This window comes from Lepidochelys kempii, chromosome 4, assembly GCF_965140265.1.
Source record: "Lepidochelys kempii isolate rLepKem1 chromosome 4, rLepKem1.hap2, whole genome shotgun sequence".
Classification (NCBI taxonomy): Eukaryota; Metazoa; Chordata; order Testudines; family Cheloniidae; genus Lepidochelys; species Lepidochelys kempii.
In genome coordinates, this window is record NC_133259.1 from 39,564,578 (window position 1) to 39,770,839 (window position 206,262).

General features: G+C 41.9%; 4 protein-coding genes across 14 annotated transcripts; 1 reads left to right on the top strand and 3 right to left on the bottom strand.

Annotated features, from left to right (window-relative positions):
* Positions 1–46,182: 46,182 nt before the first annotated feature.
* Positions 46,183–57,242, top strand: EXOSC9 (exosome component 9). Of its 2 annotated transcripts, XM_073341027.1 has the most exons (12): positions 46,183–46,326; positions 46,494–46,588; positions 47,458–47,577; positions 47,695–47,797; positions 48,658–48,795; positions 49,273–49,355; positions 49,700–49,832; positions 50,601–50,689; positions 51,510–51,656; positions 55,042–55,229; positions 55,929–56,010; positions 56,959–57,242. In XM_073341027.1, the coding sequence occupies exons 1-12, from the start codon at positions 46,261–46,263 to the stop codon at positions 57,041–57,043; spliced, it is 1,329 nt and encodes a 442-aa protein (XP_073197128.1). In that variant the 5' UTR covers positions 46,183–46,260; the 3' UTR covers positions 57,044–57,242. The 2 variants fall into 2 exon arrangements, with proteins under 2 accessions (XP_073197128.1, XP_073197129.1); XM_073341028.1 differs by lacking the exon at positions 46,494–46,588 and having other exon boundaries at positions 46,236–46,326.
* A 2,839-nt stretch (positions 57,243–60,081) lies between these two features.
* Positions 60,082–70,193, bottom strand: CCNA2 (cyclin A2). The gene is made up of 8 exons (XM_073341029.1): positions 69,862–70,193; positions 68,938–69,190; positions 66,205–66,317; positions 65,399–65,622; positions 64,278–64,482; positions 62,746–62,859; positions 61,775–61,908; positions 60,082–61,294 (listed from the first exon to the last, which is right to left on the bottom strand). The coding sequence occupies exons 1-8, from the start codon at positions 70,006–70,008 to the stop codon at positions 61,243–61,245; spliced, it is 1,242 nt and encodes a 413-aa protein (XP_073197130.1). The 5' UTR covers positions 70,009–70,193; the 3' UTR covers positions 60,082–61,242.
* A 9,772-nt stretch (positions 70,194–79,965) lies between these two features.
* BBS7 (Bardet-Biedl syndrome 7) lies at positions 79,966–123,392 on the bottom strand. Of its 7 annotated transcripts, none has more exons than XM_073341035.1 (19): positions 123,211–123,383; positions 120,584–120,649; positions 119,772–119,834; positions 117,919–118,094; positions 110,266–110,452; positions 108,932–109,004; positions 107,032–107,148; positions 105,757–105,887; positions 103,969–104,053; positions 101,521–101,623; positions 98,975–99,167; positions 95,939–96,013; positions 94,855–94,920; positions 93,120–93,259; positions 91,873–92,037; positions 89,775–89,884; positions 89,577–89,680; positions 83,822–83,945; positions 79,966–80,744 (listed from the first exon to the last, which is right to left on the bottom strand). In XM_073341035.1, exons 1-19 carry the CDS (start codon positions 123,244–123,246, stop codon positions 80,608–80,610), a joined length of 2,151 nt encoding a protein of 716 aa, XP_073197136.1. In that variant the 5' UTR covers positions 123,247–123,383; the 3' UTR covers positions 79,966–80,607. The 7 variants fall into 7 exon arrangements, 6 of the variants coding, with proteins under 6 accessions (XP_073197136.1, XP_073197132.1, XP_073197131.1 ...); XM_073341031.1 differs by lacking the exon at positions 123,211–123,383 and adding an exon at positions 121,328–123,199; XM_073341030.1 differs by lacking the exon at positions 123,211–123,383 and adding an exon at positions 120,974–123,199.
* Positions 123,393–125,334: 1,942 nt separating this feature from the next.
* TRPC3 (transient receptor potential cation channel subfamily C member 3) lies at positions 125,335–189,219 on the bottom strand. 4 transcript variants are annotated; one of them, XM_073341036.1, is made up of 13 exons: positions 188,637–189,219; positions 187,803–187,841; positions 175,552–176,323; positions 164,600–164,785; positions 154,226–154,390; positions 147,097–147,313; positions 145,695–145,928; positions 142,512–142,776; positions 141,715–141,910; positions 137,943–138,152; positions 135,917–136,000; positions 131,767–131,842; positions 125,335–126,738 (listed from the first exon to the last, which is right to left on the bottom strand). In XM_073341036.1, exons 1-13 carry the CDS (start codon positions 188,858–188,860, stop codon positions 126,596–126,598), a joined length of 2,811 nt encoding a protein of 936 aa, XP_073197137.1. In that variant the 5' UTR covers positions 188,861–189,219; the 3' UTR covers positions 125,335–126,595. The 4 variants fall into 4 exon arrangements, with proteins under 4 accessions (XP_073197137.1, XP_073197138.1, XP_073197140.1 ...); XM_073341037.1 differs by lacking the exon at positions 187,803–187,841; XM_073341039.1 differs by lacking the exon at positions 187,803–187,841 and having other exon boundaries at positions 188,998–189,160.
* Positions 189,220–206,262: the final 17,043 nt, after the last annotated feature.

Below are 206,262 nucleotides of genomic sequence, written 5' to 3' on the forward strand. Positions count from 1 at the left end.
AACATTGTTTAAACCAGGTAATCCTGACATACAGAATTATTCTGACTGGATGACTGACATCTCACTTACGGTCATGTATTTTATATCACCATCTTAATGGGATCTCTTTCAAATCACATTAGAGAAACTTGTCTTCTCCCCAGATTTCCTGTTTGATTCATGGGTTATACACATTTTAATTTTACGGAATATCATGGATGATAAAGTTTTGCTCCACTGATTTAATGTCGCTTGTACTATGTTTAATATGGAAAACTATTTCTTGGTACCCGCTTTAGAAGTTGGAAAGAAGCATGTGAAGTGATAAGAAGAGAAACTGATTTAACTTCAGACTTGAATGTGTTAAATTACATAAAATAAACAAGAAATTCCTCAAATTATCTCAACTGTGGCAGCAGCCACTAAAGGGGCTGTGAGGATGGAAAAAATGTCAAGTGTGCTGAAGAAAAAAAAAAAAGGTTCATAAAGACAGCCTCCATGAAGGAGACTATATCCTGCTCCAATAGGGGTCTGAATGCTATAATGTATTATTAATTTATTTGTATTAGCATAGTGCCTAGGAGCCCTAGTCATCGACCATGGCCCCATTGTGCTAGATGCTGTACAAACACAGTACAGAAAGAACTTACAATCTAAGTAATATAGTTTTAGTTTTTCTATTCCTAGCAGCTATGATCTTCAACTGAGTAGTACAGGCCAATTTCTTTGCCAAGCACAAGGCTCAGATGGGGTGGGGAGTGACAGACGTTCTTTAGTACCAGCTAACGCATAATCAATGTTTATAGTAGCAAGCAAATATTTGTATAACTCTGTGGAGAAAGGAGGCTTTCCAAGGATCTCAGGATGTTTGGACTATATTGTGCAACAGATGGGTTAATTCATTTAGCTATTACAGATGTAGTAGCCTCTCTCTTGTACCTTCCCACAGTTGCAGGCTGTGTGCTGACCTGAATGCAAGAACTGTGTGAGACTCGTACTAAGCTTACCTAACCAAAATGGGCAGCAAAGGGTGGGCTCATGATCACAGGGAGAAATACACATTGTATCCTCATAGGTACTGTCTTCACTAGAAAATTGTCATGTTAAAACATAGCCTTGGAGAGTTGTGTTAATTAACACAACATTAAACATGATTTAGCAGACAGTGTACACATGTGTTTAACATCATGTCAGCTGGTTGTGGTTAAGCATATTGTTCCAGTAAGGTTTGCCCATGAACAGCAGTTGATATGATGGTTCATGTCTACACAGGCTGCTCAGTCATATGTAACACAACTCCTCCAGGCTGATTTCTAATGAGGTCTAATTTTCTAGCAAAGAAATTCCTAAAAGGTGGAAGCAACTCTCCCAGTGCACCAGAGTACCCTGGTGGCTTTGTGCCTTATTGTTGAAATGTGGTGCCTCCAGGAGCTGTTGGAACAGTGCAGTTCTGCACCTTCCCTGACACCAGGCTCTGTGCACAAAGTGCAATCCAACCCAAAGAGAAACTGAACATATACACATGTTAATTATTTAATTATGCAGCACTCAGAGGGTTCAAATCAGGATTGGGGAGGTGTTGTGCTGAACTCCAGATACACAGGAAGGTATAAACCTGGCCCAGGCAAAATAAAAGTCTTGGGTTAGTCTCAAGGTCATTCACTGAAAGAGAAAATTAATCCCCAAATATCCAACCGAATTTGAAGCCAGACAGTATAGTACAGTGGTTGGCAGTTGGTTAGCCAAATTAACCTCAGAAATGCAGATTATATTAGAAACCTCACAGCAGACAGAGGTCCCCTCCACAGGGCAAAGCTTCAAAGGCTGAGTTTTTGCAAAACCAGCAGCAGTACGTTTGATACTCCTCCCCCTAGAGATTTTGTGGGAAACCCACCTAACTTTGGTTGCTCTATCGGTTTATCTGCGTCTGGCACACAGTTTCAAATAGTCCTCTGAAACTTATAACATTTCCCAAGATTTACATTGGTCCCATCTCCCCCCATAGAAGTTACATACAATCCCACATTAATACATACACTTAGCATTTGTAATACTACGAACTCCAAAGCTACTTAAACTGATGTTTTTTCAAGAATGTTGCAGGAAATTCCTGAATCTGTCACAAAATGATGGAATTTCTAATTAATGAATTAACCAACAGGCTATAGCATATTGGAATCACTTTGAGCAGCAAGAAGATTTCTGCTTATAAATTGAGAGGGAAATAATTAGTTGTATTTTGCTTCATTAACAACAATTCTGACCTAAATTAGCTTTTAGGCTATTGAAATGTAAAGTTTTCAAAGAGTATTTTAAAAAACAGCACAAATTACCACACATGCAAGGTATAAATGCTTAGGGATATCTGTGTGCCTGGGCCAGGACCACTAGGCAAATCTGTGAATATTATATATTCTGAATGTCATGCTGTCTGGAGGAGCTCCCCACTGTGAGTGCCTACTTCAGGGCAGACTATCAGAAAACAGGGCAGACACCCCAAGCTGGTGGTGTGTTCTATAATTGGATTTCATCAACCCAGTAACAAATGTGGGCTCTGGATCTCTGTACCAGTCTTACCATGGAGTCACAGACAGTCCCCTTAGACTCTCCAGTCCCTCTTGCCACCTGGACAAACTGGATTTAGTGACAATGATCACTTATACCAAAAATCATATCACATTTAGGTTGCTCTGAGTCCCAAGAGACCAGTCACTTACCCCAGATCAATGGTACCCTAGATCTTTCCCTAGACCCAAAGACAATGCTGATAGCCAGTTCTATAATAAACTAACTAAAGGCTTATTAGCTAAGAAATAGAGATGAGAGTTACGGAGATGTTAAAACAGGTAAAATATGCACAATCTATAATTCCAAATGGTAGTAAAGATGTAGTAATCTGCCAGCTTCTCAAAAGACTCTCGGGGCTACCCAGAGTTACTCTGGGGATCTCCATCTTCTTGTTCAGTTATTCTGCCCTGTTAGAATCCAAACAGTCCAGAGAAGCAGGATTGTTCCTTGAGTCCATACTTCTAGCTTCTGACAGAAGAAAAGCTGACAGGACGACTACCCACGTGGCTTTACCTTTGATGATGGAGAGAGAGGAATGCATGTTGAGTCTTTCACCTCCAATCATCACACACAACGGCCACTTTCTCTGAAATTAGCACTTTTCTGTTAAAGTGCTTCATTTGCGTTCCACAAGGCTTCTTCCTCATTTGATGAGGTATTTAGTTATAGGGGTACATACATGATTGCTACTACCTTCTAATGCAGGGGTGGGCAAGCTTTTTGGCCTAAGGGCCACATTGGGGTTCCGAAACAGTATGGAGGGGAGGTGTAGTGTATTAAATTGCTCCCTGTAGGAATGTGCTAGTTATGGTGTACAGTAACTCCTCACTTAGAGTTGGCCCGGTTAACGTTGTTTCATTGCTGATCAATTAGGGAACATACTCATTTAAAGTTGTGCAATGCTTCCTTATAATGTAGTTTGGCAGCTGCCTGCTTTGTCCACTGCTTGCAGGAAGAGCAGCCTGTTGGAGCTAGCTGGTGGGGGCTTGGAACCAGGGTGGACCAGCAGCCCCCTATCAGCTCCCCGCTCCCCTAAGTTCTCTGTGCAGCAGCTGCCCAGCAGGCTATCAATTGCCGGCAGTTCAGCTGTCCCTCCCCCCACTGCCATGTGCTGCTCCTGCCCTCTACCTTGGAGCTGCTCCCCGAGCCTCCTGCTTGCTGAGGGTGGGGGGAGAAGAAGAGGGCTAATGTCAGGGTGTTCCCCTCCCCCTTGCTCTATGGAGATGGGGTAAGCAGGGTGCAGGAGCAAGGGGACACATGACAGGGCTCAGGACGGAGGGAGCTTCCTGGCAGTAGCTGTGGTCTCAGCTGATTAACTTAACAAAGCAGTGTACTTAAGAGTGGGTCAGCATACTTAAAGGGGAAATAGAGACACATGCTGTGTCTGTGTGTCTGCCATGTTGTCTCCCCTTCCTCCATTCCTGCTGCCTTGTAGAGTGTGAGGCTACATTAACAATGAGTTAATCTCTTGAGGCTCAGCCAAATGCTAGTTCATCATTTAGCAGCATGGCATTCCCTGGGAAATATCCCACCCTCTGACTTCACCACCTCAACCAAGCTTCACAATCATCATTCCTGTGTATAGTATTAAATTGTTTGTTTAAAACTTATACTCTGTGGGTGGCAAAAAAAAATTTCCGTGGAACCTAACCCCCCCTTATTTACATTAATTCTTATGGGGAAATTGGATTCGCTTAACATTGTTTCGCTTTAAGTCACATTTTTCAGGAACATAACTACAACGTGAAGTGAGGAGTTACTGTACTACTTATGGCTGCCAGTCCTGGTGCTCTGAGTGGCATAGTAAGGGGGTGGGGAGCAGGGGGGGTTGGATAAGGGGCAGGGGGTGCTGGGGGGCAGTCAGGGGAAAGGGAGTGGTTGGATGGGGCAGAGGTTCAGGGGGAGGGTGGGCGGGCGGGCGATCAGGGGATGGGGAACGGGGGCGTTGGATAGGTGTGGGAGTCCTGGGTGGCCTGTCAGGGGGCGGGGGTGTGGATCGGGGTCAGGGCAGTCAAGGGACAGGGAGCAGGAGGGTTGGATGGGGGTGGGATCCTGGGGGGTGCGGTTAGGGGCGGGGAGTCCCAGGAGGGGGCGGTCAGGGGACAAGGAGAAGGGGGTTGGATGAGTCGGGGGCTTTGAAAGGGGACAGTGAGGGGACAGGAAGTGGGAAGGGGCTGATGTGGCTGGGGGCCAGGCTCTTTGGAGAGGCACATCCCTCCCTACCTGGGTGTAGTGTATTAAAATCGCTCCCCGTAGGAATGTTCTACCGACAGTGTACTACTTACAGATGCCAGTCCTGGTGCTCCGTAAGTAGCACATTCCTACGGGGAGCAATTTAACACAGGCTCTCGCAGCCACATTGCCCGGCAGGAGCTTGCAGCCCTGCCGCCCAGAGCACTGGCAGCATGGCGAGCTGCGGCGGAGGGGCTGGGGGGCTAGCCTCCCCAGCCGGGAGCTCAAGGGTCAGGTAGGACAGTCCCGTGGGCCGGATGTGGCCCGCCGGCAGTTGTTTGCCCACCTCTGTTCTAACGGGATATAGATAAGTGAAAACAGTGCAAGTGACATCCCATTACTTTTCACGAAGTTTAAACACCAAATACACTCTTATACCTTAACAATCACTTTTATCTATATATACACGCTAATACAAATGAATTGGGCTGGGGCTTTGGCAAGAGCTGGTCTGCCAGTGTTACACTGAGTAATTCAAGCAAATAATTCTAAAATAGAGCAAATCTCTAAATACTAAGGGCTAGATCTGGAAACACTTCTGGCTGAGCATAGCACTCCCTATAGAGTAGACAAGGCCAGTCACTTCAGTGGAACTACAGCAGCTGGTATTTCAGGGATAGGGCACTAAAGTGTTTCCTGCTGGAGAATTTTGTTGGCTAAATGTAGAACATGGAATATGTTTCGGTCCTGAATTGTCATACACCTTATAGACAGACTTGCTGCGCTTATTCTTACACTGAACAATTTATTATGCACGTGGGGGATTGTGTGCACACAGGTGCTGTTAGCTTGAAAGCCAAGGACCCCATATTGCAGTCTCCAGTGAGGCACAGCATGCATTCATTTAAGTGAATAGGAGTTTTGTTTGAGGGAAGACTTCAGAATAAAGCCCGTCTCCCCATTATCACAAAATAGATTGGTTGTAGTATCTTCAGCTGTAAAGGTTGGGGAAACATTAACATAGTAGACAGTGACCAGAGTTTGAAATAAATGCCTTGCAGGAGTGTTTCCACTAAGCATGTACAATGATTTCAGAGATTGTTGTACATGAGGCCTTGCTGAGATCTGTATACGAGAGAGACAAGGTGGGTGAAGTAATACATTTTACAGGATCTTTTATGGGTGGAGAGGACAAGCTTTCGAGCTGCCCACAGCATAGGCTGAGGAAGAGTTCTGTGAAGCAGAAAAGCTTGTCCTCTCCACCAGCAGAAGTTGGTCCAATAATAAATATCACCTCTCCATTCCTCTCTCTCATATCCTAGGACCAACATGGCTACAACAACGAGAGAGATCTGTATATGCACTTGTCAACTACAACAAAAAATCATTAGCCTTTCATTTCCTAGACAAAAGAAAATCACACCCAACTGCAGCTGTTTTCAAAGGGGGGTTTCTGTACTATAAAAAGTGTTAGTTGTTTTGCCAGGTGATGCTAGTTCCGCTAGAGTCCAACAATACTGCAGAAATATTCTATAACATTCACAACAGCTGAGCAATTTGCTTGTGTCATAATAGAAAAACTAAGGCATACTAAAGGAAGGATTGCTACAACTACTACATATCAAAACTGTGTTGAAAATGGAAAGGGCCTTTTAGCTTAGTTCATGGAGTTGCTACCAAATGATTCCAATATACAGTCTTTCCTAGGCTGTTCTGTGCAGTGAAGAATTGACAGGATTTTCTGGGTTGCAGCATGTTATAGTCCTCCAAAAATTCCTGCTGTGATATAGTAAAAGAGATATATGTTGCAAGTCCTGTTATACAGGCTGCAAAGTGCAATAGATTTGACTAAAAGTCTCTCTGGGTAGCAGTGAAATATCATGGGGCGAACATCTCCAAAGGGTCTTTAGGGATACGGTGCTCATTATATGATAAACCAGTACTCAGAGGTGGGGAAAGGCTCTTCTCAAATTTCCATTAATATTAGCGATGGGAACTCTGGAGATCTGGGTTCTATCCCCAGTTCTACCAAACATTCCCTGTGTGATGAGAAAGATCTCACTTAATTTCTCAGGGCATCAGTTTCCTCATCTATAAAATGAAGAAGTTTACCTCACCAGGCAGCTGTTAGCCTAAATAAATGAAGGCTTGCTGTGTGTGTGTTTGCTGGGAGGGCAATGTGAGAGCCTGAGCGAGTGTCTGATTGGCTGGTAGCCTGCAGGGGGCGGGCACTGGGGCGGTCTGTTTGTTTGTTTCAGGGGAGCCTGGCTGTTTAAAAATAGCCAGAGCTTTGCAAACCAGCTGAGCGGCGGCGAACCAGCAGAGCAGCGGGGGACAGCAGAGCAGCACACAGCAGGAGTTTGCCTGGGAGTTCGCCTGGAGTGAGCCCAGTGAGGCTTACATCTTGCCAACTTCTCTGAGGAAGCTCATAGTAAGAAGGTGGTATGGAAGGGGGGGTGGTCAGCTATTGTGACCAGCACTGGATGTGCCATGTTTGTCTTTCTTCCACAGGACAGAAGCAACTTTGTGTGTACAAAGTGCAAGCTGGTCTCCATACTGGAAGAGAAGATTGAAGGTCTGGAGCAACAGATAACAACCGTGCGTTGCATACGGGAAACGGAGGATTTTCTGGACAAAAGTCAGGATGTGCTTCTACGGGCACAAAGCTCTAAAGATTTAGAGCAGGTTGCACAGCGGAGCCAAGAGGCCAGTGAAGAAGCTTGGCAACATGTGACCTCCAGAAGAAGGGGGAATGTCCGGGTTCCAGTAACGCAGACACAGGTAACTAACCGCTTTCATGTTCTCTCCACAGGTACCATTGCGGAGAGTGGACCAGATGATATGTCTGGCGGGAGAAAGCAGAAGGAGACTCTGCTGGTTGGAAGGCATGAGATGTGCTGTCCTGAGAGGGGGGGGTTCCACGACCACCACTCCCAAGAGAAGGAGGCGGGTGGTGGTGGTCGGGGACTCTCTACTCTGGGGGACTGAGTCATCTGCCGCCCTGACCGGGAAAACCGAGAAGTCTGCTGCTTGCCGGGGGCTAAGATTCGCGATGTGACGGAGAATCTGCCGAGACTCATCAAGCCCTCGGATCGCTACCCCTTCCTGCTTCTCCACATGGGCACCAATGATACTGCCAAGAATGACCTTGAGCGGATCACTGTGGACTACGTGGCTCTGGGAAGAAGGATAAAGGAGTTTGAGGCGCAAGTGGTGTTCTCGTCCATCCTCCCCGTGGAAGGAAAAGGCCTGGGTAGGGACCGTCGAATAGTGGAAGTCAACAAATGGCTACACAGGTGGTGTCGGAGAGAAGGCTTTGGATTCTTTGACCATGGGATGGTGTTCCATGAAGGAGGAGTGCTGGGCAGAGACGGGCTCCACCTTACGAAGAGAGGGAAGAGCATCTTTGCGAGCAGGCTGGCTAACCTAGTGAGGAGGGCTTTAAACTAGGTTCACCGGGGGAAGGAGACCAAAGCCCTGAGGTAAGTGGGAAAGTGGGATACCGGGAGGAAGCACAGGCAGGAATGTCTGTGAGGGGAGGGCTCCTGCCTCATACTAAGAATGAGGGGCGATCAGCAGGTTATCTCAAGTGGTTATATACGAATGCACAAAGCCTTGGAAACAAGCAGGGAGAACTGGAGGTCCTGGTGATGTCAAGGAATTATGACGTGATTGGAATAACAGAGACTTGGTGGGATAACTCACATGACTGGAGTACTGTCATGGATGGTTATAAACTGTTCAGGAAGGACAGGCAGGGCAGAAAAGGTGGGGGAGTAGCACTGTATGTAAGGAAGCAGTATGACTGCTCAGAGCTCCGGTACGAAACTGCAGAAAAACCTGAGTGTCTCTGGATTAAGTTTAGAAGTGTGAGCAACAAGAGTGATGTAGTGGTGGGAGTCTGCTATAGACCACTGGACCAGGGGGATGAGGTGGATGAGGCTTTCTTTCGGTAGCTCGCGGAAGCTACTAGATCGCATGCCCTGGTTCTCATGGGTGACTTTAATTTTCCTGATATCTGCTGGGAGAGCAATACAGCGGTGCATAGACAATCCAGGAAGTTTTTGGAAGGCATAGGGGACAATTTCCTGGTGCAAGTGCTAGAGGAGCCAACTAGGGGGGGAGCTTTTCTTGACCTGCTGCTCACAAACCGGGAAGAATTAGTAGGGGAAGCAAAAGTGGATGGGAATCTGGGAGGCAGTGACCATGAGTTGGTTGAGTTCAGGATCCTGACGCAGGGAAGAAAGGTAAGCAGCAGGATACGGACCCTGGACTTCAGGAAAGCAGACTTCGACTCCGTCAGGGAACGGATGGGTAGGATCCCCTGGGGGACTAACATGAAGGGGAAAGGAGTCCAGGAGAGCTGGCTGTATTTCAAGGAATCCCTGTTGAGGTTACAGGGACAAACCATCCCGATGTGTCGAAAGAATAGTAAATATGGTAGGCGACCAGCTTGGCTTAACGGTGAAATCCTAGCAGATCTTAAGCATAAAAAAGAAGCTTACAAGAAGTGGAAGGTTGGACATATGACCAGGAAAGAGTATAAAAATATTCCTCGGGCATGTAGGAATGAAATCAGGAGGGCCAAATCGCACCTGGAGCTGCAGCTAGCGAGAGATGTTAAGAGTAACAAGAAGGGTTTCTTCAGGTATGTTGGCAACAAGAAGAAAGCCAAGGAAAGTGTGGGCCCCTTAATGAATGAGGGAGGCAACCTAGCGACAGAGGATGTGGAAAAAGCTAATGTACTCAATGCTTTTTTTGCCTCTGTCTTCACGAACAAGGTCAGCTCCCAGACTGCTGCGCTGGGCATCACAACATGGGGAATAGATGGCCAGCCCTCTGTGGAGAAAGAGGTGGTTAGGGACTATTTAGAAAAGCTGGACGTGCACAAGTCCATGGGGCCGGACGAGTTGCATCCGAGAGTGCTAAAGGAACTGGCGGCTGTGATTGCAGAGCCATTGGCCATTATCTTTGAAAACTCGTGGCGAACGGGGGAAGTCCCAGATGACTGGAAAAAGGCTAATGTAGTGCCAATCTTTAAAAAAGGGAAGAAGGAGGATCCTGGGAACTACAGGCCAGTGAGCCTCACTTCAGTCCCCGGAAAAATCATGGAGCAGGTCCTCAAAGAATCAATCCTGAAGCACTTACATGAGAGGAAAGTGATCAGGAACAGTCAGCATGGATTCACCAAGGGAAGGTCATGCCTGACTAATCTAATTGCCTTCTATGATGAGATTACTGGTTCTGTGGATGAAGGGAAAGCAGTGGATGTATTGTATCTTGACTTTAGCAAAACTTTTGACACGGTTTCCCACAGTATTCTTGTCAGCAAGTTAAAGAAGTATGGTCTGGATGAATGCACTATAAGGTGGGTAGAAAGTTGGCTAGATTGTCGGGCTCAACGGGTGGTGATCAATGGCTCCATGTCTAGTTGGCAGCCGGTGTCAAGTGGAGTGCCCCAGGGGTCGGTCCTGGGGCCGGTTTTGTTCAATATCTTCATAAATGATCTGGAGGATGGTGTGGATTGCACTCTCAGCAAATTTGCGGATGATACTAAACTAGGAGGAGTGGTAGATACGCTGGAGGGCAGGGATAGGATACAGAGGGACCTAGACAAATTGGAGGATTGGGCCAAAAGAAATCTGATGAGGTTCAATAAGGATAAGTGCAGAGTTCCTGCACTTAGGACGGAAGAACCCAATGCACAGCTACAGACTAGGGACCGAATGGCTAGACAGCAGTTCTGCAGAAAAGGACCTAGGGGTGACAGTGGACGAGAAGCTGGATATGAGTCAGCAGTGTGCCCTTGTTGCCAAGAAGGCCAATGGCATTTTGGGATGTATAAGTAGGGGCATAGCGAGCAGATCGAGGGACGTGATCGTCCCCCTCTATTCGACATTGGTGAGGCCTCATCTGGAGTACTGTGTCCAGTTTTGGGCCCCACACTACAAGAAGGATATGGATAAATTGGAGAGAGTCCAGCGAAGGGCAACAAAAATGATTAGGGGTCTGGAACACACGACTTATGAGGAGAGGCTGAGGGAACTGGGATTGTTTAGTCTGCAGAAGAGAAGAATGAGGGGGGATTTGATAGCTGCTTTCAACTACCTGAGAGGTAGTTCCAGAGAGGATGGTTCTAGACTATTCTCAGTGGTGGAAGAGGACAGGACAAGGAGTAATGGTCTCAAGTTGCAGTGGGGGAGGTTTAGGTTGGATATTAGGAAAAACTTTTTCACTAGGAGCGTGGTGAAACACTGGAATGCGTTGCCTAGGGAGGTGGTGGAATCTCCTTCCTTAGAAGTTTTTAAGGTCAGGCTTGACAAAGCCTTGGCTGGGATGATTTAATTGGGGATGGGTCCTGCTTTTGAGCAGGGGGTTGGACTAGATGAGCTCCTGAGGTCCCTTCCAACCCTGATATTCTATGATTCTATGATTCTTACAAAGTGCTTTGAGAGCCTCAAATGAAAAGTACTATGCAAGTGCAAAGAAATTATCTCAGTAGTATATAGAAAAGGTTAGAAAAGCCACTGCATTACTGGCAGGATCCAAAAGGCTCTGTTTACCGTAACAGACAGACAGCTGATGAAATTATTTCTGTGCCACATGTACTAACACTGGAAGTCTAATGAAGCCCAGGTTAAGTATGTCAGCGAATAATAGGACGGGTTTTGTTACTTTGATTATTGTTTTAAGGCTTTGGAAATTAGAGAAATCGGTTTGGATCCCAGGAGTGACTACTTCCCATAAGTGATTCATAACTTTTAAACACTGTCCATTGCAGAGAGATGTTACTGGTAGATACTTGACCTCTCTTGAGACTCAGTATTGTAAAAGAATGTTAATGGAAACAAAAAGTGTGATTCACGCTAACATTACAACATTTGACGCTGGACTTAGAGCTGGTCTACACTACAAACACGGCATCGGTACAGCTGCACCAATGCAGCTGAGCTGCAGCACGTCAACACTTGGATGAAGATGCTCTAAGCTGACAGGAAAGCTCTCTCCCGTTGGCTTAGTTACACCACCTCTGTGAGAGGCAGGATCTATGTCAGTGGGAGAAGCTCTCCTGCCGACATAGCACTGTCAACATGGGGGAGGCTAAGGTCAGTCTAACTAGGTTGCTCAGGGGTGTGGATTTTTCACATCTCTAGGCGACATAGTTATACCAAAGTAAGTGTGTCGTGTAGACCTGGCCTCAGTCTCATTGGGAAAATATTCATGTTTGTCACCAGAGGAGATGGAGGCATCTCCTTCACATGCTGTAACTTTTCATTATGGGCCTATCCACGTACAGAGTGAAATGTTCCATTGCAGGGCCTTTGTGAGCATAATTTTATGAATCCAGTTCAAGCTTTCTGCCCAAACAGTTAAGAATTTGGGCCAGATTCTGGCCCTGGCTTTAGCCCCTATATGTTGATTTCAAATCTAGGCCTTTAGCTATAGTCTATGGAACTGAAAAGAGAAATGAAAAACTATTTTTAATACTCTAGAATGAGTTTCCTCTTGACAGAGTAGGAGTTTAAGACAAGTGTGTGATTATTAATTAGGTCAAGAGCACTTAAGAACTAACAGTCTGCAACTCAAAGTGGGTTAGCTTGGAAATAAATATAGCTTAAAATATGCTCAATATGTATATGATAGACGATACTAAAAAGAATGTTCAAGAAACATGATGGGACACCATGCTAACCTAGCAGCAAGAGATTGCAGGAGGCCAGAATTTGATTTCTGGACAGAGCTTAATGCACCCAAGGGAAAATAGCAGTTACCCCCCTCAAGACTAGTGAGGCAGCATGATCCATTATACAGGGTACAGGACAAGGAGTCCGAAAATTGGGTTCTAGTTCTGGCTGTGTTCTTGACTCACCTTTTGTCTTTGGATAAGCCACACTATCCTCTGTGCTTCAGTTCCCCTCTCTGTAAAAATGAGACCAGGATAGCTTTGTAAAGTGCTTTGAAATATAAAGATTTTAAGTGCTCCATTATTTATTAGGGAAGCAGTACAGCATGCTCCAGGCCAGACGGGGAGAGTCTGTGACTTATTTCACTCAAAAGCAGCCTCTCTGGCCAACTAAAGAATTCTAAGAGTTTTCAGAGGACACATGCACAGGGTATTTGTGAAGTGTTTGAGCACTTTGTAAAAGGTAGAAAATGAATGGCAACTCCAAAAGCTCACAACACAATTTAAATGCCATCTATGCTTGGCTTTGTGAATCTACAAGTTGGACAAAATACAAGACAATTAAAATATTTGCTTACCTTCTTCCTGAAGCTAATTAGAGTGTCATAACCCTTTCTAGGACACACAGACTGCTTCTAAACAGGGAACTGGTTATTGAAGTGGCAGAGTACAGATTTGCAGACTAACCACACAAGACGAAGCAGGCAACACTCATCCATCTCCGTAACCAGAGACGATGTTAGAATTAATGAGCCCAGACTTTCTCCATGGGCAGTCACCCCCTCCCGCTGCGTCAGCACAGACAGACACCCACAGAGCAGGTGTCAGTAAGAGAGCGGGAATGGGCAACACATCGATAATAATAACCATTTATAAAATGTTTCCTCCCCATCCTGATGCTAACAACACTCTTTAAACAATTTAAGAGCAATTGCAGGCCTGGTCTACACTAGGAGGATACGTTGGTTTAACTACATCGTTTAGCAGTATGAAGAATCCGCAACCCCTGAGCTATGTAGTTAAGCTGACTTAAGTCCTTGTGTAGACAGCACTAAGCCAACGAAAGAATTCTTCTGAGAACCTAGCTACCGCCTCTCAGGGAGATTGATTAACCGCACCACTGGGAGAGTGTCTCCTGTCAGCATAGGTAGTGTCGACACTGAGGCACTACACAGTGGCACACCTGTAGCGTTTTAAGTGTACATAAGCCCTAAATCACACTGGGCTGAAACCCATGAGGTGCTGAGTAAATCACTATCAAATATAAGTGATGTGAGTGCAAAGAAATGTCACTCTATTGGTAAGTCTCTTAATACCCCTGATGAAAGAACAGCAGAAAAATGAGCATTCATTGCTACTTGCTGTAGATGTATCTCAATTTAAGTATGACAGATCAGAAAGAAGCAAATACAAAGCTACCACAGGGAAAAAAACAACAACTGAATTTAGTGGAACTATGCCAGTTTATACCACCTAAGGATGTGGTCCATATATTTTTATTCTAACAGCCTATAAAAAGAAATTATAAGAGGAATTATGAGGCCTCCATTGGAGTAGGAGTTTAAGGCTCCTTTATCCATCCAAAGTACATATTAGTCCCCCTTTATTGTAGTAGTATCATGTTAATTCTCACCACGCCCCTTTGAAGTAGGGAAGTGCTATTATCCTCCTTTTACAGATGGAGAACTGAGACAAAGAGGCTAAGTGGCTTGCATAAAGTAGCAGGGAACTGAATCCAGATCTCCCAAGTCCCAGGCTAGCACCCTGACCACTAGATCAACCTTTCACCTTGTCTGCTGCTGAAGAAGCCTGAGTGTAACTGGCCTGTGATTTACACCCTGCTTTGCAATCATTAGTTCTCGGAATATGTTAAAATAAGAAGCACTCTTGCCTCTACAATCCTGTTGCATACTCTTCAAGTTCTAGGGCCTGCCCTCACTCACACTGCCTGTGCACTGACTTCAGTGGGGTTACTCCAGGTTTACACCATGGTAAATGAGAGCACACGCAGGCCCATAAGAGTACAAGTGAGCATAGTGGTGCTTAATAATGAGCAAAGAAGTTTGGAAGTAATACCAGAGAAACGTTAGCACATTATTTGTAACAATTAGATGTACTTAATCAACTGGTAAATCTCACTAACTTTGAGAAGTCAGCTGTAGTAAGTAGAAAGGACCATCTCTGTTCTGTGAAGCACCTAGCACACTTCTAGGCATTGCTGAAATAAATATACAGAACTAGATTCTGCTACTGTTTCATAGGGCATGCCTGCCCTGTAGCACCCCTGCTGGCTAGGCATAGCTCTACAGGCACTCCCTGCCTCTGTTTCCTTCCTTCAGCATCCCCAGTAAAACAAGTCACAAACAATCTTAATCCTTTCCAGGGTAGGGAAAGGGCAACTAAAAAGTCACAACAAAAAAGGTTCTTCCACTCGTTAGGGGCTTCTCCTCAGCCCACACATCCCCTTTCTGTGCTACCTTTGAGAGTCTTTTTGGCTCTAGGGTAGAACACTCAGGCAGCCCCCAGCTGGTTCCACTGGAGTACCATCCTCAGCCCCTGATGGGCTCTGTTGCCTGCATCCTTCCATGTGCTGGTATAGAGAGGCTGGTTCCCCTATAGTACCCAGCCACCTATAAAACCTGACTGAGGACCTTCCTCAGAAGCCTGCCTACACTCTGTGATGCCACACCCCAGCGTGAGCACTCGCAGACCTTTGTATGAGGCCCAGGTGTCCATTAAGTTGTCACCTGACCCTCTTAGCCCCATGGCCTCCGGCTGGTAAGCAGCTAATTAATAATGACACAGGTGGATCCCACTTCATCTCCTCTTAAAAGAGCCAGTCACTCTTTACACACCGAGTAATATCTTATTCCACAAATCGTCTCTTTGAATTCAAGGGGACTGTGTGAGAAGTAAGGTGCTACTCATCATAAGGGTAGCAGAATCTGGTTCAAAATGAAGATGACTCCAGCAAAGATATCATAAAAACAAACTAAGGTCACCATCCTTCTAAGTGCTGCATGTCACTGAAGACAATGGAAACAAGGTTCTCAGCAGTGGGTCTCAAAGAACACCCTGTATAGTGCACCAGATGCTCTCAGAATCTAAAATGGTTGTGTTGATCAAATTAAATTGCGTGGTTGTACCCCATAATTTTATCTAGTGCGACATTACTGTACCTAGGTTTAGAAAGGTTTCAGAGTTACAGCCCTGTTAGTCTGTATTCGCAAAAAGAAAAGGAGTACTTGTGGCACCTTAGAGACTAACCAATTTATTAGAGCATAAGCTTTCGTGAGCTACAGCTCACTTCCTCAGATGCATACTGTGGCAAGTGTGGAAGATCTTTTTATATACACACAAAGCATGAAAAAATACCTCCTCCCACCCCACTCTCCTGCTGGCAATAGCTTATCTAAAGTGATCACTCTCCTTACAATGTGTATGATAATCAAGTTGGGCCATTTCCAGCACAAATCCAGGTTTTCTCACCCCCCCCACACACACAAACCCACTCTCCTGCTGGCAATAGCTTATCCAAAATGACCACTCTCCTCACAATGTGTATGATAATCAAGGTCGGCCATCCCCAGCACAAATCCAGGGTTCAACAAGAACATCTGTGGGGGGGGGGGGGGGTAGGAAAAAACAAGGGGAAATAGGTTACCTTGCATAAAGGTTTCCCCTTGTTTTTTCCTACCCCCCCCCCCCAGATGTTCTTGTTGAACCCTGGATTTGTGCTGGGGATGGCCCACCTTGATTATCATACACATTGTGAGGAGAGTGGTCACTTTGGATAAGCTATTGCCAGCAGGAGAGTGGGTTTGTGTGTGTGTGGGGGGGGGGGGTGAGAAAACCTGGATTTGTGCTGGAAATGGCTCAACTTGATTATCATACATATTGTCAGGAGAGTGATCACTTTAGATAAGCTATTACCAGCAGGAGAGTGGGGTGGGGGGAAGTATTTTTTCATGCTTTGTGTGTATATAAAAAGATCTTCTACACTTTCCACAGTATGCATCCGATGAGGTGAGCTGTAGCGCACGAAAGCTCATGCTCTAATAAATGGGTTCGTCTCTAAGGTGCCACAAGTAGTCCTAGGTTTAGAAAGATTACACTGCAGGCTGTAGAAAAAATAATGATGGAGGCCGGGTGAATCAGCAACTTTGGACTTTGCATCCGGGCCACAGGAAATGACTGCAAGTTCATTCCACTTGTAGAAAATGCCTAGCTTACTAACTCCTTGATTTTAAGTTACTTGTAAAAGACCATGTTAAATTTGACCTATTTTACTTAGGCTACTAAAGTGCCCAGATCTCAGTATAAATCTGTTTTCTATCATATGTAAATATTCACACCACTGAGCCACTGCATTCAAAGGAAAAACTAGAAAGGTTGAGCACTTGAACCACATCTTAGAGAGGCGGTAGGTTCCTGGAGTTTGGTGACAGCTAGTTTGCATCTGACCACAGGAGGAAGTGAAAAAGCCCAGGAACTCACAGAGATCTTACAGCTACATTTTTCTCTGTCTGCATCAGGCAATATTCTGCACAGCCATTAGGAATAGGAAACACTCCTTCCTGCCTCAGATACAATATGTCCCACACAGTGCCCTATGCAGAATTTATTAGCCCTGTTTGGAATGATGGTGTGCATAGAACAACCATACAGAGAGCTCCTGTACATTATGTAGTGGTTTCTGCACCAGCCAGATTGGTGCAAGTGAATTCCAGTGAGGGTGGACAAAAGAGGCTTATTTGGATCCAGAGGCCAAGAAATCCTTATAACATGTGCACCTGCTGTTCTAGACTCTCAATCAACCCCTGTTTAATCCTTGTTCAGGTTCTCAAAGCCCGTTTTCACAGGCTTTCACAGGCCCGTTTTCACAGGCTTTATGCAAAGAGTAGTGCATTTCATCCTATCTAATGTAGATCGAAATAATGTGAGGAAATCAGATCCTGTCATGTATTGCAATAAATTTATGTTTTATTATTGATATATTCTTCTGAGTTATACATACTTGATTCGTTTTTTCCTTCTTATGTATATATATTATAAAAATAGTGTACGTTGTATAATTTGTTTTTTTTTTTTAAGTTCAGATAACTGAGATAAGGGGCAGGATGAAACGTAACCAACTGAGTGGAGCACAGAAACGTAAACTGGTGGAAGAAACAAAAGAAACAAAAAAGTGAAAGTTTCCAAAATCTTCCAAAGCTGACATCGTTTTTCAAAGCGAATCCATCAGAAGCAACATCTTCTCTCAGTAGCACAGACATCATTCCAAAACCTGTAGGTGTTTCAGAGACTGACGCTTCTTCTATTGGTGAAACAAACACCATTCCAGAACATGTGGATGTGTCAGAGACTGTAACTGATCATGCTGTAAATAATAGGAGAAAAGATCCTGGTATGTGAGTTGATTTCAATACCGCTGATGTAGGTTACTGGATAGATTGTGGACCAAATGGCTGTCAACACCACACTGGGCCATTTGAGAAATCACGTTGGACTTTTACCTATGGAAAACAAGCAAGATATTGTCCACAAAGAATATTTTTCGGCATGAAAGCGAATGGTGAGAAATACGCTCGAGAATGGCTACTGTATTCACAGTACATCAACAGGGTCTGTGTACTGTTTTGTTTGCAAACTTTTTGCATATAAACCTTCAACATCCCGGTTTGTTGCACATGGATTTAGTCACTGGGGAAATACTGTTTTAATTGAACAACATGAAAATAGCACTACTCACAGAGATTCAATGTTGACATATTTAAATCGAAAACAGGGCTTTGGATTGACACAAAAATTGGAAGAACAAATTAAAGGGGAGCGTGAATACTGGCAACATGTCTTGCAGCGTGTTATAGCTGTTATTCAAACATTAGCTGAACGTGGTCTGCCTTTCTGGGGATCAAATGACACATTTGGATCATTGCAGAATGGAAATTTCTTGGGATTGTTGGATCTTGTGGCTCAGTTTGACCCATTTTTAGCAGGCCATATCTCAAAATATGGGAATGCTGGCAAAGGTAACCCATCATACTTATCCAAGACAATATGTGATGAACTCATTAGTCTAATGAGTGACAACATTCGTTCAGCTATTGTGGATGAAATAACTACTGCTGGGTACTTCAGTTTATCTGTCGACTCTACACCTGATCTTTCACATATTGATCAATTGAGTACTAAGATATGTGTCTCCCACAGATGGAAAACCAGTTGAACGATTTATAACATTCCTCAATTTGAAAAGCCACACTGGTGAAGAAATGGCAAATCAAGTACTACAAAGAAGCCCAGTCCTGCAAGTGAATCAGGAAAAACCAAACAAATGATAGCAGTGCAAAAGAAACAGCATTGAATCCTAGAGACAAATTTCACATATCTACTTACTACGCTATAATTGATACACTAGAAGCTCATATGAAGAGGAGAGGTGGAGTGTACAAAGAAGTATCAAGTAGATTTTCTTTTCTAAACGATATGGACTTATCTGACTAACAATATTCACAAGGTTCCCAAAAGCTAGTTGACTCATACCCTGTTGACTTGAACATGAATCTCTGTGGAGAAGTACGGCAGTTCCACTGTTATATGCGTGCAAAGTTTAATGAAACAGGAAAAAGGAAATTCAGTCACATTGATCTTCATGACACAATATTGAAAGACGGAATACAATGTGTATTTTCAAATGTAGAGATCGCACTATGTATTTTTTTAACATTGATGATTACTAACTGCTCCACAGAATGCTCTTTTTCTCAGCTGAAAAGAATAAAAAACCCTCAGAGAACAACAGTGTGTCAGGACAGATTTGATTCACTTTCCCTATTGTGTATGGAAGTGGACATGCTTCATCAAGTCAACTTTGATGAACTTATCCAGAATTTTGCAATCAGAAAATCTAGAAAGAAGCTATTTTAATTTCAGCATACATGTAAGTTTTGTGTCATTTCGAAAAATAAAATTTTATTTCACGGGATAGTATTGTTTTTATTTTGAATTACATATGGGGAGGCACCATAATCTTTTCAGTGCCTAGGGCCTCTAAAGGTCTTAATCCGACCCTGTGTGTATGTGGGGGGAGAGAGAGTTGGTTTTGGGGGTGCTGAGAGTGTGTCAGCATGCTGTCTTGTAAGTTCAGACTGCAACAGACCCTGGTCCCTCCCACCTCTCTCTCACACACTCACAGCAAGCAGCATTCCACAGTAATGGCTGCTTTGTCCCAGAGCAGATAAGCATGCTGGTTGTCAGAAACGGAGCTTTGAAAGGGGATATCTGCATGCCTGCAGCCAAGTTCGAAACAATGACAAGAGTGGCCACTTGGTTTAAGGGGATTATGGGACACTTCCGGACGCTGATCACAGCACAGTAATGCAACACCTCGTTCACACTGATACCCAGGCATTTCAGCCGAGGCGCAGCAAGCATTATGCTTCTCGTGGAGGTTGATTACCAGGAGCGCTCCAGCTGCAGAGTCCAGGCGCTCTAAGTGCCTTGCTAGTGTGGACAGGTTGGGAGTTAGGACACCTGGGGCTGCTTTAATGCACTCTAACTTGCAAGTGTAGCCAAGCCCATAGAGATAAGCATGTGCTTAAGTGGTTTGCCTGTATAACAGGGAAGCTAGCTTTTGAGTAGAATGTGGGCCTGATAAAAGTTCAAGATCTTGGGGTCCTTATCTTCATGGGCTTCATGGCCTGGGGCCGGTCTATCTAAAGACTGACAAAAGCTCCAGGATTAAGACCGTGATTGACAACTATGCATCTCTGGAACAATGGAACTATTCACAATAAGCGTAAAGCTAATCTGCATAAAAGAGAGAACTTTCTCAGGGGCGGGTCCGAGACTGTAGAATGAACTCTCCCCAGGACCTAAGGACCATCACAAACCTCATCGCCTTCTGCTCCAAATGCAAATGTATTTCTTTGACCTTGACTTTTCTTACATAAATACAAAGCAACAGGTTGTCATAAATATAAAGGGAAGGGTAAACACCTTTAAAATCCCTCCTGGCCAGAGGAAAAATCCTTTCACCTGTAAAGGGTTAAGACGCTAGGATAACCTCGCTGGCACCTGACCAAAATGACCAATGAGGAGACAAGATACTTTCAGAAGCTGGGAGGAGGGAGAAAAACAAAGGGTCTGTGTCTGTCTGTGTGATGCTTTTGCCGGAGACAGAACAGGAATAGAGTCTTAGAACTTAGTAAGTAATCTAGCTAGATATGCATTAGATTATGATTTCTTTAAATGGCTGAGAAATTAAGCTGTGCTGAATAGAATGGATATTCTGTCTGTGTGTCTTTTTGTAACTTAAGGTTTTGCCTAGAGGGATTCTCTATGTTTTGAATCTAATTACCCTGTAAGGTAGTTACCATCCTGATTTTACAGAGGTGATTCTTTTTTACTTTTTACTTCTATTAAAATCCTTCTTTTCAGAAACTGAATGCTTTTTCATTGTTCTTAAGATCCAAGGGTTTGGGTCTGTGGTCACCTATGCAAATTGGTGAGGATTTTTACCAAAGCTTCCCCAGGAATTGGGGTGCAAGAGTTGGGAGGATTTGTGGGGGAAAGAGTTTCCAAACAACGCTTTCCTAATAAATAAACCCAGATAAACGTTTGGTGGTGGCAGTGGAAGTCCAAGGGCAAAGGGTAAAATAGTTTGTACCTTGGGGAAGTTTTAACCTAAGCTGGTAAAAGTAAGCTTAGGAGGTTTTCATGCAGGTCCCCACATCTGTACCCCAGAGTTCGGAGTGGGGAAGGAACCTTTACATGGTGGCAGAGCGGTGGGATTAACTTGAAATCATTTTGAGATCAATTTGAGATTTTTTGAACCAGAAAAACAGATTTTAAAAGGAAATTTTTAAAATCCTTTGGGCGGCTAGAAAGCAGGTCTCCAACTGGAAATAGTTGGAAGTTTTTTTTGCTTTGCTTTGGGGCCAGAGCAGAGACAAAAGGGAATTATCTTTTGTGAATTGCAGTTTTCTCTACCTAAAGGCAGAGTAGTTAACCTCCTGCAGGGAAATTCACAAGTCTTCACAGACCTGAAGTTTTTTTTTACCTAAAAGTAACTAGAGGGGTTTTCTGCCTATTTGCCTGGAGACAAAGGTGTTAGGGTTTTGGGGTTTTTTTAATTTTTTTTTATTGTTGTTGTTGGGTTTTTTTGTTTTTTGTTTTTATTTTTCTGTAGGCTGACAATCTCTATCAGAAAATATAGGTATCCTATTACAGCACAGCAAAATTTTACAAGCCAAGTTTTGTTTGTTTTATTTCTAATCCTCAGGTGTAAAGTTAGTTAAAAACAGAGAGGTAAAGATGACAGACACCAAGGCACGACACAAATTGGAGTTAGCCAAACAGGAGGCAGTGAAAGAAGCCGAAAAAGCCTTAGAAGCTGCTCACAGAAGAAAAATGGAGGCAAAGGACAAAGAAAGAGAGGCAGCGAGAGGCAGAACAACATCAAGCGGCTGCTCACAGGAGAGCTATGGAGGCAAAGGAAAAAGATATGGAGGCAAGGGAAAAAGAACTGGAGGCAAGGGCCAAAGAACTGGAGGAGAAGGAAAAAGAGAGGAAGCATGTGGAGGAAGAGAAGGAAAAAGAGAGGAAGCATGAACTGGAGATGGAGAAGGCAAGGGCTCAGCGGACTATACCAACAAACCCTAGCAATCCTTCTCCAGGTACCACTTCCCATCCCAGAAAGTTCCCCACCTACAAGGCAGGCGATGATACCGAGGCCTTCTTAGAAAACTTCGAAAGGGCCTGCCTTGGGTACAGCATCTCTACAGACCAATACATGGTAGAGCTGAGACCGCAGCTCAGTGGACCCTTAGCTGAGGTGGCAGCTGAAATGCCTAAGGACCACATGAATGAGTATGAACTGTTTAAAACCAAGGCAAGAGTCAGAATGGGGCTAACACCCAAGCATTCCTGTCAGTGATTCAGAGCCCTAAGGTGGAAACCAGACGTGTCATTTACCCGACGTGCCTACCACATTGGGAAATATTGGGATGCCTGGATATCAGGAGCAAGTGTTGAATCTCCAGAAAATTTGCCCTTCCTAATGCAAATGGAACAGTTCTTAGAGGAAGGAAATAGAGGAAATAGAAAGATACATCCTAGATGGGAAACCCAAAACTGTAATCGAGGCGGGGGAGATTGGAGCCAAATGGATGGAGATGGCAGAGAAGAAAAAAACTGGTCACAGTTGGAGCGGATACCAGAAGGGACAATCTCAGACCACATCCTATTACCGGGGGCCACCCAAGGCCCCACCTACCCCCCAAGGAACCCTCCAGCCACCTTATCGTCCCGCCACACTGTTCTCCAGCAACCCACCTCACCCCAGTGATCCGTCAGCTGGACGATGTTTTAAATGCAACGAGCTGGGGCATGTAAAGGCCAACTGCCCCAAGAACCCCAACAGATTACAGTTCATTGCACCGGAATCACACCAGAGGTCTTCAGGCCCCGATACCTCCCAGATACCCTTTGAGCGGAGGGCAACTGTGAGTGTGGGCGGGAAGAAGGTCACCGCATGGAGGGACACCGGAGCACAAGTGTCAGCTATCCATGCTTCCTTAGTGTACCCCAATTTAATCAACCCAGAGATCCAACTGATGATTCAACCCTTCAAGTCCAACTCTTTCAATCTGCCTACAGCCAAGTTGCCTGTCCAGTACCAGGGCTGGTCAGAAACGTGGACTTTTGCAGTCTATGATGATTATCCCATCCCCATGCTGTTGGGGGAAGACTTGGCCAATCATGTGAAGTCAGCCAAGAGGGTGGGAATGATCAAAAGCATACCCACTCTCCATTCTCATTGGTGCACTTTCAGCTAGGGAAGTTATATATGGGCTAACAGGCTTTCTGGATCAGAAAAAAATGTGAAATGCAATGTTCTCAGCTGGATTTCAAAATTGCTAACCCCAAGCATTCAACAATCATCTGTCAGGCCCCCCCAAAAAAAGATAGGCTTAAAAATCATGAGATTTTAAAAAAGAGTAAATGTTGGGTTCTTTTTAGTTGCTTCCTGGTATTGGAGCCTGTAAGGGCTATATTTTCAAGCTTTTCTCTGATGTCACAGGAGCTAGACAATTTTTTTTTTAATGAAAGCTGAGATTTTCGCATAACCATGTGACTCCAGGAGCTGGGGCTTAAAACCCTCCCACAGTAATCAGGAGACTGGCAATAAAATCACAAGCATTGGCTGAGGGTGCCATTCATACCCATGTAGAGTCCAAGCACAAGGTCTACACCACTAAAGTCCCATTTAAAACTTAGCCCTGGTCTACACTACGAGGTTAGGTCGAATTTAGCCACATTAGGTCGATTTTATAAGCAATGCGGCTACACAACCAACCCCGTTCCATTGACCTAAAGGGCACTTAAAATCAACTGCTGTTCTCCTCCCCGACGAGGGGCGTAGCGCTAGAATCAACCTTCCTTGGTCCAATTTGGGGTAGTACAGATGCATGTTGTGCGATTCGACGGTATTTGCCTCCTGGAGCTATCCCGGAGTGCTCCAGTGTTACCGCTCTGGACAGCACTTTCAACTCCTGGCACTATCCAGGTACACAGGAAAAGCCCCAGGAACTTCTGAATTTTATTTCCTGTTTGGTCAGCGTGGCAAGCTCAGCAGCACAGGTGACCATGCAGTCCCAGAATTGCAAATGAGCTCCGGCATGGACCAAACGGGAGACACTGGATCTGATTGCTGTATGGGGAGAAGAATCTGTGCAGGCAGAACTATGATCAAAAAGAAAAAATGCTAATATATAGGCCAAAATCGCACAGGGCATGGTGGAGAGAGGCTACACCAGGGACACACAGCAGTGCCGCGTGAAAGTTAAGGAGCTCAGGCAAACCCACCAAAAGACAAAGGAGGCAAATGGTTGCTCTGGGTCAGAGTCCCATACATGCCACTTCTATGATCAGCTGCATGCCATTCGGCGGGGGTGGGTGGGCGGGGCTACCACTACCCCACCACTGTCCATGGACACTTAAAAGGGAGGAGTCTCACGCAACAGGGAGGAGGATTTTGTGGATGAGGAAGAGAAGGAGGAGGAGAATGTACAGCAGGCAAGTGGTGAATCCGTTCTCCCCGGCAGCCAGGACCTTTTCATCACCCTGGAGCCAATACCCTCCCAAGGCGGGTTCCCGGACCCTGAAGGCTGAGAAGGCAGCTCTGGTGAGTGCACATTTGTAACTACACTACAGGGGTTAAAAGCAATTGTGTTTAATGTTTGATTTGCTCTGAAGAGTTGGGATGCATTCACGGCCAGTACAGCTATTGGAAAAGTCTGTTAATATGTCTGGAGATGGAGCGGGAATCCTCCATGGACATCTCCATGAAGTTCTCCTGGTGGTACTCTGAAAGCCTTTGCGGAAGATTTCTGGGGAGGGCTGCCTTATTTCGTCCTCCATGGTAGGACACTTCCCACGCCAAGCCAGTAGCAAGTAGTCTGGAATCATTGCAGCACAAAGCATGGCATCAATGGTCTTGGGTTTTGGTCGCACTCATGCAACATTCAGTCTTTATCTTTCTGTGTCAGCCTCAGGAGAGTGATATCGTTCATGGTCACCTGGTTGAAATAGGGGAATTTTTGTAAGGGAACAGTAAAAGGACCCTGCTCATGCTGGGCTGTTTGCGCTTGGCTAAAAGGGATCATCCTGGAGAATAGCCACGCAGTGGAGGAGAGGTATATGCACATCCAACCCAAAACCGCAGCCCCTCCTTTTAAACGGCAAACCCAACCGGCTTTGCTTGCTATGGAAAAGGAGGAGGATGCAGTTTGAAACCATTCCCACATGTTATGAAGGCGGAAGAAGCCAACCTTGCATACCCTTTGGCTTACCATAGCTGCCTGGAAACCAAATTCTGTTGCCCAGCCATGTGCTGATGTGTAACCATACCGGCAGGTGCTCAATATAAAAGGCAAAATGCAACCTTGTACCTAAAGCACGTGTGCTATCTGCTGTGAATTGCTTGATTCACTGTGAAAGAGTCTCCTTTTTATTCTCAGAAAAGTATCTTCTTAAATTTTACTCTCCCTTTTTATTCCCTCTGTAGGTGCAAATGTTTCTATGCTCCCTGTATTATCTCTGTCCCTGAGGTTATTGCAGATTAGAAGGCGAAAAAAATGCACATGCGATTACACGTTTTCTGAGCTCATGCAGTCCTCCTACACTGATAGGCCACGAATGCATGGAGGCGTTCGGTGGCAGAAGCCAGGAAAGCATACAGTGAGTGTGATCAGAACATGCAGGAGGCGATGCTGAGGATAATGGGGGAGCAAACGGACATGATCAGAAGTCTGGTGGAGCTGCAGGAAAGGCAACAAGAGCACAGACCGCCGCTGCATCCATTGTATAACCGCCTGCCCTCCTCCCTAAGTTCCATATCCTCCTCACCCAGACGCCCAAGAACGTGGCAGGGGAAACTCCGGGCACCCAGCCACTCCACTCCAGAGGATGGCCCAAGCAACAGAAAGCTGTCATTCAAACAGCTTTGATTTGTAGTGTGGCTACAATAAGCAATGTGGTCTTGTCTTTCCCTCCTCCCCCACCCCACATGGGCTACCTTGTCAGTGACCTCCCTTTTTTTTTTAAATAAAGAATGCATGGATTCAAAACAATAGGGACTTTATTTCCTTTGCCAGCTGTGGTCAAAGGGGGGAGAGGGATTGGCTTACAGGGAAGTAAATTCAACAAAGGGGGCCATTTTGCATCAAGAAGAAACACACACAACTGTCACACTGTAGCCTGGCCAGTCATGAAACTGTTTTTCAAAGCCTCTCTGATGTGCAGCGCACCTAGCTGTGCTCTTCTAATTACCCTGGTGCCTGGCTGCTCAAAATTGGCCACCAGGCGATTTGCCTCAACTTCCCACCCTGTCGTAAAGTCTCCCCCTTATTCTCCACATATTATGGAGTACACAGCAAGCAGCAATAACAATGGGAATATTGTTTGCGCTGAGGTCTAACCTAGTCAGCAAACAGCGCCAGCAAGCTTTTAAATGTCCAAAAGCACATTCTACCACTTGCTCAGCCTATAGTTGAACTGCTCCTTACCACTGTCCAGGCTGCCTGTGTACAGCTTCATGAGCCATAGGAGGAAGGGGTAGGCTGGGTCCCCAAGGATAACTACTGGCATTTCAACATCCCCAATGGTAATTTTCTGGTCTGGGAAGCAAGTCTCTTCTTGCAGCTGTTCAAACAGCCTGGAGTTTCTAAGATGCAAGCGTCATGCACCTTTCCCGGCCATCCCACACTGATGTCGGTGAAACGACCCTTGTGATCCACCAGTGCTTGCAGCACCATTGAGAAGTACCCTTGAAGTTTATGTACTGGTTGGCAAGGTGGTCCAGTGCCAAGATAGGGATATGTGTTCCGTTTATTGCCCCACCACAGTTAGGGAATCCCATTTCAGGAAAGCCATCCACTATGACCTGCACATTTCCCAGAGTCACTACCCTTGTTAGCTGAAGGTCACTGATTGCATTGGCTACTTGGATCACAGCAGCCCCCACAGTAGATTTGCCCACTCCGAATGGTTCCCGACTGACTGGCAGCAGTCAAGCATTGCAAGCTTCCACAGGGCTATCGCCACTCGCTTCTCAACTGTCTGGGCAGCTCTCATCTTGGTATTCCTGTGCATCAGGGCGGGGGAAAAGTAACTCACAAAGTTCCACGAAAGTGGCCTTACGCATGCGAAATTTTCACAGCCACAAGGGAATCATCCCATACCTGCAACACTATGTGGTCCCAGCAGTCTGTGCTTGTTTGCTGGGCCCAGAACTGGTATTCCACTGTATCACCCTGCCCCACTGCTGCCACGATGTCCCAATTGGCACATCCCATGCTTTCAGGAACGTCTGTGTCCATGTCCTCCTCACAATCATCCTCATGCTGGTGTCTCCTAGCCAGGTTCTGCACATACTGCAGGATAATGCGCAAGGTGTTTCCAATGCTCACAACCAGGGCTTTGGAGCGGAGCTAGTAGGCTAAGGGAGGACTAATGACCCACCAGAGTCTGACAGAAAGCAGCGCGTTTAATAGACTGATAGCTAAGCTGAAAAGAAGCCGAAGCGCGGTGATGGACGGCGCGATGGAGGTCAGTCTCCCCGAGGCACGATGGAATGCAATACAGTGAATCACTGGCCAAGCACTCCGGGTGAAGGGTCTTCACAGGAGGTACAAGCTTGTGAGTGCACTCCTGAGCACGTGGCCCCTTCCCCTTTTAAAAACCTGCTCCTTATGGCCTGCAACTAGAGATGACTTGGCCGCGTCTGGTTGGTCAGCCAGTGTCCATGCACTGGGTGTGTGATTGCTGCCTAATTAGAGTCCCAGGCACCTTGTCTACCTGGGAGCTCTTCTGATCTTCCAGCTGTTCAACCAGTCCATTCATCCCACAAGCATTCCAGGAGCGAGGGGGAGAGGGAAAGCCATTTCACAGGTCTTCAAAGAGGGACAGGAGACAAAACGGGGGGCGGAAGTGTAACAGACCTTTGGAGCATACAGGTTATACATAGCAAAGTCATACAGAGCATACAGATCACTGCTGCTCCTACAACACTTCACCACTTGATCTATGATTATTACAGTAGTTGTCATTGTAGGGCACAGGTGATCCGTTGCAAACAAACCAAACAATCATAACCAGGTGAATATAACTAAAACCATTACAATTGACTAAACACTAGATATAATATAAACACAAATGCAAATAATCACAATTTGACAAACAAAATGAGGCCCAAGTTTGATGCTGCAATAGCTATCAAACAATAAAAGTCAACCCTAACCCTTAAGTACACACAACAAATATGATTTGTAGGAGTACTACAGTAAAGTGGAATTAACAATACAAGAAAATGTAACTCACCATACCAATGTATCAAGCGCAAAACTTAACAACAAAATGATTATTAGAGAACCTAACAAAAAATAAACCTTCCATCTCCGGGGTTCCCCAGGCCTCCATCTCCCGATGGCCTGCTGCACGTGGACTGGGAGACCCTTAGCAATCAGCCTCAATTCCTCCGGAGGCAGAGCTATTTGAGCTATGGCTGGGGGCACCTGCCCTCCTGCTGTGGCAGCCACAGCCCGGCCACACAAACATGCCAGGAGAACCATTCTCTCTATGAACCGGATGGGGTCTTCCCCAGGCGCAGCAGCCGCCGAAACAAACTCTACCAACAACGCATGTGGCCCCACGGCACGTGCCGTCCCCGCCAACATATCAAAGATGCTATTGTGTGCGGAATGACCGGCTTGCTGCTAAATCTCCTCTCAACCCGGACGTGGCTTTTAACACCTGCCGGGTCTCAGCGAGGTTCAGTCCCTGATCCAAACACAGGGTCACCATATCCCGGGCCCACCCGCTGAACCCGGAGCACGAGGGGACAGCCAGGGTTTTTGCTAACTCTATTGTTTGTGCGGGAGTCAACTCGGTCTCTGCCACAGTGTGTCCGGTATCGGGGCTGCCCCGCCCCCTGCAGGCGCAGGCCCATAGTTTCGGACCAGCCTCCGGACGGCCGCAAGACGGTGTCTGGGGTCCGGCCATCTGGGGTCTGCATCCGGGGGATCCGGATCACACCAGATATCCCCATCCCAATCATCATATGGTCCCACGCCCCTCTGGGCTTTCACCCGAATGGCGGTGACCCAGGCTGAATAAGCCCCGCCCCCAGGACCCTGTTCTCCCAGGCGGACCCCTCCAGGACCAGATCCTTCAGGCAGGTTACTGCCTGGCTCAGAGTGGCATTCTCTACTTCCACCCGCTCCCGCTCCTGCTCTGCTGCCGCCACCTGCACTGTGGCTACAGAGAGGAAAGGCGCCTGGGCGCTAGCAGTCAGAGCCTGCGCCTTCCACATGTCCCCTTCCTTCTCCAGCTCATTACATCAGTCCTTGAGTGAATCGATTTCCGTGGCAATCCGACTCTTTGCCGCCTGCCATTGCCAGCCTGCTTGCCACAGCAGCCAGGCGGCCACATGATCCAGTCCCGCCTTTTTGGGACCGAAAATAAGTACATATTTATCCAACATGAGCTCTAGTTCAGGAATTGTACTCCAAGGTGGAACCGCTCCTGGCATCCAGGGGTCTGCCCCTTTCTTTTGGAGCCATTCTAATAACACCCCGGGTGGCGGGTGTATTCTCGCTTGGGCTGTTTTGCCTTTTTCTTCCCCTTACCCCACAGTGGCACACTGAACAGTGCTGTCCTTTTCTCCCTGCAGTGGGTTGCTAGCCTACCACTATTTCACGCAGGCTCGAGCCGGACCCACTCAAGAGACTACCAGGGGGCACCGGGGACCCCTACTCTTGTGTCAAATCCTCCACTAAGCAACCTGCGTTCTCCACCATTAATGTTACCCAAAATTGGGCCAACTAGGAAGCTTAGGGAAGACTAATGAGCCACCAGAGTTTGGCAGAAAGCAGCATGTTTATTATTCTGATAGCTAAGCTCAAAAGAACGGGGCGGGGCAGGGGGTGGTTCCACTCACACTCGCATACTTACGCTCCCAGGACAGGCATGGCACTGGAGATGTCAGGATCCTTCAAGCTGAGTGTCCCACTTTGGAACCTGACTATGGAAGCCCATTCCAGGCACTTTGGGTGAGGTTTTTGCTAAAGATGCTGAAGATAGCCTTCTCCTTCTGGGACACTGGAAGTTGGGCAACATCCTGGGTGGGCTTGGAAGCTGCCCTTTCATGTATGCATTGTGAGGGGAAATTTCCACTCATTTTCTTCAGATGCTCCAAGCTCTCTCTGTTCATTTTCTTCTGCTGGAAGTGAAGCATGGTACAGAGCCGAGATGAGATTTCAGTGAAGAAGAGCAGTACGAGGCAAACACACGGCAAACACCTGGTGGTCACGATGATGTCTATACAGTCCTTTTCTTTGTGCGGAACCTTGAGACTGGAGTTTCTTGAAGGTCCTACGTCATCTGCTGTGTCTTTCCTTTACGTCTCTGAATTTAAGTATTTGGCTGGAGACTGTTTCTTTGATCATTTTTGATTTACAAGATTTTCCTTCTTGGAGGTTTCAGAGTTTTTCTTTCTGTTTTTCTTGCTGTTTTCTAGTTCTTTTACCACGTTTCCTTCTTCTTCTTCTTCTTTTTTTTGGGGCGTGGGAGGAAAGGACCACCCATGACAATACACAACCCTGTTAACTCATGTTGGATCCCCATACACACAGGCATTTTATCATACATTAATTTCTATAATTTCAGAAGGTCATCCACAATTCCAAAGTGGTACAGAAAAGACCTCCAATTCGTCACTTCCCATTCATAACCTCCTTCATTTGAGAGACAGAAATAGTTTAGGAATATCTAAAGTTTGCTAGGCATGGAGGAAGTAAATGTGGGAGGAAAGGGTTAGGCCTCCCAAAAATATTGGCAAATCTCAACTGTAAGCATTTCCTCCAATATAGAAGGCACATTTAAAATGGAGACAGCACAAACCATCGGTTGTATCTTCCTTCAGTGAAACCAAAGGAGAGAAAGTGCTCTGAGAAAAGGAAACTTTAACTCAAAGTTATTTCCAGGTCTTAATATACATACTGGAGCTGAGTAATAGATGCAGTTGAAGGGTGTGAATATCATGTCCTGTTGATCACTCCAAGTAGCTGACAGTAGTGAAAAATTGAGAATAATTCAGAAAACAGGATGAGCAATTAGTATATTAACACATGCTAGAGAGACAGCCACATGGATGACTATGATGTACAATGTGGTCAGAAGGAGGTTATGCAGGAAGTCACATTATGTATTTTTTTACCAAGTGTGTCCCTGGGATGAAAGAATTCAACTATTTTTTAAAAAAATGAAATTCAGTCTTCACCAGTTTTGCTGGTTCTCTCTCTTTTAACATGTGCCTTCCCCTCAGCTTGGGCAGGGAAATTCTTCTGGTTTGTTTAATTCTCTGTACTTCCTATGGTCGTGTTTCATTTTCTGGTTCTCAAGCCCTAGCACAGACTGTTGTGCTGGAGTTTCCATCATGGCAGGGAAATGTTTTTAATTCAAGAAGAAAACTATTTTCACTGAAATTAAAAAAGAAAAATCACTTGAAGAAACCATGAAAACGTTCTTGTGCATATGAATGTGGTTAGAGTCTCCCAAGTCTTCCTGTACTTTTATAAGAAATCTGAGATTTTAAATTTTTGAAAGACACTCTGCAAAGCAGAGGAAGCAGGCTTCCCAAAGCCCCCAGATTGTCATGGGCTATGCTCCCCATTCTCCCATGACTTTCCAGGGGTGTTGGGCATTGTTATTCCACACCAGGGTGAAATCCCAGGGGAAGATGTTGCGGGGTACTGAACACAACTAAACAAAACTGCAAATGCAGTATATGAATGAAAGCATGCTTTTGGTCGCTCTAACTATGTGAAGCTTCACACCCCCAACACCCATTGTTCCAGCCTGGGGCAGGCCTGGAAGGGTGGCTGTAATGGAACCACGCTGATAGGGACCAGAAGGCAGGTCTGACAAAGCCCTAGAAGTGATGCAGACACTCAGGCGCTTTGTGTGGAAAGATTTTATGTTCTGTGCAGAAGCCATCAGGTCATCTATTTCTATGATGAAAGCAGGGCAAACTATTTCCTCCTGCCTGCTAGTGAGACAATAATGGTGAGCGTAAATGGGGATGTATTAGTGGTGTTTTCCTCCTTTTTTATCCACCTGTGGTTGGCTTTCCCACAGGAAGACCTAAAGTCATAGATGATGGATTTATCAAACAATATAGATCAAATAAGAGATCAAATGGCTCTTAAGTAGATTAAAAGATTCTTCCACATAGCACAGCTTAAAGACAAGGGATGGACTGATTGTCAGGAGGTTCTCCTCTGCACTCTAGGGGTAATGAAGAAGTTAGACTTTGAGGAAGAGTTTGTATGGCTCCCAGGTGAAATATGACCCGGTCAAGGCCCCTCTCCAGCCACTCCCCATAATTGAGGTTCCATGTTGCTGTGGATATTCTCGGTCCTTTCCCTAAGAAGACACCCAGAGGGAAACTGTACATACTGACTTGTTTGGCTGAAAGGCCAGGGCCGGCGCCACCTCTGGCCGCAAGTTTCCTAAAGATGTGTTCAGCTCTTGAGGATCTAATCCTCCCAGAAGAAATGTAACATTTTCATGCTGGGACGTTCTGTACCTCCGCCACTCAGGCAGTGCAGCTCCCCCTCCCACTCTCAGAGCTGTAACTAAGTACCACATGTATATATTTGTTATAAGATTGCATTGGCCAGGAAACATCACTTTATATTGCACAGGCTACGTTGTACACGGACATTGTACATAAGATCCTATTTCCTTTTGCCAAGATGTAACCACCTTATGTAAAATTGAGCAGAATGCTTAAAACAGTTCAGGCACATTATGTGAGGAAAATATACACACTGAAAACGCGTTGTGGTTAGAGAAGTATTTCCCAGGCCTATCTCCTTCAGTCCTGCATCTCAAGCTAGAAGACACTCTAGACCGGCTGTAAGCTGTACAAAGGGAGACTGTCTCTACAATGTAAATAGGTGAAGTGGTCTAAGACATACTTGCTTTTCTTGGGCAAGACCTCATAAGATCAGATGACATGTCCTTCAATTTTGCTCACTTTTGCTGTGTAAAAGAATGAAAGCTGGCACCTCCTAGGGCAGGAAACCTCCCAAACATTTTAGAAACAAATCAACCACTATATTAAGTCACATGTGCTGCCTTACCCTCTGTTTATATACAAAACCAGAATACAAGCAGAATAGCTGTATGGTGCTGAGAGCAGGGTGTGTGCTGGGAAGTCTCTGTGCCCCTCGGACTCTGTCGTGCCTTTCTTTGCAACAGAATGGAGGGCTGCGGGTGGAGGCACTAGACAGGTCTGTGCTGCTGTAGGTGACAACCAGTGTATGAGGTGTATAGGAATTTGTCTCTACCGCTGGAGCACCAGTGCAGCTATTCCACGCCAACCCAGCAGGCTAAGGGGCAAAACAGTCCACTCAAAGCCATATTTTTGAGCTTTGTTGAGAGGTGGCACCATTTGGCCCCATGTATTCTGTGTTTCTTGCCTCATTTTCGTGCTAAGGATATTTGCATACCATAATCTTCCCCTTTCTGTGACCTCCTAACTTCCACAGCAAGTTGTTTCTAAGATCATAAGCAGTGGTGATATGTGGTAGATAAGCAGCAGTAGATGAACTGAAGATGTACTTTATTGCATTTGATAACGTGCCACACAGAACTGGTGTTATATTACAGAATTGGTGGTATGTTACACTAGAATACAAACAAGTAGCATCATGGTTTTTCTACATTTCCCACACTTGGATGACCAGCTGAGGGGGGAAATTGCTCTAATGAAAACACTAGAGATTAGCATATAAAGTGTAGATACTTTACTTTGACAGAATGGGCAAGAAAAATATTGGCCCAGCCAAATGATAGAAGCAACTTGATGTAACCTCTCTTCAAGCATGCCATTTTAACTCTTCACTTTTACATACTGTCTTCAGAGGCTTTCTGTAAACTCCCCATCAGTAATGACTAACCTGGGAAAAGCATAGGATAGAAAAAGCAGATGAAGATCATCCAAATAGACTGTTGTTGCCAGGTCTGTTGGCATCTATAGGAAACCAAGAAAGTCAGCAAGGCCAGGGCCAGCGCCGACTCTTTTCATGAAGAAAAAAAGAAAAAAATCCCATTTTTAGACCCACTCAGGAGATATAGCTACTTTATAACTGGACCTGGAAGAAGCACGCCGACTGATTTTTGGATCTCTTTTTGATTCTTAACCATGGAGCAAATTCGGATCCCACCTGTCAAAAAACACAGAAAGCGAGATACATATTTTTCCTGTGGTGGTTTCTTTTCACAATTTTTGGGGTCTTTTTTCTTCATGTTCATCCCTGTCTATTTATACAAGGCACCCAGTTTACTATTCCACCATTTTTGTTCTGGGGAGGATGTTTTCTCCATTCTACTAGACACTGTTATGTTTGTTGTCCTGCCACCATCATAAAAACTGATTCACAAAGCTGGAGGTTTTATAAAATGCCAAACGCTGTGGGGCTGTCCAGTCCATAAATACCTTTTAGAAAATAACAGATCTTCCAGCGAGGTCTAAATAATTATCTTCTATATTTCCCTTACTCCTACTGTTCATCTAACAATTATGGCACCGCAACAAAATTCATGGCTGATTTCCCACATCATTTCTCCTCCTTTTCCTCTCTCTTGGTCTGCGTTAAGCTTGCCTGTACTTTTCCTTTTATGGACAGCTTCATCTCCCTGTGAAACCAAAACGGTGCTAGATAACCAGTAAGGGCCATCAACTAAACCCCTTTAATCCTAATTTCCCTTGAGGGTCTTTCCAACCTTGGGGAGCTTTTTGGCTAAAAGACAAGCTCATCTTGGCCTATATTTGTCTGAACTTCTGACAACGTGGCAACCCTTCAGCACAACTCCTTTCACAAAAGAACAATTTCATATCTAGTGGGATGATTGTTTTCAATTACTTGACTGTGTATTCATGCTGGTGATGGTCAAATGCACAGATAATTGTAGCATGGATGCAACTGACATTTGCAAAATAATAAAATGTTAAACTATCTTCTCTGTTGAAATGTTATGACTTTCAAAAATATATACTAACCATCCAAGTCAGAATGCATCAATTCTCCCCATGTATAAATCTGTGTGGTATAAATCTGCTCCTTGAACATCTGTCAGATACTTCTTTGTATAATGTCTGAGAAAATGGAAGTGCACTGATATGATACACAGGATCACAACACAGACTGATCTAAATAGACAAGACAGAGGTGCTACAGTTGTTACCTAAACACAAAATCTTACACAAGGTAAAGAACCTCCACAGGCTATGGCAAAGGTGATTCCAAGTCACAGGAACCATGTTTTTCATGCTCATACTCACAGAGTAAAACATACTCTTCAGTCTAGATCTGTTTTCATTTCAGGTCAAGAAAAAACATCAAAGAAAGGCCTTAACCCTAAGAGGCACTAAGTGCTTCCTGCAAGGTACTGAGCACCCTGAACTCCCACTGAACTAGTGGGTGCTCAGCACTTCTCAGAATTGGGCCCAAAGACTGAACAAAGAGAAATTTTCCATGACAGAGAAAACACAGTGACTGCAACATGCTGCATCTTAAGGACAAGAAGACAGCTGCATTAGGCAGGGAGAAAATCTACTTTTAAAAGTGTAGTATTTAGAAAACAGCCTTTAATTTACATTGCTATGTGTAGAAAGAATTGTTAGACATCAAAGGCAAGATTCTGCCACCCCTACTCACACTGAGTAAAACCTCACTTTACTAACACTGATTTCAATGGGGCTTGCTTGTGGGGTATTGTACCAGTCAACATAAGGGTGGCAGAATCTGCAACAACATGAGAACAATGGGCCAGATCCTCAGTTTATGGAATGCAGCATGGCACCATTGGCTGGCCCAATCTCATTAGAAGAAAACAGATAACCCAGAGTAGACGTCAGTTACAGGATTGGTGTAAGAGGGTCAGAGCCAGAGCCTGAGCCTGACAATAAAATTCATATATATATGGAGAGAGAGAGAGAGAGAGATCAACACTCAGAGATCATCCAGAGCTCTGAGATAATAAAAGAGAGCCCCTGACTAAGCCAGCCCTGATTACAGAATGGGCCCCACCTGAGAGAAATTAGGTGATTCCAGGTTTAACTACTGAGTGGGCCCAGCTGAGGAAGGGCTGGAGGAAAGAGAATGCAGGGAGTCAAAAGGTGTCTGCAGGGTCTTAAGTGAACACCCAAAGAGCAGATGGGGAGACCTAGAAGGGAAGTAAAGAGGTGAGGAAGGAAATGTTGTAGGGAAAACTGTACTGTGGGTAGAATATTTGATTTAGCTGTGCAGTACAGGGCTCTGGGCTGTAACCCAGAATTGAGGTTGGGACTGGATTCCCCTATCAGCCCCAAGGAAGTGGTGTACAAGGGTAGGTGAGCCCAGCGAGGGGGCTGCAGGCAGAATGTGACCGGGCTGAAGAAGAGCTGTGGAGAGGGTGGAAGCTTTTGATCTCTGTTAAGAGAGTTTTGAACTTTAATTTGGGTAGCTGACCCTGGAAGGAATGGGCTAAAGACTGTGCCCTGGCTGGAAGGATATGAGTTCTCCAAAAGAAACCACCACCGCCCCAGAGTGAATGTTGACAAGGGCTGTTACCCCACAAGGACATTGTGATGCCATGCCTGGCCATGAGGAAGTGCAGAGTAGTGAGTAAACCCTGTTACAATGCTTTTTCTTGCATTACTTTAACTGCAGCATGTCTGAAACAACTACATTTCTGTAGTTTTGCTTGTCCACTCTCTCTTTTTCCTACACTTCATGGCAAGCACTGTATCTCAGCCCTAGTCTACATCCAGCTGATGATAGCACCTTTGGCAAACATCAAATGACTGACTGTCCTTGGCCACTTTTATATTGCGTGAGTATATGTGCTGCTAGATGCCTATCTGCAGAAGGGATTCTTTCCGCAGCAAATTAACATGAAGTGATTTACTTTGTCCATATTGGATACAAGGTTAAGGGGGTGAGGGAATCACTTCAGATTGTACTTGCTTTTGAAATCTTTACTTCTATATTCCATAAGTTCTTTGGAAGACATTTCATACAAAATGAAATCACAGATTGCCTACTTGAAACTTCTTTTTTGGGTGGGATAAGTATTGCTGGTAAGTCATATAAATAATTGAGCTGCTAAGACTTAGCTCCTGGCCTAGCCGAAACTTGGTTGTGGGTTTTTGTTTTTGTTCTACATAGATTGGGCTGCCTTGGAACAATAAATAAACTCCAAACTAGAAAAGGCACATTCTGTGAATTAAGGGCTGGCTTCCTCTTTCCTTTACTTTCACTGAGCAGTACTTTCATTCCATGGGCTAGGACCTCAAAGCAAATCCTGCAGTGGGGAGACGCTGCAGTGCATTGAACATGGCCCAATAAGCTGTTGCCAAGGTGATGCTGTCAGGAGTTGTTCCAACACCCTGGACCAGTTGAAGTTTCTTCTCGATTGGGCTGATTGAGGAAGTAGAGTGGAAGGTGAAACCCTGGCTGCAGCAATACATGCTTTTATCTGGGATGGGCAGAGGGGCTGTTTCCTGCTTCTGTTGTGCATAGCTGGAAGTATAAAACAAATCTGTTTCTTTTCCAGTTTTCCCCTCTCTTTAACATAGACATGATAACTTGTTGTAGGGAGTTCGGACAACTCACCATGATGGTGTCCCTTCTTGGCATGCACTATTTTATTTATAAAAATGGATAATATTATTCCTGACCTTCTGGGAAGGATTAATGGACAGGAAGTGGATACTGAAGAGGTGGAGCCGCTATTTCAAAGCCAGTCAATAAATTACCTATCTGCTTTAGAAGTAGGTTTTAGCTTCCTGTTTGAGTGCTAGCTAACAGATCTTTTAGGGCCAAACTTTGGCATTTGCAGAAAGTCTTATGCAAATCCAGAAAGGACATGTAACTGACCAATTTGCCATGCAAATAAATCTGCCTACAAATGTTGAGGAAGCCTTTAAGGAGGCCTGTTCAACATTTGGCCTGGAGAGTCAGACACGAAAGGCAGAAATATAGAAGTTGTTCCACTTATTTGTAGCAGATTGCTTCTCTAATGTACGTGTGCCTTTATGATGACAGTTAAGGGACTGGGTGAATTTGTTTTTAAATTGCAAAATCTTTTAGAAAAAGGGATGGCGTCCTAGCCTCTGTTAGCCCAAAGCTGGGAATGGGCGATGGGGTGGATCATGTGATTACCCATTTTCTTCATTCCCTCTGAAACACCTGGGATTGACCACTGTCGGAAGACAGGGTATTGGGCTAGATGGACCTTTGTCTGACCCACTATGGCCATTCTTGTGTTGAATAAGTTTTCATAAAGGTGTGCTCAGCTATTGAGGATCTAATTGCTCGCTTTCCGGTGGCTGCCAGGCCAGCGGTGGACCGGCCCCCCGGTGGCCGCCTTTTTAGTTTGCATTAGGATTAGGAATCTTTGAATCCCTGTCTGAAATGAAATCAACATCTCAAAGTCTGTATTCAAATACGTTAACCAGGTTTAAAATGTAATATAATGAAGTGACTTCAAACAGTTCAGCATGGGGAGAGATCAATTTAATTAGGGCAATATTATTTATTTTTTTGACTGAGTTGCTGGGAAATTGCAGCCATAAACGCTAACATAATTTTTGTTTAGTTTTGAAGTTATTTGCAAGTAGCAGGAAGTATGAAATGAGTTTCCACCCATAGGTGAAACTTTCAAGCAGAAGTATCTTTTCTTCACCTCTCTGTGGATGTTTGTGTCACCTTCAAGTCTGCAGCACCATTTATCTTTCTCATGTTCCTAATGTGTGTGTTTCCCATAAACTTTATTTTAAAGCAATGCAAAAGTGTGCTCGTAGGGCCTCGCTCCTGTCAGTTATAGAGGAAACAGAACTCAAAGCTTTCTGGGATGTCTCAGCACTGGGAATGGGCAAAAATCTTAAGGCAAAATAATTGGTCACAATTTCACCAATCCCTCCCAATTTGGATTTTCAAATGCTAATCAGCTTTGTATACAAACCTCCTCAACCAATCCCTGACCCACACGCCTCATATGTTTTGGCTTCTCTACCACTTCTGCCTTTTAAGACAAATCACCAACAGCACTGTGGCTCTCTTGTTTGTCCCATAGTATGTACATCACACCTGTGACAAACAGCAGGAAAACATCTAAGATGTATTGCTTTTCAGATTCCAGTCAGACACATATATGGCATGTACCAAAACCTACCTAACTTGTCAACTGGTAGAAGAGTTATGTGGGGAGGGTGGACAGAAGATTTCCTTGAGCTTCTAGAAATAGGGTAAGGGCTAAAGAGAGGATCAGTTGGATCTGCTGAGCCCCATATTAAAAGGCAGAGAGGAGTTGCAGCAGCAGAAGGATCATGGAAACAGACTAGGTGATCAGTGGGAATTTAAATGCCCTCTAGTAGCAGGGAGAGTGAAATACATTGAGTGGCAGGTGGAAGAAGGGATATATGGAGCAGCAGGGAGGGAAGATTATCCTGAACTTCTAGAAGTAGGGTGAGGGCTAGAGGGAGGATCCTTAGGATCCAGGCCTGGCAGATGGATTTGGGCCCTGATACAACAGTAAATTAATAAACAGAGTGCACACAACTGATTTCTGCTGGGACAAAATCAAGGAAAGAAATGCACCCTGGTTCATACCACTTTAGGTTATAAGACCTGAGAGAATGGGGACAAGCAGAGGCAAGGAATCCTGGACAATGAGTAAGTCACAGGCCTGGGACTCAAGATCTGGCTTCAATTCCCTGTTCTATCACAGACTTCCTGTGTGACCACAGGCAAGTTACGTAGTCTCTGTGCCTCAGTTCCCCATCTGTAAAAGATGAGGAGAATAATACTTCATTATCTCAAGGGGTGGTTGTGAGGATAAATCCCTAAACACTAATGGGATGCTCAATTTCGGGGGTGATAGATGCCATAGTACTAACTAGCGATGTGATTCTGACTCAATCAACTCATATGAGCACACTGCTGACTTTAACAGAGGTTGTGGGAGGGGGAGAAAGAAATAGTGCTCCAGTTTTGGTGATCTTGGCCCAATATAGTCTAAATCCACCACTGCAAGATGGAGGGTGATCTATATAAATTGATTCTGTTAAACTTTCTAAAAATCATTCAGATTTTTGGATATTTAGCTGAACCTTTAAAATTTAAAACCATCTCTCCACAGGACTGTTTTAGATCAGCAGGCAAGGGAAAACAAACAGACTTAGAAGACATGGTTAGGGGAACCTGAGACAGAAAACAGTTTTATTGGACAGGGTCGGACAGTATTGCTCAGGAGACCAAGGACAATTTTATGGGTGATGGGCAGGGTTATACTTTGAGGATAAGCCATAGTACCCAAACCCTCTCCAGAAACAATACATGACAATTGAAAGGGAAAAAAATCAACTCAGTTGTAAACAAGTTGAGGTTGCCAGTGCCTGGAATAATTAGCCACCTCCCAGATGAAAGTGCTAACTGGCTCTACCTCTATCTATATCTTTTCCCTTCTAATATCATATGGTTGCCTTCCAGAGTAAATCCTAGAGGGTCAAATTTCAGCTGGAGGTGTTGTGCAGCCAACAGTTAAAGTACTGTATCCTTATTGGTAGTGCAGTAGTACCAAGATGCCATAAGTAGGTTGGGCCCCCTTGTGGTGGGTGCTGTACAAACATATGATAAATCATAAACAAAACCTTTTAAAACCTAGACCTCGGAAACTATCATTTCCACTTGGTTCAAGCAGAAAAGGTGATTCTTTCAGTCCTACTTGGGGCCCTGCTGGGAAGCATCACCGAGATGGCAGCTATCACTGAGCGTATGTCTCCACTGCAAAAAACAGTGTGTTCTTACCCTAATGAAATACAAATTATTTTTGCTGTTTATTGTAAAAAACCTCTGGATCTCTGCTACACCAAGCTCTGAAGTGATCCAAAAATATCTGGAGGTAGCAGAAATGCCCAAGATAAATAAAAGTGATAAATAACAGAAGAAGAAATCTTAGACTGTAGCAAGTATGAAAAGTGGTAAAGCTCTAGGACCTGATAGCTTTCCAGCTGAATTTTACAAGGTATTTAAGAGGGTCCCTTGAGAGGTACCTCTCAAATGCTATTCAGTTAGAGGTATTTCTACAACTCATTAAAGAAGTTGCAGTGACTGTTCTTGCTGAAGTTGGAAAAGACATTATCTTGTTGGGCAGCTCTCATAGGCCCATATCATTGTTGAACCATGACTAGGGCTGCAGATTTGTCACAGCATTTTTAGTCAAATTACAGAGCAGTCACAGTACATTTAGTAAAATGTTGTGATTTATTTTGATAAAAAATACTATGACAAATAAAGGCAGCTGGGGGGGGGGGGGTGAAGAACGTCCGCCCTACAGCAGTGTCTCCTGTCCCATGGGGTTGCAGCTCCACTCACTCATATTTGGCCCTGCTGCCTCCCCATCATGATGGCAGGGTGACTGGACCAAACCTAAGTGGCATTGTGACCATGTGCACTCATTTGCAACACCCAGCCCAGGGACATGCCTAGCCCCACAGGACAGAAGCAGCTGCTGCAGGGTGAGTTTATTAAAATCAAGGACACAAACACATAATGGACAAAGGGGAAAATCACAGTATCCATAACATGTCTTCCCACCAAGACAAACCTGCAGCCCTTATGAAAAAGATTTTAGCAAAAAACTAGTGAGCCAATGGCAATCCATGCTCTCAGCTTATAAATCCAGATCAAACTGGATTTATTAAGGATAGACAGATCTCTCCAAATATTATTGGACTACGTGGAATCATCCATCCATGCCAGACCGATAAAACAAATTCCTCTCTTTTTGACTTGATGCACAAAGCCTCTGATAGAATACAGTGAAACTTTTGTTTCTAATCCTACCCTATATGGACATTGGTCCCCAGTTCTGTAAATGGATAACTGCTCTTTACACAAAAGCAGCAGTAGGAGTTAATGGACTTAAATCTCCCATTTGAACTACACGGAGGGACTAGGCAGGGATGTCCATTCTCTCTACTTTTTGCACTGGCCCCAGAACTTTTTGCCCAGAGGATAAGGGACAGTGAATCTGTATCGGAATAAAACTTGCAGGAGCACATCAAAAAATAGCTTTATATACAAATAATGTAATATTTTTATCTAAACCAAATATTTCCCTAAAATTAGTTTCTTAAAAAAATCCATAACTTTAGGAAAGCATCTGGATTTAAAGGAAAATATGCCAAATCTGAAATGCTAGGTATAAATTTACCAGACTTTGAAAAGTCACTCCTCCAGGAAAAAAAAAAAAAAAGTACAATTGAGCAGCAAACCCTATAAGATACCTGGGAATTCAAATCTTAAACAACACATAAGGTGCTCTGTAATTTAAACGTCAATCCACTACTTCAGCAAATGTAAAAAAAAATCTGGAGTGCTGGAGAAAGTATGCCATTTCTTGATTAAGAAGAACAGTCACAGTCAAAATGTAAGTTTTGCCAAGGTCATCTTTCTGGTTTCAATCTTTCTGTGATCATCTCAGACAAAACCTGAGCACAAACACAGAGGATGGTAGTTGTGGAAAAATTCACACGCCAAATACATACCCAGCAAAATAGACAGAAGACAAAGAGATAAATATTTGGTTACCTTTTATTCAACATAAAGTATGTTCACATGCAAAAATACCCAGAGCACCTATCCAAGTTTTTTAGCATATTAACATTTGATAGGTTTCAGAGTATCAGCCATGTTAGTCTGTATTCGCAAAAAGAAAAGGAGTACTTGTGGCACCTTAGAGACTAACCAATTTATTTGAGCATAAACTTTCGTGAGCTACAGCTCACTTCATCGGATGCATACTGTGGAAACTGCAAAAGACATTATATACACAGAGACCATGAAACAATACCTCCTCCCACCCCACTCTCCTGCTGGTAATAGCTTATCTAAAGTGATCACTCTCCTTACAATGTGTATGATAATCAAGTTGGGCCATTTCCAGCACAAATCCAGGTTTTCTCACCCTCCACCCCCACCCACACAAACTCACTCTCCTCCTCTTCCTCAGCTCTTATCCCCTAACGCCCCTACTCTACTTGCGCTATATTGATGACATCTTCATCATCTGGACCCATGGAAAAGAAGCCCTTGAGGAATTCCACCATGATTTCAACTATTTCCATCCCACCATCAACCTCAGCCTGGTCCAGTCCACACAAGAGATCCACTTCCTGGACACTACAGTGCTAATAAACGATGGTCACATAAACACCACCCTATACCGGAAACCTACTGACCGTTATTCTTACCTACATGCCTCCAGCTTTCACCCTGACCACACCAGAAGATCCATCGTCTACAGCCAAGCTCTGCGATACAACCGCATTTGCTCCAACCCCTCAGACAGAGACAAACACCTACAAGATCTCTATCAAGCATTCTTACAACTACAATACCCACCTGCAGAAGTGAAGAAACAGATGGACAGAGCCAGAAGAGTTCCCAGAAGTCACCTACTACAGGACAGGCCTAACAAAGAAAATAACAGAACGCCACTAGCCGTCACCTTCAGCCCCCAACTAAAACCCCTCCAACGCATTATTAAGGATCTACAACCTACCTGAAGGATGACCGAACACTCTCACAAATCTTGGGAGACAGCCCCCCAACCTGAAGCAAATACTCACCAACAACCACATACCACACAACAGAACCACTAACCCAGAAACCTATCCTTGCAACAAAGTCCGTTGCCAACTGTGCCCACATATCTATTCAGGGGACACCATCACAGGGCCTAATAACATCAGCCACGCTATCAGAGGCTCGTTCACCTGCACACCCCCCAATGTGATATATGCCATCATGTGCCAGCAATGCCCCTCTGCCATGTACTTTGGTCAAACTGGACAGTCTCTACGTAAAAGAATAAATGGACACAAATCAGATGTCAAGAATTATAACATTCATAAACCAGTCGGAGAACACTTCAATCTCTCTGGTCACGCAATTACAGACATGAAGGTCGCTATCTTAAAACAAAAAAACTTCAAATCCAGACTCCAGCGAGAAACTGCTGAATTGGAATTCATTTGCAAATTGGATACTATTAATTTAAGCTTAAATAGAGACTGGGAGTGGCTATTTCCCCTTGTCTTTTCCTACCACCACCCCCCCCCCGACGTTCTGGTTAAACTTGGATTTGTGCTGGAAATGGCCCAACTTGATTATCATGCACATTGTAAGGAGAGTGATCACTTTAGATAAGCTATTACCAGCAGGAGAATGGGGTGGGAGGAGATATTGTTTCATGGTCTTTGTGTATATAATGTCTTCTGCAGTTTCCACAGTATGCATCCGATAAAGTGAGCTGTAGCTCACCGAAAGCTTATGCTCAAATAAATTGGTTAGTCTCTAAGGTGCCACAAGTACTCCTTTTCTTTTAACATTTGATAGACATGCCCGGTCTGATAAATGTGTAATCAGAGCTGTCACTTCACTTAATCAAACCCCTAGACGGGACATGTCCTAGGTGCTGTAAGGATGCTTGCTCTGGGCAATGGTGTTGAACAGAGAACTCTGGTGACCACAGTCCTATACAACATGTGGCTGAGTTTGCTGGTTTGGTGCTGCTAATTGGTTTTGCTGGTACAAGCAGTCCTCGACCTTACGACGTTTGCGTTACAATGAATGGCACTTAGGACGCTTCTACGCTGACACCCTGATTCAACTTACGACTATAGGTTTTGAGTTTACGATGCTTGATCCCGCAGTGGAGTAGATTGCGGTTCTGAGTTATGACTTGACACAGTTGTAAGGAACAAACTGTGTCGTAAGTCCGAGGACTGCCTGCTTTTATATGGCTTGGATTTACACACCTGTTAGGACGTCCCACATGAACGAATAGCATTAACCACAACAAAGCTGCACTGCCAACGCAGGTTCAAATGGTAGGGAGACCACAGCAGCTCGCATCCAAACCCCCAACCCCTGCTCTGCAGGCTTTGGGGCAAGCGGTGAAGAGGGGCAAAGCAGAACTACTGTAAGGTACCCCCAAGTTCAGCCCAGAAGCTTTCTGCCAGGCAGACTCCTGGGAACCGAGACCCCTGACAGTCCACACAGCCTCCCATGACGCATGCCAGCAGGGTGAGGAAGACTTAGAGTTGCCAGGTGTCTGGTTTTCAACCAGAATGCCTGGTTGAAAAGGGACCCTGTCAGCTATGGTCAGCACTGCTGACTGGGCCATTAAAAATCCGATTGGTGGCACAGCAGGGCTAAGGCAGGCTCCCTGTCTGCCATGGCTACGTGCTGCTCCTGGAAGCAGTGGCATGTCCCCCCGCTCTGGTTCCTATGCGTAGGAGCAACCAGGGGACTCTGCACGCTGCTCCTGCCGCAAGCGCTGGTTCTGCAACTCCCATTAGCTGGGAACCATGGCCAAAGGGAGCTGCAGGGGTGGTGCCTGGGGATGGGCAGCACGCAGAATCGTCTGGCCATGCCTCCACATAGAAGCTGTAGGAGGGACATGCTGATGCTTCCAGGAGCTGTTTGAGGAAAGTGCTGCCCAGAGCCTGCAGCCCTGTGCCCCTCCCGCATCCCAACCCCCAGCCCTGATCCCCCTCGCATCTTCCAAACCCCTCAGTCCCAGCCCCACCCTCCTACACCCCAACCCCCTCATCCCTATCTGAACCCCCCAGTTGGAGCCCTCACCTGCCCCCCCCCCACTGCAATCCCTGGCCCCAGCCCAGGGCCCTCTCCCACTCTCCAACCCCCCCCCCAGCTCGAGTCCCCTCCTTGCACCCCAAATCCCTCATTCCTGGCCCCTCACCAGAGCTCTTGCCCCCCTGCACCCCAACCCCCTGCCTCAGCCCAGAACCCCCTCCCACACTCTGAACCTCGTGGCTCCACCCGCCAGCACCCCTCATCCATGGCCCTAGCCCCGAGCCCTCAGCCCCTCCTGCATCCCAACCCACAGCCTCAGGGCAGAGCCTCCTCCCGCACCCTGAACTCATTTCTGACCCCACCCCAGAGCATGCACCCCTCCCCGCACCCCACCTCCCTGAGCCAGCCTGGTGAAAATGAGCGAGCGAGCGAGCGAGCGAGGGGGGGCGGGGCCCTCGGAGGACGGCGGGACAAGGGTGTTTCAGTTTGAGCAGCTCCCTGTCCCGGCGGCAGCGGCGGCGGCGACGGGAGGAGTCCAACCCTCGCGCCTGCGCACTCTCTGGCCGCAGCGGCGCCGCTTGATGACGTTTGAGGGGCGCGCGCGGAGGGGGCCGCAGATCGCGAGGCCCCGCCAGCATGAAGGAGACGCCGCTGTCCAACTGCGAGCGGCGCTTCCTGCTGCGCGCCATCGAGGAGCGGAAGGTACGAGACCGAGACCCCCCCACCCCCGCCCCCGCCTTCCCCTCCCCCACAGCGCCGCCACCGGCCGGGCCCCCTCCCACGGGAGCGCCGGCGGGCCCCCATCCCTCCCTGCGGGTCGGACCCGGGGCTGCCCCGCGCGGGTGGTGACTCTGCTCTCGGCTTTGCAGCGCTTGGACGGGCGGCAGAGCTACGACTACAGGAACGTGCGGATCTCCTTCGGCGCCGACTACGGCTGCTGCATCGTGGAGCTGGGGAGGACCAGGTACCGCGGGGAGCCCCCCACCCGTCCCTGTGTGGCTCGTGGCGGTACCCCGTGTCTCCCCACAGCCGCCGCGGCCTGGCCCTGCCGCCGCGGCCCCGATTGCCCTCGTGCCCGCGGGGTGCGGATGCAGCGCAGCGGCCTGCAGGAGGACGGTAGCGATGCGGGGGGAGGGGTTGGCGCTGAGGAAAACAAATAGAGGTTGGGCTCCCTTGAGGTGTTTATAGGTACAGCGTGGAAAGCTGCCGATGAGCGGATCTTTATGTCCAAGCCCTGGATGTTGGCAATTCATTAATTTCCCCTATCCAAGGATCTCAGATTAAGCCTCGCAACACCCTTGGGAAGTAGATGGTATCTCTCTTCTATAGGCTGGGGGAACTGAAGTAGACACAAGTAAATTGTTCGAGCTCCCACAGTGGTAAAATTAGGAATAAACCGCAAGAAATTTGAACTTCTGACCTGTGCTTTAACGTCTAGATCCTGCTTATTCCCTGTTCGGGACTGTCATTTTATCTGTATAACCAAGTCCTATATATGAAGAAGCTGTAATAAACTGGAGATGTGCAGTAAAATTGAAGGTTTCAGAGTAGCAGCCGTGTTAGTCTGTATTCGCAAAAAGAAAAGGAGTACTTGTGGCACCTTAGAGACTAACCAATTTATTTGAGCATAAGCTTTTGTGAGCTACAGCGTCCGATGGAGTGAGCTGTAGCTCACGAAAGCTCATGCTCAAATAAATTGGTTAGTCTCTAAGGTACCACTAGTACTCCTTTTCTTTTTAGTAAAATTGAAGTGTAAGTTGCTTTAATGTTAAAGTTGTTTTTGTCACCCATACTGAAATCTTTTGGGGTTTGTGGGGGGGGTTTCTTTTGCAGAGTCCTTGGACAGGTTTCATGTGAACTTGTTTCCCCAAAGCTAAATCGAGCTACAGAGGGTATACTTTTCTTTAATCTTGAGCTCTCCCCAATGGCTGCACCAGCTTTTGAGCCTGGCAGGTATGTCTCTTCAGTGACTACAGGCAAGGATGGCATAAGGAAAGCTATTCAGTTTCATAGTTTCAGACTTATTAATAACTCACAACTAAAATGTACCAAATCTCTTGTTTTTTCCAGGCAATCTGACCTTTTGGTGAAACTGAATCGACTACTAGAAAGATGCCTAAGAAACTCAAAATGTATAGACACTGAATCTCTCTGTGTTGTTGCTGGTGTAAAGGTGTGAAAAACGCTATGAAATCAAAAGGTCTTTAATACTAGGGGATTAATATGTTGCATTTAGAGGTCAGTCTGTCTTTGAGGACCATTAATCTTGATTTTATTTTAAAAGGCCAAGGTTCCAGCTGTCCAAACATAGATGTGTTTAACTTTAAGGTTGTGCATAGTCCCTTTATAGTCAATGGGCTGTGTACATGCTAAAGCTAATCATATGCATGAATGTTTACAGCAGCAGTTCTCAAACTGTGGGTTGGGACCCCAAAGTGGGTCACAACCCCATTTTTAATGGGGTCACCAGGGCTGGCTCAGACTTGCTGGGGTCTCAGGCCAGAACCGAAGCTTGAGCCCTACTTCCCAGGGCCGAAGCTGAAGCTTGAGCACCACTGCCCAGGGAGCAAGGCTCAGGTTACAGGTCCCTTGCCTGGGGCTGAAGCCCTTGGGCTTTGGCTTTGGCTTCCTCACCCAGGGCAGTGGGGCTTGGGCTTTGGCATTGGCCCCACCACCTGGGGCGGTGCGGCTCAGGCTTCGGCTGGGGTCGTGTAGTAATTTTCCTTGTCAGAAGAGGGTCGCAGTGCAGTGATGTTTGAGAATCCCTGGTTTACAGGATCAGGGCTGAAATCATACTTCAGTTTTATTTTCTTCATCACAAATTAATAGTGTTGAAAACAGATACTGTCTCTGTTTGGATTTATTCAGTTTTCATCATAATTTTTGATGATCAAGAACTGAATTATACTTACCTTCAACATGAATAGTAAAAAGCTATTTGAAAAGATGTTGGAAAATCCATACAAGTGACCAGGACTACAGTTTAGTGAATTTTCATGTTGTTTTTTCCCGCTAACCCCCACCCCCTCCCAGGTGTGGCAAATTCGTGTGGACCTGCATTTGTTGAATCATGATGGAAACATTATTGATGCTGCAAGTATAGCAGCAATAGTGGCTTTGTGTCACTTCCGTAGACCAGATGTATCTGTGCAAGGAGAGGAAGTAACTTTGGTGAGTAGGATGAGGTGAAAGTGGTGGGATTATTGAAATTAAAATTTCATTGATTGCTGCTCTATGTAAAATGGATCTTTGTCAACAGAGACAAGTTAAGTTTTAGAGGTAGAGCTACTTAAAATATCAAGGGATAGGAATAGATCCATTTGTTTTTATCAATATGTATAGTATACATTTACTGATTTTTAATTTGAGAGACTGTAAACATTAAGAAATAAGGATGACCTTTTTAGCACTTTTTTGTACTTCTCAGGCAAACTGGAAGGGGTCAAATGGCACAAAAATGGGTACAGTACAGTTACCTAGATAGGTAATATTAACAGGAAATAACATTTTAAAAAGAGAGAGCGAATCAAGTCATGTTGAATTTTTAGATGATAGGCTTTTCTTACTTTTTGTCTTAGTATTTTCTTTTAAATTATATATGGAATTGAGTAAGTAACAAATTTCCACCTTGACTATTTATATTTTTAGTATACCCCTGAGGAACGTGATCCTGTCCCTTTGAGTATCCATCACATGCCTATCTGTGTCAGTTTTGCCTTTTTCCAGCAAGGGTAAGTTTCTGTTATGGCACTGACTTAAATCATCTACCAGTTTCTGCAGAACTGGAAGAAAAACATACATTTCCATAAATAGCCATGTTAACAAAATGCACTAGTGAACTAACTTTATCTGAAATGAGAAGGTGTGAAGAAGAGGTGTTCCTCTTCATGCTGCAGTGTGTAACATGAAATTTCTGTAGACTTTTCATAAAAATGTACACTTATGAAATCAGTCTCCTTGGGTATACTCATCCCCAAAACCATGAAGCTTGTTTGTGTAATTTGTCTCCTGCCCTTATAGTTTCAGGCAAGCAGGTTACCCTTAACTATTGTGTCCTATTCAACAATGGTTTCAGGACCTATTTGTTGGTGGATCCCAGTGAACGAGAGGAACGTGTAATGGATGGCCTCCTAGTGATTGCCATGAATAAACATCGTGAGATTTGTACTATCCAGTCCAGTGGAGGGATTATGCTGTTAAAAGATCAGGTAAATGGCATTTTCTTTGAGTCATTCTCTCTGGTATAAACTTCTTGAAGTATTGTAATATTGAACCATCTAGTACTGTTTTGATGTGAGAGAAGAATGGTATCTCTCTGTCTGATTGCATAGAAAACTGGATAGGAAATGTAAACATGACAGTTCTTTGGGGGGATGGTCTAAACTCCAAATGTTTGGTCTCATACTCTGTACTTCTTGAATGGAGTTTAAGGTAATTGGGACAGCAATCTCTTAACATTTCCAAGTGGTATTTATAAGTCTTTCTAAATTAAACGTGTTTCTTGACTATAACAAATAACTTATTGCTGCCAGATTTCAATGCTCCTCTGTTAGTATTTGTGTAGCCGCTAGTCTTGAAATATTTGTCACTTTAATCTGAAATGAAACAAAACTTTTTTTCTTAAGCCCAATAATAATATTGGAAGTCTTTTTCATTCTTAAGATGGCACATAGCTCTTTTTTCTAATTATTAATGAATTTGGTAGTTCAGTATAAATCTGTGCATACAATATATAACATATGACAGACTGCTCAGGTTAAACAGTACTAACTAGGCATAAAGCATATTTCCTCTATCAAACAAATTCTTAGCTAAAGGTTTGTGGGGAAGCTTCCATTTGAACTTCCTGACTGAGACATCATTCATAGGTCATTAGCATCTAGCAGTACAAAAAAAAGTACGTTTTCACTTAAATTAAGTATAAAGTTATGTTTATTTTAATTGCATGATAATAAATTATTGTTCACTACAAACAGGTTCTGAGATGCAGTAAAATAACTGGTGTTAAAGTAGCAGAGATCACAGAGCTAATTCAAAAGGCCTTGGAGAATGACCGGAAAGTTAGGTGAGATTGTTAAAATGGAATGTATTGGAAGTTAATATGTTTGTGGGGTCAGATTATTCTTGTACTGTTTTCCTGTGAGTGGAGTCTCTGAAAGAGAAGCTGTGCAACTGATGGTCTTCAATAAGCAGTGTTATACTCAGACTCAGCTAATAGTTCTGTTTTCCCTGAAGAGATGATTGTATTGACACCCTCAAGCCAATTGTATTTGATGCATGATGCAAAACAACTACTGTGGGAAACCTTGGGGAGGAGGGGAGAGAATAAAGTTGGAAAAAGAAAAGCTTAGTTGTTTAAAGAAGATGGCATGATACTAATAAAACAGCCACATTCAAAAAAGGATTGCTGTTCTCAGGTGACTGAGACCACAACTAGGGAAAACTTGGCCTTCTCAGTTCAGTTTTTGTGCCTGATCTCAAACAGGAACAAATTTTCTGTATTGTTTAACTTAACACAGGGGTTCTCAAACTGGGGGTCGGGACCCCTCAGGTCATGAAGTTATTACATAAGGGGGGTCGTGAACTCTCAGCCCCTATCGCAAACCCCACTTTGCCTCCAGCATTTATAATGGTGTTAAGTATATTAAAAAGTGTTTTTAATTTATATGGGGAGGGGGGGTCACACTCAGAGGCTTGCAGTGTGAAAGGGTTCACCAGTACAAAAGTTTGAGAACCACTGACTTAACAGTTTAAACAGCTAACCTGTTTTTTTTAGTGTTGCTGTTGTAAATCACATCTCTGTATATAACTGAACTCTCTCTAACTTGACTTTTTGAAATGTAAAATGTCTTAAAACATAATTTTTGTATTTATTTAATAAATAGGAAAGAAGGTGGAAAGTTTGGCTTTGCAGAGTCTATACCAGATCAAAAGATCTCTGCCTTTAAAATGGAAAGAGCTCTTGTTGATACTAAAGATGTGGAAGAGCAAGCTGAAGAAATCATCACCAAGGCTGACTCTCCTTCAGATGTGTATCTTTTCTACTGTATCACTTTAGTGAGAAGACAGTGATATCTCACTGTTAAAACTTTCTGAATCACGCAATACATCTTGAGTTTCTCGTTTCTTTGAAGGCTATGACTACATCATGATCATCTATATCTTCTTTTATTTATAGAAAGTGTATCCCAGTAGAAAGAAAAGGAGTACTTGTGGTACCTTAGAGACTAACCAATTTATTTGAGCATAAGCTTTCGTGAGCTACAGCTCACTTCATCGGATGCATACTGTGGAAAGTGTAGAAGATCTTTTTATACACACAAAGCATGAAAAAATACCTCCACCCCACTCTCCTGCTGGCAATTTCCCATCTAAAGTGATCACTCTCTCCTTACAATGTGTATGGTAATCAAGTCGGGCCATTTCCAGCACAAATCCAGGGTTTAACAAGAACGGCGGGGGGCGGGAGGGGGGGTAGGAAAAAACAAGGGGAAATAGGTTACCTTGCGTAATGACTTAGCCACTCCCAGTCTCTATTCAAGCTATTAAGTTAATTGTATCCAATTTGTAAATGAATTCCAATTCAGCAGTCTCTTGCTGGAGTCTGGATTTGAAGTTTTTTTGTTGTAATATCGCAACTTTCATGTCTGTGTGCAGCATCACTTGCCCCATAACCTCAGCCGTGCGGAACACAATGCCATCCACAGCTTCAGAAACAACTCTGACATCATAATCAAAAAGGCTGACAAAGGAGGTGGTTTTGTCATCATGAATAGGTCTGAATATGAACAAGAGGCTGCTTGGCAGCTCTCCAACACCACTTTCTACAAGCCATTACCCTCTGATCCCACTGAGAGTTACCAAAAGAAACTACAGCATTTGCTCAAGAAACTCCCTGAAAAAGCACAAGATCAAATCCGCACAGACACACCCCTGGAACCCTGACCTGGGATATTCTATCTACTACCCAAGATCCATAAACCTGGAAATCCTGGGCGCCCTATCATCTCAGGCATTGGCACCCTGACAGCAGGATTGTCTGGCTATGTAGACTCCCTCCTCAGGCCCTACGCTACCAGCACTCCCAGCTACCTTCGAGACACCACTGACTTCCTGAGAAAACTACAATCCATTGGTGATCTTCCTGATAACACCATCCTAGCCACTATGGATGTAGAAGCCCTCTACACCAACATTCCACACAAAGATGGACTACAAGCCGTCAAGAACACTATCCCCGATAATGTCACGGCTAACCTGGTGGCTGAACTTTGTGACTTTGTCCTTACCTATAACTATTTTACATTTGGGGACAATGTATACCTTTCAAATCAGCGGCACTGCTATGTGTACCTGCATGGCCCCACAGTATGCCAACATTTTTATGGCTGACTTAGAACAACGCTTCCTCAGCTCTCGTCTCCTAACGCCCCTACTCTACTTGCTCTATATTGATGACATCTTCATCATCTGGACCCATGGAAAAGAAGTCCTTGAGGAATTCCACCATGATTTCAACAATTTCCATCCCACCATCAACCTCAGCCTGGTCCAGTCCACCCAAGAGATCCACTTCCTGGACACTACAGTGCTAATAAACGATGGTCACATAAACACCACTCTATACCGGAAACCTGCTGACTGCTAGTCCTACCTACGTGCCTCCAGCTTTCACCCTGACCACACCACACGATCCATCGTCTACAGCCAAGCTCTGCGATACAACCGCATTTGCTCCAACCCCTCAGACAGAGACAAACACCTACAAGATCTCTATCAAACATTCTTACAACTACAATACCCACCTGCGGAAGTGAAGAAACAGATTGATAGAGCCAGAAGAGTTCCCAGAAGTCACCTACTACAGGACAGGCCTAACAAAGAAAATAACAGAACGCCACTAGCTGTCACCTTCAGCCCCCAACTAAAACCCCTCCAACGCATTATTAAGGATCTACAACCTATCCTGAGGGATGACCCAACACTCTCACAAATCTTGGGAGACAGGCCAGTCCTTGCCCACAGACAGCCCCCCAACCTGAAGCAAATACTCACCAGCAATCACATACCACACAACAGAACCACTAACCCAGGAACCTATCCTTGCAACAAAGCCCGTTGCCAACTGTGCCCACATATCTATTCAGGGGACACCATCACAGGGCCTAATAACATCAGCCACACTATCAGAGGCTTGTTCACCTGCACACCCACCAATGTGATATATGTCATCATGTGCCCGCAGTGCCCCTCTGCCATGTACATTGGTCAAACTGGACAGTCTCTACGTAAAAGAATAAATGGACACAAATCAGATGTCAAGAATGATAACATTCATAAACCAGTCGGAGAACACTTCAATCTCTCTGGTCATGTGATTACAGACATGAAAGTTGCGATATTACAACAAAAAAACTTCAAATCCAGACTCCAGTGAGAGACTGCTGAATTGGAATTCATTTGCAAATTGGATACAATTAACTTAGGCTTGAATAGAGACTGGGAGTGGCTAAGTCATTACACAAGGTAACCTATTTCCTCTTCTTTTTTCCTACCCCCCTCTCCCACCAAGATGTTCTTGTTAAACTTTGGATTTGTGCTGGAAATGGCCCACCTTGATTATCATACACATTGTAAGGAAAGTGATCACTTTGGATGGGCAATTGCCAGGGGGAGAGTGGGGTGGGGGGCGGTATTTTTTCATGCTTCGTGTGTATAAAAAGATCTTCTACACTTTCCACAGTATGCATCCGATGAAGTGAGTTGTAGCTCACGAAAGCTTATGCTCAAATAAATTGGTTAGTCTTTAAGGTGCCACAAGTACTCCTTTTTCTTTTTGCGAATACAGACTAACACGGCTGTTACTCTGAAACCTATCCCGGTAGAGGAATTCATAGTATAGCATGTTGATCAGGAGTGTGTGGGTTTTCTGCCAGAATCCTTCTCTGCCTCCCTTTTCCATTACTCCTCTAATGCCTCTGAATCCTTCAGCTAAGGAAGGTTCAGTGCAGCTCCATGTGGCATTATTAATTTCTATTCCACGGCTATAGAAAAGGGGAATCACTCAACGGCAACGTGAGGCCCTTCTAGGGGAGATGAGTTCTGCAGCACAGGCAGCAAAAAGATGAACCCAACTAAGTTCTGCCTGGCAATGTGGGGCTCAGCTGTGAAGGTGATCAGTTGTCTCATCCATTGTGCATACGTTAGGCATTTTTACTTTGTCAGCTGTTCAAGAGAACACTGACTTGCCATTTTGCTCAAATGAATTTCTTCACATCACGTGCTCAGCCCTTGGTACCCACCGCAGATTGTTTATGTACTTCAACTTTCCAAATAATTTACCTAGTTCAACATGCTGTGCAATGAGAGTAAAAATAAGAATTCTGGCAATTTATAGATTTTTCTTAATTAGCTCAGTTTTGCCAAACCAGTACTGAGGATGCCTGGGATGGCCCAACTTGGGGAGGGGATAGAGAACTCCTGGGGAGACCTTGAAGAATCTGAGAGAGAGGAGGAAGAGGAAGGTAACAGTGATGATGCTACCACCTCAGAGGGTCAGAAAATGGAAATGGAAGAGAGAAATGTTGTGAGGAATACTAAGAAGGGTTAGTATCTGCTTTAAATGTAATATTACCGAAAACACCGTTCATGTATTAATTCTGGTGTATTTGAAGCTGTGTCCCCTCCTTAGCAGCAAGAAGGGGAAAACATCATAGGAACTTGCCAGCAGGAAGATGCAGCTGCCAACTGCAAAATGACCACTTTAGAGCTGTTATGGCTTACATCTGCCAAATTTAAATATCCAACCCCAGAAAGACATGCTGGGAATAGAGGGTGGAGTTTTTACAAGAGGGAAACCCTACACTGGGGAATTAGTAGGGACCAGAAAGTAACAAAGAAAGGTGCTTTTGGGGAAAGGACCTGCTTTGTTTTGTGCCTGTTGCCATTATGTCAGTATCTAATGAAAGCAAAATACCAGACAAACCAATGAGAATGGTCTTGGGGCTCTGTCCTCTACCTACTGTTGAGAGATGAGGCAGCAGGATACTAAACCAAACTCAGCCACTCTTCTAAAAGTGTTCAGTTTATAACAGCTAAAATAAAGTATCAGTTGTTTTAAAGTTATTGTGCTCAAAGGGTGATTCTGGCCCTTGAGTTGCACACTAGAGAAAAACATATCCCCCCTGCGTTGAAATGTCTCTAGGTGTGTAGTAATGATTTATACTCACAGAAATGTGATGTACAAAACAACACTCAGGTTTTACAGTAATATAAATAACAGTTTTCTCTTGTTTGTTTGTAAGGTGATGACACAATTGTACTGTCTGACAGTGAAGAAGAGGAAGTTGTCATTCTGGAACCAGAGGAGAGGCCGAAGAAAACACGGTAACCACAACTATGTAGTTAAAGGGGAAAAAATCTTTAAAACAGCATACTGTGTTGAGACAAGGAATAGTTTCAGCAAGTACGGTATACTTCCTTGTGCCTACGCTTGTCAAGGAAAACATTGCTCTCAGATAATGGGGCCAGATCCTCAGCCTGTTCTTGGTTCTTTGCACTGCCTAAGGGAGCCGCCAAGGATTCTCTTAATGTTGGGGAATCTAGGGATAGTGTATTTACTTGTATTACTGTAGTGCCTGAGTCCTTGTTGTGAACCAGGAGCCCATTGTGCTAGCTATTGTACAAACTGAATAAAAAGACAGTCTCTGCCCTGAATCAGCAGGTTCAGCTCTATGCCACCTCTCACATAGGGGGTAAGGCCAAAGCATCCAGTGTTTGGGCTAATCAGCACCTGATAAAGCAGTGCCTATGGGACTGCTCCAGCTGGTGCAATTTAAATCTGATATTTGGATGTTCTGAGTTACCCTGTGGTAGCAAAAGGGTGGATTAGAGCTTCCTATCCTACTCCTCAGGTGTGCTGCAGTGGATTCTGCCCACTGAATAGGATAGAGTCCACATTTCCCAGCTCTAACTACTAATGCAACAGGAGCTTGTATTATTTTTAGCACAGATTTATTACCTTCTTTATAAGAACCATGCAACTCAATGCTAATAGAGCAGACTACCTTTCTAGATACCATCATTTCTAACATGTTTGTTAAATGTGGATTTGTGTTGCAGAGGTTGTTTGCAGTTTGGATGGGGCTTTCCCTTAGTTTTCTTTAAACCCTGTTACAAGTAAAGCACAATTGGATTGTGGTAGGCTGGTCATGTATAGAGCTGAGATCTTGAAAACCTTTATGACTTGGGGCTTGACTTGCAGGGAACACCAGTCTAGCCACTCAGTCTTTTATTAAGCTGCCTTATTTTAGGTTAAATGTTGTTTGTTCACAGAACTCAAACCAGCGCCAAACAAGAAAATTCTTCAAATAAGAAAGCATTTAACAAAAAAAGAAAAAAGAAGAGAGCGACTCATTAGTCATGTTCCCTTCAAAATAATTGTATAGATTAATACTTAAGAGACACTTACTCTGTATATTAAGCTACTGAATGTATTTTTGTAGATCAGTTTTCCTTGTTCCCCCCCCATTTCTGAAACTTAGATCTACTTCTCTGTATATTTTTTTATATAATAGTGTACATTTGTCTTGCAATAAACTAAACATTCAAAAGTGTCAGCATTTGAGTAGAAGGTATAATAGGGTGGTAACTAAGTAAGCAAACTCTTGAATTGCACATCTGTAAATATTAACACTTCCATCTCATAAGAGCTGCTTCTCAAAGCCTTTTAACTTCATTTTAAGGCAGTGCATATCTACATTTCTAAGTATTAAGGTTCTGGATTGGCATGGTTTGATTTTCTGTTCGATCTAAGCATAAGCTTCATCCAGTACCTCTTCACATCAATAGAATTAGTTGCAGTGGAATTATTGAGAGTGAATTAGGCCTCATGTCTGCAAGAGATGGGTGTTGTAGACAAAGCAGCTCCTTTGTGGTCTTTACCAAGAACATGACAAGCATCTCAGCCTAAAAACATTCCTCCCCTGTAAATTGTAAGAAATTAAGAAAAGGAGTACTTGTGCCTTAAAGACAAATCTATTTGAGCATAAGCTTTTGTGAGCTACAGCTCACTTCATCGGCTGCATTCAGTGGAAAATAATGAATGCATCCAATGAAGTGAGCTGTAGCTCACAAAAGCTCATGCTCAAATAAATTGGTTAGTCTCTAAAGGTGCCACATGTCCTCCTTTTCTTTTTTGTGAATACAGCCTAACTCGGCTGCTACTCTGAAACAAGAAATTAAGAGACTGCCTGTAGTCTTTGTTAATGTTTATTTTTAAACATATCAGTTTAACCATGTTTCATGAAAATTAAGGAATACTTCTTAAACTGTAAGTCTAAAAAGAACTATCCTAGAACACTAGAACTTACTGAAACAAAGTAGGAAGAAGGATCTATGCAATAGCATCAGACAAGTTAGTCTCATGAAGCAGTTGAGATTATTTTAGAAGATGAAATAGACAAACAGGAAAATCCATACAAGAGGAGAGTAGAAATAACTTACATCTTATTTCATGTGTTCATAAGTTATATATAGTAAAACTGAGAATTTAATTTTGCCCCTGTAACTTTAAAGCTTAGCAAAAGTGCTTCTTGGCAGAGCTCTTTACGTGCCTCTTAGGAAATAAATGTTGTTCTTAAAAGGAAGACCAAACATGTTTGTTTGCAGTATCAGATTTTTTTTTTTAAATGGGGAAGAAATGGCAAGTGTAAAATATATGAATGGGTCCAAACTCAGTGTTTTATAGATGCTGCAAGTGAAGTTTTCACTTAAGTCAATGTAGGGCACTATTGTAAATATATATATATTGCAGTGGTTCATACCCTGTCTTGTCTCTGTGTAAAGTTTACTTCATCTTTACAGTGATCTAGCATTCTCCTTGCAGGGATCTTGTTCCATCGCTTCTTCCAACCTCTAGGCTACATTTTGTTGACCTTTTCTGTTGAGGAAAAACCTGCAACTGGACCTGGTTCTGTGAAAGGCTGTACAAACAAGCTGTTTGCTGTACAGTACAATCTGCTTTTGCCTCAGGGAAAGATTTAGCCTAGTAGTGCAACCTTTGTGCATTATAGCTGAGGTAAAAGGACAGAAGATGCTGGGACCTTTACAGAGAAATGTTAAGACTTCAAGGGAAAAGGACAAGGGGTAATAGAGATGAGATTATGAAGTAAAGGGGGAAGAGATATACCATGAACAGAGCTGTGCTCTTTAATATTAGAGGTCCCTCAATCTTAACAGGCTTAAGGCATCCACCCACAGGAGTAAAGGGGTGTATTAGTACTGTATAGTATGGGGAGGGGGGTTAGTGAAGCAGTTTTGATGCTATAAAAAAGCAGTATAATAGGAAGCAGACAGGCATAGTAACATTTCTTTTCAAAAGACAAGATTGTTAAACTGCTTTTCATGTAGCTTTAAGGTTACCTATATTGTACCACTAATGTGCACACACACAAAATTTAGAGGATGTGCTGCTTGCCTATATACACACACACACACAACCAAATTTAGCAGCTTTAGTGAGGTATAATACCAGTCATTTTTTTCAATCCAACATTAAAAATTATCTATATCCTAGAAGGACTTTTAGAAAAAAATAAGCAGTTGGCTCAGGGTTCCTGAGCCAAAGCCACTCCTAAACCAAAGAAAAAGGAGATAAAATTATGAGCATATTTTAGAGCATTTCAAAAACAGTATATGAAAATTAAGGCTGGTAATAATACAGTAATTAGGATGCCTGGTGCTGGAACATAGTGTGTACATGGACTTCTTTCCAAACTTGCAGCAAAGAGACTTTAGCCTGTTAGTCTTTGGAGGGTCATTAATGGTCTACCCCTTTCCATAGGTCCAGTGGCGGTATGGTCAAGCACCCCTGGGGAAGCCAAAAGGAAATTCATGGCACCAAGCCTGCCCTCCACTTCTACTTCCCTTACCCATTCCACCCTCCACCCCTACCTTAATCAGTTGATTCAGTCAAGCCTAGGAACAGGCCTCCCAAGCAGCTTTGTACCTGTCTTTCCAGGCCAGAGTGCATTTCATGGCCAGGCCTACATAGTCAGACTCATAGGGTCAAAGAATGGTTTTGCTTGGTATAGGAAGCCAGCTGTTCCATATTTAAACAATTGGAATGAGTTAGAACATAATTTGGGTCAAGATGACCAGTGGGGTAGTTGTCAGTTTTGGATTAGATGTCAGAGTTAAGCTATAGTTTAAACAAGGTAAAATGCCATGTTAGATTCAGAAAGGAATTTCCTTTCACTCCTATTAGTTAGCTTGACCAAGAAGATACATTTCTTGGTGTCTTGGGCTAAGTTTAGAAACAGTTAAGTCCTGCTTTATGGGGGAAAAAAAAGTAGTCCCACTGTTAAGTTGGAATCAGTGGTTACCAGTCAGCTACAGTGATCAATACAGATTAAGATAAGCAAGGACCACTGCCATCAGCTTTAGTACAGGATGTTTATTTGCCAGACTTGCAGATTTCCCTTTAAACCCTGTTCAAGATTTACTGTGCTTATACAAGTTTACAGGAGGAGACAAGTCAGTTTGATTTAACTGTAAAAAGTTTTCAACTACCCCATTACTGGCAGAGTGCTACAACTTAAGCAGAAGACCAATTAAAACCTGACTGACTAAGATTTCCACTGCATAAAAGCCTGCCCAAATGGGCTGTTCTGAATTGAGTATCACTCTAGCTATAACCCACCCATGGCATGGCGCAGGCGGTGATAGTCAGCTGTATTATTCTCTTCCCCCTGTGGAGGGTGTAGTGGTAGTGGCCACTTTCCCTGCTGTAGTTTGCCACCACCCAGCTAGGAAAGCAAGTGGGAGGTAGAGCTTTAGTAATGGAGGGTTGACTCTAGGGAAGCTTTTAGAGAAACTAAAGTTTTACTAAAAAATGCTGCATGAACTTTTACTAGCATCACTTAGACTAGAAAATAGCTACAAGTTAGATGCCATTTCTGTTCACACAAGAGGACACTTCAGCAGTTGTAGTTCTAGCTATCTGATGGCTGCTTTGGAGACCACTACTTAATGATAGTTGGAGCACTAAAATTGGAAAGCCTGCTTTTGAAGCAAGTCCTATTAAATCCTGCCAGCTACTAAAGTCAGTTGAATTTCTTCAAAGTGGTTTTTATATTACATATAAAGTTCTAGAGATATGACAATTAAACCAAAGATTTGATCTAAATTCAGGTGAAATTAAACCTTAGTAGCATCTTGTGTTGACACAGTTGTCAAGTTTGTAATTTGTTCAAAACTTGAGTTAGAACTTGGCCTTTCAGTCACTCCAAAAGTTAAAAATCCTTATTTTATGTACTGCTCCTTAATTGGACATTCTAGTAGTTTTAGAACAAACATTAACAGTTCACCTTCATGGTTAATTCAATACTTGAACAGAACAGCTTTATAAAAAAGAGCTCCAGCTAAATATTTAGAACAAGATTGCATGTACAAAAAGATTTACATTAAAACCATATAAAACTAAACTTCATAATTTCAAGTTACACCACATGTGGTATTATTCTGAAATGATTGTAAGACATCTAAAATATTTACCAGAGTTAAAACTGTACATCGTTTGCAAGTATAATACACTTTTTTTAAAGAGTCTCTTGATTGTTACAATAAATTTAGCATCTCTGGTGGATCAATGAACGATACTCCATGGTACCTGAAGGAGAAAAGGGTATCAGATGTAGTCATGTTAGAATGATCTCTGCTGAAGGGATTACATTACAAAGATAGAATACAGCATTAACAGTTTGTAAACTAGCATATGTCTGCAATGGGGCAGACCATGTTAAATCAAACACTTAATAGGTTTAAAACTCTTTTTTACTAGGTTTTTAGGACTAGAAGGGACATAATGGTCACCTATTGAACTTCATCAAGCAATTCCTGCTATCAGTCTCAATTTCTGGACTGAGACTACATCTTGAGTTGCAAGTCAGGACACCATCTGTTGTAGTTATTAGCTCATTATGTGAGCATACAGCAGCCAAATCACTGACAGGAGTCATGCGTGGATCCAAAAAAAAGCAAAGAAGAGACTTCCAGTCTTGTGTGCGCTGACACGAGAGTAGGATAGCTAGCCTGCTTATCTTAGATTAGAGGTATGTATTGGAGTTTACCCACAGAAGTGGGTACTTACTTTGTACTCTTGTATTTCTCTCTTATGGACTGTTGTGTGTGTTGTGCTGCTCTGAGGTAGGTCTTGTGGAGGTCCATGAGACAAGGCTTAAGGCTTTCAAGGGTATATCCTGTCATTTTGGACAGAGATTCAGGCTGAAGAAAGGGAAAACAAATGGATGGAAAAATCTAGCATATTAATCTGACCAGTTACTTTACAGCATTTTCCCATACTTTGAATGCAAGACAAAAAGCTATACTTCTTGCTATTCTAGACTGGATATTTCATGTCCCCACCTGCAGGTAGAAAGAGGTACTAGCAGAATGCATGATTCCTCAGCAAAGTAGTAAGCTGCTGTTAGTGTTATGTCAATGCACTTTACAAAAAAAGTGAAAATATCAAGCTGGAACTGCCAAAGAATCTTCAGCTGCATGTAATCTTCCATTTTATACCCTCACCCACTGATCTATAACTACTTATCAGACAAAAATTCCAATCATTCATCTTAACTGTGCTAGGCTCTAAGACGTAGCAGTTTGTTCTTCCAGTAGTGGTCCTTTCCTCTGTGTGCTTCCAAGTAGTTAAGGCAAAAGAACTTTTACTGAAACAGTATTTGAGTGTTCCTGCAAGAGGCAGCCTTGAGGAGGAGGAGGGGGGGTACTGGAAATAGCACTAAGAGGTGTCTCAAAAAACCCCCCACCCATATTCTGTAAGGTACTTAGGTTCTCTTCTAGGGAGTTAGCCACTGTTAGAAGCTTGCTGGTTTTGGAATATAGTCAAAGGTCTGGTGTAGAAACCATTACTCAGTTCTGACTAAGGACAATTAAAATAAGACTTCAACTTTCTGTATGAGCTGTTCTTTATAGAAATTATGATTGCTAGCCAAGAATAGGTTTTGATCTTATATCAGGTTGAGGGTGTGCTATTTGCTGTATTTAAGGCTGTTTACTTATAAACAAAGGAGACTTTCTAAAGCTATTTGTTCTACATACCCAGGTTTGTCCAGTGATTGTGTAGCTTGCTAGATGAAATGCTGCAGCAGCAGTAAGTGATGGCAAGTATTTCAAGTATGGGTCAGCATCAATTAGACTCAGCTCCCCCAGATACTGTAAAGAAAGTCATAGCTTCTAATTGTTCAGCAACCACCAGTACAAGATACTTACAGTCTAAGCATCTTCCTTACTAGTTTAAGTGTACTCCAACACTATTTGTTAAGTGGCCTTCAGTACAATGTTTAAGGATTTAGAGCTTTCCAGACACAGACAAGCATCTAATTTTTGCAGCAATATAAATATAGCTTTTAATATTCAAAGGAAAGAGAGTCTCAGATAAAAAAAAGTAGTGTTTGGTTCTACACTTGTTCCTGTGTTATTCCACTTCATATATTTCAAAATATTTTGACTGTACTTGCATAGCTGCTGCCTGTGTCCCAAGGGAGAGTTTAGTTTTACATCAGAACAGTGAGGACTTGAAAAGGACACTTTTAATCTCAGCTAGGATTTAGTCAAATATTGGTGTAGAACAGGGGTGGGTAAACTACAGACCATGGGCTAGATCCAACCTGTCAGGGCTTTGGATCCAGCCTGCAGGACTGCCACCACTGTGGTGAAGCAGGCCCCACGCTGCTCCCAGAAGTGGCCAGCACCACATCCCTGTGGCCCCTGTAGGGTGGGTGGTGGCAGAGGGCTCCATGCATTGCCTTCATCTACAGGCACAGCCCCCTGCAGCTCCCATTGTCCGGGAACAGGGAACTACGGCCAATGGGAGCTGTCAGGGGCAGTGCCTGCAGGTGTGGGTAGTGCATTAAGCCCTCTGCCCTCCCCCAGGGAGATGGTGCCAGACACTTCTGGGAGCAGCATGGCATGGGGCCAGGGCAGGCGGGGAGTCTGCCATAACTCTGCTGCCACCCCACAGCCTCTCCAGTAAGCAGTGCCCAGCTGGAACCCCTCCTGCACCCCAATGTCCTGCCCTGAGCCTGTTCCTGCACACTGCACCCCCTCCCAGACCCCAACCCTAAGCCTACTGCATGCAGGGCCATGAATATTTCCTCCACCCAGATGTGGCTCTTGGGCCAAAATGTTTGCCCACTGCTAGTCTAGAATGAGCCAGTGTTGTAGAGACCACCACATTTACATAGTAAGTCTTCCTGAGAGCCTGTAATAAGCTTTACATTTTAGTTTACTGTAGTTAATCCATTGAATTTATGTCCCGTTCAGCCAAGGCTGAACCAGTATTTGAACACTTTGTGACAAGTGGGAAAGGGCCTCTTTTCTAGCCAATTCTCACGGTAGTGCTACAGGCTCACCACTAGAATAGAGTGCCAGCTGCAACCTCTAGAAACCAGGCAGGGAAGCAAAGCTGCTGTTCTCAGCCTGCCAGTTCTAAATTTCAGTTCTTCAGAAGCTTATTACAATTGGCACATCCCCTCTTTTCTCCAGTGGAGAAAGACAGGAAGCCTGCAAGCTCCACAAGTACTGAGCCTAATGCAACCAGAAAGATCTGGTAACTCCAAGTCCATACTTACCATTGATAAATTCTCCACTTTAACATTGGTCTGCTGGTGTAGGAAGTACTGAGTGAGGAACTGGTTTATTGTTGGAGCTGCCAAGTCAAATGACAAGACTTTCAACACTAAGTGCTCCATCCTTAGGACCTGTTTCTTGGTGTAGGTATCATCTGTGATGTAAACAAACTCTGCTACTTCAGGAGGGTAGATTTCTTCAAACTTCCTGCAGTTTGAAAGAAACAGTGAACTGGCAGATACAGGTAAAGAGAATGTCTATCAGTCTCTTGTGTTTAGTAGAATCATCATGTTTGCCAAATCTGACTGCAGTTTGGGAGATGGCCGAGAACTATACCTCCCTAGAAACTCTGCTGGCTGCTACATTAAGTCACTTTGGCGATCTAGATGTTATACTGAAAGTTTTAAGCAATTCTTCCCAGTACACTATTGATAGTAATGTAATTTTTAGTACCAAAAAAGTACTCCTAGTTACTGTATTTCCAAGAATCTCAAACTAAGTCATGCTCAAAATTTGACTAAAGTTGCCTTTCCATGTTCTCAACCCTATGGACCCGTAGGCCTGGTCTACACTACGGGGGGCCGCGCCATGCAGGGGGAGAAGAGAGAAGGAAATCGACCTAAGATACACAACATCAGCTACAAGAATAGCTGATCTGCCGCTGCTCTCCTGTCGACTCCACTTCCGCCTCTCGCCACCGTGGAGTACAGGAGTTGACAGAAGAGCTATCAGGGATCGCTTTATTGCATCTACACTAGATGTGATAAATTGATCCCGATAGATCAATCGCTACCTGCTGAGCTGGCGGGTAGTGTAGCTGTACCCTGAGAAAAAGGCTTTTTAAAAGCTTTTAAGTATTAGTTACATGAACTCAGATAAAGACAGAAGCCACATTCCATGTTGGACTTGCAAATGTCAGGGTTTTTTTAAAAGCCCATATGAGAATGCCAGATGTGAATCTAGGCCTCCTGAGTCTTCTTGGAGAAGGAAGGATTCACTAAGTTGTGCCACCACCCCCAGCTGAGAAAAAAAATACAGCCCTGAGATTTACCTGCTGGACACCTACAGGAAAGGTTAGCAAGTTCTAATAGTTGAAAAGCAATGGATGCCAGTTTAAACTTACGATGCTAGCAGCATAGCTGCAGTCCCCACAAGCTGAAGCTTCCCTCTCAGCACAGACATTGAAGAAAGAAATCTATCAATGTAGTTTACAGCTAAGTGCAGAGTTTCATTCTGTAATTTATATTCTTCTCCAACTTCCACCAGCCAGTCCACAAGAATAGCTCGCATATTGTTTGTTATATCAGGCTGCTTCTTCATGTAACCCATTTTAGGCTTGCATTTTACCTGTTAAGACAGTTGTGATTGTGTAAGTAAGAGATTCAATTAGCATTTGAATCTTGCAAAGAGGTGAGGCTGTTCCCCAGCCTCGGTTTGCCAGAAGCTAGGAATGGATCACTATGATTACCTGTTCTGTTCATTCCCTCTGAAGGGCCTGGTATTGACCACTGTCAGATACCATGCTAGATGGACCATTGGTGTGACCCAGTGTGATCATTCTTATGTTCTTCTTCTGATGGACCAAAAATCCACCACAGATAAGAATCCAGGGAGTTTGTACTACATCTAAAGTAGAATCTAGTTTAGATATTAACGGTCTTAGGTCACCAGGTCCATTGTCCAGCCAGTATGGGCTTGTTCTCTATTTTGTGTTTAGTGGATTATCTAGCCCGTTTTAGTATAATTTGAGAAGGGTTTAGCAGTTTCATCAGGAAAGGATTCCATGGTCTATCTAGGTCTTCCTTTCTCAGGCTATAAGTTGCTAATTCTGTCACCGTACTAGGTTTAACACTGCATAAGAATTACTCATGCTGTCTAGAAATTAGACTAAACGCTTCTAGTTCTAAGGGCATATTTATGGCCTCTTACCTCCATTTCCCTAAGGTATGTATAGATGTCTTCAATGTAGTCTGGCACCTGGTTAACATTTACTTTTTCTTCCACTTCTTGAGTTACCGATATATCCATAATACTTGGAGAATCTAAACAAATTCAAGGTAGTAGCCACATTATTTTAAGTTTGTGCCAGTTGTCAGCCCACACATTTACAAGAGAGTCTAATGATTACACTAAAACTGGGTTCAGTTTATGCATTTGAGGCACCAAGGCTGCAGCAGTCCAAGGAGACCAGAATGTCATCAGTTTGCAGTTTCATCATACTTCATTCCCATCACTGGGAACTAGACACATTTGTTCTTCAGGAATCTCTTATCAACGTTCCAAGGGAAAGGGAACTCAATGGCAAACTCTCTAACCTGACAATCAGGAGAAGTCACCTTGTGTTACCACAGTAAAATAAAAATTAAAGTTCTGTGCTGATTTAGAGTAAGCCAAAGCCTTTGATCAGTGAGTTTAGAGGTTGGTCTAACATGGAGGTAGATTTTCACAATGTGGATTAATCATAGAATATCAGGGTTGGAAGGGACCTCAGGAGGTCTAGTCCAACGCCCTGCTCAAAAGCAGGACCCATCCCCAATTAAATCATCCCAGCCAGGGCTTTCAACTAATCAGTTGCCAGAGCTACAAAACTAGGCTACTGATATGGTCCTTCCGCAGAAGCATTTACATGTGCGGAATGTTAGACAAACTGTAGTTAATATCCCATTGTCATTATTTTAGGAATCTACAGGCTACCATATAAGTTATGCAAGTTAACCTACTCTAGATCCATTTAATACTGGGGGGGGGGCACGAAGAAGAGGATTAAGGAATTACATTGTGGATTCTAGTTCTGAAATTGGATTAGACCTTTTAGACAAAAATGTCTAAAAGGAACTATAGAATTATGTATTAGTATTGTTATATTCAGTCATGTGTTTAATAAATGGCATGTTGTGATGTACCTGTGCATACACATCGAGTCAATACAGAATGGAGCAAGACTGCAACATAACAGCAGTTTGTGTTGCCCCACACTTGGGTTCACAGTAACCCCTGACCTCCACATCCCTCTGTAGTAATAGAGGGCCCCCCCACCCCCTAAATGAATTCAAGCATTTTGAAGCACTTATTTTCAGAGTGAGTTTGGCGCTCCCAGCTCTTGTACTCACATCTGGAGACAGCAGAAGCGAGAGGCACTACCCTATCAGTAGCCTCTGAGCTAAGAGCGTTCCAGTCTCTGCAGAGACTATGCCTGGAGTTAAATAGTCTGCTTCTCTTCCCCTCAGCCTCTAAGACTGTAGCCAGGAGCAGAGCTCTAGAGTGGTTTGTGTCTCCCTGCAATCCACAACTCCCTCCAATGAGGTACAAGGTGGCAGGGTTCAAACATGTCAGTTGCTCATGAGCCACAGTGGGACTGAGAAGGGTAAGGGCACACACAAATATGGCAATTATTGGGCCAAGCAGAGCTATTGGCTGAAAATAGCTTTGGTAATTCACAGGGAGGAAGCATCGGGAAGAAATAGAGTAGCTTCAGGGATTAGCCCAGTGTACCAATTCAATCTGCCTCCTCTCCAAAAGCCTCTAGACGTGGGAGGTTTCAGAGTAGCAGCTGTGTTAGTCTGTATTCGCAAAAAGAAAAGGCGTACTTGTGGCACCTTAGAGACTCTAAGGTGCCACAAGTACTCCTTTAGATTTGGGAGGTCTTCTAAACAACCCTAAATCACTCAAACTGGACCTTTACAGGAAGGTATTAGTTTTCCATTATTTATGGAAAGATCACAGCAGAGACTGACACTTCCCTGTGGGTACTGCTCTGATCCAAGATTTAGAATAGTCTAGTCTTCCCATGATCATGTTGTAAATCTCTATTTGTGATAAATTACTTACGATAATCCAGTTGAGGTTGAGATTGGAAGTGCAATTTAAAGATACCTGCATCCAGTTTCTACTAGCATTTTGCTAACTTAGTTTACTGAATCATTGCCTGTGGTATCAGGTCAGTGACAGGGGCGTAGTGGGAAAAATGTTCACTTCAGAAAAAACAAGTGAATATGTTATGGATCAGCTAGACAAATGCTGATAAGGTGCAGTGGACACTGTCTGGGGTTCTCTGGTCAGTGTCCCCCTCTGGATCCCTGCTTTTGAACCCATAACTCTCACTCCTGGTCCCCGTTTTTTCATTTGTTGTCCCTGTAATCTTTTGACACCTGGGTCTAGTGGATCCTCCCCAGGGCAGCGGGCAGGCACTAGAGAAGAGACCTTTAGATGAGGATAGGTTAGTGACTCCTCCCTCCCTCAACAGCAGTGGTTCTCAACCCCCAACCCAATCAGGACACAGCTGCAGCCCATGAGACATCAGGGCCATACCAGTAGTATATATATTTTGAGTGGATGGATGTGGCCTACAGTTCACAAGAGAGCTGCATATACAGCCCACAATAGTAAATAAGTTGAGAACCATGGCTCAATAGGAACTGACAAATGCATTAGGAATCTTGGAGAGATTTAAGTCTAGTATTCTTGTTAGAATACTTTGTGTTTGATAAGACTACAGATCTGTAACTTTCAGCCCCAATTAAATTTATGTAGTACCCAATTAAACTGCTGTAGTATTGTATGAAGCAGCCTATATGACAATCCAGAACTGAATTGGGCATATCAATTTCAAAGACATAAGCTATGCTTTATACACCATTTTCTGTTGGTAACTAACATACTTACCAAAACTAAGATCCATTGGATTTTCTATGGGTGCCAAGGGTTTTCTGTCTCCTAATGACGTTACAGCTGTATTTAAGCCTAGGACCCCTTCATGGGGCACAGCCTTTTTAGGAACCACTTGCCTCTTTCGTCTCTCCCCATCAGGCTCATCCATATGGATGGCAAAAGCAGGTTGTTTGTTACCCGCTTTCCCAGCTGGAACCTTGCCATAGTTTTCATCATTAATACTCCAGGGTGCGTGAGCAAGAGCAGCCTAGAATAAGAGTTTGCCATTAGTGTTTCCATGGAGCCCTCCTTTCATCCAACAGGGCTCCGGAGCCCAAGGGAGCACAGACGCGCCACATTTCCATCGCAGCCTAACGCCCGGCGGTTTCCATCGCGATTTAGGGCTGTCCACGGAGGTTATTCCGAGCTAGTCACGTCGTGCCGGAGCAGTCAGCCCCCTCTCTCCTGCTAGCGAAGAGCCACCGCCATGTGCCCGGCCTGCGCGCGGAGGCCCGCGCTCCCAGGTGCTCAGCCTAAGCGGGAGCCGCGGAGGCTGCCCGGCTCTCGGCAATGCTGGCGCACTGCTGGCTAGGCTCCCCGCCCATCCCAGCCCGAGCTCCGGCGCCCCAGCCCAGCAGGGGCCAGCTCCCCCGGTCGGCTGCTGACAGCTTGTTGCCGCCGGGCCCGCTCATTGCTCCGCGGGGCGCAGCGGAGGGAAGCGCGGCCCTAAGATGGCGGACGCCGGGCGGCTGCTCACGCTGCGGGGAGCGAGAGCCGGGGCCCCAGGCACAGGAGCCGGTCCCGGAGGCTGCAGCGCCCCGGCGTAGACGCGCCCGCCCGTCCCTAGAAGCGGTAGGGCTGACGCGGGCACAGCCAGCACCAGAGCCCCAGCCCGTAGCTCCCCCGCCCGGCAGCCCCACCGTGCAGCGCCCGCCTTGCCTGCTGCTGGGTCGGGCGGCGCTGGTTGCCCCGCAGCAGCGCCAGCACCGGGCGGGCCCCGAGGGCGGCGGCGGGCGGCCGCGCTTTGCCGCTGGGGGGCACATTCTCCTGGTTCTCCTGCTCCGGGTCAGCGGCGCCCGTCAGCATCGTCCCAGCGCCGGGGGGCTCGTGCGGGCCTCGGCAGCCGCGTGCACCGAGGGGTGGGGGGGTCGGAGCTCGGCAGGCACCCGGCGCCGCGCTACTGGGGTGCCCGGGAGAGAGGGGGCTCGCGCTACGGGCAGCTCCTCTAGCCCGCTCCGCTCCCACCGTTCAAGTAGCCCGCGACTATTGAATCCGCCAATGGGGAACCCGGGGCCGTACGTCACACCGCCTACGGCACCCCGCGGGGGCCAAACGCCCTGCGCGATTAGTCGGCGTGGGCGGGGCGGGAGAGAACGGCGCGAGGGGCAGGCACGGGGCGGGGGAAGGGTGGGGGAGCGCGGCCTCTTGCGGCGCCGCGGCGCCCCGCCAGGCTGACGGCGCCGCGGTAGGAGCGCAAGGCCCCGATCCCGCAAACCCTCGGGCACGTGGCGGTGGGGTGAAAAAGGCGTTGGCGCCTAGGGCGTCGGGGCGCGCGCCTCTCCTGTAAAGCGGAGCAAACCCAGGCAAGTGAGGCGACCCCCCCAGGGGTCTCGGTGGGAGGCTCACGGCACGGGATTAATGTCTTTAACCTCATAGTTTTCTGCGGTCTCAAGTCTTGTAATCCCGCATTTGTGAATGAAGGAGCGAGGTGAATTTGAGCCTGGAGGCTCCGTCACTATCATCTTTTTCTTTCTTTCTTTCTTTCTTTCTTTCTTTTATTTTCACTTTCTTAAGTAAAACTAGATTTAATTAGGGCTTGTCTAGAGGGACACCTATTCCCGCTTAACTGCCTGCGTGGATGCTCTTATGCCAGAGTAAGAGTTCTTTGCTCCTGTTTAGTTTTAGCTGATCTGGAAGTGGATTAAATTGATCTGGAATTCTAAAAAAAATTATTCCAGAATAAGAGCTCCACACACGGAGTTAGGAATAGCAATTATGCTTTATATTCACACCCTACTTTGATCCAAATTAACTTCTCAGTGTAGACAAGCCCTTACATTGTATATTTGTGCAGTGGAGAGGGCAATGATCAGTGTTGAATAAAATCTCCCTTTTTAGATAATAATCTATTTCTTATGAAAACTTAGAAACCCAACTCAGGGTATCTTGGATAATGGAATATATATATTTCCAAAACAGTCAGAATTGGAAAACAATTGTATTTCATGTAGATCGTTTTAACACAGGATTAATTCAATCTTATTATACTTGGGATCAGCAGCACTGCAGGATATAAGAGCTTGGATTTTAACACTAAATCCTAAAGCAGAAAATTTACAGCAAAAAGTATGGAATAACAGCTCAACTCTTGCCATACTCCTCTAATGGAGCCAAACACAGAAAAGGCAGATTCACCCCTGGTTTTGGTCAAATTACCCTTTTAACTCTGCTGCCTAGTATGGGGCATGATCCAAGTCCCATAGAAGTCAATGAAAAGACTCTCACTTTAGTTCAATGGGCTTTGGATCATCCAAACTCCCAGACCCTGGGGATAGTTTTGAATATGTGAACCAGCTACCCCATTGTTTGTTTTTTATGCCTGTAACTGGGAATTGTTTATCTCTTTTCCTTTTTCTATAAAGGATCCAGGGGCGCTGGAATAATTTTTATAGTGGGGGTGTTGAGAGCCATTGTACAGTTGTACCAAACTGTAAATCCTGTATATAATAGAAACCACTTCAAGTTGGGGGTGTGGCAGCATCTCCCATGCCTGTAGTTCCAGCACCTGCGTAAGGACCCAATAGCTGGTTTTCCTGTCTGAAAGTTGGCACTTTTGTGTATATAGAATTCCCTTTTTGCCCCTCTATGGGTAGTGATTTTTTAATTTCAAGTTACTGACTCATTTAAAATTATTAATCACATTTTTATCATCTGTATAGAGGGTTCCCCCATGCTATTAAGTGGCACAAAATCTTGTAGATAAATGATGCTGTATTTGACATCTTTCTCATTATAAGGGCAGTTTATAGTGCTTATTTCACAGTGAACATTTACTTTACTTAGTATAATATAATTTAATAATAATCCTTGGAAAAGTTCACCGTATGACAAAACTATCTACACATACAGGCCTTTACTTACAGAGTGAATTTGGAAACATAAAAAGAAAAGGAGGACTTGTGGCACCTTAGAGACTAACCACTTTATTTGAGCATGAGCTTTCGTGAGCTACAGCTCACTTCATCGGATGCATGCCGTGGAAACTGTAGCAGACTTTATATATACACAGAGAATATGAAAAAATACCTTCTCCCACCCCACTGTCCAGCTGGTAATAGCTTATCTAAAGTGATCATGTTATTAATGAGATTTGTAGTGGCATTTAAAACCACTGATTTTATTTTTTTTTAAGGTTTGAGACATTTTCTGAGCTGTTATATTTTGAAATGCATATGATGTAAATAAAAAGTAATATTAAAAAAGATTGGTATATTACTACAGTTAATGTAGTGCTTGTGTTAAAGGTGTACGCTGATATACATCAGACTCAAGTCCTGTTATTTCTTCAAAACTAACACAGCAATGACACTGGCAGTATAAGTTTCCCCATTCTATCACATTAATATCTCCACCCATTTCTGGAGGGACCACCTCTGGGAGTCAGAAAATAATTCAGTCTTCATGAATGTCCAGTCCTCTGCTGACACTGACAAAGGTACCAGTTGTGATAATGTTCTTTGAGAACAGCTATCCACTAAAAATTGAACTCAGACCATTACAACTAATTTCACCAACCTAAGGACTGCAGGATCGCACCTTTATAGGCGACATGGAACCACTGATGCTATCACCACCAGTCCCTCCTACTGGTTGGCTTTTGTATTTTGAGGAGGGAGAGTGGGCGTGGGAGGGAAGCAGGAAATAGTTCTAGTTAGCACATTAATTTGTTTTAAATAATATATGTAATAAAAAAAAGTTTTTCTAGTGCCTGGTAGATCAAAAGCCAGTTGGTCTAGAGAGACAAAATTACTGTTAAGATATAAATTAATTGCTCTTGGCTTCTTTTCTGAGCTAAATATAGCTTATATAAAGTTCAAATGCAATGGGGGTTTTCTATTACTAAGATGGTGAAAAAAAATTGCTAGCTATGGAAGTATAAAAATAAGGCTATTGAGGATTATCTGTTTTGCCTAATTATTAATTAAATGTGTCCACAACTTTGAATATTTAACCATGATCCTATATAGCATTTAAAGCAACATTTATTAATTTATTAGATATTCAGGATATACATACCCATATTTTTGCTTTCTCTTCTCCCTTCCAAGGAGATTTTGGCTGATTTTACACTGATTTTTTTCCCTGGATGATATTATATTTTATGTGAATACTGCATCTTTATTATACTTTTGATTCTGAAACGGTAAAAATGTTTTTAAATGACATTATTACTGTTCTTTTGGTAAACAATAGAAGAAAACAGTTGTGGAAAGATGAATAAAAGGCATGGAATAAAAAATATGCTCATTTCACATTGTGAACAGACCTTAGTTACTTGAAGATGATAAATGAATACAAACTTTGATTTAATATGGTAAAACTATAAATATATTTATTGCTAAATTCAGTGGTCTAAAGGACAATACAACTCTGTGAAGAGATACACCAGAAACAAAAGGATTCCAGCACCAGAAATGCTGAAAATAATTTAAAATTCATTTTATTTTGTGCTATGTTTTATTTGCATTTGTAAATAACATAAATACGGAGAGGCAGCATGGGCCAGTGATAGGGAACTGGCCAGGGACTCAGGAAACGTAGATTCTGTTACCAGCTCTGCTAGTGACCAGATTTGTGATCTTGGGAAAGTCATGTCTCCTATCTGTGCCTCTGTTTCCCATCCTAATGTACACTGTAAGCTCTTTGGACTGTCTCTCAGGTGTTTGTTCAGTACCTAGCACAACTGGGTCCCAATCTCAGATGAGACCTCTAACCACTGCTGTAATACAAATAAATAATTTTAACACCACATGCAATTAATCTTTAAATAAACTGGAAGCCAGTGTGAGAATGAGAGCCAGATTGAACTGAGTAGACCCATGTACCCAGTCCCCTCAGTGCATGCTACTTTTGACACAAGGAGGTTAATAGGAATGCCTCTGTGGTACTACCTGCATCTGCTCACACCAGTGGACCCGCAGAGGAGATTACAAGCATGAAGAAGCTGGGTGAAGGCACAGTGTGGACCAATGTTTAGGTTGTTCCCTTTGGCAGCAGCACTGCAAGGAAAGCAAACACTTTCCAAGCTTCTATTGCTGCTGCACTGCCAGGGAGCTAGCAAAAGCAACAGAGGGCCACTCTGAATTGGTGCAAGCCCTCGTCTTGGAAGGCTAACCCTGAAGAGAACACCTTGTGCCCCCAGTGGATGTTGGAAAATGTATATATTTTTGTACACTGGTGTGGTGGGGCAGTGCCCCACCCCCTGAGAAGAAGGGCTGAACCAGGCCAGAGGCCCCGCAGACCCACAGCAGCCAATCAGAAAAGGCCTACTGGGAGCCAGTCGGGGCCAGGATTACAGCCAGCCAATCAGGGCTAGGCTAGGCCCTATATAAAGGCTGTCCAGGAAGCAAGCAGGGTAGTCTCTCCCTGGTGCTTAAGAGAGGAGGACTGGCTCCTGAGCCTGAAAGGCTGCACCTTGAGCAGTGCAGGGGAAGGGCAGAAGGAGCTGGGGAGCTAAGGAAAACCCCCAGGCTGCTGGCCTAGCTACAAAGGGTGGGGCAGGTGTATAGGACCAAAAGGGAAGCAGCCCAGGGACAATAGCAGGGCAAGGGGAGAGAAGGAGGGCAGAGAGGCTGCTGCTAGAGGGTCCCTGGATTGGACCCTCCCCTGTACTACACCTGGCTGAAGAAGGGCATGGCCTGATCCAGGCTGTAGATGGTCCCTGTGACAAAGGGGCTAGACTCTGAGACTGCAGCTGGTCACTACAGGAGGTGCAGATGGTGGACTGCTGCTAACACCAAACCCCAGGAAGGGGGCTAGACCAGAGCAGTGGATGCTGTCAGAGGGCAGTGTCCTGCAGAGGATGCTAACGAGCATTGTGGGTCCAGCTGCCAGCAGGGTGAGGGATGGATGGGACACCACCAGCAGAGGGCACCCCACAGAGGACAGAGCTAATTTCCGGAGGTCCCACAGTGGTGAGTGCCAACCCTGTCATAACCGGACTCCCTGTTTCTTCCATGGGGGGGGCGCGAGGGGAATGCCTCCCACTCTCCAAGATGCACAAATTTGGGGGAAATGCAATAACTATACATGGGAAGAGGATATTTGGACTGGATCAAAGACCTCAGCAGCTGGGCTACTTTACAAATTGACAGACATTTCATAAGGGTATTACACTTTGGCCTTTTGAATTTTGGTCATTGGTCTAATTTTAAGATTAGATAATAAAAAATAATTCAGTGCTTTAATGTACACTATCCAGATCAAGCAGCCATCAAACACTAAATTTACTTGTGAATTCTAAGCTGACTGTTTGGTGACCAACTAGAAGATAAGAATGGCCATATTGGATCAGATCAAAGGTCCATCTAGCCCAGTATCTTGTCTTCCACCAGTGGCCAATCCAGGGTGCTCCAACAAGAATGAACAGAACAGGTAATCATAAAGTGATCCATCTCGTCGTCCATTCCTAGCTTCTGGCAAACAGAGGCTAGGAACACCATCCCTGTCCATCCTGGCTAATAAGCCATTGGTGGACCTAGCCTCCATGAATTTATCTCTTTCTTTTTTGAACCATGTTGACTATTCCCCAACAAATTACGTTCACCTATGTACCTGACAATTTTGTTCTTTACAATAGTTTGAACCACTCTACCTGGTACTGAAGTCAGGCTTATCGGCCTGTAATTGCCAGGCTCACCTCTGGAGCCCTTTTTAAAAATTGGCGTCACATTAGCTATCCTCCAGTCATTGGTACAGAAGCTGATTTAAATGATAGGTTACAGACTACAGTTAGCAGTCCTGCAATTTCACATTTGAGTTCCTTCAGAACTCTTGGGTGAATACCATCTGGTCCTGGTGACTTATTGCTGTTTAGTTTATCAATTTGTTCCAAAACCACCTCTAATGACACCTCAATCTGAGACAGTTCCTCAGATGTCACCTAAAAAGAATGGCCCAGGTTTGGGAATCTCCCACACATCGTCAACTGTGAAGACTGATGCAAAGAATTCATTTAGTTTCTCTGCGATGGCCTTATCATTGAGTGCTCCTTTAGCATCTCCATCATCCCGTGGCCTCACTGGTTGTTTAGCAGGTTTCCTGCTTCTGCTGTACTTAAAATTTTTTTTGCTATTATTTTTGAGTCTTTGGCTAGCTGTTCTTTGATTTTTTTTTTGGCCTTCCTAGTTATATTTTTACACTTCATTTGCTCCTTTCTATTTTCTTCATTAGGATTTATCATCCTTTTTAAAGGATGCCGTTTTGCTTCTCACTGTTTTTACTTTGTTTAGCCACAGTGGCGCTCTTTTGGTGCTCTTACTGTGTGTTTTTTATGGCTCTATCCCAAAGGTGGACAAACTATGGCCCGTAGGCAATATCCAGCCCACCCCTGATGCTCCCCCTCCCGTGCAGCCTTAGCTTGCTGTGCTGCCAGCGGGGGAGGGGGCTGCCCTGCAGTGGCAGGGGAGAGCAGGAAGAGAGGCTCACCTGCAGCCACAGGGGAGCAGGCGGGTGGTGAAAGTATGGCGAACGTGGACGCAGGACTCAGGAGCACTGGGCGGTGAGGCAGCCAGCCAGAGAGAAGCAGCACTTTGAAGGGGAAACAGCTGCTTCTCTCTGGCTGCGCAGCTGCCCCTGCTCCTCCAGAGTCCTCCACCCATGTTTGCAGGGCTGCATTCTGAAAGGGGCTTTAGAGGGGGGCCTGTCAAGGGGTGGGGTTGGGGCAGTCAGGGAGCAGGGGGGGTTGGATAGGAGGTGGGGTCTGGGGGGGGTGGTTTGGGGCAGTCGGGGAGCGGGGGGGTGGTCAGGTGACAAGGAATGGGGGGGTTGGATGGGTTGGGGGTTCTGAGCGGGGCAGTCAGGGGGCAGGAAGTGGGAGGGGGTGGTTAGGGTTTGGGGAGACGTAGCCTTCCCTACCCAGCCCTCCATACAGTTTTGGAACCCTGATGGGGCCCTCAGGCCAAAAAGTTTGCCCACCCCTGCTCTATCCCATGCAGCTTGCAGGGATTTTACTTTTGGTGCTGTACCTTTTTATTTTCTGTTTAACTAACCTCCACATTTTTGTGTAGTTCCCCTTTCTGAAATTAAATGCTCCAGTGTTGTGCTGCTGTGATATTTTCCCCACCACAGGGATGTTTCAATTTAATTATATTATGCTCACTATTACCAAGCGCTTCAGCTATAGTCACCTCTTGGATCTGATCCTGTGCTCCACTTAAGAATGAATGAAGAATTGCCTGCCTGCCTTGTTGGTTCCAGGACTAGCTGCTGCAAGCAGCAGTCACTTAAGGTGTAAAGAACTACACCCATCCAGTACATTTTGTCGGCTTGATGGATTCCTTCTGAACAAAAGCATGTCAGCAAAATACGTATACCTTAGTCTCTCTGCATCTTGATCGTGTTGAATGATAGACCCAAAATAGGTTGATTTCCCTTTTAACTGTCATTTTAACACCAATAACTAGAAAAGAATCGTTATTTTAAAATAGTATCTGTCATAAATATAAAGGGAAGGGTAAACCCCTTTAAAATCCCTCCTGGCCAGAGGAAAAATCCTCTCACCTGTAAAGGGTTAAGAAGCTAAAGGTAACCTTGCTGGCACCTGACCAAAATGACCAATGAGGAGACAAGATACTTTCAAAAGCTGGGAGGAGGGAGAGAAACAAAGGGTCTGTGTCTGTCTATATGCTGCTTTTGCTGGGGATAGACCAGGAATGGAGTCTTACAACTTTTAGTAAGTAATCTAGCTAGGTATGTGTTAGATTATGACTTCTTTAAATGGCTGAGAAAAGAATTGTACTGAATAGAATGACTATTTCTATCTTTTTTGTAACTTAAGGTTTTTCCTAGAGGGATTCTCTATGTTTTGAATCTAATTACCCTGTAAGGTATCTACCATCCTGATTTTACAGAGGTGATTCCTTTACCTCTATTTCTATTAAAAGTCATCTTGTAAGAAAACTGAATGCTTTTTCATTGTTCTCAGATCCAAGGGTTTGGGTCTGTGGTCACTTATGCAAATTGGTGAGGATTTTTACCAAACCTTTCCCAGGAACTGGGGTGCAAGGGTTGGGAGGATTTGGGGGGAAAGATGTGTCCAAACTACATTTCCCAGTAAACCCAGTTAGAGTTTGGTGGTGGCAGTGGATATTCCAAGGACAAAGGATAAAATTAATTTGTACTTTGGGGAAGCTTAACCTAAGCTGGTAAAAGTAAGCTTAGGAGGTTTTCATGCAGGTCCCCACATCTGTACCCTAGAGTTCAGAGTAGGGGAGGAACCTTGACACTATCTGATCTAGTTTTCAGGATGGTCTTTCCATTTAATTTTATAGCAGGCAATTCTTCATCCATACTTCTAATGTTCTGGAATAATTGCAGTTGCTCAATTAGTTTTTTTTTACCTGCTGGATCTCTACGGCAAAGGAAACAGTAGGTTTAAAACCAACACATAGTTGCTTTTGGAATGGGTCGGCTTACCTCCTACATAGTGGTGGAGTTAATGGGAATGTGAGGAAGAAAAGGAAGCCAGATTCAAGAGGCTTGATAGTGTGTGTGGTTTTTTTTAAGTTGAAAACAACCCTGGAACTGTGGAGGCTACTATCTGAATTTTTAACCTACTGTTTAAAAACATCCTAAACATTAACAAGAAATTAATAAGAGGAACCATTTCTCTTCTCCCATTACTTTGTGTAATTGACAGCACTTTAAATAATTTTCACAACTATGCTGGTATAGTCAGGCAATTTTGACTTGCTCCCACAGAATTCTCCACATCTGCAGGAGACAGTGGTGTCAGATCCTGATGCAGTATCAAGACCTGGCTTCTGTTTGAGTGGGTCTTTCACACAATAGCAGGGAACAGGAAAAAAAACTATTATAAGTGGGGAAAAAATAGCAAGGAGACTCAGGCACTTACAGAAGATGAAGCTACCTTGTAACTGTATTTTGGGAGGGGATTTAATTTCATGTTAAGGGCAAACCTTTAACACATACCTTTAATGCAAGTGTCAATATTTAACTCTTTCACTGCTAATCACAACATATGAGAAAGGAGAGGAATGACCATAATGTGAAGATTTGCACAATTTTGGTGCCCCAGGGGACAGTACAAGAAACTACCAGAACTTAATTCATGCTCTTCCCTTGGCCCATAACAGCAATGGTCAGAGCAAAGAAGTGGCTCCAAGAGGGGTGTAATTCCAACCATGGGGAGTATCCTGTCTTGCTTGGGTAGTAGGTGTGAGGGAAGACCGCTTCCTCTGGGGCTCTAATGGCTGATTTGGTTGTTAGCAAACATCACTGCATCAGTTACACTTGAGTTGCACTTTCAAGCTTTTCTTGGCAAACATGAGGGCTAGAAACAATTGTTTGCTAAATGAAAATTTAGATTTTGACATGGTATGAGGAACACTCCTAGGTATCAACCCCCTGATGCTATGAGACTCAGTTCACCATGACTGCCTCTGGATCATCGGGTATGCTATAACTGTATTGGCTACTTAAGCAAGTGTAAATAATTAAATGCAATATCACACTGAAAATAGATTTTTTTGTTAAGCATAGACAGCATGATTGATGCTGTACAACACAAGTAGTTTGTCTTCCTGCCCTAATATGCTTACCATCTAAATCCATAGGACAGAAGTGCTCTCTCAAAAATAGATAGGAGATGCCATTGTTACTAAAAGATGTTAGAGATTGTAGACTTCATAATTTTTGGGAGGGTTTTGAAGGGGGGGGAAACGACACTAGGTAAGCACCTGATAGATTGTGACCGTGAGCATTTCAGGCCTAGGAGCAGTATGGAGGCAAAAAAACAATCCATTCTAAGGGGACTATATACAATTTATATGCATTCCTAAGAATTTTATACTTACTAGATGGCTTATACAACAATACAATTATATACCTAATTACCCTTTAAAGCAACTGAGTACCTCTCTCCCTTCCTACATACAAAATTGTCTTCAATATCTATAATATATACAACATACAGGTAACTTACAAGTATTGTACCATTCTCTGGATACAGTGAGTATTTTAACCAGTTTGATATAGCTATAAATTTCTATTCTTAATTTCCCCAATTTATTTATTAGATGCCAAGTCCACAAAGACTTGTTTCCACAGTTCTAAGAGTTCTAGAGGATCTTCCATGTCCTGGTGAACTAGAGTAACAAAAGAATTTAAAAATAAGTCTGATCCTATCAATTTTCTTCAGCTATTATGATCAGTATTCAAGTAAACATACTTTATGCATTAGGCTTTAGAGTTATCTTCAGCTCAAATTCTGAACATACTGTAATACATACAAGTACAGGACCACATTATAGAACTATCAACACAGCAAAACATTAGATACATATAAAGCAGAGATACTAAAATAATGTAAATTAAAAATATTCAATATCCGATTGTCCTGGTTCACAGCAGTAAGAACTGTCCCAGTATATCATTTCTTCTAGTTTAGGCAGCAGCATCGAAGAATGCAATCAGTGCATTTTGATCATAACTGTCCAAAATTTCCAGAAGAAGAGGAACTTTGGTTTTCACATTTGTGCCTTTAAATTTAAATTTATCAATGAAGAGATCTGTAATCATGCCTGCAAAAAATGTTTGACAAGGTTTAGTCTTATTAAAAAAACTGTTAATGTACTTTGAGTTAAATTATGGTAGGTTTTCTTTTAGATTATAGAGCTAAAATTATTTAGTTTAATACTATGTTTCAAAATTCATTTACAGTTGAAGTACCAGAGGCTCTGGGATCCTATAATAACTTGTTTCAGATACATTCCAAAAAACAGCATTTCTACCTTTGAATTACCTGCATCTCAAGTAGAAGGTGCTCTTAGGACAAAGAAAATTGCTTAACCAAAAAAATTTTTTTTTTAAATGTGGTAGTTAACTCACAGCCTGTGTATGTAGGCTTACTGAAGCCTAGACACTGTGACACCTGTGGATTCTATGTGCTGTGAGCAGCTTCAGTGGTTACTTTGCATATCTGGATCTTGAAATCTGTAAAGATTCCATTCAGCACTGGATAATTTTAACATCTACAGGGTCTCAAGGCTTCTGGTGCATTGTGAATGGTCAGTTCTTGAATTTTTCTACTGCTATTACTAAAGTTCTGATCCAGCAAGTTCAGCACTTGAGTAGAAAAATCAGATTTCAATTTTATATATCTACAATTTGTATTTTTACTTCCTACTATATCTTTCACTTTTGACTTTCACTGTAAATACACTGACTGATTCAGGAGAGAACTTAAGGACATGCTTAAATCCATCTTTGGTCAAGATAGAACTTGCCATATTAAATCAACAGGCGGTAAACACATATCCAAAGTTAAGCACATGTTGAAGAGTTGTCCTGAATAAGGATGCATTCCTGAATTGGGGTTATAACAGTCATCCCTCTGTTTTAGCATTCACTAAATAAAGTGCATGAATCTCATCAGAATAATCCAACTCCTGAATTTTCAGCACTGCCTTAGATCTCATCGATTTTCTAAGATTCTCTTCTGAACTGTTCTCCTATAGCATCATAGGACAATGAGGCCTTCTAGTCCAGTCCCCTGTACTCAAGGCAGGACTAAGTATTATCTAGACCAGGGGTTCTCAACCTTTTTTTCTTTGAGGCCATGTGCCCTCCCCACCCCCCCAACATGCTATTAAACTCCACAGCCTGCCTGTGCCACAACTGTTTCTGCATATAAAAGTCAGGGCTGGCATTAGAGGGTAGCAAACAAGGCAATTGCCCAGGGCCCCATGCCACAGGGGACCCCGCAAAGCTTAGTTGCTCAGGCTTTGGCATCAGCCCCATACTGTAGGGCTTCATCTTTCTGCCCTGGGCCCCAACAACTCTAATGCCCGGCTCTGCTTGGCATACCCCCCGAAACAAGCCACAGCCCCCCATGGGTCCCGACCCCTGGTTGAGTACCACTAATCCAGACCATCCCTGACAGGTGTTTGTCTAGCCTGCTCTTAATCTCCAATGATGGAGATTCCACAGCCTCCCTGGGTAACTTATTCTAGTACATAACCATCCTGACTGTTAGGAAAAAATTCTTAATGTCCTACCTAAACCACCCTTGCTGCAATTTAAACCCAGTGCTTCTTGTCCTAACCTCTGAGGTTAAGGAGAACAATTTTTCTCCCTCCTACTTTTAACAATCTTGTGTTCTCCCTCAGTCTTCTCCAGACCAAACAAATCCAATTTTTTCAATCTTCCCTCATAGGTCATGTTTTCTAGACCTTTAATCATTTTTGTTGCTCTTCTCCGGACTCTCTCCAATTCGTCCGCATCTTTCCTGAAATGTAGCGCCCCAAACTGAACACAAGACTCCAGTTGAGGCCTAATCAGCACGTAGAAGAACAGAAGAATTACTTGTCATGTCTTGCTTACAACACTCCCGTTAATTACCATCCCAGAATAAGTTTTTTTTTTGTTTTTTGCAACAGTATTACTGTTCACTCATATTTAACTTATAATCCACTATGACTCCCAGCTCCCTTTCCACAGTACTGTGTTACGCAGTGTCATAAATATAAAGGGAAGGGTAAACATCTTTAAATCCCTCCTGGCCAGAGGAAAAACCCATTCACCTGTAAAGGGTTAAGAAGCTAAGATAACCTCGCTGGCACCTGACCAAAATGACCAATGAGGAAACAAGATATTTTCAAAGCTGGAGGGAGGGGAAAAAAAAAGGGTTCTCTGTCTGTGTGGTGCTTTTGCTGGGACCAGAGCAGGAATGCAGGTCAGAACTCCTGTAAAAAGTAAGTAAGCAATCTAGTTAGATATGCGTTAGATTGTTTTGTTTAAATGGCTGATAAAATAAGTTGTGCTGAATGGAAGGTATATTCCTGTTTTTGTATCTTTTTGTAACTTAAGGCTTTGCCTAGAGGGATTCTCTGTTTTGAATTTAATTATCCTGTAAGGTATTTACCATCCTGATTTTACAGAGGTGATTCTTTTACTTTAATTAAAATTCTTCTTTTAAGAACCTGATTGCTTTTCATTGTTCTTAAGATCCAAGGGTTTGGGTCTGTGTTCATCTATGCAAATTGGTGAGGATTTTTATCAAGCCTTCCCCAGGAAAGGGTGTAGTGCTTGGGGGGATATTTTTTTGGGGGGGGAGGCGGGGGGGGGGGGGAGAGAGAGAGAGAGAGACGTTTCCAAGTGGGCACTTCCCCTGTTCTTTGTGCACCACTTTGGTGGTGGCAGTGTTTACCTAAGATGGTAAGAATAAACTTAGGCAGTCTTTCATGCAGGTCCCCACATCTGTACCCTAGAGTTCAGAGTGGGGAAGGAACCTTGACAGGCAGTCATTTCCCATTTTGTATGTGTGCAAATGACAGTTCCTAAAGTGGCGTACTTTGCATTTGTTCTTATATATACACAGTTTCATCTCTTTATTTTTCAGTTTTATTTCATAATATCAATCTGCAGTAACTGCCAGACTCTTAAGTTTACCCATAAGAGTTTTACATGTATATTCACTGTGATCCACTGGTCCTCCTGGTGCTACTAGATTGTACCTACCTGCTAATTTACTCTAGAAAACTTAGAACTATATTTTTATCCTGTCTATTGCACGTGCATGCATGCTCTCTCTCTGGCTGTTAATATTTTTAGTGTAAAGAAAGAAGCTAAAAAAGAGAAGCTCTATTAAAGAACGAACCATAAAGTCTCTCAAGATGTGCAGGTTGTTTCTTGTACTCTTCAAGAAGGTGGTCTGATTCCTCTAAAATGCAGCGGTACTCTGGTATCAGGAAGTCCATGTTTCCCTCATGAACCTGCAACTCCTTAAAATAGATTTTAAAACGTTACCAAAGAATTAAAGGCTGTCAACTCTAAAAACGGAGTTTAGATCTGACAGTGTTGGATCATATTAAAGAAGTTCTATATTAAATTCACAAATGAGTTTGATTCCTCATTGTTTAAATTCCAGGGTATTATTAATTAAGAGGTCTCTTGGGTTTTGGTACTGTTTCTCTCCCTCTGTGTGAAACTTGCAAGCCGCTAATTGTGTTAGTACGTTCTAAGACAGTCTGTTCTCAAAGCAATTCTTTGTAACAACTACTCACACAGAGAGACTCAAAGCAATGTAACAGAAACAGCACCCAGAGACTCCCCACCCTTTTGCTGTATTCATCTCGCTTTAACAATTGTGATTAAAATAGAGATAGAGGATGTATGTGGATGGATGCTTGGTGGGGATAATAACTGAATGATCAGGGAGGTGCCAGCCTAAGAATCCAGTGTCAAGTGGAAATAACTAGAGGACCCCCGGAGGGCAGACTGGAATCCACTCAACAGCCTCAAGAATGGGAGAACCAAAGAACAAGATAACATCTGGCAGCAGGGAGCCATCAGGAATGTGCCATCTGCTGATTGATTCAGCAACAGCATGATGAAGCAATTCCCATAGACTGGCATAGGAAGAAATTCCTATAAAAATGGACTCTAGAAAGTGAGAACTTGGGGGTCTGATTCTGCAAACCAACTTCCAGGAGCATCAGATGAGCATATAACAAGGCCCTGCTCCCTCTTCATATCCAGGCCACCTGGCCAGTGGCTTGGCATGAGCAACTCTAAGGCTGGTAACTATGATGATAACCTTGCAGAACCTCTGTGTGTATGAATGAATGTGTGAATAAATATGAAATTGAATGGAATGTTATAGCTATAACTAACTGCTTACTATGATTCTTTCTGTATTCACAATAAATGTGGCATTTTGCCTTTTTCCCCTTTAATAAGATCCTACTGGTTTTTATTTTATTGGTATAACAGGAGGCAATGCATAGATAGGTGAAACAATCCTTCAAAACTGCTCTTACTATTTTGGAAATGTAATTTTTCTCCCTCTCCTCACTAAGTTCCAAACAGTATTGTCCACTTTTACCACTGGATTCTCAAACCCCCATTACAGCTTCCATTTCTGATCAACAGCAGAATGACTCGCCTTCAGTTCATCAGGACTATTTTTTCACTGGCTGGTGGTTTTAGAACTGAACAGTGATCTTATACTGAGTTTTTCAATCTGATTTTGGTGTCTTTCTGAAAACTCAGAATAAGAAACAGTATCACCAGATGAAAATGGATCCTACTCAGAACTTGCTACCACATTAAACTGTGTTCCTTTTAAATACTAGTTTGCTCACCTTTTTTAGAAATAATAATCTGGACTGATGAAGGAATCAAGTGAACATTTGCAGTTACTTCAACAGGCCATTTCTATGCTACAAAATCAGTTTGGGTTTTGGCGCTAACTGTAATAACCCAATGTAGAGAATATTACAGTAAGACAGGAACTGATACTGAAAAATTCAACAAACTACTGGCTATCAAAAATAGGAGTGTGACAGTTCATCCTGTCCTGGCCAATTCAAAGAGAATTGAGCACCTGAAATCTTAATTTTCCCAACTTTCGTTATCTTCTGGCTCTGGAATTTGACTCCATAAGAAGTTGGTCCTGTACTTTTTTTTTTAAACTAAACATAATTTTAACATGCATAGTATTATCTTACAATGTCATTCTACTGTGGAAATAGACCACTGAAAGTGGCATTGTGGAGTTGTTTTTTCCCCCATAGATGCAGAAATCAAACAGGCATAGCTTACAACTAAAAAGATGTTCTCTCTAGCTGACAGCTCCAGACACTGCAATCTGAGAATCAAGCTGGGTTCTTTTCTTTATCATCACCACTTGTAAGCAAGGTTCTCCAGGACAAATTAGACCCAGGTTATATAGGTGTTCAGAAGTGCCAATAATTATATAGACAATTCTGTTATTTCACAAGAAGGAACAAAAAACTGCTCAATTTCCTTGAACTTTGCTGATTCTTCAAGACTGTAAAGGGTAAAAAGCAATAAAACTCCCAAAACATTTTGGTTACCAACATCAGAAAACAGGATACCCAGAGACCAAGTCTTCTAGATAAGAGTGTCAATTTTACATAGTTACTTTTTAAAGTCCACAGAAATAAGACTACATAATCTTGCTTTACATGACAATTATTTGGAATTTGAGAACAAAATATTTTAAAAGACCTCAGCTCAAATTATCCTTTGTTCTTTCAGATTAAGTTAAGATTATGAGCACCACTCCCCCATCCCTCCTGATATTTAATCATTTCTAGACTAAAAGCAGACATTTTTGTGGCTGCAAGAATAGGACTCTCTCCCTGGACACAAACTGAGTACCAAGGGATGGAAAGGTTATTTCTAAGGTTGTTTTTTTTTTTTTTAGCTGCCACATATTTAAATAAAATTTAAACAATCCAGTAGCCAAGAGACATAACCATATAAAGTTAAAGGGTGCTCCAATTAAAAAAAAAACCTAAACAAAACCCCCCACACTTTTGTCTAAAAATCTGAGCCACTATTGTTACAAATTAAGATAAGAACAAATTCTCTATTTTTTCAGTTTGTTTACACAGTGCAGCACATTAATTGATTTTAAGGGGAATGTGATGAGACCTTAAAGTCTTTCCATTGACTACAACGGAATTAGAATTGGGCACACAGCATATAGTCAGTACCATTTTTCAAATTTAGTAATCACTTTCCCATTGCTGTTTGGCTGTTCACACAAACAGGGAAAAACATTTAAAAGAAGAAAAGGTAGGAAAGTTAGATTGCACAAGTCACGAAGTTTCCAGTGGGTCATCTAGGGCAAGTTGAGTACCTGAAACTATTTATAATTAATGTTTAAAAACAGACTTAATTTCAAGTTAGTGTTTTTTTAAAAAAGAAAACACGATACCATAAAATAAGGAAAGAACAGTTGCTTAAATTCTTCTTGACACCTTAAGAGTACACACTAAACTATTACTCACATTTTATACCACCACTTCTCTGGGGTTTCATCTATTTTTTCTAAACCTAAACTTCATTAACAAAAATCTGTTTTATGGTTGGAGACAACCTTCTCAACATGACCTGATGCTATGATGCCTGAATCTCCAAACAGACAGAAATAATAGTGCTGTGGGATGACATGTGAACTTTCACCATGTATTTAACTGGGATGTTAAAGGTCAGTTGTCCTCAGAAAAATGTCTATGTAAAGTGGAACTAGCAGCAGTTCCTTGTATATTATTTCAAGTCATGCCTGTTGACTAGCAACAAACCTTCATTAAATTTTACTTCTGTTAGTGCTACAGAACCAAACACAAAAATGAAAGAGGGAGCCAGGTTCCTTTCTGGCTCATATCAATAGTATTGTTAATAAAGTTCCAGTCAAAAAACCTTTAATAGAATATCAGGGTTGGAAGGGACCTCAGGAGGTCATCTAGTCCAACCTCCTGCTCAAAGCAGGACCAATCCCCAACTAAATCATCCCAGCTAGGATGCCTTTATTGTAGGACAGTGGGTCTCAAACTTTTCAGACTACTGTACCCCTTCAGGAGTCACCCTGAATGTCTTACATACCCCAAGTTTCACCTCACGTAAAAACTACTTTCTTACAAAATCAGACAATAAAGAAGTGTCACAGAACACTACTGAAAAATTGATTGTTCTCATTGTTACCATATAATTATAAAATCGATTGGAACATAAATGTCATACTTATACTTCAGTGGATAATATATAGAGTAGTAAAAACAAGTCATTGGCTGTATGAAATTTTTGTTTGTACTGACTTCACTAGTGCTTTTTATGTAGCCTGTTGTAAAACTAGGCAAATATCTAGATAAGCTGATGCACCCCCTGGAGGGCTTCTGCTTACCCCAGGGGTACACACACACCTGGTTGAGAGAACCACAGTTGTAGGACATTAAGTAGCCAGAGAACCCAGATTCAGATTCCAGGCTGAGTTTGTGCATTTGACAGTTAAGAAAGAGGTTAAAACAATCCATTTGCCAACTAGCACGGGGGGATGGGGGGGGGTAATTCACCATTTTCTATAGAATTTAAAGCTTTCCATTAAAAAAGGTTCTAATGAGTATAATTGTAAAGGAAATATTTGAAATGTGAATCAATGCAGTGCTGTCCTCTTTAGTGTACAGAAACAGTGCTCCAGGAGGTCAGCTGCTTTGTCTTAAAAAGCAGCAGCGCAAATGAAATTAACTAGACTAGCAGCCATGAAACTGATCAAAACAGTCCTCTGCACAGCAACTAAATAAACAAGAATCATGTCAACTGTACTCTGTTACTGCTTGAGAAATTTATGAACAGTAACACAGGAAAGGAGTGGAGATTTTTCTAGGATGAAAGGAAGCTTGAGGAGGAATAAGTAGCAGAGACTTCCCCATTATAGCAGCCAAAACTGAAGGAGAGGCAAATCAACATCTTAACTATTAATTGTGGATTTTATCAGAAGCAGCCAGCTGCTGTGGTATTGTGGACAGCAGTTAAATACCACAACCACCCTCCACCATCTAACCATTGCTTTTCTCGCTATCCTAGGGCTTCAGTGTAGAAATTGACTTCGGTGCTTTTAGAACCAATGCTATTGCTGCCCTTTATTTCGCTATTTACACATGCAAATCCCCACAGTTGTAGTAACTGTGTAGCCAAACACCTACATTTTCTGAAAATCTGTCTCTTAAAAGGTGGTCATTGGATTTCAGAATTAACACTTGACTGAGACAATTGGGATGGTTTACACCTCTTACTTTTAAAGCTGTCTCTGCTTGATTCACAATTGGAAACTTAATTTTTGAAACCATATGGGTTAGAAATTTATTTAAGGCTTACATTTTGCAGAATCTGCATTTGTCATGGAGGCCAGATAAATCAGGTGTGACAGATGTCTGTACTGGAGAATAAACCACCATTTCTTATAGATCTTTAGAAGGATACCTATTCAGTTTAACACTCAGCACAGACTAGATTTCTGTGTAGCCACAGAAAAGGTACAGTCCTCCCTTCAAGGCTATCCTCGAGGGGAGTTTTTAAAAATGTATATTACGGCTAGTAAATGCAGGATATCAATAATTTCTCCAATTTAGACTACTTCCACCTCCAAAAGATTACTGATGTGGTTCCAGGGTCAAAGATTAATAACTTCTGAATAATTCCCACATACTTTCCTGCTGATAGCTGGGGCAGAACCTCAAAAAGAGAGTCTTACTTAATCTCTTGCTGCAGGTGACTATCTTCTGGTTTAAAAGACCAAGGAAGAGAAGGAGGGAGCTGGAGAACCAGCGTTAGACAGGGTAGCAAGAGGTAGCTATATTTAAAAAGCTGTCACAAATAACTGATCATTAAAACAGATTACTCACTAGTCAAGCTCAAATACAAGTGGGGTATGGAGTTCTTTTTAACAAAATCTCTTCGATGACCAATATACATGAACAGCAGTCCTGGCAAGAGAAATACTACAAATGCAGTGACGCCTGCATCTGACACAAGTTTGGTCACTGCCATCCTAAGACAAAACAACCTCCCACCTTCTACCGTAGAAGTTATGATCAGATACTTACTTTTAGAGCATCTATTAACTGAACTTTCTTGGCCAAAAGCAGCTGATATTCTAGTTTCGGGTGGATTAGTTTTAATGTGTGGTTCACAGATGCTTCGTTTATATCTAGTAGGAACAAAAAAAATTAGTAATCAGATCAATACTTTTAATGCATTTCATGCATAAGATGATAAAATGAAGTAGAGGAGAATTTTTTTACCATAGGATATATTGAGATTAATTTTCCTTTTGGTGGCTTCTTTAGAGAGCATATCTTTTAGAATGGATATGGTAGAAATGTTGTCAGATTTGAAAAATCCCTCTCCTTTTCTGCCAAAAGAAAAAAAGATTTAAGTAGTAGAGTTAGGGCAGGCCAGTGCACTTGGTTTCCATATTAAAGCAATAAATAGGGCTTCCCACGACCCCCAGTCAGGGGATGAAGCACAACCTCCTTAGAGGCCATCACTAAAGCTATTCCACAGACTAGCTATCAGAATAGTTCATACACTGATTTCATCACACTCGCTATTCAGAACTTACTCTTATCAATCTGGCTACACCACAAAACACCGTTCTCTCAGACAGTCAGAAAGCATAGGCTGTTCTTATGGATTTCCTATGCCATAGAGGACGCAGGGTTTGTCTGCGTGCGTGTGTACATGTAAAAAATTTGGAACACAGTATACTATCTAGGATTCCTGACATCTCTTTCGCTACCTAAACCCTGGTCTACACTAGGGGGGAGTGGGGATCGATCTAAGTTACGCAACTTCAGCTATGTGAATAACGTAGCTGAAGTCGACGTATTTAGATAGACTTACCATAGTGTCTTCACCACGGTGAATTGAATGCTGCCGCACCCCTGTCGACTCCACCTGTGCCTCTCGCGGTGGTGGAGTACAGGAGTCGACAGGAGAGCGCTCAGGGATTGATTTAGACTAGATGCGATAAATCAATCCCCGCTGGATCGATCACTGCCCACCGATCCAGCGGGTAGTGCAGACATACCCTAAGTTATTACAGTGCGCCTGTCACCATACTATGAGCACTTAACAACTCGCCCAGTATCAGTCTCACTTTACATGAAAAAAAGTGAGAGTCAAAATGCTTTCTACATCAATTTATAAGCATTTCTTATTGTAATCCCAGATCAAGTTGGAATCTGTATAATTAGAGTAATAGTAATTAATGTTTCCAGCTTCTACAACTCTATTATAAAGCAAAACGATATCTGCTAGCTGAAGCAGCACACTGGTTCATTTAAAGATAACAGAGAATATTATTCCTAACACTGAAAATAAACATTTCTCTAATGGGAGCTGCAGAAAGGGGAGGATTTTTTTTAGCTTGAGACTTTATCACATGCTTTCTTAGGAAGACTGAACACCCATTAAAACTAACGATAAGAGTATATTATACTTGTAACAGAGAGGGAGAGAGGAACTCTCTCTAGTGATTTAGCTTCCTTTACTGAAAAAGGAAAAAAATAAAGTTACAAACCAGCGTGTGCTCTAAGATAGTTTTGCAATACTTGTTAGACAGGCACTTACATTTGCAAAAAAAGAACACCGAATTTGTCTCCCTCACAGCACACAGTATGCTAAAGACACAAGTTACAAAGCCAAATACACTAAGGCTTCCCTGTTTAGCAATGCTCAATTATTTTCAATTATCTCACCCTTACAAAACACTAAATTTTGAAGGATCATCTAATTACTGCATAATACGTACTAATGATCAAATCTGACAGCCCATGTGTAAGTAAAGTTCTTACTGACTTGAAAGGGAGTTTGCCTGAATAAGCAATGTAGGATTTGATTGAGGCTGGTATTCAGAATGGACACATCTAGGGTGAAGACATGGAAAAGAGAAGGCTCTCCTCCACAGCAGGATATTCTGATAATCCTGGACATATGGAATTATTCACCCTGTCCACTCTATGGGGGCGTCACAAGAACTGGGTGACCCACAAGGATTGGGTGACAGACAGGGCAAAAATTACTGTCTGCTATAATACATCATAACAGGAAACAAGCTATGTCTTCAAGGAAGCATTGCCAAGGTTTACTGCCTCTACACAGATTGCTCTGGTTTCTGGCAACTCTCAAGATCCTCAGATTTCAGGGGCTGAACTCTTTCCTCGTTTCATAGGGTGGAGGACTGCAAACCATGTTTTCCCAGCCCTAAAATAAACAACCAGATAAATTCTGATTGCAGTCCCCCTCCATAAAAAAAGAGCTTATTTAGGGGACAATTTAGCTCTATTTGTATATTTGTTTTTAACCAAAACATGCTTCAGCAATTGTACTTGATTTTACCTGTAAGTACTTTCAAGCTGTGTATCCAGGAAGGTGTTCTGAAAGTAGAAAGTAACACTATCTCCTACTGGAGTTTTTTCAGGAACTTCAGGCAAGCAAAACACAATCCAGGAGTGAATTTCAGCAAAACTGAAGTGGCCTTTAAGCATCAGTGTGTTCATGGGTCTACAGTATTTTGAATGCAGAAAGAAGATGGGAATTAGTTGCTGATGAGCAGTACTGATGTTGCAGTAGCTATGCAACTGAAGATGAAAGTTTATTTTTCATATGGTATGTCTTCCTCCCTTTAAGCCTCAAACATGAGTTTTCACTGACTTCTAGCAAACTAATTAACTAATTCAGACTTCCTTCACACTGAAATATATTCTGAATGATACAATCAGCATTCAATAGTATTCTCTGATGAATTCAACACAAAATCGTGTGTGTGTGTGTGAGAGAGAGAGAGAGAGAGAGAGAGAGAGAGAGACAGACTCCTTATTTGAATATTCTCAATCCAGATGAGTCACAACTGGGCAAAAATACCATAAATTGGCAAACTGTTTTTCCAGGTTACTTGTTTTGCATTTTAAAAACCAAAGCAGGCTGTGGGTGGGGTGATCAACTCTGCAGAAAAACAGAGTATTAGAAACACTCTCAAGAGTCTCCTGTTCTCTAAACCAGAGATATCCAAGTACTTTGAAGAGGTAATACATGTGAAATAGGCATGATGGAAGGCACAGGAAACTTTTCCCATTAGCATCTGAATGCAAGTGAATCAAGAAGGAGTAAACGCATTTGGTCTAGTTCACTGGGATTCTATTGCATCCGATGAAGTGAGCTGTAGCTCACGAAAACTTATGCTCAAATAAATTGGTTAGTCTCTAAGGTGCCACAAGTACTCCTTTTCTTTTTGCGAATACAGACTAACACGGCTGCTACTCTGAAACCTATTTTCCTACAGTCCTTTTTAAAAGTTTGCAATAGCAGTGATGTAAGAAACAGGGAGATTACATATAATTGGATAAAATGACAGCCTCACAACAGAGGAATAAAAGGCAAACAAGAAATCTGGACCAGTTTTTGGGCTCAGCTAGATATGGGAGAGCACTTTTTTTTTTTTTAAAATAAGAACAACCCTAGAAGAGACTTGCGATTTTGAGTATTACAATCAGCTGCTAAAATGATTACTGCAGGTTACACAGTCAACTAAGTTTCAATTGGATTGAACCAATTTAGAAGTAGCATTGCTCTCTCTTTGTAAATACCTGTCATGATCAATAAAGTGAGTTCTTTGATGAAGTGAAAGTGGTTTAATCGGATATTGACAAAGTTGGCAGGTTTTCGGTTGAATTCTTGGTGTTACATATGCTTGCAGTGTCCCATACTGGCCTTCAATTGATCGAATCTACATCAGTAAACAAAGAGGAGAGGGAAAAAATTAATGAATTTACCAGAATTTTTAAAAAAAATTTTAAACTACAGTACTGATTCAATTAACACAGTACTTCTATGAAAGGGGCAAATCTAACTTTTTGAAACTAGATGGAATAGCATTCAACAAGAAACTTCTAGAATTCGCACAGATTTATTACAGAGGAAAAGAAAATCCATTTGCTTTGATTTTGACTGCCCAAAGAACAAAGACTTTGTCCAGCCACTCCTAATCCTTTGGTGTTACTGTACAAGTTTTTGCAGAATTTATGCTATGTAAGATAATGACATAAGACATGTCATTCTACACTTTAAACTATTCCAAAATGACCGCTTCAATAGAACCTACATCTTCACAACAAGCAAAATCCTTGAGCCCCCCCAAAACAAGATTTAAAAAAAAAGAAATGGGTCTAGATCCTCAGCTGCAGTTAGGAAACACTAAGAAAAGTGGAGTGTGCAAAAGAGGATTTGAGCCAGTTTTGCACTCACCCCACATCCTGAACCTCACTCTACCCAAACCAAGTCCTGAATACTTTAATTTGTTGTCTAGATTGCTCTAACTTGTACCAGCTGTCAACAGCTTCAATGGAATTGCCAAGGCACAGGGATATCCTACCCACCACCCCTACACATGCCACAGGGGTGGGGCAAGGCATAAGATGCTACTAAAATAGCTTATACCATCTGAATGAAAGATGGCATAGTGGCTGGACTATTCAACCAGTATTCAGGAAACCCCAGTTTAACTTCTAGCTCAGGCACAGGCTTAAATGACTTGCACAAAGTTACAAGGAATTTACCCTGTTACAGGGGGAGTACTGAGGTACATGGATGTTGTGAGGATAAAGGGGGCCAATGCAAAAATCCACTGAAGTCAAGAGATAGATTCCCATTGACTTCAATGGGCTTTGCATCAAGTTCCAAAATCCTGCCTCAATGCAGAGTGCTGGACTAGGTTACTTCTCAACATCCCTTCTAGTCTTACATTTCTATGGTTCTATGAATGGTTTAAGATTAAAAATCAAACTATGCATTTGATCTTATAGGTAAATATATAGTCAAGCTTTAAAACTGAGTTAATTTCCGTTCCAAAATCTGAAACAATCTCCCCTTCTTGTTTCTAACTTCTGTTTCCTGGCACGTCTCTCCCTGCGTCATCCTTTTTGAAGTTACTCGGAGAAAGTCTCTGTTTCTAGACTCATTTGTGATTTCTTGGCTCCTCCTCTTTTTTCAGAGTCAGAAGTCATTAAGTAAGGATGCTACGCTTTCTCTCCCACACTGCCCCGCTTCTCTTCAGTGGCTTCCAAGGTGAATATTTGTACAAGCAGCTATAAAGCAGGAGTTCTCATCAGCATCATGCAAGTGACCAGAAATTTCTCAGTGAACAACCAGTGGTCTGAAGACTACCATATAAGAATCACTGGACTTGTCATTCGCTCAAGTTAACACATTCAACCCATTCATTCAGCCTGTGTTCACAAAAGCATAGCACAAGATACATATTTACATTTTCTAGATAAAACACATTTTTGAAAAGTACAAGAAAATATTTTGTAGCATCTTTACCTTAAGCTCCAGTCTAGTAGTATTTGCTTGGCATCGGTAAGTGGCAAGGAGAAAGTTGCTGTTTGGCTGTGAACAATTCAAAATGAAAAACAAAACAAATAAATAATTAAATAAACATATTTCTGAATTTATGGAAGTTTTATCATCAAAACTTTAGCAGCATAGTGACATTTTTTTGCTATCTGTGAAAAACTGTTACATGAAAAGTAAACAAGTGAAATCCTGGTTCCACTGAAGTCAATGGCAAAACTGCCATTGACTTCACTGGGGCCAGAATTTCACCCCATATTGTATTAGTAAAGACCAGCTTTCTCTATAAAGATAAAGAATAGGAAATCTTTTGAACACTTTGTTAAAATTGAAAACAAAATATATCTGAAAACTCCATTCTGCAAAATTAAAAAAGATACAATTATCTACCAGTTTCCCCGATATTGTCTTGGCCCAGGATCTGACAAGCTAAATTATCCTAATTATGCAAAGGAAAATTAGTCAGAAAACACACTGTAAGCTAAACCAACATTAGCCAAAGTAATGATCTCACAGAATGATTAAGAAACTCAAAACGAGCAGTAAACCTTTGATGTGCCAAATTAGTCACTAACAAACCAAAAATATTTAGAAGACAATTGTGAAAAAAAATAGAGACTTCAAAAGATCTTCATAATGCTAATTTCATTTCTGGAATTATTTTTTAAGAAAAAAGTATCTATAAAAATAATGTTTTTAGTCAAACACGAGAATATCTGGAATATAGCGTTTTCATGTCGTCAGTTTGACATTTTAAAGATATACAGTATGTATAAATATAGTGCTCTTTGCCTAATAACTTTCAGTAAAGAAATATACTGGGCCAAAAGTTGACTTCTACTATACTACCAGCCAAACCCAATTTTCCCAAACTTCCTCCCTCCCAACATTTTATTCAGTTTCAGCTATTAAATAAATTATTGTAACTCCTAGGACTTTAAAGTATGAATCTGTAAATCCAAATTCTAATACACAGCAGTTAACAGCTTTCATTCAGTAGTCTCTATACAAGTACAACCATTAACTAATATCTTTACCTTTTTGTGTTACTTACTTCAGAATCACAGCCACTAAAACTAACAACAGCAGAATTTTTATCCACATCCAGTAGGTCTATTGGGACATCACTCTGTGCAGAACATTTAAGGGAAGAAGTAGGGGAGAAAAAAAAAAGGTGTAAACTTCTGAATAGCTTCTAATGTATTTATCCTCTAATTATAATCCATTATGTTAGTGAGGAAGATGCAATATAATTGTTTGATAATCTTAATTTGAAAAGGGTAAAAGATTAAATAGATGGTTAGTGCGTTTGTTAAATTAAAATCCCACGACAATTTGGAGATCTTCTAAGTCTGCCTTATTTGTAACGTTTTAAACTGCATCTTGTAACTGGAGATTTGTTCTAATATTAGCTAATGTAAGATGTATACCTTTGAAAAGATAAATAAAATAGCAAATGCATTAATTTCATGACTGGGATGCCATTCTCTTTAATGCACAGACTACTAAATCTCATTCGGAAACAAAGTATCAGAATAGATCTGCATAAATTACCTTTTTAAAATATTTTGGACACAATTAAGCGTTTTTGCTCTAGATTTGTTTCACCTGCTTTGAAGGGAGAACAGCCAGTATTTGGATAAGCGAATGAAAAGGCTTTACAGTATTACGGTTTCTTTAAATGACTTGATGTCCTCTGGCTGAAATGGTATTTTTGTAGCTTCATCTAAAATTCAGTGATCCACAATATTCCAGTGCTTCCAATGGAAAAATAGCATTTTGCATTGTTTAGTGTATACTGCTACTTTAGAACTCTAGACCTGATTTACACTTAAAATTTAGGTCAACACAGCTATGTCAGTCAGGGGGGTGAAAGATCCACACCCAGCATACCTAACCCCCAGTGTAAGAGGCAGCTAGGTTGATAGAAAACTGCTTCAGGACTGGTCTACGCTGAAAACTTACATAAAAGCATAACTATGTTTCTCGGGGGTGTAAAAAATTGACACCCAGAGAGTTGTAGCTATGCCAACCTAACCCCAGTGTAGACAGTGCTAGATCAACAGAAGAATTCTTCTGTCGACCTAGCTACCACCTCTTGGGGAGGTGGAATAACTGCAGTGACAGGAGAATCCCTCCAACTGTAGTGAGTGTCTATGCTGAAGTGCTACAGGGATACTGCTGCTCTCCAGCAGCTATACCACTGTAGCATTTTAAGTGTAGATGTAGCCTTTCAGTGTAGGCTGCATCTATACTGTGGGGTTATGCCAACATAGCTATGCTAGTATAGTCCCCATAATGTAGACAAGCGCTAACCTCAGCATTAAATTCAAGCCTAAATCAATTAAGTTTAGCATTTAGTCATGATGTAACTGAGGCTAAGTCTACACTAAAAACACTATAGCAGCACAGCACCCTCCCACTGGTGTAGGTAATCCACCTCCCTGAAAGGCAGTAGCTAGGCTGATGGAAGAATTCTTCTGTTGACCTAGCGCTGTCTATACCGGGGACTAGGTTGGCATAGCTATGTCTCTCAGGGGTGTGGATTTTCTACACTGCTGAGAGACGTAGCTATGCCAGTGTAAGTGTATAGTGTAGACCAGCCCTGATTCAGAGGTGCCATTCAACTGCAGACAACATTCATCATCAAGTTAGGCTCCATTTGATGAGTCAACCTACCATCAAAGATGATGTTTCCACCAGACACCAATGAAAAAATGTCATGTCGTGTGTGTGTTTTTTAAAAAAACCTGGCCAGTTTACCTATATTCAATTTCCCCTTAGAGAACATTTTATAAAATTTTTCTCCCTGTATATGCCTCAAAGCTAGTTATATTTAACAGTCAAAGGAGTAGGTACCAAGATAACATTAACTCCAGCTGATGTGATAGAAGGAATAACTAATTTAAGATGGTTGTAAATGGGAAAAATATTTAGTAAAAGCTATGTACTAATCAGATTTTCTTCTACATCATTACATCCTACCATCCTCCCAACCCTCAGGAACAGTAAAAGTATTACAAGGGAACCTCACCTCAAGTAGTGATTTTTTTTAAAAAGGAAAGGTGTATTTTGATAAGAATGTTCTAAAATAAATTAGATTTTTAAATTTAGAGGAATCATTTCCACTGAAGACTCAGCAAAAGCAGAACCAGCTATAAGGTGAAATTCCAGCCCTAGTGACATTAGTGGGAGTTTTGCTACTGACTTCAATAAATTTCACCCATAGAGTATTCCAAGAGCAACAGAAGATTCTGCTTTTGCCAAATGCCTGAGAAAAAAAAGAGGACCAGAAAACAAACAAACCTTGGTTTTTTTTTTTCCCCTTTGATAAAGTGGGCCTCCTTTTGGAAGGGAGTTTATCCTCACCACAGTCATACTTCAAATTCATGCTTTTAGAAACTAGAATTCCATCCTGTGATCTAATCCAGGTTGATGGACCTTTACAACCCTGTCAAATCCCAAGAGGCCAACCCTGGCAGATCATATGGTAGGATTGTGACCTATAATGTTCTAATGCAACTTGGTCAGTACTGAGGACACCAAAATGACCTACAGAACACCAGTATATCACAATTCAGTATGAACACCACATTCAAGATTCTGAACTATATTCTTTATTTGCTACACTTATTAAAAAAAGTGAAGCCCAAGAGTAAACCCAGAAGTTCCACATCAGCCTGCTGATAATTGTATGTCATATGTCTGAGTTTTATTTCAGTATAAAATTATAATCTTCCACTACATTAAAAGTGTTTAAAATACAGCATAAGAGCATATGAAAAGTTTACAGCCAATATTTTTTTCAGTAAGATACAAACTGCAGTTTCGTCTCATAACAATCTAGATATTTATAAAACCTGTATTTCAATGTGATTCTGAACCAGTATTAAAACAAACTGAAAGAGGCTTTTAGCTTTAAAGAAGTCCTTTAAAACCGAACTTGTCAAATTAAAAAATATATTAATTCAGTAAGCAACAAACAGCTATCAGCGTTCTGGATCAAAAAATAAATGTTACAATTTTCTTCATTGTTTAGTTTTAAAGTCATACATTTTTGTTAGATTCTAGGTTTTAAAACACCACTCACCTGTACCAAGACATTATCTATCGCTGTCTGCACCTCTAAGATAAGACTGTAGCTGGCATCATCCTTATTTAATGTAAACTTGTCATTCACACTAAATGCAGGTACTGCTGAAAGAGCAGTACTAGACCGAGAAGACTGCTGGTATTTTTCACGTTCTTGCAATACCTTTATCTGTAAATGTTCCAGCTCATTCCTAAGAAAGAGAAACTGTCAGATGTAAAAATAAAATCCTGAAGGTAACTTTTTCACAGAATGCCCATGAAACTCATTCTGTTTCTGTAAAGTGACTGTTTTCTTTATTTTTTTCCCAGTTAGGACAAAGAGGAATAAAGTCACCAACCACCCTTCCACAGATATTCTGTGGCAAAGCTTTTTTTCCCCCAAACAATCTAAATTACAAAAGAAGGAAATGTACACATTACAACAATATATATGTATTTTTTAAGAGTAGAGAGATTTCAAGAGGATCTAGGAAGGAAGACAAAATTTCCCCCAACGATAAATTCCTGATGTGAAATCTCAATGACCACCACATATCAATATTTAGTATCCTCCTTTGATAACATGTGAAATAATATTACTGCTTTTGGATCTACGCAGCTACTCAAAGTTTGGGGCCTTGGGGATGTCCCACTTGGGAGTATAACTTGACAGTGGAGTCTGGTGATTTCTTGTTTATTTACAAGGAATGTACAAAATCCTGCTTCTCTGAATGCAGGGGGGACCAAAATGAAAAGAAGCCATTTCGTAGCTTACAAGCCCAAGCTTTGTTCAGCTAGCACCCTTGACCCAAACCTCTCTCTAGGTTTCTTCAGGGCTGCACTGTGTTTGCAGGCTACTGTTTGGCTTTTACTCTGGCCTTTCTTACTCTTACCTTCTTACACACACACACCCCCCTTATCCAAGTAAGGACTCAGCAAAACCTCTCTGCCCAGTTTCATAACCCCTTTTGTCTTAGGTGGGGGGCTGTGATTAACTTACCCTGATAGTTAAGTTAATTGAAGGACATGTTGTGACAGACAATATCCCTATGTTCTTCCTTTTTTCAAAACTATGATAAATTTTGTACAAAGTGTGCCTTGTGAGGTATCATTTGAGAACTCATAATCTGCTGAACATTACTGTCCTGGAAAATATGTGTGGCAACATTGTATGTAAAGTTACAAGATTCTACTGTAAAATATTGCTCTGACATGTTCCAAAGTTAGATAAACAGACCCAAACCATTTCTTCAGAATATGCAAAAAAGACACACTGACACCGCAGGCAGGTACCATAGTAGGGCAATGTGAAAGCAAATCAAAGAAGAGTGAAACTGACTACACAATGTGCTATGAAGTGTTGTTGTGGGAGAGAACTCCCTCTTCTGGCCTTCAAACAACACCACAACCTCACCGTCAGATGCAAGCTTGTCACAGACCAGAACATACCAACTGAAAGTGGCACCAGACCCTGCCAGAAAAACCGAAAAACCTGCAGCCATATCTCCACTGCTAAAATGATCAACACCCTCCCTGCAACACACCTTTCAAGATCTCTGGGTCCTACACATGCATATTACAACATGCGGTGTACTTCAGCCAGTGCACTAAATGTCCCACAACAAGTATGTGGATGAAACCAGACAATCACTATGCTCTTGAATGAGCTCACACACAAGAAAGTGATAAAAGACAAAACTCAAGGCAATCACTCTGTATCTGACCTATCAGCCCTCATCCTCAAAGGAAACTTGCACAATGCTTTCAAACAATAAGCCTGGGCATGTAAATTCGTAACTTTGCTAGACGCTAAGAATCATGGCCTTAAGAAAGACACTGTTGTAATAAACCATAAATCCAAACTGTAACCCACTAACCCTCCTTTCTGTCCTAGAACTACAGAGGTGTTAACAGGCCACTTCACCTTGAACAGTCCCTTAGAATATGTGCTAACAACTTATACTTACGCTAAGCTATCTATTCCATCTTGTATTTAGCTGTGACACTTTCAGTACCTTTCCCAGACCTGAAGAACTCTCTGTAGCTCTAAGCAGTGGTTCTCAAACTTTAGGACTGGTGACCCCTTTCACATAGCAAGCCTCTGAGTGTGACCCCCCTAATAAATTAAAAATACTTTTTTTATAAATTTAACCACCACATATTCATAAATGCTGGAGGCAAAAGGGGTTTGGGGTGGAAGCTGACAGCTCTTGACCCCTCATGTAATAATGTTGCGACCCTCTGATGGTTCCCAAACCCCAGTTTGAGAACCCCTGCTCTAAAGCTTGTATCTCTCACCAACAGAAGATATTACCTCACCTACTGTATCCATCTATATGTGATGCAAGATGCAAAAAATAAACACACTGTAAAAACCATATGTATTTTCCTCTTTACAAATTTCTAGCTGTTTTGGTAGTTCCAGGGGTTACACAAAAGTATGCTTCACAAGCTGATAGCATTACTTTCATTTCCAGAGGATTATTCCCCCAGATCACCACAGTTTTAAACATAGGTCACATTTTATACTTAGCCTTCTTTACAATTTTCCTTTATTTAAGCTACCTTAAGGATGAAATCTTGTTCTGCATCTCTTGGCTTATCTTTAGTTCTTCACCAGATCCACCTTCCCTATGGACAGGCTCTGTAGTCAGTCCTGTCACCCATCCTGAAAGAAACATACAAAGAACTATGAAAAATTCCTTATAAACTATAAACAAGAAAGCATATGAAAAGTCCTAACTGAGGCACATGGCCGTAACACTGTAGAACATAAGAGGCAGAATTGTCCAGAAGACAGGCAATTAAGGTGTGGGCTCTATTCCCTGTTCTGATACGGACTCAGAACAATAGGTTTGGGCATGGATTTTCAGAGTTGAGTAATTTCCCAATCTGTAAAATGGGGACATGGTAGCTATTGTTCTTTAAAAAGCATTTTGAGATCTTTTGATGAAAAGTGCCAATAATGTGCTAATTAATTGTTAATTGCTTAATGCTGATCCTCTAAAAGAGGTTCCTATAACACCATGGATAGTTAGTTTTTAAGGATAAAAATGCAGTAAAATGTTGTATAATGGACTAAGTATGTGGCTCAGCATAGGTACGTGTACTTCTGTTTCTGTATCTCTTAAATCAGTAGTGTTTTGCTACTTTTCACCATGGCATCCAGACTGGAACAAAGAGCACTTGATTTGGTTTTGTCCTGACACCCCAACTATGTTTATTCAAATGGTTTCTAGACCTTTTCAACGATTTCAGCCCCTTTAAAAGGGGGAATAGTGACACAGTATTGTTACAAAATGCACCATGAAAACTAATGTACATGTCCAGTACTGTAGACGCTTGTTTGCAGCAACACATTGTAAGTGCAAATGCTGCTTATGAGCAAAATTTCCCCTGGGAACACTTTCCCTACTGTGAATTGTTGATACGCCCCATAACAGCAACAGCCACGTAGGGCTTGTCTACACTTAATGGAGAATCGACGCTGCTGCGATCGATGCGCTGGCGGTCAATTTAGCGGGTCTAGTGAAAACCCACTAAATCGACCACCAATTGCTCTCCCATCGATTCCTGTACTCCACCTGATCAAGAAGAATATGGTGAGTCGACGGGAGAACATCTCCCATCAATGCCACGTAGTGTGGACCCTGCAGTAAGTAGATCTAAGCTACGTCTATTTGAGTTAAGCTATTCACAACTCAAATTGCGTAGCTTAAATCAACTTTTCCCTTTAGTATAGACAAGGTCTTAGGAGCAACATAGCAAAAGGTTGTTACTAACAAGCGTCTCAAACCTCTCAACCATTTTTCAAACAACAAAAAGCCCCATTAATCAAGGACTATACATAAAAAAAGGCAGAAAATACATAAAAAAATGCTACAGTGCCAAATTCAAATCTATCATTTGCTGCTCTAAACATTATTTTTACGATCCAAACCTACCGTACTTTGCACTCCTACTGCAGTTTACCTTAGGAAGCCCACAGCTAGATATTTTCCTTCCTCCACCTCTTTCAGAGCTTTCCCAAAAAATCCTCTTACAGCTTCTGTGATCTTTACAGTAACATTACCACAGACAGTGAGGAACCGCAGGGAGACTTTAGAGTGGATCCACAGCTGGTATAAATTGTAATAGCTCATAACTATTAAGGCAAGGGAGCTAACAATTTACACCAGCTGAGGATCTGCCCCACAGCCTGTTAGCCTTCTGCGAATTGCACTGTACACACAAAGTAAACATTTGCCATTGACTCAGTCTAAAACCTACTATGAAGGTTAACACGATTAAAACTTGGATTTCAGCATATCAGGTTTGAAACCCAACAATAATTTAAAAAGTGAGCTTTTACTGTTTTAAACTATTGAGCAAAACACATACAACACTTTTCTTACTAGATGTCCCCCACGGACAGACCAGTGCTATTGGGGGTCTACTGAAGGCTTCAAGTCTATATAAGCCTCCTTATGAAGAATAATCTTGTTTTCTAATTTCCCAAAAGTGGCTGCTTTGAGAGCTCCCAAAATTCAGCACTACTGAAAAGGCAAAAGAAGCAAAACAAAGCTGTTACACACTTAGCAAGATGCATATTCATGATGAAGAGGGACATGGAAAAGACAGACTAGGAACCAAAAAAGGATACTATTCATAATTACAAAATTATAAAACTGTAAACAATTCCATCAGGTATAAAATCTAAACATTTCTAATGTACTCATCACTGTGTTATACAGCTGCCTATACCTGACAATAACTAACTGCTGTAGTATGCTATAATGAGATATAAAGTGAAAAACCACAGGGTTTTAATACAATTTAAAATATATACAATAAAATGTTTCCCACACTTAAAAGTATTTTAATAGCAGAAAATTTTGAGCCAGAATACTATTTTTTGTAACCAGAACAAATTACACTGTCTTAATACAATTCCAGCTCCATTAACAGCACAGTATGCTTAACCACTGTAATACCGATAGCCAAAATTCTTTAAGTATTTAATAGACAACTTACCTGAATATGTGGATGCTAAGATTTCATCATACCCATCCTTTCCTACACAGCCACCCTGGATAGATGTGATGCTCTCTGACAAGGCCTAAAAAATAAAAACAGACGAGCACTCAGAAGATACATGACTTTATTCATTTTATATGAGTGCTGTTTAAGGAAAAAAAAACACTTCCCCTTCTTTAACTGTAGTGCAGAAAATCTATTCAGATACACAACCGCTCAAAAGTATAAGAAATACTTAATTACCGGTTATTGTGTTTCTGCACATATATTTTTGGTTCTACTGTGTATGTACCTTGAAAGACATATTAGGAACCGGTTTATAAAGTAAAACCTTGATGCACAGTCTAATTTTCAAACAGTAATTACCAGAATGTGCTAGAAGGAAAGATGAGTGACTATGAATTAAATACACTATTTTAAACAATTAGTAATAAATACAGCCCTACCAGAAAGTATAGACTTTAAAGAGTCACTTGTTTATTTAAGAGAAAAAAAAATCAATGTTTTAAAGTTTTGGAGGCGTTTTTTGTTTGGTTGGCTGCTGTTTAGATTGTTTTACTAACCTGAATTAGTAACACGAGTTTATTTTACAAAAAAAACAAAAAAACAAAAAAACCGACCTTGCAAAATGTATTTTTACCATTTGTGCGGTTTAATTTTATCATTTCATTCAAATTGACTGGCCTGTTTCACTTTCTGGTTTTCACATATTAGCACATTGCTTTTGTGTTGGAGTTTCTACCATTATATGGAAGCATGAAATTTTGACACACAAATGACATTTTTTAATTCATAACCGTTTTGGTAAGCCCTTGGCCATTTTTGTAATTGCTACTATACAGTGTACCTAAAAATAAAATGAAGTACAGCACTGAACAAACCAACTTTTAAACACTCTTTGAGAGCATATAAAAATATAGCTATATTGTGCAGAAAACAGCTGCAGACCATTTAAATAAATAAATTTATATAAACTGTTTAATAATGACCGAAGATCAAGGAAGACAGTCCAAATACATATCTATGGCATACCATTCGTTTAACTGTGTAACAATATAATTTGAGCCCTTCCAAATTCACAGTCCATTTTGGTCAATTTCACAGCCACAGGGTTTTAAAATTAGTTAATGTCACATTTTCAGATGTTTACATCTGAAATTTCAGGGTGGTGTAATGGTAGGGGTCCTGACCCAAAAGGCGGTCAGTGTGGGAAGAGACACAAGGCTATTGTAGGGGGGTCGTGGGATTGCTACCCTTACTTCTGCCTGCTGTTCGCAGGGGCGCGGCCTTCAGAGCTGGGCAGCCAGGGAGCTGGCACCCAGCTCAAAAGCCAGTGCCACCACCAGCAGCAGCGCAGAAGGGAGGGTCGCAGGGTATGGAGGGGTAGATTACCATATGTTAGGTTTTGCCAGCAGTCTCCTGCCCAAGTGGAGCCGCAGAGCTCCCTGCAGCCGGGGGCTGACAGCTGGAGCCATGGAGCTTCCTGTAGCCGGGGCAGATCCCTGCAGTGGAAGAGGAAATCTCATCCCCCCCATCCCTGGCCGGGACTAGCAGCTGGAGCCCTGCGCAGGATAGGAGCCCTCAGCTGGGTGCCAGATTTCACAGGGAGATCAGATTTCACAGTCCGTGATGTATTTTTCACAGCTGTGAATTTGGTAGGGCCCTAAATATAGTTACAAATAAAAATTAAGAAATTAAACAATTATAATTTATTTCTTTTTTAATTTAAAGCAAAGAAGTTTAAAATATGCCCTGCGAAGAGGGCATTTCTTGTGATGAGCTTACATGATCATATCGAAGGACAGGCTCATTTGTGCAGTCGAAGTTATAGATTTCTAACATACCATCATCTCGGCCAACAAGTAATTCTTTAACTCCATCACCCAGAATGTCAAAGTTATCAATACATAAGATACCTAAAAATAAAGAAAAAACCCTCTTATGAACAACAAACTGACTGCTCATTTAATCTTTTGTCTTACAATGAATGATTTGCAAAGTCATCCATAAAAAAGGTATTCTAGTGCATTAGTAGTCTTGAAAAAACAAATTGATAGAGCATTCTTGGTAAGTTTGTAAAGTTTTACTAATGCCATTTTTGGCTTCTGAGTAAAATGAGTGACTTCATCATTTTGTTATGAGAAACAATGTACTGGACTAAGTAGGTAAAAAGCAGAACTATATTCCAATGCAAAGCACAGAAATAAAGAGACTTAATAGAAACGAACTGTAAAGAACCCAAAACCAAATCTAAGATTCAGACCCCTTTAAAGCATCTCACAATCACCCAAAATCAAAATCACTCTTCATATTTGAAAGATGACATCATACTAAGAAGTTTACTAAAAATATTTTTGAGAGACAAAATGCTCTACAGGCATATGGGATAACTGGGTTCTATTCATGGTCCTTCCCTTTTCAGGGGAACACCACCTGAGACTGCTGCAGAGGCAGCATACTAAACATAAAAGGGAATCAATGTCCTGGAAGTCACAGCAATAATTTTTGGCCAATTAAAGAATAGGGGAGCTTCAAAAAGAGCCTTGTCCAATCCTCAGACTGAAAGCAGTTGCAAAGTAACCAAAAACAACAGTACACAGGGACAGTGATAACCTCTACTGTGGGAAGAATTCAAAATGCCACAAGTTTGGAAAAATAGGATATTCATGTTTGGATTTATAAGTACAACCACCACTATAGCAGATAGTCAAATTATATATACAAAATAATTTAAAGGAGTTTATTTTTTTAAAAGTCATCTTAAAATAGTAAACAAAAGCATATCAAATGAGAACCGGAAATAACCTGCATGAAGAATAAGAAAAAAAAAAACCCAAGACAAAAACCATAATTAAACATCTTCAGCAAGAGGTCAAAAGCCAGGAAGTGGAGTACTCAAGTTACTGTAAAATACAGGCAAAACTGTGATGAATCTTCAAAATATTTACCACAACACAAAAAATGCCCATAGGTATAATGAAATTTACTAGTAACTTTATTTCATACAGCCTTGTGTATAATGGAATGCCAGTGATCTGGAAACATTACCAGGGTACATACCTCCTCTCTTCTTCTCATTTCTGATTTCCCACTTATGTACTGGAGAGGCACTTGAAACCTGAATGAGACCAAGTTTCCCATCAGATGTTCCAAACAGAAGTTCTTCTCCAGAATCACCTAAGCATATAGGTACTATATTGGTTCTGTTTTTTACACTATTCAAATCTTTTAAAAACTTAAGTCTTTTCTTTAACATTTTCCTTCAGAATGTAATGTCTGAATCACAAAATATTCAAATCCATGCTCTGCAACAGAGTTACCAGACTTTTTCAAAACATAGTTGGCAGAAACAAGGCTAGAACTTCTGAAGGAGGACACAAACATCTTGAGAACTACGGGTATTTTAATAAATTGTTCATTCCTGCTGTTCTTACATGCATGCATCTCTCACTGAGCTCAACAGCTGTTTATATAATGTCCTGCTCCTTTTACATTAATACTGAATACATTAAAGTAAGGATATTCTTCACAGCTTCTGACAAGACTAGCAAGAGAAGTACTACCCTCCCATTCCTCTCTCCTCCCTCCCCCACTATTAGATTGATCTACCTTATATGGTTTGTGGCAAGGTCTTCAAAAAGACAAGGACCACAAACAAACAAAACTACCTCACTTGTTCACCTCCCTGGATAAGGGCTGCAGAGTCCATCTTCCACTAAGTGAGATTTAAAAGGGAAATTTATTTTCCCTCCCAAACCAGCTGCTGCCATCACAATGCTACTTTCAGATGGCCCGACTGAAAGAAAATGGATTAGGAGCTGGATTAGAGCCATTCGTTACGTTTTTTCACCTATGGTGCTAAATTCAGGTGACAAAGATAGCAAAAGGACTAGCTAAACAATTTTAAAAACTTTAAGGTTGTATCTACACTCCAGAGACTATGCCAGCATAGGATCCACAGACAGAAAAAGGTATGTGGGAGGAACTATCAAGCCCTTCCCTTTCTGAACAACTCCCATGCCCAAATTGCTGCAGGCCTCTCTCACCATGTGTGGATAGGAGGCTATGATATTCCCCGAGGTTCCACTTCATGCCTCTTAGTGCTTGGGTATGCTTAAAACACTGCAGTGGCACAACTACACCACCGTAGCACTTCAGTGTAGACACTGCCTATGCTGACAGGAGGGCTTCTCCCACAGGCATAGAGAATCCAGAATAAATCTTCTATCAACCTAGTGCTAGTTTACACTGGGGTTAGGTCAGTATAGCTGTCTCTCACACCTGCACGAGATGTAGTTATACTGAAGTAAATTACTGGTGTAGGTCGGGCCTTAGCCTCTTACTCCTGCCTGAAGGGGACAAAGGCTGCACTTATAACACTAGTGCTAGTTATGTTTCTATATGAAAAATGGAGCTTTGGACATATGAAACTTTGATTAGAAGACTAAAAGGAATCTTGCTTTGTCTCTTAACCAGAGCAATTCTGTTATTGGCAATGAGCTGTTCAGGTGATTTACAGAATTTTTTTTAAACTAAAAAGGCAAACTAACAACAGTCTCAAATGATAGATGAGAAGAATGTGTGATATTGAAAAAAATTAATCAAACAGGATTTAATGTGTCAAAGAAATATTTAAAAGGTGGTGTTTGATTCCTGAATAATTTCCAAAAAATATGTATAATCTCTTGGAGTGAACAAATTCTGAACTAATAAGAAATGTTCTGACATAAGTTAATCAGTCACATTTCTATCAAAGCTACCAAATTTTATATGTGAACTATTGTAAGAAACAACTGCATGGTCAGAGCTGCATGGTCAGACCCTTTTTGCAATTTTAACACCAGCTTCTAGACAATGTTAACCAAGGTTCTACAATATTTGTAAATAAGACATCCAGATTTTGATATTTTTATTTAAAATACATTTCAGTGAAATACTAATATATTTAAGATCTAGTTACCACCATTTCCATTGTTTAAAGCAAGAACAGTAGGTGGTCCAGAAACTTCCACTTCATATAGCAAATCAGACCCCTACAGATGAAGAAAGAAAGAAAAATAAAGTTAAAATGATCCAAAAACCCCATTAAAAAAATCACTTAAAATTGCATAAGTATGTGTATTCTTTGTTATACCTATGGATAAACTTTAGTTATCCAAATGTGATGCATGTTTTGGTAATCTTTCAAAAACTACAGAACAGTGAAGTGTATAAATGGAGTACAAGACTGACTTTCTTTAAAAAGATGTTAAATAAAATGTATTTCTAGTGTTTTTAAAACTCAGTTTTTGTGGCAATATAACCTGAAAATTCATGTACCAACACAGCTGCCAAGAGTCACGTGGTAAATAAACACCGCGACTTTCACAATAAGCCAGCAATCAAGCTAATGCCATTTCAAAACAAGGCCAAAACAAGCCAATCCCTAAGAACCCAAACACGCTACGTGACTAGATTTTCCCCCCAGCGTGCAGTCTGGGACTGTGGTGGGCCTGCTGTGCACCCCTGACTCTCTCCCCCTCTTGCCCCTGCTCCCCCCCCTTCTTCCTGATTGCCAGGAGCCAATCAAAAAAAAAGAAGCAACAAGCTACAAGCCAAAAGCTAGCCAACAAGCAACTCACAAGCCAATTAAGCCAAAAACAAGCCAAATTTCTGCATTTTTTTCACGGGTTTGGCATGTCTGGTATAAATGTAATTATCTTTCTCATAACTCTATAAATCATAACATTAATTAATAAAACTTGAAGTGATTTATTCAAATTGAAAATGTATATACTATGAGAGACAGATATAAGCTCCCATCCTACAAACACATGGGTTTAAATTTTACTCATATGAGTAGTGCCACTGAAACCAATGAGACGACTCACTTAAATTATAAGGAACTATAGCTTAAGTTAACGATACATGTGAGTAAAATGCAGGATCAAGGTCTAAGCAAGTGCACCCTCACCCCTACCTCTACCTTTTAGCAGAATTTCACTGATCCTTACCTCACTAGCCTACAAATGGTAATTCTTATAAAAACACCACTCATTTCATTTCTCAGCAGATTTAAGAGTAGTAGTAGTAGACGTCTTCTACATTATAAAATATGCTATAGAATATTTATAGCCAATACACAAAGCATACTTCATGATGTGTTAGATTGGATATTTTACAATAGTGTTTGTGTGCTTACTTAACATTTCACAAAAATCAGTAATTCACAGTGGATCTTTTAGTCATTAGTGTGAATTAGTGAGGTTCTATGGTACTAGTAAAGGAAGTGACAAAAAAGCAAAGATTTTTAACCTGTAAAACTCTAAGGACTCTATCCTGGCATGCCAATATTGGTCTAATGCAAGACAGTTTCTCCACTGGAAGACAGAGGACGTCATTGATTTTATCTCCTGACAGGTAGTAGTGCTGGTCCTTGCAGTCACAGTAATGGTTATAGATATAGCTTGCACAAAGAAAGAGATCTGCTCCCGATATATGCCTGAGAAAAAGAAAAGTATTTAATTTTGTCAGCATTTCAAGTTATAGTGATATTCTCTTAGACCCCAATATACATGTGGATCAAGTTACACACATGTATAACTGTTTGTATATTCAAGGCCTTAGGTGAGCAAAATAAGCAATTAATCTGTTTAAATAGATTAAACCTGTTATTTTCTACAAACTATAAAATCATATAGTTTACATTCCTTTATTTTTTTTCTGTAGTTTATTTTCATCTCTGCAAAAGGGTCTGCAGACAAAAAATGCTAAAGAGACCTTACTAATACACTTCATAATATAAATTTAAAGAGAAACAAAATTATTTAAAAGAAAAGAAATGCCCTCTTGATAAAAGCATGTTCAGGCAGAATTCCCCCTAAGCCTTCTAGAACAGGATGAGAGAACATAAAAAATGATCTCCATGTGTGTCTTAAGAGAAGTAGTTAAGGCATTTTTAAAATACATTTTTAGAAGCACAATATAAGCTGGGTGCATGGGGGCATTGTTTTGATTTAGGTTTTTTTGGTAAATATATTAGATAAAATTTTGGTGAAAGGTGAGCAAGAGAAAGGGCTCAGTTTAAAAAAAAAAGAATGAATGGGAGTAGAAAATTTAAGTATGATGGAGCAGTAACCCTTTTGGACTTTGGAGGAACACTCCAAAAAACTAATTAAACATTGAAGATTAACTGTAAAGCAAAAACAACAATTGAGTGAACACAGACTCTTGAGTTAAAATGACTCACCATAACTAGAATGCTGAAATAGAAGGGTGGCATTCTGCACACAAGTAAGTTTTAATTAAGGCCTTGGGTAAATTTTCTAATGTGCCCAAGTTACTTTAGGAGCCTAAATTCTATATTTAAGAGTGACTGAGGCATTAATCCCTTGTCTATAGAGGTTTTAGCCACCAGTGAAGCCATACTGCCATAGTTATAATAGTTCAAACTTCCACTGTGGACATGTATTACAACCATGTATTGTGTACACACTGGGGTTTGTACCATTATAACTGCATTGATCAAAAAGCTAAAATCTAGAGTGTAAACAAGTCCTATGTAAAGTTACACTCCTCCCCCATGAATATCTGTTAATTTACTGGTCACTGAAAGCATTCCACAATGCAGCATTCTGCAACACCCTAAGTATCAGGAGTCTCATCACATATGATGGATTGCAGTGTTACATTCTGGATATCTTCAGTCAACACAGAAAATTAACATTTTTCAGTCAACCAAAACTTTTAGGTCACTTTTGGAATGATGTTTTGCCTCACCTACCACGTAAGTAGCAATGAAATGATTAAATGTAGTTCAATATGATTTTTCTTAAACCGAGTCACAAAGTTGCAAATATTTTGTACTGAATGAAGCTTTGAGAATAAAGTTAAGTAGATTTAATATTTATGTTCCTAGGTTACTTATAAGAGCGACTTAAAAAGTTATACTGAATATTCATTGAGAAGACAAATACAAAAAAGAAAAGCATACCGATCTGTTTTTTGGCAGCCCGTTTCAAAAATTATGTCTACATTAATAAATGTGGCAATTCAATGGCGAGCTCCATTTGTTTCACTGCATAACAGGACTGTCTATCATACCAGTATTAAAATTACTCACTTCTTCACTTACTGCCACCTTGTGGCTCTCAGAGGGGACTCAATCCAACTCTCACACATCAGCAGAAAGACTTCCGCGGATTTAAAAAGAGTTGAAGCAGAGCCCAACTTCCCTTCCTACTCACTCCTCCTGCCAAGACGTTTACAAAGTTGGTCCCCTTCTGATCTTGTGGATAAATTACATTTAAACACTTTTTGTAAAGCGGGAGGAAGAAGATTTACAGTGAAGGAGGTGGCCAAAATTAAATAACATTAAATTAAATTAAATACATTTTATTTAATTAATTAAATAAAACTAGGTTCTAGTTCATTTTACAGGATTCTGACAGTGTAACATTTTTCTTTACTTTAGGGCTTTATAAAAGCCTTATCTATAGGTATGACAACAGACAGATAGACAAAGAGGTATAATTATTATTCAAGTGTGTATAGATACAGATACATATACACACAAAGTAATACTTTAAGAGTGTTTTTGACTGCTCTAAATCCTGTTTCTTCTCCCTAACAGGCCACTCCAAGTTAAAGTATGGAGAAAATATTTTTAAAACATGGTTTTTAATTTTTATTAGCATACTGTCCCTGCATGCCTTTATTGTACATATCCTGCTGCACTAGTCACTCTGCCATTTGCTCCATGTAGTAGTCAAGTCAGCCCAGCACCCCAAGTGGAATGTTCAATAAACATTAGAAAAACATTAAAAAAAAAAAATCAGCAGTAAGACTGTAAAGAGAACCCCATTTATTACAACAACAAAAATTGTACTCCATTCCAAGGCCATACTAATGGAAGTATAGTGAGACTGATCAAGACCCTGGAGGGAGCTATAATGGGTGTAGGATGGGTTAGGGAGAATGGGTAGAAAAGAAAGCCGAGTCAGAGAAACAAATCAGGTCTCCCAGCAGAGCACCTTCAGCCACTGCTGTATGAACTCTACATTCATGCTGGTGTAAGATTCAAATATGGCAATTAAGTTAATATTTACATGAACATGGAATGGAGCGCTAGTTTTGATACACATGTTTGGAGAGAAGGTTGAACTTCTTGATATTATTTCAGTTTAGCCTTCAGCTAGCAAAAAGCATGTTGTACACTGGTTTATAATGTCAAGGCTTTCTCCTCAACCTGAACAGTTAAACGCGTTTGGTTAGTTGGATACAGGTTACAGAAATGGAACTAACTTGCAAATGATGAGCATCCACCCTCTGAAGACATGTCTATATAGTGCAGCAACACAAACTACAGGGGTGTGATTTCTGGAGCTCACTGACTGGTCTGTGCTGACATTGCTGGTGCATACTATAAGTTCTCCAGTGCACTTGAATGCACTGCTGAATGTTTTAACAGCACTATGTTCAAGTGCACTAAGGAACTTTTAATGCACACCAGCAGGGTCTGCATGGACCAGTTAATGTGCAACATGTTAATGATCTTTAGAAATCACATCCCCTTACTGTGCACTACACCAGTGGTTCTCAACCAGGGGTCCAGAGCCCCCTGTGGGGCTGCAAACAGATTTCAGGGGGTCCGCCAAGCACGGCTGGCATTAGACTCATTAGGGCCCAAGGCAAAAAGTCCTGTCACGTGGGACTGCAGCCCAGGGCCAAGCTCCACCACCCGGGACTAAAGCCAAAGCCTGGGCAACTTAGCTTCACTGTGCCCCCTATGGTGTGGGGTCCCGGGCAATTGCCCTCCTTGCTACCCCATAACATCGGCCTCGGCTCTTATATGCAGTGAAACTGTTGTTGTTGCACAGCTGGGCCATGGAGTTTTTAATAGTATTGGGGGGGACTCAAAGAAAAAGGTTGAGAACCCCTGCACTACCCCACTGTGTGGACAAGCCCTGAGCTTTTAATCTAAAATATGTAATTCACATTATACTAACATTACTCACTGTAAAAATCTAAATATTTTACATACAGGCAGTGATTAAATCATCACATTTTAGTGCAAAATAAGCCCAGCAGGCCTTCTGGCACATTAGAATATTTTAATCAATGGTTCACAATTTCTAAACTACTGTATTTCCTTTGAAATGTGCCATGTACACATACAACCAAATGCAAAGCTTAATAACTGCAAATATTTAACAGTTAAATCACAGTACATAATGAAAACACGGTAATGGGCCAGTGCCTGAATCTATGCAGATACCTGTACTCTGAAGTATTTTTAACCCTGATACTGCACTACCAACATGGGACATCAAATACTTAAGGCCCAATACAAATAAAAATTAAGTTTTGTCTTGTGCACCACAAAAGAGGGATGTATTTCCTCCCATCTCCTTACTGTATTAAACAGGCCCCATAGTTGTTCATTTCCAAGATAAGGTACATTCAAACTGGTATTGTGTGGGACTTGTCCTTCTATCCCCAAATATGCCCCTGAACAAGGAATTTGGGGTCACTCTGGAGTTAGAATGTTTTACTTACAGGATTCTCATTCCTGGGTCTCAGCACCCGAGCATGGATCAGGCACAACTCCCAAGTTCTTAAGGTTTTTAATCTCTAAGGGAAGCAGTAGCAGTAAGAATGCACACCACATATCCACTGGCAATCATGTACCAACTCTGAACTTAACCACTGTTCTCAGAATCTTCCATTCAGTTCCTGATTTTAGCAGGAAGTAAAATCTCCCCAGAGAAGAGTTAGCTAACCACAAAACTCATTCTTCCATATCTCCTGCATCAAAGACCACAAGCGTCTGATGCCAGGTCCTTGCACCCTGTATTAGCTTTTTATTATCCTGGTATTTGCCCTGAGGAAGAATCTTAACAAGAGCACAGACTTTTTCCAAAATTTAATGTGCCCTATTGCCACAAAGACCTATTAGTTCACATCACTAAGTATCCAAATTAGACCTTGTACCAAAGCTCAGGTTTCTGGAGTGCAATGCCATATGTTTAGCCAGACTTCTTCTAGCTATGACAACCAAGCTCTCAGGCGGGGAGGGATACAGTCAGCAGAATACATACTTTTTCTCAGCAGTCTTTAAGTGAGGAGTTATGGTGCAAAGCGTTTGCCACACCTTCTTCAGCAGTTGTTCCAAACCTGTTTGCAAGGGCACAAGGCCCTTAAAGGCAGCAGTAGCAGGTCATCCCCATTCTTTAAATGCAGTGATGCCTAGAACCTTTGGCAGTGATGTGTCGGGAAGACAGCTGGGTGTTTCTTGGTGGTGATGATTACGTGGAGGTGATGCTTCATCAAATGAGCCAGAACACAATACCACCATCTCAAGCACCAGGACCTGAAAGGCCTTGGGGACTCAGAGCTTAAGGGTGCTCTCAGAACCTAAGGCACAACAAAGGCCTCTTGCGTGATGAAACTACTCTGCCAAGCCAAGAGAGAACCTGGATCGGTGCTGACACAGAGCTCCACAGCTAAGTCCAGGCATACTTTTCAAAGATTTTACTTTCTTAACACTTTAGTTCAGAATGATGAAAATTTATATGGGGTGCCTTGAAGAAGACTTTGAGGCATTGCTCAAGGCACTGAGTACCTGGAGTTACATCTTCAAACAAACCTGGCATCCCAGCACAGCAGACCTGAGTCCTAGGACAGAGAATGCAGCAAACGTGACAATTTTCTGCTAGATGGACACCACTTATATAATATTACTACCTCTGTAGTTCAAAGTATAATACCCATTTTACAGATAAGGAAACCAAAGGTACAGAAAAGTAAAATGACTCATCCAAAGTACTCAAGATCATACAGTAGATTAAAAGCAAGGCTTAGAACAGAACCCAGGTCTCCAACTCTCATTTCAGTGCCCTGTCAGCTAGGGCACATGGTTTCCTTACTGAATGGTTTTTCATTACATTCCCTTCTCTCCCCTTCCTCCCCACCCCCAAACTATTCCCACAGAAAGAGAAGCCTCACAGCCCAGGCCTCAACATATTTATTGAAACACCAAAACAAAGGGACCCAGAGATAAGCAAAAAAGAACTAAGCACTATGTTTCTGTAAAAAGAAAAGGAGTACTTGTGGCACCTTAGAGACTAACCAATTTATTTGAGCATAAGCTTTCGTGAGCTACAGCTCACCTCATCGGATGCATACTGTGGAAAATACAGAAGATGTTTGTTTTTATACACACAAATCATGAAAAAATGGGTGTTTATCACTACAAAAGGTTCTCTCTCCCCCGACCCCACTCTCCTGCTGGTAATAGCTTATGTAAAGTGATCACTCTCCTTACAATGTGTATGATAATCAAGGTGGGCCATTTCCAGCACAAATCCAGGGTTTAACAAGAACGGTCTGGGGGTGGGCAGGGTTAGGAAAACAAGGGGAAATAGGTTACCTTGCATAATGATTTAGCCACTCCCAGTCTCTATTCAAGCCTAAGTTAATTGTATCCAATTTGCAAATGAATTCCAATTCAGCAGTCTCTTGCTGGAGTCTGGATTTGAAGTTTTTCCTGTTGTAATATCGCAACTTTCATGTCTGTAATCATGTGACCAGAGAGATTGAAGTGTTCTCTGACTGGTTTATGAATGTTATAATTCTTGACATCTATTTGTGTCCATTTATTCTTTTACGTAGAGACTGTCCAGTTTGACAGAACCATTAACCCAGGAACCTATCCTTGCAACAAAGCCTGTTGCCAACTGTGCCCACATATTTATTCAGGGGACACCATCACAGGGCCTAATCACATCAGCCACACTATCAGAGGCTCGTTCACCTGCACATCTACCAATGTGATATATGCCATCATTTGCCAGCAATGCCCCTCTGCCGTGTACATTGGTCAAATTGGACAGTCTCTACGTAAAAGAATAAATGGACACAAATCAGATGTCAAGAATTATAACATTCATAAACCAGTCGGAGAACACTTCAATCCCTGGATTTGTGCTGGAAATGGCCCACCTTGATCATCATACACATTGTACGGAGAGTGATCACTTTACATAAGCTATTACCAGCAGGAGAGTGGGGTGGGGAGGAGAGAAAACCTTTTGTAGTGATAAACACCATGTTTTCATGATTTGCGTGTATAGAAACAAACATCTTCTGTATTTTCCACAGTATGCATCCGATGAAGTGAGCTGTAGCTCACGAAAGCTTATGCTCAAATAAATTGGTTAGTCTCTAAGGTGCCACAAGTACTCCTTTTCTTTTTGCGAATACAGACTAACACGGCTGTTACTCTGAAACCTATGTTTCTGTAGTGCAGTCATTAAGTTCCTCTAAGCTGTCCAGAGCCAAGTATCCTGCCAGCACTCCTGGGCCAACAAAAGCAAGGGATGCAGAAAAAAAAAAATTCAGAAAAGTAAATTACAAAACTACTACAAGCCTGATTGGAAGTCAAGGAAGAACAAAAAGAAAAGAATACTGTATGTCATCAAGGCTGATTGGGATGAAGAGGAGCTGACTAGAAGCTTTCAATTGCAGCAGTTAAGTTAATGAATGACAAGCAGTTGTAATGGGCTCACTCTTCCACTTGCTACTGATACCTTTACAGGAGTTCTGCCTATCTTGGGATAGAGAGAAGAGACTTAAGAATTAAAATCCTGCACAGATACTATTTAGAGAAAAATTCAATACAACTATTTGGTTGTACAGAAAAATAAACGCTAAAATTTCATTTTGAGAAAAAAAATTGAGTGCTAGGAGTACATGAAATTTTTTTAAAAAGTGATACAAAAAATAAATATTAAAACACAATAGTATACTGCACTTAGTTGGGAGATACTTAATCCGGACTGCCACTTTCCTGAGCTACCTGCCAGGAAACCAATTTAGACTAATGTGATAAATTCTTTCACAGAACCAAAAACTAAAACTAGTTTTACTAACATGAAATAATAATGAAAAACAAAGTACTGCACATACATAGCTTTGATGTTTTCAGTGAGGTTAGTTTCAAATGAAAGGAACTGCTTCCCTCTCTTTGTGAAACCTCTAACCTCTGATCCTGTAGCCACAAAAATTTTCTCCTGTGGCGTATTAAGAGCTCCTCCCAGCTCCAGCCTTGTGATCCTTTGCCCTGGCAGCGTCTTGAACACTGGCTGTGAAAGTCAAAAAGGAAAGTGATACTGAATTATTTCAATACTGTATTTGCATTTTTTTTAAATACAAAAGATGCTAAATTTACACTGGGACTTTTGACATAATTGCAGTGATTTTACAGAACATGTATACCTGATGAGATTTTATTATACATTGTTCCTCAGTATCAGTGAAGAAATCAGGCATTTTATAAATCAGCTCAGTGCTCTAAAAGCTAATAGATAAAATACTTAAGATTCCGGTGCTATTTATTGAAGCACAGCACAGAGAGCTGTAGTGCAAGCTTCTGTACAGTGCTGCACATACATGCTGCATGCTGATTCCAAAGGAATCGTCTCTAGGAATGAAAAACGATTTTATGGACATGTAAAATTAACTTAGACACACTACCAAATTACAAACTGTGAAAGTTGTTTTTGTAAGTTGTCCTGCTATCCACAACTTTAGCTCCTACAGAGCAATTTGTTTACAAAGTCACTTAAATATCAGATGTTACTATTTTTAAAAAGTCATTACTGACATAGTTTGGAAGAAAAGGAGGACTTGTGACACCTTAGAGGCTAACAAATTTATTGGAGCATAAGTTTTCGTGGGCTGCAGCCCACTTCATTGGATGTATAGAATGGAACGTATAAAAAGATACATATATACACACACACACACACACGGTGGAAGTTGCCATACAAACTGTAAGAGGCTAATTAATTAAGATGAGCTATTATCAGCAGGAGAAAAAAAAATCTTTTGTAGCGATAATCAAGATGGCCCATTTAGACAGCCCCCTTATAGGCAGCCCCCTCAACCTGAAGCAAATACTCTCCAGCAACCACAGAACAAAAACACTAACCCAGGAACCTATCCTTGCAACAAAGCCCGATGCCAACTCTGTCCACATATTTATTCAAGTGACACCATCATAGGACCTAATCACATGAGCCACACCATCAGAGGCTCGTTCACCTGCACATCTACCAATAAGATATATGCCATCATGTGCCAGCAATGCCCCTCTACCATGTACATTGGCCAAACTGGACAGTCTCTACGCAAAAGAACAAATGGACACAAATCTGACATCAGGAATCACAACATTCAAAAACCAGTAGGAGAACACTTCAACCTCTCTGACCACTCACAAACAGATTTAAGGATGGCAATTTTGCAACAAAAAAGCTTCAGAAACAGACTCCAACGATAAACTGCAGAGCTTGAATTAATATGCAAACTAGATATCATTAACTTGGGTTTGGGAGTGGCCGGGTCATTACATATATTGAATCTATTTCCCCATGTTAAGTATCCTCACACCTTCTTGTCAACTGTCTAAATGGGCCATCTTGATTATCACGACAAATGTTTTTTTTTCCTGCTGATAATAGCTCATCTTAATTAATTAGCCTCTTACAGTTTGTACGGCAACTTCCACCTTCTCTATGTGTGTGTGTGTATAATCTTCTTACTATATGTTCCATCCTATGCATCTAATGAAGTGGGCTGTAGCCCATGAAAGCTTATGCTCTAATAAATTTGTTAGTCTCTAAGATGCCACAAGTACTCCTGTTCTTTTTGCAGATACAGACTAACACGGCTGCTACTCTAAACCTGTCATCATAGTTTGGAAGCCAATTACTGATCTAGAATCACTATAAAACAATTACATAAATAGTTGAACTTACCATAGCTTCCCCTTTTTTGATGCCAAAACATGTAACAACACCATCATGATCTCCAATGACAACCTGCAAAAATGTAATGCTTAATTATTATATCAGCATTATTCCTACAAAGATTATTAGTTTACATCTTAAAAAGGAAGAACTTTCCTTATACTAGTCAGGTGCATCTGCAGTATGGAAAGTAAGCATTACCAACTACTACAAGATTTAATAATCATACTATATCACAGGAGCACACAACACTTTATAGATATAAAGACAGAAAGTCCTTCAGTCAGAGAGCTTAAAATCTAAATGATTACTCTGCAATTATTTAACCCTCAACCCTTTTCGTATTTGTTGTTTTAAAGAACATCTGTCATATAACAGAATCTTTGAAAAAATAGTATTATTTTGCTAAAAGTTTTTCTATATTTTATATTGCTCATCCTTTACTTATTACCAGAAATGAAAAGCATATAACTGTTTCTTAAGAGTTCATCTATTCTGATACTTTTTTCCCCACACAGAAATCATAACCATGAAATTACCAGAAATGATGTTTAAAAAAAAAAAGAAAAGAAAAGAAAAGAAGCTCCTGTCTTCAACACGTGTTCTTAGCAAAAAAGAACAAGGGTGGAGAAATATATAACAAATACTAAAGCCTAATAATGTCCATGCATTGTCAGCAGGTCTTGAAACAGAATTAATTAGGAAGCTTTGCCTATACTGTCCCAGATAGAAAGAATCAAAAGATTATTCGCACCACTATCTGTTCCAAGGGAATAAAAATATCGATTTTTAACAGAATATCTTATGTCAACAAAAGCTACCTTCTGCATTGCCCTATATCTTGATGCAGGGAGAAGCTTCATGGTCTTCTGAGATGTCACTCCCACCTATTTGAAAACATCAACTCATTACTGAACATCTCAACTCTTACATTTCAAAAAAATTAAGTCATAAGGGCCACAAACTAAACACCTGCAAATTGCTAAAATGACTGATGGGTCACTGAGAAGAAATATGCTGAGGTTAGAATTCTCTCATAGGAATACCCCTCAGAGTGAGTATGTGTTACATAAGTCCTACTGGAAATGTGTTGAAAATATCTAAACAGTTGAACCCCTACATTCTACACAATATAAAGGCAGTGAATTTATTAAAAATATGTCACCTTGTATAGAAATCCCCGTCCCACTCCTCTATTTTAAATTTCATACCTTTGTGTTCATGCTCTTTAATGCCTCTATCCACAAAGCAAGAAGAACAGCAATTCAGCATTGCCTGGATAATCAAAATAATGTGCCACAACTCTCATATAAAAAGATGAATTGTAAAGACTGTCCATTTGAGACTTGTACTGCTTTGTACTTGCTGACAAGGCTGCTAATTCCTCTAGTTGGGGTACTGGTTTCAGAGATGTTAACACCATCGGTTCCCTGGATAGTTACTTGAGGCAGATAGCAACATGGAAAACAGGTTTAGTATTTCAAAGGCCTGGTCTACACTATGGGGTTAGGTTGAATTTAGCCGCATTAGGTTGATTTAAAAATGACCGCGTCCATACAACCAACCTCGTTCCGTGGACCTAAAGGACTCTTAAAATCGATTTCTGTACTCCTCCCCGACGAAAGGATCACTAAAATCACCTTGCTGGGTCAAATTTGGGGTAGTGCGGACGCAAATCGATGGTATTGGCCTCCGGGAGCTATCCCAGAGTGCTCCATTGTGATCGCTCTGGACAGCATTTTGAACTCCGATGCACTAGTCAGATACACAGGAAAAGCCCCAGGAACTTTTGAATTTCATTTCCTGTTTGGTCAGCATGGCAAACTCAGTAGCACTGGTGACCATGCAGTCCCCCCAGAATCATAGAGCGCAGAATGTTTCTACGCTCCTCCTATCATCTCCGTCCCTGAGGTTATCGCAGATTAGAAGGCGAAAAAAACCACCACTCGCGATGACATGTTTTCAGAGCTCATGCAGTCCTCCCGCACTGATAGGGCACAGCTTAATGCGTAGAGCATTCAGTGGCAGAGGCCAGGAAAGAATTAAGTGAGTGCGAAGAGCGGAGGCAGAACGCAATGCTGAGGCTACTGAGGGAGCAAACGGACATGATGAAGCATCTGCTGGAGCTGCAGGAAAGCCAACAAGAGCATAGACCCCTGCTGCATCCAATGTACAAACGCCTACCCTCCTCCCCATGTTCCATAGCCTCCACAGGGAGGGAGGGGGGGCCTGAAGACATGTACCCAAAACCACCTGCCACAATGTTTTTGCCCCATCAGGCATTGGGAGCTTAACCCAGAATTCCAATGGGCAGCGGAGACTGCGGGAACTGTGAGATAGCTACCCACAGTGCACCGGTTTGTAAGTCAATGCTAGCCATAGTAGTGAGGACGCACTCTGCCGACTTAATGCGCTTAGGGTGGACATAGGCAATCGACTGCACAAAATCGGTTTCTAAAAATCGACTTTATGAAACCGACCTAATGTCATAGTGTAGACAAGGCCAAAGACTGCAATATTTAATAATAGATCCAATATTTTTGGTGCTTGTTATCCCAGACATCACTGACTCCCACACTGCAGAGTCCCACAGCTCCAGATCATGTAGCCATACAGATAAATGTGTAGAAACACTATTTAATTTATGATAATAGTATTAGGCCCTGACACTGCACAGATTTAACCAGATGCTTAACTTTACAAAGGTGTGTTGTCCCACTGACTCAGTAAGACTATTCATGTCCATAAAGTGAAACACTCTGTTTGCAGGATTTGGGCCTTTGTATCAAGCAGTTTTAAGTTATACTGGATTTTTTTAAAGGTGCATTATTAACTTGTTTTAGGCCCCAAATTTAGGGTGGCTTTTTGGGGGCAGGGGAGAGGAATGAAAGGTTCATGAAACTTAACACTAATAGAGTTTCCTTTTAATTCTAATGCAAATAGTTTTCTGTTATAAAATAAACATATTTCAACATGCAACCCAGTAGACTAGCCTACCAGATGCTGAGGTAGGAAGAAGGAAAGTGAGAAACAGAGAGAGAGGAAGGAAGAGAGGCTAGTGCCCTGAGCGCTGGACCATCCTAAGATTTAGGAGAGTGAGAGTCACTTCCCTGCTGCGCCACAGACTTCCTGGGTGACCGTGGGGCAAGCCACAGAGCCGCTCCATGCCTCAGTTTCCCCATCTGCCAAGCGGAGCAATCCCTGCCTGGCAGGGGCGTTGTGAGGCCAGATCTAGTAAAACCGGTGATGTCTGGGATAGCGTTTGTCCCGGCTCAGCGAAATACAGCGAAGAAACACGCGGAAACTGGCCGCAGATGCTATGTAGTTGATAACCAGGCAGGGCTCCTGGGAGCGCAGGGCAGGAGCGGGACTTGGCGGCACAGGAGCCTCTCGCAGACGGCCTCTGTTTACAGACCCGCCACCAGCCCCCGCGCGGCCGCGGCATTACCTGCAAATAATCGACGCGGGCCAGTTGCAGCTCCATGGCACCAGGCTCGGGGGCGACTCCCCCGGCACGGTCCAGGGACTGACCCCACCCCCTCCCCCAGCCGGAGGGGCCGCGGTCCCAGCCTCTCTCACCCCACCCGGCGGCCCAGCTCCAACGCAGCCTTCTCCCAGAGACAGCTAATTACCCGTTACCCTGGAAACGCCGAAAGGCCACCTCCCCTACAAGTCGGCCTTCTATTGGACACGCCGGGCGGGGAAGGGGCGGGGTCAGTATTGATCACGCGCAGTGATTGGGCAAAGCGCCGTGGCCTCTCTGCGCGGGCGGCGCGTCTAGGAGCCGTTGCAGGAGAGGGCCGCGCCGCGCCGCGCCGCGGGGGCGGGAGATGGAGGCGAGGGTCGGCACGGAGCTGGAGAGCGGCCGGGAGCGGTTGCGCGTCCCCGGTTCTCTCCGGCGTTGGGGGCGGCGACGGACGGTGATAGCGCCGGCGGGGTGGGCAGGGCTGCGGCTGTCTGGAGGCAGCGGGGCAGCCGGCCTTCCCCTGGGGCGGCGGAGGAGGCTGGGGACTGCGCCAGGGAGCCGAGCTCTCAGCGCCCAGTGACCTCGCTGCTGGTGTCGGTGTAAGGGACGATATTCCCTCACCCTCCTTGTCTCTGTAACTCCGACTGTCTGGGGAGGGGGGAATTGCTACCCAGTTTTCTAAAAGTCTTGAGGGACGTCTCTGCCCTCTGGCGAGGGGGTTCGGGCAACAGAGAGCATCGTGCCTCTCGGCTTTGCAGCGCTCCCACCCAGACTCCGGTGGGGCTTAAAAGTACCACAGCAGTGAGAGTCCTTGAAGGAGCCTTGCAGGCATCGCGTGCCCCATTGATTAACTGCCATTGCGAGTGGCCATCATGTCTGCAAATCAAGCCCTGGGTTTCTGCGGTTAGTTGGGCCCTCAGAAAATGAGCTGGGCACACAGTTCGGGACTTGCTCGGCATCAGGAAGAAATATATGGGAGAGGCAAGATGCCTCTGGGTGGGCACTGCAGTGTTTTACAGAGCTCCTGTGCTGTGATGCCTACAAGTAAACTGGACAAGGAGGGCTACGCTGCTGGTGTGTTGAAACCACTGGTTACCACGCTGACCAGTGTTGTCTCATTGTTTCCAGTAACTCCCCTGTTGTTCCATCTTGTGTCTTAATCAGAACTTAGGTTGTAAGCTCTTTGGGGGCAGGGATCAGCCTTTTGTTTTGTGTTTATACAGCATCTGGCACACTGAGGTTATGCTCCCTGGCTGGGGCTCACAGGCACTACAGTAATACAAATACCAATTTACATTCTGGCTCCTGGCCTGCTCTTCTCCCTCCCACATTCTGCATCCCTCTGGCTTCCAGCTACTCCTTTTCTTCCATGCTGTCAGTGAGGGCTATGAGAACAGAAGGAGAGACAGTCTCTTCACTCTCACCTCTACTGCCCAGCACCATAGTGGCCTCTGCAGCCTAGAAGAGCAATTTTGGGGAGATTCTGCTCAGCCCTAGACTAGAGTGTGGTCAGTCACTCTGTGGGAATGGCACATATCATCTAGTTGGTGTACTGCCGCTTTGTGGGGATAGAACACTTGCAGCGCAGACAAAACCTTGGGAGAATTTCACTGCCAGATTCTACCAAACATGCACAAACTGTAATTTTCTGAGACCCGTAGCTTGGCCACATTTGGACAGATTTTAATGGAGAAGCAAAAGGCCCATCCTTGACAGATGGGTAATCCCCTTGCCAAAAATTTCCAGTCTCTCTCCAAAGGAAGGAGGTGCTAGGACTTCTCAGTGAAACAGTTAGAATTTTTTGAGATAATTTTGTCTCAGAAATGGCTTGCTTTTTGCTGAAGTTTCCCCAAAAGGTTCAATCTAAGGTGCACACACATCTGGAATGGAAAATTCCAGCTTGAACATTATAGGTTTGCCAAAGCTTTAAGCAACTGAAAAGTCTTATAATGGAAAATGTTAGGTAATGTTAGCTATAGGTGTTGCTACCAATACTGCCTAAAGCAGCCTTTTACTGCCTTTGACTGATTGTTGTAAAAAGTCTCTGTGTATACCACTGTACACTTCAAAATCTGGTGCTGAACAACTGGGGCAAGTTAGAGTCTGTAAAGTATGAATATTTTATTTAACAAGTAAGCATCAGAGGCATCATTTAGAATAGTGTAACAAAATACCAGCCCTGCACAGAATCTGAATTTTAAAAAAATCATCTCTACCACAAGAAAGTATAACTTTTGACTGAGTTCACTTTACCTTCAAAAGTTTTTTTTAAAAGGGTTTCTAGTCCCTACTGTTGAAAGCAAACTTTATGCTGCATTAAGAAACAAAGGTATATGTATGTTAAACGGTGCTCCTAAAAACAGCAATTCTCCAACAAAAAAACTTCAAAAACAGACTCCAACAAGAAACTGCAGAATTGGAATTAATTTGCAAACTGGACACCATTAAATTAGGCTTGAATAAAGACTGGGAGTGGATGGGTCATTACACAAAGTAAAAACTATTTCCCCATGCTAATTTTTCCCTCACTGTTACTCACACCTTCTTGTCAGCTGTTTGAAATAGGCCATCCTGATTATCACTACAAAAGTTTTTTTTTCTCCTGCTGATAATAGCCCACCTTAATTGATTAGTCTTGTTACAGTTAGTATGGCAACACCCATTTTTTCATGTTCTCTGTGTATATATATCTTCCCACTGTATTTTCCAGTGCATGTATCCGATGAAGTGGGTTTTAGCCCACGAGAGCTTATGCCCAAATAAATTCGTTAGTGTCTAAGGTGCCACAAGTACTCCTCATTTTTTTAGTGCTCCTAAAGTTATAGTCACGCTTTGATATTCATTGTTAAACCTTCAAGTGCCCATTCTGTGAGTTTTTTGGTCGTATTTCTTATTAGAATAATTGAAAAAACATAAATATTTCAAATAATACTTAACTGAGACCCAGCTGACTGCTCCTTATTTATTACATTCTACAGAATCCTGTTCACACCAGTTCCTGCAGGGGACAGGGGCCTTTGCAGTGCCTTTGTGTGTGTGCAAATTGTTTAGTGCAAAGAGTTTTTTAAGTTTGTTCATAAAACAGTCAAAATATCAGCAATGCAAGATTTTTTCACTTTCAGTTGTACTTTCTTATTAAATGCAAAAACTGGTATGAGAGTTCTTACTTTTCAGTACACTTAAATGAACAGAGCATTTTTTGCGTGATGAGTTAATAAAATTTCCTGACTAAATTTAAAGAAAGCTGTACATAAAGTTATTTAGTGCTAAAAATCTACAATATATTTTTCAAGTATAAGATATTCTGAAATATTATTGCCAATATTTGTGCTGAAGAAACTGCCAGGAATCCCAGTAATTCATTGAATCATTCACATCTTGACATATGGGGGTTGAGTTTCTCACTGAGTTTATGTATTAGAATTGCTAACTCTTCTGTTGCTTGGGACTTATCTTCCAAAAGTTCATAGCGAAGACTGGAGATATCTTGTTTGATTTCCTTTAATTCACCTGTATTAATTGTTGAAAGAAATACTTTAGTATTGTTTATTAAATATTAAATAAAGTTTTAAGTCACAACAACACATATTTTAGAATTATCTCCAACCAAAACATTCATCAGAATACCATATGTCTTTCCCTGACCCAATAAACTAACTCTGTACTTCACCTGTATATAGTACATCTATTTTTACATATGTTAACAAATTAATCATAACATCATTGTGAGACTGGTAAATATTATCCTTATTTTATAGAGAAGAAGCATGGATATTTTTAAATGAGTTGCTTGGGTCACACAGGAAAAGAGTGTGGCAAAGCTGGTAATAAGAACACACACATCCTTAGAAAGCAGAAAAAAATCAACCTATTTTAAGGGATGTCAGACTTTGACAAGTATAAACATGGCATTTAAATTAAAATCTTCCTGGTCAAAACACAAATATCAATGCCAGGTTGATGACAAGCAACAGCGATCTTTATTTCAGGACTTCAAGCGTAGAACCTTTTTTGAATATTCAAAGTATTCTTCCCACAAACTATGAATGCTGTCAATTTTTATGCAGTACCCTAGGCAGGAAATTGTTTGCCATGTGTGAAGTATGTAGAACTGATCAATGAAATTATTTTTAATTGTTCACTTTATTAATATAACTTCATAAGCAAAGTTTTATGAATGAAACAATATTCATTCATAAAACTGGTTATCCCAATAACTGGCTAATTGAAAAAAGAAAAGGAGTCCTTGTGGCACCTTAGAGACAACAAATTTATTTGAGCATAAGCTTTCGTGAGCTACAGCTCCGATGAAGTGAGCTGTAGCTCACGAAAGCTTATGCTCTAATAAATTTATTAGTCTCTAAGGTGCCACAAGTACTCCTGTTCTTTCTGAAACATGGCTAATTGAGTTTCACTTTCAATCCAATTGCTGCTTAAATTGCTGAAACTTACACTGTTTCAACATTGTAACTTCTGCTCACTGTTTGTCATTCATTATACTTGTCTATATTGTAACTTCTGTTCACCTTTTGCCATTCCTTACACTTGTCCATATTGTAACTCAAACTCCATTTTAAATTGTCCCAAACTCCATTTTAAAATGCTCACTCCATTTTGTAAAAGCTTGCTGCAACCTTCATATTTGCAAAACCCTGCTGTAATCTTACTAGTTTAGTTTAGATGTGTGAATGAGGTATGTATGGATGATGGAATCAACCTCCAGCCCCAGCCTGTCCTGATGAAATAAAGTGTAAACACCCAAGGGCTGAAGATGCAGACAACAGTCCTGACAAAGTAAGAGGAGTCCACCCTCAAAAGAAAAGAACAAAAGTACAATTGAAGAAACATCAAAGCCAGGTCCTAGGCTGAAAGTCATGTCTGCAATTGACAAGTGATCAATCACACCAAACCTAGAGGCAGCGTGACACTGCAAGACCTATAGATCTATAGGGGAGAGGGATAGCTCAGTGGTTTGAGCATTGGCCTGCTAAACCCAAGGTTGTGAGTTCAATCCTTGAGGGGGCCATTTAGGGATCTGGGGCAAAAATTGGGGATTGGTCCTGCTTTGAGCAAGAGGTTGGACTAGATGACCTCCTGAGGTCCCTTCCAACCCTGATATTCTATGATCCTATGACTCTTGATTCAAACTAAAGCCTACAAAAAGGATGGGTGAGATGGAAGACTTTGAAGGGTAACATTCTGTTGCCAACATGGAAGAGCATCGGTGCATGCCCAACAGAGACCCAGTTCTTCCTTGTGCCTGGCTTTCCTGGACAGTTAGCCGTCACAAGCCATGAACTCAAGCTACATTCAGGACTGGTAACTATACAGCAGCTGCAGAACCTCTGTGTGTGTATGAACGAAAGTGTGAATGAATGTGAAACTGAATGAAATGTTGCAGCTATAACTGACTGCCTACTACGATTCTTTCTGTATTCACAATAAATGTGACATTTTGTCTTAATAAGATCCTCCTGGTTTTTATTTTATTGGTATAACAAGTACAGAGTACAAAATAGACCTTTACTGTTCTCTTACAGTGAAATCCTTAGGCTCATATATTTGAAAAAATAATACTTAGCAATCATAAAGGATTCTCCCATAGTGTATAGCACCTTACATTCAATATGTTTTGAAAACCATATTTAATCCGCACAATACCACTGTGAGATAAGTATGATGCAGGGTACATATGATCTCTTTTACTGCTGAAAAATCTGAGGTTCAGAGAAGTCAGCTGACTTGCTCAAGGTCACCAAGGAGAAGCAGTGAAAGATCATAATTTAGGTCTTCTGACTCAGTGTTGTGCTCTCACTGCTTGATGGTACTGCTAACCTGAAATCCAAGTGCAACTACAAGGGACAAAACCCTTCAAAAGACTTGTGCTTTGTCAAGCATTTTGGTGACAGAACAGTTGATACCATCATCTCTATCCTGCTTTGCAAAAGATGTATGTGTAAGTTAAAAATACCAACACCAGAACATAAAGTTTCAAGTTTTTCTGGTACAGTTAAATACTTCTGGGCTTCTGGCCAAAAATGCCAAATTGAACTCTATGCTGTACTCTTCTTTTTTGTACAACCCTTGGTATCATCTAGAAACTCAGCATCCCTGGGATTTGTGTGTCACGTACACTTTCCTTTTTCTATTCTATTCTTAGTCAGAAATGAGTTTAGTACTAATAACACAGATTTCAGAGTGGACAGTTTAGTTACTACAGCCGAACCGTTCTCTTGATTTTGTTTTCTTTTTATTCATATTTTACTGGTTTTCAAATGTACAGAAATTTCTAGTTTACAGTGTATAAAATAAGATTAAGGTATATATTATAATTTAATTTCTTTTCAAGCCTAGATTCATGTTTCAATCAGCTTGACAGCTTTTTGTGGCTGTCACTATTTTGCCAATGCCACAGCACTCAGGAAATGATTCACAGGTTATGGGAGTGAAAAATAAGTTTAGTTAACTTCCGATAGTTTAGAATATGTTTTTATTTACATTTAAGCATATTTAGTATGATAGCCAGGCTTTCGGTGTATAAAGCATCAATTTTTTTCAGAAAGCTATTGCTTAATATTAAAAATACAGTGGCAAACTGCTCTGAAAGAAGGGCCCATTCCGATCAGGCATGGATAGTCCAGTTGATTCCACTGGAATAAATCAAGACTCTAAACCCTATACCTGGCAGAGTTTGCATGAATTAGCCCTAACTGTAGAGATGGGATTGATAGTGACAGTATTAAATAAGATCCATTTTAAATCTAGACATCAGACCATGAGTACTATCATCAACCAGGGCTAACTAATAAATTTAGCATGCAGGATGTTTGTTTTCAAAGATATTTTTCAATATCTTTCTTAAAAGATTTTAATTATTACAGTTTGGCAGTGAAAAAGAACTGCCTTTTTCTTCACACCAACATTTAGGCAGTATTCTGAGTGATATTTTTGTCACATGAATGGTTTTGATAGACCTATGTTTGAAGATGTATTGCTGAGCAGTGCAATGCATGTGTGATTTAATATAGACCTCTCTGGCCACTCCATAACAGATTTAAAGGTGGCAATTTTGCAACAGAAAAGCTTCAAAAACAGACTCCAATGAGAAACTGCAGAGCTTGAATTAATATGCAAACTAGATACCATTAACTTGGGTTTGAATAGAGACTGGGAGTGGCTGAGTCATTACACATATTGAATATATTTCCCCATGTTAAGTATCCTCACACCTTCTTGTCAACTGTCTAAATGGGCCATCTTGATTATCACTACAAAACTTCTTTTCTCCTGCTGATAATAGCTCATCTTAATTAATTAGCCTCTTACTCCACTTTTTCATGTTCTCCGTATGTATATATATCTTCTTACTATATGTTCCATTCTATGCATCCAATGAAGTGGGCCGTAGCCCACAAAAGCTTATGCTCTAAAAAATTTGTTAGTCTCTAAGATGCCACAAGTACTCCTGTTCTTTTTATAGACCTATATGATTCCCCTCACTGTGTAGCATGAATGAGTGCAAAACCATGGAAATCCTGCAGAAACTGGGGTGAGAGGGCCATACGGAGGAAAGAAAGCTATGCAGTGCATACTTCTCCATCATACAAACTGCCTGCAGCCTTTGCTTCTACAGGGCAAAAGCTCAGCTCTGTCAGGGCCATCTGGTGAGGGGAGGAGTCAGGGTAACAGCTGCTATGCAGTGTGTTTGCCTCTCAAGTAACCAATGACGTATTTTGCATCATAAATTCTTTTTTCTTTGAGCGTAACTAACTTCCTGCTTCCATATCTGCTTCTCCTTGCAGAGAGTTATGGGGTATGTAGTGACTGACTGACAGGCCAAAGCCACTACTGCAAGTTAGAGAGCCATGTTGCCTTGGCTGAAATAGAACTAGGGTCAGAAAAGCTTTCTGAAGCCGACTAAGATTCTTTAAAGGCTGTCCTACCATTTCTCATAGGACTCTGGCCCACACCAGGAACTGTGGCCATTGCCCCTTTCTTTTCCCATCATACAGCTACCACATAGCCATCTTCAGTGTAGATTGGTGGTTCTCCCAGGGCCATGGAATTTTACAGGTGAATGTTCCCTCTTCCAGTACCCTCTTCGAGTTTTATGGAAGAAGGGGAACAAATGGTTCACAGTGTAATACAATATATTGTGTGTTCAGTTGAAATGAAATGAAGAGGAAGGAGGTACTAGACTGGGACATAGGATATCTGAGTTCAATTCCTGGCTCCATCACCGATTTCCTGTGAGATTTTGGGCAAGTTACTTAATCTCTCTGTCCTTCAGTTCCCCAGTCTAGAAAATAGGGATACTACATCCTTTCTCCCATGATTTGTCTGTCTTGACTATTACATTGCAAGTTTTTTGTGGCAAAGACTGTCTCTTGCTATGTATTTGTGCTAAGTTCATCTAGTAGAATTAGACCCTGATCTCAGCTGGGGTTTCTAGGTGTTACTGTAGTACAAATAAATAATAATACTATAGTCCTGCAGAAAAACAATATCTGTTAATGCTGTGTTTACAGTGGCTCTCACCTTCATTCACTTCATCGTTTTCTTTGTCCACTTGTGCTTTCAGAACATAACGTTTTATAAGCCTTTTCATGATTTGCTGTTGGATAAAAAATACATAGTTAAGCATTTAGACAGCCCATGTTCTTTCACTTAAACATCTCACATGCCTGTAAGTGAAATGTCTCACAGCCAAGAAGTCAGCACTTTCTTCATCTTTGCTTTTATTGGTGGGTTAAGTAGACCCAGACATTAAAGTATGATCCCTTCCTTGTCTACATTCCTCTTATATGCAGCCCAGGCCAGCAGGAGCTCTTAACTGGAGTGGTACAAAAGTGCTAACAATATTTTCATAACATTATTGCCCCTTCATTCCAAGCAATTTCACACTCCTGAAATTTTGCTTCTCCATAAAATTCTACAAAATAGCTATTGTTTATATCTAAAACATGTACCAGTCCTCAGCTGATTTTGCTACAAAGCCACATTCACTTGAAAATGGGTCAGTTTTTACTGGAAAAAAATAGCAAAATTTGGCAATGTTTGAGAAAATATGACTACTCTTCACACTTGTAACAAAATATCCAAACCTTCAAATTTAAAATTATTTCCATTACATTATAAATATTGTGCAGACTTCTAGTTCTAACTTCCCTATGTCAGGGACTCAGTATGGTAGGTTAACTGTAGGATTTTCACTCACACCTTCCTTCTCAGTAGATTTTCCCCGATCCCTTACTTTCTACGGTCTCATTCTACTTCCTTGTGCTTTGGCAGGAGCTGTGTCACTGCATACATGCTATGATTTAGAGCAGTGCTTCCCAAGCTATCTGATGTGGGGGACCGTAAATTTTTTTTTCCAATGTGCGCACAGACCGGCAGCCGATGGCTCGCAGACCGACTTTGAGTAGCACTGATTTAGAGGACTTGCTACCTTCCCTGAGGCTATAATAAAGCACCTCTTTACTGACCAGAATGCACCATACAGTATAAGGTTAAATGGAGTGTTGAGAGATGATTTACAAAATCAAACTGGCTATTGTACAAGGCATTAATGCTATAGAAAATTCCCTGTAAATACTGCCTGAAAATACAATACCCAAAATGCACATTCATCTGGTTATTTCATTTTCATCTTATGGTTCAATCAGTGTCCCTTACTCAGGCTTAGGAGCCAATGAGAGAGTTGCCTGAAAAGAACTGCAGGACTTAGTAATAATGACTTCAGCATAGAACATTTCCTGGGGATTAATGACCAGCTGGCATTTGTATTTATATGAACTTCAGGCCATCAATCCCTTCCAGCCAGTCATTAATACCCAGGAAATGCCTAGTTACCTCCATTGTTATTGCTTAAGATTTAAAATGATGGATCCCCATGCAAAGCCTAAGTAATAGGCCTTATACAAGAGACACATCTACACAGTCATCAGGGATGGAATCGGCCCTGAATACCAGCACAGCTCCTCTACAGCCCTTTCCCCATGCAGTGATTTTGACTGGTGAAACAACCCAAAATGGATTCAATTGCGACCCCTCCCACTTTGTTCCAACTCCCTTGATATAGCTGTGAAGAACTGTTCTGTTTTTCACTGTACACAGGGTATGGAATTATCCTGTGCAGCCTCTCTGCAGTCGGCTTCCTGCTTCAGCAGAACTGTGGTGGTTTTACTGTGTTTGGAGCCCTCTGTACCTAAACAGGGGAGCAGGTTTTGCCCCTAAATATGTTCCCTCACCCAAAATGATGAGAGCTTCAGCTCCAAAAAAAATTACTGTACAAGGCATGAGCATCCTTTCAGCACAAGACATAAGCATCCTTGGTATCCTTCAGTACCTCGTGAGATGCTCAGGTATCTCACGAGGTACTGAACTCTGCTAAGCCACCAACCCCATCCTAAGCACTTTATGTGTGCCTACAGGTCAGCTCTAGATCAAGAGTAAAAAGTATCTGGACATAGGGGCAATCTTTTAAATTGACAAATTTAAATTGGGGGCTGGACTAGATTGGGGGCTGGACTTCTGGGGTCCCTTCCAACCCTGATATTCTATGATTCTATGATATATGCTTGGATTAATCTACGGGGATTGCTGTTTGAAATTAACTAGCCATAAATTTTTCACTGCGATTGATCTTGACAAGCCTGAATATAGAGAGTGTTGTGACCTTCCTTTAGGATTTGTTTCTTTAGTTTAATGTATGTACCAAATGGGCAAAAACTTCAAACACAACTATTTTAAAAAAATGTTTAAATCCACTGAAGTCAGATCATTCAGAATTAGGACTGATCATCCTGTTTACTAATCCATCCCTTTAACTCATATATGATTGTGCATGGGAAAAGGTTAGAGTTGCAATAGCCCCTAAGTTTTCAGCCTTACCTCTCAATTGTAGGGATTTAATTCCACCCCTTCACAGTAATTTTTTTTGGAACTGAAGTCACTTTATCATTATCTATGGCAGGGGTTCCCAGATGTTTTCATTGTGTGAGTCACAATTTAACAGGAAGATTGTCTTGTGGTCACTCTCCTGCCCACTCAGATCAAGTGGACCACCACTCCTCACATGCACATGGCATTAGCCATCTCCTCTCCCCTTCATGATTGCATAACATGCCTGTGACAACTACAGCAATTGCTTACAGGGATAAGTAATATCACAGAAAATATTTAATTAATTTTTATCTGCTTTTATTTCAGTTTGGCAGCTGGAAACAAGTCATCTCAATATGACTAGCTAGCAAATGTTTCCACAAACTACCAGGGATTTATGGACCACAGTGTGGGAACTAAAGCTGGCTGGAAACTGGAATTCCAAATTGGTGATAAATTCTGAAATTTAAAGCAAGCTTTTGTTCTAAAAGAGAACAAAACACAAAGTTTCAAAATTTCCTGCAGAACAGGAAATCCAAAATTTCATTTAGAAAGTCAAAAAGACATTTTGATTAGACATTTTTTAAATGTTTCCACGGCTCATTGAGCTCCTCACAATCCTGCCAGCCCACCAAATAATAAATAACTTTTAGTTATTATTTATTTTTTTAGCACCTTGCTGTCTGTCAGTATCACTCAGTGAGGAAATGTGCTCCACTCTGCTTTTCTACCCTCTGTTTCTCTTCCTTCCTTATTCTCTGTTCTCACTTTCTCTCTCTCTCTGTCTTTGTGAGTCTCCTGTCCTCCGTGCATTTCCTTCCCTGAAGAAACTCTCAGTTCCTGCTTTCCTGTGGGATTCACTCCCACTCCCTTCTCCATTCTATAAACCAAAATGATCAGCAATGAAATAGTTAATGTTAACATTGACATGTCATCATTGGGCTTCAGAGCTGACACTGAGACAGGGGAGTTTACACCTCTACATTATTATGTAAAGCTGTTGGCAGCCTCAGGAAGACAGTACTCTATCAGCTATACTTGGTTCACATTTGGAAGCTCATCTTTGCAACCATGAGGGCTCTGCACAGTCTAAGTATGTCCTTTGACATAAATGTTTTAAGGAGGCAGGATCTGGCCGTTGGGCATATTTTGGACACCCCTACTGCAAGGGCTCCTTTTATGCACTCCTGTTGTTGCCCTGCTCATATCTGAGGCTATGCAAGTTTATTTACTGATATATAGCCTTACCTAACCACTACAGATTAGTGCCCCTTTCACAGGATCTGCTTAGTGTGCAAAAGATTCTCCAATAGGGTCCAGAGCACAAATATTCTTCCCTTTCTGAGCTGGATCGAATAGTCTCTGACAGGCTCCCCATCCTAGCAGAAGGACCCACCCTGTCCCCCACTTCTCTCTTCCCCGCCATCTCCAGGACATTCAAGCATCTCACAGAACATGTAATCAGAAAGAACCTCTAAAGAAAGGAAGAGAAGAGAATATCAACCCAGTGCTCTCCGGATCTTTCCCCAGAAATTTGCTTCTGTCATTTGCTGCACAGGTTGTCAAAATGGCCAGATCAAGGAAAGGCCTGTTGGAGAACTAGTTTTAAATGTTTCAAGTGATGGGGCTTGAAAAACAAGATACAAGTACTTTGCGCACACAGTAGCAGCAACAATATGCTTCTCTGATTGCCGAGAGAATCCTTTTTTGTCTTGGGAAGACTCAGTGTATTTGAAGCACAGAATTCTGTTAGTATCCTCACATTATCACATTGCTCTAAACTAGAGCCCACTGAATTCCTTACCTGATAGCGTGTTGGCTGATTGAGAATGCTGTTAAAACTGTGCGATTCGAAAACCCTTGAGTTAGACTGAGTGACAAGGTTTAACTAGGAAACAATAAAGCCAAATTAGAACATATTCTATGGAATTCACAGGTACTATAACCCAGCTTCATCTTTTTTCCATATGACATAACAGAGGAATATGGCAATAGCGCATCATTTCAGAATATTGTTTTCAGAAAACATTGAAAATAATTTGGGCCCAAACTCAGCAAAGCACCTAAGCATGAGTTTAATTTCAAGTATGTGCTTAAGGCCATCCCTATTCAGCAAAGCACTTAAGCATATACTTCAAAAATGTGCCCAAGTCTCATTGAAGTCAAAGCATGGACTTATGTGTTTTGCTGAATCATGGCCTTGAGGAATAATAATAATAATATATTTGAAAAACAGTTCACCATCAAGTTATTAGTGCAGCAATAAACTATTGTAATAGCTATCAGAGTCCAAATACTTAGAGTTTTATAGCTCTGGAGTAGAAAGAGAAGGGAGAAAGAGCTGTGAAAAGACGGTCTTGTCACTAAACCATAAGGTTGGGGATTAGAAGGTCTGAGGCCTCATTTACAGCAGTGGGAATTAGGAGTTACAGCGGTGAAAAACTTGTGGAAGTGCGAGGAAAATCAGCTTCTTGGGATCTATTACTGGCTCTGCCATGAACTTCTTGGGTGACCATTTAAAGTCATTTAAAAGTGACCGCTAAAAAAATATAGATACAGATAGATACACACACTCTCTATTTCATTTCTCTGTGATGTATAAAGAAAGCCTGAGTGGTTTTATCATAACAGAAACAATTCTGCTTAATTTTTTTTTTACATTATACTTTCAGGTTTTACCTATCTTGAGAGACTTTCTGGAGACCGGAGTACTAGTGAAATGAGGACATTACAAGAGACCACAGAGTGAAAGCCCAGTAATTAGGTGGGGAAAGGTTTTTTAGCTAAACTGTTTCAAACTACTTTGGGGATATGTGTGGGGTTTTATTTGTTTATTTATTTACACACACATTTAACTCAGTGCCCAGATAATATAAAGGTAAAGAAATGTCTTTGTTAAAGATTCAACACTCCTAACAGTTCATAACAAACAGAAGTTTTAGGATGTCCTTCAGCAAAAAGCAAAGACCAGACTTGCCATTTCCAATATTTTATAAAGTAAAAAGCAACCAAAATAGATGACTTTTTTTGAAAAAAAAAATGCTTTCAATCCTTCTGTATATATGGTAAACCATCAAAAAAGGCCATGACCCTAATTCATAAAAAAAATCCTTTGAAGGTCACTTTTAACCTCTCTGTGCCCCAGTGCAAAATGGAAACAATAGTTATCTACCTCACAGGAGTGTTGCAAGACTGAATTTATTACTATTTGTGAAGAACATTCAGATGCTATGAGTGTGGGATAATTGAGCCTTTGTTAGGGAAGTGCTAGATATTATTATACCACAAAGGCACAATTATCCTGCATCCCTGTCAGAAACATAGCTTTTGGCAGTGAAGAAGTTTGGGAAATGGTGTTCTAAATAGCTGGCTAAACTTGCCCCTTCACCTATTCTGGTGATGAAAGGAAAAGTTAGCTTTCCAGATCTTCTAGTCTTTTACCCTTAAAATACATGAAAGTGCACCAGTGGCATCTTTCTGGATAAGGCTGAAGACTTCTTTGTTTATTATTTAGGGCATTTCTTGTGGGATTTATTTTTGTTGTTTGGTAGTTGGCTAGGATTGATGTTTTTGTTGGGTTATTTATGCTTTCAATTATATTTGGTAAAGGGACCTTGCTGCCCTGCAAAAATGTATCATTTTACTTCGCTTTTGTGCTGTGCTTAAAAGGCATCTGGTTACAGCACTTTAAAAATAAAATGCTTGATTAATTATGGTACTATCCTTCACAAGTACAAACTATCCCCTAAGATTTAAAGGAAATCTTAGCAAAGAGCTAGGAGGCAAACAAACACATTTATCCAATGCAATGAAAATTTTTTAAGACCTACCCTAGATTTGGAGTTACTCATCCCTATTTCAGTATCTTTCTGCAGCCTTCTCCTCCTGCACTTAGCAAAGCTGATCATCCTCATGATGAAATAGAAAAAAGACTTGGGGCTTGGTACAAGACTGAATGGTGGAGGTAACGTTTTTCCATCATCGAAGTAAGATAACCAGAGCTTAGAGCGAGCAAACTTCCACTCCACATCACTGTCATCCTGCATTAGAAACAAAAAGACATGTCTACTTTGTTTTACTTAACTTTAGGTTTCATATAATTCAAGACTCTTTCAAAAGGAGTTTACCTTAAATAACTTCTCTTTTTGTTTTATACAGAAATGTGATGAACTTGTTAGGGTGACTGATTCCCAGTAGTTCAACTGAAATGCAGCTGCGTTATCAAGTCTATTTTAACTTAATTCCTGCTGTGTCTGTTTACATGGGCTCTTTCTGGTCATAGTTAGTTGAAGCATGCAAACAGTTTTAAAAAGTGTTATATCTGCAACAAGTGAAAACTGAACTATTAAGGTCCTGCTATTAAAAGAGAAAGTTATTTAATAAAAGCAAGTATCTTCTTCCTTAAATTTAATGCTGAAATGTGGTGCCGTGCAAGTGAGGAAATAATAGTGTTGCCTTTTGGGCAGGCATAGAGTGAGCAGTTAACGTGCAAGCCTTTCCACACAGCCTTGTCTATGAACATTAATTCTGACCTGCTTTTGATGGGTAATCCAGTATCAGTTTTTTTATTAAAAAGAAAAGGAGTACTTGTGGCACCTTAGAGACTAACCAATTTATTAGAGCATAAGCTTTCGTGAGCTACAGCTCACTTGCTTATGCTCTAATAAATTGGTTAGTCTCTAAGGTGCCACAAGTACTCCTTTTCTTTTTGCGAATACAGACTAACACGGCTGTTACTCTGAAACCAGTTTTTTTATTGGCATCCATGGGAAGGAATAAGCAGACAGGTTTTGTGCCCAGACTGGTAAAATCTCATGGCAGTTTTGCAAGCCTGACCTAACTGAAATTTGAAGACTTTCTCCAAAGATGAAAAAATAGTTTATTTGTTTCCAGATTAAATTTAATCCTAAGGAATATAAAGTATTTTCAACATGTATTGGAAATGCACATGCAAAACATGTTTTGATTTTTCTCCTTTGATTTTAAATTTTTAAGTCAATTTATTACTCATCAAAAAATGCCAAAATTATAGCCCTGGATACTGCAGCCCTGCATTTACCCACAGAATAGGTACAGAAGAGGGCAAGTTTTCCTATTATATCCTGCCAAGGTGAACTGCAGGGACCTCTAAACTAGTTGTGATGGCATAGTTTGGTCCCCATGGCAGTACATTTGGCCTGTCTGCTGAGATTGCCAGCCAGAGTGTCATTTCCAGTCATGATAGTGGTTTGCATAATTTGGGCTCTTGTCTAGAAAGGGTTGACTGAGATCATCAGTTCCATTAAATATAGGTCACTCAACAGCCAGCAGTTGCTAACACCTCTCATGATCTGGGCCATATATATGTGAGTAGAGAGCAGAGAATAGATCCTAAAGTTTGTGATGTTTCAATCACATTTTGTACAGAGTAAATCATCTTAGAATTTCCCAAGAAAATGATTTGCATGTAATTTTTACGTACTTTCTGATATCACAAAAGCGAGCTGAAATTCTGCTAAAACTGTTTTTGTAAGGCCACAGATTGATTGGCATCATAAATATACTTTTGTCTTTGTAAGCAATCTGGATTTGACTTTTAAAACCAGTAGTCTTCACCAGTTTGGGTGTGTCTTTCTTTCCTTCCTTTTATTGCACAGTATTTGAATGGTAAGCACCTAAATTGAATTAATTAAATTCTGAAATGAAGTTATTGCTGTCCCAGTGAACCCCAAATAAAGCACCTCTCTTACAGATGAAATAGCTATTCATAATTTTGAGAACTCATCCTAAACTGCAGGCATTAAAAATCTCCCACTCTGCAGGTGTGCGTGAGTGCAGCCATGAAGTTTTCAGGGCACATGGCAATGTGAAGCTAAGATTAGAATCAAGTTTTAAATATTGTACTGAAAGCAGAAAAAGGATACTTACACTTCAGACTGAATAATTAAGCTTGAAACAGCTGTTAAATGTGATTTAGTCATCAGAACACTCTCACACAAAAATCTTTGCTTATGTCTATGCACTAGCACAGTGCGTAAACCTAAGAAAGTGTATGTATTAATGAAGCTGAAGTATCTAACACATCTATGTTTAGTTAAAAGGTTTGGGGAAAATGGACTAGCGAGCCAATTATCTTTATGGACTACAGTAAAAGCCATTTAACCAGCAGTGAGGGCCTGTCCACCCAGTAAAATGTACTGTGTTCAGGAAAAGGTGTTATGAAATGTTTAAAAAGTAAGAATTAGGGAATCAACTAGCCCTGTGCTAAAATTGTCTGCTCAATAGCTTTGATGTCTATTGTATCCCATCCTTCATTTGAAAGTTTGTTTAAGTTGTAAGTTTTTTGGGACAGACCATTACTGATTATACAGTGCTTACCATACTCTCATGTCTGTATAAAGGCAATGAGCTATACTATCTGTCCAGATCCTGGGAGGTCCCAAACAGCTTGGCTGATTTACCAGGGAGAGCCAAACCCTCAACCCAGTTTTTCTGCCATGTCTTCAGGGCAGAGAACCAGATTGGCAGGTATTAAATGGCTGTAGAACAAATGCAGTAGGGGATCATTAAGCTACAGTACTCAGCTGCCAACCATAGAAAGAAGGAATAGGGGGATTCTGATTGGAATTGCATTCACACTTGCATTGTCACTGGGACTGCTTCCATCCAGAAAAGGATTGAAATTTTTGTTTGAATTCTTGTTTGGACTCTGGGTTTTTACTGGGCTATATCATTGTGTAGAAATATGTTTATAACACAATTTGATTCTATTTACAGATTTAAACTACATGGTGACATGGTAAAGCACAACTGTCTAGACAGGCCCTTAAACATGGTTCTGGCTACCAAATTCCTGTCTGTGTGCACCAGACCAAACTGTTTTGGAATAAAAAAAAAAAGGTGTGGCCTTTCAATGCTGGTAACCAAATCCTCAGATCCTCCTTTGTTTGTTCCCCAGATCCTCCTCCTTCCCTTTTTTAAAGATGGGCACTCCATTAGCCTTTTCCCAGTCATCTGGGACCTCCTCTGATCGCCAGGAGTTTTCAAAGATAATGGCCAATGGCTCTGCAATCATATCCGCAGTGCATCCGGCCCCATGGACTTGTGCTCGTCCAGCTTTTCTAAATAGTCCTGAAACACTTCTTTCTCCATAGATGGCTGGTCACCTCCTCCCCATACTGTGCTGCCCAGTGCAGTAGTCTGGGAGCTGACCTTGTTCATGAAGACAGAGGCAAAAAAAGCATTGTGTAAATTAGCTTTTTCCACATCCTCTGTCACTAGGTTGCCTCCCCCATTCAGTAAGGGGCCCACACTTTCCTTGACCTTCTTCTTGTTGCTAACATACCTGAAGAAACCCTTCTTGTTACTCTTAACATCCCTTGCTAGCTGCAACTCCAAGTGTGATTTGGCCTTCCTGATTTCACTCCTGCATGCCTGAGCAATAGTTTTATACTCATGAAATAAGCCATTATCTCCTAGCACAGTGTTTTCTTGTGAGTTTCTTTAACTGGGGTAGTCCCTTTACTGATACTTATTTCCATCAGAATGTGCCCATTAAGAGGATTCTAGTGTCCTTTTAAAACATAACAAAAGGGAGAGATACCTTAGAGAGAGAGACCTTACCTCAATTTCTTGGTACGAACTGTTGATCATGGCAATCAGCATGTTGAGCAGAACTACGACCATTGTAACATTGTATATGCCATACAAAACATAGCCAATATTCTCTATGAATTTATGATCATATTTGAGGACAACTGAAGTTACTTCAGATAAACCAAATATTGACCAAAACAAGGTCTTGAAACTTTCTTCAACTCTGTATGAAAGAATCGAGAGGAATGTTACTAATTATATAAATAAATACACAGTTCTTATGACAACTGTAGTAAATAACCTCAAATTTTTGTCTGCGATTTGGATTTTAAAGTTTTGTAAGGGATTTTAGTGTAGATGTTTAATCAAAACAACAAATACAAAAAATCTTTTTCACAGAATGTTTCGTTTCTTCCCATCTTGATTTGACTATACTGGGAGCAGAGGGCACTCAACACTTCACAAACTCAGGCTATGTCTACACAACAGAGATGATATCAGCACTGCTATGTCAGCACAGCTCTGCCAGCACAGTCACACCAGCATAGTCCTTAGAGCAGACACAGCCTACACCAACAGAATGAGTTTCTCTGTCAGTGTAAAAATGCCACCTCCCCAAATGACATTAGCTACATAGACGAAAGCACTTTTTGGTCGACATAGCTGCATCTCCACCGGCGGTTTCGTTGCCATAACTATGTTGGTCAGGGGTGGGGTTTTTTCACATATAGCTATGCTGATATAACATTTCAAACCTCAGGCCCCTAGCGGTTAATGACTAAAATTTTGTATTTCCTTTTGCTTCAACACAACTTCAGACTTACGTTGTAAAAGCAGAGTTTACTTTAGCTCCAAGGTAGTAGGAGTAGAGTATGAACATCCCAATCATAAATGCAAAAAATACCATAATAAAAAGGACCATAAACTTGAAAATGTCCTTTACAGTCCTTCCAAGGGAAATCTGCAAGGGCCCAAAGCTCTCATTTGCAGGCAGGATATATGCAATCCGAGAGAAGCTAAGCACAACAGCTATTGCATAGAGACCTTCAGATATTATCTGTGGATCAGATGGGAGCCATTTGTCTCTGGCTGGAAGACATGAAATAAAGGGGTAAATAATTGAGTTTCTTACTTATCACCATGTTTAGAAAAATATAGCTATAGATTGGGAATTGTCATGCACATATCTGTATCTAGTAAGGACAAACATTTGTGGAGTCTAGTAGTTGATGTTGTATTACAATTAGTTTTTAAGTTATAAGTGAAGAATTTGAAATGTGTACTTTTTCAGTGGAAGTTATAATGTAAAGAGACATGAGGATCTCTTCTAATTGTGTGTATTTACCTCTCTATTGGTAGTTAAGCATGAAAATTAATATGAGGATATACCCCACCACAGTATGAATTTTTTATATTAGATATAACATTTATAGATTCTATAATAATTAAAATCATTACTAACATTTGCATGTTTCTGTATGGGATAAAATTTTCCCAAATAAAATTAAAACATAGTAGTATTCTTATATGCACCCTAATCTTTATTTCTCTTTTTTATTATTTAATTTGTTTAGGTATCTATAACAGCTATACAGGACCACTAATCATTGTTCAATCTTTCCTGAGTTTGGACTCTATGTCCCAGTCCATTTTTGTTTAACAACAATAATTATTTTTTATTTATATTGTATCAATGACTAAAGACCGCTGCTTTAATAAGATATAACCACACATATGTTCTGTAAAAAAATTATTTTGTAGGTTAAAAATAATAAAATATCCATAAAAGAGTAACAATGACATCATAAATAAGGATAGTAAAATAAATATTTAATACAAAAACTTTTTTAGAGAAAAATTAACAGTGAATTATGTGGAAATAAATACAATATTAGCTTTTTTCCCCAGTAACATATGTTAATATCATGTCTATATCATCAAAGGTAGTGGGGTGTTTTTTGGTTGTTTGTTTTGTTTTTTAATTAAAGCAATGGAATGGCTAATAATTTATTAGGAGTTATCATGTGCATGATTGAATCAGCAGCAGTGTACGAAAATGGTGGGTGGGGGAGGTGTTTTGGGTTTTTTTATGGAAAGCCAGCAGTGTTGGCTGAGGAACAAATTTCGTTTATTGAGTGCAACAGGCTCTTTAGGTTTTTGTTACAATTTTCTCACCAAAAAAAAACAAGAGAGAGGAGTCTCCCCCTTTCACCCATCAGCCCAGTTCAAATCCCCACTCTTCCTGATTCAGAGCAAGGATGTGAACTCGAGTCTCCCAGGTGAGGGCCCTAGCTACTGGGCTAAGGTAGCCTTGGAAGGATTAGCCAGGGTTGTTCCTGGGGGAGGTTCAGGGTCTGGGACAAATCAGCCATCAACAGCTTGGGGGCCCCACAATGCATTGGTGGCTGGGCTGGAACTGGCGTGGTGCTGGGCAGCCTGCTGCTGCTGGCAGTTGCCGGCACCAACTATGGGGCTATTGTTGGCCATGGTGGCTCAGGGCTCTGGCTGGGGTGGGGGACTCGCTGCACCGAAACGTGGGCAGCCAAGCTGGGCGCTGTCTCCCCCAAGACTGTGGGTGTGGGGTGGCAGCTGGGACCCCGGGCATGCGGGGCAGCAGCCAGGAGCCCAGGGGTGCTGCAGCACCCTCCGCACCCCTAGTTTCCACACCTATGTCTTCCAGGACCGACCACGCCGGCCAATCGCACTGGCCCGTGGGGCCCCCCAAAAGGCAGGGCCAAGAGCAGTTGCCTCAATTTGCCCTACCAAGGGAGGGCTCTGGGATTAGATGGTTGTTGGTAAACACAGATGTCACCATATACATGCAAACGGACAAAAAAATATTTCCATCAATAATAATCAAAATTAACAAATTGGCAAGAAAGAAAAATGCTTGAGAATTTAAAGTCAAAATCCAATAATTTAGACTTGTGAATTAGGCTTGTTACAAATGGACAAGTGAATGAGCAGTAAAAACAGATATGATACGTTGATTTAAAGATATTTACGTTGTATAATTTGACATCCGATGTTGACAATTTGTGTTTTAATGGTTTATAAAGCTTTAACTCTTTGAATTGCAACATCTACTGTCAATAAACATTTGTCTGACCCTCTCATAATTTCATGCAACTGTGAAATTTTAAATAGATCAAAGTCTAAAAAAATTCTAAAAAATAAACAGCAATATTATCCATCAAAATTATAAAACATAGGAAGTGGAACAGCTTTGACAGGAGAGACTGGAGAAACCCACTTGAAAAAATACCCTATGCCCCAACACTCAGCTGGGAGACCTGGGTTCAAATCCCTTCTCTGTGTCAGGCAGACTGGGGGTTTTAACTTGTGCCTGACGTCCCACGTGAGTGCTCCAACCACTGGATATAAAAGAGGGTAGCGCTATATCCTCAGCTGTGTTTTGTGTGGGCCCAAACCAGAAGGCGGCCTCTAAGCAATCCTACCTGATCAGGCTCCACAGGAGAGTTAGGTGAGGGAAAGCTTGGTCTGAGCATCCCACTAGGGCTTAGGCACTGAGCTGCTCAGCAGTGTTGGGACTTAGGCAGTTTTGTGCATGCCCACCAACAGAAATATAGGCACCTACAGGGTTAGATGGCAGCTGAGCAGGGGGTTTTGAGGATCTAAATTTTGGACTTAGGCACCTAAAGTGGCAGTAAGGCACCTAAATCCCTTGTTGAATCTAGCCCTTGGGGTCAAATTCAGCTCTGGCATAAGCAACTGCATGGACTTCATGGTTATGCCCAGTTAAACCTGAGCTGAATTTAGCCCTATTTTGTTTAGTATTAGTATGTCAATACGTTATTTGTTAAACTGATGGTCACAACAAATACTGTTTAAAAAGCATAAAAAATAAAAACAAATGGGTAGAAACCTTAAGGTAAATATTGTGAAATCAAATAGTTGTAAAGGGTTTCTATGCCTAACAATCCTAACACTGTCCCTTTAAATGAGTGCCCACTAGTTTACTATTTGAAAGTAACATTCAAACTCACCATAAGTGAAATACTCTATTTCGGGTGGAAGTGTGACTACGGAGAGGTCACTCTCCTCAATGTAGCTGTCCACATATTGCTGTGCTTTGGTGGCCTGCAGAAATGCTAGGAGCCTGGCTGTGAAAGCAGCCATGAAAATGGACAACATCCCAAAATCCAGAACATTCCACAGCTGCAAAATATATTCCCTGGGTCCTTCTAGCCAGAGCTCTTTGCATTCTGACCACATCATACCTGCAACAAGAAAGGAATAGAGCCAGTTTAGTCACAACTGAGAATCATTTAACTTTCCTTCCGATAAAATCAGGATTCACCAGGAAGGCACTGAAGTACACATTTTCAGTATTACAGGGTTGCTACCTATATCAACTTTCCTGGGGCTGTCTTTTGGGCTAAAGCTCAGTCATCATACATTGGGGCCGCTACGTTGTAATATAATGACAGCACAAACATCATGACCGCTCAATGTAATGTTTTTGTTGCAGAAGGTTATCTTTTAAAGGTGGAAGGTTGACCCTTCCAGCGCTCCTCTCCCATTTCACTCATCCATATACTCCTACATAACATGCATAAAATCTCAAACAGGCTGGCAGATGATCAGGCAATGAAAAAAATGTCTAGTAACAAAAACTGACTCATTAGCCCTTTGACACTGAAAGAAGCTGTGATTTCCTCCAGTGCTAAATAAATACTAATTAGCTAATGCATTAACGTCAAGCCATGGAAACACCAGACCTTCTGGCATATACAACGACAGAGGCTTTGTGATCTTGTTTAAAATAACCAGTTTATGTTATTACACTACTGTATCAGTGATATTACACCAACACTATTACATTCTGAAAGCTATGATATTATTGATATGATATCAATGATATTACACCAAACCTGGGTTTCTGCCACAAATGCCAGGATTTCTGAACATTGTGGTATCATTATGAGTCATTAAGTTTTCCATTTATTACATAGTGGTACAATCTTCATCCTCTGAAGAACACAGCTGGTCATTTTACTCTTGCAAATATGTGGAAAATTCCTCATTTTACAATGTTAAATAAAATTGTTCATTACACTGAACATAAGAAGATGTTAGTGATGTTTACTTAACTGAGATAGCTCTTACTGAAAGTAGAAGAAACTAGAAACATGCCTTTCCTACCCATGGCACTTTTGTACACCAGGGGCTGCAAGAGGGGGGCAGTGAGGATCTGCTTATGCCAATTGTTGGCTGCTGGAAGTTTTCCTCTGGGAGCCAATGTAGCCCCTGAATACCACTGGAGCCATATACACGGCTGCAGTGGGGGGGGTCAGCATTTGGGCCTCGTTTTTTTCTTTTAGAATGTCTATCTACACAGTACAGCTGTCATGGAATTGGAGTGAAGCAGCAATATTCTTTACTTACCAAGCACCCACACCATGATCAGCATCTCTGTCCAAGTGAACTGGGTAGTTTTCACCCTAAAGATCTGTTTAGGGTAATCAGTAACAGTGACGTTTGGGAGGGTTGTGATGCCTTCAAATCTGTCTGAGGCATTGAACACCAGTAGGCCCAAGAAAATAATGAAGGATGCTGCATGTGCCACAAATTTCATAAATGGGCTGCGGAGAATTTTTCCAAGCTGTGAAAGCAAAACAAAACCAGTCCCTCATTTTTAAAAAAGATACAGCATTTCCCTTGCATCACACAGCTCAGAAGCATAAAGAGGCACTTACAGATAATGATAGGCTGGAATTAAAGAACCCACTGCTGCTTAGATATACCCTTTAAGTGCACTGAACAGTCATGCAATGGTATCATTCCTGACAGCAGTCTCAAGAAGGCAACCCATACAGGAATGATGTCCTGTCAATCAGCATTTTTGATGTTCCATATTCACATAGAAGACAAGTTGCAGAATAATCCTCTTGGGAATTACATCCACACCATATGAGTATTCACCACTGTTCAGAGAGGACCTGATCTAATGCCCATGGAAGTCAATGCAGAGGTGGATCAGGCCCAGGGAGAAGTGGATAACATAATATCTTCTCTACCAATGCGGGAGATACCCAAAGTTTTCAGGGCATTATTAGCTTACCTATGATAATTAGCTGTATTGAATTCAGCAAATCAGAACATCAAAGCAGTATTTATACGATGCCTGAGGAAAAGCAGACTCTTCTCTGGATGATGTATTCAGAGCATAAAATATCCCCCAGATCAAGACTTTGTAAATGCTTTTTAAAAAACTAATTGGAAAAATTTACACAGCAACAAAGTAAGAAAAACGAGTTCAGAAACATTAACATGTTTAAATGAATTCATTTGGATTAAAAGAGCACACTGTGGGCTAGAGAGTGGCTGTATCAAATGTTGCTGCATTTAGGGTGGGTGGAGGTGCATTACAACAGTGGCAGTGGCCAGCAGCAGTCTTTCTGCAGAAGACAGAGGAAGCATCATGCTTCAGGGAAGCTGAAGGGAAAGCACTCTGGAGCTGTATTTGCTACCCCCTGTACAATGAGGGAGCATGTGATCCAATTTGCAATAACCCGGGGCCACAAGCCAGTAGGGTAAGGGGCAGAGCCATAGCTCACCTTTTCTGAGGAGGGTTCTACTGCCAATATCTGTGGGGGGGGGGTGTTCTTGTACCTCTGTTGATGCTGTGACTCCCCAGTTTACGCACTCAATGAGTGCCAGTGACAGGGTTCTTGAGGGATGGGCATTCTTTCCCCCTGACCTCCTGTAAGGCACCCACAGAAGAGCAATCAAATTCTGGCCCAAAGACTTCTGGGTAACTATGGACCAGTGTGTCATTTAGATGTTGGCCTAAATTGGAGACTGTGCAGAGATGCAACAGCCCCACACCATTGGGAAATCCAGGAGGGACTGCATCTTAGGAAATACAGTTTCTACCAGTTTCCTCTCCCAGCTTCCTTCCAACCCCTTTTGAAGTGAATAGCACCCTTTGGGATATATACACAGAGCAGTCTCTGAAGACCCCTGCAGATAAGGACTACTGTTACCCCTGTCCTCTCATGAGATATTGCAAGGTTAGTGGTGGTCAGAACTTCTTGTCTCAACTCCTGCACAGTCTCTCAAAGGTGCAGGAATTATCTGGCTCCCCAAATATAGCAAGGGAGTAATACTAGGTTAGTTCAAACATATCAGTTGTATTCAGAGATTCCAAGGCCAGAAAGGACCATTGTGATCATTTGCTCTAACCCCTTGTATAACACAGGCCACAAAACTCTGCAAAATAATTCCTAGAGCATAGATTTTAGAAAAACATCTAATCTTAATTTTAAAATTTTAAAATTGCAGTGATGGAGAATCTACCATGATCCTTGGTAAATTCTTCCAATGGTTAATTACCCTCACTGTTAAAAATTTACACCTTATTTCCAGCCTGACTTTGACTTCAACTTCCAGCCACTGGATTGTGTTTTACCCTTCTCTGATAGATTAAATAATCCATTATCAAATATTTGTTCCTCATATAGGTCATATAGACTGTAATCAAGTCCCCCCTCAACCTTCTTTTTCTTAAGATAAACAGATTGAGCTCCTCGAGTCTGCCACTGTAAGGCATGTTTTCTAATCCTTTAATGATTCTCTTGTGGCTCTTCTCTGAACCCTCTCCAATTTATCAATAACATTCCTGAACTGCGGACACCAGAACCGGACACAGTATTCCAGCAGCAATCACACCAGTGCCAAATACAGAGAAAAAATAACCTGTCTACTCCTACTTGAGATTCCCGTTTATGCATTCAAGGATCACATTAACTTTTTTGGCCACACCGTTGTACTGGGAGCTCATGTTCAGTGGAGTATTCACCAGAACCCTCAAATCCTTTTCAGTCATTGCTTCCTAGAATAGAGTTCCACATCCTGTAAGTATGACCTACAGTCTTTGTTCCCAAATGTATATATTTACATTTCATAGGATCATAGAATCATAGAATATCAGGGTTGGAAGGGACCTCAGGAGGTCATCTAGTCCAACCCCCTGCTCAAAGCAGGACCAATCCCCAATTAAATCATCCCAGCCAGGGCTTTGTCAAGCCTGACCTTAAAAACTTCTAAGGAAGGAGATTCTACCACCTCCCTAGGTAACGCATTCCAGTGTTTCATCACCTTCCTAGTGAAAAAGTTTTTCCTAATATCCAACCTAAACCTCCCCCACTGCAACTTGAGACCATTACTCCTTGTCCTGTCCTACCACTGAGAATAGTCTAGAACCATCCTCTCTGGAACCACCTCTCAGGTAGTTGAAAGCAGCTATCAAATCCCACCTCATTCTTCTCTTCTGCAGACTAAACAATCCCAGTTCCCTCAGCCTCTCCTCATAAGTCATGTGTCCCAGACCCCTCATCATTTTTGTTGCCCTTTGCTGGACTCTCTCCAATTTATCCACATCCTTCTTGTAGTGTGGGGCCCAAAACTGGACACAGTACTCCAGATGAGGTCTCACCAATGTCGAATAGAGGGGGACGATCACGTCCCTCGATCTGCTCGCTATGCCCCTACTTATACATCCCAAAATGCCATTGGCCTTCTTGGCAACAAGGGCACACTGCTGACTCATATCCAGCTTCTCGTCTACTGTCACCCCTAGGTCCTTTTCCACAGAACTGCTGCCTAGCCATTCGGTCCCTAGTGTGTAGCTGTGCACTGGGTTCTTCTGTCCTAAGTGCAGGACCCTGCACTTATCCTTATTGAACCTCATCAGATTTCTTTTGGCCCAAACCTCCAATTTGTCTAGGTCCCTCTGTATCCTATCCCTCCCCTCCAGCGTATCTACCACTCCTCCCAGTTTAGTATCATCCGCAAATTTGCTGAGAGTTCAATCCACACCATCCTCCAGATCATTTATGAAGATATTGAACAAAACCGGCCCCAGGACCGACCCCTGGGGCACTCCACTTGACACCGGCTGCCAACTAGACATGGAGCCATTGATCACTACCCGTTGAGCCCGACAATCTAGCCAACTTTCTACCCACCTTATAGTGCATTCATCCAGCTCATACTTCTTTAACTTGCTGACAAGAATACAATCAAGAAACAATACATCCACTGCTTTCCCTTCATCCACAGAACCAGTAATCTCATCATAGAAGGCGATTAGATTAGTCAGGCATGACCTTCCCTTGGTGAATCCATGCTGACTGTTCCTGATCACTTTCCTCTCATGTAAGTGCTTCAGGATTGATTCTTTGAGGACCTGCTCCATGATTTTTCCGGGGACTGAGGTGAGGCTGACTGGCCTGTAGTTCCCAGGATCCTCCTTCTTCCCTTTTTTAAAGATTGGCACTACATTAGCCTTTTTCCAGTCATCTGGGACTTCCCCCGTTCGCCACGAGTTTTCAAAGATAATGGCCAATGGCTCTGCAATCACAGCCGCCAATTCCTTTAGCACTCTCGGATGCAACTCGTTCGGCCCCATGGACTTGTGCACGTCCAGCTTTTCTAAATAGTCCCTAACCACCTCTTTCTCCACAGAGGGCTGGCCATCTATTCCCCATGTTCTGATGCCCAGCGCAGCAGTCTGGGAGCTGACCTTGTTAGTGAAGACAGAGGCAAAAAAAGCATTGAGTACATTAGCTTTTTCCACATCCTCTGTCGCTAGGTTGCCTCCCTCATTCATTAAGGGGCCCACACTTTCCTTGGCTTTCTTCTTGTTGCCAACATACCTGAAGAAACCCTTCTTGTTACTCTTGACATCTCTCGCTAGCTGCAGCTCCAGGTGCGATTTGGCCCTCCTGATTTCATTCCTACATGCCCGAGCAATATTTTTATACTCTTCCCTGGTCATATGTCCAACCTTCCACTTCTTGTAAGCTTCTTTTTTATGTTTAAGATCCGCTAGGATTTCACCGTTAAGCCAAGCTGGTCGCCTGCCATATTTACTATTCTTTCCACACATCGGGATGGTTTGTCCCTGTAACCTCAACAGGGATTCCTTGAAATACAGCCAGCTCTCCTGGACTCCTTTCCCCTTCATGTTAGTCCCCCAGGGGATCCTACCCATCCGTTCCCTGACGGAGTTGAAGTCTGCTTTTCTGAAGTCCAGGGTCCATATCCTGCTGCTTACCTTTCTTCCCTGTGTCAGGATCCTGAACTCAACCAACTCATGGTCACTGCCTCCCAGATTCCCATCCACTTTTGCTTCCCCTACTAATTCTTCCCGGTTCGTGAGTAGCAGGTCAAGGAAAGCTCCCCCCCTAGTTGGCTCCTCTAGCACTTGCACCAGGAAATTGTCCCCTACGCTTTCCAAAAACTTCCTGGATTGTCTATGCACCGCTGTATTGCTCTCCCAGCAGATATCAGGAAAATTAAAGTCACCCATGAGAACCAGGGCGTGCGATCTAGTAGCTTCTGTGAGCTGCCGGAAGAAAGCCTCATCCACCTCATCCCCCTGGTCCGGTGGTCTATAGCAGACTCCCACCACTACATCACTCTTGTTGCTCACACTTCTAAACTTAATCCAGAGACACTCAGGTTTTTCTGCAGTTTCATACCGGAGCTCTGAGCAATCATACTGCTCCCTTACATACAGTGCTACTCCACCACCTTTTCTGCCCTGCCTGTCCTTCCTGAACAGTTTATAACCATCCATGACAGTACTCCAGTCATGTGAGTTATCCCACCAAGTCTCTGTTATTCCAATCACGTCATAATTCCCTGACATCACCAGGACCTCCAGTTCTCCCTGCTTGTTTCCAAGGCTTTGTGCATTCGTATATAAGCACTTGAATTTAACCACATTAAAATGCATTTGTCCTTACACCTAGGTTACCAAGTGATACAAATCACTCTATATCAGTGACCTTTCTTCATTATTTACCACTTCATTATTTACCACAAGTTTGTCATTTGCAGACTTGATCAGTGATGATTTTATGTTTTCTTCTGGGTCATTGATAAAAATGTTGAATAGTATAGAGCAAAGAACGGTATTAATTATGACATGAGACAAAATATTATGTGAGATTTTAAAACCTCATCCGAAGTTCTGCATTAACAGCAATATCCTTTCACACGAAAGCCAGTGAATTTAGTGAGTGAGGAGTCTAAAGTAGTTTCCCTATCTCAGGGTTTTCCTGGACCTGAAGTCAGGGGTCAGATTCAGTGAGCTGAGCAGTAAAGTATGCACTATATTGACATTCACTAGTTATACAAAGGACTTTAATAGCCCCTGTTTACCTGACCTTTATAAAGCATTTTTAAATCACAGTATTAAGCAGTTGATCTGTACTTCCAATATTTTGATTTCACATGAGCATTCAAAAAGAGCCAAGTGTGTCTGGCAGTGGGAATTAAAGCTCATGGAGAAATGTCATTTTTTCCATATCAGACATTAAAAAAACACCTGATCATGAGTTTACATGACATCAGTCTACCATGCAGCTATAATGGGTACCTTTACAAGAGCTCGTCAAGGAAAGTGACATTTCAGAAGATAATCTGAGTAACAATTATGCTATTTCATAAAGATTAATCTTTAAAATAAACAAATGACCAGGGAAAGAAAACATCAGATTCCTTTTAAAAATGTATGGAGTGTGCAGACTCTTATCACCTCTTAAAGGTGAACTGCAAAGCAAAATATAAACTCAAGTGGAACACAGATTTCTGTGCTGGATACCCCCTCTGAATGAGCTTGTGGGGTAGGGCCAGGAAGACATTCAGCACAGAAGTAAGTTCTAAGTAAACTTTTAAAAAAACTTCTCTCTGTGAAAATCCTCTTTTGTTCTTCCTGGTTTACTGAAGATATATCAGAATGCATCATTTGGTTGACATCACACATATCATGGAATGAATGGATTTCAGTGAGACTGCTGGTATTTGTGTTATAACAACATCAGTGAACCTAGAAACATCAGATGATTTCACCAAGGGAAAATATAAATGTGAAATGATTTGTTAAAAATGTTGTTCTTGTCTGAATGCCCTCAAATTGTGGTTAGAAAACTGTCCTTCGTTAAGTTTTGCTTTGCAGTTCACCTTTATAAACAATCTGACCTAACAGTTTAGCAACAGCAAGTATGTCATTTAGAGCTCAGTCCTGTACCGCTGAAGTCAATAGGAGTTTTGCTATTGAATTATACAAGAGCAGAATCAGATCCCTAAGATGCCAACTGAGAAGAACTGATATAGAGCTTTTTGGGCCACTGTAGGAAGTGGTCATTAGCAAAAAGTACATCGTACTTGTACAAGTGCATAGCTGGTATCAAGGAGAGAATCTGACCCATAAATATTAAAACAAACATAAATATCATGGAGCTTATTACACATCTTAGTGCTTAAATACAATTTACGTGCACATAGAATAACATTTCCTCCTCATACTTGATCAGTCTTATCCCCTCTTTAAAATAACAGAATTTGGTTCAAGACTGAGATTTCTAAAAAATCTGAATAATCAGTTAAAATTCTGGTGATACAAAACTAGGAGTGGAAGATTACGTTTCAGATGACAGTAACTGAAAAGGAACATCTAGACCAGCACAAGGTGTTTAATATGTAATTTATAAAATATCTGTACCCTGCTACATGGTGCAATCCAGTAACCAATGGCAAGAAGTGGAAGGCCCAATGCAACAACCAGCACAACGAGACACTTGATAGCAATGGTCTGTTCCCGTAATCCTGACAGATTTTCATACCAGATAGTCAACAGCTGTTGCTGACAGTTTGGATGGGCCACAAACTGTCGATAAAAAGAAAGAAAATCAAGGTTCAATACGATTTATAATAAGAATTATATAAACATTACATGCAGGATCAGCAAATAAATAAATAACAAGTATTAATTTAGATCTTTAAAAGCATGTTGTTTTTGTCCTTTCCTAACATTTTGGTTAATTTATAAATAAACAAAAAAGAGAAGGAATAGAAACTGAAGTGCTGATGTGAATTAATGAGCCAAATTCTGCATTTGGATGCACAAGTGGGCAGCGCTCATTAAATTTAACAGAAGCCTCACATCTAAAACCAAGTTTGGCTCTACAGATTATGGGCTAGCTCCTTCAGGAGCTGAGTGCTCTCATGCATTTTCACAAATTGCTCAACCCTAGCAGACCAAAATTGTTCCAATCTATATGAAGTGTTTCTATGGATCCCAGAACTTTCATATCTGAAACTAACTCACCTGTAACCCTGCCCCCTGCCACTCCCACACACAAAGAATCTAATTTCTTTTTGAAAACCTAATTACTTTTTGAAAGCATTAAGCACCTCTTTCACCAACTATCCCATTTTAAGTTTAAAAGAAGAAATATAAAGAAGAAAGATTATAATATAAGGTTTGGAACATTCCTACTGAGCAGCAGAAGCTATATTGTAATGTGTATTGTAGTGGCACTGTATCGTTATATTAGTCTCAACAAGGCATTGTACCACTACTCATCTGACTTCTTGACCATATGGAAAGCAATCACAGAACATTTCTAACAAAACATCCCAATGGAATGGAATTCTGTGGAAAACAAACAAAAATTGCCACGATGTAATATGAGGAAATTCCATTTTGGGAATCTGTTGAAAATCCACTCTCCTGGTCTATGATGCTACCAGAACTCTCAGTTTACTGTATTACATGCTTTGTTATCAATTATTCTAAATATTTAAAATAGATATCACAATCTATTGTCATGTTTCCTCTGTTCTTACAGAAATTCATGACCTCAACAATATCTTAGCTGAAAGATACTATTAAATGGCGTAGTTTGATGGTCTTCCAAAAATGATGCTTTCTCTTGTATTATTTTAAAACTTGAAAGGTTCTTGAATATAGAGATTGTTACCACTATGCAGTTTTATGCTATAATTACATTTATTTATTAATGTACTAGTTTAACTGAGCTGTTAACATCATAACAACACCTTACAGAGGCTCAAATGAGATCTCAGAGGTGTATGTTTTAACTAAAAATACTAAAATTTGTTCTTGTTAGTTACAGTAGATCATCTGATTTTGAACAAATCTCTCATATGGGAGCTTTCTTTTATTTTTGGTGACCAGTGCACATTATTTGTATTTGTTCATTTAGATTGCAGTAGTGCTCACAAACCCCAATCAGAATTGGGACACCTTAGTGTTACATATTGAACAAACACATAAGGAGACATGGTCCCTGCCATAAAAGATCTCAGGTCAATATTTTTAAACTTAAGTGCTTAAAGTTATGCACCTAAATCCACATTTAAGCATTTAAATAAGAGTGGCCTGATTTTCAGAGGTGCTGAGTATACACCGCTCCCATTAACTCTAAATCTTTAAAATCAGGCCACTTATTTAGGTGCCTGAATAATGAGCTTACATGCCTAACTTCCAGAGACTCAAATGTGTACATTTGGGATGGGATTTGCAAATCCTTCTGTGCTGGCCTCACTCTCATTGAGATGAATAGTAAAACTCCCATGCCATTTCTAAGTGCTTTTGAAAATTCCACCTTTACGCTTTAGAATGTAAAAAGGCAAAAACTAGACAAAAGGTAAGGCAAAGATGTACAGCATACAAGTGAAGCGATCAGTGTGCTAACGACAGAAACAGACAGACAGAGAAATGCTATCAAGTTGAGTGTAGGAACTTGCTTCTCCCAGTTAGCTAATAATGATCATTGTTATTAATAAATACAACATCAGCACTGGGTTGCTTGTCAGATGCTATCATTCATGCAAGGTTTACTGTCTTGTAGTTTCCACAGCCTTTTTTTCTGGCTGTCTGAAAGTTTAATGGAAATAATACATGAAAGCTTTAGATCCAAAACTGAGACATCCTATGGAATCTATCTCCTGTTAATGTACAGGGATCTTTCTTCTTTCAGGTACATTATATTTACCTGCAACAAGTAGGTGCACGCACACATTACTTTCATTAGCATCAGTGAAAGATTCACATATACATAGAGAAGGTTATTCACCAAAAGTTAATTCTACATTAAGACAAGCTGTGACTAACTCTGAGTGGAGTATTGTACTTAATTCCATTTCAATATTTATTACAAATAAACACTGATACAAGAAATAGAAAATGTACTGTAAAAGAAAGACACTTGCATTTGTTTTGATAACTTTTAAACTTTAGTCTATTAAAATCAGTTTTGTTTTGATTTTGTTTAAAAGTGAGTTTGTTTAGCCCTATTTTTTAAACCTTGACTTTGTATTTTATATTATTGTGAAGATGTACAGTAAGACCACCACATAGTGAGAGAGTGGTGTGAAGTTGTGCACAAGACTAAGCAGGGTGAGCACAAAAGTAAGAGCATCCTCATTGCTCTAACACTGATTCCTTTTCTAGTTCAGGGCAAGTCTGACTTTTAACCTCAGTTTCTCCCTTTGTAAAATGAAGATAATAAATAGCATTTATCTGAGACAGACTGTCTCACATGGTGTTGTGACAATTAAATTAATGTTTGTCATCCACTTTAAAGATAAGAAGTACTATACAAGAGCAAAGTATGCTTACTCTGTAATATTTATAAAGTAGTCAAATTGGCCAATACTTGTGTAACAAAGTGAGAGTATTTTAAAATATTTCAGTTTCCCCATACTTTACATTGCTACCCAGTTGGGAGAAAATGATTAAGTTTGATCTCAGGGCGGACTAAGAGACACAGGTTAACTCCCTGTCTGGGTGCAATGAATATAGTCATTAAGAAACTGGCCAAAACCATCTCAGATCAATAAGGGGTCTAAAGAGACAATGCAAGCTCCAATGACTCCTGGAGTGACACTCTCAAGAGGGAAGCTGAGCAGAGACCCCCATCTTGAAAAGAAGGGACTGGGATGTGTGAGGTGGGGGGGAGAGGGATAAGTGTGGGCACTGGAAGAAACTTGAGTTCTCTCGCAATGGGGACTGATTAAAGAGGAAGTCTGAGAGACAGAGCCTGAAAATGGAGTTCACTACAGATTGGCTGGTGAGTTGTGGCTTGACCAAAATGGACTATGCTTTAACCTTCATTTCTCTATGCTAACCTAAGGACTTCCTATGCTGTGTTCCACTTCACTAATAAATCCTGTTTTGAAAATGTTGTTGGATGTCACTAGAATACTGGCTGGGGTGCACTAGTCCCCGAAGAGTGTACAAATCTCTCTCAGGAGTCTCTCTCAGTTGGACTCACTGGGCAGAGCTACTGGAGGTGGTGAGGCTGTATGGCCTATCCTGAAAGAAGAGTAAGACTCCCTGGGGAGTCAGGCACACTAAAGGGGTTCCTCCAAAAGACTGTGCAAAAGCTGGGGCATAGCACAGATCCTGCCAATCTGTGATAACTTGCCACTAAATTAGAAAATTATAGGAGTCTTCACAATTTTTTAAAATTGTTCTGATAACACCATACAGGACTCCTGTATGAACGCTAGCTAATTCTCTATGTAGCTCAGACAGATTGGTTCAAACTGCATTTTGCAGTTTGAACTGAGTTCCTCAAACTAAATAAATATAATGTAAGCACTGTACATCCACTTTACTGTTCTTTGTTCTCTGTTGAGATCATAAGGTACCATTCATTGTTGCTTGCCAACTCTCTTGCAAGCTAACTTCCACTTAATGTCAAATATCATTTAAAATGCTTATAGTAAAATAGGGCAGACTTCTGAACAAAAATTAAATCAAGACGCAGGTAATGAAGACAAGGAAATCGCTAATCTCTGAGGGAGAAAAATGTTAATTTGATGCAGTGGCTTTAAACAGGGAAGTAATCTTCACCTTTTAATCCACTTTGCTAGAAAGAAAATTCTCTAAATATGCTGGTATGTGACTCATGAGCCAACTAAATCACATATTAAAGCATTTTCTGCTTACAGTGGAATGGCAGATCATAAGCTAAAAGTCATTAAGAGCTTAATGTACATGTGGACTCTTAACTAACCGTCACCATTTAGAAAAGTGAGGGTCATCCTGAGTTAATTAGCAACCTGGCCCATTTTGAAAAAATAAACACACAAATATTATTTTATTTGTAATTTAGCTTGTTTTGAGTTCTAGTTTTCTTGTGCTCTTTCCTTTTGCAAGAATAAGCCCCACTCTTTGCACTGATCGAGCCATTGTTCACCAGCAGAGTGCAGATCCAGAAGCAGGGGCACCCAGCAGGAAGCAGCAGGTTCACCTTGAGCAGCAAAAAGAGACTGAAGTCAACAGGTTACTTCTAGTTCCAAAACTGTATTTAAGACAGCCCTAAAAAATCTTGGAGAAAGGAGAAGTAATACCTGCCCCACCCCAAATATCTGGGGGACTGGGAAGAAACAGCCCCTCTACTCAAATAGTTATTAAGCTAGGGAGGTACAGAGGTCCTGGTCCTGGAGAGTGAAGTCCCCCAGCTCTAATATGCTTCTAATACACATCCACAGCCAAGTTTAGCCACCCAGTAGGCTTGTTGCTAATGGTCTCGCAGCATTTTGATTTGACAGTAAGAGGAAAACTGCCCATATTATCTATTTCTTCACAGACAAAAGAAAGGACCAAGTGGGGAAGAGAGCACTGTTAACGGTTATGCAAGTTCACTTCAGGAAGCAGATGAAAGGGCTGTCAAGAGGAGATTAGAGGTGAATTTAACCATTGACAACTGCATTATCTCCCCTTTATTCTATTTTATGTAGGTTTTTAAACCATGTTCATCACCACAGTGTCTAACCACTTTTCAGTAGTGCATTAAGCAACATGACTACACATCTGTCATTTGTTGTTTGTTCTCTTATCCTCTCCTGGGGGAAGCATGTACAGTGGAGTGTCTTGTTCAGGTAGGATTTTAGATAATTTTGGTTTTGTTATAAATATACATGTTGCTACTTATTTATGTTAGAGAAGGCAAGGTCAAAGAAATGTGCCTTGCACTTGAAGTGGAGAGTGGTGAGGTTTGTGATGGTTTTTAGATCTTGGGGGAGTTCATTCCACAGTCTCGGGGGAGAGGAACCTCCAAATAAAGCTCTGGCTCCCACACAGACAACTCTTACTGGAGAAGGCTTTGTTGTGCCAGAGGAGCATAGTTGTTGACCACAGTCTTCATCCTAGCATTTTAGGTGGTCTTTTAAACATCCTGGGCCCAGATCATAGAGCACCTTGAAGATAAGAATCCCTCACCAAATCTTGTCACTTCTCCTATAACAGCTCTGAAACCCACTGGATCCACTACCAAAATTTTAATTCATGCTTTGGTCGTTTCTAACCTCACCACTGCAATCTCTTCTTTGGCTTCCATCTTCTCAGCTTTCCCCTACAATCTCTTCAGCATGCTACATCTCAAACTCTCTTCCAACCACATCACCCCCTCCACTGGTTCCTTCTGCATTTCTGCTATCTCATTTCTCAGACCCAGATCCCGCCTCATCTTTCATTACATTTATCTATTTTACGGCCCAATCCAACTCCCATTGAACTCTGAATAGGCACAGAGGCCAGATCTGATAAGCCAATTTTATATAGCTGTTTTTTACTTTAACATCTTGTCGATATTAACAGAGAACCACATTTTACTATTCAGTTTGCATTTAGTTTACTGACTATGAAAATTCAGGTAACAATGCAAGTTGTAATTCGTCTATTTTTCTTTATGAGTAGATGTAATTATAGAATTACATCATTCAATTTTAACATTCTCATGAATTGTATTAAGTCCCTGTGATGGGGTATCTGCCCCACACTGGCAGAAAAGGGGTTAAAAGCTACCTGAGGGAGGCTGCGCAGGAGACAGCCAATCACAGAAGGGCTTATAGGAGCAGCCAATCAGGGCTGGGCTGGCCCATATAAGACAGGCTGTAGACCAGAGCAGAGTGAGTTGCTCCCTGGAGCTTGAGAAGGGAGGAGAATGACTGGCTGCCTTGCAGGTGGAGGGCAGCAAGCACCCTGGGCAGAGCAGTGCTGCAGCCAGAGACCCAGGGAGCTAAAGGCAGCTCCTGACAGGCTGCAGGGATCTGCAGACTGAGGCTCTGACGCAAGGGCAAAGAGGGAGCTGGAGCCACTGAAGGAAGTGACTAGACTGTGGACTGCAGTTTGCCACTGAGTGGAGTGGCTGGACAGTGACTGTGGGTCCCCCTGGAAGGGTGGGACCATGGAGTGTGGCACAGCCAGAGTGCAGTGTCACTGAAGAGGATACTGTGGTCCTGGGAGTGATCCAGGAACAGAGGTGACAGTGGGCAAGACACCACCAGATGCAGTGCTAATTCCCTGGACAGCCAGCAGGAGGTGCTGCAGTAGTGAGTCATGCAATGTCACAGTCTCTAAAAGGAACAGGCCTTAGCATGTTTTGAAATTTTGGCTGAAATCTAAAAAGGAAGAAAACACAGGGGGGAATATGAACATAAATCTGAATCTTCTCCATTATCTATTAGAAGTTACACCTTACGATCAAATCCTTCAGTGTTACTCTGGCCAAACTCCCATTGATTTCAGTTGAACATTCCTGTAGTGGGTCTTGCCTGAATAAGAACTGCAGGATTTGGCTTATTGAGAGCAACTTCTTTGCAATTGTTTGCAGCTTAAATGCAGAGATAGCTAGCACACAATAAGGAAGGACAAGCAGCATTGCAGCAACTCCTTAGCATGGTGAGTCAGTCTAGTTGTACTAAAAAGTTTCTCCTGGCTTTTACTTCCCTTGGACATATGCTATTCGAGAGGCTGCAGTTTCGTCTTGATCATTAGCCTCAAAATCATACCCTGTTTCTGGAACAGGGCTACATTTTTTTTTAATGTAGTGCATAGGATATTAAGTGTAGGAGCTCTGTTAGATAGTCAGAGTTATGAGCTGCATTTGCCCCATGATGCACTTCTGAGGACATTAGCTTTTAACTTTTTTTTTTTAAATGGGGCTTTTTTCTCATTAATTATCACATGGACCTGCAGTCCTAGCAATGCTTGGCTGTACTTTTGTCTTGCAGAAGTACACACTTATCTTTTGTAGATGAACTCAGAAGTCCAGACAGAAATATGGAATGCTAAGAACTATGGGTGAAATTTTCAGGAGTGCCTCACTTATGTGTTCAAAATGTTACCCCACTTCCTTGTGTGAAGCCAAGAAGTGCTTAACACAAAGTTGTGGGTATGAGGGTAAAGGTACCCTTTGCAGCCCCCCCAACCGAAATCTGCTCTGCAATTTGACAGCTGTTACAACTTTCACCAGCTACCAATGGCCCCAAGAGGCTATTACAGCACCAAGGCCCCCCCTACCCCCACCCCAGGGTGGAGATTCCCTGGCCATGCCCTCTTTCTCCTTGTCATTCTCTCTGTCCTGGCCAGCTGTTGGGAGTGGCATAGGCATAACTACAGTGACTTTACCCCACCTGAGGATCTCCATAACCAGCACAGATTCCCTGGGGTCACCATGGTCACCAATTCACTGGGTTTAGGGCCATGTTGTGCCAATGGAATGGCCCAAGATTAGGACCTAAAAACTTTAATTTATCTACAGAACAGGTACAGTGTGTACACCAGAAACATGCACTCCATGCCACCCTATTAAAGTGCTCCTCAACTGGATGTGAGGAGACTGAATGGACATTGAGACTGAGCAAACTTCTTTCTCTCTCTGCTGAGAATGCCAAGAAAAATACCATAGTGATGGTGATTTTTGCATTGAAGATGCTTGTCTACTGGGACTTGACTACAAAGACAGCTCATTTAACAAAGCATTGAAAAGACAGCAGATGGTAAAGAACTTTCAGTCTCTACCAATCTCTTCTAGGCTTTTAGACCATGTTCATATTGGCTAGCTTTGAACCACTGATCTAGAGAGAGAGGTTCCTGTTCCCATCATTAAACCTGTGTCAAGTATTGTGAAGTTTGCCAAGAATTATCTTGGTTTTCCCCAATTTTGAAGTATGACAGGTTGTGCAAACACCAGCCTGGAAAAAAAGGGATTAAGTAGCTGCTCTGGCCCCAGGTGCTCACCCTACCTGCAAAGCGCACACAGCTGGACGAGGAGCTCAAAAGGGGAACAGGCCGGCTTAGTAGAGGAGCAGACAGTGAAGGGAACTGACTACACTCTGAGCTCTTGGGAAGGAGCAGTGAGAGAGGTCCTGTTGCCTGAGGCTCTGGTTGCAGAGACTATACCAGAGCCATAAGGGAGAGACTTGCAACACTCAGAAGATCTGAGACTTTACCTTTGATGTCAGTTATTTACTGTTTATTACTTCACCTGTTGGGAAAGAGGGGACTGGTAAGAAAGTGATCCAGGGTGGCAGTAGGATAGCTCTTTTGGGCACAGGACTTAGAAAGGGTAGGCCCAGGTTCCCCTACCACCAGGAAGGCAGAAGGCATAAACCCTACCCCTAACGGGGGGAGAATCTGGGCAAGGGAAGATCCTAAAGGCCTATCACCTAGCCAACAGGGCTACCCCATTAGGACTCTTTATATAACTGCAAAAGGAGGGGACAGAGAGGTATGACCTAGGCAGAGGGTTGGAGTGGCTGTCACCAGGGGCGGTGCCAGAGAAGAAGTAGTCTTGCTACACCTGTGCCCAACCAGAAGAGGACACCTGTGGTGAGCAGCTTCCTTCACTTTTACAAAACTATATGATGGTTACTCATGCATTTCACCCTGTTAGGGATTTAAAAAAAAAAATTAAATGGGAAGCCATAACATTGTGAAAATAGCAGTATTTTTGTAATGGTAATTTTATCCTGCTTCTGTACACAACCATCAGCATAAGTCATATAATAAATAAAATATAGGTGTCATTATATTTCTTCTGCACGTGCTGCTAGAACACCATATTAACTGTTGTCTGTGTTGGCCTAGTGGGAGCTTGGAAAAAGAACAAGATAACTATACATGGAAATATTTATTTACATAATAATGAATTGATAAAACCAGGTGGGTGAGGTAATCTCTTACTAGACCAACTTCTATTGGTGAGAGAGGACAAGCTTTCAAGCCACACAGAGCTCTTTTAAGAGTTCAGAAGCATCTCTCACCAACAGAAGTTGGTCCAATAAGAGATTATCTCACCCACCTTGTCTCTCTAATATCCTGGGACTGACACAGCTACAACTACACTGTATACAATGAACTGATAAACATTTAACTAATCAGTTACATTCTACAGAGCTGTATTTCTGGCTGTAAAAATATTCATTTCACAGAATAAACAAGTATTTTTCTGGCAAAAAAAAATCTTTGTCATTGGTATCTACTGTAGATATACTGTGCTTTGGGTATTTACAAAAACATATGAATAAACTAATTGATTAACTAGCAATAAAACTGAAGTGCCTGTTTCCGGTATTGAACTCACTCTGATTTATTTAAACAGAAGACACTATCAGTCAGACAGAAATTTTCTCTACAGGGCTGCTTGAGTAACAGCAACACATTTGCAGATGAGCTGTTTGGTGCTAATAAGACGCTTTCAAAAATATGATAAAGAAACAGAGTAACAATTGAAATCTGTTCTCTTTCAGAGCAGTGAAATAAAGGCAGGTTATGATATAATTTATTTGATCAATTCCAATACTGCAAGTACCAAGTAAATAACATTTTAAAAAAACACTAACAAAATAGCCCTTTAATGATAGAAATCCTGTTGTGGCTATAGCCTTCACTTTTGATTAAAATGCTATCTCAGTGATTGGTAAGAAGACTCATGCACATAGCTACATTAACGGAGTGAAATGCTGGCCCCATTGAAATCTTCACGGCCATTGACTTGCATGAGACCAGGATTTCACCCACTGTAATTTGTGTAAATATGTCATCTTTTTGGCACATGCTATTTCTGTAATTAAAAATACAGGGCCAACTTCTCAGCTGGTATGCGCTGACATAGCTCAATTGGAGGGTTTTTGTGTGTATTAATTTACACCTGCTGCGAATCTGGCCCACATATTTTGTCTTAAGACAATTTATGGTCAGTCCATTAATACATGCAGAATATGGTACAATGCATTCACATACAACATTGTCTGAAAGAGCTGGTTACACAGTTACCTTTTTTACTTCATACTTAATGGCTAGTTTGACACGACTCAGTGAAGCTCTGTGCCTCTGTGTTTCAACTGGCTCAGCATCCAAATCCCCGTTTAGAATGGCTTCTACCTCTTCAGAGTCTCGGCAGAGATCAAGGACACCAACCACGAAGTCCTTGCATTGCATAGAAAGCTTGCGATAGTCATTCTGAAAAGGAAGAGTTAAAAAATAATAGCCCTTGACTCACAGGATGGGTATGCTTAGTAGTTGACAGTAAGGAAACACGGACAAATTAATGAAAGTTTAATAGTGTCATACTTATATTGCACTTTACATACTGTGAATCTTTAAGTATTTTACAAATTTATATAATACTATATTATATATTACAATCACTTCACTCTCTACTAAAAGGCAACAGACCACCTCTGAGGTGGCAACTGTTTAACAGTGCACTACAATACTACACAAAGGTTTAGGACCAGTGAAGAAGAATCCTGAATCAAAATGAAAGTGCTAAGGAACTGTCAATGGTAAAATGGAATTGCCTAAATTGGAGACCAGAACCCTGGACTTATTAACCTTACTTCTGCAAAAAATGCCAATGTATCTTTAAGTGCCAGATACATTCTACAGAGATTGCCATTTGGGCTGCAAGATCTAATTTCTGTTCCTCCATCATTGCTAAAGGTGCTGATAATCCTTGTTCTTACTTTTCTTTTTTTTTCTCTATTCCTCTCCCCCACCCATCCTTTCCCCAGCATTTGTTAGAATTCCAAATTGCCATAATTTGTAACAGTATCTTCTCCAGCACTCCCTAGATACCTTTCCCTTCCTTTCTTCTCCCTTCTCTCCTATGTACCTCCTGCATATGTCTGATACAAACCAGTCCCTTCACAAAACTATCTACCTTGTTAATACCCTGTCCTTTCCTCTCATTTGTTCATTTTCCTCCACTGTTTATCCCTCCACTACCATTACTGTCAATAATTGCTCTGTCTTTATTACCTTCCGCAAGTTTCTAAAATGTGTCACTATCTGCCCACCTTCTTAAAAGAACCTTCCCTTGATTCAGAGACTTTTTTTAAAGCTCCCTGTACTGGGAATTAACACTGTGTTATCTGAACTAGTTTTAAATGTAGTTTAACACAATTTAAACATGGTTTGCCTGGGCACTGTTGTTTAGAACAGTGCTCTAACCTTTTTACCTCAGCTGCCCATTGCCTCTATCCTCACGGCATAGATGGGGCCTCATAGTCCTAACTTCTCTTTTTCTCAAAAGCACTTGAAAAAGTAGCGTTTTCTCATCTCTCCAGTTTTGCACCACAATATCCTTGTCCATTTCCAGTCTGGGTTCAGTGCTGGTGATAGCATGGGAATCTCTCAATTGTATGTAGTTATATACTTCTCTCTTTCCGCTGTCTCTGGGACTCTCTTCATTCTCTGTGACCTCACTGCTTCCTTAGACACTGTGGGCTACTCTGTTCTCCTGGACTACACCCATTATTATGCAGGTGTGTCGAGATCCCACCTTTATACCTGTCAACTTATTATTTCTAGGGTGCTGCAGTGACAGCTTTTCTGTGCGTAAGCCCCTGTTCTATGCAGTGCACAGCACACTGCTGACTCTTCTACCCTTTTCTATTTACCTCCTCCCACTGAGTCATCTGTTAACTGTAGCTGCTACTTTCACACTGTTCATATGTGTCAACACCTTTAACAATTTCCATCTGTCCACACTCTTTGCTTGTCTTCAAAGGAAATTTGTGGCTGCATCTCAGTATTGTTGATCCAACCTCTGTACATAATCTTAGTGTGATGTCTAACCTTGAATCTTATTTCTGCAAACTTCTATGTCTGCATATCTGACTATGTTCACCTCTGTGACATTAGCCATGCATGCCTACATCTCAGTTCCACTTCTGTTGAAATCTTCATTCGTGCTTTCATCTCCTCACCTTGATTTCTCTAACACCTTCCTCAGTGGCCTCGCCAAGACCCAGCACTTGATTCGCTCATATACAGGTGCAGTTGGCCATCTTCCCACATGTACAAAGAAATATGATCCCATCAGTTGCATAAACAATCCTACTAGTCATCATTCATTTCAGGACCCAATTCAAGACTGTATTCCCTTTTCTTTTCAAACCCTCCATACATTTGCTCCAGCTAGTTTTTCCTATAGGCCACAAAAGTACTGATGTGAATTCTTTGTCTCCACATACTCTGACTATTCTCTATTCATCTAGCACTGGCATTCTCTCTTTCTTTTCACACACTCCATCTTCTCAACACTCTTCATGTGAGACCCTTCTCTCTGCAACTCCTGTCAGCTGGAAAATCCTTCCTATATCTGCAAACATATCTCTTCCTTTGCTTAAACTCCTCAATTTCTTACCCCTTCTGCTATTAGTTTTGTTAATTTTTTAACAGAATTAGCATTTTGTAATATGTTTTGGAAAATTGCTCTACACAGCAATGTTTAAAAAAAAAAAACAACCCCATTGTGACGAGGGATAGCTCAGTGGTTTGAGCATTGGCCTGCTAACCCCAGGGTTGTGAGCTCAATCCTTGAGGGGGGCCATTTAGGGATCTGGGGCAAAAATTGGGGATTGGCCCTGCTTTGAGCAGGAGGTTGGACTAGATGACCTCCTAAGGTCCCTTCCAGCCCTGATATTCTATGTTATACAGTATTTATATGTACTATTTTCTAATTTCCAAAAGCATTGCTTATCAGTAATTAAGAAATTGAAAGGTTTCCCTTAAATAATTAATTTGCTACTTAAAGACAGTTACTACCATTTTCACTACTACTAAATAGGCATTTATATAAATGGTGGAAAGGAAAGCATATTAATCACCATGTACAGAATAATTTGGAGTTAAAAGAACAGGCATAAGAAAGGAAATTAACACTTAACATTTTGTTAATAATATAAGGAATAGCAACCTGCATGGAATTTGGAGGGAGGACCACAGGCTGCAAGAGAGAAGAGTTTGGAGGAGGCACCAAGAAGCCAGTCACTGTGGATATGGCTTCAATTAGGGTTGTCAGGTGTCCAGTTTTCGACGGGAATGCCTGGTTGAAAAGGAACCCTGGTGGCTCTGGTCAGCACCACTGACTGGGCTGTTAAAAGTCCGGTTGTCAGGGCTAAAGCAGGCTCCCGGAAGCAGGAGCATGTCCCCCCTCTGGCTCCTAGTCATAGGGGCAGCCAGGGGGCTCCATGCGCTGCCCCCACCCTGCCCCTTGGTCCCACCCCAGAGCACCCTCCACCACCGCAAACCCCTCATCCCCAGCCCCACCCCAGAGCCTGCACCCTTAGCTGAAGCCCTCACTCCCATCCCCCTCAGCCAGCATGGAGCCCCCTCCCGCACCCTGAACCCCTCATTTCTGCCCCACCCTGGAACCCACACCCCCAGCCTAGAGCCCGTACCTTCTCCCACACCCCAATCCCCTGCCTCAGCCCGGAGCCCCTTCCCATACTTCAAACCCCTCGGCTCCATCCCCCAGCCTGGAGTCCCCTTCTGCACTCCAAACCCCTCATCCCTGGTCCTACCCCAGAGCCCTCACCCCAGTTGGAGCCCTCACCCCCTCCTGCACCCCAGCCCCCGAGCCAGCCCAGTGAAAATGAACGAGTGACTGAGGGTGAGGAGAGCAAGCGACAGAGGGAGCGGGGATGGAGTGAGCAGGAGCGTGGCCTCAGAGAAGGGGAAGGGCCTCAGAGAAGGGGAGGGGCTTTGGAAGAGGGACGGGGCAAAGGTGTCAGTTTTGTGCAAATAGAAATTGGCAACCTTAGCTTCAAAGCTAGCTTCAGCTGCAGTATCTCTATACATAGCTCTCTTAATAAAAAGGCGTTTTAGTTTTAGAAACATGGAATCCTCTCATGCTATTACCCAGCATGCCATACAGGAAACATAAGGCCACAAATTATGGCTCAGATCCTGCAACTGATAGTGTGTGGGAGGATGCACCTATATAAAACCTCATTGCCAGCAGTAATAGCATTATATTGATGGGAGAGGAATAACAGCCATCCTAAATTCTACTTTCTGGCACTTACAATTTTTTCAGAAAAATCAGTCCCTGCTCTGACATTAATTAGGCCTATTCTCTGCTCAGTGCTGATTTTTTTAAAGTTTAGTAAAATGTAGTTTGGCTTTTTTTTTTTAGTTAATCCAAATGACCTTTTTTATGCAGCAAGATCCAAATTTTGTCCTTGCATGAATACAATTTAATTTTGCTGTGAGAGAACTGACCAGGCTTTTTCGTACATTTTAAAATGCCTTCACTGATAGGTACATAGAGCTGAGGGGCGGCTGTGGGATTCATAAAATGAAGGAATTGCCTGAGAAGTAAAGGATTTCAAATCTGAAAATAATAATAGTGTACCACACACGCAGCTCACACAACTTCCGTTACCAACTAAGCATTCACTTGCTTTTCTTTTTTCTTAAAAGAACATGGACATTTAATGGAAAAAGCTATTAGTGAAAAGCTATTTTTGAAAAAGAAAAGAAAAAAGCTCGGAAATTAAAATTCAGTTTCATGCCACTGAAACCATCACTTAAGCTACATTATACATATACATATTTAGGCATCAATTTAACAATTTATGGAGTAATACAAAATACTGTGGGACTGATCTTCATTTACATTAAGGCTACATCACAGTGGTTATAAATTTATATTCACTCTAAGGTCCCTTTACATTGCCAGAGTGGTGCAAGGTGGCCTTAATGTAAGTGAGAATTAGGCCCTACCTATACAAAAGAGGGATGGGGTGTGATTGCTGTGTGAGCTAAGGTTTCCTGACTTTTGCACATTTAGTTTTTCAACAATTACATTGACTACTACTTCCTGTCATTGTACTTCTAAACATTCTTTTTGAGCAGATACATTGCTCAGAAAAGCTTTTTAAACATCAAATTTGGTGCAAATCCACTGCCAGAGCAAAATTCATATTCTATGAGTATCACAGAATATCAGGGTTGGAAGGGACCTCAGGAGATCATCTAGTCCAACCCCCTGCTCAAAGCAGGACCATGACTTAGTCAAAGCAAGATCTTTCTCAGCATCACTATTTTCCTTTTAATCCCCTCTAAAGCTTCTAAAATGCGATTGAAGACGTAATCATGGCTGTTGTATCTTCCTGACAGGAGAGAATCTAATCAGCTGGTTTAAAAGATTAAAATTTGGTATGATAGCAATAACTTTAATGAAATGAATGTTTTTCAATGCTTGCCAACAGACCTGATTTGTCTGGGACAATCTGAAATTTCTGACTTCTATCCTGAACCTTGTTGTCTAACCCTACCAGTGAGAACTTGGAGCTGGGGAGGGGAGGAATTGCTGCAGTTCTTGTTCTGGCCTCTAGGAGTGCATGCTGCTGCTGGGCTGCAAGATGCTCGTGCTCTTGCTTTGTTTCTCCCTCTGCTGACATCCAGAGATGGCCAACTGCAGTTTCATCTGAGACCAACCTTGCTTAACCAGGATTAGGGAGAGAGGAAGAACTACGCAGAGGTAGAAGACAAGAGAACCCCACAGAAGGAAAGAAAAAGGGGGAACCGCAGGGAGTGGGCAGAGAGGGAAAGGACGAGGGAAGAGGAAAGGGGAAATCCCAAATAGGGGGAACTTGAAAAGGAAGAAAGAAGAAGGGAGAGAGAGAGAAGATAGACCCTCACACACGTGCTGAGAAGAGAAAGGCAAAATCCTACCACAGGAGCAAGAAGAAGTGGAAACCCACACTGGCAGCAATAAAGAGGATACACCAAAAGCAGCAGAGGAAGAGTGGAAAGGAAAATATTCGAAGGAGGAGTTGGAAGTAGGGAAGAGATAAAGAAGTCAAATATCCCTAGGAGCCTTCAGTTTTCTTTTCTATTTTCAGTATTTATATTTGGCCACCTCCGGGTCCTGTGACTTCCAAAAAAATCAGCTGTCATTGGTTCCTTTGAATTCTTATTCCATAAATTTAAGAAGAAATCAGTTTCATTAGCAGTGAAACAAACCCTACCTTTTATCCCCCATTAAAAATCTAATGTTCAAGACCGAGTGCACTAAACTGCCTGCAAACAAACTCCACTGTGTTCGTGCAAACCTTGATTTGCATGTGTACATCAGTATTTCCTTGTGCAAATCAGCAGTTATGCAGCTACACTGGGCTTTTCACATACACAACAGTGCACATTCAATTAAGCATGTCTGCTTTTGGAAATTTAGCCCAAAACATTTTTAAATCGCCCCTCATTAAATGTGTATCCAATGCTACCACGCTGTAGGGAACCACACCCAAAGCTGCTTACTGAGCTGCTGCTGCTACATGTAACCAGAAAGTGAAATGAAGAGAGTGCAAACAGGAAATGAGACAAGCTGCAATTTACCATAGGCTTTGAGAACAGTTCATGAATTTCTGTTGAAATGAATCCTGCTGTTGTCTAGGCATGAGAAGGGGTTGTGTCTATATTTTAAAAACAAATCTTGGAAGAATTATGGTCAGTGTTGTGTTATCAGTTGCTTTTGACTGAAGCTGAAAACTGAAATCCCTAGATATCCCCCATGATGATCCCAGAGGAGGGAGCACAAGAGGACTACAGGCCACACTCAATCATAGTGGATGGAGTGCGATGGCAGTACATAGCAAGAAGTCAGTATGCCATTCACCTTTAACCTCAGCTTCATGCCAGAAGAGGCTGAGGAAGACCCCTGTAGAAAAGGCAGCTCTGTTTAACAGTGTCACAACTTGGGCTTGCACCAAACAAACATGGGTAAACAACCTAGAATGGATTCAAGTGAGGTACAAAAAAGATCTGCTAACAGGCTGCTCTCTCAGTCCCAGCTCTAGCTCCAAGGCTGCCAGCATGGCATGTTGTGTAACCCTCAGGCTTTTGGCAGCCCTGCCTGCAGCCCTGACGGAATTTATTGCAACCCTCTCATGACTTTATTGCAAGTAATATGATTTGGGCCGCGGATGGAGCCAATCTGGTGACGGTGTGAAAAACTCCAGCCTTCATTTCTTCCCCATGTCCTCACCTCCTGAGGAAAAGCTGCTGCAGGAAGCAGGCAGAGAGAGAGAGATCCACCTTCCCACTGGAGCTGAGAGGAGGTGTGTTGTTTGGGGGCAGTGAGGGGGGAGATGGAGCAGCCAACACCAATCTCGCAGGAGGGGATGAGGAAGAAGAAAGCAGAAAGAGCCCAGCAACTCAGGGTGGCTCTGCTCCCTCCTCCCCACTTCCATCCTGTGAAAAAAGGGACAGTCTGCTCCCTCCTCCTCCCTGCTTCCATTTCTATCACATTCCCTGTAACTCCAGGCCTTGGAAGACGAAGAGGGGAGCAAAGAATCTTAGGAGCTGCCCATCCCCACAGGTGTGGGAACTGATAGAAGAGGGTCCTGTCCCTCCCAGGCCTGGAGTTGGCGAAGAACCCCTAGAGCTACAAGATGAGCAGATGTACCCAGAGGGGCAAAGGGCAGATGTGGGACTGGAGTAGGACAGAATTGATTTGGGGGCTGGGAATTTCATAATTAATTGGTGGCTGGGAATGGGCAGATGTGGGGCAGGGTGGATGAAGAACTAATTAATGAGAATGTTGGTTAGGAGAGAATCTGGAAGCTCTGTACCAGCTCAGTGCGCCAGTGAGAACTCTTGCAGCAGGGTCACCGCCCAATAAATCTGGGAGAGCTGGCAATGCTATAACTGCCCCACATCTGGGGGTGGGCAGGGGGAGCTCAAAAATTACAGATCAAAACACAATATATTCTTTTTAAAAACATCTCTTTTTGGGGGGGTCTGACTCATGATCACTGGACTTTTGGGACCAGCAGGACTGCCACCCCCAGCCATGCAGTGCAAGTTATCGAAATGGGGGCAGGGAGGAGGCAAGGCCACAGTCGTATACCCTCAGTGTTCTCTGAGCAGCAGGCCAGGCAGGCAGGGGAATATGGGCTGGTATGAGATGGACATGTGGGGGACCGTGGTGGGGTGCGGGCTGGGGGTTCAGAGTAGGGGTAGGATTACCACCAGTCCAGGTTTTACTCGAACAGTCCGGTTTTTGCCTTCTCCATCCGGGTGCCATTTGGGGTTGCCAGGTGCCCAGTTTTCAACAGGAAAGTCCGGTCGAAAAAGGGGCTAGGCAACCCTAAACGGCACCTGAACCAAAAGTCCGGTTAGAGCAGGATGGAGGGAGGTGCTGCATCATTAATCCATGCAGCCTCTGCTCAGCTGGGGCCACCTCCTACCTGCAGCCAGGCTCCTTGAGATGATCCAGTGAGTGATGAGGGTGGGACCTTCGGGGGGAAGAGGCAGAGAAGGGGCTGGGCCTGTGGGGAAGTGGTGGAGCAGGGGCAGGACCTCAGGGGTCTGGTTACCAGCAATTTGAAAGGTGGTCCCGGTCCCACTGTGATTGAGCTTAGCAGTTCCAGAAGCGGTGTTGCAGGGGGTGATGGTCTCTGGCCCCAGTGGGGGTGGAGGAAGCTGGGGAAAGGTTGCGGGGAGGGGGGCACGGATGGGGAATGGGTTCTTGCCGCAAACTTCTAAGGGAGTAGGAAAGGGGCAACACTCTGACGTTTTGCCTGGGGCAGCAGACTGACTTGAGTGGCCTTTGACCTGAAACATAATCTCTCCAGTACTCCTCATGGGGTCATTTGAACACATATCACCCACTTCACACAGCAGTGGTATAATTTCCACCATCTGGCCTTTCAAATGCATCCAAACTCTGAACGTTTGGGGTTTCCCTGTCACCGGGTTTATATTGTATAGAATTCTGCTCTGCAGATGTTGGGGTTTGCTTCTGTATGCTTTTGCATGACTGCATCTTCATGACAATGTTTGTTTGTTACACACACCTATGTCTTATCTTAATTTAGTTCTTTGTGGCAGAAACTGTCGTTTACCTACATATTTGTATAGCATCTAACACAAGGGGGCCCGGGTCTAACAGGGGTCTGAGCATTAGTGTAATCATAATTAATGTAACACACAGTAAAACACATGCATGTAGGATTTACTGCTGTGTTGGTCCAGTAGAAGAGTGATTTTTAAGAAGAGCCAGAAAAATGCATTAACTTTGTGGTTCTGATCATTGAAATATTATTTAAAAAGACATGAGTCATCAGCATGTACACACATAACTCTGGAAGACAGGATCCTGGCTTATTTGGAAAATAGCCCATGGTAAAAAAAAAATACTAAATTGGTGTCAACTATTGTTTTCCCATCACTAATGATTGGCATGTGAAGCAGGTAACTATGGTTCATAGTGTGGGACAACAGTTTCTGTTTTAGAGGGATAGTCCCTATTTGGCAAAAAAATCTCTCTCATTTTTCAGTTCTGTCTCTGCAAAATCCTTTCCCGGAGAAATATATTTCAGTGGAAATAAAGAGATAATTTGATCTACCTCAGTATAATTTGGACAGGTGCTGTGGGAAATTTAGAATAGACAGTATGTTATTTCTGTAACGGCAGCTCCTTTCTCCATTTAAGGAAGATGAGAAGTTCAGGATGATGGAGAAAGACTAAAAGAGGCTCTAGGATGTGTAGACTATAAGGAATCTTATGGCAGGAACCTATAGGATGTGTAGGCTAAAAGGAACCTATAAGGAACCCAGAGGTCTTGCAGCCCTTACTGTAGAGTTTTACCTGAATTAGTGCCACAGTGGTTGGAGTAAGGGCCGCAGAGCCCATATGAATTTTGTGCAGAATCAAGCCCCTAATCATAAAATATTTGCTTTGGCATTATACTCTGTCAGCGGTGCAGGCCATTCCTGGAGAGCAAACTCATATTCTCTTCAGGTTATCTCATAACCACATGCAGGTTTTTCTCAGCACTAAAGCTTTCCTTCTGACTAGTTCTGCCTTGCTTCTGTTATCTAACAATATTTGGGATTACTCCTGTCCAGAAGAATACATTTGTTCTTTGTCCAAATGAAACTTCATTCTGTTCATTCCAACCCATTTTTCCCCACTCACTCTAGATCCACTTGTTTTTCTTCTCAGTCCTCCATTGTGTTTGTAATAAATTACAGCTGGCTGTGATCTGCAAAGATTAATGAGTCTTTTCCCCTCCTTCACATCATGTATGAAGATGTTAATTAAACAAAGCGGTACTCAACATTGACCCTGCAGGACCCCATTAAAAAATTTTCTGCAACTAGATACATCATTTATATAACCACTCTCTGTTTACAATCTATCATTCCCTGATCCAGGCTTTTTTTAATGCGGTGTAGCCTCAACCATACAGCTGATTTTTGTGCGTGTACATTCTGAGGTGTTACAGGGAACTGCACATCATGAAGAGGCAGCATTGGGTAATATTTATCATTGTCTAATCATGAATTACCTAATGGAGATGCTGAGATTTTCAAAATAATTAGTGTACAATGAAACTAAAATAATACAAGTCAAAACGAGAATAAAAGAGACTGCATATGTAAACAGACAAATACATTTCTGGGCAGACAAATACACTCCTGAAAAAATGAATGAAAAAATTGACTGTCCAATGGTAAAACAACAATCACATGTCATCTTCATAATTTGTAGAAAACATCATTTAAAATGTGTGTGAATAAAAAATGGAAACAAAGTCATTATTGTGTAAAAGAAAAGTGTAATTTTGCTGCTTGATGCTCAGATTATATTACCCTTAGAGAGTACACTTCAGCAAAAACAGCTATTATTTGTTACAGTGAATAAAATTGTTTCCCATCCATTGTAGGATTAGTAATGCTCACACTGGCACTTCTTCTGTAGCTCTTGACACATATTAAGTGTAAAAGCAATTTTGTTTCAAGCAAAATTGCTTTTTAATGGTTTACTCAATGAGCATTCAAAATATCGAGAACCAAAAGGAACAATATAAATAAAACAACTGTAACTCAAAAGGTAAAATACAGGAAATAATGTCAAGCATCTGATGAAGTTACAAGTAAAGTCAACATTAAAAAAAAAAAGGCAAACAAAAAAGAACCCTTACCTTGAATTCTTTTTCAATGTTGGCCAACTTGGCAAGCTCATTACTGAGTTCTAGAGCTGTGAGAACTGGGTCTTCACTAGAAAGGGACAGGTAAGCAGGACTAGCCAGGCCTTTGTAGGCATTTATCCTCGACCTGGAGTGACTAAAAGAATCGTGCTTTTGCTTTTCAGTGCAGTCATTGCATTTGCAGAAATAGTCGTGAGGTCTTTCTATCCTCGCTCCTTTCATTAACAACATGTGCACAACCTCGTATTTTTGGCAATGGGCAGCTAAAATGATGGGGGTGATATCTGGAGAGAAGCGGGTGCCATCTTCGTCATAGGAATAAAAATCATCATCCTCGAGCTCCTGCTCGCAGGGGCTCAGAGTCAGTCGCTTATTTGCTGCAAAACCGGGATGATTCAAAATTGCTTCCACTATCCGGATGTACCCCTTGCTGATTGCGAGCAGCAGTGCATCTCCAATTCGCGCCAAGTTCTCCTTCTTCAACAGAAGTTCTGTCACTTCCAAATGCTCATTCCCTACAGCCAGCTGCAAGGCGTTTTGGCCCATATAATCAACACAGTTGACATTTAGAGTTTTTGACTCCTCCAGCATTTTGCGCACCACGGGAATGTTCCCATACTCTGCTGCATCCAGAAAACGCTCTTCTTCAGCAGTGAGGCTTGTGCCCCTGTTGTTGAACATGAATGCTGGGCCTCTAATAGCTTGCCTTCTTCCCTTTTCCCTCATCATAGTCATACGTCTCAGAGATGGGCTTCCTTCAATGGACCTAATAAGCAGAAAAGATAAAATAATTGTAGACTATTATAGCAGTTATTTCCTTCCCCAGCTATAAACACTGATGACTTTCTCCTTTGTCTTGTGTCATTTGCCCAGCTGTCTGCCTGTGTCTCCCTCTGTCCTGGCCCTTCACCCTTTACCCTTGCACAGAAAAGGCTTCTTGGTAGAGGAGGGGTCACAGACCCCTATATTGTCTCTTGCTCACAACTGAAAGGTGTTCACAGACTCATTTCCTGTAGGCCCATTTCTCCTCAAGGACCATAGTAAAATATTTTTATGTGCAACATCATTTCCTTTCAAAAATATCTTCTAAGCACATTCAATAGGTACACATAGGAAACATCAAGTCCTGTATCCTCCCCACAACAGTGGCACAGACCTGATAGATTAGATGAAGGCAAAATACAAACAAACCATATGGTACCTTGCACTACATGCAATGCTGTAAGTGTGGAAAACTTTCCTTCCTGACCCTAGCTGGTGATCTCTGCACATAGACTGGACAACACCAATTACACATTTTTTAGCATGCACCACTACCAGTGTTTGGCCAACTTTTAAAAACTGTACTCAGCCCTTACTAACTTCAATCTGAGTTCTGCCTGAGGAAAGACTAAGTAAAAAGAGAGTGAGGACTTTATTATTTGGCCCATTGTGGCTGGTCACAAGGTTATCTCCAATGATGCCATTTGACTGTATGACAGCTATTAATGAAGTAGATATCTATTAACAGAAAATAACTTCCCCCACTGTAAGCCATGTTTTTATTTTAGGTGTGGCTGGCAGCACCATCTGCTATTAAGGTATTAATGCTTCCCATTGTAAAACCTTGTTTTTCAGTTGTTTATAATTCTGCCAATCTTTAACCATTTGGGCTTAAATTTTCCATGCTGGGTATCTGCCTCAAGCTGAATTATTTTGGAAAGTTTAAGAAAATGGTTCAGCTATTTCTAGACATAAGATTAGGGGGAAATACAGTGTTTTGCCCATGTTAATGAATTGGTGGTAAGAATTATTTTTAGAAGCTGCTGTAGGAGTCTCCATGCCTTGGAGCAGGCACTTGAAATTTGTAAAGGGGTGGCCTTAGTGTCAGGGATGTGCCTTTTGCATTTCCTGTGAAAAGTCACCCACATTTAGCTAAGTTATGACTAGCCTTGTCAGAATTCAATTTTTAATTTATAATTTCAACAGATCATATCAATGTTTATTTGAAGCATTTTTTATTTTTATCAATTTAAATTTTCACAGTCCGGGGAAATTATGTGTATGTGGGGGGGGTCAAACCATAATTATTTAATGACAATTGACACTGAGATGCAAAAAGTTAAAGCTTTATAACTGTTAAAACACAAATTGTCAAAATACACAAAGTAAATATCCTTAAATCAAACGTTAAAAAATTCTTAAGCCACATTTTTCTTAATTTGCTTATCTGCAATTTTTGATTATTGCCTATGGAAGTTTTTTTTCCATCAGTTTGTGTGTGTACAGCGAAAGTGACATTTACTGATAAAAATGTAACTGTGCCAAACCTAGTTATAAGCTTTTAAAAAATAGCTCACACAAGCTCAGTAGAGACATGTTAGCAGCTAAATTCTTGCTAGTCCGTTTAATTCTCTTAAGATCCTATCTGTACTGAGCAGGCTCAGGCCCAGAGATGCAGGGGCTAAGTGGGACTTTCCCTGAAATTTCTGTTCTTGGCTGCTGCAAATCCAAATGGGGTTGGGCATAGGAACTGAGAGCACAGAGACTGTCTTTCCTGTGCTCAGTGCTCTCTCTCTTCGTGCCCAGGCAGCCTCGAGGACGAAGCTGCCTGACTCAAATGCCTATGGGACAAGAGCTGGACCTACAGGGCTGGAGGGAGTAGATTGGGACAAGAAGCCTGGAACTGGGAGCTGCTATGGGAGAGAGGCAGAGAAACTGGGCTGAGCAAAGAGACCCATTCTGGGAACCATTGTGGGGAGCAGTGATGATGACTGGAAGCCAGTGCAGAGGAAGACAGATTGGGGAAAAACTGGGACTGGCTGGGCAAGGAGACTGGGATGAGGAGCCTGGTGGGCAGCAAATAAACTGAGATTAGATGAGTAACCAGGCTGGGTGTGGGGATGGGAACTAGCTGGCAAGGAGAGGAGTGGCAAGGCAAGAAGTCATATTGGATGAGAAACCTGGGGGAAGAGGACTGGAACTAGGATAGGCTGGGCAAGGAGCTTGGAGCATATTCTTGGATGAGGAGTCCAGGTAGGGAGAGTGGGAGCCAGAAATGGGTGAAAGGTGAGAAAGATGGCATTATAGCATCTTTAATTATATTGTCATATACTATTTTCCCCCAAGACCTCTGGTTTGTTCAGTGCACAGAATGGACAACCTCCAAGGATCAATGAGGTCTGTGTAGTGCGGGAAGCTGTTGTTTTTTTTTTGCAGAAATTGGAAGGTGACTGAGTCAGGGGATGACTGGAAGCAAATGTGGGGGGGGTCTCGTGGTTAAGGTAGTTGAATGCTGCCCGGAAAACTGGATTCTATCCCTGCCTCTGCCACTGAGTTCCTATCTGATGCTGGGCAAGACACTTAATGCCAAATTTTTCACAAGTGGTCACTAGCTGTACGTTCTTTTTCTGGTGCCTGACTTGAAACCATGAAGTCTGATGTACAGAATGCTAAATATGAAGAATGCTTTGAACAGTTGAAGTGCAAGATATACTAAATACTGTGAAAAGTCATATTCAAGGTGGCTCAGTTTGGGCACCTAAACTTAGTGGATATTTTTGACCTTAATCTCCTTCTGCCGCTGTTCCCCACCTTTAAAATGGGGACAATATCCCCTCACTGCCCAATGGTGTTGTGAAAATAAAGTAATTAATGTTTGTGAAACACCTGCATACTATAGTGATAAGTGCCAGAGAAAAGCCCATGAGGAAATTAATTCCATCTTCAGAGCAGAATAGTGTATAGTAAATAAGGCCTTGGGCCATATATTGAACAACAAGTAGTAAATAAAACATTAAATAGCTGTTTATTAAGTACAGTCCATTTTATGCACCGAATGAGTCAGGAGTCCTATGGAAAAAAATAGTATGTGATGATGTAATTAAAGACTGCATCACCATGCACATGGGGCTGAATTAAGGTTAAACAGACAACCTTAATTTGGGCATTTCCTAACATCTGAGTGCTGACAATGCAACCTTCTTAATAGTGTTCTCTGATGACTGGATTGTACTACCATGGTACAGAGAACTCGCATTGACTTCAGTGGGAATTCACTACAAGATGCAGTCATTTTGGACCCAAAGATTTTTATTCTGCATAAAAAATTCCATTCATGATGTAGGAGGGATGCTGCTGTTGCAGCTGTCTGCATCAGCCCATAATATATTGAGCATAACAAACTCTTTATAACTTTGTGAAAGCTACAAGCATCCTGAAAGCACACTGGTACAGCCCTTGGATATTTTACCTAACACAAATGTGCTGTTTCATTGCAACCATTCTGGATGGTGATATTACAATATTAATTACCAATGGCAGGCCTCTTCAGTGATAAAATAATTTTATCTTATTTAAATGTTCAAGCATGATCACTATTATATAGCAGCAGTGACTTGTGTGGCACTACCATGTAGTCTAGGCAAAAAGAGATATCTAGTTTTTGAAACATGTCAAACGGCTATGCCAAAGAACACACATCCATTATCCTTTGCTCCTGAACCTCTATACTTTGTCTACAAAAAAGAAAAGCTGCATTACAAAGAGGATTTGTGACTTTGTGTTAAGCTCAGAACTGATTTAGGCATATTTTACATGTGAAAGCATTTTGAGAGAGGTTTGACTGTGGAGTATAGGTGATGAACAGCCAGTATGATATCACCCTCTTGCCCTTAAATCACAAATAAAAATTAGAATATAGTAAATATAAAAAGGCTATTTAAACAAGATCATAATGAATATTTGACATGCTGCTTGGTTTCTACCCATCTTTCCATTCCAAAGATGTAATGGTACCTATGGGGAGGATCACTCTCATATATTGTAATATTTTTATTATAATTTTATTAAACAGCAAATAAAGACAGAATAAATTATCTTATGATTAATCCTTAATCTAAAGAGGTTCTAAGAATTTGCTTTGCAACCCACCTATCTTTTATGAAATAAGTGTTTAACATACTATTCATTTCTCAAATATTCAGTACCATTTTTTCAATACATTTTTATTTCCCATTCTATAAATCATTCTTTCAGAACCCACTGCTAGAGTAAAGAGACTCAATTGGTTTCTTTGGAGGAGATACATCCTTCCAAAGGCACAATGTGGAGTATGTTTTGCCAATAAGAAAGATGTACTCAGCAATGTATTTTATGATAAAACGATATGACATGCATGAGATGTCTTTTCCAAATACATAAAATGAAAGTTGCTGGTATTTTACTAACTAAAGCATTGACAGACCTTCCGAAAAAAACCAAGAGCTAGCGATTTTGTATGGTACCACATTGCCAGAATATATAGCTAAATGGCTAGATCCAGGCAAATCTCTCATCAAATTTAGAGAACTTCCTGAAGTCAGTTGAAATTGTCAAAATAAGAAGTGGAGGATCAGATAGTCTGCTATTTCCTTTTCTAATCTCTACTTCTCAAATTTAATGATCACTTTTTAAAAGGAATCCCAAGGAATTTATGAAATATTTTGAATAATTGAAGTTTTAGCTTTGCATTTGTGATTGCACTATAATTATCCTACATTTAGTACTGGCAATCCAAAGCATTCAAAAATCAAGTTAGCCCTTCCCAAAATCGTGAGACTGACTTTAAAAAAGTCACAAGATTTAATATAGTTTTGGTTCTTTTTATTTGCCTTCTGTTTTGTCAGCCTTTAGGGTTCACATGTTCAAGCTTTTCTTTGTAACCATGAAGGATAAAAACAATTACAAAAATAAACTGAGATTCTCCTGACTCCAATGCATTCTTAGACAGACGTAATGTTAGTTTATAGGTAAATTCTACTCCCAATGCATGGCCTGAATAATCTAGCTGTTCAATGGGGAGACTCAGAATCAGGAAGGTGAAGGCACAGTCCTACTCCCACCTGCAAACCAAGGACAGTAGCTGAGCTGCTCTTCAGATCCTGGTGCCGGGTAGCAACAAGTATGCACCCAAGGTTCCAGGAAGGTTGTACAGCCTGTGCCCAGGTCCTTGCCACTGAAGCTTCACTGCTATTTTTAGCTGTGCTAGCTAGATTAAAGGTAGCTCGGATATGCCTACCCAAGCTCCAATCGCGCCTCCAACTGCAGTTTAGACAAACCCTAGGTGTACAGCTTTTTGTTTCAAGGAACTTAAAAGCTTCACTAGCAAACAGGATGAACAAGTGTAACCTAGGGCAGAATTTGACTCAGAGCATCCCCTTGACAGTACATCTCCTTTTTCCCTTTTGTGCCACCCACTCCCACCGTAGTATGGGCATGCTTTACAGCGACCGAGAAAACACGCAATGAAGTCACTTAATCCTAATGAGATACAGCAGGAACTTTCAGAAGCAATAATGATATGTTTCTGGTAAATCTGTGATTCATTTACATACAATGAAGTTTCAAAAAATAAGCAAATGAAAACTATCCTACTTCATAAACACATTTTTGTCCACAAAATTCATCATCTTTGATACACATAAGTAAAAAAGAGACATTAAATCCCTCTTTTCTCTAGAAAAAGATGCTTAAGAAGTCTCTTCGTCTTATGATTTGCCTGCACAACACTATCACATTAGAGGGTGCTGCTTCGTTGCCTGAACACTCAAGTCTGCTCCTGAAGCTAAATTTTCCCCTTAGATGGACATATTGTTACTCTATGCACTAAGCTAGAAACATCATACTTAGCAGTGACAAGCTGGGAATTTGGCTGTTGGTTCCTCTACTTTTCAAAAGTAATATGATAAGCTGCTGCCCTCCGCCACACCAACCATATCTTTTAATCTTCAAACCTGCCCAAGTGTGACTGACAAGTGAAATGTGTGACAAATGACTGAAACGTGGGACACCTGTGCTTTACTGTTCACTGTGTCATCACTGACAAATAATGTTTAACTATAAAACTTGTTTCTGATTTAGTTTACACAGTGAAAACACAAAATTAACCAGTTATAAAAAAGAAAACTGGAGAAACAGAAATTGCATTTGCAGCCATAAGGATCCCTCATAGAGGTTGACAGCAGGGACTTTAGATCCCCAGTACCAACTTCTGTAATTTGAGATTTAAAAAAGAGCTGCTGTCTTCTTTGGACCAGCCAGTAAGGGGAGAAGTGAAAAGTGTATACAGTAGAACCTCAGAGTTACGAACACCAGAGTTATGAACTGACCAGTCAACCACATGCCTCATTTGGAACCAGAAGTATGCAATCAGGCAGCAGCAGAGACAAACAAATTTTAAAAAAGCTGAATACAGTACAATACTGTGTTAAATGTAAACTATGAAAAAATAAAGGGAAAGCAGCATTTTTCTTCTGCATACTAAAGTTTCAAAGATGTATTAAGTCAGTGTTCAGGTGTACATTTTTGAAAGAACAACCATAACGTTTCATTCAGAGTTATGAACATTCAGAGTTACGAACAACCTCCGTTCCTGAGGTGTTTGTAACTCTGAAGTTCTACTGTACCTTGCTAGTGGTTTACACAGCTATTTGCGAGACAGCAGTAGAATGCTGGGGGATCATGATTGTACATGTGTGCCTGAGAAGGGAATGTGGTCTACCAGTTACAGTCAGAATAGCTAAGTACATCAGTAAATCAATCTAAAAACAGCATAGACGATGCTTGAATCTGCTGTATAAAAGGCCTAGGTTCTATTCCCAGTTCTGTCAAAAGTAACCCTCTGCAACCTCTCAGTTAACATTTTTACAGTGGAGGGAATGATACTGCTTTGCTTGTAGGACAGCGGTGCTGAGGCCTTGCCCAACTGTAAATGTTTTGAAGTGCACAGAAATACAAATACCTGTCAGTAGAAGAGATGAACTTAAACTCACAGCCTCTTGACTCAGTGCACAGTCCCCTAAACCCAAATGTATAACATGAGGGTTTCTCTCTCTTTCTCTCATCTGTGAAATATCACCTGGCTTGCTGAAACAGAGAGGCTCACACACTTGAAATGCACTCTCTTCTGGCTCTGTCAATCTGTTTCTTCACTTCAGCAGGTGGGTATTGTAGTTGTAAGAATGCTTGATAGAGATCTTGTAGGTGTTTGTCTCTGTCGGAGGGATTAGAGCAAATGCAGCTGTATCCTAGAGCTTGGCTGTAGAAAATGGATTGTGTGGTGTGGTCTGGATGAAAGCTGGAGGCATGTAGGTAGGCATAGCGGTCAGTAGGTTTCCAGTAGAGAGTAGTGTTTATGTGACCATCGCTTATTAGCACCGTAGTGTCCAGGAAGTGGATCTCTTGTGTGTACTGGTCCAGGCTGAGGTTGACGGTGGGATGGAAATTGTTGAAATCATGGTGGAGTTCCTCAAGGGCTTCTTTTCCATGCGTCCAGATGATGAAGATGTCATCAATGTAGCGCAAATAGAGTAGGGGCGTTAGGGGACGAGAGCTGAGGAAGCGTTGTTCTAAGTCAGCCATAAAAATGTTGGTATACTGTGGGGCCATGCTGGTACCCATAGCAGTGCCGCTGATTTGAAGGTATACATTGTCCCCAAATGTGAAACAGTTATGGGTGAGGACAAAGTCACAAAGGCCAGCCACCAGGTTTGCCATGACATTATCAGGGATACTGTTCCTGACGGCTTGTAGGCCATCTTTGTGTGGAATGACAGAGCCAGAAGAGTACCCAGAAGTTACCTACTACAGGACAGGCCCAACAAAGAAAATAACAGAACGCCACTAGCCATCACCTTCAGCCCCCAACTAAAACCTCTCCAACTCATCATCAAGGATCTACAACCTATCCTGAAGGACGACCCATCACACTCACAGATCCTGGGAGACAGGCCAGTCTTTGCTTACAGACAGCCCCCCAACCTGAAGCAAATACTTACCAGCAACCACACACCACACAACAGAACCACTAACTCAGGAACCTATCCTTGCAACAAAGTCTGTTACAGACTAACACGGCTGCTATTTTGAAACCAGCCTATACAGAGAAGCAACATGGTAATGGATGGCAGAGGAGAACATTAAACTCTCTTGCACTCCTCCCCTGATATGAGCTGTGATTGTCAAAGGAGCCTCAGGGAATTAGGTGCACAACTACCATTGCATTTCAGTGGGAGATAGGTGCCTAATCCCCTTAAGGTTTCTTTGAAAAATGGAAGCCACAACTCATAGTATTTTTGCCTGTGTGTTCCTTGTACAAGACCATTAGTACCTTGTGAAATCAAGATCATAATCCAAATGTTACTCTAGTGCAAATCTGGGAAAAAATACCTTTCCAATGACACATGGCACAGCCTTAGTCTAGAAAGGGTGTGTGCCCAAATATTCAGAATGCCTAAGTGTCTGACCAGTAGCTAACCTGTTTTTCACCATTAAATTACTTAATGATCAAGGATCACAGTAACGATAGGTTTCATAGTAGCAGCCATGTTAGTCTGTATCCGTAAAAAGAAAAGGAGCACTTGTGGCACCTTAGAGACTAACAAATTTATTAGAGCATAAGCTTACGTGAGCTACAGCTCACTTCATCGGATGCATACAGTGGAAAATATAGTGGGGAGATTTTATATACACAGAGAACATGAAACAGTGGATGTTACCATACACACTGTAACAAGAGTGATCAGGAAAGGTGAACTACTACCAGCAGGAGAGTGGGGAGCGGGAAGGGGGCGGGAACCTTTTGTAATGATAATCAAGGTGGGCCATTTCCAGCACTTTACAAAAACAGTAGGAGGGGAAATAAACAAGGGGAAATAGTTTTACTTTGTGTAATGACCATCCACTCCCAGTCTTTATTCAAGCCTAAGTTAATTGTTCCAGTTTGCAAATCAATTCCAATTCAGCAGTCTCTCGTTGGAGTCTGTTTTTGAAGGTTTTTTGTTGAAGAATTGCCACTTTTAAGTCTGTAATCGAGTGACCAAAGAGATTGAAGTGTTCTCCGACTGGTTTTTGAATGTTATAATTCTTGACGTCTGATTTGTGTCCATTTATTCTTTTACGTAGAGACCGTCCAGTTTGGCCAATGTACATGGCAGAGGGGCATTGCTGGCACATGATGGCATATATCACATTGGTAGATGTGCAGGTGAACGAGCCTCTGATAGCGTGGCTGATGTGATTAGGCCCTATGATGGTGTCCCCTGAATAGATATGTGGACACAGTAACAATATGATCCCATCCTTCTTTTACAATGTTTTATCAATACTTGTCTCTGTCATTTTGTCTTGTTTACAAAACTATGATGAATACAACCAGAACCCTGGATATATGAATGTATAGTATACATCATGTAGCAGCCCAGCACTTGTCAGTACATAACTTGGATAGATAACTGGACTGGGAATCAAGAAACCTGGGTTTTATTCCCGGTGCTGCCACTCACTTGTTGTATAACCTTGGGCAAGTCACTTTAGTCCTCTTTGCCTGTTTCCCCTTCCATCCTTTATCTGTCAGGTTGACTAAGATGGTAAACTCTGCAAGCAGGGGACTGTCTCTTATTCTATGTTTGTACAGCTACAGCGCCTACCAGGCCACCTTATCTCAGTTAATCAGTATACTTATTCACATTGATGTCATTAATATGTGCTACAACTTTTTAGCATTTAAAATCCTATTTAAAACAGCATTCCAGAGGAAACGACCTGACTATCTAGCAGGAACCCTCTCTAACATGTTATGTTAGTTTGGAATCAGACTGCAGGGTTGGGCATTCAGTAGAGATAACAGAGGTTACATATCCTTTCCCCTCTATGCCCTGTTGCTTCAGCATGTCCTATTACGTTGATTGGGGAGTACTAGTATCAGCCCCGTGGACAGTCACTTCCAACTATTATAGCAGAAAGTGCTAGGACAGGAATGCAAGAGCTGTATTGTGATAAGTAATTCCAACAGGTGGAGCTCATCCCAGATACAAAAGCCTTGAGCTGAGTAAACTGGACTCAGGTATTAGTCCATGTTGGCGTAATATTCATTTCTTAAGGAAGGGAGTTTGTAAGTGGTTCTGTGACACCATTTATACTATCAGAGAAGAGATCTAGAAATTTAAGTCTCTTGATGTCTGGGCCACTGGATACAAAGCATAATACAGTGTAAACCTCCTACCCAGGGATGGTAGAATCTATATATATTTGTGATTATCACATTCTAAGTGTTACTCTAATTGTTGTATTTTAAAGTCTTCCCCGGTGTGATTTTAATTAAGCACTCTTACAAACAGAACAAATTATGTAATAATATATAACTCAATAAAGTGTTAATTTGCTTAGTAAGGAAAACATTTAATTAAGAATTAATTTGACCTGAAATTGTAAGATATTGAGGTAATCCTTGGAGACCAAAATATTGAAATGTCAACCAAAACTATAACATATTAAAGGACTGAACAATTCCTAGGCATACACACAAAAACTGGGCAAGCCAGTCCCTTCCTAGTCCTCTTTCTCTAGCTAGATAGTTTATTGATTTTGTAAAACAGATAAAAAATTTAACATCTTTATAAAAGTAAATGTATTTCTGTTGCAGGTAAGTCCTCTTAACTATTAACCATCATGATGTTTTCAGAAGGTGTCAAAACTTGAAATAAACTTACAAGATGCAGTTCAAAAGTTTGTCCCTCTGCACATTTCTTTCAGTTTTCTATTTTTGGGGTGTGATTCTATTAGTGTAGATTTTGAACATATTTTTCACCATATGAGAATGTTAAGATACTTTTGTACCTGTGTGAGGTAATAGGTTTTTTTTTTCTGCTGGGACAAGAGAACTTCATTAACTCCCAAAACTTTGACTAAGCCAGCAGTTGGATTTTCTCAGAAAACTATTTTACTTGGCACAAAACATCATATAGCTGTGTTATGTAATTGCTGTGAATGTAAATTAAGTTTAGTCAGTAGGATATTAAAACATCCTTTCTTAGGAAATGTCTTGGATTTTGAGTAACCTTACTAATAAGTTTGGTAAAACATTTCCATCCTGGCTTTTGCAGCAGGGATCTGCGCTGTGTCACATATAACACAAATTTAATTTTAAAAGTTTTATGTGAATAACAGTCCATTTGAAAGAATAAAGATTGCCCGAGAAAACCTGCTCTTGGTAGGATATATAAACAAACTGATAAACCATCGCATTTCTCTCCTGTTTGCATTCAACAAAATCCTTTGCAATATTTCATCTGGGTCTAGCTCTAAGAGGTAAACGCTGGTAAAGGATAAGCAGGATAGAAGCTCTAATACTGTCTGTCCGGGTCACTTTGCTGGAGTGCGCAGGAGAGCCACCAGGGGGCACTGCTGACCCTCGGTCTGTGAGCTCCTTCCTTGGGCCTCCTGCCTACCGTGAGAATTTTGGGGGTGTGGGGAGGGTCTCCTTCCTTCTGCATGAGAAACAAACTGAAAGGTTGTGTTACAAAACCAGGCCACCCCACCCAGCCTAAAGAAGGGAGAAAGCCTCTATCTACTGTATCTGCATCCAGGCTGTCCCCTTCCCTCTGGTTTTTTCCCCCTTCTTCTTCTGTCTTGCTTCAAATCCAGATGTAACTCCGGAACTAAATGGAAGTCTATTTTTCCTCCAACTCAGAGAGACACATTCTAGCATTACATTTAATTCCCCAGAACAGCAAATCTCACTGACCCCTCTCCAAGTGGTCCAGGCACCTGCTCTGCCTGATAATTTTACTGACGCAGCATCCTTCCCTTTCCCAGTCCCTTGCCTCGAGTAATAAAGCAAACTCTGGGGAGGGATTTGTAACCCCGGCATCATCACGGCTTTATTGAAAGCACCCACCCCAAGGCTAGTTACATCCTCCCCCGTCCGCTCTGCCTGACTCAGCCCCGGCACTTGACTTGCCGCTGAATCTGTATTTCTAAAGGGAGATCATCGCCTCAGCGTCTCCTCCGAGCGGCACCAAGGGAACTGGCCCGTTCACCTGATGCCGCTGGAGAGACCCAGGCAGGCGGGTGCCGGAGCGGGGTGTGTGTGTGTGTGGGGGGGGTGCCCCGGTTTGGCGGGACTGCCCCAGCCCCAGTGGCTCGTTCACCTGCCTCGCAGCCGCCGGGGCTGTCACGCGTTGGCGTGACACCCTCTAACTTTGTGGCAGTACGATCGGCGCCGCCGGGGCACCAGCAGGAAGGGGGCCACCCCCCCCCCGCAGCCAGCGCCGGGTACTTACATGGTGCGGACCAATGGAAGGGGCGGGTAGTAGCCGTAGGGTTCCCGCTGGGTTTTCACTGCTCGCTGCTGCTGCTGAGAGGGCTCCAGCCCCCCATTGACGCCTCTCCAGCCCCGCCGCCGGCGCTGCTGCTCCTCTTCCTCTCCCCCGTCCTCCTCCTCCTGCTGCTGCTGGGGGAAGGTCACTCTCCCCTGCTCCTTACCTCGCCTGCCCTTGCTGGACATGCTCAGGTTCTTCTCAGGATGCGGCTGCTGCTCTTGCTGCCGGTCAGCCCCGGCTAGCAGCCTGTACTGGGGAAGCGAAGGGGAGGAAAGCCCTGCCCAGCAAGGGACAGAGCAGCTGGAAGGGACAAAACCCTCACCAGAAAAGAATATCCCTTCCCGTCCCTTCTCCTTCCAGGCTGCTGCTGCTGCTGCTTGTCAGGAAGGAAAGACAATGTGCAGCCTGATAGGGAGAGCTGGGGAGTAGGTCTGAGTGAGGAGCTGCTGAGGAGAAAGGACTCCAGGTCTGCCCCTCTCCTCTCCCTTTTCATCATCACTTTGCTAGGACAGACAGCATCATCACTCCGAGAGAGAATCGATCATCTCCCAAAGCAGGCAGTGAGGAGAGGAGGGGACTCCACTCCGACCTGCACATGAGCAGGGGAAATGACAGCTTCCCTCTCCCGCCCCCAAATCAGTGCATATCTCAGAACAAAGCTGGGGAATTTAAGAACAATTCCTACTGAAGGAAGGACAGGCAAGGCAACTTTGCTACGGGGCAGTTATAAGGATCCCCAGACACAAATGAAGCCCCAGACATAAAGCTAAGCAGCCTTTATGTGCATTTTATCGATGTAAATCGTTTTTCTCCCAGGCATAACTTCTGAGTAGGTTTATATGTACAATAATATTAACATGGACATGGTGCTTTCAAGAATATTCAAAAAGACACAAATTGTATATTATATATGCATAGCAGGATGAAGCAGTGCATGGCCCCAAACTGTCATTTCCACAAAAACGTCCAAGAAACAAATTAAAAAGCCATCAATTGCCTGACACAATCACATAAGTCTCATAACACATTACATTTCTGAGCAGTCTTCCCCCTTCTCTCCCTCCCCAGCCCAGGAAAATGGTTTAAATAAGGTTCCCTACACCTGAAAATAAGAAGAGTTCAACATTTTCACTGGCTTGCCTATGACAAAAATACAATGACAATCTAGCTTTCCAAATTATTTTTAAGTGACAAGTATAAAGCTAAAACCAATGTGAGTGTTAAGACACTTATTATGCAATTATAATTATACCCATTTGTATAGAGCTCAATCACAAAGATTCTTGTTGTAAAAAGGAGAATACAAAGTTACTTCTTCTTTTGTTCCTATGAGAGTTTCAGGTAATTATATTATGAGTCAAATTATGCCCTCATAACTGTGCAACCCCATTAGAGTCAGTGGGGTTGGACTGAGGGAAAATTTAACTTCATCTGTTTTCATAAGGAGTCTGTACAGCAATCAATTTGTTAGTTTATTCATTACTGTATAGCTATTCTCTCTCTATCTCCACATTGCAGACTGCAACCAGGTTTTTTTCTTGCTTTGAACTTAAAGGCTTAATGTAGCAGCCACTATACATTGGAGTTGAGAAAGACTGAAGTCCAGATCCTACTGCCACTGAAGCTAATGGGAGTTTCAGTATCTATTTCAATGGGAGCAGAATCCATCCCCAAACACCACTCTCTCCTTAGACAGAGATATAACTATTGAGCAACACAAGGTATTGCTGGGTCTGAGTGTATGGGTCTCCTCAGCAAGCCTCAAGAAAAGGTTTGTAATATCTTACTTCTTTCTTTTCTGCTGCACATCTAGTTTTCAATATGAGCTGAGATTTTGCATTGCATATTTTCACCACTCATAAGTTTGTATTGTTGCATGTGTAGAAAGAATCCTGAAGAGATGCATAACCTCATTCTAGTTCTGCTAACACTTTGGCATTTGGAAAATGAATCCATTTGTCTTTGTCAGTTTAATCCATTAAAAAAAAATCAGTGGGCCATTATCTGCCCATTTACACCATGTCTAACCCGCTTTGTCTTCAATAGGATTACATAGGTTGTAGGGCAGAATTGGCCCAGTTTTAGGTATTTATAAGCACTCATCACCATACTAAGTGCTCACCACAGCAATTTAGAATCGCATAGGATTATCTATACAAGACGGACATCAGGATGTTAAACCTAATTCTTCTACACTGTATTAGCACCCAGTCAGCCAATGCATTCAGCTAGCACTGACTCCAACAGAATCTCATTGACCTAAAACAATAATACTTATTTTGCACTCCTTACTCAGGAAAGGCTCCGGTTCTATTCAGTGGAAGTTTTGTCTGAATAAGGGATACAGGATTAGGCCTTATGCCTCTCCTATAGAATTTCCTATGGGAAAAAAAGTGAGCACATGGGTTTACAAAAATTGCTTCTCAAGAATATGGGTAATATAAGGACTCTAAATATCAAGTTGATTTAAAAAAAAGTTATATACCATAGGGCCAAGAACCAATCCTTGAAGGACCCCACTGAAAACAAACCCACTCAATGAAAATTCCTGATTTACAATTACATTTTCAGACCTATCAGTTAGCCACTGTTTAATACATATAATGTGTGCCACGTTATTTTATATCATTCTAGTTTTTTTTAAATCAAAATATCATGTGGTACCAAGACAAACACAGTAGAGAAGACTGAGTATATTACATCAACATTATCATCTTTATCATCCAAACTTGAAATGTCATCAACAGAAGATAAATTAGTCTGATAGGATCTATTTCCCATAAACCCAAGATGATTACCACTAACAGGGACGGATTAACCTTTTGTGGGCCCAGTGCCAACATATTTGTGGGCCCCCATGGGGTGGGAGGTTGGTCCCCGGGAGCAAGGCAGGGGCTGGGGCCAAAAGCACAGCAAGGCAGAGGAGGGGTCGGTTCCCAAGAGGGGCGGGGGCCAGGGGCAAGAGCACAGTGGGGCAGGGGGATGGAGTTGGTCCCCAAGCAAGGCTGGGGCCAGGGGAAAGTGGTGGGGGGGAGGGCGCAGATAGGAATTCCCCGGAACACTATGGAGCAGGTACTTACCTCTCTGCACCAGAGCTGGGTTCTTGGGAGCCCGTTCTCTCTCTCTCTCTCTCTCTCTCCAGCTGAGCAGCAACTCTTCCAGGCAGCAGCAGCAGCAGCTGCTTTTCCCACTCTCCTGGCAGGGAGGCTGATTTCAGATACTCCTGTAACTGGACTTCTAGTGTCTGGTCAGCAGTGCTGACCGGACACTGCCAGGTCCACTTTTCACCTCGACTTTCTGGTCGAAAACCAAACAGCTGGCAACGGGGACACTGGAACGGGGCGGGAGGGCTAGGGGGCCATGGCATCATCACTTTTAAAAGTGAGAGGGCTAGTAGTTGGTGTCTGCTACAGATCACCAAATCACATTAGGAAACAAGATGGCTGCCATCTTAGGTACTGATCTATAATGTTTAGGGAAAAAACTGTGTGATCACGGGGGACTTCAGTTTGAGTGACATATGCTAGAGATCTCATGCTGCCAGAACTAAAATATCCTTGGAATTTTTAAACATTATAAATGGCAATTTCCTAATTCAAAAAGTGCTGCAGCCACCATGGGGAAATTCTTGATTAGATCTTGTCCTTACAGATAAAGAGAAACTGATCACAGAATTAAAAATTAATGGTAGCTTAGGTATAAGTGATCATGACTTGATCACCAATTGAGCCAAATGAGCTGGGAGAAAGAATTGAATTGGAAAAATGTGAATGATAATTGGAAATCCATATAAGAACATCTTACTGGATGTCCCAATTGAGGAAGAAGGCTCTGCTGGTTAAAAAACCAACCTGGTATAGACAGGAAGTGAAGACAACTATAGAACATAATATATAACAAATGGAAGAAAGGGGAAGCTGATAGTGAGGAGTATAAATTGGAAGTTAGAAAATGTAGAAAGTGATAAGGAGAAATCTAAAACCAGCAGACTTAAGGAGAATAGGAAGGAGTTTTTAAAATATATTAGAATCAAAAATATTGTGTTCCTATAGCTTTAACCTGGTTCCTGTGAATCCATTGCCATGGGGGCCTTTGTTTGACTCAGGGAAGGCTAACTGGGGTCATTGGGGCATGTGAGCCAGGTCCCCCCATTAAATCCTTAAGGAAGCTAACATGTGCCTTTAGATCCCTGTTTTTTCCCCGTAATTCCTGGGACCTACTCTGACTGTTTTCCAATTTCTCTGCTGATATGGTAGCAGAGGCAGCAGGCGCTGAGGCTGTCTGAGCCTGAACCTTCCCCAGGTCACGCTCCCTCCGAGCCTCCATTAAGTCCTCACAAAATGCCTCCAGTTCCCTGGTGTGCTCCGCTTTGGTGGCTTGCCATTGCCACAGAAGCCACGCTCCCGTGGTGGTTTGTCCCTTTTTATCAGGTTTGTACAACACTAAATACTTTTCATAATTATTCTCCAGGTCCATGATTGTGTCCCCTCCCGAGATCACCCTGGAGCTCCAGGGATCTGTGCCTAAGTTCTGCAGCCATGCCAGAAAGGGAGAGGGACGACTGACTGGGCCCCACTCATATTTCTGTCTTTTCCTTCTTACTCTTGTCTTTTCCAAACATTAGCATGGTGGCCTCTGTTTCTCCTCCAGCTGAGACTACCTGGGGGATGCCAACCCATGCCCTATGGTACTCGGGAAAACGAGAAAACTGACACTATCTGAGACTACTAGTCTCCCCTTTTTCCTCTCCAGCCGAGACTGCCCAAGGGACATCGACCCAACCATTGTGGAACTCGGGAAAACAAGGGGGGGGGGTGAGAATTCCCAACACTATCTGGGACTACTAGGATACCCATGAAACCCGGAACCACCAAACCTGTTCGTCAGACACTGCTTCCTTTCAATTTAACCCTTTGTTTCCTGGCCAATGCACCAATTAATGTTGCCCGTTCCCTGGAATCAGGCCAAGAAATAACCACAAAGGTCGAATTGAAACAGTATTGAGGGTTGATTTATTGCTTGCTTCCTTTATTTGCGCAATTATGCTTACACACACACACATCCCATTTATACTGGTGACAGGCTGCGTGGTTTTGTAACAACATAACAGGAAACCTACACAGACATGGAAACCTACACAGACAGACTGCATTCGAAAGAGCAAAGCGGGGAGTAGATGGGGGAATGGGCTGCCCCTCCTCCCAAGGGCGCAGGAGCTGCTCCTGCCTGGCAGAGGCCAAGCCATGGATGGGGCCGCGTCTGGCTGCAGAAGAAAGCTAATGTTGTGCCAAATTTTAAAAAGGATAAATGGGATGTCCTGGGTAATTATGATCCTGTCAGCCTGACATTGATCCTGGACAGGATAATGAGTGGCTCATATGGGACTTGATTAATAAAGAATTAAATGAGGGGAATGCAATTAATGGACAGTACTGGGTTTACAGTGGCACCAATGGTGCCAGGCCCACGCTTGGAAGGAGCCCATTGTGGTTGCCAGGCAGGAGTGCTGGAAGCTCCCTAGAAGTGGGGGAGCCACTGCCACAGACTGTGGCCCTGCCCCTTGCTCTGCCCATGCTCCACCCTGTGGCCCCACCCCACACCATGGCCCTGTCTCTTCACCCGTGGCCTGCTCCTGCTTGGCTTCTCCCCACCCCCTCTCAGCTTTTCCCCCCCAAGGCCACACCCACCATTCGTTCCTACAGCCCCTCCCCCTCCCCCTCCCCCTCCCCCATCACTCTCCCTTAAGGCATCTTGTGCTTTCTCTGTTAGGACATTGATCCACAGTTAGTGTCTTCAGAGTTAGTGTCTTGGAAACAGGTAATGCCATTTTTGACAGAATGTGACTGCCACACCCCCTCCTCTTTTGCTAATTCAGTCATAGAATATCAGCGTTGGAACGGACCTCAGGAGGTCATCTAGTCCAACCCCCTGACTCAAAGCAGGACCAATCCCCAATTTTTGCCCCATATCCCTAAATGGCCCCCTCAAGGATTGAACTCACAACGCTGGGTTTAGCAGGCCAAAGCTCAAACCACTGAGCTATCCCTCCCCCCGTCCAGTCCTTCCTAAATAGATTATAACCATTGATTTTAACATTCCAATTATGTGAATCATCCCACCAGGTTTCAATAATACCAGCTAGATTGAATTTTTGCTTGTAAATGAGCAATTTCAATTCCTCTTGTTTGTTTCTCCGGCTCCTAGCATTGGTGTATAGGCAATTCAAGAATTTCTTCTCTTCATGTCTATTGGTTCACTGATTAATGTTGTTCTTAACATCTCTATTTTCTCATGAGTGCTCATAGCTTCCCTCTTTTTTACCCTCCCCCTTTTGATATTAGTTTAACCCTCTTCTGACTTGTGTAGCCAGCCTCTCCCCAAGGAGAGTGGTCTCTCTTCTACTAAGGTGAAGGTCATCCAAACTATACACCTCCCTCTCCCCATGGAAGGTGAGCTAATGTTCCACAAAATCAAAACCCTCCACCTTGCATCTAGTCTGCTTTTAATTTCCAGTCACTTATCTAGCCAGCAGTTCAACATTGCCTAATATAAAATATAGAAGGCTCTACTCTTTCCGAGAAAAATGAATACTTTTTGTATCTAGCTGAACAAAAATGACAGTTGAAAGCGTGGAGCACAGATATTTAATTTATACATCTGTTCCAGGATATTTGGAAGCTTATTAACATTTGAGTGGATACCATTTTTAATTTGTATTATTGAAAGACTGTTTACTGGCTACATTGAATTTTACTTGTGTATCCTGAGAAAACTTGTTATGACCATTTGAAATCAGGTCCCCTAAGTAATTAATACCAGACCCTTATCTTGGGAGACAAGCCATATGAAAAGTGTCTTGTCAATCTTTAAGCATGGATTATATCATAAAGAAACTACCAATAAAGAGCTTTAAGAATGAAGTATACACATCTATAGACAACAGGAATCTTCTATGGCGACAAGAATATTAAGATGAAAATTTAAGTGTGTGGGGAGATATATTATTATTAAATGACCTAAAGAATGAGCGGTGACTTAATTTTTTAAAAATCAGTACCACCATTCCCCCCACTCCCACCACCCAATTTAGAGCATTCCTTCTTTCATAAGGAGTGGCATATGCTATCTTTTGATAATGAGAATCCAAACTCTACCCCTATCCTTAAGAATCAATATTTAACTCATATACACTTGTTTTTCCATACAAAACTTCACAGGAGAGACAGTGCCCAATAGCACTGCCCTTAGTCATTAAAAACTTCCAGGAGTGAAGAATGAGGGTCCATAGACTTTTTAAATAAAAGTGATGCGGAAACTGAAACAATGGCACTTAATGTGGACTCCTGCCAAGATGCACCTATCTCCAAGTTCTCCCCCAGTGCAGAACTTCAACAGCCAGGCTGTATGTTGATCTCCTCAGCCATAGGCTAGGTGGGGAGGAATTCCTCCTCCCATACTGCAAAGCAGCAAAAGTGCTACTCAGCTGCCATTACTGCAGCTTCAGGGCTGGTATAGCTGTTGGATCATATTAAAGAAGTTCTGTATTAAAATCACAAATGAGTTTGATTCCCCATAGTTTAAATTCCAGGGTATTACTAATTAAGAGGTCTCTTGGTTTTTGGTACTGTTTCTCTCCCTCTATGTGTGAAACTTGCAAGCTGCTAATTGCGTTAGTACGTTCTAAGACAGAGTCTGTTCTCAAAGCAATTCACACAGAGAGAGACTCAAAGCAATACTCTGTAACAACAGAAACAGCACCCAGAGACTCCCCGCCTTTTTGTTGTATTATCAATTGTGATTAAAATAGAGATAGAGGATGTGTTTGGATGGATGCTTGGTATGGATAATAACTGAATGATCAGGGAGGTGCCAGCCTAAGAATCCAGTGTCCATCAGCTGAAGAAGGCGTCAAGTGGAAATAATCAGAGGACCCCTGGGGGGGCAGACTGGAATCCACCCAACAGCCTTAAGAATGGGAGAACCAAAGAACAAGATAACATCTAGCAGCACGGAGCCGTCAGGAATGTGCTATCTGCTGATTGATTCAGCAACAGCATGATGAAGCAATTCCCACAGACTGGCATAGGAAGAAATTCCTATAAAAATGGACTCTAGAAAGTGAGAACTTTGGGGTCTGATTCTGCAAACCAACTTCCAGGAGCATCAGATGTGCATCTGACAAGGCCCTGCTCCCTCCTCATGTCCAGGCCACCTGGCCAGTGGCTTGGCATGAGCAACTCTAAGGCTGGTAACTAGGATAACAACCCTGCAGAACCTGTGCGTGTGTTTGTATGAATGAATGTGTGAATAAATATGAGATTGAATGGAATGTTATAGCTATAACTAACTGCTTACTATGATTCTTTCTGTATTCACAATAAATGTGGTATTTTGCCTTTTCCCCTTTAATAAGATCCTGCTGGTTTTTATTTTATTGGTATAACATAGCCTCAACATCCCCTGTGTAACCCCTCTAAAGGAGAATGGCCACATAGCAGTGGATCCATTTTCCCTGCTCCTCCAGCAAACTTTCCACTGTACAGTAGTATTCTAGGAGCCTCTGATGAACTTGGCTCAATAGCACACAGGGGAGGCACATCTTCTTTGTGGGCTCCTCAAATTTTCCTACTCTGATGCAGCAGAACCACCCCTTGTGGCAGGTGAGTCTCAGGGGGTTATCCAATACAAATTCTTGCCGGTCAGGCTCATGGGCCCACAACCTCAGCTGTTTCTCAGCTATGTAACAATGACATTTTATGTAACTAAACATGACACACTAGGTTACATTTAATCACATCTAGCAGCAGTAAAAATTCTCCTAGAAATGTCCTAAGGAAATTAGCTATTTAATTACTACTAACAATCATTTTATTTCTATTTTCTTTGTATGCAATTTCTTGCACCTTGAGAGCCTTTGTTAGTGATGCTTATGATCATCTTATTTTTAAACTTTTTTTAAAAAACTGTAAATCCCCAGTTTCCCTCACAATTTGTGGAGTTCTGCTAAATCAGATTATTGATGTCACAAATTATGGGGGGAGGAGGGGAACAATTGGAGGGGACAAGTTACCCAGACAAACCTCAGTGGCTTTCAAGTCAGATTTCATGAGGCATCATGGTATGAAGTAGAGGGAATTGTTCTTCAAAGGAGGGGGAGGGATTTAGGCTTCCAGTCCCACAGATCTGCAAATAAGTACCATAGAGCCATCTGTACAAAGGGCCAGAACATCTGTATCGAGGAGCTGCCCTTGTATACTGCATTATTTCTTGGCAACATGATCCCTTTAGGAACCTTGCTTCTCCTAGCTGCCTTCTCTGTGCCTTCACCCATACCTCTCTGCGCAATGGAGGAAAAAAATGCAGAGAGGGTTTTCATAAAAGTTTCTGAGTCAGGCTGTCATGGTTGCTTTCATTCCAGATGTTCAGGAAGAAGATAATTTCACATAAATCAGCTATATCCCTTTCTCTGCCTTGTCGTATTACCCCAATCCACAAAGCCCAAATAAATACTGTTACCAAATAAATACTGTTAATGCTGAGGGGTCTCTACAGATTTGGACTAGGTGCTGCTGATTACATTCTTCTTCATCCTGCCCTCCCTATTTTACTTGTTAACTAGAGAGTTTTAGCCAGTTTAGGCTTGCATTTCAACTCTCCTTTCCAAAGAGAGGAGAAAATCCTTTCTGAGAAGTAGCTGAGATGTCAATTAAAAATTCCATTGTGTAGCTCAAAATCCTTGTATTGTTTTTGTTTCAGAAATATTCTGCACTTTTAACCAATATTTTCAGATCTTTTAGAAGCAATATATAGGGTCTATGTAGAAATGTATTTCTAATCTGCACGAGTAATAAATATAGATAATCTACAGTAGTCTGAAGGAACAGGAAGATTAGAGCTAGGCTATGAGATGATCTATCTTCTTGTATCTCAGCCACCACCGTGGTATGTGAGTAGTCATCAGTTCAAATGCAGCCCAAGGGTAAAGTTTTCAAAAACACTTAAGTGTCTTACATTAACAAAAGTGACTGAGGCTCTGAAGGGCCAGATCTGCAAAGGTATTTAGATGTCTAAAGAGAGACAGTTACGTGCTTTGGAGAATTCCAGTGGGTGCCTAACTCTCACTGAAATAAACCTTTTAAAATCTGACCCTAAATGTAACTTTTGAAAAATGTGCTCCCAAGTCACTTATGAAGTTTAACCCAAAGTCAATAATATTCCAGAGGCATTACTCCTCTTATAAATATTCAGTGACATCATTGCAGTTCTTAGTGAACAGATGTCCACATCAAAGCTACAGGAAAGACACCAAAGAATGAAGAACAGGTCCCTCCAGAAATGGTTTGAGATATATTGGTTGAACAGCATGGAGAAGCTTGTGCTGCTACTGTCTTGGCTCAATGGGACCTATATCTCCAGGGCTGTCAGTCTGACACATTTTCCATGAGCACTGAACAAATAGAATGTACAGTATTTTGAAATGACATGATTTTCGTTTAGAAACCCCCTACTTGGTAATCATTTAGATAGGAGTAAAAGAAAGATGTTACTACAGGGACACACTGAACAGTAAAAGAGTAAGATATTTAAAATAAATAATGGAGCATGGCAGAGACAGTAGTCTTTATTACATAGAGTGCTGTTCATTGAATTAATTTTCACATTAATGTTTGTTTGTGGTGTAGTTTTAGTTCCATAAGTATTATAGATCTCATCTGGAACAGCAGAATTAAGGCAATCTCTCACTCTTATCAAGAGAATGAGTTTATCAAGCTAGGGATACTTTGGTAAAATTGTACTGGACAATGGGATTGTTTATATACACCAACTGTTGGGATGGAATATTGTTATCCTTCTCAAAATTAAGAGAAGTGCACAATTTAGATAACACCGACTGACAGTGTCTCTAGCTGAGGTGACTGATCAGCCAAAGGGCAGGTCTAAAATGGAGTAAAATGCTTCAAGAAACTGCAGTCATAACTTTCCTTTGAGTGTGATAAAAAACAAGAATCCCAGCCTTATCTATTTTCTGGTTTCTATCTCTGTAAGATAAATGAATGGATCAAAGACCTGAATTATAAAACAAATACCAGCCTGATATCAGCATTTAAAAATAACAATGTTACCTTAAACTGAAGCTATTTCAACCAAAACCAGAATTGTTCAGAACTTATTGGGCTTCACCAGGATTAATGAGAGTGGCTATGAAAGTCAGTAAGAGGTTACTTAATGATGGTGAATAGAAGAGGTGTTTTCTTAATAAGATATGGGATATTCCATTAACAGAATTTTGGGGGGAGGCATGTTTAAGAATTAATTTGATAATGGACTTAATCTGCCTGTTGAAGCTAGGCATTATTTCCCAGGCGATATAAATTTAGTATTATGCATCAGCAAGATTCAAGAAAAAAAAAGTACGCTGCAATATCACCTTAAATTTTATATGATGATGCCAAAGTTCTTTGCAAACATTAAGTCTCATAACATTTCTGTCAGGTAAGTAAACAATATTTTTTGGGTTGTTAAGTAGTCTATCTTAAAGTGTATGATTTGTAGTTGTAGCTATATCAGTCCCAGGATATTAGCGAGACAAGATAGGTGAGGGAATATCTTTTATTGGACCAGCTTGTGTTGGCGAGAGATAACAAGCTTTCAAGCCACACAGAAGATGGTCCCATAAAAGATATTATGTCACCCACTTTGTCTATCTTAAAGTGTCATTTAATTTAATATATTTTCCAATACTTTTGCTGTGTTAAGTAACAGCTATTTTCAACTTTAGCCATTTCACAATATATTAAACTAAGTTCTTAACTATACATTTGCTGTGGTTCTGTCTTCAGCCTAGAGGGCTATTAGAGTTCCATGCTGTCATTGCTAACCTCACAGTTTATGCCTATTCTGTGTTCTAGAGGACCTAAAACCTCTCAATTAGGATAAATAGAGGAAAAATACTGGAATGTATCTTATTTTTCTCCTAAATCCAATATTTTCTCTTCTTAATCCAATTTGATTGCTGTAGCTGCATTTCTCCCTTCTTTGTATATTATTTCACTTCAGAAGAGATGCAATTTGTTGCTTCATTAAGTGGGCAGATATTTTGTTTTAGCTGACTCTTGTACATAATTAAGATTTAGGATCCTATGAGAGTTCTAATGCTTTTATCCCATAATGTGACCCAGACCTAAATCCTGGTCTCTGGTGTAAGATTAAGGTGGGCAGAGACCAAGAGGACTAACCTCAATTTCCAGAAGGGCCCCTTCAGTTCCCGAGTTCAAGAGGATAATTGACCCTCTGGTTGTTAAACTTTTCTAGAATTGGGATGATGCGTTATTATTAGCGCTAGGCAAAATGTTCACAACCCCCTCCCCACTCCCCCCCAAACCCAGCAAAGCTCATTTGGCTTCTGGTTTTGTCACCAACTCAAAACTGAGCCTAGATTTACCAAAGGATACTAAGTGAACCTGAATCCATATGTTTTTTTCCTCAACACTAGGTCACACATGGCTGCTTTTATTGAGCATCTCTTTGAATTTTAGAAGTAGGTAGAGCTTGGAACTTAAGGAATATGACTTTATGTGACTGCAAGTCATATGAGCATGAACCAAAACTGCTGAGTTTAACCCAGTTTGTGTGCCCAGTCCTGAAAAGTCCTCCATTCAAGACTTCACTAGGACACTTTGCATGAGCAAGGGTTGCAAGATCAAGTCCCTATTTTTTTTTTACAAAGTCCTTACAACCAAATTGTTAGCTTTTCTGAGAGCAGCAGAAAAGAATGATGTTTTGAAATTAGGCATATTGGAATCCACTATCTCTTTTCTGTTTTGTACGTCTGACACATTGTCTAGAGACCTACCAAGTTTAGTCATGGTAGAGTGGCCTCCTTCATGCCCCCATTGCCTTTCTAAAAAAAATATATATAAAAAATGTTAACGTTGGCATAGAATAAAGTATCAATGGAGCCTTTAACAAGAAGGTAAAATGTTACAATGCATAATATCAAAATTTCCCTTTTGAACTGAAACATCCTCTAAGACATTGCTTCTGAGGTATCCAAGAACTCTAACCATTTCCTAAGAGATTTTTGCTTCTGAGTACCCTTCATTTGTAGAATGTGCAGGAAGAGGTGCTTCATTTAAGAAATTTCTGCCTTGTATAAAACTAAATCTTTGTCCACTGACAACCTTGAGTGTAGAACAGGAGGCAAACAATACCTTAGGCTAGGTCCAGACATAGTCAATAGGGGCTCAATCCTGCAAGGAACTAATAAACTTAGCTTTAAGCATATTAATAGTTCCATTGATTTCACTGAGGCTACTTCCATGCTTAAAGTTAAGCATCTGCTTAAGGGCTTTCCTGTATCTAGGGTAGAGTGTTCAGCACTTTGCAGAACTGAGCCCTAGAAGAATAAAAAGGCCACAAAGGCATGTACACATGCTGGCGGTTCTGTCACATTAGTTTCTGTTGTTGATCATTTTCCCAATTCTTGTATAAAACTCATAGGTTATAACAGGAAAAAAGTCTTGCTCTGGGAAAACTACAATTGTATTTCTAGTTTTAGCAGATCTACTGCTGATGAAAGGTGATAGACTGACCGCACAAATACTGAAGATCAACGCGTCACATGAAGATGCAGTAGTAGCAACCTCCCCATTCTGTCCTGTCCAATATGCTTTTGCCTTGACCTACAGCAACTGCATCTAGTTATGTTTGATGGATCTGCTAAGCAGGAGATTACAACTCCCATGAGCCCCCTCTTCACAGGACTTCCCTTTCCCTTTCCCTGGCCAGAGGAAAGTGTCTTGAACCAGAAAGTGGCCAGGCTGGCTCTGTGAATTAGAGGCCGCATGTCAGACAAGAAGCTGCAGAGAAGCTGGATGCAGAAAGAAGTCCACAGGAACTGTACACAAAGCAGTGTTTAGAACAGGCTGTAAGGGCTGGACATTACAGCTGTGTATAGGTCTATACAGGACTTATTGGGAAGCTATATCCACTGGGCAGGGAACCAGTGCAGAGGGGCCCTGATGAGACACACTAACTGAACCTGGCTTAGAAACCCACAAGCTTCTATTTGCTTGAATAGAGATTGGACTGAAGAGGATACCCCCCCGCCCAAGACTGAAGAGCCCTAACTTGCACCTGGACTGCTTCAGGAACCCAAACATTCATGGCTATTGCTTACTTTGAACTGTAACTGTTAAGTCTCTACACCTAGGGTATCTACAACCTTTCCCTTTTGTGCCAGCCCTAGTAAAATACCCTTTCACTTAACCATTCAGACATGTGGCCTTTGGGCCTGTAAGGCCCAGCTGCTAAAGCACTTGGGGCTTGTCTCCAAGTCATGGTACACTACTGGCACCTTAAGTGTTTTGTGTACTTCATTACTGAGTAGCCTCAATATTTACATATGTGTAGGTAGTTTTATTTCATGTCCATACTGGGGAGATTTTTCAAAGGCCCAAAGGGCAGATAGGTTCCCAACTCCCTTTGTAAGTTAAGGAGAGTTGGATACCCAATTCCCATTTACACCCTGAAAATCATTCCCTTATGCCTTTGGCCTAGACTAATCTGTAGGAACTGGACTGAAACAAAATCAGCTCATTTCATACTGGCCACAAAACAACTGACAGATAGCAACAATTTTTGATCACTGCTGACCTGAGCCATATTTAAACCAGCAACCTCCAGCTTAAAGGCTGCATAATCTGTTCCTAACCCCTTGAACCACCTAGTCTGTTCCACAGGTATATACCTTAGGAAGCAACACACTGAATTACAAATGGGATTCAGGATCACAATGGATGAATAGAGTGCAGAGCAGATAAGATTTTAGGAAATTAGCAATGCTTTTTGTCCAGTGCAAATGATTAAGTCTGAATAAACTTGTAGACAGTTCAATCACTCTGTAACTGGGAGATCAGAAGCTGAGTTGCTGCAGGGTCAGGACGTGATAGACAGTACATAATAAATACAGAAACTGGTGACATAACTGTATAAACCAATCCACCGAGATTATTTCCCGACAACTATTTTTCCTGTCTTTTTACAAACTGTAATCATAATCTATTTTCATTTATGGACAAATTCCCAAAAAGCCCTCTGGGCACCTTAAGAGAATTAAATTAAAAACACAGCTAAACAATACAAGGAAATATGGCCAAATAAACATATCCCAGAGAGAGATAGGGGGTATCTATAGTGAAATACTAAGGGATCAGAGCCACAGAAATTAGTAATATTTAAATGAACTGTAAGAAAACACTGTTAATGAGCAAGTCTTTTACCTGTAAAAAAATCAACGTGCACAAATTGTCATAAGTTATCCGACCATTTTCCCAGGAAAACTGTACTTTGGATCTGTTCTTCTGGTTTGTAAACAACCTGTTTTATATAAATATTTCTAATAAAAATCTGGGAACATTAAATACCCAAGGAGAATTCTCTGATCCTTTCTGCAAAGGCTCTTTTCCTCCCCTGTAAAGTCAAAACGCTTAAAGTCTTTGTCGTGCTTTTAAACAGTTAATAGATAAAAGTAGAGTTGAGTTGAGTTGTTCTCTTTAAGCAAGTATCCATATGGAATTCTTCTGGTTTTCTTGGGAATTTGAAGTGGAACAAAAAAAATCAAGTAATGCTAAATTCATATTTTGAGGGTCCACAAGAGTGCAGTTTTCAGACCCTCAGGTTTTTGTAAGCCTAATTTTAAGGAGGATTCGTACAACCATGAAGATTTTCCATAGTCTCTAATGTCTTGTTCAATTGGTTTTGGTTCAGCTGCTGGAGAACTCTGCAGTTTTGATAGGAACTAAATATATTGGTCTTAAGACACTAGATTTATAGCTTATTATAACAATCTAACCCACTAACTCCCCTTTTTTGTCCTATGACCAGAGGTGTTAGTGGGTCACTTTACTTTAAATGGTTCCTTAGAATGTGTTAGCTACTTATACTAAATAATCTGCTCCACCTTGTATTTAGCTGTCACATGGAGTACCTTTCCCAGATCTGAAGCGCTCTGTGTAGCTCAAAAGCTTGTCTTCTTTCACCAACAGAAATTGGTCCAATAAAACATATTACTTCACCCACCTGGTCTCTCTATACTTACTGTATGATATTTGACCATATATCAGAATCTCACTTCACTTTATCACCTGTTCATCTCATCTTGATTCAGTCTTTCCATCAACACAAGTTCATTCAAGCATGAAGGAGAATGTCTTCAGCTTCGGATAGCACCGAACTTGTCCCCATAGTATGTTACTTGGCATTGTTCTTTTGGGGATGGGAGATGGGAAGAAATTAATGGTATGCCAAAACAAAGAACAAAAAGTAATGATATACTTCTCTTCTCACCTGCTATTTTTTCCAGATAGCCTGCATGTTAATATAACAAGCCCACAACCTCCACTTCAAGCATGGCTAACAGGGTCTTATTGCATTGGCTGACATATATTCTCTGTCCACTCAGCATGGAGCAGGGGAGTCTGACTACCTGTTCCTAAAAAACCTCATCAGTTCTTTGACTTCAGTGGTCTGGAAGTTTTGCCATTGACTTCAGTGGGGCTAAGATTTCACCATCTGCCATTATGGACGCACAAAAACAACCTATCCTCCTCGGAGGGTAGAAGAAACATTTCCCCTAGTTTCTATCAAACCAAACCAGACATGCAGCTGAGACAAGTTAAGAAGAAAGAAAGAAAATCTCAAGTTTCCTTCATTACAGGTGATGAGCATACACAGCTCCCACTGAAACACTGAAAATAAGACTTGTTACTCATCATCAGCACCTCTAGATCTTTGACATTGTGGACCAGAAACTTGTTGAATCTGGTGGGCAGCATGTGTTTCGTCTTTCTCTTGCTACCATAACCAGTGTTGGGCATCAAGATTTGGCCCTTGAATCTCCTGCGAGCTCTGTTATCGATACCTCTTGGTTTATGCCAGTTGCACTTGATATTGACATAGTGATCTGATTGATGGTGGATGAACTTCTTGGCTCTCTTCTTGACTATCTTAGGTTTCACCGGGGTCAGAGGGCAGGCATGGTGTCAGTTGCTAATGGTGGCCACCCTGAGAGGCAGCGCTGCTGAGAGAGCGCAACTGGTGTAAACCAAGAGGTATCGATAACAGAGCTCGCAGGAGGTTCAAGGGCCAACTCTTGATGCCCAACATTGGTTATGGTAGCAATAGAAAGACGAAACACATGCTGCTAACCGGATTCAAAAAGTTTCTGGTCCACAATGTCAAAGAACTTGAGGTGCTGATGATGAGTAACAAGTCTTATTGTGCAGAGATTGCTCACAATGTCTCCTCCAAGAACTGCAAGGAAATTGTAGAGCAAGCAGCTCAGCTTGCTATCAAGATCACCGATCCAAATGCCAGACTGAAAATAAGGCCATGTATGTCTACTCAACACAAGTCCATCAGGACAGAAGACATTCTCCAGTGAGTTGAGAACCAAATGTAAGGAGATGGTTGTTTATGTACCTAGAAATACAAACATATCTTAGCCAAGGTAAAGCCCCTAAAGCCATATAGTTCTCCATGCATGATCACACTCTCTTTGTGGTATACTGCATACAAACACGAAGAG

Bases quoted from the DNA above. Each gene is read 5' to 3' on its own strand.
- TRPC3 (XM_073341036.1), bottom strand. From the start codon at position 188,860: ATGTCCAGCAAGGGCAGGCGAGGTAAGGAGCAGGGGAGAGTGACCTTC. The intron at 187,842-188,636 runs GTAAGTACCCGG...TTTCTCATGCAG, and splicing joins CTTCCATTGGTCCGCACCAT to AAGGAAGGAGACCCTCCCCA. The intron at 154,391-164,599 runs GTAACTGTGTAA...TTTTATCGACAG, and splicing joins TTAAGTATGAAGTAAAAAAG to TTTGTGGCCCATCCAAACTG.
- BBS7 (XM_073341035.1), bottom strand. From the start codon at position 123,246: ATGGAGCTGCAACTGGCCCGCGTCGATTATTTGCAG. The intron at 93,260-94,854 runs GTAAAGATGCTA...TTACTGATGTAG, and splicing joins CTACTAGACTGGAGCTTAAG to ATTCGATCAATTGAAGGCCA. The intron at 89,885-91,872 runs GTAAAATCAAGT...TTCTTTTGGCAG, and splicing joins CAGCTTGAAAGTACTTACAG to AAAAGGAGAGGGATTTTTCA.
- EXOSC9 (XM_073341027.1), top strand. From the start codon at position 46,261: ATGAAGGAGACGCCGCTGTCCAACTGCGAGCGGCGCTTCCTGCTGCGC. The intron at 48,796-49,272 runs GTGAGTAGGATG...TTATATTTTTAG, and splicing joins AAGGAGAGGAAGTAACTTTG to TATACCCCTGAGGAACGTGA. The intron at 49,356-49,699 runs GTAAGTTTCTGT...CAATGGTTTCAG, and splicing joins TTTGCCTTTTTCCAGCAAGG to GACCTATTTGTTGGTGGATC.
- CCNA2 (XM_073341029.1), bottom strand. From the start codon at position 70,008: ATGCTGACGGGCGCCGCTGACCCGGAGCAGGAGAACCAGGAGAATGTG. The intron at 65,623-66,204 runs GTAAGAGGCCAT...CTGTCTTAACAG, and splicing joins CATACCTTAGGGAAATGGAG to GTAAAATGCAAGCCTAAAAT. The intron at 61,909-62,745 runs GTATGTAGAACA...CCCTTTCTTCAG, and splicing joins CAATCACTGGACAAACCTGG to CCTGAATCTCTGTCCAAAAT.